The following is a 245,726-nucleotide window of genomic DNA, read 5'->3' as shown; positions in this document are numbered from 1 at the left end:
TTATCATTATCATTATTATTATTACTACCACCACTACATTGGGACAGCAGAAGTGAAAATAATTATATATGGACTTCTCCCTAAACTCATCAGAATATCTTACTTGTAGGAAAAACACTGAGGAGTGTTGTGGCACCTTAAGATTAGCTGCTGCTGAGGGCAGCAATCCGACCTCTTGGATGGATGGCCCACCAAAAAAGAGAAAAGAATGCATGAAAAACGGAGAGTAAAATACATGCATATCTAATCCATCCAGGTATCTATATATCTACAGTGGTACTTCGGGTTACAGGTTACAGACTCCGCTAACCCAGAAATATTACCTCAGGTTAAGAACTTTGCTTCAGGATGAGAACAGAAATCGTGCTCTAGCGGCGCAGCGGCAGTGGGAAGCCCCATTAGCTAAAGTGGTGCTTCAGGTTAAGAACAGTTTCAGGTTAAGAACAGACCTCCAGAAAGAATTAAGTACTTAACCTGAGGTACCACTGTATATCTATATTGATATCTATGACTGCCCTTTTAAAAACCATATTGAAGGTAAAAAGTAATAAGAGAATAATAAGAAAATGTGGTAATAATTAAACTTAGATATCACAGTTTCCTTTATGTGTATTTATAGTTTTACTAATAAACCAATAAACTATAGGAACCAATCAGATTCTCTCTCTGTGTGTGTAAATAAAGTGTATGGTTTGTGTTGCCCCCGAATTTTATATTCCAGTGGTACATAAAAAGGCTCCAGATTCAGGTAGGTAGCCGTCTTGGTCTGACACAGTCGAAATATATATAAAATAAATAAAATGTCCAGTAGCACCTTAGAGACCAACTAAGTCCGGAAGTAACCTGTTTCAGTACTTCCAGGTTTGGGGTGGTGTGCAACCTGAAATCGCGCAACCCGAAGCATCTGTAACCTGAGGTGTGACTGTATTTACCCAGAAGTACCTTTTAATCAGACACGGGTGGCGCTGTGGGTTAAACCACTGAGCCTAGGACTTGCCGATCAGAAGGTCGGCGGTTCGAATCCCCGCAATGGGGCGAGCTCCCGTTGCTCGGTCCCTGCTCCTGCCAACCTAGCAGGTCGAAAGTACGTCAAAGTGCAAGCAGATAAATAGGTACCTCTCCAGTGGGAAGGTAAATGGCGTTTCCGTGCACTGCTCTGGTTCACCAGAAGCGGCTTAGTCCTGCTGGCCACATGACCCAGAAGCTGTACGCCGGCTCCTTCGTCCAGTAAAGCGAGATGAGCGCCGCAACCCCAGAGTCAGCCACGACTGGACCTAATGGTCAGGGGTCCCTTTACCTTACTGATAAAAACAGAAAAATGTGTTTTTAAAAATGAACATTAAATTGTATTTGATGAAACAAATTTTACTGTTTCAGATTCATTTTTTAAAATTGTCCTTGTTGCCTTTTAGATTTTAATCATTAGAGTGATGGTCATTATCATCCTATCAAGTTCTGTGTTTGGTCCCTGTGGTATAGTTCTTTTAAATGGAAATACAGATGGTTTTGAAATGTGCTGGCACAATTTAAGCTAAATCAGATATGGAAAACCCAGGGTGAAAATGAAAATATTTTCCACAACTTTAATTACTGATGAAGGCTTACCCTTCCAAGGCTGCAGAAATTATTTACTACAATTTAGGAGAAAGGTAGCGTGGGTGAGAATGTATTTGATGTTACTGAACTAAACAGAGGACGAGGGTTCTGCATTTCTTATCACTAAGTTCAATCAGCCAAAAACAATAAATAAGGTGTATTTATTTTTGCATCTACTGAACATATCCATTAAAGTAGATTTATCTGCACCATTTGCCTTAAATTGCAGTCATGCCCTACTTCGTTGCAATTGTGTATATTTTGTGGAATTATGTTATATTTTGTTTGGGGTGGCATTTTAATAGGAATTATGAGGGGGGGGGTGTGTGTGTGCGCGCGCACACACACACACACACACACACACACGTGTTTTAGACAGCCACTTCAGCTCCATCATGTTTCCATCAATTTTCAGCAATTTCTGGACTTTTACGGGATGATGGGGAAAATATTCATATTGCCTGAATGTTAATGAAAGAAACAAATATCTGAGAAGGCAAATTTACTCTAAACAACCCATTATTATATTTTACTCCATGAGCAAAATACCTTTATGGAAAAGTAAAAAATACCGAAATAAAGAATACTACACATTAAGGTTCTTTTAGTTTCAGCCAAGAACTTGGAAATACTCCATACAATTCTTTACTTCTGCTTTGAACAGCAGATTCTCTCTGTGCCATATTACAAACTGATCTTCTATACCCCAGAATTTCAAAAGAGGTTTGTGGGGTGTACATGGGATGGGACGGTCATCAGAGAGAAATGCCAACACTTCACTGTGTGCGTAAAAATAGCCCTGCGGTTCTTTGGTTCCAAGTCAGTGATGCCTCCAGAAGTATAACTGGATCCAAAGGGACTAACTCTGTAAAAGGTGGTCATTTTGTAGATATGTATTCAGCATGTCTCTATTTTTTTGCCAGTATAATAAGCACTGTTTGCTTTTTCAGTAGAAAAATGTTATTATTTCAGATTGTTATAAGTTTGGGAGGAGGGAACCCCTGCTAAACCCAAGTAATTAATGAATATCAGAATCTAGCTTATATTTGGAGCACTGAATGGAAGATTCCAGGCCAGGTGAAGCTTCCTTTCCAAGCCAGGGCCTCACCGAGGCAATAACATGACAAAAGGGGTTGACGGCAACACTGTGAGGAATGCTTGGGCCTGGGCACACAAGTGTTGCCAAGGTGATGGGGGGCAGGCTGTGCCCCCAGGAAAATGTGCCTCTAAATAGCTAGACTTGGGATAGCAGATGGGTGGGGCGGAGTTGCCTGGAGCAGGGGGTTGCTGCAAACAAGAAAGGAGAACCCAGGTCAGACCCATCTGGGAGGCTGGCTGGGAGGAGAGGTGGCTTGGACCCCAGGGCTGCCCTGCTGTGGGGAACAAGCCCCTCTTGAGATGACCAGGCCATAAGACCAGGACTCCCTCCATGCAGACTGAAGGTGTAAATAGGTGAATATATCATATTTCTCAAGTCTACTACAACGCTCTCCACCGAGTCTTGATTCTCACAGGAACACAGAGCTGGGTGAGCCCCTGGAACCTCCTGGAGTCTTGCCACAGCTTATCGGAGATTGGGGGCAGCATGCAACTTTTGTAACAACACAATACGGCATATGCACCCCACTTCTCTCCCCCCCCCCGCCAATTGTATCCTGCCACAGACGTGGAAATTAAGGGTCTCTAAAGGGTTGCCACCTCCTAGGCCAATGGTTTCCAACCAGCGTGCTGTGGCCCCCTGGGGTGCCTTGAAGGATGGCCAGGGGTGTCATGGGCAGCACTGGCTTCTGTCCCTCTTTCCCTCCTTCCCTCCCTCCTCTGATCCCCTCTCACGTCTCTTGCCTCCCCAAGGCTTGCACAGCTGTTTGCTGCAGCAGCCCTGGCTATAAGTGCTGCGGGCGAATGGTGCCTCTGGGAAGCACCTGTCTTTGGGGTGGGGCAGCAGCTGCCCAGAGGACTCCCAGGGAGAGAGGAGAGGAGGCGAGGGAACCCTCCACAAGGGAGGTGAGAGGCTGCCAGCTCTGCAGGCAAGGGGTGACATACCTGGGCTCCTGAACCCCACAGGGGAGCCACAGAAAGAATGGAGTTGGTCAAGGGAGCCCCTGACTCAAAAAGGTTGAAAACCCAGGCCCTTTGGGGGGCCCAATATTTTTGGAGAGGGGGCTGCCCTCCAGTGCTCAAATAGGGTGGAAGAGGCCAAGCCTGGAGCCGAGCTCAGTGCAGCTTCAGTGGTCAGCTTCTCCTCCTCCTCCTCCTCCTGCTGACTGGATTGCCCAAGCCACTCTGGGCGCTTCCAACAAAATATAAAGACACAATGAGACATCACCCACGAGCAGCTTCCCTGTGCAGAGTTGCGTGGGATTCTTGAGCTGCAAACCCTCCAAATGCCCCAATTTTCCAGGGACATCCCTGATTTAGAGAAGCCACCCCGGTTTCTGATTTGATCCTGGAATGTCCCACTTTTCCTTAGATGCCCCTATTTCCATTGGAGAAATGTTGGAAAAGATGGCGTTATCCAGCCCTCTTGCCATCTGAAGCCAATCCTGTATAGGGAAGGTTTTTTTTATTGTTTATTGTTTTATATGTTTTTTATACATGTTGGAAGCTGCCCAGAGTGGCTGGGGAACCCTGAAGATGTCTGGGGTATAAATAGAAAAATGATCATTATGGAATGCGATGTCCCTATTTCTGCTGGATAAATTTTGGAGGGAATGTAGCTGTGATCCCTGCATTGCTGGGGGTTGGACTAGATGACCATTGGGATCCCTTCCAACTCTACAATTCTGTGATTCCCATTTTGACCGCAGTTCTCATCTGCCACACTTTCACCTTTCAGGTTGGGCTGATAGGTCAGCAGAGGTGCTGCCCCCTTTCAGGGTGGTGAAAAGAGGCCGTTGACGCAGGGCTGGGCCAGTGGGAAGGACGGCACTCCCTGTCTCCAGTCCCTCTCCCACTCTGGAACTTTGCGTCTCCTTGGCGGGGGGGGGGGGGGTCATGCTTTACAGTCTGAGAACTGCTGCGTACAATTGTTGGCTTATGCTGCTGCTCCCTTGTGGAATGAGTTCTAAAATCCACCCACCAGTGGATTTGCAGAGGACACAGGTATTCTATGTACACAATGCAGAAATGAAAGTTTTATGAAGCCATTTGGGTAGCTGGTTCAGCATAACTGAAACATTCAAAAGCAACTAAGTTTATGTCATGTGCTGCCAGAAAGTAAGAATCTTCTAGAAAAGTAATTGCGCTTTCGCTGAAAATGCTGATTAAGGGAAAAACTCGTTTTTCTCCTCTTTTTTAATGCACACATTATCAAGGTTAATTGTATCTACTATATATTTTGGAAGTTGTTTATCCCTTTGTCTTTTTTATGCATTAGGGTACATCTTAAGGTATTGTCACCAAATTTTGCATGCTGGTTCCCAAGATTAAGAAGCCAGATGTTTTATCTATGTTTGGATACAATTGGACGCTCTTTTTGAATAATAGAATTGCAGAGTTGGAAAGGACTTTACAAAACTGCACTGCCCCCCCCCTTCTTAGCATTCCCTAGCAAAAATGTCGCCTTTCTTCTAGCCTTAAATAATAGCTTTTCTCCTGTGCTTGTTTTACTATTATTATTATTATCATTATTGATTAAATTTGTATACAGCCCTTTACCCACGGGTCTCAGGGTGGTTCAAGGGATATAATCACAATATAAAAACACATAATACATAATCAAAATAGAAACGAAAACAACACAGTAGTGCCCTCCCATCTCATTTTAAATGGGCAATGGGTGTCAATCAGTCAAATGCCTGGTTAAAGAGGAGCACTTTTGCCCGGTGCCTGAAGGCATTCCACAGATGGGGAGCCACTGCAGAAAAGGCCCTGTTCTCATTTGGCCACCCTCCCGACCTCTGGAGGGGGAGGCACATGAAGAAGGAACTCAGTTGGTGATCTCAGGGTCCAGGTAGGTTTATAGAAGAAGATGCTGTGGATACTAAGACCCAGAATGGGTTTCTCAAAAACCATCTTATTAGAAAGATGGCCACCTGTCATGGATGCTTCCTGCACTGCGGGGGTTAGACTAGATAACCCTTGGAGTCCCTTCCAAATCTATGATTCCATGATTCCCCTTAACTCCTGTTTGATTCCAAGTGCCAAAACAATTCAGGAACTTTGAAGTATGCAACTCCTGCCTTGGTTGATAAATTTTGATAAAATTTCACAGCTGGGGTTCTCCCAAGGACACCTACACTCTGATTTATGCAATTCAGTGAGCCAGCCGCAAACACAGATTCTCCAGCCACCACTGCAGAGAGTGAGTTTGGGAAGATTTGAAGCACCGGAGGCAGTGACCTTGTTATCAATGCTTCCATCTGCCTGTGCCACCAGACAGCTCTGAAACTTTTTGCCAGGCCCAGCCAACACTTACACACATACTTTAATTCCATCACATTACTCATTGTCAAAGCAGATTGCCACTTATCACTGTCATTTTCCTGACATCTTGCCAAAGTCAAAATGTTTTTAACATAGTTATTCAAGCCAGTCTCTGCATTGTCAGAGTCAATAACTGTAGAGCATTTTTCTGCATGGTTTGAACAGGTTGGCTGCACAAACCTGGGAGATCGCTAAGTTTGCCCATGCATAATGCATGCGTGAAATCTGTGCACAATACACATCTGCCTTCTGTCTTGGTGTACAGGTGCCAAAGGTAACACCAAAGTAATTTTTCTGCCATTCACTCAGGTATATGTCACTGGGGCTATTGCTCTGCATGACATACAGAGAAATGGACAAAAGTATATTCCAACGAAAAGGGGAAAAGTTTGCCTTTCACATTAAGTTCAGACTAGGGAAGAGGCAGTCAAAATGACCCCTTATTTGTCCATCGTAATGTATTTGACAAATAATAATATTTCAATCGTAATGTATTTGACAAATAATAATATTTTAAATTACCGTAGCCTGCTCTACTTGGGGCTGCCCTTGAAAAGTGCTCAGAAACTTCAACTGGCTCACAGAGCAGCAATCCCATTGCTGACTCCCGAGAGGGAGCAGGCGACTCCCTTGCCAGGACAACTTGGGAGGGGCCTTTCTCGTGACCCCACCACCCTCCCAGGCACGCTGGGGGGGGCATGTGGGAGAGGGCCTTCTTGGTGGTGGCTGCTCCCAGGCAATTTTGGAACTGCTTCCCAAGAGAAGCGAGATGGGCTCCCCCTTTGTTTCCCTTCTGTTTATAACGGGGAACTGACTGCTTTAAATGAGAGGGCTGGTGCTGTATATACACACATATACACACATATATACATATATATAGTTTTAATTCTTTCAATGTTTAATTGTTTTTAATGCTCCCCCCCCCATGTTTTTATCCCTCTTGAGTCCCTATTAGGGGGAAAGGTGGGGAATGACTGAATGAATGATGTGCAGTGAGCTCACAACTTACACACATTTAGTTTGTGTGCATTCAGCTTTACATGCATGGCAAAAAAATGTAAAATTAAATTTATATTAAATTAAAAGGGCTCTGGTTTCCAGGAAAAATGACTTTGGCAATCCCACCCATTAAACCTGATGTGTTTCCACTATATGTGAATCTGGCTTTGTATGTGATCTCTGGAACGTAACTCCTGCCTAAGTTGTGGGCTTCCTCAGTCCTAAAGTGAAGCTCCTGTTGGTCTCATGCCATCTTTCTTCATAGACACACACAAAAGATCCCTTCCTCCTTTGTTCTGAAGATCAACCCACTTCCACATTAGCCCAGGTAATGATGAACGATGAACTTGCAAGCAGTGCTTTTTTCCTAAAAAATAATAATATTTTGGGGTACTCTCATTTTTGTACTCATATTGAAGTACTGCCCCTCAATGAGGCCAAACTTAGATTCACAAAATGTTTAGGGGTATGCGTACCCCTGCATTCCCCCCCCCCCCCGAAAAAAGCACTGGGTGCAAGCTACTACATCACGGCTGGGGTTAAATTCAGGCATGAAATGATTGGTCATTTCCAAAAGATCAAAAACCAGTTTTATTCTCTGTTTCATGCTTTGCCATCTCCATGTTTGCAACAGGTTTTTTTTGGGGGGGGGGTGTTAAAAGTCCCCCAAGGGTGCCATATGTGTTATTTTACTGTATAACCCCAAAACTTGTTTATTCATAAATCCTACTGTCAGGGCCGCCTCAGGTCCCAGCTCACAAGAGACCAACGCCAAGTCCAGTTTATATACAAAGACGTTTATTGAAGTGTATTGTACGCTCCACAGGCGAGGCGCGCAGCCCCACGTCTGTTACGCTTAGACCGCTGAAGTCCCCTTTGAGTCAGTCCCGCCTCTGCACCACTTTAAGAGGCTTGTGCTGCTCCACCTCTTCCTTTCTTTCCTTTTCCGCAGGGTCTTCCTGCCCCCTGGGGTTTCGCCCCTCCTGGATTCCCCTGACGCGGAATCCCCAGACAGCTCTTCCCCCCTCCTGCGTGCTTTGGGACCTGGCTCCTCCCCCGGGCTCCCTGTTCTTCCACGCGCCTCCACATTTGAACTTGGCGCGCGTTCGCAGCCTCTAACCTTCCTCTTGACAGTTACACTACTCCCTGCACTACTCCCCTCCCCTTCCAGGAGGATGTCTTGCTCCGATCTCCCCTCCCTCTCTGCTTTCGGACCTGCTTCTCCTGTCACTCTGGAATCTCCACCCCCTTCACTGCGCTCTGGCGGAGAAGCCGGTCCCGACTCCCAGCTCCCACTCTGGGTTCCCCCGCTGGTCCCCTGCTCCTGACGAGTCCCCCCTGTGACTCCCCTTGGCCTGGGAATCCTCCGATTCACTTGAAAGACTCATGGAATCCCTCAAGTCATTGTCATCCTCTTCCTCGCTGCCCTGGGATTCTTCCCCCTCGCTCTCCGTCTCCTCCCTCACCTGTGCCTCTGTCCCTGAACCCCTGACACCTATGAACTTCATTGGAAGTCAGGCTGCAACCCTACACTCACTTCCAAAGGAGCAGACTACAATGAATTAATTCATCTCAAAATCTCTCTTAGCATTTTGGAACAGTTCTAAGCCACCCTCCATGACTGAGCAGAGGAGTCCACCCCTTTGGGGATTTCTAGCTTGCTGGACTCAATGCCCTCTTGGACACACACCATTCCCAGTAGCTCCTGCCCTGTCCTTCCTATCGGGTTTGAGATTGCTGCTGGGCCTGACCACCCCCACCAAAGCGAGGGGCCCTCCTGTCGAAGGGGGAAACGGTTACAAAATTAGATCTAGAACCAACTTGAATGTAGATTTTCATTGGTGAGCAAAGCCATGGGCCAGTGTATCAGGGTCCCCTGCCATTTTATTTCATCAGCTATGAGCCTATGTATAATAGCAACCATTAATTTAAGAACTCCCAGCCAAACCCCATCAGAATATTGAAAGCAAGAATGAAGAGAGAAATGCAATCTTGCAGCATCAGTTTTAATGCAGTCTGGTGTGTTGCCATACACTTTAGCAATACACAATATCATGCACAATAGCAGAATTAACATCTATTTTAAAATATATTAACCGATAAGGAAGTACATATATATAATCTCTTGTACACAAATATTATTCTTGTACAAAATGAGTGAACACTGCAATATCAAATCATTTTTCCTCATCCTACTGTACCTTTGAGGTTTGATTTTCTGCTTAAGTGCATTTATGATATTACAAAATAACAGCTAACAATAAATAATTTCAGCAGCTTTGTGAGGTTTTGCTGAAAAGACACATTGGATCCTGGCTCAGTAAATCTATGAATGAGTGATTATAGGTGGGGAAATAGTGCCAGGCACGTCCAGACACACACATTTTACAAGCAGTGGATAAGACAATATGAGCACAACAGGGCAGCACTTCAGCTATCCACTAAACGAGATTGAATGCAAGAAGCCTTTGCCATATTATATCACTATTGATCGGCTTGTCTCCTTTTCCCCCTGACAGGACTTACTGTTACAGGTTTCCCCCTGCTCAGCTAGGCAGCTGCTGAATTTCTGCCTGTCAATGCAGCTATAAAACCTCAGGAGACCTGTCAGCAAAAAGAAATAAATAAAATAGCATTTTCTTAAATGGTGGGAACCAGCGGCAACAATTTCACAACAGAGTTCACTATATCATCAGAGCAGAGAGTTTCAGGTACCCAGAGCACACAGAAAACTTCAGAAACTTCACATTGCCTTGGCATAAAGCATAATCTACAGCTAATACTGTAAATCAATTATTTCCTTAATTTAGAACTAGAAAGGGAATTCAATGAGTTTCTGAATTCTTTCAGATACTGTATCAATTGCGGTTAAAGAAAATGCTCAATGTGTTTTATTGTTAAAACTCTGTTGGTATGTCAGTGGGGCAAAGAAGATGAGAAAGGACCTCAGAGAGATGAAACAGTTTATTCTTTTGTCCGATAAATGTTCACAGGCAATTAATATTATCAGCCATGATAGATGGTGAAATCTGGAATGCCACAATAGCTCTAGGTTATTAAAGATCCATTTGTTGTACAAGTACTATTCTTTTACAATCTGGAGTATACAAATGTCTTTGGTAATGAAAATGTTCTCCCTTGAAATGCCTTTTTATTCATTTATTATGTTTCTAGCCCAGCTTCCCATCAAGGAGACATGCTCAGTTCTCTCTCTCAGTTCTTCTCACTGAGAAATAGCGACTGGCCTTTGGGCACCTGGGGTGGTTCATGGCCAAATGGGGTTTGGGAGATGAGCTTCCCTGCCCTCGTCCAACAGCCACACCTCAATGCCACTATATTGGTTATGGTGACTTCTTAACACCAGTACAGAAATGATAGTGGCGATGTAGCCAGACTTTGTGTCCATGTGTTAATGTTTCCGCTGTAAGACAGGGAGGTGAGGCACTATACAGATTTTAAAATGTAGCAAACCAAAATACCAATATTTAACAACTTGTATTTACCTAGAGATGGGAATTAGAACGCAACAAAATGTTTGTTGTCTTTGCCTGAGATGCACTGCAGGCTTCCTGAATCTTCAGAGGGGATTCTGGGATGTGCTGTCAATCAAGCTCAGCTGGAAGAGCATGAGACTCTTAATCTCAAGGCTGTGGGTTCAAGCCCCACATGGGCAAAAATATTGCTGCATTTCGTGGGGCTGGACTAGAGGACCCCCTTGCTCCTGTCCAACTCTACAACTCTACAATTCTGTGAATCACTCAATCAACCATTTTGTTTGTATGCTGACTTTCCACAGTTCAAGCCATGCTCAAGGCAGCTTACAACATAAAAAAACAACAGAACTACACACAGAACAAAAGTAGTCGTAAACAATAAATGAATCATCAAAACTGAACAATTTCCACATAAATCATAAGATCCAAAATAAAGATCCAAAAATCAAATCAAAGCTCAACAACAGCAACGCCCCCCAACCAACCAACCCTCCCCCTGCCCCTCTCCCACGCAAGCAAGGTATCAAAGGCACAGGCGTACTAGTTTCTAATTATTAGAGTTTTGATGCATCTAGTGATAAAAACTTAAAAGCAAACTAACCATAATTGTGTGTATTGCTTAGCTTAACTAGGGCCCACTTCTCAATGACATGGTAAACTTGTTTCTGGGTTGTATAACTTCCAACTCTAGACAAAGTCTCACATGACTGAAAACTAATTATTTGCACATAGAAAATCAGATGCCAAAAGAACGGTTCTAAACTATTCGTATGCTCGCCATGGGTGTGTGTACAGTTTTCTGTGTGGAAATAGCTTTTTGTATGACAGACTATTCAAAACAAGTTAGCCCCACGTGCAATTCAGAGAAATACAGTCACAAACCAAGCTTGCCGGTTATTCAGAGTTAAGCACTGAAGAACTTGAGGTGGCCACTGGCAACTCCCCATGTACGCAGCGGTTGCATTCTGAGGCACCATGTGCATCAGTGGGACACACGCAAGGCTGCCCCGCTCCACCCCCGCCCTGTCCCTGTCCTGTGGTGCCGATAACAATGCATGTGCCAGCAGTCGTGTGCATGCCAATTGCGCACAAATGGAGAGTTGCCTGTACCTACCCAGATACTGAATTGTGAATCAATACACACAAGCACATTTGAGAATTACAGCAGCAATCCAGATCAATATTTCAATGAAAGCTACGCAGAAATAAACTTGCTTCACTGTAATGCAATTAGAATCAGGGTGTTAGATATATCTGTGTTATTAATACTTTCTTAATTCAGATTTTGTACGTGTAATCAGCAGCTTGTCCAATACTAGCAAAACTACCATAATAGCAAATACATTTTTCGACATGATTCCAAAGGACGTGTTTATCCAATAAATGTTCCTGCGATAACTACCTGTTAATTTGCACCAGGTTTTACATAATCAAAGAGTTCCTTTCACAAAACCAAGGAGGCTGTAGTGACTAGCAAACAAAGAAAAAAGACTAGATATTTCTTTCTTTTGGACCAAGAGACATGGCAAACCTTCTGCTGTAAGCAGCAAGCATGCGCAGTGATGGGTGTGATTCAGGTACATGAGAGGAGCTGGGCAAGGTTGCCTGTCCACTGAAACAAGGATTGCTCCTTCAGGGTAGCAACCTTGAAACAACCTAGGAAACTATGCAGGAATTCTCAACTCTGAAAATATCAAAAATAAAGTGAGTGATTCAATAGTTTGAAAAAGGGGGAAATTAAATGAGCTTCACAAACCCCAAAAAAGTTTTCCATATATTTTTCGCTCTATAAGATGCACCAGACCACAAGACGCACCTAGTTTTTGGAGGAGGAAAACAAGAAAAAAAAAATTCTGAATCTCAGAAGCCAGAACAGCAAGAGGGATCGCTGTGCAGTGAAAGCAGTAATCCCTCTTGCTGTTCTGGCTTCTGTGCAGCCTGCATTCGCTCCATAAGACGCACACACATTTCCCCTTACTATTTAGGAGGGGGAAAGTGAGTCTTATAGAGCAAAAAATACGGTATTTTTTATTTTCAATCTGAACAGTATCAGCTATGATAGCATTTCTATTCTTTACTACCTCCTCTCATACCCTTCACAAAATGATTGCTTATGAGTTTTTTTTTTAAAAAAAACCTAAGATTTTAATCTTGTCTGCTTTTCCTGTGTACTGATTCCACCTGCCACAAGCTAAGAGGGTGGCTTAGAAGTGTGGGGCCCACACACTTTTAGACAAATGCATAGAGGGAAGGTTTGTGAGAAATTATTATTAGCCACGATTCCTAAATGGAACTGCCATGTACAGAACCAGTATATCCGTCTGCATTCCAGACATTGGCAACAAACCACAGGAGGCGGCTGTCAGTGTTGTGCTTGAGGGGCCTCACAGGCATCTGGTTGGGGCTCTTGGGTACAGAATGCTGGGCCATAAGGAACTTGGACTGATCCAGCAAAGCAGTGCTTAGTGTTTTTATCTACATACTTCCTGGATTTGGGTTATAGCAGCACAGTCTGATTATGGTAGTTTTGCATGTATCAGTCATGCCAGAAGCAAAATAATTCATCGCTACAGTTTGTCCTTCCTAATTCCTTAAATCTTCAAGTGAATTTTAGCCATTAATCTTGCTGCTTCTGTGCTTTTAGAAGTTCCCCTGCCAACTTCGTAATGTGCTTCCAGGCAAACTGAACATGGGCAGACTCCACGGTGCGGGCACAAACTGCAAAACGCAGCACAAATTTCCCTCTCAGGTTACAGGGAACAAGATGAATCTTCCTGGAAGCGTTTATGTTTTTAAGTAGTGCTTCATTCAGTTCATTAGTACCCTAGAATAAAGATAAAACAAGCAAGAGTGGTCATTAACATCACACAGGTCATTCTGGTAGCTCTGCCAGGACCATCTTAGGTGGGCAACCTTCAGCCTGCAGATACATGACTCAATCTGGAGTAAGCCACACCCACATTTATTTATTTTTAGCAACATTTATATACCGCTTATGCAGACAAAAGTCCCTAAGCATTTACAAAAGGCAACCTAAAATATTCATTAAAAGTACAAAATAAAAACACACATTAAAAACAAGTTTACCTATATAATCAGCAATTTAAAAACATTTATACTTACTAAAATCCCATGTTAAAACTGCATGCTAAAATTACATTCCAGGGTAGGCTTAATGTTCATTCTGCTTTTCACAGCCGAGTGACCCAATTTGAAGGTCCTAAACTTAATTACAGATCAGACCTCTTCATCAGATAATGCAGTTTCCAGATTTTGCAATGCAGTTTTAGTGCACAAAATGTATACAAAAAACACATGTTTTATGGTTGAAATGCATTGAAAATATGTGTCTGGGGGGCGGGGGGGGAGGAGGAAGGCATACAAAAATGTGTCTTACAGTAGTGTCATCACCAGAAAGTAGTGCTGGGAGATTTTGGCTTTTGAAATTTGAGGCCTCTAAAGCGCAACAAATAATATAAGAGCTGAAAATTACTGCAAGTTTACCTTTAGTCGGAAGCAGACCAGTCCCAAAATGACATCAGCACAGATCTCAAATCGATCATCCTGCAACACCAAGTCCTTAAATTCATGTGCCAGCTTAACATGCTAAAATGATAATGAAAAGTTATAAAACAAAATCCATCAAAAGAAGCAGAAGCAGAAGAACCGAAAAACTGACATTCTTTCTGGGAGATAACCAGCTTCATATAACCAATATGCTTAAGTCTCATGAATGCATGAAGGTGATTGAGTGGGTGGTTGCTGAACAACTCCCGGCATGCCTGGAGGATGCGGACCATTTGGATCCCTTCTAATCAGGATTCAGGCCTCATCATGGGACTGAAACTGCCTTGGTCGCACTGGTTGATGATCTCCGGCGGGCTAGGGACAAAGGTGAGAGCTGTTTCCTAGTTCTGCTGGATCTCTCAGTGGCCTCTGATACCATCGGCCATGACCGTCTGGACTGTCTAGAGGAGCTGGGGGCACTGTTATACAGTGGTTCTGCTTCTCCCTTCTGGGTCGTGTCCAGAAAGTGGTGTTGGGGGATGAGTGTTCAGACCCCTAGGCTCTCACTTGTGGGGTGCCTCAGGGTTCTGTCCTCTCCCCCATGCTTTTAAACATCTGCATGAAGCCACAGGGAGAGATCATCGAGGGGGGGGGTGTTCATCAGTATGCGGATGATACCCAGCTCTACCTCTCTTTTAAATCACAACCAGTGAAGGCAGTGACGGTCCTGTGTGAGTGTCTGGAGGCGGTTGGGCAGCAAACAGAATCCTGACAAGACAGAAGGGTCTCCCTCCTCTATGACATCACCCCTTAACCTCCTGTTCTCCAGGCTAAACATGCCCAGCTCCCAGGCTAAACTCCAGGCTAAACATGCCCAGCTTTGGAGCTAAACTAAGTTTTACTGCCTATGCAACTTTTTCTGAATGCTGTGTGGAAAAGTACATGAACATGACCTTCGAAGAGTTTGTAAGTAAACCACTTTTAACTTACCAAATGTGTATACTTTTTCTATGTTAGGTGAAGAAGGAAACTTTGGAACAAACTTAGGAAAACATATTTTAAAAGTCCAAGATCCTATACTTCAGTTTTACTTTGCTGCATATTTTGTGATTTTAAATCTGCTGGAGTTCTCTCACTTGCCCCAAACTTGGATTTTAGCATCCAGGAATTCTCCTTTTTTGCCTATGTGTTTCCTTGCCACCAACTTTTTCTAGCTATCTAATCCTATCCCCACCCTCCAGTAAGGCTTTCGGATTATTTTCTTGAATGTTGCTGAGGGCTGCCAAAAAATGCCTCTTGGGCTGAATGTGGGCCATGGGCTGCTAGACACATTTTTAGAAGAATCACATCTGCAGAAGTCTTTGCGCAGACTCTGTCACACATGAATTCGTCCTTGGAAGCAGTAGCTACAATGTCAGGATACGGAAACAGCATCTCACTTTTCACAGGAAGATTTCAGTGGAATCTGTTGAGGACTGAATATCAGCACAGAATATGGAAATGTCTACAAGATACAAAACTAATTTGTATCTCTCTCTCTCTCTCTCTCTCTCTCTCTCTCTCTCTCTCTCTCTCTGTGTGTGTGTGTGTGTGTGTACAGTGCTTTTTTTCTAAAAAAAAGTTTAGGGGTACTCTCATTTTGACTCAAGAAAATCACCATTTTATAGTTCAAATCAGGGGAAATAAATACAGTAAATGGACAAAAGTACAAAGATTCACAAAATGTTTAGGGGTATGCACATCCCTGTGTCCCCCCATAAGCAAAGCACTGTGTGTGTGTGTGTGTGTGTGTGTGTGGAATATATTCTGTACCATGTGGTTATTAGTATGTTCCTGCATTGCAGGGGTTGGACTAGATGACCCTCAGAGTGCCTTTCAAACTCTACAATTCTCTGATTCTATGTTGTTTAGCAGGTTCATGTGTTGAAGGTCAGTTCTCACTCAGTGTGGCAACCTTTTCACTATATTTAATTTGTTCCAGAAAGCTAGAACTGATACACTAATTTGGAGCACTGTATCAATTTGGGGGGGGGGGGGGATTCCAAATTGCTCCTCAAAACCTCAAATGGCCTCTGCATAGCTTTTATGTTATTAAACTACAAAGGAGAAACTAGATTAAAATGTGGGACTTTTCTTGCATTAGAGCAGCTGTTCTACAGAAAAATAATAGTTCGCTGAAGTTTTAAATTGTAAATCTATTATGACAGAATTAATCTATATAACAAGTAGTACTTAATAAAACCACTGGGAGGCGCCAAGAGCTTTGGCTCTTACAATGCTGAAGTGCTTTCTCTGCAGCTGCAACAAGATACTTTACAGCCCAGACCTGTGTAGATTTACTCAGAAGCCAGTCCTGTTTTCTTCAGCAGCATCAATAATTTCTAAGCCTATGAACACAGATCTAAGTATTGCCACTTACAAATTAAATATCAAAACTGCCAAAAAGTTTGCTGTGTGTGAGCCATTCAGAATCGTTCCTGGTTTTTTTGTTTTTATTTTAATAGGAATTTTGTGGACCTGCTCCATGCCTGCAGGTCCCTTACATCAGGCCTAGAAGAGCAGGGCCCAGACCCCAAAAACTGGGTCTGCAGAGGAGGCAGTGCAAGAAGCGGAGACCGCCTCGGCCATAAGACTGTAGCTGGAAGAGACTGAGACAGCAGCAAGGACTGATCTCCATCTCAGCTGCAAGTCTTGCGGCTCCTGCTCCCTCTCCTGTGAGTGGGGGGCCCTGGCAGACTGTAGTTTTTAATTGTTTTAACTGCTGTAATTGTTTTTAACTTGAGTGTTTTAAATTCAGGGTGGGTGTTGTTTAGTCTGAAGAATGTGCATTGGGGGCAATTGCAGTAGTTCAGGGCAGGGGGAGATGGGGGGCAGGCCAGGTAAGGGGCACAAGCAGTTGGTGACTGTGCTGTTTGTCAGCCCCTGCTCCAGCCTGGGGAATTGTGGTTGTTCTAGCAGCCAGCCCTCAGGACTGCAGCTACTGTTGTTGAATGCCCAGTTGGCTTGGAGTAAGACCTCTCTCATCCCTGACATCACTGAGACCTGGTGGGTGAACAGAGTGGGGTAGGTCTCACCCAGCTGTACCCACCTGGGTACTCAGGGCAGCATCAGGGCAGACTTGAGGGTCGGGGAGGTGGAATTGTTGTGGTCTATAGAGATTCTCTCTCTCCCTCCCTCCCTCTCCAGTCTCTCTGTCCAGTTGGGGGTGGAATCTATGTGTTCCTGGTATTGGGCAATCAGGATGGCCAAGGGATTCTACTGCTCCCTCGCTGCCCAGCAGTCTCCCTGCCTGAGGTGACAGAGCTGGTCTCGGAGGTGGTGTTTGGACTCCCAGACTGTTGGTTCTGGGGGATTTCAACAGGATGAAGAGGAACCATTAGTGAGCACTCTTTGGGTTCTCTCAAAACAAAACAAAACAAAAAAATCCTTCCAGTAGCACCTTAAAGACCAACTAAGTTAGTTCTTGGTATGAGCTTTCGTGTGCATGCACACTTCTTCAGATACACTGAAACAGAAGTTGCCAGATCCTTCTATATAGTGAGAAGATGGGGAGGGGTATTACTCAGAAGGGTGGTGGGAATGGGTGATTGGCAGATAGCTGTGATGAGCCTGTTGACGACTCTTAACGACTGCAATAGGTCTTACAGGAAAAAGCAAGGGGTGAGAAGGTGAAAAATGGCTTTGTCATGTATAATGAGATAAGAATCCAATGTCTTTGTTCAGACCAGGTCTCTCCATGGTTTTAAGTTTGGTAATAAGTTGCAGTTCAGCAGCTTCTCAGTCAACCAGCTACAAATCCTCAGTCAACCAGGTTCTCTCAGTCAACCAGCTACAAATCCACCTCACAGTTATCTCACCTAGTCCATATTGTGCCAGTTTTTCCGGAAGAAGATCATGGGGGACTTTGTCAAAAGCCTTACGGAAATCAAGATACATTACATCTACAACATCCCCCTGATCCACCAAGCTTGTACATCTATCAAAAAAGGAGAAATGAGATTCGAAAAAAGCCTGTGTTCATCTGTAAAGCTCCCTCTCATCTTTTCTTGCTTTTTGAGTATTCAGTGGTAAAATAAAATGCATTCACCTTGCGGATATACTCTTGTAGTCCTTTCACTCCATACATCCGAAACACAAACCACATCTTCAAGGAACGGAACCGACGGCCTAAGGGGATCTGCCAGTGCTGGAGGAGAGATCAAATAAGATTATTTTTGATACAGAACAGAATCTGCACCAGAAGAAACTGCCCACACCTTACAGATTTCATAGCAGAATGCTCCAGAAGCCAAATATGGTGGCCGATCCCAGAGTTCTTAAGGATCAGCACACAGATAGGTGGATAATGAACACCGCTTTTCTCTCCTGAAGCATTCCAACACGAGTGAGAAATGAAAATATTGTGATGAAATAATGTTCTGTACTTACCCTATAATCTGTAATAAGTCCTGTATGTTGGTGGGGAGAAAAACATATAATGTAATATTATATAAACACACATTCACAACTACAATGTCATATTATGATACCGTGGGAAGTCGAATCCTTGAAACCTCTCAGCAGAGAGTGGTTGTGGCGTCCAACTTCTGTAACAATATAAATATATTGCAGGGCACCCGTTCCTCCCCTCCATGAACCTAGAATTCAGGGGGGGGGGGTTGGAACTGCCAGGCCACCAGCCACCCATGGGGCCTCCCCACCTGCCTTTCTCCTCCCAATGCTGCAATTAGGCTTTTTGAAAATGTCCCTTTCCCACGCTGGATGTGATGTAAAGAGAACCATTGTGGGAGGGGGGTCACAGCTGTGATCCCCTACTGAAAATGCCCCCAGCTCTGTGGTTAAGCTTGGGGGGGGGAGAAACCCCTACTTGGCTCCTTAAGGCAGGGGGGAAACCAACTTTATTTCACCCGGGTCAAAGGCCCAATTTGGCACAAGCATTTGCACACACACACACACACACACACACACACACACACACAAAAACACAGGCAATGACACCCCCTCTGGAGGCTTCACCCGGGGCAAAAAAATACTGGCTAGCCCACCCCCCCCCAAAAAAAAAAAATAGCTATGACTTTGCATTAGGAGGTTTTCTCCGATCTAAGTGTGGGATGAGGCATGTTGGGGGAAGGACACTTACAGCTGAGGTTAAGCCTTCCCTTTCCAGCTCTCACCCCCCCTACCAAAAAACACCCCCACCCCCTACTGCCTTTAGGCTTCAAAAAACACAAACCGCTTATTGGCTCAAAGATGATCTTTAAAGCCTAATAGCAGCAAGGGAGGGGCGAGGGACTCAAGGCGGTTTACAGATAAAAATAAGAACAGCTAAAAACAAAGGGAATAAATAACCATTAAAAACATTTAGACATCGATAGAAGGAAAACTGTGTGTGTATATGGTATACGGGATTGGATTGATAGATATTTCATCTCAATGAACCAGAACTCCAGATAAGCAGCAGGAAAAAACATGTTTTTCTATCTCACTGGTGATGTCAATTTAATGGATGCAGGGCTTGAGCACACGTCTGAAGCAACTGGGGATGGATAACTAATTCCATGTTGCCATAACAGGCCATGTGCCTAATGAGCTACTAGCAACCTCTCAGAAACAAGCGTAGTGCCACCAGCTATTAGCCCTTGTCACCATGATTATAAGCCTCACTCGCACAGCTCTATGCAGCCCAGATGAGCGCAATTAAGGCTGCACATGGGGCATTTATCATACAGCACAAAGGCGAATCCCTCCCTCGCTGCCACCCGACTGCCATCCTTTGGCTGCCAGGAAGTCAAAAACAATCCCTGATTCGAGAATGCAAATTGACACAAAATTACAGCATCAGACAAAATATGGATTTTCCCCTCCAGTACAGAGTTGCTTGGCAATTATGGAAGTACACCGTACAAGCAGACAGACAAAAAAGCAACAACAAATCCAGCCCACTTTGGTTTACCTTCTGGGGCAATGGCTTTCATTATGTCAACTTTGCCAGCTGTAGCCCTCCAACTGCACCTAGAATTCGATTAGGCTCCTGTTGCCGCTTCAAAGAAGCTTTCCTGGTTTTGTGTTACTTTCCCAGCAAAGAGTACTTTCAAAAGAAGCTGTTATGGAAGAGGCAAGGATCAACTGATTGATAACCCTTTCCCTAGGGAAATGGCAGGGTCTATTCCAGGAGCTCAGGGTTTGTTCCAAAAACATAAAACATCGCCCATAAACTACGAACCCCCAAATTTGGGATCCCCCCCAAGCCAGTGCCAAACGGTTGCAGTTGGATCCCAAATTTGGGTGATTTGTAGTTAAATATGAACCCTGTGTTTGATGTATCGTTTGCTCAGTTTGTGGGGTGCTGCAAAATGCTGCAAAAAACTACAAAACTTTGGCACAGGTTTGGAGATAATCCCAAATTTGGGGGTTCGTAATTAATTTTCCTATAAAACATCTTTACCGCATGGCTACTGGTCCATCTGGCTCCATGGTGTATTTTTATAGCAGCAGTAAGTGCTCAGGGCACTTTCTGTAAACCAAGATGGTGCTTGCTTTAAGGAACATGCAGTCTAAATTTAGGCAAAAAGGGGGAGCAAGAGAGGAAGTGAGAGAGAAAGGCCTGCAAAAGAAGTGGGAGCAACTGCAAGTGCAAAGGCTTCATTTCAGCGGAAGAGGAGAACTAAGAGGCTAGTCAAATGTCTCTGTCAGGACTGAAGAATATCTGTTTCAAGCTGAAGTTGAATATGGTGCAAAGAAAATGAATAAACTCTAAATGGCAGGTACTAAAAAGCATTAAGCACAATTCTGAAAATTTTACATGAAAGAAGGGAAAGGCAAGACATTTTATAAAAATAGATTGACATGAGGTGGACTTTGAGGTGGGGAAGAAATTTGATTATTTTTGCATGTGAAGCTCAATTTATCAAATCTGCACATTCCAAAGCAATGTAAGAACCAAAACAGAGCCATCCTTCAAAATTCACACTTATCCAATTTTTTCACTGCAGTTCTCTATCCAAAGAGTCTTTTTTAAAAATGCAGGTTAGAATAAAATGTGCCTAAAAAGGAATGTAATAGTGAAAAGAGTAGGCAAAAAAATGCCAAAGTTGGGAGAAATTGCTTGCAAAAATGTATACCTTCATTAATAAACACATTTTTGTATGCAGTTTTAAGAGAAATTCACACAAAAACACTAAAGGCTTGGTTTCCAGACACTTGACCATCTTGGTCGCCCTCCTTTGCACACTCTCAGCGGCGTAGCGTGGGTTGTCAGCACGTAATTTGCGCCCCCTAACCCGTGGATTTGCGCCCCCTAACCTGTGGATTTGCGCCCCCTAACCCATGGATTTGCCCTAACCCCAGATGTTGCGCCCGGTGCGGCCGGCCCCCCCTGCACCCCCCACGCTACGCCACTGCACACTCTTCCAGCTTGTCAATATCCTTCTTAAATACAATAAATGTTGTAAGCTTCAGAATCATATCCAGCAATGAGACGGCCAGTCCTTCCTCTCACTCCAGAAAGCCTACAGCTGTTCTGTGTCATCCACACTTAAAGGGTCCACCAAAAACCCCAAAGTGAGTTGAATCCAGCTCTTAGATTAAAATAATGTAAATGACACACCTTATTATGATTATTGCCAAGCACTGGACAGAAAAAGGCAAATATACTTTAGATTAGCCTTCGGCAGTGAAGCAGAAGGGAGAGTATCCGTTATCATATGGGGGAAGCTAAGCAGCCGTGCCTTGAGGCTGTGTTCTGGTGCTGTGCTTTTTAACATTTTCATTAAGACCTGTTAAGAGGAAATTAACCATCAAATTGCAAGTGATTTTGTTATTCAAGACAACTAATAGCTGGTTCTCTGAGAGCCTGCGCAATAAATGCCCTGCTGCACAGATAACAATCAATGAAATGGCTGGTCAGCATATCAAGTGAGCTCAACCTGGAACAGACTGGTTTCCATTCTGCCTACTTAGTTTTTACTGGAACCCCCAAACCCCCATAGTCCTCTGAACCCGATTCAAATTTACAAGGTGGAGACTTGAAATCCCAGAACTAATCTATACTAGGATCCCAAATTTTCATTCCCACCTAAGAACATCAGAAGACCCTTTGAGAGCCCAGCGTTCATGTCAGCTGCGTCTACAGCAATCCTTTTCTTTGGAGTTGTCATCTTTTGTCCGCTCAGTTTTTATGAAGCACCCAGTTGATGTCACTTTCCTCTTCTTACATTCCAGAGGGGTTTGCACTATCCTCCTGTGTTTTTCATGCCTAATCTAAAGCAAATCCTGTGTATGGTCAGGAGAACACGAGTGAAACTCTGAAAGGCTTCTGTGTCCTGAATTTAGCACTTCTTGTTTCATTGCTTCTTGATCAGTTTGATCAGAAGATTAGTAACCAATGGCCTATTAATTACCCTTCAAGTAGCCATTTTTAATTCCCCCAGTGTTAGCTTCTGTTCCCAAAGGGGGAGGATTAATTCCCAGTTTCCTTTCATTATTGCCATTATTATTACTCCATTTGTTTCATAGTAAAATGGGACTACTTCACAACTAAAAAATTGAAAGAAATTACCAGTGGGAAGCATCTGTGTTCCTTTGGAGAATTGAGACATGGCGGAGACTGTCTTAGCTTTAAGAAATATGGTTTATTCACCTATTTACACCTTCAGTCTGCATGAAGGGAGTCCAGACCTTACGGCATGGTCATTTCAAGAGGGGCTTGTCCCCACAGCAGCACAACCCTGGAGTCCAAGGCATTTCTCCCAGTCATCTCTGCAGCCAGCCTGCCCAAGGTGGATCTAAGGCTGGATCTACACTGATCTGTAAAAACGCTATTAAAGGCTATTTTTTTAAAAAAAATTATATAGCTCTCAATGCAATTTCCCATTGCCAATGGGTTGCTGCTCTACAGCAGTGTTTCCCAACCTTTTTTGGGCAAAGGCACACTTGTTTCATGAAAAAAATCTCGAGGCACACCACCATTACAGCCCCGTGACGTCAGCGCGCAGCGTCACGCCGGGAGGGACGCACGAAAGTGTAAGATTCAATTTTTTCCCCTCCCCCTTCCCTTCCTTCTGTGCCAACCGCCAAAAAGCCAAGAATCGCGGGACCGCCGGCGGAGGGGGGGAGGGCGAGCGGAGGCAGCGGCGAGCCCCGTTCCTCCCCATCCGCCCCATTCCGTGCAAGGAGCGCGAACAGGTGTGAGAAGGGGGTCAAACCTGCGGGTCGGCGCCGGGGAACCTCCAAGCTTTGGGGGTGGGGGGGAGGAGGCAGCAAAGCGAGGCAGGAAGGAGAGCGCGGCTTGGCGAAGTACTCGGCGGTGAAGGCCAGCAGGTCCGGCGGCCGGTGCCGCAGCACCTCCACCGTGTAGCCCTGCAGCAGCTCAGTCAGACCCGGCGGGATCTCGATGCTCATCTTGTAGCCGAGGCGCGCGGGAGACTCAACGGACGGGCCCGGGAGAGAGAGAGAGAGAGACACGACGGAGAGAGAGTGGGAGTCCCTGCTCGCCGTCGCCACCGCTACAACTACTGTGGCGGTTGGTCGTGGTCGCCGCCGCCGCCGCCGCCCACCTCTATCTATCTCTCCCCCTCAGCTTTCTACGCGGGCCTCGAGCCGGAGGTGGGGGGTGGCCGCCGCCGCTTTCTCCGCCTCCACGTCCTGCCTCCTCCTCCTCGAGCCCTCCGTCAGCCCTGAGGGAACCGCCGCGCTCGCGCCGCCGCTCTCTGACACGCGAGAAAGAGAAAGGAACGGAGCGGCGGGGTAGTCGGGGGAAGGAGGGGCCGGAATGGAAGCGCGAGGCGAGCTGCGCATGCCCAGCAGGAAGCGGCGGAGAGCGCCACAGAGAGAGAGAGAGAAGCAAGGGAGGGCGGGGAGTGGGCGGGAACACGCTTCATGCGTCACAATAACGGACAAGAGGCGCTCGAGGGATAGATTAGGACCTAATTTGACTTTTACAAAAAAAAATAAAATCTTTCGAATTTTCCCCACGGCACACCAGGCAACATCTCGCGGCACACTAGTGTGCCGTGGAACAGTGGTTGGGAAACACTGCTCTACAGCACCCTCTGGAATTACATTTTTATAATGCATTTTTAATGTTATAACCAACCAGTGTAGATTCACACTGGTCTTCTTTCCTTCCTCCTTCTTCTTCCCAGCAACCCTTGCTCAAGACTCTCCGTTTCCTGTTATCTCAAACACACACACACACACACACACACACACACACACACACACACACCATCACCTTGGCAACATCTGTCTCCCCAGGCCAAAGGATTCTTCTCAGATGGTCTGTCAACATCTTTTGTCATGTTAATAGATTTGCTCTTTGCTAGGCCAGCCAGGCTGGTTTGCATAAGCCAGCCCAGGGATTCCTTATCTGACACAGTTCTGCAGCTTGTACTTTCATCCATATTGCGTGGCGAGTTCCCGCCCCCCACCAGGGTAAATAAAGACACGAGACACCATAGTTTAAGGTTAAATGGGTGAATTAGGCCACAACTTTATTGAATTCAGGAATGAGAGGCATTGGCTTAGGCATTGGTCCTATCGACTATCCGGCTCCAGCCCATTCGCTGGAGACACGGGGAAGGGTTAACACTATATCGGGGGAGTCTCCTGCTGAGGCACGTCAACTAGGAGCTCCCCCGGGTCACCGCTCGGGGGCGTGCCTTTGGCCCACACCTCCATAGGCTTCGGACAGGGCCACGCCCCCCAGAGTCCTTTAACGGACCACCCTTCGCTCACTGGGGGGAGGTGATGGCGTTCCTCCCCCCCCACATCCTCTTAACCCCTTCTTACCAATGCCTACCACCAATGCCGAAGAGTTGAGACGAGTTGCTACGAGGTAGGTGAAAACCAAATGGCTGTAAATTGCCAATTGGGAAAAATTCCTACCATGCCCCTTGCAGCGATAGACCGAAGTCCATAGCAAAGTCAGAGCCTACCTAAAGCCTACCTAAAGGGAGGGAGGGTGGGAAAACGTGGGGGCTAGCCGGTGAAAAGAGGGCGAGCCCCCTCTGCATCGGCCCTAAATAGGGCAGACGCGGCCGGGATTCCCCACGTGGGGGTGGGCATGAAGCCCGCAACCCCACCTCCTGGGCAGGCCGGAAGTGGCTTTCCAAGTAACCAAAATCCTACCATTTATTAATTTATAAGGTTTAGGAAGGGTTCCCCCAAATCTATAACAATATTAAGTGTTTGACTGGAATCCTCATTTTAATCCTGCTTCCAGCTGAGTTCAGAAAAGCCACACTTTAGCAGCACTAAAGGGTTCTAGGATGAAAGGAGCCTGAATCTAGCATTTCTTGCAAGAATCCCAGCCACAGGCAAACAGTAGCTGCTCCACTAGTGTCTCAGGGTCTACCTTCTGCCCATCCCTGAGCTGAAATCCTTCATGAAAGACGTTGGAGACATCACTGCTGGCTCATTCTAGCCATCACTGAAATGGACTGAACCTGTTGTGAAGGCAATAGACTTGTTCATGGTAGAGAAAATGCTACAGAAAGAGAATGAGGCCTACTGTAAACAGTTAAGGACATTAGCAGGATTATTGTAATAACCTGCAGTTTCATAAGAGTATATATTTAAAGTAGATAAATAAAAGAATAAGTTAAGTTAGAATATGCAGGAAATGTAAAAAATAAATTTAAGGAACCGCAGAAAGAGGAGGAAGGAAGTCGAGTTTTGAACTATATGAAATGTATATAAATGAAAATCATAAATCATAAATAAAACAAACATAAAATATGAGGCCTACTGTTCCTCATTGCTATCCTGGCAATTGTTCCTCACCTAGCAACAGGAGCGGCATGCGCAGTACCTGAACATATCAGGGTTCACCCCAACAAGATTTCCCCCCTACTTTCTGTTGTGCAATCACTCACCACCTGGGCAGGGGGAGGGTGGTTCCAGGCTTCATTCTCTCAACAACAGGCAATCAAACCTGACCGGAACAATGAGCAATTGGGCAATTGAGCTGCCTGGCTGCTCAAGAGAGTCCTACAGTTTGCAACAAAACATATCCCCCTGTAATGGACTCTCGGAATCAAAATATCCATCGCTTCACTTCTCCCTTAACATACCCTATCCACCCTTTTATGCACCGCAAACATCTTCTGCATTCTTTCAAAAGTGGCAGTGGTCATTTTAATCCTCATTATTGACTGAACACAAAATCAGAGAGTTGTTCCCCTCCCTTTGTCCATTTCTTTGGACACTTGTAAAATCAGGCAATTTTCTGAACTCATGTAAACTTGATTTACATAGTTGGCTAACACATGTTTTGAAGAAAAAATGGGAAACTCTTACCATTTTGAAATACTGTGCTGAAAGTATCTAAACTGAAACAAACTTTGACAGCCAAAAACTATTTTCAAGTTAGGGAAAAGATAAAACACTTTACCTGATTCTTGATGGGCATGCTTCAGATAAACAGGATCTATTTTAAAGGCACAGGTTAAATCTGTTCTCTTCTTCACCCTGAAAAAATATTGACTTTGGATTATTTGCCATTGCATTACCAGCTACTTCTGTCATGAGTCAAATATATAAAAGCTTTGATTGCAGATTAAAATTTGACCGCTCATTAATTTATGTGAAATGGAAGGGCCCAATTCATACGCAAGTCATGCAGACACCAGCTGCTTTGTTCTTGTGTCGGATTTGATTAACGTAGAATTTAACCTAATGAAACATCATTTTTTCAAATACTTTGTATCTGCAACTAGCATATATACTTTTCCTAGATTTCCTTTCAAATTCATTTCAAGTGTAATAAACCTTGGTAGCACGATGCCCCACAATCACAATTCCAAGCAACCCTAAACAAACTCCAGTCCTAGAATTATTTGAGAGGAAGATGTGTTTAGAATGTGTTTTAAAGGAGTAGTGCATTCACAGCCCTGGTCCACACATCACATTACATTGTGATGTTAATCAGGAGTAAGAAATGGGATCTGGCTGAACCTCTTAGCTTAGTTACTTTGATTATCTGCAGAATAATCCTTGAGCCAAAGGTTTGTTCATTAAATAATGGTTTAACATTACATGCAAACTCTTCATTTTTGCACTTCATACTTACCACATGGTAGAACAGTCAAAATTTACTAAGAGCCATTTGTGTGGGTTGAAGTTAAATGAATCTGCAAACTGAAAGGATTAAAAAAAACCATCAGGAAAATGATTACAACCACCAGGTCAATATTTCTAACTTGACAGCCTTGACAGATTTTCCAGTGTGCCTGTGAGGAGCTTTCATCAGTTATTGGAATATTTAGAGAATTCTGGTGAAATTCAACAGTAGCATTCACAGACGGGGATTTTGAAGAACAACTCCCTTATTAAGAGGTTTTGGTTGATGGGTTGGTGAAGTCCTCTTCATATTCTGAAGGTTTTATTTATGATTCTATTCATCAATTTCAAAGTACAATACAATCACTTCTCATGTGCATTTAACTTGTGGAATTTCAACCTTGCACAATATACTTCATATGTATTAAAGTGGAGATCTAGGGGAGAAGCTTAAGAAATTAGGAATTCACTCTGCACTTCTGGATTTGGGAACAACCATGGAGAAAAATGGTTGAAATTGCACAAGTTGAAAGTTTTCCCAGTGCAGAGAGAGATTTTAAGCTCTCCACGCAGTGCACAGGCTCTAGGATGCTCTCACAAGATCTCTCAGGGGCGTCCGAGTTCGCATGAGATCTCGTGATCACCCCCCAAGCTTCCAGAGCCAGCATGTTATGCAGACTTTGCCTGATAAGAAAAACAGAGAGCTTAAAAGTCCTTCCTGTGCCAAGAAAAGCCAGGCAAAAAGAGCTTTTCAGGTCTCTGCCTTGCTTGGGGGACAAGGCCTGCTCAGCATGCAGGCTCCAGGGCTGAGTTTACATGTTTTCATGTTATCCCACACTTCAATGCATTCTGTAGCGCCATGCACCAGATTAGGCTGAATCCTGAACCAAATCAGGCCAATCTGTGGGGATCCGGGGTTTGCCTGACTTAGGTGGAGACAATCCTGGATCACCTCAGGTTGGGTCACGGCACCCAGAATGATCTGGGGCTGTCAGGGGCCAGGTGGCAAGGGGAGGCAGGCCCTGGGCAGGAAGGAAGGAAGCTTGTGCTGGAAGCAAAAGAAGCAGCACTTTCCAAGATGAAATCCTCCACTCGCCCCACCTCTTCCTCTCCCTTCCCACTTTTGTCACCCTCCTGATCTCAAGTCCCCTAACAACACTGCTGCAATTGGGCCAGAAGAAAAGGGTGCTCCGCTGTGCCCCTGCCACCATCACCTGCATCCCTGCCACCCACTCCAGCCTCTGGCTGCCAGCCGCAGGGTCCCTCCTGCCTTAGTGAGCCACCAGGACCAACAGAGTTGCAGCTCTCTCTTCCCCCGCTCAAGGATTTTCACACGTAGCAAAGGAAGCTGAAAGAAACTATCCATTCTGCAAAGTTAACAAATAATAATGTAGGTTGATTTTGTGGTTTCTGAATGTATATGAAGAAAAAAATGGTACAGTGCTTTGCAACACCAGGATATCTCTGTTTTAGCCAATTGCAACCCAGTGGCATCAGTGTCTCCATTTGCATACAGGCCTTTTGTGAAGCAGTATTGTGAGGTGGGGGGGGGAGGCCATACGGCTAGAGGGAGGGCATCTATTTAGACTTGTTGAATGGTTGCCACACTGACGCTTGAAACACCATGGAAGTGATGATTCATTTCCTTCAGGAGCCAGTGAAACCTGCACAGGAAATTACAGCAAGCTTTGCTGATAAAAACGAGAAAGGAGGGTGCTTTATTGGCTAGGGCTTTTTTGCTTCTTTTCATTTATTAGCTCGTACACATTGGCATTATTTAGGTACATTCAGCAAACAGTAATATTTTTTCCCCTTTAATGTCAAGGAAGACCGGGAGTTTATCTGGCAGTCTGGAAAGAGACTCAGGAAATTGCATTGCCCTTATCTAAGGATGCACATGAAAAGCAGCCCAGCATTACTGAAAAAATGAAAAGTCACCTATCATTTATACAGTACGTGAAACAGAATGCCCTTTGGTGATTCTGCACATACTATTCAGTTTCCCCATTCTGCATTTGGAATGTATTCTCCTGTGGTTTTCAAAACAGATGCAGATGAGGAAAGTGGTCACTAAATGATCATGTTGTTTCAGATAATTGCTTGAAAATATTTCTATAGCTACTCAAGATGGAAAGGCAACCTTCCCCATCTCCCTTCTCCAAGCAGAGGGAGGTTCAGAGGAGAGAGTCCAGCAAGAGGCCAGGGAAAATCTTCCTTTGCTTTTCTGCCAGTCTCTTTATTTGCAACAATTACAGTGGGAGCTAAGAAGCGGCAGGCGGTGATAGCAAAAAGGCAGAATAAGTGTCAGCAACTGAGTTCAACAGGCTCAGAGCTGACAAAGGCGGGTTCTTCTACCCAAACCAGTAATCCAGCTGCTGTCTCAAATCAATCAATGTCTGAATGGCTCTTCCTTTACTTCTCGCCCCTCCTCTCATTTTGTCCTCCCCCCGCCATCTGTCAAAATGTAGTTTGCAAGCTCTTTGGCTCCCTTGCAGGTGCCATGTGTAGCCTAACAGCAATAGGGACTGCACACACCCTCTGCAAATTGTACTTCTAGGAGATATTCCAGATCCCCTATGGAACTGACCAGGACCACATCTAAAGGAGCCTTTGGAAATTTTAATTTGTTTCTTCCAACTTTAAGAAGAGCATCAGCTACAGCTGAGACGTTGTTGGACTTGGAGTGAATGTTTGCCCCCCCCCCTTCCCTGTTCACCCTCCAAGGTTACCAGGTGTTAACACAACGATATGATGTTTGAATAGGGTGTAGATACACAAAATCCAATATGCTTGGACCTCAAATAAAAAAGCTGATCTACAAGTTTTATCTGGAAGACTGATTGCATAATTCAGGTATGTGTACTCTGGACTTTAACAATATGCTCATAAAGGGAAAGGGAAAGGACCCCCAAGGTACTGGCAGAACAGGTTCACCAGGGCAGGAAGGTGTGATCTTAACTGCCCGCCATACATAGAGGCTGGGAGGCAGAATGCCAGGGTATTTTTAGCTGCATAAGGAAGAGAAACATATGGAAGCAAAACCTTGCCAAGCCACCCATTCTTCCACCGCATCAGACATGTGCATGATGATAAAAGTTGTAAAATCAGGTTATTAGCAGCTAAAGATTCTGCCTGGATTTCATTTTGAGTTTTCATTACTCTTGCTTACCTCCACTCCATTGAGAAGGTGGCGGAATTCAGGGCAGATGAATGAGCTCCCAGCATAGGCTGCATCAACATGCATCCAAATATTCTCCTCATTACCTAGAAGGTGGGGAATTGTATGAACAATTTTTAATAACCCACCTAACTGAACAATCAGTAATGAGGGTAGGGCTGGGTTGCAGGATTCTAAATGTCATTTTTAAAAAAGTATTTCTGCATAATGCAGCTAATCTAAAATGCTGCAATGTTCTAAAGGAGACATGCTAATTCTAGAGGGTGATCAAAATGGTTAGGATGTGCAGCAACAAGGCAGCAGTGAGCACAGAGTCATCTTGCGACAAAAGCTTATGCCACCCAAGATTCATGGACTAATTTTTAAGGTGCCACAAAATTCTAATCTTTTTCTGCAACAGAATATCCATATTAAAAAGTCGGGGGAGGGACCAGTCTTGTTATAAAATAAATATTTTTCCTGTGTTTTTCCAAGTTTGTTTTTAGTCTGCAAGTGGCTTTGAAGGCCTTATGTGGAAATGTGGCCTACAAGCAGAGCTACCCTAACACTTTACACATTTTCAGAGTAGATATGTGATCCTGTGACAGGATGGGAGAAGACACAGACTTCAGATTCTTACTTTATTGATTTATGTTAAAGTTACAGAATCCCAAAGTGGAGGAATACTGTTGGGATAGGGCAGTCTTGCTGATGCTTGCTTCTTCTTCTTTCTTTTTTTAAAAAAAGTTTTATGAATGGTAAATTTTGGAGATATTTATGCCTTTAAAGCATAAATATATTTTAAGAACCCTAATTAAGACACAGAAGAGCTCAGACATGATGCTCCCCACGACTTTACATATCCAAGGCAACAGCCAGTGGCTGCTTCTTCATTGGTGCGCAACTCTCTTCTAGATGACAATAAATGGGCTGCCACAGAATCGTAGAGCTGGAAGGGACTATGTGGATAGGTCATATTTTTCCAGACACAATATATATTGCATATCCAGGGCTGAGAAAATGTAAGTCTCCTTGCAACAGGGAGTACAAGACTGAGGAAAATGTTTAAACTGTTCACTGTACATGGGCAGTGATGGAGCAGAGGGGAAACTATGGAAAGGTTGTGTGAATCTGAACTTCCGATATGGTTTATCTCTGCAGATCATGGCAGGAGTATAGGACTGACATAACTACAGGCACCATGCATGCAGGGCCAGGGGGCCCAGGCACCCACAAATGTTCAATGAAGGGGCAGGGGGCCCCCAAAAATTCTACGCGGTGACACGAACACACGGCAGGGCGTGCCAACACCACTCACACCCACTGCAGTGACAGCAGCATGGCCTGGGACCCCTCTGTCATGGGGGCGAGGCAGCGCACCGGGACATAACTAATATGGCATGAGACTCTCCATGATGAAACTTTGGTGACTCTGGAACTTCCAGGGCCCTAAAAGGCACTCAGGCATATCCTGAATTCACACACGCCTGACCTAAGGATTAACACCTGCAAATTTAGTTATCAAATACAGGATACTCAACTCCTCAAAGGTGATTTGAAGGCAGATAGCAGACAAAGATGGCCAGATTCAAATAATGGCTCACTGTCACAAGTCCTTCACTCTTTATTAAGCAAACTGGATGGCCAGTTTTAACATTTTCTCACTATTTTATTCTGGAAGGAATTATGGAAATTGTAGAAATCACACAGTTCACAGTCCCCTCCCCACTGGCATGCCTTGGCAAAAATGTATTTAAAAACCTTTAGATTCAAAGGCTAGTGAGCTCTCCTGGTTCCAACATGACAGAACTGACCCAGCACCGGCCAGGACTTGGCACACATCTGTTTAGCTTTAAGGACAGGTATACTTTGTAATAAAGTTATATACTTTATAAGGGATGCGGGTGGCGCTGTGGGTTAAACCACAGAGCCTAGGGCTTGCCGATCAGAAGGTTGGTGGTTCGAATCCCCGCAACGGGGTGATATCCCGTTGCTCGGTCCCTGCTTCTGCCAACCTAGCAGTTTGAAAGCACGTCAAAGTGCAAGTAGATAAATAGGTACCGCTCCGGCAGGAAGGTAAACGGCATTTCCGTGTGCTGCTCTGGTTCGCCAGAAGCGGCTTAGTCATGCTGGCCACATGACCCGGAAGCTGTACGCCGGCTCCCCCAGCCAATAAAGCGAGATGAGCACCGCAACCCCAGAGTTGGTCAGGGGTCCCTTTACCTTTATACTTTGTTTCCCCACCCCTTTCCACTTCTAGTGGGGGTTTATGGCAAAATTGTCATGCCCATGTTTCTGCAGGCATTTTGGAACAGTTAGGGGATCTTTTACTCTTTAATCAAGGTGTGTATGTATTGTCACTCTTATCTCACAGAATAAACCAAGCTTTTTTAGTCCTTTGTGGGAGAGCTTCTCATGGGCATAAGATTAAGGGTTAACATGCATCCATAGCAAGGACAAGTCATAACTGCAGCAAAAGATCCTAAACCTCTCATGAACATACATGAGTGTTGGCTGTACACCTGTGAATCCAGGTACATACTTGCAATAGAACAGGAAGGAGCTAACTCAGGGACGTTTTTCAGAGAAGAGGCAGGTCTCCAGGGTAATGGTCTCACTCTGCTCCCAGATGGAACAGGTTTGACAACATACTAAATTCAAACAAACCCTGTTTGTTTGTTTGTTTGTTTAGTTAAACAATATGAGCACATCTCACTGAAAGTACTGTATTTAATGATGTGACAAGTGAAATTTATTGGAATTTAAATGGTAGCTCATTTATAGCAAGATTTTTCCAACTCTGAGACAAAATAAATAATTGTCGACTTACAAATAGGACCCAGTTCTGTCAGTTTGTCAAAGGAGCAGCATGTTGTGGTTCCAAGCGTTGCACAAAACTACGGGACCAAAAACAAAAAGCAACAACAACAATAACAAAATAAATCTAACTGAAGGAGAAAATCAGCCATCAGCAAACCAAAACCAAAACTTCCAGCATTCTTTGGGAAGGTACAAGATTAGCTACATAGAACTAATACAAACTAATTTCATGCAGCATTTCCCAATACAAAATCTGAGGACCTTGCGTGCGCATGCGTGTGTGCACGCGCATTTGTGCATGTTTGGGAGTAGTGGTGGTATTTTCAGCTAAAACAAGTCCAGACTGGCTCCACATTAAGTATAATTTCAGCTAATATGGGTCCAGTTTTGTGAAATTCAAAAGAACTATTGGAACATGTACCATGACCCAGATCTCTGAAGCTCTGCCCCTTTCCCCAGGTCAAAAAAGCTTTGCTTTGGACCTCTTAAGAAAGCTGAGATGGGATCTGGGATCTGGAAGGATCTGGATGGGATCTGGAGGTTCCACTCCTTCCAGGCTCTCCGCCAGAACCCAATCCAGGCAGGTGCTTCCATGTCCCTCCCCCTCTTCCCAGGTTGTGGAGATCTGCTGGACATTTCTGCTCCCCCTGGTCTTCCTTGTCGGATGAAAGCATCCAAAACGCTAAGTGAAAGGTGAATGCTCACAAGGGCCATAGCATTCCCAGATATAACTCTGTGACATCATTCGCCTTCTGCCAGAGGTCGTGATGTCATTTGGGGCAGTTTTGGCAGCTGTGAACTATCTCAGCTGTTAGAACACCTGAGCAGCAGGTCTGCCTCTGTCTGCCTCAGAGTTCGTCCACCTGTAACAGTTTTTGTCTTAGATACAAATCTACGTAAGATGTATCATTAACATAAGAAACACCTCCCTGCTTTGTATATTTGATCCACCAAACCCTTTCATTTGTTCACTTCCTACAAAAATTACACAAGACACTGTCTTTTAAAGTTTAAATAGTGATGTTTCAGTGACGTGTTTATGATGTTTCTGGGTCACTTCTGGGTTTGGTACAATGTGCGTCTATATGGTCACGCACAGACTGAATGCGCATGAACGGGGGCTGCCTGTGCGTAACCATATATACGCACATTGTACCAAACCCAGAAGTGACCCAGAAACATCATAAACATGTCACTGAAACATCACTATTTAAACTTTAAAAGACAGTGTCTTGTGTAATTTTTGTAGGAAGTGAACAAACAAAAGGGTTAAACAACCCAGACTCTTCCTTCCGCATAGCTCGCTAAATGGGAAGGAGAATCTAACTCCCACATTCCTCTGAGGAGGCTCCCACCTGGGGCCAGGCTGGAACCTGACATTCAGTGAACTATTTTTATTGCTTTTGTTGCTGCTCCTTGCTTTGGCAAACTCTCTTTTCCTGCCCAACTGCACTCTCCGCTCAGACAGGTTTTGTATAATGCGACAACGAATTTACTGGCTAGAGATGACAAAGGGGCAAAAGATTTGGCTCAGCAGTGATTCTATCGTGTCTCTTCAGTGGTGCTGCTCCAGTCATGGGACCCCTCCTCAGAGAGGCTTGCCTAGAATCTACGTTGTGGTCTTTCCATGCCAGATAAAGACTTTTCCATTTCCCCAGGCTTTTCAATCTCTTGGTTTTTATGAATTTTAAGTGACTCATAGACCCTTTGGATGGCTCTGAAGTTCAGATCTTTCTTTATGGTGTCAGCTTTTTGAAATGGTGGCTATCTTCTACTGCTGGTTTTATGCTCCCTTAGATTTTAAGGGTTTATGGTTTTATTTTTGCATAAAACTGAAAGCTGCCCAGAGAACCTTAGTTATTGGACAACGTAAATACCAGGGCTGTGTACAGACCACTGGTTCTGCCCTGTGGCTCCGATCCAGGTTGGGGGCAAGCAGGCCAACCCACCCTGGAACCAGGGACCACCCACCCCAGATCCAGTCCCAAATTAATTCAGGGAGTTGGGTTAATATTTAATTATATATTTTTAAAAGGCCAAGAGGAGGGCAGAGGAAGGAGAAGTTGCATTTTCTTCTCCCTCCCGCAAAGAGGGTGCATTATGTGGGGTGCTGCTTTGCAAGTGGTTTTCCTGTAGGGAAAGATTCTGGTTAGTGAGGAGAGAGCTTAACCATTCTATCAAATTAAACATTCAACGTTCAATTGTTTTTCATGACTGTTTTTCATGTGTTTTAGTGGTTCTTTATTTTTATCTGTAAGCTGCCTTGAGTGTCTGTCAGGGGAAAAGGTCGGCTATAAACACGCCAACAACAACAACAATAACCATGAATCGAAGTTTGGGGAGCACTCAGAGCCAAATCCTGGCTTAGTTCATGGGCACAAAAAGGGCCAGGGAGCAGCAACATGGCTGTGACTCTCCAGGAGTCCACACTCCTGGTAGGCAGACCAGAGACTGATTTCAGTGGAAACAGCTAAATCCAAATTAAAGCTACAGCATCTTGATGTCAATGATCTCTTACTGCTAAATGCAGTAATGCACAAGCCTCAAGAAGGAGCTCAGGCTTTAGGACTTATCACAAGAGATGAAGCTCAGCTATATTTCATTCTCCTGGTTGCCTTTCCTGTGACCTTGTGTGTGTGAGAGACCTTGAAGCTCCTTTTATCCACAGCCGAAAGCGAAAAACATCTGTTGTCCTGGGAGGGGGGAGGGGCTTTTGATGCAGCGTCTGTAGCAGCCAATGACTCTAACCCAATTTGTAACCCGTATTACAACATTGTAATCACATCAGGAGCAGGGACAGCAGGTTGCCTCTTGCAGATACAACTGGCAACTTAGAGGGGGCCCTGAGCTTGCTTTTCTTCAAATGGCAGCTGCTGTTCTCCTTCTGGGTGCTGTTAAAGACCCAGAGAAGCAGGCCAGATCCAAGGTTGGCAACCCCAGTTGTCTACTTATTCATTGGGCATTACAGCCATTAACAAACACTGAGCTATCAGCACTTACAAAGAATGGAATGAGGCCAGCAGCTTTATCTTGGTCTACGGCTTTCCTTAGGGCTGACCCACGTACAGCGAACGCCTCGTCTGTGGGGAGCTGCTTGGTTTTAACTCCAGCGATCAAGCCATCCTTTTCAACCGATGAATGAGCCTGCAATGAAATGGGAGAAAATGTGTCTTAAAAACATATTTGCATACGAAGCTTAGTTTATTGAATTTACTTATTACTTCACACAAGTGTTTGTTCTTACTGTATTGTTAAAAAAATTAATTAATTTAAAAAGGGAAGAGGCATCACAGACAAAACATGTTAAAGTTTAAACTTGTAGAAGACAACACCTCTTTTAAAAAGAAGACAGGCAAATAAATTCGAGTCTCAGCCTCCCATTTGCAGCATGTTAGTCATGTTTGCAACTTCGATAGGTCTACTCTGAGTAAAATACAACCCCAAAATACTGGCCAAGCCACCTGGTATAGGCTAGTAACCACTAGCTGGAGATGCTCGGAGGAGGCGGCCTAAAAGGGGCAAGAGGATCTGCCTCAGATGGAGCAAAAAGGTGACAAGTGAGAAACTGGAGTACAGACACACATGCCCTTCCTCCAAATATTGTTAAGGATGCAACCATATTCAGAGAGAAAGAAAGCAATCCCGTTTATCATAATCCTGAATTCTCCTAAACCATCTACCTTTGTTAAACCTGATATTAATCCTTAGCTTGGATTTTCTGCCTCTCCTTTCGGATTACTGAGTCACCCAGTTATGAACTTAATGCAGAAGGAGCTGTGAGCTCAGCAACAGGCTGCCTTAAAAGGTCAGAAACATCTTAAGGCAAATCCTTGTGCAGACAAAATAAAAATCCCCTGACCTTCAGCAGGCAAGTCGGACTGTCATCCCTTATTGAGGATCAGGCATTTACAACCCAAAGTTTGGGGGGGGGGGCAGGTGCACTTGATTTCAAGCTGCGTGGCTGGGGCTGCCCAGGAGGAATTCAAAGAACAGGAGAAAAGCTTCATTGCATACATAGCGGTCCTGTTTCTGTGACCTTAAACCTTATATCCCCCCTTCATCAGCTTCTTTTTCTACAAGAAAAGAGTAGGTAATTTCACACGCTTGTTTAAAAGTATGTTTGTGCAAGGAGCCACTTCAAAAGCCAGTCTGCGGATGAAAATTGGTTGTAGCCAATTAAGTCCCACTCAGAGTAGACCCACTGAGCCATGTTCATTCATTTCAATAGGTCTATCAGAGTAGGACTAGTTTTCATACCATTCATTATGTCACAACCCAACTCTTTTGGACCAGTGGACATACTCTGAATGTTGAAGAGTCAAAAAATGGCTGCCACTGGGGCATGGAATAACTCAGTGTGACTACCATGCGAGAGGCATGACATGAAACAAAATTAGCACAGTCATGGTGAAGCTTTTCCCATAATTTTATTTCCATCCTTGAAAAGACTTAACCTGTGGAATTTCTGCCTATCATAGAGCTGTTAAAGGCACAAGAACCCTGTATTCAGGAGCCTGTATCCCCCAATGCCAGTTCTAAACCAAAGCCTAGGTTGGCATCTTGTTCTCATTTACCTGGGGGTAAGACCCCTTTAAAACAGAGAGAGCAAATTACGAATAGAGGTGCATACTTGACTATACAGTGAATTGTTCACAGGTGTATGGTCTCCAGCTCCTGTACAGGTGGAAGCATATCTAAGCCTCTTCACAGGTTTTCACATTTGCCTTTTGTGTGGAGCGGGGATTCTATATGCAGAAAACAACTTCAAAGGACTACCTGGTCTCAGATGACCCACCATAGGAAAGGCCCATTCTGGTTGCCAGGGGCAGGGAAGGAAGGGGAAACTATGGCGATTCCAAGGACTTATGGAAAATAAGACAGAAGCAGGAAAACCCCTTGAGGGAGAAACAACAGCTCTTTAGGACTCCAGTGATCCCCATTGCCAGGTGTCCGAAGAACTCACTTATACAGCTCTGACTTCACACATCAGCGAAAACACAGGCCGGTGGGAGCAGCCATCACAGAAATCGTACCTACGGGACCGCCTCTCCTGGTATGTCCCACAGATGAACTTACGGTCTTCAAACAAAAACATCTTGGAGGTCCCAGGCCACAGAGAGGTTAGGCTGGCCTCAACCAGAGCCAGGGCTTTCTCTGCCGCGGCTCCAATCTGGTGGAACGCTCTGCCACAAGAGACTAGGGCCCTGTGGGACTTGACATCTTTCCGCAGGGCCTGCAAGACAGAGCTGTTCCACCAGGCCTTTGGTCAGGACGCAGCCTGACTCCCTCCCTTGGCAATCTTCACAGAACTCAAGCCCAATGGTTGCCATCAATTTGATTTGAATTAATTTTATAATGAAAAGATTTTAGAATGTTGTATTATTTTATTGTTGTTAGCCGCCCTGAGCCCCGCTTCGGCTGGGGAGGGCAGGATATAAATGAATTATTATTATTATTATTATTATTATTATTATTATTATTATTATTATTATTATTAAAAGGGTGCCTGTACTTTTTGCTTCATAACTTTATTTTTAGCAGGTACAAAACTGTATCTATATCTGTATATCTATGTCTATATGAAAGCTCAGGGTCGAGGGCTGCTGCCCGTGGATGCCACTGAAGGTTTTTGCAGGCACTGTGGCAGCTGCAGGTGCTGGGCTGGCGATTCCTGCTCCAGAGTGTCTCAATACTCACTTGGTCCGAGGTATAAGCCACCAGCCGGCCAATGACGTCTCCCTGAGTCAGCGTTCCGTTTTCTGATTGCGCCCGCTGGATCGCTTTGGTTCTAGCTGCAAGCAGTGCAACCAAGGTCGCTTCGCTGGCCGTGCCCTGCAGGGAAGGAGAGAGAGGCTCAGTTGGGCAGGACAAGCCAATGGAAAGTGAGTCAGGACAGTGGCAGAAGAGAACATGTTGAAGATTTAGGGTGCTGCAAGCCAGGGGAAAGGAAGCACAGCTGGAAGCACCTCCTTAAACAGGCATTTCTTGTGGAAAGCAATTTAGAAACAGAAGAAGCTTTCTTCTATGAGGCCAGAGCACAGGTCCAACCTGGCTCAGTACTGGCTCAGTCGGTCTACACTGCCTGGCAGCAATGGCTCTCCGGGATCTCAGGCAGGGAGTCTCTCCAAGGCCTCCTTGGGGATGCCATCGTAGATGGAACCTGGGGCCTTCCGCTTGTGCCTTTCTGACACAAAGACCTACGTTCTTTTTCCACCATGGATTCTGCTAACCCTTGTGGTCTAGCAGCATTAAGAATAGCCTTGCACACCACCCCCAGTCTCTGCTGAATGGCAGCAAGATTCCAGGAGGCTCCAGGCGCTCCCCCCCAGGGTTGTGTTTCTGTGGGGAAATCAGAGTCTGCTGTGTCTTAGAAATATGGCTTATTCACACTTTTAAACCTGAATTTACGGAGAGAGAGTTCACAGCATGTATGTCCCAAGAGGGACTTGTCCTTCCCAGCAGCCCAGTCGCCTGATCCAGGCAGCCAGCATGACTGCTGCCCGCATGAGGTGGTGCCCACTTCCTGCTCCTTCTCCCCCACATCCCTTTCTCCCCAAACCTCTGCTGGAAAAGGACACCCTCTTTTCCTGGGGTGACATCATGCTCCCTCTACACCTGGCAGAGCCTGGGGAAGTTAGGAGTGTTATTCCCAGCCCTTGCTAAATTCAGGAGCCTACTCTAACTCTGACCATCCACTGAATGTAGAAATTATGGGGAGTCTGTCCCCACTCAAATTCACAACATTAGGAATTCCTTCTCTCTGCTGCAGACGTCTGGTTTGCGGACTGGTGCTCTGGTTTAGAGGGAAAGCACCCTCAGCCAGTTCCAGGAGGAGAAGGCCAGCAGGCATAGAGACAAGGAAGACTTTAAATGTAGTTAAAGTTAAGCATTTTTGAACACTATTGATTTCAGAGGCCATTAAGCACTTGCTTATATCCCTCCCATTGAAATCAGTGGGTCCTAGCTGTGTAATTATGGCTGGATCAGGCCTCTATAAAATGTCAGAGTGGGGAAACTGAGGCGCCCCCATTGAATGCGCTGCTGGGAAAGATGGTTTTTATGACACACATACTAAGTAAGCTGGCTATTATACTTTTTACTTCACAGCAAGCAAACAAAGGTTACCATGGTGAGCAACCTCAAGAGGCGACAGAAGCATTGGTGAGTCAAACAGAGCCCCAAGCGGAAATTTCCTTTCGTCTTTGGATTTTTCAAGTGTCACCTTTGAGGCAGCAGGATAATTTCATATTGATTTGGTCCTTTAAGGGTAATTAAGCACCCATTTCCACAGGCCAATATTGCAATATTCATTTGATTGGCAGTCTAATATAAAGCCCATCTCCGCCATGTTCTTTCTTGTTTTTATCATTATTGATACAAGAATGAGGCAAGAAGACCAACACTACAAATTGCTTCATCTCCACCAGCAGCACAGACACCACCCACTCTCAGTGCCCCCAAATTATAGTCCATCAAGAATTGTCAGCTTAAAAGGGCAGCATTTCCCATTGGCAAATAGACATAATTGCTCATTGATCCTCAGCACAAAACTGGGGCTATGGTGGGGTGAAGTAAAACAACATTTGCACCCTACATGTAAAAGCAATTCATCCTGACATTAGGCTTCAGGAGCTAGCAAGTGTTCAAGCAGTTATTCCAGATTTAATACTGTGGGATCGGGGGCAAGGTCTGTGCTGGTCTGTACAGTTCTAGAATTCCAACTAGCCATTAAAAAGGGCAAAGTTACTACAACCAGTGCTATTTTTCTAAAAAAGGAGGTGCCAGAACTCACCGCAAACACCTCCCTTGTTCTATTATAATGCCAACCACATTGAGTTTCGGCAGAAGAAAAGCCCTGATTACAACTGTTCATCCAAATAGCCAGAGTAGCATCTAAAACATTTTAACAATTTGCTCAGCTAAAAGAGGGATAAGTTCTTCTACAACAGGTTGCTCCTCCCCTGAAGGAACAGGTGCATAGCTTGAGGATAACTCTGGTGCCATCGCAGGTGGCTTCAGGAACTAGGAGTGGTGATGCTCAGCTTCAGCAGGTGCACCATCTAGTGCCCCACCTGAGGAGAGAGAGCTTGGCTGCAATCATCCACATTCTGGTAACTTCCTATTGTATTGTTGGTGTTCTTTTACATGGGGCTATCCTTGAAAAACCCCTTCATGGATCGCTGCCTTGCCGTGGCGAAGGGGCTTGAATAACTCAGAGAAGCTATGAGCTATGCCGTGCAGGGCCACCCAAGATGGACAGGTCATAGTGGAGAGTTTTGACCAAATGTGATCCACCTGGAGCAGGAACCGGCAAGCTACTCCAGTATCCCTGCCAAATGGACAAAGACAACAGGCACATAAAAGTGAGTTTGAACAAAATGTGGGAGGCAGTGGAAGACGGGAGTGCCTGGCGTGCTCTGGTCCAGGGGGTCACGAAGAGTCGGACATGACTAAACGACTAAACAACAACAACAAATTCCTTGAAACCAGTTTGGAAGCTGACTCTGGTACCAAATGTGGCAACCAGGGTACTAGTAGGGTGCCTCAGCATAACATCAATCTTGAACAATCTCCTGTCTTCTGGGCTCATTTTAAAGTCTTGACTCCTTTGCAACAACCATCCCTCTGAGGTACGTTTCACTCACAACACTGTTGTTGTTTCATTGTCATTGAAAACACACCTTTTTGCCTAGGATTTTGGAGAGGAAGGTTTATGAACTTTATAAATTTGTGTCGAATTGGTTTAATTGTGTGTGTTTTAATTTTGTTTGTTTTAGGTGTGTGCCACTCCACTAGGGACCTTCAGGTAAAAGGCAGGTTACATATACAAATCCATATTTCCATAGAACATTGTCCCAACTAGGTTTTCACAGGGGTAACCAGGAGTTTCAGGGATGGTTCACACAGGCATAGTGTCTTCATTCCTCAGATATCAGATGATGACTTGAAAGCTTGATGGCATGTCTTCTGCACCTTTGTGGGGAACCATTATGCCCATATAATATTTTTTTAAAAAACCATATTGTTTTCAATCCAGTTTGAACAGAACATACACCATGCAGAAACTAAGACCACACACTTCCAGCTTACCTGGATTACGCCACCCCCCTCTCCATCCTTCTCGGCCAGAAATGATGGTGGCAAATTGATCATCTTCCCTAGCCAATCCAGCATGACTGTCTCCAGCTCTGTGCAAGCTGGGCTTGATGCCTAAAATAGAAAGATGTGGTAAAAAGAAACTACAGGAGTGTGGTAGCTTCTCCTCAATATTTATACAAAGAGTTATAATACAGGAAACCCACAAATATAGCATCCCTGATAGTTGGCCACACAATCTCTGCTTTAAAAGTCTCTCACAAAGAGAAATCCAGCACCTTCCAAGGCAGTCTGTTCCACTGTCAAACAGCTCATGCCCTATCTTCTGGTGCAACAGAAAATGAATCTGCTCCATCATCTATATGACAGTCCTTTAAATGTTTGACGATGGCTATTATATCACTTCTTAACCATATTTTCTCCAGGCTAAACTACTTCAATCTTAATCTGCGTGTTTTAAAATATTTATAGATCTCTATATTAAAACAGAAACAAAAACCTGAAGTGGTTCACAACAATAAAACACAAAACCCTTGGGTCTCCAGGCCATGGGTGCGGGAGGCATTGGTAGTGGGTGATAATTAGGAACACAAATAATTGGGTGTGTGGTTGGCATATGGACCGCAGGGTGAATTGCCTGCCTGGTGCAAAGGTTGCGCATGTCGCCTGTCCCCTAGGAAGCCCAGCAGAGAGGGGTGGAACACACTTACCCATGTAAACCCAATACACCCTATGCCCCCAGAGAGCATGTCAGCCAGAAGAGCTGGGAAGGAGTTGGCCGTTGGGTAGTAGGCAAAGAAGTAGGGGCTGTGCCAGTGCGTCACCTGCCGGAAAGACCAGAAGCAGGCACACATCAGGGAAAGAAGCTGGAGCGAAGAATTGTTTTATTTATTAGATTTCTGCGCCACCCTTCATCCAAGGATCACGGGTGCTTTACAGTTTAAAAACAAATAACAACAAACAGAACAATACCCCCTGCAAAACACTTGATTGTTTAATCAGCCAATAGCCTGGAAGAAGGAGGACAACAGATGAAGATTACGGAGCCTGGGTTGGTTCAAATCTAAATCTATCTTATATTGCCTATAAATTGACTACTCACTATTGAGTTTATATGGACTATCATAGCTCTGTGAGGATTAAACTACAGTTCCCATGATCCTTTGGGGGAAGTCATGTGCTACAAATGTATGCTGTGGTAAAGGTAAAGGGACCCCTGGCCGTTAAGTCCAGTTGCGGACGACTCTGGGGTTGCGGCGCTCATCTCCAAAAATCCCTCCCCCCAGGTGCTGCAAATACATCCTTTCTTTATCTCAGTTTGAAACCAGAAATGCAAAACAAACCCTACAAATTGCTATATGAAGCGCATTTGGTGCTTCTGGGGAGAAGATCTTCAGTCTGATATTTGAATGAAAAGGGCAGTTATTACAAAGAAATCCAGGAAATGTCAAGGGCTTGAGAAATGGAGCTGCTGACCACAGACTCCTATGAGGCAGACTGATGCTTTGGATGAGGCAGCAGAAGCTGTTTATCTTGATCAGCCTGTGCAATAATACTTAAGTCAGTGACACATTCTGAAGAGATTAATCAAATGTGACCCTCCTTCAGGCTATTTGCAGGATGAAGCAAAAGAGAACAGTCTGCAAAGAGGCGGATTATGGAGAAAGTCAAAGGGACAATCACTTTCACACTCATTGGCTCTGACACCAGCTCAGCATAGATGGCATTTTCTATATTGCAGTTGGGGGAGAGAGGCTGGGTTTGTGCCCGCTGATCCTCCCGTTCCTTAATTTACCTGCTTTCCATTCACTGAAGATCATATCTAGTAGTGGATGATTTATGGATTTCCCAGGGCACTCTGACATGACTTGCAGTCTCTACGCTGCCTTTTTCTGGTACTGGATCACAAAATTGGAGTATGACAGATTTCATGTGCTGAGGCGCTTTCTACAGATGTGGAAGAGCCATTCTCATATGGACAAGTCACTAATGATCAAAATTATTGCCTCAAGAACTTTGTTACAGCTATTTATAAATTAATTCATATTGGACTTGTCCACATTTGAACATTATTTGTTAATCCACTTTCCCCCCCTTCAAATTAGACTGAAGTAGTCCACACTTACATGTATTTGATGTTTTTTGCCGTTGTTGCATGTGAATGGGTTAATTTATTTTTCCCAACATTCCCCCCTTCTCCTGAATTTTATTACGAAGATGGCCATGTAGCCATTTTCTTAATTTGTCAACAAAACTGGATGTAAGAGGACACCTGTTTGGAGGCCCACATTTCCCGCATTGGTAGCACCATAGTGACCTAGAGATTAGTTGCATTGGATAAAGTCCCGCTGCACAGAATAAAAACATTCTGGATCTTCAAAGCCTTTGGAAACCTTTATATTGTGATTTGTATTCTGCCATGTCTAGGTTCCAGACATTTTTATACCACAGATATATTTGCAGACTCTGCAAAGTCTTCCATTTTTCTGCTGTGGATAATCTTAGCCATATTACCACTTTTTATTGCAATCTTTGAGTAGGGCTATCCCACATACAGTATATTGAATTTGTAAATAAGGAACTACTTGGGTCTTTCACATTTGTACCAGCAGATACAAATATTGTACAGGTTCCCTTTTCTGTTTGTCCTCGTCTTCTGATTTCATACTCTCCAACATTTCTCGGATGACAATAGGGATGTCCTATTCTAATAATAATAATAATAATAATAATAATAATACACCCGCCCATCTGACTGGATTGCCCCAGCCACTCTGGGCGGCTTCCAACATGTATAAAAACATAACAAAACATTAAACATGAAAAAACTTCCCTATAGAGGGCCGTCTTCAGTTGTCTTCTAAAGGTTGTACAGTTACTTATCTCCTTGGCTTGGAGTTCGCATATTTCCAAACCCTCCAACTTTTCTCCTATGAAAGTAGGGACTTCCTAATGAAAAGCGGGACATTCTGGGATCAAATCAGAAACCGGGATGGCTTCTGTAAATCTGGGACTGTTCCTGGAAAATAGGGACACTTGAAGAGTCTGTGATTTGTTGATACCATTATGCTGATTGAGGACCAACAGGTCATGTGCATGGATAGCGATGCACACACCTTGGGCGTTCCCTTGTTTTTAAATTCCCAGCCCAGGAAGTGTGCAAAAGCACAGAGTCAGGCAATTGTAAATACTCAGCACTCTATTTGCCTGTGTAGTTTTCTGGTTTGGGACATAACTGAGGGAACTACACACATACATATACATATACATATACAGCTACAGTTGTCCATTCAGGATCATGCCAGATATAGTCATAAGCATAGCTGGAAAGGAAGTTAAAGCATTGGGGAAGTAGTGAATTTGGAAAGGGAAGTAACAGAGAGTGACAACTGATCCACCCACCCAAAACCACCACAGCTAATTGTCTGAGGCTCCAGGTGGAGTGGTTCGTGGCCTGATTTCTCCCAATTTAACAGATTATCCCTGTGTTGGGAAAACTCAAATTTACAGCAGGAAAGCATCGGGACTGCTGTTGTCTGAGGCTGACGACACATGTACTACACAAATTAAAGGAGAATGCAAACAGCTGTAAACACGCAGTAAACCTCCCATGTAGACAAGCCCATTCTTTAAAGCTCATCTGCAGTTTGATCTTACCCCAGGCATAATGATCTTTTCAACATCTTTAAGGATATCTTCAAATCTCTCAGGTTCTTCAGGAGCAGAATCTGGGATGTGAGGCCTCAGGTACCCGGGCTCCACATCAGGATAGACCCGTCTTTTCTCTATTGTCTCCAGGTAATCTGCAATATAGTCCACCATTTCTTTTCCTCTTTTTCGGAACTCTGTGGCATCCATGTCAAGAATTCAGACTCTAAAAGAAACAATTTGGCATTTTAAAAAATTGCACGCATAAGTGAAGTCAGATGCATACAAAAATCAGGTTGTCAACTACTGTACTGAAAAATACAACAACAAAAATGATCCCAGGGCAGAGCCTGGAGCAAAAGGAATGGAGTCAGAAATGTGAAAGCTTTTAGGGAAATTTCCAAAGGAAAAACCGGGGCGAAGGGTTGAATTAAAAAAATATTCAGTGCAATATAGTCTCATTCCAAACAACAAGTTGTATACTTTTTAAAGTAATGGGGTCACCCCCCCAATAGTATTGCAGTCAATCATACTGCTGCAATAGTTCTTGATCAAGATTCTAGTGCTCATGCATTCATTCACTCAGAAGTAAATCCTGCCCTGTTCCAGTTTTACTGCACAAAGTTACATGCAATCCCCCCCCCCCCGAATACTCCGAAACGGAATCCTAGAGACAGCTACCTCCTTCACTCAGTTCTGGGGCTTTAAAGAAATGGGTTGCTTGCTATATCTAGATGATACACAGGAAGATAGCTTAATTACAAATGTGGGTAATTTATGTAGAAATAATCCTCAATTTACTATTATTTTATTTGTTATCCATTATTGTATAATAGTGACCCATTATTATATAATAGGTAAAGGTAAGGGGACCCCTGACCATTAGGTCCAGTCGCAGATGACTCTGGGGTTGGGTCACGTGGCCAGCGTCACAAGCTGCATCTGGCGAGCCAGCGCAGCACACGGAATGCCGTTTACCTTCCCGCTGGTAAGCGGTCCCTATTTATCTACTTGCACCCAGGGGTGCTTTCGAACTGCTAGGTTGGCAGGCGCTGGGACTGAACGACAGGAGCGCACCCCGCCGCGGGGATTCGAACCACCGACCATGCGATCAGCAAGTCCTAGGCGCTGAGGTTTTACACACAGCGCCACCTGCGTCCCTTATTATATTATCGCTATCCACTATTATCCATTTGTTAAATCAGATATCTCTTTTAGATTGTAAGTGGTCACACACACACACACACACACACACACACACAAAAACACACATTTTATTTATTTATTTAATAAAAATTATATAATGTTTGATTGGAAAAAACACACAACTCAAGGCAGTTTACAAAAAGAATTAAACAATAAAAGTATTGGCAAAAAGAATTTAAAAATAACCATTTAAAATATTTAAAAAAATTAAAATCAGCAATAAACTAAAAGCAACGTGAAACAGAAATCAGTCTTCTACCTATCTGGGTAGGTTTGTCTAAACAATAATGTTTTTAGCTGGCACCATAATATCAAACGGCATGGAGTTCCAAAACATAGGTGCTGCAACACTTAAAAGTGGCTGGGGAAACCCAGCCAGATGGGCGGGGTATAAATAATAAATTATTATTATTATTATTATAAAAGTTGATTTCTTGCCCACGTAGAGGGTAAAGCCCTTTGGGCTTTTATGAATTAGTGGTATATAAACAAATGAACTAAACTTTGGGGCATCTGTTGGACTTAAACACCTATGCTCAATCAGCCTGTCTAGGTGTGTAAATAAAGCTTGTATCACAAAATACCAATAAGTCTTCAGTGACCTCCTTTCAAAGGAACTGGGCTACACATAACAACATGATGTGGAAGAAGGGGCCTTTGGCCTGAGACATAAGAAGTCTAAGTGAAACCATCAATTGGGTCAACTATCCCATCTCTGGGGCCAGCTAGAAATGTATTAAAATGCTAGAAGTGTACAAGGTACTGAATAGTCATTTCAGTCTCATCCTTTAGAAAGTTAAGAACAAGACTAACTAGCCAAGTATTCAATGCAATTCAAGATTGCATTGAATGTATATATGAAAGTTAAAAATCATCTTGAAAACAACATGGCTAACACAAATTACACTGAAAGGTCTAATGGGGGAAAAACATATCTACTTTTGCTTTAGATGTGTTTAACCATTTACAAAGAGAGAAACTGAAATGGAGTAAATATCTTCATTTAGAGTATCGAAATGGTGAAATGTGACTGGAAACCCGATTAACATTAATACGAAAGAAAACTTACAAATGATAGCTCCATTGGTACTTGATTCTCCTAAAAAAAAAAAGCATGCCTATTTTTCTGCAGCATGATAATTCTTGGTGATCTCATCTACTGTCTGGACATCTCATGTACTTTTATTGACATTCTTTAGAAGCAAATTTTGGAAATATTGAAAGATAAGGCAGGTGCTCCTGAAATATAGTGTTACTGGAATATTTAGCAGATTCTATGGCATGTGAAAATCCTGCATTAGTAGTTTGCTTACTGACAACTGCAAAAATATGAGTTGCTTTTTACTGGAAATAACTGAGACATAATCACATTTAAACAAATGGTAAAAAAACCCAGTCTGGGCTGTAACTGACTGAGCTACTGTAACAGAAGAGAGCCAAAGAACAGACACATTGGGACAGATTTGCTGGGGAATTAATTTCATTTACTATGCACCGAAAGAGTAAATTTCAAGATCAAATACAACTTTATGCATTATTTTCCCCTTTGAAATCAATAACTATACTACATAATTATCTTGTTTGTTTTTAATGATATAATACAATTTAACAAAATCATTTAAAATAACTGGCGGGTTTATGCCCCACATTAATACTAACAAAAATACTATTAAAGGTTGCTGAAACTCCCCCCCCATAATTTTTATTAATTTTTTCCAAATATCTTAAACACAATACAGCTTAACAATACTATTCTCCTTAAAATCTATATCTTATCTGAATTAACTTCCCTCCACCCCTCTTCTGGCTTATAGACATTTATAGACTGTATATATAGTAAACCCGCTTAAGTAAGTTTGCTGAAACTTTGTATTTGTCATTTTCATTTAAATAAGGATGGGTTCTGCTTCAGTTCCTATAGAACGGATCCTTTAAGATCTGTTGCTTATTTCTAAGAATTAAGTGCCTGTTTTAGCCACTTCATTGACTGTCAATGCAGCTAACAAGTACCGTATATTTGCTTTAATACAGAGACTGAGTTACATGAACAGTATTTATATTTTGATCCCAAAATATTATGCTGAACGCACGTGTTTGCAATAGCAGCTTCATGTAATGCACATAGGATCAGCACCTTTCAAGTCTATTTTGTCATATTATGCAACCTCAAAGAGACATGCGCATGCCATGACAATTTTGACATGTTAATAAAAAATATTAATTGATATGTGTATCTGCCCACACATGCATGTGCCATTTACTCTCTCTGCTGACTATTTCAGTAAAGTCCTGGGATAGTGTACAGTTAAATGGTGCATTAAGGTGCCATTTCTATACTATTTAAGCTTAGAAAGTTAGGACTTTTACTTACTGTTGGTGAGATTTTGTCCTCTCTCTCTCTCTCTCTCTCTCTCTCTCGCCCGTCTGCTTTCTTTGTGACAGTTATAAAGACCAGAGGATGCAGTTGCTAGTTTATATCTACAGTATCCACTTTCCATGAGCCAATCAGAAGATAGTGCTTTGCATTTTAACATTCTGCATGTCACACACCCCTCCCTCTCTGCATCCATTCATTCACAAACGCTACTTTAAATATCTTTCGAACACACTGCTAAATGCAGTACAGTATTCACCCTAAATATATCAAGAAGATTTCATTACTATTGAAGCCACTACAGCAATTTTTATTTACACATCCGTGCCACAATTACTGAAGTAAACATTTGGCACTGACAGAGTTTTGTTACAGTATGTCTAGAATATGCCTCTCTGAGCTTTGTTGGGTACACATCAGTGAAAGGCCAACCTGTGTGCACAGGATTAATGCATGCAGTGAGCTTTAGGAGAGCTGCTTTTAATACATGTGTGTGGAAGAACTGAAAGCAACCAGCCAACAAATGTCATACAACTCGAAAAAGCATTGTTGAAATACATTGTGGACGTGTTTTCTCTATTATTTATAGGGTTACAAATTTCAGTTAACTTGCTTTATCACTGGCACAGAGGAGGGGATAGGCTTGGCTGGATTATGCCTGAAATAATCACTTCAAGGTTTACTTAAGGGTGCTTATCAAGTACTTTGACCTGCAAGATAGCTAGTGCTGTGAAAATTGTCAGGTGGAGATTAAGAAAACTATGGAGAGGCAGCATGGTGTAGTGGACAGAGTGATGGGCTGCCAGGATTCTTGGATGTGCAGACATGTGCATAAATTGTATGGTGTGTATGTGCTAGCAGATCTTGCAGCTTGGGTGAATTAGATTAGAATAATCACTTACAATTTCTGAAGTCTCTGGAGTTCAAAGGCTTTATTCATGCAGGAACTATTTACAGGATGAGTGGAGATGTGTGAGAGAAAATAGCAGATATCTTGTCTCAAAAAGTTGGGAGAGAGCAATAAAATGGACCAGCTTTTAAGGGTGTAGTTGATTTTGACAGAGAGCTGCAATCAACATCCTTCTTAAATTGTGGTGCCCAGAAGTAGACGCAAGACTCCATGTGTGGTCTGACCAAGGCAGAATAGAGTACAGTGGTGCCCCGCAAGATGAATGCCTCGCAAGACAGAAAACCCGCTAGACGAAAGGGTTTTCTGTTTTGGAGGCGCTTCGCAAAACGAATTTCCCTATGGGGTTGCTTCGCAAGACGAAAAAATCTTGCGAGTCCCCGCGGGGTTTTTTTGCTCCCCCCCTTTTCCTAAGACGCTAAGCCGCTTATCAGCTGTTCCGCTGATAAGCCGCTTAACAGCTGATCGCGAAAAGCCGCTAGACCGCTGTAGCGCTAATCCGCTAAGCTGTCAATGGGCTTGCTTCGCAAGACGAAAAAACCGCTAGACGAAGAGAATCACGGAACGAATTCTTTTTGTCTTGCGAGGCACTACTGTACAGTGGTACCTCAGGTTACATACGCTTCAGGTTACATACACTTCAGGTTACAGACTCCGCTAACCCAGAAATAGTACCTCGGGTTAAGAACTTTGCTTCAGGATGAGAATACAAATTCTACAGCGGCGGTGCGGCGGCAGCGGGAGGCCCCATTAGCTAAAGTAGTGCTTCAGGTTAAGAACAGTTTCAGGTTAAGAACGGACCTCCGGAACGAATTATGTACTTAACCCGAGGTACCACTGTACTACTGTTATTTCCCTTGACCTGAACACTATATTTCTGTTGATGCAGCCTAGAATAGCATTTTTAAAATAAAAAAAGATTTGCTGCTACATCACACTGTGGACGCATGTTCAGCTTGTGGTCTACTAATACCCCTAGATCCATTTCACATAGACTACTGGCAAGCCAGGTGTCTCCCATATTATATTTGTGCAGCTGGTTCTTCCTGCCTAAGTGTAGAACCTGACATTTGGCCCTACTGAAATTCAATCTATTAAGGTCATCTTGAATCACAAGTCTGTCTCCTGCGGCATCAGCTACCCCTCCCAGTTTGGTGTCATATGCAAATTTGATAAGCACCCCTTCAATTCCTTCATCCAAGTTGTTTATAAAGACATTGACCAACAATGACCATTAGTTGAGCACTCTTTGGGTTCAGTCAGTCAATTAGCTGCAAATCCACATAACAGTTACCTCACCCAGCCCACATTTTACCAGCTTCTCTGCAAGAATATCATGGGAAACGCTTTCAAAAGCCTTACTGAAATCAAGATACACAATGTCCACAGCATTCCCCTGATCCACCAAGCTTGTAACTATATATATCTATATCTATATATCTATCTATGCTGGGTCTTAGTAGTCAGCCTCCTTTTCTAAGTGTTCAAAGACCAACTGTTTAATTATCTGTTTGAGGACCTTTCCTGGTATCAACATCAAGATGACCAGTCAGTAGTTTTCCCCCTTTTCTTTTTGGGGGGTCTGAGGGGGTCTCATTTACCCATGGTCAACCCTCCAAGGGCTGCTTGTTGAAATGCAACAGTGAGCATGGCCTCTCTTTTTTAAAGGATAAATGTGGAGTCTTAGAGGACCACAGAAAAACATTTTGGCATCACAGCGTTGTAGCAGGGACCTATAGGAACAGTTAGCTTTAAAAAATTACATTTTAATTTTTAAAACTAAATAAAACTTGGAAATTTGGGGGGGGGGGGAGGGGCTCAAACTGCAGGCTACAGTGACACCCATAATTATAAAACATTAAAAAATATTGTCAGCTCTAGGCTTTTAGCTGTGATATTTTGTTTAGTGTTCTATGTTTTTTGGAATGCCAAGTGAGTCTATGAAGTATTTTACAGAACAATATAATTTAAAAGCATTATATGTTTTGACAAGACTATAAAGGTTGCTGCTTAGATTATGTAATTTATATTGTGCTATGGTTTGGTCTAAACCACTGAGCCTAGGGCTTGCTGATCGGAAGGTCGGCGGTTCGAATCCCTGCAACGGGGTGAGCTCCCGTTGCTCGGTCCCTGCTCCTGCCAACCTAGCAGTTCGAAAGCACGTCAAAGTGCAAGTAGATCAATAGGTATCGCTCCAGCATGAAGGTAAACGGCATTTACGTGCGCTGCTCTGGTTTGCCAGAAGCGGCTTAGTCATGCTGGCCACATCAGCCGGAAAAACTGTCTGCGGACAAATGTTGGCTCCCTTGGCCTATAGAGCGAGATAAGCGCTGCAACCCCAGAGTCATCCATGACTGGACCTAACAGTCAGGGGTACCTTTACCCTTTACTTTATGCTTTGGTATAAATGTATATGTATTCTAATGATTTTGTAGGTATCTCAGTTCAGTCATTTACTGTTTCTCTCAAGCTCCTATCTGGCAATGGAAGCATAAGTTCGGGGCATCATTTTGGATGCCATCTTAAACTGTGGGCTTCCAGTTCCATAATCAGTTTGTGAGTGGTGATGTTCAGATTAATCATTGTTAACTTAGTCTGGATAAGTGGCTTTCCCTTATTAATTGTTCTTTTTTTTCTGTGATGAAAATGTGTGAGCGTGCACACACACACACACACACACACACACACTATTTTAATTTGGAATTGGTGACAGAATTACATTTACTTTCAACAAAGTCATCCCTCTTTTGATGTGATCCCAGTTGATCTAATTTTAGATTACCTGTTAAGTGAGAAAACAAAAGAGGAAATTGGGTCCCCTGAGCCAAGCTCATGTATGTATAATAAAGGCAGAAATCCTTTTTCATGTGGTAAAAAGACCAAAAAGAAAATTCAGATTTAACGTACTCAACAGTTGCAAAGATCAAAGGATCATAGACTTTTAAGAGTGAATAAACTACAAATAAATCTGAAAGTGTAATGTGGCATTAAAAGGAATAGCAAAACCTCTATGCCAGGACATAGGCACAGGGAAGCATTTGACATGGTCGCTACTTGCCATGGATCTTGCCTTTTCTCTTTCTTTTAAGGCAGACTGAGCACAGCTCTTAATATTGTGCTGCCTCTGGGCAGGTGGCCTTCAGGCTGCAGATAGTGCAGAGTCCCGCAAAGGGAGGCGCTTGAGGCAGGGGGCACTTTCCTTCCCCACTAACCAAGACCTGGATAGAATGAAGCTAGAAATGTGTAAGCCCCATTCATTCATTCATTCGTTTTACTGCCCTTCTTCCTAAGACCACAGGATGGTTTAGAGTATAAAAACATAAAATAACAATAACATTAAAAAACACAATGAAACAGTAACTCCGATTCAGTGATTCCGACTGGGGGATTCAGAGTGGGAGGCTCTGGTGTGTGTATAAAATAGCAGTGCAATTAAGGTGAATGCGCAGGGAAGTGTATTAGAAGAACTGAAGTAAATGTTAGGAAGGAATGAGCTTAGAACGTGGGCGAATGGATGAGTGGTGAATGAAGGAGAACTTGAAAGGGGGTCTGAATGTTGGGGGTGAGACACATGAGACTGGAGTCGGGGGGATAGATGGTGGTGGACGTGATTTGGCAGAGCCCATGATTTTGTACAGGATCACTATTATAGTAGCCGTTTTTGTGTATCCGATAAAGTAACAAATAAGTTAAAGAAAAGCTGAAACGACACACACAAAACCCTTGCTTATTATTTCTGTTTGCTAAATTAATTGTATTATACTGCATGCCTCATATTTGGTTATGCTGGGGTGGGATATCCAGATAAATGTTATCTGTGGCGGCGGAAGGAATACAGATATTGACATGCCTGTCCAAAACCTAGCTCAGAGCTGTACAAGTTGCTCAGAGTGGGAAGGTGGGGCAGGGGAGAGCCAGAGGACCTCAGGGGGGCAGGGGGGGGGGATGCTGGCACAACAGGCACCAACTCAGTTCAGATCATTTTGGGCCTGATCTAACCCAATTCAGACCTGGAATCAAAAACAAAATTCAGAAAACCAAATCTTTAGTTCTCCCACTGATTTGCCTCCCCAGAAGTGAGACAAGTTCACCCTATTTATTTTTTTAAAAAATGTGGTACTGTAGTTATATTTTCCCCTTCATGAATCACTGCCTTGCCATGGTGAAGGGGCTTGAATAACTCAGAGAAGCTATGAGCTCTGCCGTGCAGGGCCACCCAAGACACGGCTAAATGACTAAACAACAAAGTTATATTTTGAAACACAGAGCAGACAGGTAGCCACTTAAGATTCAGGCAAAAAACACATCGGGGGAAAACAGGATTATAAAAGGAATCTTGGCAAGTAAAAATCATGCTGAAAATCCCAGCTGAGTACATGTAATTTCCAACAAGCATGTTAAGGGAAACATTGCTAAATTATTAAATGTTTTTTGTTTAGTTTTTTTACCTTAGCTGTTAGAATTGAAGAATGGATAGTAGATGGATACCAACATTAAATATACATTTCCTAGAGGAATGAAAGAATACTGAAACCATACTGGATCATGCCTGGAGAAGAGACGCCAGTGCAGAATAGGAAGGAAGCAAAAACAGATCAAGAATGAAGCGTACAACAGAGCAGAAACTGAATTTTGGAAGAAACATTTCAAATAACAGCCAGAGAGAGAGAAAATATCCCAGATGTGTGATGTACTTTCAAGAGCTGTGCACCAATTCTGGACACATCCCAGATCCTGCATCACAAGAACATAATGTCCCATCTGGTCCAGCATCCTGGTCTCCCAACCAGGTACCTGGTGAACCTGGGGAGCAGAACATGAGCACAAGAACAACTCTCCACCTCTCAAGATTTCCAGGGAATGGTCTTCATTGCCGCCTCCAACTGCAGAGGCAGAGAGTAGTCATTCGGGCTAGTAGCCATCCATAGGCCTCTCCTGAATTTGCCTAATCCTCTTTTGAGGCCATCCAAGTTGGTGGTCATCACTGCAAGCTCCACTTTTTGACTGTTTGCATGAAGAAGCAATTTCTTTTGTCTGCCCTAAATCCTAAATTGAGCTGGTTTTGATGAGAACCAATAAACTGAGTCTGAATCCTGGCAAGATGGAGGCACTTTGGGTGAGTGGTTCCTGTGTCTGAGATATTGGCCAGTTGCCTGCCCTAGATGGAGGTTGCACTCTCCCTGAAGGAGCTTCTGAGATCCAACTTTCTCGCTTGATGTCCAAGAAGCCTCGGCAGCTAGGAGTGCCTTTTATCAGCTTTGGCTGGTACGACAGCAACACCCATTCCTAGACCAGGATAATTTGATCACAGTAATCCAGTCACTGGTTACTTCAAGACTTGAATACACTCTGTGTGGCGATTCCCTTGCACTTGGTAGCATAACAGCAACACACTGCAGCGTAACAGCTGAGAGGAGCATATTACACCATTGTTCAGAGATCTGCAATGACTGCAACTGGTTACCGAGCCAATTTCAAGGTGTTGCTATTACTATATAAAGCTCTTCAAAACTTTGGACCAGTCTAACTGAAGGGTCACCTTATCCCTAAATGTCCCCATCTCTGCTGCTCCGCTGCACAGCACACACCGGCTCCCTGGAGGCAGGCAGGCTCAGAACAGGCAGGTCAGCGGCCCTGAGTGATTTCCAGGGTGAGTCTCTCTCTCTCTGTGTCCTCTTGCGCATCCTCCTTTTTAAAGAGGGGTGTCCTCACTCTACACGATTTCACTTGCACATGCAGGGTAACCCCCATGAATGTGGGGGGAAGCCTGTGGAAGGATGCTCAAGAGTGACATGAGTCAACTTATAGGCCATATGCACAATGCTCACTTGCCCTGCATTGCTCAGCCTCTAATAAATGGAGCCCATATCTGAATTCTATAGCATTATGGAAGAGCAGCTTCGTTAGCATATTAAAAGTTTGGGCCTCTAGGACTATATATGGCAGATTTGCCAAAGTTTCCTTTAATGACAGGCAGTGTCCTTGCAACCACTAAAGAGCTTGTAACAGTCCAGTTTTTATCAAGGGGTCAGAGAACACAAAATTTATATAAGGCAATTTCCTAGTTGATCCTTAAGAGACAGTTCTAAATAACTTTCTTGAGAGGTCTAATAAATCTATTGCTCAACAGGTAACAACATATCTGAATGTTCTAGTATCTTTCAGACCTCCTGGCTTGCTGCCTGTAATCATCAATAATTGGTGGCTGTGATGTGTACTTTACTATAATCATTCAGCCATTAAATAAACATTTTATTGATTGAACCAGTTGGTTGATAAAGAAAGGTAAATGTAGCAGACATTGTAATGCCACCAAGCTTAGATGTTAACTACCACCAAGACTGATAGAAATGGCATGTGTCTTTTGAGCTATGGTTTAATTTAAAGATTATTTGGCCAACAGAAATCTGTATGTTTGTTGCACGAGAATATGCCAATATGCTTCTTCCTGCAACCTCACTTACTTACAAGCCGACTTGTGTGATTTTGTGATAGCTTGGGCTATAAGAAATGCCAGGCCTTTGTTTCCTTTTTCCCATTCTCTGGGTGAATAAAGCGGGCCATCTTTATTTATAACACTGCCATGTCTGCTTCTGTGTGTTATCATACCCCTGCACAGACAGAGGAACTCAAAGAAATTTACTGTAAACTTACAAGAGGTAGAGACAGTTGTTATTAATCAAAGAACATGTGATTTATTCTTGAAACAATTTTTTAAAAAGCAGGTACCATTTCATTAATTTGACTACCAAATGTAAGGTAGACAAAAGGTAAAGGACCTCTGGATGGTTAAGTCCAGTCAAAGGCGACTATGGGGTGCGGCACTCATCTCGCTTTCAGGCCAAGGGAGACAGCGTTTGTCCGCAGACAGCTCTCCGGGTCATGTGCCCAGCCAGTGGTGGAGCTTCATGCTCCGGCACCGGGGGCGGAGAGCAGGTGGGGGTAGGGCTGGCGCACGCCCCAGAGGCAGGGCGCCGCCCAAAGGGACAGGGCATGCATCCTGGGGGCAGGGCGCACCACCTGCAGGGGCGGGGCATCCAGCGCAGGCGGGGGGACAGCCGCGATGGAACCCCACTGGGATCGCGCTGCCGGGGGTGGGGCGCTCCTCCTGTCCCCCTCTTCCTCCGCCAGTGTGGCCAGCATGACTAAGCCGCTTTTGGTGCAATGGGACACCGTGATGGAAGCCAGAGCGCACGGAAATGCCGTTTACCTTCCTGCCACAGCAGTACCTATTTATCTACTTGCACTGGTGTGCTTTTGAACTGCTAGGTGGGCAGGAGCTGGGACAGAGCAATGGGAGCTCACCCTGTCACGGGGATTCAAACCGCCAACCTTCCAATCAGCAAGCCCAAGAGGCTTGGTGGTTTAGACCACAGTGCCACCCGCTCCCCAAAACCAATGTGATGCATATGAATATATTATCCTTTAGAACTTGTGCATGAATATTACACAAGCTTTCAATGAAAATCCCATATGTTTGTAACAGCAAGGCACCAAAATGGCAAGAATGTGTATTAAGTTATTTTTCAGCCCACCTTTCTTTCAAGGAGTGCTGTGCAGCATACATGGTTATTTAAAACGCAAGCTTAAAATGCACCATCATGCTGTGTCTTTATCAGAATACTACAAAAATCAATGCATACCAAAAGGCTCCCACTTTATTCTTAGACTCAGAGAAGTTTAAACAGAAATCAGTAGGCATTATAAATAAATGCTCCAGCGATTTAATGCTCTTAGTTATAGACAAGGCCACCCAAGAGAAACGGAGATTGGAACGAGATAGCAAATTGGAGAAGAGTTTAAAGGGAGAGGTGGACGATAGTGTTTGGCAAAATAATATCACAGACATTGAGGAAATTTCAAGATAAGGTCAGGGCTTATAAAGCCAGGAAGTTCAGCCATGATAACTCGGAGTCCAATGTATACGCGTGATGCAGTCAAGGCATTCAGATTAAGAAAAAGTGTCATGGAGGGATGATAGCCCGGGTCTATCCAATATTGCACTGGGACATTCAGTGTACGTTATACATTTGTTATATACAGTGGTGCCCCGCAAGACGAATGCCTCGCAAGACGAAAAAGCCGCTAGACGAAAGGGTTTTCCGTTTCGGAGGCACTTCGCAAGACGAATTTCCCTATGGGCTTGCTTCGCAAGACGAAAACGTCTTGCGAGTCTCTCCATTCCCCCCCGCTTCCCCCCCCTTTTTCAAAGCCGCTAAGCCACTAATAGCCTTTTAGCAGCTTAGCCGCTAATCCTTTAATAGCCGCTAAGCTGCTAAATCGCTAATAGCGCTAATCCTCTTAGCCGCTAATGGGGTTGCTTCGCAAGACGAAAAAACCGCTAGACAAAGAGAATCGCGGAACGGATTCTTTTCGTCTTGCGAGGCACCACTGTACAGAGTTGTGTTTGACAAGAAAGCAGGCAGGCAAACAGGATTGATCACAAATATATGGATCATTTAAATCAGTACAGTGGTGCCTCGCAAGACGAAAGGAATCCGTTCCGCGATTCTCTTCGTATAGCGGTTTTTTCGTCTTGCGAAGCAACCCCATTAGCGGCTAAGAGGATTAGCGCTATTAGTGATTTAGCGGCTATAAAAGGATTAGCGGCTAAGCTGCTAAAAGGCTATTAGTGGCTTAGCGGCTTTGAAAAAGGGGGGGGGGGAAGCAGGGGGGAAATGGCGAGACTCGCAAGACGTTTTCATCTTGCGAAGCAAGCTCATAGGGAAATTCGTCTTGCAAAGCACCTCCGAAACGGAAAACCCTTTCGTCTAGCGGGTTTTCCGTCTTGCGAGGCATTCGTCTTGCGGGGCACCACTGTATAGTGTTTTCCAAAGATTTGATTTTAAAAAGGCAAACATGTTCAAGAAAGCAGCATTTATTAAACATGCTCTGATCATGCAAAACAGTAGCCTTGAAAACATGGTATCAAACTAGTTGATTACAACGGTGCAGAGTTTACACTTTTCAAAAGCCTGGTACAAAGGTTAAGATTCCCACTCCTGTAACACATTCGTTTTTACTTACTTTTTCCTTTCAACTTTCAGGTGTTTTCAATAAAGTACAAATAGCACCAAGCAGAGTCCTGGAGTCACAAACAAGCCGATTCAAGAAAATAAGATTTTCAGGGGGCAGTAAGACCAAGCTGTTTTACTCTTATCAGTCTCATTCACAAGGAAGCACACCAATCATTAACCACATGCAGAAACTCCTCCCCCCCACGCACATTCTCCCATTCCTTCAAATCATTTGATCTGCCCTGCCTACAAGAAACTTGGTTTATAGATGCAAATGATATTCAACTGCAAGGTTTTAAAATAGTGGTTCTTCCAGCTTTTAAACACGTGTACAAATGGGTATGGTAGGGAAGGTCAGGCCTCCCACCTTTCTAGGGATAAGCAAATAGACATAAAAGATAGCAGGCACCTAACAGATAATGAATAAATTCAGACAGTATTAGCAAATATTCCTAATACTACTCCAGTTAGCTGCTTAAATGTCTACATGTCTCCTAAATCTGCAAACCACCATGCTAAGCAGGTCTGGTGTGATTTTGAATTAGCGTTACAATATAGAACATTGAGGAACTATTTCCAAGGCAGACGTACTGCTGTGGGGGCATTTTAATACCCAAATTGATGAAAATAACATGGAGATGAGTAAAATTGGGTTTTTTAAATCCCCCCTCACTTCACTATCTTAATCTTTCCTTTTTTTTAAAAGAGAAATAGCTCTTTGTGAAGAAAACACCTTTGACCCCGGGTGCAGGACACACGTTGCTTTATCAAGTGTGCTCCTTTTTAAAAAATGCTGAACATCTTGGCCTAAGAGTAGACCGAGGTCTTCAACAGCCGAGCACCAGCACATGAAGTGAGGGCAGATGGGGCTGGGCATTTGGAAAAGAGGGGCAGGCAGCTCAACTACTCCTCTACCCTCCCCCTCTGCGTTTCCTCTACAAGCCGCTTCACCCAACTGGAAGGTCCAAGGCAGCCTAAGGAGTCCATAAAGACCAAAAGGCGGAGGGAGAGAATGCAGAGGTCAATGGGCACATTCGGAGGCTTATACACCCTCCCCCCTCCCCCCCCCCATGTCATGGGGAACCCCCTGGTGTCTCCAAAATGTGCAAATCCAAGTGAAAAAGAGCTGAAGAATTCCAGAACTGATCCTGAGGTAAGTAAAAACAAGGCAACAAGGCCATTTTGCGGGGAGCCTGTTTTTAAAAAACAGGAATCCCACCTGAGACGCAGCTCATTTCTTCTCCTCCTCTGTCCCAAATTGCATTTACCCCTCCCTGCACCCCCCAAAACTAAACTTTTGTTTTTGCCTGTCCTGTACATTGCTGTATTTGTCCCAGAGTTGGGAACAAGATACCTAGGGAGTCCCATATGCTTTTGTCTTGTTTTCCTGCCGCTACCACTAGTTTTGGTCTTGGACCCGGGAGGGGTGCCCCTCCTCTGAGCATCCTTTCCCACGCGGCCCCAAAGCCAACTGTAACAAACGAGTTTGCCCAAGCGCCGCCCAGGAGTCCAGGGTTCCGACTGGCCTGCTGGAGGCCGGGTGGATGTTGGCAGCAGCCAAGGGGATGTGCCCATTGAGGAGGGGCAGCCTGTTCTGGAGGTGGTGGGTTTGGGGGGCCGGTTGTGGAGATCTTCTTGTGCCTTCGGTTTCTGCTTGATCTCCTCCACCACATCAGGGAAGGATTCACGGGAGACTTTGCCTTTGATGTTCTGCAACGCAAGCTGCCTTTTGTGAACTCTGACATTTCTATACTGCCCAGAGTGGGACTTTTTTCAACCATAAAACTAAGAAGGCCTGTTAAGATGCTTGAGACTGACCACGCTGGGTCCCTCGTCTCCGGGTGGAAGTCGGTGATTTAAAGACATATCCTTGTATTGCATTTAAATCTTCCGTTCGGTGTTATCATATAAATACTAGGAGGTTTGAAATTCTCTGGGGAAGATTCATTTCCTGTGATGATTAATTTCCTGTGATAATAGTCACCTTCACACTGTTTGCCCCGCGCTCCTGGCTGCATACTGTAAGGTCGCAAATATAAGCTGCACTTTAACTTTTCACAGTTGGAATTTGGGGGAAAGTGAGGCTTATATTCAGGCCAATATGATATATAAAGCACTGGGTCTTTTTTTAATGCGCAGGTAGTCCTGTTTGAGCCTCTGGGTGGCTGTTGTGGGTGCTCGCTTATTACTATTTCTGCCCATCTCTCCCTGCGCATCCTTGGGGAGGACAAAGGGACAAGGAGGTGAGCCAGCGCCCGAGTCGACCCCTCAGCCTGGGCAACTCGCTGGGGGGGGGGGGGTCCCTCAGGCAATCTTCCTGCCGCCCCCACCGCTGCTGCCCAGCCCTCCTAAGATAGTTATTTTAGATTAGGATAATACTAATGTCTCTGTTAGATCTTTGCAGGATAGATTCATCAACAAAAATGGGCACTTTCTTTTATTTGCTGGTATTTATTCAATGCAAAAACTGATCAGGGAAAAAAGATATTGGGGTCATGGCTCTGTGAAAATGTTTACCCACTGTACAACTACTGCAAAAGAGGAAAAAATCATGTTGGGAATTGTTCGGCATAAAAAAAAAAAACTGTCCCATACATATTTTATGGTGCAACTACATAATAATAAACAAATTATTATTATTATTATTATTATTATTATTATTATTATTATTATTATTATTATTATATCTATGCCCCACCTTTCACCCTGACAGGACAAATGAGATATACAGTTCTAGTGACTGCACCTCAAAAAGAAGATTGCTCAGAAAGGGGCAACCAAAACAAACAAGGGAGTGGGGCAACTCCCCTATGAAGCATAGAGTTGGAAAGGGCCTGAGGATCTAGTCCAGGGGTAGGCAACCTAAGGCCCGTGGGCGGGATTCGGCCCAATCACCTTCTCAATCGGATGGTCCGGGAATCAGCGTGTTTTTACATGAGTAGAATGAGTCCTTTTATTTAAAATGCATCTCTGGGTTATTTGTGGGGCATAGGAATTCGTTCTTTCTTTTCCAAAATATAGTCCGGCCAAGCACATGCTCTGAGGGACAGTGGACCGGCCCCCTGCTGAAAAAGTTTGCTGACCCCTGATCGAGTCCAACCCCTTCCAATGCAGGAATATGCAGTTGTCCAATACAATGGTACCTCAGGATGCAAACAGGATCCATTCCGGAGCCCCATTTGCATCCTGAAGCGAACGCAACCTGCGTCTGCGCATTATGTCATTTTGGTCATCTGCGCATGCATGAGCGGTGAAACCCAAAAGCGCTCAACCTGAAGCAACTTCAACCCGAGGTATGACTGTACAGGGATTGAACCTGCAACTTTGGCATTCTCAGCCCCAGGCTCTAACCGACTGAGCTATCCAGGCTGATTAAGAAATGTTATATCTTAGGGCAGGGGTCAGCAACCCGCGGCTCCAGAGCCGCATGTGGCTCTTTTACACCTTTGCCGCGGCTCCGGGGCGGATACTAGCGAGGGGAGGAGGCGCATTGTGCACCCCGACACTCCCCACTGTGGCAGGCGCTGTACTGGCTGTCACGTCGCATGGGGGCGGTGCGTGCGTTAGTCACGCATCGTCCCGACGTCACCTTCCCGCCCGCCCACTACATTGTAAGTGGCATGTACGCTGGTCACTGCATTGAAAGGGGGCATGTACGCTGGTCACTGTTTTGAAGGGGAGTGAAGAACACACACACACACAAAAGGTAACTTGTTAATTTAACTGTTATTTCTATGAGGAGGAGTAATTCTGAGGGGTCAAACAAAGAAATAATAATAAAAAGTGACAAAAAAGTTATTTTTATAATGACGAGTTTTGCGGCTCCCAGTTTTTTCCCCCTTCGGAAATGGGTCCAAGTGGCTCTTTTTGTCTTAAAGGTTGCAGACCCCTGTCTTAGGGGGAAAGGGAGCTCCACCTGTTTTTTGCTTCTGGGGTATTTTTCTTTTTCCTGAGTTTACACACCTTTTTTGCATTATTATTATTAGTTTTTGTTTTTCTGGAGCCACAGGTTATGATTTCACTTGTTTTTCACATTTATTTTTATTTTTACTTTTCCTGAGCCACATGCTTTTTGCATTCTTGGAATTTTTATTTTTCTTCATCCATGGGTCATGATTTCACATTATCATCACATTTAATTTGGTTTGCTTGCTTGTTTCTCTTGACACATGCATCATGTTTTCACTTGTTTTCCACATTTTAATTTTAATTTTTCCTGACACGTGTTCAGGCAAAACTGAAGATGCCTCTGCCCCGCCCTGCTCTCCCTCCTTCGCTGCCAGGTAAAAGGCTGGTGAGGATTTGGTTGCAGGCCCACACAGCAGTGCCCTGGCTCCCAGCTGCCCGAATCCTTCCACCCTGAGGCCACCGCCCTGAGTGATGGCCACCAGTTTGGACAGCTTCAACAAGTTACTAGACAAATCCATGGAGGACGAGGCTATCCATGGCGAGTCAGGATGACCGTATGTTGCCACCAGGATCAGAGGCAGATGGCTCCGAATGCCCATGGTTAGTGAGTAGGAGCGGGAGAGTGCTAGTGCTTGAGCTAGAATGCTGGACTTGGTGGGTCTGCGATTCAACCCAGCAGCCTCTTCTTTTCACTGACTCTGTTGTACCGCTTTCAGCACTGTCTCAGAAAGCAATTCCTTGTCTGACACCTCATAACTATTGGTAAGTATGGGAGCTCCCTCTGCTGAGCAAATGAAGGCAGAACAGGACAGCAACAGGAGAAGACGCCTCTGCCCTGTTAGGTGGTCTGCTCTTGATGGGGTTACCCTCCCTCTGAAGGAGCAGCCATGTCTCTTGGGGGTCCTCCTGGATCCTTTGCTGTCTCTTGAGCACGGGTAGAAAACCTGTGGCCCAATCGCCTTCTCAATCCAGCCGGCGGACGGTCCGGGAATCAGCGTGTTTTTACATGAATAGAACGTGTGCTTTTATTTAAAATGCATCTCTGGATTATTTGTGGGGCATAGGAATTCATTCTTCTTTTTTCAAGTCCCACAAGTCTGAGGGACAGTGGACCAGCCCACGGCTGAAAAAGGTTGCTGACCCCTGCTCTTGAGGCTCAGGTGGCCTCAGTGGCCCAGAGTGCCTTCCATCAGCTTTGGCCCAGCTACGCCCCTATCTGGACAGGGACAGCCTAACTACTGTTCTCTATGTTCTGGTAACCTAAAGGTTAGATTACTGAAATGTGTTATAAGTAGGGCTGCCTCTGAAGATGGTTCGGAAAGTTCAGTTAGTGCAGAATTCAGCAGCCAGGTTGCTCACCAGAGCAAGACGGTTTGAGCATATTACACCAATTCTGGTCCAACTGCACTGGCTACCAATTAGTTTCCGGGCCCAATTCAAAGTGCTGGTTTTGACCTATAAAGCCTTAAATGGCTCAGGACCGCAATACCTCAAGGACCATCTCTCTCCATAGAAACCAACCCAGGCTCTTGCAACCATCATCTGAGGCCCTTCTTCATGTGCCTCCTCCATGAAAGGTCCGAAGGGTGGCCAAACTAGAACTGGTCTTTTCTGCAGTGACTCCCTGTCTGTTGAATGCTCTCCCCAGGGAGGTCCGGCTGGCACCTTCATTGTACACCTTTTGTACACGTTCCTTTTTAACCAGGCCTTTGGATGATTGACATCGGATGCCCTTTTAAAATACGTCGTAGAAGTGGGGGTTGTGTTTTTATTTTGATTACGTATTTTGTGTTTCTTACATTGTGATTTTATGTTGTGAACATATTGAGATCTACAGGTATAGGGTGATATACAAATTTAATAAATCATCATCATCTTGAGCTGCTGTTTCAGCACTTCTCCTGTGATATGTATCTTGGGCAGGGCTGGGCGATAGATCAATATATTGCCCCAAACAGGTTTGAAGTCCATAGGGGGAAGTGGGGCAGATTGATACAGAAAAAATCAACCTCATATTTTATGTAACAAAAATGAGGCAAATAATAATTTTTTTGGCTTGATGCATGGCATAACTAATCAATATTATAACAGCAATCCAAAGAACCATTAAAGTTAGAAGATAATGAGAATATAATGACTTCAGGAAAAAAAAGGGGGTTTTGTATCATTCTGCCCCACCTACGGGGCACTTTGATACATCGGATGGGGTACTTTGATGCAAAGCGTAAATTGTACAATTTTTATTGTGAGAGATCATAATCAGCCTTACAATTTGTTACTTAAAATCTAAATTACGTATCAAAACTAACAGTGTTTCACACATATCATAGATTTTATGGCAGGTTTTCTTAAGAAAACATCAAAACATATTAATCTTTCCTCAAACACCTATCCATTTTTGAAAAAACTTTGAAAAAACTTAAAAAGTATAAGAACTCACATTAGGTAGTCAAAAAATAGTAATTTAAACAAAATGCTTATAAAAAATAAGATAATTAGTTAATGTTTAGCTTCTATTGCACATTATATCCACTTAAGTCAATAGAAAAAGTATAAAGAGATGATGTCTGAGATGTGCCTTTTGGGAAATTTGGTTTTGGCAACGGCAAAACAACATCCTTGAAATCAACGCTTGCGTTATCTTCTACAGTGGGGAAGACAAACATACAAGATCCTGGTTTTTTCCTGAGATGTGACACTTGATAATCTGTCATATTATATTTAGAAATGACTTTGGCCACGTAGTAAACAACATTTCTTTTCTTTTCAAATTTAATGAGTTTAGAGATTTTATTTCCTGCACAAAAGCCTCCAGATCTGCAATTAAGCCACTCTGGGGGCACTCTTGTGCCTACAAGTTTCATCTGCTTCTGCCAAAATGGAGGAAAAATGTGGAGGGGGGAGCTGTCACTGTTTCTAGCTCATGAATTTCAAGCACAGAGTTTTGCGGTATGCACAACATCTCAAGCAAAGCAAGCAGAACTACTCAGAAACAGTCTGGAGTTTTAAGAACAACACAGAAACAGATACAAAGCAGATTTTTGGACCTGTCCCCCCCCCCCCCACTATATAGCACAATGAGTGAAGGGATTGGAAGTGGGAAGAATAGAGGTACCCTTTGTCTTCCCCTGTCCTTACCCCAGCTGCCCCTGGCCTAGATAGGATTCCGGTTGCAGGCTCACTGAAATCCTGAACATCACCATTACCGTAGATTCTGGCGTATTAGGCGACTGGGCGTATTAGACCCCCCAAATTGGCAGCTGCAATTTGGGGGTTTGTCTTATCAGCCCAGTCGCCTAATACGCTGGGCAGCTCCGTGCCCGGGAGAAAGCCACCCAGCGCGGAGTGGAGCCCGCCACCTGCTGCTGCTGCTTCGGAGCTGCCGCATTAGCAGTACTTGTGAAATGGGGATATACTGTATCATTTTGTTGCAGGTTCCAGTTGTTGCTTTTAATTGCTCAGTTTTGTCGTTTTTCTGCCTTTGTTAGCTGTCCTTCTGGACCAAAAGTATGGGGTACGAATTCTAAAAATATTAAATAATAATACATACATGCAGGAGATCATGCCATTATATCCACACAATAATCTTGAAAGCCACGCCCAACATTACCCACTGCCTCTCTGGTATGGATTGTTGAGTATTAGTGTCTTGTTGGCAGACAATCCTGCTTGTGTCCTGCAGCCCACCATCACCAGAACAGGAGCTGCATTGGTGCAATAAAACTGTGTTTGTTAGTTATTTAGTCATGATAATTAAGGGGTGTACACTTCTGCACCCTTCTCAGTCAAATAGTGATTTAGTAGTAGTTGAGGAAGCTGGATGCGATGGGCCTTTGGTCTGATCCAGAAAGACTCTTCTTATGCTATTGAGGAATATCCTTACCTGTATAGTTTATTCTATGAGCGGCAGTGGACAGCCAGTATGGTCTTCTAGAGATGCTGCTGCTGCTGCTGCTGCTGCTGTTGTTATTTCTTTATACCCCTAACAGGACTCAAGGCAGCTTGCAGATAAAAACATAGGGGGGAGGAATCATTAAAAAATAATTAAATATTAATAGAAATAAAACTACATACTACTAATTAACTAATTATACTGCCCTATGCCCATAGGTCTCAGGGTGGTTCACAACACAAAGTTACACCACAAAATAATAAAAATAATTACAACAATGAAAAATACTAATGTATACAAACTAATAAAAAATACACTCCCCAGCCAAAGCCCCCAGCCCACCAATACAAATTCCAAAATCCAAATTATCATACAGTCGTACTCTGGAAGTCAAATGAAATCCGTTCCAGAAATCCGTTCAACTTCTGAAAACGTTCAGAAACCAAAGTGCGGCTTCTCCTGCAGCCAATCGGAAGCTGCAGAAGCCGTGCTGGACAGTCGGCTTCCAAAAATCTTTTGAAAACTGGAACACTCGCTTCCGGGTTTCGATTGTTCAGGAGCCGATTTGCTCAGGAGCCAAGACGTTTGGGATCCAAGGTATGACTGTATAGCAAATACCAAAATCCAAATTAATATTTAACATTTAAAAACAATTTAAATGCACCCAAATAAAACAATGCCCAAACAAGTTAACACACACACTCCCAGTTTAAACAATCTGTTTAAACAATACAAATAGTTGCCATGAAACAGCATGGCAACAGCCCTTTCATTAAAAGCAGTCAGTTCCTAAAAGCCTGATGGAAGGTGGTCTTCCGCTGCTGACATATAGAGACAGGGTTGACTTTGTGCATTTGTTGTTGTTGTTTAGTCGTTTAGTCGTGTCCGACTCTTCGTGACCCCATGGACCAGAGCACGCCAGGCACCTCTGTCCTCCACTACTTCCCGCAGTTTGGTCAAACTCATGCTGGGAGCTTCGAGAACACTGTCCAACCATCTCGTCCTCCGTCGTCCCCTTCTCCTTGTGCCCTCCATTTTCCCCAGCATCAGTGTCTTCTCCAGGGAGTCTTCTCTTCTCATGAGGTGGCCAAAGTACTGGAGCCTCAGCTTCACGATCTGTCCTTCCAGTGAGCACTCAGGGCTGATTTCCTTCAGAATGGATGCGTTTGATCTTCTTGCAGTCCATGGGACTCTCAAGAGTCTCCTCCAGCACCATAATTCAAAAGCATCAATTCTTCGGCGATCAGCCTTCTTTACGGTCCAGCTCTCACTTCCATACATCACTACTGGGAAAACCATGGCTTTAACTATACAGACCTTTGTTGACAAGCTGACGTCTCTACTTCTCAAGATGCTGTCTAGGCCTGTCATTGCCCTTCTCCCAAGAAGCAGGCGTCTTTTAATTTCGTGGCTGCTGTCACCATCTGCAGTGATCATGGAGCCCAAGAAAGTAAAATCTCTCACTGCCTCCATTTCTTCCCCTTCTATTTGCCAGGAAGTGATGGGACCAGTGGCCATGATCTTCGTTTTTTTGATGTTGAGCTTCAGACCATATTTTGCGCTCTCCTCTTTCACCCTCATTAAAAGGTTCTTTAATTCCTCCTCACTTTCTGCCATCAAGGTTGTGTCATCTGCATATCTGAGGTTGTTGATATTTCTTCCGGCAATCTTAATTCCAGCTTGGGATTCATCCAGCCCAGCCTTTCGCATGATGTATTCTGCATATAAATTAAATAAGCAGGGAGACAAAATACAGCCTTGTCGTACTCCTTTCCCAATTTTGAACCAACCAGTTGTTCCATATCCAGTTCTAACTGTAGCTTCTTGTCCCACATAGAGATTTCTCAGGAGACAGATGAGGTGATCAGGCACTCCCATTTCTTTAAGAACTTGCCATAGTTTGCTGTGGTCGACACAGTCAAAGGCTTTTGCATAGTCAATGAAGCAGAAGTAGATGTCTTTCTGGAACTCTCTAGCTTTCTCCATAATCCAGCACATGTTTGCAATTTGGTCTCTGGTTCCTCTGCCTCTTCTAAATCCAGCTTGCACTTCTGGGAGTTCTCGATCCACATACTGCTTGAGCCTTCCTTGTAGAATTTTAAGCATAACCTTGCTAGCGTGTGAAATGAGTGCAATTGTGCGGTAGTTGGAGCATTCTTTGGCACTGCCCTTCTTTGGGACTGGGATGTAGACTGATCTTCTCCAATCTTCTGGCCATTGCTGAGTTTTCCAAATTTGCTGGCATATTGAGTGTAGCACCTTAACATCATCATCTTTTAAAATTTTAAATAGTTCAGCTGGAATACCATCACTTCCACTGGCCTTGTTATTTGCAGTGCTTTCTAAGGCCCATTTGACTTCACTCTTCAGGATGTCTGGCTCAAGGTCAGCAACCACACTACCTGGGGTGTACGAGACATCCATATCTTTCTGGTATAATTCCTCTGTGTATTCTTGCCACCTCTTCTTGATGTCTTCTGCTTCTGTTAGGTTCTTACCACTTTTGTCCTTTATTATGGTAATCTTTGTACGAAATGTTCCTTTCATATCTCCAATTTTCTTGAACAGATCTCTGGTTCTTCCCATTCTGTTGTTTTCCTCTATTTGTTTGCATTGCTCGTTTAAGAAGGCCTTCTTGTCTCTCCTTGCTATTCTTTGGAAATCTGCATTCAATTTCCTGTATCTTTCACTATCTCCCTCGCATTTTGCTTGCCTTCTCTCCTCCGCTATTTGTAAGGCCTCGTTGGACAGCCACTTTGCTTTCTTGCATTTCCTTTTCATTGGGATGGTTTTCATTGCTGCCTCCTGTACAATGTTACGAGCCTCCATCCATAGTTCTTCAGGCACTCTGTCCACCAAATCTAAATCCTTAAACCTGTTCCTCACTTCCACTGTGTATTCATAAGGGATTTGACTTAGATTGTATCTTACCGGCCCAGTGGTTTTTCCTACTTTCTTCAGTTTAAGCTTGAATTTTGCTATAAGAAGCTGATGATCTGAGCCACAGTCAGCTCCAGGTCTTGTTTTTGCTGACTGTATAGAGCTTCTCCATCTTTGGCTGCAGAGAATATAATCAATCTGATTTCGATGCTGCCCATCTGGTGATGTCCATGTGTAGAGTCGTCTCTTGTGTTGTTGGAAAAGCGTGTTTGTGATGACCAGCTTGTTCTCTTGACAGAACTCTATTAGCCTTTGCCCTGCTTCGTTTTGATCTCCAAGGCCAAACTTGCCAGTTGTTCCTTTTATCTCTTGATTCCCTACTTTAGCATTCCAGTCCCCTATAATGAGAATAACGTCCTTCTTTCGTGTCACTTCTATAAGGTCTTGTAAGTCTTCATCGAATTGGTCAATTTCAGTTTCTTCAGCACCAGTAGTTGGTGCATAAACTTGGATTACTGTGATGTTAAAAGGTCTGCCTTGGATTCGTATCGAGATCATTCTATCATTTTTGAGATTGCATCCCAGTACAGCTTTCGCCACTCTTTTGTTGACTATGAGGGCCACTCCATTTCTTTTACGGGTTTCTTGCCCACAGTAGTAGATGTGATGGTCATCCGAACTGAATTTGCCCATTCCCGTCCATTTTAGTTCACTGATGCCCAGGATGTCAATATTTATTCTCGCCATCTCATTTTTGACCACCTCCAACTTACCCAGGTTCATGGTTCTTACATTCCAGGTTCCTATGCAATATTTTTCTTTACAGCATTGGACTTTCCTTTCGCTTCCAGGCATATCCGCAACTGAGCGTCCTTTCGGCTTTGGCCCAGCCGCTTCATCAGCTCTGGATCTACTTGTACTTGCCCTCCGCTCTTCCCCAGTAGCATGTTGGACGCCTTCCGACCTGAGGGGCTCATCTTCCAGCGTCATAACTTTTATATGCCTGTTGTCTTTGTCCATGGAGTTTTCTTGGCAAGGATACTGGAGTGGCTTGCCGGTTCCTCCTCCAGGTGGATCGTGTTTGGTTGAAACTCTCCACTATGACCTGTTCATCTTGTGTGCCCTGCTCGGCATAGTTCATAGCTTCTCTGAGTTCTTCAAGCCCCTTCGCCACGTCAAGGCAGTGATCCATGAAGGGGACTTTGTGCATTATTTATGGCATTTATAGCCTCCCTTTCTTCCGTCATGGAGCTCAAGGCAGTTGCCTCTAACTAGACTGTAGTCTCTCGGCTTTGGATTCCTGCTCCATGTTCTCTGGCCAGTTTCAAGGCAAAGCGGGTGGGAGCTCCTCTCGGGACCACCTGGGCATGGTCCTGGCAAGCCTTGGTTTGTCTTTCTGTCATGTGCAAACCAAACCATTGTGTGAATGGTGGGATTAGCAGTCATGTGGTTTATAAAAGAATAATACAGTGGTACCTCGGGTTACGAACAGTTCTGCTTACGAACGCTTTGGGTCACAAACTCCACAAAGTAGGTGTCCCGGGTTGCGAACTTTGCCCCGGGATACGAAAGCAATCCACTTCCAGGGCCATGGGAGGCCTATGTAGAGAATGTGTGCCTCGGGTTAAGAATGGACTTCCGGAGGGGACCACTAGGGGCGCATCAGAAGATGGCTGACAATAACATCTCTCCGACCCACACGAGGTAAATTGGAGGCTGTGATAGCCTCCCTACCCCCCCCCCCAGGACTGTGGTGGGGGACTGCCCTTGCCTGCTGTGCCCTATACCACCCCCTAGAGTCTGGCAAGACTGGCCCGTACGGGCAGGGGTACCTTTACCTTTACCTTTATTGGGAAGTTCTGTCGGAGGACTTAAGTCTGAGAGGAGAAATAGAGCTGTTTTTATATTGTGGGTGAAACTCCTCAGTGGGACTTAAGAACGACAGTTCTGTAATTAATGATGGAAAGAGCGCTGTTATCTATGAAGGCGATGATATATGGAAACCATCTCAATTTGAGGACTGGAAGAATGGAAAAATTCACACAGGATTATTATTGGTGTTTATCGGCTTAAGGAGAGTATCAGAAGAGATCATAAAGAAAAAAAGAGAAAATATATGAACAAGATGTGATGTGGAAACAGCAAGATAAGTCTGGATAGAATTATGAACTTTATTCAGACTGATTTGGACATTAATGCAGTAGCAAGAAGATGATCAGAATCCCCCTTCGGATCTTGAAAAATGGGTCCCCCCAACAAAATTTAAAATTCGGCTTTGTAATTCGGAATTTATGTGATGTGATTTGATTTGATTTGATTTGATTTGATTGGCCGGTTAATAAAAATTATTTAAAAAAAAAAAGAAAAAAAAAGAATGGACTTCCGGAACGAATTGATTGATCAGCTGGAAAGGGGAAAGAGGGTGGTCCCCGGGCGTGCCTGGCCTTAAATAGGATAGGCCACGCCTCCCCAGTCTGCCAATTGGCGGGCAGGGTCGAAGGCACACCCGGGGATTCCCTAGTTCTTGCAGGGGCAAAAGGCCAGCCCCCGCATGTGTGGGAGGGGGGGTAGCCCGCAACCCCCTCTCCTCCCGAGCTCGGAAATGGCTTTCCGGAACGAATTAAGTTCATAACCCGAGGTACCACTGTAATGGGCGGTTGGTGGGGTTGGTCACTGTCCTCGGGACTGCAGCGAGCTGGAGCAAAGATTTAATCTTTCTCTAGCCATTATAGTGGTGGTGACCCTCCCACATGCAGTGCTATTAGCAATGGGAAGAAAGCAAACTATCCCGCCCCCCCAATGATAATTGCTATGTGGGGTATTCATTTTCATTGATATATTGACTGGGGAGGGGAAGATTGAACCTCACCCCAATGCTTGGTATTTAATTTTTTTTTTTAAATCCATAGCATGATTGCTAATCATAACATTAGCATCCTATGTAGGAAATTCTATTTCTTATTTATTGCACTGGGACTTGCTCAGTGTTAAATATTTCTACCCACAATATTTCCCCCCCCCTAAACAATACAAGGCCATGTGCTGCCACTAGGAGGCAGTAAGTGACCAGTGTGAGTGGCACAACATAAAGCAAACCAGAACAGTTTCAGAAAACCAGAAAACAGAGAAGCAGAAACCACCCAGAACATTCATTAAAATAAATAAAAGACAGTTTTTAATCTAAGGGCTAAATTGGGCCATCACTCCACAGAAAATTTAGCTGACCAAAGGCAGGTGGCCCCACGCATGGAGGAAGAAAACCTTTTTTAATATTCACTTTATATTGTAAACAAAATAATCATCATGGTTAGGGGAAACAGCTTCTAAGAAGCTTCAGTAAAATAGGATAGGAGCATCTTGATATTGTTGTAGAGAATATCAATTACTGGAAAAGAAAAGAAAAAAACCTGGTTGTGTGTTTTGGGAAAGGGAGGTTAACAAAGCAGTCAGGATTCTCACCTCCTGCCTCACTGTCTAGCGTGTAGCGTAAGCTGCCTGCGGAGTCAGTGGCGTAGCGTGGGCTGTCAGCACCCGGGGCAAGGCAAGTAATTTGCACCCCCTAACCCGTGGATTTGCGCCCCCTAACCCTAACCCCCAGATGTTGCGCCCGGTGCGGCTGGCCCCCCCTACACCCCCACGCTACGCCACTGTGCGGAGTCGTCTTCAAACAGTAAATAACCGTCTCTCCCCCCTCCCAGCCTTGCAGTGTAGGAAGAAAAGAGTGAGGGGAGGGACTCCTCGGCCTGAGCCAAGAGGCAGCCTCACACCCTCCTCCCTCCTCCTAAGCTTTGTTTCTGGGCAAGGAGGAGGAGGCAGGGGATGCTTCCAGTTCCTCTCACTTGCTGCTGCCTAGAGAGGAATCTCATACTGGCACATCGACTCCCCTGCCACCGCTGCCAGGCTGTATTGGGGACCATCCTGGCAACGGCCACCTCCCCAAGAAAGTAGTAAGTTATGACTTCCGTGCCCAAATGTGCTTATATACCTGAAAGGAGTCAAGGCAAAGCAATCACAGATTCTCATCAGCGGAATGAATCTGAGCCTACAAAAGAAATTCCAATTTTCCTGTGCCAATCCTTGCTTAAACTGATAGTGCCAGATCAGTTTCCATCACGTAATGATTTATCCTCCAGTTTTTGCCTTGATAGAAGAAGAAAAAGCTATTCATTAGTGCATCTATTGTTTAGCTTAAATTGTTAGGAGAGTCAGATTCCAAAATCTATAGATGCTGCCTGGCTCTATGGTGGTGTAGTGGTTAAGAGCGGTAGTCTCGTAATCTGGTGAACCGGGTTTGCGTCTCCGCTCCTCCACATGCAGCTGCTGGGTGACCTTGGGCCAGTCATACTTCTTTGAAGTCTCTCAGCCCCACTCACCTCACAGAGTGTTTGTTGTGGGGGAGGAAGGGAAAGGAGAATGTTAGCCGCTTTGAGACTCCTTCGGGTAGTGATAAAGCAGGATATCAAATCCAAACTCCTCCTCTTCTTCTTCTTCTTCTATATGAGGAGGTTGCATAAAGAGGTGTCCCTGGGTTCCATACCTGCAGGTCTTTCTGATTATGCAGCACTGTGAAATGGCATATTAAGAAGTTCTTGAATTTGCCAGGAGAGGACCAGTATCTTATTTTATTTCCAAAAACCTAAAAAGCAGGCCAATTTGCTTTTTTTTAAAAAAATCATATTTATTGAAATTTCCAAAATACAAAAAGGAAAAATAAAACAAAAATAAAATACATTTGAAACCTTACTTTCATTACCCACTTTCTAGGACTCCCCCATCCCCCTCCCTTCCGTATTCCCCTTTCATAACGTTGGTTCTACAAGCTCTCACAGCCAATTTAAAACTTAATTTATTTAACCCCATATTCAAATTTAAATTATACAATCATCATCATTACCTTAAAAAATAAAAATAAAAATCAAAGATTCTCTCCCCAAGGTCCACCCCAGTTTCCTTCCACGAATTCCCCTTTTTTTTTTTTAATAAAGACGCCCCAACAAAGTATAAAAAGCTATATAAAGATATAAAAGATAAAAGGTATATAAAAGAAAAAATTCAAAAAATAGTTACACAGCCTTTGGATTCTAAATCTCCCCCCCCCTTCCCCGGTTTGAATTCCCCATGTCCATCAGTCTGTCTGTTGTCTGCCTGGAAATCTTAGATCCATAATCAGATTTTTCCCCAGTTCCACCTTGCCAGTTTTTTTTAAAGTTATTTTTATGGTGTTTAACTTCAAACATCCAATCCAAAAACGGCCCCGAAGGGCCTTTAGCTTCCTTGGTCTTTAAGGCTCCCCCCATTGTTCTTTCCATGTTGTAGTCAAGTTTCTTGTCCTGTTCCGCTGCTAAAACGTTCTAATTCGAAAATTTGGTACCTCTACAGGGGTTGTTGTTATTCAGGAACAAAAACTTGCGTCCAGTCCCTTCCTTTCTTCAATAGAAAATTCTATTGTCTCCTTTAATGTAAACACCCCTGTAGACAAAATACTGTTTCAGTTTTGCAGCTTTCCCAGGAGATAGCAAGTCCTGTACAATTCCAAGAGTATTTTTCCACTTACGACCGTTCTTGTAATGTCCCGAAACCCCTCTAGGGGGATTATAGTAACTTTGTTTCCTCTGATCCAAAAGTCCGATTGTTGTTCTATATTTTCAACATTTTGTATCCAAATCGTAACAAATTGTAGCAAAATTAACTAGCAAAGTCCTCATAGCAGAGTCCTCTTTAAATTTTCCGACTTTGACAGCTACTTTGGCAGCTGTCAAAGTCTCCGTCTCTTTTCACCAGGCTCTCTCACAAGTCGCCCCGGTTCCCAGGGGGGGGGGTTACGTTTTCCTTCTCATTCTACTCTTCTCCTCCAGCACAGTTCTTGTAATTTCCCATCATGGAATTCTTAATTTTTGTCAGAAATACGCTTCTCTCTAGACCTTGATTACCCAGTCCTTGTTTTAAAATGCTTACAGTAGGGAGGGGGACTGACTTCCTTTTTGGATCCCCCCCGCTCGTGCCAAATCCGAATTACTTTATTTTCTCCTTTTAAACCCGGTTTCCGGATTACTCACGGGTTGTTGTTAAAAGTCCGAATTTTCAATGGAAGAAGTCAGCGCTCTCCGCCGGATGGCATGCGGCTTTGCTCGGCAGGGAAAGCAGAGGACTCACAGCACCACGCCACTCCCCGGCACCCGATCCGTAGCCTTTAAAAAGGCTCCTTCACGAGTCGGGAGGGCGCTAACGGTGCCAGCCGAGTCACCCATGTCCACGGTCTCCGTGCCCGTGGTTTTTAAGGGTCCCCGCGTCGCCGGCGCGGTAGGACCCAGCCCCTGCCGAGCAGACTCCCTCCGGAGCTCGGAGGGAGTCCGCCATTCGGCGATGGCGCCAACCCGGAAGTCCAGCAGGCCAATTTGCTTTTGCTTACCACATCTCCTTAGGGCAGGGCTCAAAACCAACACACACACGAGCCCTGGGCATGCCTAAACCTCAGTTTCAAATCCAAGTTAATAGCAAATCTTGGAAAACCAAGATCCAGGGCTCATCTCCACTTCTGCTTGCCCTTCTGCTTTCCCCCAGGGAAACCTCTTTATCGCAAATGTCTGTCGGTTTTATAAAATTGATGTTAGCTCCAATTCACCAGTAAAGAGTGAGTTTCCCAAGAGGTGGCAGGGCAAACGCTTAACTGCTCAGACCTGTCCCTAGAAAGCACGCAACAAGTAGAAAACCTCTTGGCCCCCTGCTTTCAAGGCACAGAAGAAGTGAAGTGTGGGTGAGCTCAAAGTTCAAGTGTTTTTTGCACTCTTCCCAATTCACCATTTTAAAAGTAGGCATATGTGTTGTAAGTTCTTGAAAAAACAAAAACAAAATTGACTTCTGCTATGTGTTTCCCCAGTGTGATGCTGTGATGCCAAAATGTTTCTTTTTGGTAGCCCCTATAGAGGCAACTAAATATATACAATTGGCAGGCTTGGCCACTTCCGCTTTTACACTTTGGTCATACCCACTGTGACACGCAGGTTTCAGAAGATTTCCCATAGGTCAATGCAGCCCTCAGCCCGAGTCAAAAGGGATTAGGTGTGCCATGTGTGGACTAGCTTTTGGCCTACTCACAGTTCAGGTCATAAATGCACTGTGTGCTTATACTATCTGGCTACTGCAGTGCACTCTGAATGAAAGCAGAGCATTGTAGGGAGGATATCTTAACGATGTTCTGTGATAACACTCCAGTTGTGTTTGCCCTGCGGAGTTTAAAGACCCCTGCAAAACAAAACCCCCAAATCACCACCACCAGTGATTGCATTGGGCAAAGTGCATAGCAGGGGCTGCATTGGGGCAGAGACCCTCTCTCGACACTGGCTGGTACACTGGGGGGTGGGGGGAGAGCAGCGGCAAAGCTGGGGTTGTGTAGGTCTACCAGTGGGAGTATCACATTGGTTGCCAGTGTCAAGAGGGTGCCTCCATAACCCCCCACCCCATGGTCTGCACATTGGTACACATTGCACATGGTACACATTGTGTGTTTCAGATTGTTTTATTGCCAACCACACCACATTCTTTTTTAAAAAGCGGTTCCCCTTCTCCTTGGAGCATTTTGTGTCAGAGCAACCCAGGAGACTCCATATCCCTGCCCCTAAGTAGAGGGACTTTGGGGGTCTGACCTGGATCCTAGTGTGGAGGGTAGGTGGGCTTCCAATTTGATTCAGGCCCTCCAGCAATTTGCATAGGGTGAAAAAGCCATTTTCATAAATATGTCTTTAAATGTCACCTTTTGGATTTGATTATGCTGTTGTTAGATACCAAAACATGTTTCATGTTCTTAACTATATTTATAGTTTGATGTTCTCCCATCTTATTTCTCGCATTATCTTTGACAACAGCTGTCCTGGATCTCTGCTGACATGATATAATGAGATATTTTAAACCTCACAAGATTCATTACTGCTCTCTTATTCTAGTGAAATATCAAAGGAATTGAAGCTTTGACATTTGCTTCCATCTGATATGTGGCATCAACTAGACAAGTCACCTTTAATGCAATCTACAAGATTACTCATTTGGCTTTTGTTGCAAATGATAAGTTTTTGAAAAATTCCTATGACTAACACATTATGTGCACTTTCAAGGTCCATTGAGGAGGCTTAGCATCCACAGCTTTAACAAAGAATTTAAGGAGCCTCTTTTAGAAGTTTAGAAATAGTTTATAGCTCATTCAGCCTAGTCTTCAAGGCACCCAATGAGCAGCAATTCTGGCGGATGTTGTTTGAAAACTGAAGCAATGTATTTTGAAGGGAAACTTATCAGATTAGACTTGCTTCCCACCTGTTGCATTCCTTTCTCTGGAAGATTTAAGAAAGACATTTAAGGGATTTAAGAAGAAGGAACTTGGTTAAGATAGATTTGGTAATACTGCTTGCTAACGTGACAAAATGAACATATAATAGAAATATCCTTGGAGCATCAAAGTGGAAAATTCAAACCTGACCTGAACTCAAGTGTCTTGATGGATTGCAGAAACGTGTTGCTTAGGAAATGCTGGTGTAGATTTAACTTCAGACAGTTCATTGTTTAAGAGTAACTTCAAGAGAAAAGAAAGGGATATTTCTGAACTTCAAACAGGTTAAGATTATAATCAGGGAAGAGACATGAAAATGAAGCAAATATTGATCTTAGGTTAATTCAGAACCTGAAACCTGAAGTTGTCCCCACCAGCTGTCTAGCGACAACATTTTGCACCAGCTGGAGCTTCCAGACTAAGCCCAAACGTAGCCCCACATAGAGCACATTATGATATTCAGGTGCCTGACTACTGTGGCCAGACTACCCCCATAGCTGGCCTACCAGCTGTGGCTAGTAAGAGGTCTCCTGGTCACGGAGGCTGCCTCCAGCAACAAAGATGGACCCGGAAGCAACTATGAGCCTATTCTTTCAGAAGGGACTGCAACCCCATCCAAAATATGCAACTGACCAATCTTCCAGAAGCTGTGAGGTTGAAATCCCTGACATGAAAAGAAATCACTATGAGATTGTTCTTTAGTTTTCAGTTCTTTTATTGCAAGCATGAATACAGGAACAGGTAAACAGTTCAGCCACAAAAAGCCTCCCTCAAGGCATGGTTCACTAACATATGCCATAACGCGCTGCTTCTGTTCCAGGCTGCTGATCAGTTGGTCCCATGCTGGTGTAAGTTACCTGGCTCTGCAGCCGAATCCCCCCAAGATGTCTCCCTTCTCCCAACATTCTGGGATTCATTAACAGCACTCAAAATTACAAAAACACACATTAGGGCCTGATCATGCATGCAAAACAACAGATCAGTCCCAATATACTTATTGCAAACTCCTTGAGCATCAGGACATTTTAAAAAAAGGAAACAGCAATATTCCACTGTATAAGTATAAACTCTCTGTTAACCAGGGGAAATAGCAAGAAATATATGAAAATGAGCCTCCAAAAACAAAAAATATATATTTGGCTGGCACATTTAACTTTGTTGGTCACATGTAGCTGGGAGGACAATTTCTCTTAACATAAAATTTAAAACAGAAACCTAATGCCAGAATAAGAAGTTTAAAACTTACATGGAGCATATCCTGATGCTGATTTAGAACTTTGCACAAGGTTTACAAAGGCAGTGTCTGTTCATTTCATGAGATCCCATGCTAGACCATACAGGGAAAATTACAGTCCTTTGGCTCCCAGTGAAAATTGGAAAATCCCTTTTACATTGTTTCTCTTGTTGCAACTTTTTAAACAATTCAAGAAGGTGCACCCCAATTAAGCAAATTCATTAGGGTCTGCCAGTAAAATACTGGGAATATTTTATTTACATAAAAAACACCCCACACCACCACCTCAAAAACCCCTACCCTGGAATAATAGATTGATCTCATTGCCTGGGATAAGCAGTTATGAAAAAGCCCTTCTTAGTTGAATGAGCATCTTATGACTCATGGCTCATGCAAGTATGGATCAGGGTTCAATTATCTATCATGGGCATAGGATACTGTGATTTACAGAAGAGTGCACCCATTGCCTTGGGACTACTGCAAGTAGCTCTGAATAGTGGTAAGAATATTGGCAAACACCAGACGATAGAAAATCTGACTATGATATAATATGCTTCCTGTGGGAGGGGAAAGAAGCAAAGGGAGGTGGATTGTGCTGTGATTCCCATCCCAGAAAACTTTGGATGTGCCTGAAACTCTCCAAGATATCACAGATAAACAAGCTAACACAAGTCAGATTGTGGGAAGGGAAAATAAACAGGACTTAACAGGAAAATACTGTCCACAATATTTCTAGACTCCCACAATGAAACAAGTGGAAATGCAATTCTTTAAAAAGAAACTGAACATGGATTTCCAAGTCCTGAGCGTACTTCCAAACAGGCTACATTCAGCCCTGATAAAACTGAACTTGGGCTGCTATAGAGGCCTCAGGGAGTGCAAATTTGCAATAGCTTCCACCAGAGCTGCTAACTGCAGTCCATTCCATATGGGCAAGTCTCGCCTGGCTCATCGGCACGACTCTTTTGCCAGCCCCAAAGCAAGTTCTCCTTGGTGATTCTCAAAGAACGAGCTTTGTGACTTGTGATGTATGCAATCAGTCAGTGAGTGAGGCATCTGATATGACATTTGATCAATGGGAGCCTCTGCCAGTAACTCAAAACACTCTCGACTGCATGCAGAATTAAGCCTGCTTGGGTGATAAGGAGTTTCTAGTCTCTAAAAGACTGGAAAAGAAAATTTCCCAGTCACTTGTTCAACTCTTTCAGAGCATGTGTAAAAAGATGCGTAATGATAATGTTTTATCAAAACTTCCGTTCTGCAATTTCAGACAGAAAAGTGATTATATACAAGGAGCACAGTGCTTTGGCGGAAAGTCAAATATTTAGCATCTATCAGAAAGGCTGTCACTATTGTAATGTTCATTCAGTCTTGGTATTTGTCTGCCAGGCAAATGTGGCTGTTATCCACTAGGCATGCTCCTTTCCCCCTGGGTCATTCCAGATCAAGGGAGCCAACATTTTTACCTCATGTCATTCAATTTTCTGCATAATTTGTACACTTCTTGAATGATCAAAACTAAGTTTAAATCTGAAATTTTAGCTTTTTATCTCATCCTGTTTGTGATTTATGAGGGTTTGAAATTTCAAAAATTGACCATTTTGAACTACACAAAAACCTTAAAAGCTCAGACCAGCATTGAGATGCGTCAAAACTAAAGACACCAATCTCTTCAGAACCTCATGGGCTTTAGTATGATATATCACAAGATGGACTTACTTTAAAATTTAAATTTAAGTTACAAAATTTTAAAAAGTGATTAAAAATTAGTATGATTAACCATTTTTAAAAAGATTGCTTTCATTATTTTATATTTCTAAGATCTACCTGCAAAACTTCAACTTGGGATCTCAACAGGATCATATTGGAAAAAATGCTTTGTACATACATGTCTGCCTCATTGGGTTCTATATGGGATAAATGGGTCTTCATGCGGTAAAATATAACAGAAGAAACAAGACTTCAAACTATAACATCAGTTACTTCAGGCATTTCTTTAGAAAGTTATGCAATTAAAAGGTATCTGAAATGCTAGTCAGGCTTTTCTTTTGAAAATGTGTTCCAAAGCAGAGTGATAGAATTACTGCTTTGAAAGAATTATTGTTAGTACTTCATTTCATGAACATTAAAACAAAATTCATATAAAACAAAATTATGTCCCAATAAGGTAGACATGTATGTACAAAATATTTTTTCCAGTGTGATCCCATTGAGGTCCCAATATGAAATTTCACAGGTAGATCTTAGAAATATTAAATAATCAATACAATCTTTTTGAATTTCTTAAATCATATTAATTTTTAATCACTTTTTAAAATTTAAAATTTTGTAATTTAAATTTTAAAGCAAGTCCATCTTGTGACATATTATATTAAAGCCCGTGAGGTTCTAAAGAGATTGGTGTTTTTAGTTTTGACGTATCTCAATGCTGGTCTGAGCTTTTAAGGTTTTTGTGTAGGCCAAAAAGGTCAATTTTTTGAAATTTCAAACCCTCATAACTCACAAATGGGATGAGATAAAAAAAGCTTTAAAAAAATTGATTTAAACTTATTTTTGATCATTCAACAAGCGTACAAATTATTAAGAAAATTGGATGACATGAGGGGGGGAAGTTGGATCACTTGATATGGAATGACTCCCCCTCTCTAGTGTGTGCTTTGTGTCGGAGGAGTAATGCCTATTTAACAGAGTTCAGACATACAGCAGTTTAATATAGTAAGTGGCAACACCTATTTAATGCAGTTCAGGCATACAGGAGTTTAGGAGACGCTTTACATTATTGGTGCCTATTTTGAAATTTATTCAGGTACCATAAATCACAGAAGCCCTCCCAACACTTATGCCATTTTCTTTTTATCACAAGTTCTTCATCAGTAGATTTTCAAAAGATATTCAGTTTTCATTCCTTACCCTAGTGTGAAAGACCTGAACCTGTTCTACTTATCGGCTATCACCAAGGTTTGGGTAACCCGGTGCTTGTTGGACTACCAGAATAATTGTTGATGTTAAGAGAACCAAGAAAAAGTGTTATATCTGTAACAGAAAAACAGAGTTACCAGAACATATAAAGCAAAAATTTCTCTAACTGATGACTAACGGTAGTTTCAGAATTGAACTACACTTTTAGGCACTGCTTAAAATTGGGAAGACAAAGTTTTCTAAGAAACTTGACCTTTAATATTGTATGATCTTTAAGGCCTTAATATTCACCAGCACTTACATACATACATGCTTAACTTATATGCATGTAAGAATTTCAAATGTGGTTTTCCATGGTATGTCATGTAATTTCAGAGGAAAGCCTTTCCTTGCCCTCTGCTGTACATTGTAAAGGCCTTTGGCTATGCACAATAAATTGATCGAAGTTGAAATTTGCATGCAGAAGTTTGCAGATTAGCATTTCACTTAAAAATCTAATTTTCGATTTTATTTGGTATGATAACATGGGGATCAATGGAAGCAAACTGGAGTAACTGAAAATTGTATTATTTTAATATAAAATTGAATTAACAAGGTTTTTATTTCCTGAAAGTGTAGGTGGGTTTGTGCATTTCCTCCTTGTGTGATATTGAAGTTTGGAATTTTAAAAAAGCAGCTTTTATTTTTCTGTGGAGACTAACAGTCCTAGGGTAAGATGGAATCACAACTCCTCCCCACCCTTCCCCTGCCACCATGTAGAAGTATTATATAACAAACATCCATTATTTGTTTAAAAAACAAAACAAATGAACAACAGCAGACTGCTGCAATTTTCAGGTCTACAAAATGACCTTTTGTATACGCTATCAAAATATTCTGCATAATATTTATCCCTGTGCAGTTATTAACATATATACAGAATATTGTTTCTTAATAGAAAGCAATATACATATAGGAGAAATCTAGGAGAAAAAGAACACTCTGTGTGTGTGTGTGTGTGTGTGTGTGTGTGTGTGTGTGTGTGTGTATTCCTCAGTGTTCCTCTTCATTCCAGATTTACCAAAAATTCGCCTCAACTCAATTTTGTAGTTTTTAAAAATCCTAACATTCAGCAGAAATAAAAGACAGACAGATCATAGACTGGGATCTGAAGAGATGCTTAGGTTCTGGTCCCAATCCATTTGAGTTCCCTCTTACAAACCGCTCTTGAAACTACTCGCTGTTTGCCATGCGGAAGAGAGAGGGGCTGCTGTCTGAGGTAAAAGACTGAATTCTAAACCCCTTTTCCACGGGGTATAGAACCACTAGTTTCATGGTTCTTTGGATCCTCGCCAGAGTAACAAATATACAAAAAAGGCCTTGAATTAACTCTTTTAGCCAACTGATTAATCCAGGATTGTAATATATCATATTGTAATGATGCATTATGTTGCGCACGCACGCACACACACAAGCAAAGGAATGTAAACAGACAGAAGGCACGAAAAGGCCCCAATCCATTCTCTGAATGAGACAGAAGTGAGAAGTTTCATAATTCTGTCATCAGCAGTCTTTTCATCAACTTTTCTCGCTCAAGTTCCCGCCTTAGAGTCTCAGCACTGTGGAATTAATGAACACACAAAGCAGTTATGGGCAGAAGATGCTGCAGATTTCTGTTAAAATAATTAACATTCCAGTAACACCAACCATAGAGAAAGGTTGCTTTTTGATCAAGTAAAACATCCTGAAAATATTCCACTGCGTAAGAAGAAATGTGACTCACATTGTGAGTTTAGTAACAAATACTCACCCAATCAAATCTCTTCCAGCTGCTTCTTTCCCCTGAGGGCGCTAATGATCTACTGAGCTAGAGTAAGCCTAGAGCATAAACTAATAGGGTTGTATTCAGTGGGAACTTTGTGCATAGGTCTCCAAGCGCTGCTTACCCCCATTTTGGATGGGTGACAACTGCAGCTTCTTGCAGTCCTACACTATCCCTGGGCTGCCAGATCATGCAGGGCCAGATGTTAATCCCCCCCCCAGCTGGCTGCATTGCGTTATGGGATTGCCTGTCAAATCTCTTGGTTCAAATGACCCCTAGTAGGCAGAGCATCACTGGTGGGCCATGAGTCAGACGCTCCCACTTGGCTCCCTCAGTGACAATAAAAGCCGATCACGTCAGTGACCCTCAGCATGGTCAGCAGAAGAGCCCCCACCCCCCACCCACCCCCCGGTTAGGCTACAGTGCTTTTGTTTAACCATCTTTTCCTTTCTAGGTCAATGTCAATTGTATTAAGTCTAACCATATTTATTTTACAGGTAGGTTCTAACAATGTCTTTCTTTCTTGTACTGCCTGACCTTGCTATGGTTACCAATGGTTGCCATATTTGGAGCTGAGAAGCAATTTGCCTGCAAACAGATGGACTCCGTTTGCAGGTTTTGCCTTCCCCACAGCAAAATGTCACATAGCAAAATGGGTGAACTGGTGCATCACCCTGAGTGGAACCTGCAACATACTTGGGGTACCCCATTAAAGGGGTCTTGGTGGAAATCTCTGTCCAGTAGCCAAGTGTGGGGCAGACAGGTCATAGAGCTTCCAGCAGCAGCCTGAGTGCTGCAAGCCTTTCCAATAATATACAGATTGATCTGGTTTCTGATCAATAGTATGCCCCACTTCCTTATGACTGTGCCTGTAGTGTGAAGGAAATCTATATGCAGAGGGACTTTCTAGTTCGCTTTATGGCCTATTAGACTCTTGGAATTTAATTTTTGCTAGAGTTTGCATGTAGAAGTGTTGGTATGAACAGAGGAGAGCAAGAAGAGAGAGGCAGAGATGTGTTATCTTTGAAGAGGAAATGGCAGTGGAGAAACCTATGAAACAGAGGTAAAAACAAGCTAAGCTGGGTCAGAGAAGCAAAGAAACAGGAAAGGGTTGAAGGACTCAACAAGGAAACAAGGTGGGTATGACAATAGGAGGGAATTGAGAAAGAGCGGTCCAGAAAAGGACTAGCTAGCCAGTCCTTCCTCCGAGGTAGAAAGCAGACAAAGGCTTCTGGGGTCAATTACCTCACGGGCGGAACAAAGAATAGGAATACAGTGGTACCTCGGGTTAAGTACTTAATTCGTTCCAGAGGTCCGTACTTAACCTGAAACTGTTCTTAAGCTGAAGCACCACTTTAGCTAATGGGGCTCCCGCTGCTGCCGGAGCATGATTTCTGCTCTCATCCTGAAGCAAAGTTCTTAACCTGAAGCACTATTTCTGGGTTAGCAGAGTCTGTAACCTGAAGCGTATGTAACCCGAGGTACCACTGTACATAGAAAGTGCAACAAAGGGTTTTCTATGATGAGATGCAGCCACTTAGGAAAGTGATGCTAAGATGGGGAATTAGCAGGGGCTCCTTGGGCACAGACTGGCACGCCCATCTCTTTCAGTCCTGGAAAGCATCAGCTGCTGAGGAAGAGAAATCTGGATCAGGAACGGCTTGACCATTCGCTACCACACCATTTTCTCTTCTCTGCAGCTGCTGTTTGGCCTTCCACAGAAATGTTTGTGTACCGTTATGAACACACAACTTTTCCTTAACAAGGCAAATAGTAGCTGTTGGGTTGGCAGCAACTTTCATTAGAAAAATTGGGTGGGAGTGAAAGGTTAAGCTACCCTCCCTGTTTGCCATAGGCCCAATCTAGAACAGTCCTTCTGCAGTTGCAATGCACCCATTCGTTCTATCATCTTTTAAACATGAGACCATTTTTGGAGGCCAGTGTGCAGGCAAGTGTGAAAGGCTCACCACTAGCTATCCCTGGAGAAACCTTGGGGCTCTGAGGACCCCGAGACTCGCAATGAGGCAAGTCTCATAGCTATCTATTCACTTGGGGTTCTGGCTCCCCCCCCCCCCATATAACCCCTGACAATCTACCTCTGCAATAGGGCCACCTTTGGCAGGAAAAGAACAAGATTCCTCCCCCCTGATGTTCATGATACTTCACAAATAATATAAGGCTACTTCTAGAAAATGACACAGAAGAAGGGATGACATCACAGCAGAGGTAAGCAAGGAAAAATATCTAGCTTGTGCACTTCCAAGTACTTGGCATAAGTTACCATACACTGTGGAGATAAAAGTAAATGAGGTGGCAAGAATTCTGGAAGGCAGTTCCATGGATAAGAGGCAGCAGGTGAGAAAAGGTGTAGTTTAAGGGGGAGAGAGACCTTCAGTGCCTCAGGTGATGGGAATTGGGCAAGCAAACATCACAGGGAGGGATTATATCTGGACAGAAGAGATGGGGCATTTTAAAAGCTAGAATGAGAAATATGAGCAGGAGGGCATTGAGACAGATAAGAAATCCATATAAGGATTTAAGGAGGGTTAGAGGAGAAACAAGAAAGGTGTGGCACTAAATTGCATCTAGAGCTGAGTGGACCAAGGTGAGAAGATGGAAGAAAAGAGAGGCAAAGATTTCAATAGTTTGAGAGTCGTTTAGAATGCAAATCAAAGAGGCTTCACCAAGACGGAGAAGAAGGGCTGTACTTTTGTGTAATGTTGTAAAGGTATAAGTTAATATGGGAAAGTGTGGCAGTTGTGGGGGGCATTTTGAAGGGTTACTGCTACAGTAAACACTGATTAATACCCATTTGTATGGAAGAAATCAAGATTTTCATTGACATGGAAACACTGCCCTGATTTAACATCTTCACACCATCCCTTATCAGGTTTCTCAGCCGACAGGTTGTCATAGCAACTTAAATATAATTAAGCATGAATATTCTGAAGAAGAGACAATGGCTGATGAGGGCTTGTGCATGTGGGAAGCCCAGGCAGAACAGCAGCGCCTTCCCTCTTCCTTCCCTGCCCCCAGGCTCTTGCTCTGCTTCCTCGACCCACATCTGAAAACAGGCCCCATGAGACACGCTTATTGACTGGTGAAAGACTTCAGAAAGTAAGCCACATAATACTTCCGTGGAAGGTTGAACAGTACCTGTCTGCCAGAGAAATTGGTTTGTGAGATGAATAGATGGTCTGCACCGTTGGCGTCGGAAAGGTTCCCACCAGAGACTTTGTCACAGATCTTGGGGCAACTGGTGATAACATCTTTGGAGATGACTGTACTACACAGCATTGTAGCTTGTTGTCTATGAATTCTGCCTACAAAGGAGCATAAAAGAAAAAAATAGGTTTGCTATATCTTTCCCTGTTCCCATTTCATCCACACATTCGATATCAGCAATGGTCTTTTAAAAAAAGGGCGCAGCTAGATGTCAAAAGGCCATTGAGCCAAAAAGCTATGATCATAATGATTGTGATGAAGAGGACCATCCATATTTTTAGGCAAAGGTTCCTCAGCATAGTGCACTTGTTGAGGATAAAATTCAACTTCATTAGTTTTTACAAACCTTTACAGAGTTCTAAGTATAAAGTCTCTCCTAAATTCTGTAATAAATTCTGACACTTTTAACTGACAATTTTGTCAGGCTTAAAACTGATTTCCCCAAACCACCTGCTACAATGAACCCTAGGAGAAAGATGCTATGGGTGGTAGTCAACTACCCTGTTTTACTCAGAGTAGACCCATTGAAATGATTGACATGAGCAAGAGAGGCCCATTGATTTCAATAGAACTACTCTGAGTGAAACATAGTTGAATACCACACCCTATATCAACATGTAGAATTTGAAATTTTAGACTAGTGATAAACAGTTTCATTTATGGTACGACATTGGGAATGTATGGGGACAGCATTGGGGGGCCTGGGACTCAGGGTCTGCGTGGCTGGGCATCTGCTGAGGGTCCATACTCCAGCAGGGGCTGACTGACCAGGCTTGCTTGCTCTCCTGGCCATTGCAAGCTGCTTGTTCATCTGCCTCTCAAGTTTGGCCCAGACAACAGTGGTCTGGAAAAAGAGCAGAAGTTGCTGCTGCTGCTACTTCCTTGCTCACTGTTACTCTGCCTGGCAATGGAGCAAACAGCAATGAGGAAGAGGAGCAGCAGCAACAACTGGTGTCAATGGCAGTGAAGAGGGAGACTTGCCGAGAGAGAAGGGCCCTTGGCAGGTGCCTGACCCAAAGGCCTTCTAAAAGCTGGATCCAGCAATGGTGCCAGCACCTTGGGGGGAGGGGGAGGGTGTTCAAATGGGTGATGGGGAGGCGTTCTTGCAGATGGCACACCCAGGGGACAGCAGCTGAGCTGCAAGCCCAATGGCAGCTTTCCAGAGCCTTGACGTGCTCAAGGAGCTTCTGCTGTTTTATCTGAACAAGGCCAAGATATTCGCTCTGCTCTTCACACCTTATTCCAAAGTATATCAAATGCTGAAGTTGGCCATTGTCAAAGGAGAGGGAAATCTGAAATTGTGGGGCACATGCACAAACACATATATACATGCATGGCCAAGCAACCCTTTTGCTCCCAAGGGCACATTGGGTGGTGGGGACTCAGCACTCATAGATGTAGGCAGTACAGACATATAAAAGCACACACCTGCTCACCCTCGCAGACACACACACACAGAGAGAGAGAGAGAAACAAGGGCAGGTGTGCAATGGGCAGGGATATTTTGTGCCTTCCCTGACGACTGGTGCTGGGAAGAGTTGAGGAGTGTGCTGATCCTACCAGCAATCCCATCGCGTATCTCCCCCTACTCCTCAGCTGATTGGTGCTAGCAACTGCACTTCTCTCAGCCTGTTTGGTGGGCTGAGGAGAGCATGGTTGCAATGAGAAGGAAGACACAAGGAGAGAGTCATTCCCATGTAACTTCCTAACCATGTAAATCACGTTCCCACAGTCAGCCCTGTAGGGTTCAGCTGCCTTGCTGTAATGAGAAGCGAGAAACTGGTGGTGTAGTTCTGGATACTTACTGATCTGACAGTGATTACAATAAATGTGCAGTAATTGCAATTTATGAATGTTTCAGAAAAGCCAGCAACCAGTAACTGTTAAAAAAAAACCCCATCCCAGATTGTTTTGGTTTTTGTAGTGATCATCTGTGCAAACCCACATATGTGTGCTGTGCAAGGAAGATTGTTTGCGGATTTCTAGAGCTAGGTTAGCATTTTGACTGGAAACCCAACTCCATGCATATGCTCAAGGGGGGGGGGGCATGGTTCCTGTCTTCCTGCTCAGTTCCTAACAGACTGTAGCCCTGGCTATATATGCAAACACAGAGCAAGAGCAGGACAACAACGCCACCTGCAGCAGGAAAGGAGGGCTTCCAACCGGATGATCAATACTTACAACAAGCCCACCCAGTCTTCAGCTGGCTGCAGAGTTCCCAGTCAGGCTCTCCTTATGATGTCTGTTGTACAGCAGCAGGTGCAGTTTGGGGGGAACAGCCTCCTGGGCCAAACTGGGACGTATGCCAAGTCTAATTTGGCCCATTGGCCAGAAGCTCTCCATCCCTGGGCTTGAAGTTCTAGCCATGGAGTCTGAATTTATTTATTTATTTATTACACAGAGTCACAGTCTAAGTATGGAATGTAGGAGGGTAGCAGACTGTCAAAGCAGTCTTTACAAAGTGCCATGAAGGCTGCTCCTGGGACTGCCAGGGTGCAGAAATAGACAATGTTTGATTCAACACTTCTGAAAACATAAGATTTGCTGCCTTTATCTGTCCCCACCCTTAGGGGAAACACACAGGTTCCTTGGTAGGTGGAAAACAGATGCAAAGAGGAACTGTGCAGTTTTTATATTAATAAAGCTGGGCATTAATTTTAGGTGATGTATTGGATTAAAAAAGGTCAGTGGAAGCCAAATTGGAAGCCAAACCAGATCGCTTTGCTTAGTGGCTGAAGGAAATGCTCCCTTGGATAATCAAGTTCCATCATAAGATAGAACAAGATACTCTTTGCCCATTTGGGGATCCTGCTGTTGAACAACTAAACTCAGTATCCAAGTCGCACCAAAAAACAAAGCTATACCTCTTACATCATCATATAAAGAGACTCAGCAGAGGAATATGTAAGTACCATGTTACAGACTGTAAAACAACTACATGGTATTGTGGAAGAAATCAAGGGCTAACACACAGTAGCATTAATATGCTATGTCTCTGACACATTACTCTCACATCACTGCTTACCAGTGTGCTCCCACTACTAGTTTCTGAAGCTGCATTCACACCATGTTAGCCACAGTCCATAACGATCCTGTCGTTTCATGACAAATACTGCTGTGTGGTGCATCCCCCCACCCCATCAGCCACAGTTCAAGTAGAAAACTCAAACCACATCCCTTTCATATTTAAGAATGGTGTGATCATTTGAGACAGCCATCATGCATGTGCAGATTGGTGTGCACACACAGATGACAGCTTTGTGAATGGAAATTCAAGGTGGGCTGTTGCAGAGGCCCCCATGACCCTCTACAACACTCCGGAAATGTGTCTGGAAATGCGGCAGGGAAAAACTATTTTGCTGTGTTTTAAGCTCCTAATGTGAACATGCCCTCTGTGCCCTATAGTGTTCTCATTATCATCCTTGAGGCCAGAGCTGATCTAGGCAGATTAAGAGATAAAGCAGGAGGAGAAAGCAGGGTGTGTGTTTTTGCCGCCAGAAAGCAGAGACACCTGAAAAAGAACTATTTAATTTGGAAAACTGAGCAGCAGAAACATCTAAATAGACAAAGAAGAAGTCAAGGTTGTAACAGATGGGTCCCCATGTGAAGTATACTATAGGATGGGGGGGGCGCATCTACAAGCTGCATAACATAACAAGCAGCCAGGTATTGACTTCAGCACAAAGGACAAGATTCTTCTAGCAGATGGAAAATCCTAATCACAGAGATTATGTTGCAACACACCATCAAAGTGGACAGATCAGATTTTCATGAAATATGTCTTCTTTGTCCCAGGCTAAGAGGGAAACCCTTGTTAGCACCCTTGAGGGAAATGCCTTGTCAGCAACTGTCTCATAGTGTACTCGCTCCCATATAACTGGACTCAAAAGGTGTGTGTTACTTGTTGGATCAGTGCCTTAGCTTGCTTAGCCAGGCTGTTGAGACTCTTGATCCTTTTTGCCTATGTACCATCATGGGTGCAGCCAGGATTTATTTTTTGGGGGGAGGCATTATCCTGGGGGGCAGAACTGAGTTATCTGGTCAGTTAGTTAAGATGGGGGGACAACTGCCCCCCTGGCTACCATACTGATTTCAGCATTAAGTATTTTGGCAGGAGCTATACTCTGAGTTCTTCACGCTCCAGTGAGAGTCAGGACAGCTACCACCAATCTTTCAGTATAATTCCTTAAAAAAATGCCCTCCCTAGTTAGGTGCTTTTGCCTCCATCATTATTAATTTTCAGGATGAACTTGTAAACAGCCTTGGCAGCTGAAGAAAAAGTGACTGAGATGCAGTGGAAAAAGTGATATAGAGAATAATCCATGTGAAATTGCAACGGTCAGTAATTAAAGATAAAAAGGTAAACTGGCTATGTGGGTACTGATTGGGCTGGAGTTGTCTCCAATAGTCCACCACCCTAGAAGCAAGGGGGAAAGACCTAATAAACGCCTGCCTAGTTTGAGCTCTGAGAATGCAGCCACTGTGGGGGTGCAGGAACCACCTTGAGCATAGCTGAGCATGGCTTGGGCTTCCCACCGAAGTGTTAGCCTAGCTCTATGAAGTTCTGGTGACATAATATGCAGGCACAGAGATAATATGTGAAACTGCTCAGAGGCCATGAAGAAGAACGAGAGGAAGAGCTGTTTCTCTCTTTATAAACCCAGTTCTTAAAGGAATATAAGACGAACGTAGAAGAAAAAACTCATGCTGACTTTTTAAAATTTGCTCTTTAAGAACAACAATGTTATAAAAGAAAAAGAAAAAACCACAAGAGCTTTTTTTATAAGCCAAAAATGAGACACTTTAAATAAAGAAGCATTGAAAGGATATATACACATATTGGCAACCAAATGTGACTAAGCATGAGAGCAAAACATTCACACTGAGAAGCTGAATTGCAGGATCTGTCCATCCTTTAAGTGCAGTTATTTCCAGCAGGGGTTATAAAGTGCTGGTGAGCATAGAACAATTTGGGTGTTAAGAAAACTGAAAGAGAAAGTCCCCAGTACTGGACTTCATGTATAATATATTATCAGATATGTATACATACCATCATACATAATGGTATCTGTTTGCCATTCAAAGTTGCTTAAAATAAAGCTGGGTTGAAATAGAAGGTACAAAATCCCAACCTTCACCTGTCTGCAGTGATTTTTCACACCCCTTTGAAAAAGCAGGTGGAACTGTTTGTGAAAGGAGGGGTGTCAAGGGAAGAGGCAGCAGCAGCCCCCCCCCCCCCCGACAAGACAATACAGCTGACATCCAGCCAGGCCTAATTGAGTGGTTGGGGCCAAATGTAGATCACGTGCCCATTGATATGTGCATCCAAATCATATTCATTCATTTGATTTGATTTTTATAATTTCTGTCCTGCCACATGAAACATAATTAAAAACAGCACTATTACAGAAAAAGGAACCAAGATAAAACACAGAGCAGTAATATGATCCAGGTTTAAGCTTTGCTTGAAAATACAACAATGAGAAGCCTTGTGTGATTTAAATGGTCTTTCTCTAGTGCCCGAAAGACACCAGGAAGGCATTTCAAAACTGAGAAGCCACAACTGAAAAAGCCCTTTCACGTGTTCACAACCATCTGATGTCTAGACTGAAGTCTAGAAGTGTGTGTGTGTGTGTGGGTGTGGGTGTGAAATGAAGCTCAGAAAGGCCTGGGAAACAAGGTTTTTAGCCAGTGGGCTTATGTGGGAGGTGTCAGTTCTTAAGGCAGTCTGGTTCCAAGCTGTTTAACGCATCTGAGGGTGCATCTCACTGAAAGTAACGCAGTGCAGATGAGTCCCATACTCAGATCCAAATACAAATGCCGTTTTGTGCTGCATTACATTCAGTGGAATATGCATCCTTATCCATATTGTGCCCCAACTAGTCATGCAAAGCTGCATGAGGTTTGAGCTAGATAATTGTGAAAGTCTTGCTAGGGGGGACAAAACCACCCCGTCACGGCATCGGCCCAGATGTTTCAGCATAGTACTGCCATAAACTAAAGAAAAGACCATGGCCACGTGCAGTTATTAGAAATGGCTAAAGTTGTGGAGATGTTGCCCCTTACACTGGATAAGATGGGATTGCACCTCTATGCTCCAGATATCAAGTGTGTATCTGTATCTTTCTTCATGGCTGCAGACTGTGGAAGGAGCAGGAAGGTTCTCTGGCAACCACGGCCATAGTCATGTTAATGTTAAATGCAGTTTTTCAGTTGCATTTTCTACTTACAGAAAACTGTGGTAGTGTTGGAAAAGGATCGAAAAAGGGTTTGGATGTAGCAGCAGGGAATGCCTTTATCTTTAAGGAAGATAAAGAGAAAGATGTTACTTTCAGAACACACAAAGAAAAAAAATGAAGCGAAGCACTGCAAGCTCCAGCATTATGTCCGACATACCAGAATGGTTTATAACAGCACACAAATTAACTCTCACACCCTGACACACATGCAAAAGCTAAGGGTGGGGATTCAGAGGTTCACAGAAAGAGAAGGTGGGCTGCTTTTATTCATGCAACCTGTTTGAGAATCACTCCTGAAGTACACATTATATAGGCCACAATTGTAAACAGTTTTGATCTGCTCAAGAATAATAACAACGTTTTAACATACCAGGAAGGTCTGCAAATCCTGTCATGCTACAAACCTGTTTTCACTTATTTTAGTTAGGAAAAAAAGAGTGCAGAAGGCATGTTCTCATAATGCTAGAACTCCTGGCTGAATGAAGCTGAATGTTGGGAGGTTCGGGGTGGATAAAAGAAAAGCACTTATTCACACAGCACAGAGTTAAACTATGGAACTCGCTTCCACAACAGGCAGGGACAACCACCAACCTAGATGGCTTTAAAAATGGATTAGATAAACTCATGGAGAAGGAGAGGGCTCTCGATGGCTCCCAGCCACAGGGGCCGGACTCTGCCTCTGAATCCCAGCTGCTAGAAACCACAGTAGGAGACAGTTGCTCTTGTGCTCGTGTTCTGCTTGCAGGTTTCCCACAGCTTCTGGTTGGTCATTGTGAGAACAGGATGCAGGACTAGGTGGGCCAGTAGCCAGGCCCTGCAGGTCCTCTTCTTCTATTCTTATGAGTCAGACCTGGAATGGTCCCTTCTCATAAGAGGAAAAGTGAGGGAAAGACTTACAAATGCACATACCTAGCATTTACCATTGTGGTGTTACAAATACATTCCCTTTCAGTGTTTTGTACTGTAACAAATGACTTCAACCTCAGCCAAACTATAAGATTTATATATCAAAGCTCCTTGACCAGAACATGCAGGATTGAGTCTAAGAGCCATAAATCCAGAAAAAGAATGCAGTTGGCAGATTTATATATGAACTCCACCCTCAGCTGAAAATACAGGTTAACACACGAAAAAGTGACTCAACACTTTGCTTCAAAGATGGAGAACCTGAGCCCTCCAGATAGCATTGGACTCCAACTCCCATCAACCCCAGTAGCCATGGCCAGTGGTCAGGGAAGAGGAGAATTCTATTCGATCAAAATTTGGAGGGACACAGGTTTGCCTGGCAATTTTGTTTGCCATGAGAACACTGTTGCTATCCCAGTGTTTCCTCAAGTATATAATCTCTGTGCAAGTGCTTAAACAACCCTGATTGGAATGAGGTTCCTAGGTGTATACACACAGAGACTTTATCAACATAAATGGTTATTCAGGCTTTGCATGTTTGCTGTAGGAAACAAGTGTGTCCCTGCCCACAGCAAACATAAAGATCTTGTGAAAGCATTTATTTTTTTACACTAGGTTAAGTGCTGTGAGAGGCCCTTCTTAATATTACCTTCAGCCTAACTTCAACTCAATGCCAACACTTCTTTGGGCACACAGAGATGCCCAGATGCCCCTACCTTGGTGCAGATCACCTATTGGGATTAAGAAGGATATTAAATAGGGGCGGGCATCAACCATTTCAATGCTTCAGGGGGGAAAGCAAGATTCAGCTCAAAGCACTTTGGAGGTTGTTCGATTCAGCTCATGTGGAAACAAACCTTTGTTTCTTCCCCATTAACTATTATGGAAAAATAAAAAATGACTTATTGCCAGAACTGGATCAGATTTGCAAGCATATTAGTGCCTCCTGAGTGGATATCTGCCAAATTACAAATAGGTCCATGGGTGTGTGTGTTTTTTGCAGTGGGCACTTTTATATTTATAACTTGAAAGGAACTGTCCTATAACTTTTAATTGTTTAGCAAAATTGCATAGAATTTGCAGGTATCTGCCAAATGTCAAATGAACAGCAGTACTGTTTTCTCGGTAAGGGCAGCCTTTCTGTTTCAAAGTGGTTTCAAAGGGATTCACTTAATCCTTAGTCCTAGAAAGTTAATGGCAAGATTTGAATTAGGAACTCATTGGTTCATAGCTTTGGGGGGGGGGATTCTCTCTCTGCCACTTTTTGATCTTTACACAACCTTTTTAATTGCATCCCATGTGAGTTAGCAGTAGTCGGAATCTCATGGAACACAAGCTCTCTGACACTTTCACTGCTTTAGTAACGTGGTCTTTGAAGAAATAAACATACTAAGTAGAAAGTGAATTCAATGAGTTCCTAATTCAAATCTTGCCATTAACTTGATTTTTGAATCTGCAGATAATCCAGACATTTTCTTTGTCGTTCTTTTGAAAGGACAATTTAATTGCAATACATGCAATACCTTGCTTCTATTGTAATCACCATCTTTTAAACTGATTTATGAGTGGAGGCATACTGAGGGAGCAGACACTGGGAAGTGAGCACACACTCTGAACAAAAAGGGAAAAACAAGCACCCAATGAACCATCCCTCCAACAGTCTCTTTACCAGCACTACCCCACAAGAGGTAACCCCACCTGAGATGACACTCTTGCATTCCTCCAACCTTTCCCCACAGTGCCCGTATTTTCAGATCAGGTGAAATATTATTCAGATCAGAGTGAGCTAACCTCCCATATGCTTGCTTCATCCAATCTGTTCCTTCTCCTCTAAGGATTCACCCTCCCCTGCGGAGATGGACATCAGATGCACCAGGCGAAGGGAAGCAGCTGAGCCATTAATTCATGCAGAGACCACTCACCTTGATCAAGGGAACCACTGATGCAGACATGACATCAGTGATGGAAAGCAGGGGAACTGTACTGCAATTATTTTTAACAGATCACATAGCCCAAGACACAGCAATAAATAGCAAAACCCAGCTGTACACATATATAGTCATCCCTCACAGCTGAAATTTCTATGAAGTCAGATGATTGAAGCTTAAATTGCTGGTTTTTGACTGACTTTAGAATAAGGATTGTGGAGGAGCAAGAATAACTTTAAAAAACAAGGTGTCCCATTTAAGGTCTTGTGGGGGAAGTGGCTAAGATTGCATTTATTAATGTGTCAGTTGGCAACTTGAGGTTGTTAGCACTCTGAACAAAGCTTTGGGAAGCATTTCAGTATCCACAGCCTGTTGCAAGTGACACCCAGGTTTCCTGAAAGATCGTAATCTCCCTTCATGAATCTTTCTAGGTGCCAAGATCTTCAGGTGAGAACCTTATCTTGGTCCCATCAGCATCAGAGGCAGTGTTAATGGTGACACAGAGAGAGCCTTTTCTGGAGCTGCTCCCAGATTGTGGAATTGCCTCCCAAGAGAGGTTATACTGGCTTTCTTAGGACTTTCCTATTCAGAAAGGCCTTTGAAAATCCACTGGGCTCCCATCACAGCAATTGCTGTTTTAATGCTGCTTCTAATGTGTTCTCTTATATTTTGACCTGTTGCTATTATAACTGTGTTTTTAAAACATTGTAAGCTGCCTTGAGTCCCAACTTTGGAGAAAGGTGGGATATAAGTACATTTAATTAATTAGTTACTGTAGCTTTTGTGATTTCTCACTGTTCAGGGAAATGGGGAACATGTGCAACAATATGTATAACCCATTCTCAGGCTTTAATAGACTTATTGTTTCTGTTTTTTGTCTTGATGAAAATTATGTTTTATGTTTATGATTTTTGTCCTGCAAAACGGTAACAGTGAGAAAACAGGCTGCATATACTGGATGCCCAGCCGTTGTTTCTCCACCACAGGAGGAGCAAAAGGGCACTTTGGCCTCTTATTCAAAACATCTGCCTCCTAGAAAACTTTACTAGGAGTCAGAAATTCAGCAGCATTTCTCCTGCCTTTTTTATCAATAAGAAATTAACTTCCACTAATATTTTTCATTGTCGGATGACTCAGTAATGCAGCAGCTGTGGTGCTGGTGCAAGGAGTCATTTCAGAGTCTAGGCAACAGGTTTGTTGTTGTTTAGTCGTTTAGTCGTGTCCGACTCTTCGTGACCCCCTGGACCAGAGCACGCCAGGCACTCCTGTCTTCCACTGCCTCCCGCAGTTTAGTCAAACTCAAGGCAACAGGCTAGCATCACCCAACTACCATATTTTGTCTGAGAAATGCACATGCTGGAAAGAAAAGCTATCATCATTTAGTGGACTGCTAAGTACAATTATAACTACCGTAATTACAATCTGGAAATGAGAAATCATGGTTACCAGGGTGAGAAAAGAAGATTGCATCTATACTGTATATAAACAGAGCTGGATATTAGGTATGTACACAAATGTGGATGCATATTTAAAAGCACATTGGACTCCATATCCCATTTAGAGCAATACAGTGCAGACAGACTGTATCTTCTCTTGGATGTATACAGTGGTACCTTGTTCTATGAACTTAATCCGTTCCTGAAGTCCGTTCTTAAACCAAATCCATTCTTAAACCAAGTTGCGCCTTCTCTAATGAGGCCTCCTGCCGCCGGTGCCCTTCCACCCTTCGGCTTCCATTCATAGACCAAGGTAAAGTTCACAAACCAGAACACTACTTCCAGTTTTGTGGAGTTCATAAACCGAATAGTTCGTAAACAGGGCTGTCTCTAAACCGAGGTGCCACTGTAGTCAGCGTTGCATAGAATCTGTATTATCTTTATATCCATGGCTTCCAACCCAACTAGTAATATGTTTCCATAACCTTGTTTACACAAGGAGTTCCTTAGCTGGATAACAACAATTATCTTTAATTTTTGCAATGTCAGTGAATGCAAATTAGCATTGATTCATTTTGCGAGACTTACCATCATTTCCCAAATAAAATGCAGTTTTTCATTCTTCCATATTATACTTTTCACCACATCATACTGGTTTATCAAGAGAATGGAACGTGCTGTTCTCTGAAGGAAGTATGACTGCATACTTTCGATAGGAACATTATCTCCTCCTATTTTCACACATGGGGGGAGCGGACACACACTTACATTTCTAGGGACAAAGCCACAATAAATGTTCATGGCAATCATTATATAAGTTAGTGTGCTGTTTGTAGCCAGGGATTTGTGCGTTTCCCGATTCTTAAGGAGCTGAGGGGGTTTGCCATGTAATATGCGATGCCATATGCAATGGCACAGATATCCATCAGGTATAGAGCAACAAGCAGCTTTTATAAACTAGAAACCAGAGCTCTAAATCTACAATGGGGGGAAATCCACATTCTGAGACATTGATGTGCATTGATTGTTTTGCTATTAGCCATATAGAATCTAATTAAGAAGCTGCAATTTTAAAGGATGCTTCATCGGTGAGAGGCACTCCACAGAAACTCCATAGAAAAGATGAAGAAATCTGCTGTGACACAAATGAAGCGAGTGAGAATGAGCCTCTATGTTCCAATAATTTTGCTCCCTCCAGTATGGTCCTTTATGATACAGTGGAAGCTTTTATTGAAAAGGGCTGGTAAGGTCAAATTGCCTATTATGCATGGGTGATAGAATTAGTGTCTGCAGAAAGAGATGGAGAAACAAAGGAATGCATTAGACAAACTGTTTGCAAGGTCAAGAAAGCATTCCGTCCATATAATTATACAGTGATGGACCAATACGATGATGCTGCAGTCAGCAGATGTCACTGAAGGGTTGCTTGCTTGCTTTTTTCTAATGAATTTTATGGGAAGTGAGGAACTTCAGAGTGGTTGATCTCCTTCCTTACCTTTAATTCCACAGATCATATGGCAGAAAAATGTTTGTTGCCAAGTACACTCTCAACAGGGAGCTGTAATCAATCATTGCTGAGTGTACCTGTGTGATGGACTTGTTTCAAAACGTGTTTCCCTCAGGAGCCAGCTATATGTTATGCACCACTGGGCACAGAAAAGCTTCCTTTTGATTTTGACTTTTTTAAAAGGAAAAGCAGCTTCAGAGGGATCAGTTTAGCACATGGGTAGGCAAACTAAGGCCCGGGGGCCAGATCCGGCCCAATCGTCTTCTCAATCCGGCCCATGGACGGTCCGGGAATCAGAGTATTTTTACATGAGTAGTATGTGTGCTTTTATTTAAAATGCATCTCTGGGTTATTTGTGGGACATAGGAATTCATTCATTCCCCCCCCCCAAAAAAAATATATATATAGTCCAGCTCCCCACAAGGTCTGAGGGACAGTGGACCGGCCCCCTGCTGAAAAAGTTTGCTGACCCCTGGTTTAGCATGAAGAAATGGTGAGATAGCAATTGGCCCTTTCTGCATCCAAGTGTTTCTGTTCCCCAAACTGTATCCTCAAGCTTTTCTAGGAAAAGCTATGGTAACGGGGATTTAACTTGTACATTTTGTACATGCATACAGGCTGTCCCAGGTTCCTTTGGGAGGAAGGGTACACTATAAATTGATGAATGAAGTGGATTGAATGTAAAATACCCTTTATTAAACAGCCTTGGCCCAGTATACCTGAAGGAGCGTCTTCACTCCCATCACCCAGCCCAGACCCTGAGGTCTTCCTCTGAGGGTCTTCTGCTAGTTCCCTCACTGTGAGAAGTCAAGTTACAGGGAACCAGGCAGAGGGCCTTCTTGGCAGTGTCACCTCCCTGTGGAACACCCTTGCATCAGATGTCAAGGAGATGAAGAATTACGCAACTTTTAGAAGACACCTGAAGGCAGCCCTGTATTGGGAGGTTTTTAATGCTTGATGTTTTTATTATGTTTTTAGATATGCTGTAAGCCACCCAGAGTGGCTGGGAAAACCAAGCCAGGCAGGTGGGGTATAAATAATAAAATATATTATTATTAATATTATTATTATTATTAGGCTGAAAACCTTCTCCACGTATAGAAGGACTGCTTCTGAGCAAAAGAGCACTGTATGATAAAATGGACAAACTCTGACTTCCATTTCTGTTCTGCACCAGGAATGGACGACTCCCTCAACATTGCAGGGAAACACAGACGGAGATTAAGAGAAAGATGGGAGTAAAAGTATCATTTGGTATTTGAATAATTGTATTAATTGGTTATGAATTGGTATTGTTACAATTGGGCTATTATTGGATTAATGTTGGGAAACTAATAAAAATGTATTTGGCTCTAAAAAAAAAAAAAGAACCGACTCTAAAGTTGGAGTTAGATTTGTCCTAGTTCTTCTGTAAGAGTCTGTAAAATTAGCATGAATGCAATTTGTACGATGCAATTGCATTTTGAAGTCTGGGGCTTTGAAAAGGCAGGGCTTGCAGTTCAGCTGTGGCACTGGGGTTATTTGCCCTCCCTTGCTTGCATCACTGAGGTATTTTGTATTTTTATATATATACTATATAATCAAGACAGACAAAGGGAGATAATGATTATTTATTTTTAAACCAACTGTTTTTAAAGCTGTTGTGGAGAAAATGTGTGTGTTTGTGTGTGGGGTGAAACTTAAGTGGATTTACTTTTTGGAGTACAGGACACCTCCCTGAACTCAGAAGCATTAAACAATCACCACCCAGTGGCAAGTGTCCCCTTTTGGGACAAGGTGCTTGAAAGGCATGCTTGGAAAATACTAGTTCTCTGGATCCATTTTAGTATGGCTTCAGGCCTGGTTAGGGCGTGAAAACTGTCTTGGTTGACCTGGGTGGTGACATTTGTTGGGAGAGACGAGGGAGGAACTGAACCCCTGCTCATTCTTCTTGACTGCTTGGTGGTTTTCAGTACTGTTAACCAATGTAGATGTCAGGAGCAACTCAGAGAGGTGGGGATTAGGGGCACTGTACTTCAGTAGTTCTCATAATTCCAGTTCCATTTCCAAGAAAGTAGTATTGGTGGGCCACTGAACAGCATTCTGTCTTGTCCTCTATGCTCTTTAACATCTATCTGAAACTGCTATGAGTTGTCATCAGGAGATTTGGAACAAGGTGCCACCAATATATGAATGCAATTCAGCTCTCTCTCTCTCTCTCTCTCTCTCTCTCTCTCTCTCTCTCTCTCTCTTCCATCAGAATCAGGTGAAAGGTTCAGGTACTAGAATGCTTGGAGATGGTGATGGGCTGGCTGGATGTGCAGCAATAAAGTGAAAATGAAACTTGGAAAGAGCATTACGTGTTCTTGTTCTCAAGTGTGGGAGCTATACAGTGGTGCCTCGCAAGACGAAATTAATGCGTTCTGCGAGTTTTGTCGTCTTGCGATTTTTTTCGTCTTGCGAAGCACGGCGTTGGGAAAGTTTTGGAAAAGCTTCAAAAATCACCAAAGTCTTTAAAAACCTCAAAAAAGGCTACCACACCACGTTCTATGAGTTGCTCCTCGAAGTCAAGTCGCAACTGTATTAACGGTTTTAAGAAAAGGGAAACAAACTTGCAAGACGTTTCCGTCTTGCGAAGCAAGCCCATAGGGAAAATCGTCTTGCGAAGCAGCTCAAAAAACCAAAAACCCTTTCGTCTTGCAAGTTTTTTGTCTTGCGAGGCATTCGTCTTGCGAGGGACCACTGTACCAGGTTCACCAGCTAGGACCCTTCTCCGAAATGAATTGGCCACTGTAAGCCATCCTGCAGTCACCTCCAGATCGGTCTGTTGCAATGCACTCTACATGGGACTGCCCTTGAAGGCAATTAATAAATTTCAAATGATCCGAAAGGCAGCAGCCAGATTACTGGCTGGGATTCCATTTAGAACTCGCATCATACTTATTTTAAAACAGCTGCACCAGCTGCCAATTCCTTCCTTCCTTCCTTCCTTCCTTCCTTCCTTCCTTCCTTCCTTCCTTCCTTCCTTCCTTCTAGCATTGGTGGTCTGTTTCATGGAGCAGCATGGGATGCATGGTTACTCCTCTCACAACACCAGCATCGTTTCCCAGCACCCAGGTAGCCAAGGAGGCTCCTCCTGCTTTGGGCCCTACAGTCTGGTCTGCACACAATGGGGAAATTAAGAGAAAATTAACCCAAGTTAGCGAGTGTTGGGCCCCTTAGGCTTAAACTCAAGCACACTTACAGCTGGATAACCTTGGTTCTTGTGAAATTAGGTATATACTGCCTGTGATTTATATTACAAACCTCTTGATTGTAGAGAGAAATTAAAACAAAATGGCAGTTATCTGGTGAACAATAAGAGAGGGTGGTGGTTAAAGTGGAGTTTTAATCATCAGGGCTCTCCCTGCCCCGCACACCAACTCCTCCAAGCGCCTATGCATGCTGCCTCCTCTTATCCCAATTTCCATCCTCCACAGCCTTGCAAATGCCATGCCATATCCCCTTTTCTGTCCATTTGTCTGCATTGCTTTGCTTGCATCCTTAGTGTAAGCGTGGATGGTACAAACTATGGGCGGGGGGAAGGGTCAGTCAAATGTTGAGTGGAATGTACACGGCTCCTTTTATTATTTGCTCACAAAGTCAAAGTCACTGACTCTCAAAAATGAAACTTTTGGAACAAGGAACAAGGAACACCGGTCCATGAAATTAATAGGCATTCCAAAAGAGCTGCTTGCAAATACAGACATACCAGAATTGCGTAGTGCAATGCACAGCCTGATGGTATCCCACAGAGGAAATGATTCTAAGTTTAAAAAAAAAGCAGACATTAACAAGGTGGCAATTACTACTTGGTCTGGTTGTGAACATGGAGATGGAGGCTGCAAAGATGAAGACATGGTCAAAAGTTTTAGTTTATGGCATTTGTTTTATGAACACTCACTCTTGGCAACATTCTTAATAGCCCAAGATTCTGTCACAGGCCTAAAATAAGACAATATATATGTGTACGAATTAAATGTGCGACTCCTTCTTACTTGAAAAATAAATCAAAAAGCAATTGCCTTCAGGGTGTGCGTGTGTGTGACCAAAATCATGAATGCTGTTCACAAAATTATTTTTCCCTGTGGAGTGGTTTCAGGGAAAGCCCCTCCCCCGCCCCAGAAGCTATTTTCTCCAGGAGAGAATCTGCCATTGGTGACGCGACCGCTGGCGCAAAAGCAAGTCCAAGCTTTAAAATTCAGAACAACCATAGTGTCCTGTTACAAAAAAAACAAGAAGTGAATGCATACAAAAATCATATCAGATCACTAGAACGATACAATTTCCTCCTGGTTTGACAGTATACAAGCATTTGTCGGCAGTTTCTCAAGCTGGTTTCAAATAAATAGATCAGGAATCTCTACAGGTTTAGTCTAATTCATGAAAGCCAGAATCACAACAGAACTAAAATAATAGTATTGTGTTCTGAAGCATTGTAGCTTTTTCCCGTGCAGATTTAAGAAATTCTCTGAGACATAACTTCCAGGGTTGCAAAATGAAATCATTTACCATCGGCGTGGCTTCCGTGAAATCCATGAGCAGATCTCCAGGTGCCAGGGCAAAGGGACCTCCAGTGTCTGCAGGGCTCTGAAGCACAGTAAAAATTCAGGAAGTGTTAATGGAGCTGAATTGTAAACAAAAATAATTTCATTTGAGAAGATGAACTGCAGGAAATCTAAATTCTGTATTCACTAGCAGTGTCAGAACCACAACAATAACTGTAAGAGAGGCAGTGCATTTTTCAACTCTTCTTTGGCCTCCCAATTCAGGCGCAAAATAGAGCCTAGCTCAGCCACCACAGTCCTCCTTATGCCTGACCCATGCAGTACAATGGGGCTGTGGGGTCTTGTGTTAATCCCATCCAAAGATTTCAGTGCTCCTCCAGCTCTTGCATGTGTTGTGGAATAACCTCTTTTTTAAATACTGTTTTAAAATATTTATTTTCATGGTACAGAAGATAAATTTCGAGAAAACAGTTGTTACAACAGTAAACAACAAATTACTTGTCCTGATGAAATTACAGACTTCTGTCAGGCCATGTGTTAAAGTTTCATTTGATTACTCTAAGAGATCATGCCACATTTTCCCATGAGTGCTGGGTGGATTCCTGCCACTGCCTGAAGAATTTATGTATTCAATAAACATTTGCCATAAAAGAGGAATATGGATTGTGTTTGCCCTTTGCTGCTCTCACCTGGCATGTTAGTTTCTCAGCCAGTGCTATTGACTGTACTCTTGTTAGACCAACACCGGGGTTTCCAACATCTGGCTGTCTCCATATGGGCAGCTGACAATAGAAAGGCTAAGAGGTCATCTTTGGAATAATCAGGAGCAGGCAGGATCCTGAGCCCAAGCAGTGCTAGCGCAGGGGACACTTCCGTGGTTTTCTTGTATATTCAGCTTATTTCTTTGAAGGGTTTGATGATGTCTCACCACCACCACATATGGAAATATGTACCCTTGACTATGCATCCCCTCCAACAATTGGAATTGACTTCCTTACACATTCGGGACAGTCTCACCGGCGTATAATGCTACCTATGCAGAAGTTTTAATGAAGCTTCCCTTATTTTTGCAGAAACTATTTGCACATCTAGGTCCATTTCCCATGGCATTTTTGTGAACAATATTGCCATATTCTATCCCAAGTTTCTGAGTACTTCCACTTCATCCATCAGTCCCTCCCTGTCAGTGAGGACCAGGTCCAAGATAGATGATCCCCTTGTTGCTGCTTCCACCTTCTGGAAAAATGACATTGTTAGCGAGGCAAAGGGGAAATTATCAGACGTTGCAGAGCTTCAGTTGCAACAGATATCGGGGAAATTGAAGTCTCTCATGACTGCTATGGATCTCCTTTTTGAATGTTTGGTAATCTGCTTTAGGAAGGCATCATCCAAGTCGTCAGTCTATAGCAGACCCCCACAGTAAGGTCACTCTTGTTTCTCTCTCCTACAATTTTTACCTATATTTTCTCAATCTGCTTTCCATGTTCCAGGTCAAGGATTTCTTCACAAGTGTACACATCCTTTACATGTAATGCTACCCCCCTCTTCCTGTTTGGCCTATTCCTTTTGAACAGATTATACCCCTCCCTCAATCCCTACATTTTAGTCATGGGTTCCATCCCACCAAGGTTCACTAATGCCTATCAGGTCATATTTGCCACCCTGAATTAAAAGCTCCAATTCATCTTGCTTGTTTCCCATACGCTATGCATTTGTGTAGAGACAACTAAAACCATGAGTTGTTCCCTCCAGCTGCTTCCTTCTTGTAGTTTCTATACTTTAGTAGGTTTCTGGAGCACCACCTCAGTTTTTTGTGCATCAATGAAGCTATTATCCCCATTACCAGGTATTTGTCTTTTGTCTGTAATGTTGTTTCTCTCCCTCTCAAAATCTAGTTTAAAGCTCTCCTGATCAGGCTTGTGAGACTCTTAGCTAGTCAAGTTGAACATGAGACAGAAAGTTGAACTTGCAGGGACTCCTTGGCATTTCAGGCTTGGATTAGCAGAGGGGAGATTTTCAGTAACAGCAAGGAATGTGAACCAAATATGCTTATCGAAGACAACCATGAATTTATGAGTTGCACCCTTACCTGCTGCTGAGCCCACATTTTAACCCACCCTTCCAGTTATCTGTATGTACCTTTGCACATGATGAAAAATGTCCCTCCGAGTTTGTTCTCTGTGACACAGGAGATGCTGAGGAGTGTGATGGCGATGCCCCAACCGCTGCTGCAAGCGCTGGAGGAAGGTCATCTTCATCACTGGGTTGTTAAAAGTACAAGAAACTTTGCTCACTACAATATTTTTAAGTACTCATTTTCATGGGGAGGATAACCTAGAAAACATTTTCAAAAGGTCTACCACTTGTTTCTGCTCCCCTCTTCAGTTCTGCTATATTTTCATTTGTGTTTTTCTGAAAAGTGTGTCACATACACACACACTAGTTGCTGGTACAGGAATCTCCTAATGCACATACAGAGTTGTACATATAGGGAGGATGGATGCTGAGGGGGCTCCGACCAGGGCAGAACGAAGGCATCGTGACACCCAGGGCGGGGCGTTGCTACGTAGGGCGCATGTGTGGTGTTGCTACATACGATACATGCACCGTACATAGCGATGCCGCACATGCACTGTACATAGCAGTTTGCCAGTGGCCATATGGACAGGGCCGGGATCTTATGCTGCAGCCGCGAACAGAGGGTCCTCTACATGTGGCTGTAGCAGTGACAGAGGGATCCCACCACCGTCCATATGGCGCTCAAGCTGCACCGGCGGCAAACCACTATGTACAGCGCATGTGCAGCGTCATTACGTACAGCGCACGCGTGCGACACTGCACATGCGCTGTACATACTGGTTTGCTGCCAGCGCTGGGATCCTCTGCTTGCGGCTGCAACTGCGGACAGAGGATCCTCCACATGCGGCTGCAGCGGCGCGATGGCTGCTCGTGCCGCGGCAGTGGGGTGAGCCTGTTAGGATTCTTGCTCCGTGTTTGCAGTCATGGGATTGTTGTCTATCACATGGCGGTGTATGTTTTCATTCCACAGTGTAGGAAATGACGGAGACAGGATGTTTTGTACTACTGTGTTCCGGAATATAGGACTATTGTCCTTTGTTCTTTCTCTCTTTGCTGTTTGATGAGAAAGAGGAAGGAGCTAAGGCAGGATGCTCCGAGTGTATGATATGTAAATAACTGTAGATTAGCCAAAATGCTGTGTTACTGAGTTTTGTTATGCAAACTGTGAATACTCTGTGGATCCCTAAGTGTGCTGATGCTTCTTGGTATCAGTTGCTGTGATGTTTGGGCTGAAGAGAGCTTTTGAAGGAGGGAGAGAACATGCCAGTCAGGCATATGTCTCTGCCAGAGTCCTACACAAGAGTAGGACAATCCTAACAGAGCCCCTGCAGGATGCCTTCTTGTCACCCCCCCCCCAAAAAAAAACATGGCACCCGGGGTGGACCACCCTGCCCGCCACCCACCCCGTTGCAATGCCCCTGGCTCCGACTGCTGCATTAGAAAACATCTAAGCGTTTTGTTCAAGAGATTATATCAAATGACAATATAAAACAGCAATGCTTCCATATTGGTTGGAATTTTTTTTGGTATTTAAAGCTCCACTTACCATTAACATATCTGTAGGTTACCGTATGTATTTATGGGTGACAAAAATTGAGGTGCTTCCTTTCTGATTCTCACCAAATGCATTAATTATACAGCTATAAAATCACTTCAAATGGTTTGGGGAAACCCTTCTCACTCCACCCTTCCTTGCCAAGATAAGTCTCCCATCAACCCCCAATCCCCCCCCCCTTTCACACACACACCTTGAATACGTGAATCTTGCCACATACAAAGCCACTCCTAGCTGTGTCTGAGGAGTCTCAGCCTCCAATAAAAACCAGGTTTCAGGGGCACCAAGAGCAGCTCCTGGCTGCCTTCCTTACTCCTCCTCAGAGCACACAATAACCCATGACAACACCCTCTTTCCTAGGGCATTATAAAACAAAAAGACTATTTTCTGTGTTAATTAGATGCTATATTAATGCAAATGGGCAGGTTTTAGTTCCTTGACCTTGTTAATCTTTATTTTGCACCAAGGCTGCTGACATTCTTTTAAACTTTCCCCTTCATACGCAGCAGGAATAATTTGGCTTTATCCCCACTCTTGCTAGGTGAATTTGTTTCCTTGTACTCATTTGTATGGAAGTGGAATTTTCTCATGCGGCTTGCCAATTGAGTAAATATTCTCAGTCACTTGAAAATAACAACTGCAGGCTAGAGAAGAAATTTAGTTTCACACATTCTGGCTGCAAGCTGGAGCACCAGACATTTGCCCAATTAGCTTCCTTTAAAAGAGGGTCACCTGCATTTTAACTATTTAAAGGCCTTTTTTAAAAAAATGAGGGCATGGTCACTGTTTCTTGTATAGAAAACTCTTGTCATGTTCAATAGTTGTGAATGAAGCTTCAAAAACGGGCATGTTAACACTTAGATCTGCATTCTGCCACTTGTATCAGTCTAATTTCAACTTATATTGCAATATGTTCCTTTTCATACTCATTAGAGAAATGTGACTATAACAAATGGCTAGTGAAAATAGTTGTGATGAGCGCAAGCAAAGTGAATGGCAATTCCAGAATCGTTTTCATCGCAGTTTAAAACAAAGCCAACCATAGGAGCCAACTCCTGGGGGTCTTCATCTCCCAATAAAACATTTGAGGGGGGGGCTGGGGCCCCAAATTTGATGGGCATTGCCATTCAAATGGAGTTCATGCACTGTGTCATGCGATTGATTATGTGGGGTGGGGCTCACCTGCCTCCCCCCCACCAATATTTTATTCAAGCTGGCACCCCTGAAGCCATCATCAGTCTGGAGACTAGTTGCACAGTTTTCTGGATTCTTAATCATATATTGAGGCAAACAATATTACTTCCTTCCATTTTTCATTTTGTAATTTTTTTAGCAACAAACCATAATAGAATTTCAATGCATTACAAACATTCAAATGCTCCATGTCAAGCCTTAATCCCAAATAAAACAGTACATACGGAAGTGTGTGTAAGTGGAGACAGAACTTTAAACCAATAAGCACATTGTGTCAATATAACTAGCTTGTGTTATCGTTACATTCAAGCAACAGCAGAAGAAAAATCTGTTGATGTACCACAAATATACCCTTAACTAAAACAAAAAATGTTGAATGTGTTTCTGTTGCTACTACAATGAATTGTGTTGTTCTAAATGCAATGCATGTACTCTTGGCATGCAATAAATACTCTAATTTTTAGAGATAAGTCAAAATTTCTCAGAAGACCTATTTTTTGAGATGTTTCTTTTCCTCCCTCCTCCCCCTTACTAAAAAGCCAATAAACATCTCCAGATATTCTCCCCCATTCTCCCTCGATGCCCCGCGATGCCCTGGCATAACACTAGTAGGCTGGAGCTACATTGATCTTATAAACGTTATTAAACATAACGTTCTATAACACTCAATGGCAGTTTCCCTTTGCTGCTCTGCAGTCCCTCTCAGTGGCGTAGCGTGGGTTGTCAGCACCCGGGACAAGGCAAGTAATTTGTGCCCCCTAACCCGTGGATTTGCGCCCCCTAACCCTAACCCCCAGATGTTGCGCCCGGTGCGGCCGGCCCCCCCTGCACCCCCCACGCTACGCCACTGGTCCCTCTGGTGTCACATTTTAATAACACATTTTAAGTTATAAACTTAGATCTGATCTAGGTCTGAGGTATTATGCAAAATGGAGGCCAGGTTGCCCAGCCAACAAAATAGACAGTTACACCAAAAAATAAAAATAAAATGAAATAGCCTTGGGGTGGGAGGCGGATGAAGCTGTACCCTGGTTGCTGCTTGATGCCAGATTCTAGTTCAACCCCCTGCAATGTTTTGAGGACTGTGAGTTTGGCAAGAGCCAGGACATGGTGAGGGCAGAAGTAGCGGGGGCTGGGGGGGCCTGGCTCTTGCCAAACTCAGTAGGAGCTGGAGCACTTCCTCAAAGCATTGCCGCCCGGCTTCTTCATCTGTGGAAAACAGGTTAGTTATGCCACCTGCCGGGACACCTCCTTTTGGTTGGGTGGGCAGGGTGCCACCTTTTGCACTTCCACTGACCGAGGCAGGAGCTTCACCCCATCACAGGTGAGCTGGCTCTGTTTCTGAGGGAAAGGCCTGATGGGGGTGGGGTATAACCTGTTGGACTCAGGGTGGATGGATGGGGAGAAGGATGGTGGAGGTGGGGAGGCATGTCTCTGTGAAAGGAGAGAGAAAGAGAAAGAGGAGTGGCAGAGAGATGAGGGACTTTCCATGGGTCAACCGTTCTCACTGCAACACCATCATTGTGTGTGTGATCAATATTGTGTGATCTCCGTAATCAGGACCAGCAGGACATTGCTGACTTCGCAGGCCAAGCCTGAAGTTGTCTGGGGGGTGGGGGAAGCAGCACTGACGAGACTCTAAATTTTGTATTATGCCACATCCCAAGCTGCCATTTTGTGACTGGCACCCACAGCATTCAAAATGTGCCTACTGAACCGAAAGGTTGGCAACTCCTGAAATGGACCCATAGGGGAAACACGTCTGAAACAGTGTACAGCAGCCATAACTGGAATTATACTCACAAGCTGTACTGCCTCATCAGTTTCCTCACCCGTGGTGCTTTAACTTCCTGCTTCTCAGGTACACTGCTTGTCTGTGTTGTCTCTGGCCGTAAAGGGGCTAGATTTCTAAATGAAGAAGAAGAAATAAATTTTAAAAAAGACAAAGTTAGGACTTCTGGGAGAAGATATCATTTGTTCGATATCTTAGGTAGGTAGATACTTAGTAGATACTTAGTAGATAGGTAGATACATATCTCAAGTGTTTGTTTGTTTGTTTGTTTGTTTGTCTGTGTGTGTGTGTGTGTGCGTGCGTGCATACACATCCACACCCTACTATGATTTTATTTAATTGTATGAATTGTTTTCATGAATTTGTTGTTGTTTGCTTTATATGCTGTTGTGTTTGCTGTTATAGATTGCAATGTTTGCTGTTTTTTAATGCTATTGTGAATATTGTGAGCTGGTTTGAGCTCAACATTTGTTGCTGGAAAAATGGAATACAAATACAGTCATACTTCGGGATAAATACGCTTTCAGGTTGCGCTCCGCGGTGACCCGGAGGTAACGGAGCACGTTACTTCCGGGTTTTGCCACTCGCGCATGCGCAGACAGTCAAAATGATGTCACATGCATGCACGGAAGCGATGAAACGTGACCTGTGCACGCGCAGATGCGCTGTCGTGTTTTGCGTTCCGTTCGGGATGTGAACGGAGCTCCAGAATGGATCTCGTTTGCATCCCGAGGTACCACTGTATTAAATCAACTCAAATCAGCTACCAAAGATCATCTCTTTTTCTTTCTACACTCCACAGATCCCCCTCTCTCTTCCCAAGAGCAGCTTTTTCTCCTCCATCCTAGACCACAGTTGCTCTTCTACCTCTCTTTCTGCCCAAGCGCCTTCCAAAAGCCCACAGTTTGGGAAGCTAATCTCTCACTCCCGAAACTCAAAGACAAACCCATGCAGACAGGCAGGTCCATGGAGCAGCTGGAGAAGCACCCCCCTGCTTCTCTCTTCCACACCCCCCATATTCAAGGAAACTCCAGGGATTCCCATCACTACCACTTCCACTAGGCAGACCTATGGTCAGAGGAAAGCCATCTCCACCACGTCTCCTCCCTGTATAAAATACTACATCTGGGCACTGAGCTGCTTGCCTCTGCTCCTGCCGCCTCCATCATGCGGAGGGGCAGATACTGGCTTTGCTGCTGCTTCTCTGCCCCACCCAATGCTGTAAACATATTAGTTAATATCCTAGAAGCCATTTCCTGGGAAATCAGCCTGGACCAAAGGAATTTAAATTACAAGAGAGGAGATTTCAACTCAACATGTAGAAGAAATTCCTGATCATGTGAGCAACTAGAGGACCTTTGAGGTGCCTTCTAACCCCAGTTTTTATGTAGTTTTAGTAACCAGTTATCATACCATTTCAAGTTTTTTAAAAAATAAAGAAGTCATCCAGCTATTTAGTTTCACGTTGAGTATTACTCCTAGGGTTGCCACCTGTTCTGGATTATACAGGATTGTCCCGTATTTCAATGTAAAATGCTACGTCCTGTATTTCATGTCTTCTCTCTCTCTCTCTCTCTCCCAAGTTAGGAATCCTCTCCAAATACATGTGTTTGAAAGGGTGTGTGAAAGGTCAGGTATTTAAGCTCTGGGTAGCCAAGCAAAGTCAGATTTGGAAATTCATGTGTGTGTTGTGTATGACAAATTCTAGAGGGGCCGTCCTGTTAGGCTGCAATAGATTGTAATGGATTGCTATGAAGTCACTTCAGCACCAAATGAAAATAAGCCCCCACCCCCACCCCCACTGCCATGCCCTGTCCTGTATTTTGCCAGAACAAATGTGGCAGCCCTACCCCTCCCCCCCCCAAAGGAACACACAAACTAAGATACAGAGTTATGGAGACATGTTATGGAGAAAAGCAAAATACAGATAAACATAACAGAGAAGTCTAGTTTAATCTTGCTATGGTCCAATATATATTCCAAGCTAAATATGTCAGAAGTGCACCTTCTTCTAAATTCATTAAATTGTGAGTTGTTTTTCGAAGCTTCTGCAACAGAAATTTCTATTCTGCATGTGACCTACCTACTCTAATTACACATTAAATACACTAATTTCGTCAAGTTGCATTTTCTTCTAAATGTAACAACAGCGGTAGAATATATTTAGATCATAGTTCCGTTTATATTTCACAGATCATTACAAATGTGTAAGATTCTGCACTGCTAATGAATTTCAAAAGCTGGTCCCAGCATTTGGGGGAACTTTCCAGTGCTGTCTGACAGGGACAGCACATTCAAACAAGTTCATTTAAAGAGAACTCTGAGCATTCTCTGCATCAGATGTTCAACACACTGGGGTACCTGAACAGGAATAATCATTATATTGTTGGGAGTAAATCAGCAGCACTTGCTGTATCTTGTGGGGGGAGAGGTAATAGACAGAAAGGCAACCTATTCCTCCTCTACTGATTTCTTCTTCAGTGACTACTTGTTGATATGTAGATTAGTTTTTCTCATGGAAAATGCTAATGAAGCAGCACAAGCAAGACTTTATTTATTTATTTATTTGTTTGTTTGTTTGTTTGTTTGTTTATTTAATCGATCGATCGATCAATTGATTGATTGATATACCATCCTTCATAATATGATCTTAGGGCAGTTCACAGACTAATAAGTAGTAGTAGTTTGGGGAAATGGCCTCATGAGCCAGTTTAGACCCCTTAGTGGACCAAGAATGGCCTTGTCCAGGGTTTCCCTACCTCTGGGTTAAAAAAAATTTAATGAATAATGATAGCTACCATCAGTGGATAAAAGCTGACTATGCTGAGCCAACAGTTTGTTTTAAAAAGAATATTGCGAGCACATGTTTAAACATTTGGCATTCCAAACAGCCCAGACGGCTTTCGTGTGTGTTCCATGAAAGTAGTGGCTCAACAAATGTACCACATGACAAGTGATATTAAAAACAATGACAGTCAGGAAAATCAAAATAGGCTGATCAGAAATGCGAGGCAGCAAATGTTTCCTTTCTTCAACTTCACAGGTTTTGGAGCACATTTCAATCCACACATACACACACTGGCAGAGGAGTTTGTTGCACTCATCTGATATGGCAAGGCTCCAGTAGGCATTGGCCAATTATCATGATTTAAGTATTTGTTCCATTTGAATTTCTCATTCTCCCAGGAGCCAAAAGAGTGGCATTGTAATTTTATGAATTCTCATATATATTTATTCCACCCTTTCTCCAAGGGTTTTTGGGCAATATATGTGGTTCTTCTTTTTATTCTCTGTGGTAGATTACCGGTATGTTGGCAGGGAGTGACTGACCCAAGATAATCCAGAAAGCTTTCTGGCAGAGGAGAGATCTGAATCCAGATCTCTCCCACCTCAATCGTCACAATAACCCTGCAAAATAAATTAGTCTGAGAGAGATTACGTCAGTAACTTAACAAAATTAACAAAGGCTACTCAACAACTATTCAAAGGCTATTTTGCAACTCAGTGTGGATTTTAACCTGTCGATATCCAAACCAAACATTCTACTAGCCAGTGTACCACATAATAAATGCCTCAAGAATAACGTTGGCTGGTTGTATTGTTATGAATTTGTGGGTGACAGATCCTCCCTTAACTTCCTGGGTCTAGGGTGTGTTGGAGTTTAATCAATGCTTGGAGTATTAAAATAGGCTGCCAGAGGCTGAATTTAGCAGTGTCAATTTACAGGCCAAGCCAGTTTTTCTGTGTTCAGGAAATCACCTGGGAGAAAAGCCATCATCATGGAGAACAAAAGGAAGGTAATGAGTGATTAACAAAGCAGATAGCAGAGAGGTGTGAGCCCCTCCTTCAGAGAGGTAGCTAGCAGAGAAAAGGGGTCTCTCTGTTAAAGGCAAGGGGCTGCTCAGAGGGCGGAGGGTAAGGGCTGATTTCTGATGCATCCAAGACTGTGGCCATGGGAGAAGCACTGCTAGAAGCCCCTCCATCACAGCCTCAGGTTATAGATGTATGTGTAAATAAACCATGTATCACAAAGGCAGTCTCCACTGTGCCTTACAAGCCCTGGAATCTCTTACCACTTAGAGATTGGGGAGGCATGGAAAAGTATATTACACTCTTCCCCCCCAAATGGTCCCACATGTATCTCAAATGGGGAGGAGGAAACTGGCAGTGGAAGTGCAGCCCTTAGAAGGACCCTCTTTGAACATTGTACTCTAAGAATTATTATGTTGGAAATGGCCCCAACTATCACAAAAAAAGCAACCATTTTCTCATTCCAGCATCAATCTGTTCTCTTTATGGCATCTAGTCTGTGCCAGATTCTAGCTCTGCCAGATTCTTGTTTTGCCAGAGCTTAATTTACAAGACTCAAATCTGTCTGGAAATCCTATTTCTCCATTTCTACTTCATCAGTCCAATATGAAATAGGGTGAAGTACAATGAAGATGGGGCAGTTTCTCCACATAAAGCCATTCTCTCCCCACCCTTCAACATAAATAGGAAGCATTCCAACTGTTACGGAAAATCTGGGTGCGTATTTGCCCTGCCACCCAGCTCGTCGGACAGAGTCCGCGGGTCCTTGCGGAGAAAAGGGAGCTCAGCCGGACACAGGAGCAAAATACGAAGATCCAAGTTTATTGCGCAACAGGTTCAAAACGAGATTGAACCCCGAGAATGGGGCGACATAAACTTTTAAAAGTTCCCTCCAAGTCCCAGAATACAGTGCACGAAAACGTCATGAATACATTATGGGAAGGTTGGGTTTCACGGGTTACATCATGAATATATTTCACACGTCATGAATATATTAAGGAAAGGTGGGGTTACATTAATTAACATTTGAGATAAGGGAGGGGGAATATGTAGAGCGAGAGATATACATAGGTAAACATTTATTGAGTACCGGTGGTGGCAAGACAATGGGCCAGAGATATGCATCGTCTGCCACCTAATATTGCCCGGAGGAAGGGTTAGGCGAAACGATCCGACAGGATTAAGAAGTTCCTGTGTACGTGTCCTGTCGCTTCGGGGATTATGGAGGTCGGGGTGACATCATGGAGTCCAGAGGGAGCTGAGTTGAATGACACCAAGAGCTAAGAAATCGGAGTTATGGTCGATTTTATATCAATTTCCAAAGGTTTTCTATGTTTTCCGACCCATCCCGTATTGGGGATCAAGAGCGGAAACAGAATGGACACATTGTAGCAAGAATGGATACATTGTAACAAGATTTTGACAGTTTTACGAGGTCTCTGGTTTCGGATCCATTGTTCTCACAGTGGGGGGCCGTCAGCAGCTTGTCAGGGGTGAAATGAGGCGTGCAGTAGCTCCCTGAGCTAGCTTCTGCAGGGCGAATGCATGGCTGTGATTGGCTAAAGCGCAGCTCAGTATAGTGAATGGGGATACATTATGATGTGGTCTACTCACGTAAGAAATAGAGCGAGAGGAAGGCATAAGAAAGACGGGGCTTATTTCGCCCGTATAGAAATAGGAAAGAGAGCCTTTTATTAACAAGGCAGGGGTATAGTGTGGTGCTTGTGCAACGGTGTGGGGGCTGAGGGTTCTAGGCAGAGTTGGGCACTATCGAGGTCATCGCCTCGGGCCTCTTCAGAAAGCGATGGAGGGGAAGGTGGGTGCCCCCCCCCTTCCTCCTTCCGTATCACAACTAATGCATTAATTGACAGCTTCAGTTTCTGAAGCAGCTGTTTTTGATTAGGCACTGAAAACATTCCAGTTCTATTGTAACTAATTATAAAATAGTAATAAACTAATTCCATAAAAGAAGTGACAGTGACCTGAGGACACAAATTTAGATAAATTTGGTTTGGACCACTGATTCTTCCAAGCTAGACCTCTCTGCCCCGGACAGTTAATTAGGGATAGGGGACACACACACACACACACACACACACACACACACACACACATGAATTAGATTATATTTACAGGGAGGAGATACCAACCACTAACATTGGATAGCCTTGAAAACTGGCATGCAGACTGAAGGTGTAAATAGGTGAATAAACCATATTTCTTAAAGCCAGACAATCTCTGCTGCGTCTTCTATTCTCCAAAGGGACGCAGACCCCATGGGCTCTTGCCACCACTTGGCAGAGAGAGGGGCAGGCATCTGACTTTTGTAACAATATTCAAGGTTTACATATTGGACCCTAACAAGAAAGATTTCCACCATTTATTTATTTATTTTTTCAAACTGTAGTCCTAAATAATAGGAATACCCCCCCTTCTCTCTCTGTGTTAGAAAACCTGGGGATGATGGGAAATTAGTTTGCATACCCCCTAGAGTGGAAGATTCCTGCCCTTGGTGAAGAACTTGCTTTTGGGGGGAGAGGGAGCATCTAAAAACTATCAACTAGATTTGTATCCTTGACAAGCATGTACTGCATGCTTTGATGATTCCAATAACTTTCATTCATAATCTGAACCCTGCAAATAAGAATCCACAGACCTGACATTAGGGTCCTGCAGGCTGGAAGCATTAGGAGGATTTGTCAAAGAAGTTTCTTCTTTTCCAACCTGTTGAAAGAATAACTCTACTTTAGTACAGTGTGCAGTAATTTAGTACAGTACATAGATTCAGTATACAAATACAAATACATTTAGCAGTGAGTGCTTACTTTTGAATCAAGGCTAAAACTGTAAAGGTCTTCTCCTGTACATTCCATTGAGAATATTTTGTAAATGAATCACCAGAAATCACAATTGTGTTGTGTAACAAGAACTGGGGGCTTTAGAAAATTGTAGGCATATAAATACTTCAAGCAACAATAACTGAGAAGTAGTGATGGCATTAATATTTACCAAAACTATAGCACATCAGAAATACCGCACAATGTTATTTTATTTCCAGATAAAATTAGACTCATTTTTGTTCACATTATTCTTTAGGCAGCTATTCTAGGCCAATCTACAAAACAATAAACTTTTACTCCAACTCTCACACCCAGCTCGTTATACAAATGTAGTGCTCTATGGGAGCCTATGAGGAGCACACAGCCATTGCTGATAATAATAATAATAATAATAATAATAATAATAATAATAATAATAATAATAAATTTTATTTATATCCCGCCCTCCCCAGCCGAAGCCGGGCTCAGGGCGGCTAACAACAATCAAATAATCAAACAATCAAATAATCCAAAATTCTAAAAACATTTCATTATAAAAATTAATTAAAATCAAATTAATGGCAACCGTTAAGCAAAATTCTGTGCAGGTTGCCAGAGGGAGTCAAGCTGCACCCTGACCAAAGGCCTGGTGGAACAACTCTGTCTTGCAGGCCCTGCGGAAAGATGTCAGGTCCCGCAGGGCCCTAGTCAGAGACAGAGCATTCCACCAGATTGGAGCCACAGCCGAGAAAGCCCTGGCTCTAGTTGAGGCCAGCCTAACCTCTCTGTGGCCTGGGACCTTCAGGATGTTTTTATTTGCAGACCGTAGGTTCCTCTGTGGGACATACCAGGAGAGGCGGTCCCGTAGGTACGAGGGTTCTAGGCCGTATAGGGCTTTAAAGGTTAAAACCAGCACCTTAAACCTGATCCTGTACTCCACCGGGAGCCAGTGCAGCTGGTATAGTACCGGATGAATGTGGTCTCGCAGCGAAGACCCCGTAAGGAGTCTCGCTGCGGCATTCTGCAACCGCTGGAGTTTCTGGGTCAGTCTCAAGGGCAGCCCCACGTAGAGCGAGTTACAATAATCCAGTCTGTAGGTGACCGTCGCATGGGTCACAGTGGCTAGGTCAGGGCGAGAGAGATAAGGGGCCAACTGCTTAGCTTGGCGGAGATGAAAAAATGCCGCCTTTGTTATAGCTGTAATCTGCGCCTCCATAGAGAGGGAGGTATCGAAGATTACACCCAAACTCTTAACGGACGGTGCTGGCACTAATTGCGCCCCCGCAAGAGATGGGAGTTGCCCCCTCGATCCCATATCGTCCCGCCCCAGCCAGAGGACCTCTGTCTTCGAAGGATTTAAATTCAACCGGCTCCCACGTAACCATCCAGCCACAGCTTCCAAATATCTGGTCAGTGTATCTGGGGCCGAGTCAGGATGGCCATCCATCAACAGATAGAGTTGGGTGTCATCAGCATACTGATGGCAACCCAGCCCAAAACTCCGGACCAGCTGGGTGAGGGGGTGCACAAAGATGTTAAAAAGCATCGGGGAGAGTATCGCCAGCACCATCACTCACATGCCTCCAACTCCCCACAAATCTTCCATGACTGCTTTGCTTTGCAGCCCTCAGCTGGAACAAGACCTCATACCAACACAATACAGTGGTACCTTGGTTCTCAAATGCCTTGGTACTCAAACAACTTGGAGCCCAAATGCTGCAAAACCAGAATTAAATGTTCTGATCTGTGAACATTTTCAGAAGCCAAACATGCTCTATTTTGAGTGTTAACGCTTCCAATTTGAGTGCCACACTTCCGTTTTGAGTGTTAGGCTGAGGTCTGTCTATTTTTGCTATTTATTTTGCATTTTTGTTTTTGTGGCTTTTTTGTTTGGTTTTGTGACTGTGTGGAACCAAGTGTGGAACCAGCTACTGATTGATTGATTGATTGATTGATTGACTGCAGTACATTGTTTATTGCTTTCATTTTATGGATCAATGGTCTCGTTAGATAGTAAAATTCATGTTGAATTGCTGTTTTAGGGGTTATTTTTAAAAGTCTGGAATGGATTAAACCATTCTGCATTACTTTCTATGGGAAAGCGCGCCTTGGTTTTGGAATGCTTTGGTTTTGGAACTGACTTCCATAATGTTTGAGAACCAAGGTAACACTGTATATAGGCTATGATGAAAGGAAGTTATGGGTGCTGGATCTTCCCTTTTAATGATGCTCACCAAACATACTCAGTCCATTTCAGGTTTCTTATGTTAGTAGGAATTAACCTTTCCCCATTTAGACCAACTGAATTAAATCCTAGTCTTACAAACAATGAGGTTTTTCAGGGTAACAGTGACAGTGTTCGGTGTTGCAGATTTCATAATAATGTCTTTCAAGTTAATTTGGGGGGGGAATGTGATTGCTGAGGAGTTTAATTTATTTCTCATCTGACTAATAGCAAAGTTTTGATGGTAGCACTGAATCAGTGGCGCATGTCCTCCTGGCATGCACTCTTTACAAAGACCTGAGGAACGAAATTATCACATACACCCCTTTTATTGTCCATTCCAGGTCACCCAACCACTGCCACAGTGTCTTTTCTCCTGGGAGATCAAAGAGGAGCAGATGACTGCAAAGGTTGCAAGGTTTCTAGCTGGGACAATCAGAATAAGGTCCACTATTTGATTGCTGATTCAGGACCCTCAACTGTGTTTTATATAATCGACTTTTTATTTTGTTCTGTGTATATTGCAATGTTCTTTTGTTGCTATGGCTGTTGGCTGACGCAAATAAAGTTTCATTCATTCATTCATTCATTCATTCATTCATTCATTCATTCTGAGCAATGCAAAGCACTGTGTGCAACAACACAGCGCCAACGGTGGAAGGGCACAGCACAACTTAACCAGAGAGTTGCTGCTCTTCCTCTTTTGCTCCTAATTCATTCAGTTGTTTGTGCAATGTGCACAACTTAAAGCAGTGAAACCACCACACATAATCTCTTCCTACACTCATATAGCATGTGCATGGTTATTACAGACCTACACTCCATGGCTGCAGCCATACTGAATCCAGATCTGGAATGCGGATTCTCTGAACCAGGATCCTTGAGGTGGGATGCCGGAAGCAAACATGCCACAGCAAAACTCCGGCTCATGCAAGATCCATGGCATTCCATCCACCTCTATTTGCAGCGGGAGTTTTGCATTACATTTGAACACAGATATAATAAACTAGGGTCAAACAATGATTTCGTAGAAAAACCCCAATCATGCAAATTCATTACAAAACTTTCAGACAGTTGCTGCTGTGCCTGTTTTAAATATTAATCTTTAGCAAGTGCTCTGCCTCCCTCCTCGCTTATCATGTAATAAGCAGATCCATCACAAATGATGGCAGCCATAGATGTGCATTCATTTCATCTTGACCACTACGTTTTGGGGAGGAAACACATCTGCATTCAAGGAGTCTACTGCATTAATTTTGTTTGCCGAGAATACAGCCTGTATAGAGGGTGACTTTGGGCAGGAGAAGCCTATAAATATGCACATAAATACATACATGGAGATTCTGTTTATTCATTCATTTATTTTGGACCGCAGCTATTCAGAAGATCAAACTAGGGTCCTTTGCTGCTATCCTTAGAAATGCTTTCAAATATAAATAACACAGGACTGTCACCTGGGGGGGGGGGAACATTCTCATGAAAACTCATGAAGCAATTTGTATTTGTTTGTTTGTTTGTTTGTTTGTTTGTTTGTTTGGCTGTGGTACTTTAGAGAAGCCAGCTGACTTTTCTTCTGTTGACCCTAGAAGCTCCTCACTAACCTTGGTGGAGAGAGAGTCAATTCTGTAAGAAGAAATACTGACTTCCCATCTAGAAGATCATTCTCCATCTAAAGTGCTCATATCCTTCTCTGTTCTGAGAGGGAAAATCCTGTAGTGGTTTGGAGTTACTCGTGCGTAAGCCGACCCCGTTTGGGTGCTTGGTTGCCTGGTTAAACCCTTCGGACTGCACAGCCCATCTCCGCTTGACTGCCTCAGTCACTGGCAGAATCTGTGGGCGTTTCTTAAACCTCTGCCAGCATAAAAGCTGTTTGACACCTAATCATCTCCGCCTCTCATTGCGCGGGAGTCTCCTGCGCAGGGTGGGCGTGGGTGCCTGGGCTCTCTTCACTGACTTCCAGGGAAGAATCCCGGAGCCCTTCCACCTCCTCTTCCCCTTGCTCTCCTGGACTCTTGGTGTCACGCGTTTTCCTTCCCCTTCCACCAAGCTGAGTCTCCCCCTTGTGCTAGGACCTTCACCTGCAGAATCTGAGACCCTCTCCTTCTCCCGTGTCTCTGATGTCAGTTCCCTGACATCTCCCCACAATTATGGAGGAGAGAACTGACACTGTTCACCTCTAATAAGGTTCAAGGAAACCCTTTATGTTCTCAATTTGTATTTTTAGGTTGTTCATCATCCTCATCATCCAACACTGTAGGAATACCGTATTTTTCTCTCTATTACACGCAGATTTTTTCTCCTAAAAAGGAAGGGGAAATGTCTGTGCGTGTTATGGAGCGAATGTGGGGGGGGGGGTCCCTGGAGCCGATTAGGGGAGCGCAGGAACAAAAATCAGCAAAAATCAAAGCGCGTTGTGTCGGAGAAGGGAAACCTGAAAAGAGGAAGTGGTTGCTTTCCTGCATTCTGCCTCAGGGTCTTACTGCCCACCCTCCTCTGTTTCGTTGCTGTGTTTGCTCAAACGGAACAAAGAGCAGGCAAATCCCCTCCCCTGCAGGCAAGCAGAGGGGAAAGCAGAGGTCTTTCCTTCTAATTCCTCTCCGTGCTCCTCGCAGGCAGCCAGAAAACATGCAGGAGGAGAGAGAAAGCTAGCTTCGGTTTGTGGAAACTTTTGCCTTTTTTTCCTACCTCCCGTTAAATCCCTCTCCTGCTTTCTTAGCCAGCTGCTTCTCTGCACACCGCTCTCTTGTCCCTTCTGTGTTTTTCCTTCACTCCCCACTTAAAATGTAGTTACAAAGCATGGATCCACATGGATCCTCAGGATCTTTGCATTGGGCCACCCCAAATTCACCATCAGATCACATAGCAGCCTGCCCCCCAAAAATCACACACCCACTGTTGCCTGGGGCTGCAATGGTGCAAAAACGTGGTTAAAAAGCATGGATCCACATGGATCCTCAGGATCTTTGCATTGGGCCACCCCAAATTCACCATCAGATCACATAGCAGCCTGCCCCCCAAAAATCACACACCCACTGTTGCCTGGGGCTGCAATGGTGCAAAAATGTGGTTAAAAAGCATGGATCCACATGGATCCTCAGGATCTTTGCATTGGGCCACCCCAAATTCACCATCAGATCACATAGCAGCCTGCCCCCCAAAAATCACACACCCACTGTTGCCTGGGGCTGCAATGGTGCAAAAATGTGGTTAAAAAGCATGGATCCACATGGATCCTCAGGATCTTTGCATTGGGCCACCCCAAATTCACCATCAGATCACATAGCAGCCTGCCCCCCAAAAATCACACACCCACTGTTGCCTGGGGCTGCAATGGTGCAAAAATGTGGTTAAAAAGCATGGATCCACATGGATCCTCAGGATCTTTGCATTGAGCTAGCCCAAATTCACCATCAGATCACATGTCTGTGGCCACAGCATGAAGCACAAAAATGATACATCCACTGTTTCATTCAGAATTTTTTTCCTTGTTTTCCTCCTCTAAAAACGATGTGCGTGTTATGGTCAGGTGCGTGTTATAGAGCGAAAAATACGGTACTCTAGAGATCTGAATAATGCCTATCTGACAGTGTTTATGCTACACAACTCAGTAGCCTCACTCCTTGACCTGGACCCCCTGGAATTTTAGGGCTGGAAAACAAGGAGGAATGTGTTGCCTTGTTCCTTCACCCCTGAGTGTTTGGTGCTGTGTCCCCAATTCCCTGAATCCTTTCATCAGGCTGAGGAACTCTGGGCAAAGGGATGAGTCGGAAGCAATTGCCAGTCTAGAACATAGTGCTCATTTGTATATGCTGCTGAATGCCTGCTCTGTGAAGACACATCCCACTCTGACAGGACCAGTTTCTGAAAAAGAGGGGGAACAGAAATAGCTCTTCCCAGTGCTCCCCCCCCCAAAAAAAAATTGTTTTGGGATACTCTCATTTTGACTCAAGGAAATCACCATTTTATAGTTCAAATCGGGGAAAATAAATACAGTAAATGGCCAAAAGTACAAAGATTCACAAAATGTTTAGGGGTATGTGTACCCCTGCGTCTCTCCAGGAAAAAAAGCACTGGCTCTTCCTCTAGGCCTTTTCTCAAGAAGACAAACTTCCCTATAATGTAGAAGCAGCAAGCTTTTCAGCTGGGAGATTGAGATCATAGAATCATAGAATCATAGAGTTGGAAGAGACCACAAGGGCCATCGAGTCCAACCCCCTGCCAAGCAGGAAACACCATCAGAGCACTCCTGACATATGGCTGTCAAGCCTCTGCTTAAAGACCTCCAAAGAAGGAGACTCCACCACACTCCTTGGCAGCAAATTCCACTGTCGAACAGCTCTTACTGTCAGGAAGTTCTTCCTAATGTTGAGGTGGAATCTTCTTTCTTGTAGTTTGGATCCATTGCTCCGTGTCCGCTTCTCTGGAGCAGCAGAAAACAACTTTTCTCCCTCCTCTATGTGACATCCTTTTATATATTTGAACATGGCTATCATATCACCCCTTAACCTCCTCTTCTCCAGGCTAAACATGCCCAGCTCCCTTAGCCGTTCCTCATAAGGCATCGTTTCCAGGCCTTTGACCATTTTGGTTGCCCTCCTCTGGACACGTTCCAGTTTGTCAGTGTCCTTCTTGAACTGTGGTGCCCAGAACTGGACACAGTACTCCAGGTGAGGTCTGACCAGAGCAGAATACAGTGGCACTATTACTTCCCTTGATCTAGATGCTATACTCCTATTGATGCAGCCCAGAATTGCATTGGCTTTTTTAGCTGCTGCGTCACACTGTTGGCTCATGTCAAGTTTGTGGTCAACCAAGACTCCTAGATCCTTTTCACATGTACTGCTGGGACTATTGAGGCCTTTCAAGATCTGGGACTATTGAGGCCTTTCAAGACAAGCATAGGCAACACTGTGCCTGAGGAAAGTCAATAGAGACCATATCTTGGAGACCATATTTTTCCTTCTTCACTGAACACCATCAACCTCCAACTGATCTCAAGCTGTGCACTGAGCTGCAAAAGCTGCCCCCATTCATAGCTTGCAACCCCCCCCCCAATTCAGTTAAAGGGCCTGGGTTGAGAGAGAAGCAAAATAAACTTCTACCTTGCAGAAAAGAGTAGCCCCTCAGAATATGTAAATGGACTTTCCCTGATCTAAGCTCTCTTGGTATTTCGGATAAATCTATCTTTGCCCCATAGGCGTCAGCTGTATTATAATTGGATTGGTTTTAATCCTATATTTTGCCAAAGTGATTTATCTTTCATCTGAAATCTGTGCCAAGGTGAAAGAGGGAGAATGGAATAAATCACAGAACAAATCTTTGAAGGCACATGTATTCTTTTCCTTGCTATTAAAGAAAAACAATGTAAACGTTGCTATTATTAGGCAACTGCAGTCATGAAAATTGCATCATCCCAAATTATTTGTAACTATGGTAGACTAAGTCCTTAGGCACAGTTGACTATTTCTAACACTTTGCTTCTTTTTGGTCTCGGCATCTGTGTCTGTGCAGGAATTGTTTGTGCCAGAAATTCAGGCATTGGGGACCAAGGTAAGAAAATAAATCCAGACACTAAATGAATTCAGAAAGTATAGGCTAACCACATGGGCTGAAAATGCCTCCAAAGAAACAACTTTACTTTACAGTAAAAGAACCCCAAACACAAAGTAAAAGGCAGCTTTTTCAGCCCACCTCCACCAGTGCTGGAGTGGGTAGGGTTGGAAATGCTGGTTTTGTGTATGCACACCCACCCACACCCACCCACACCCCTTTGCACATGTGTGTGTGAGAGAGAAGGTATGCATGAGTGCTTGCCTACATGTAAACGTTTGCACATGCAGTGAGTGTGCATGCTGTGTGTGTGTGTGTGTGTGTGTGTGTGCTGAATGTGCAGTGAATGTGTGTGTGTATGGCCTGTATGTGTAGTGCATGAGCATGGATACACATGTGCATAAGCCATAAGAGAACATTTAAAGGTGAGGCAGACGTGGCATACCCACCTGAGGACCCACACGAAAAGCCGCTTCCACCTGAGCCTTCAGGATGTTGCATTTAAAGTGGTCAGGTACTGCGGAAGGTGACACGGGAGGAGGATGAAGGCTCTTCTCTGAAGTTTTGCTATCTTCACCCTGTCATCAACACAAGAGGACGCACAGCTGAGCAGGAAACATACTGATCTGAGAGAGATGTCTCTTCACTCTACAACCTCTGTTATGTGAAATAAACAGTGCTGTCCTGAACAAATTAGGAGGATACAGGCGACTCTCAACTTATGTAGGGTTTACATTCTAGGGATAGCATGTGAAACCAAAATCGTGTATAGTCAAATCACCTTGGGTTCAATGGTGGGTGGGATTGCCAAAGACTTTTTTCTCAGATGCCTGCCCCCCACTTTTTAAATTGCGAACTGTGTAAAGCTGAATGCGCACAAGTTCAATGCACGTCAGTTGTGAGTTACCTGTGTAGATTTATTAATAACTTCTTTATTAAAAAACCAGTGATCTACTAAAGATGGTATCAGTTGAATAAATGAAACAAATGCTGAAACTGTTTTTTGTTTAGAAAAAGTTTAAGTTTATGGTGGGCATGGGGAGGAAGGAGAGAAGTGTGTTTATTCTAGTGATAACAGAAAGGGGGCGACACAGCGGAGGTAACTGGCCAGGCCAGTTAAGGGGAAGAGGATTGAGACTCTCAAGGTGCCCTCCTGCTTCCAGCTCCCTCCATTCCCCACAGTAACCGGAGAAGTTCTGCCAGGTTGCCCTCAGGTCATGTGGTGAACCAGGGCTGTTGCTAAATACCAAGTCTGCCTGTAATAAAACTGCAATTATCCATGATTTCATCTTGCAAGAGGAAGCCAACCTGGATTGCATCACTGAGATTGAATCAATTCCAGATGTTTCCAAATCAGATCTCAGGTCAGCACCAGCGCAGGACATAGTGGGATTCTGTCTTCCTTACCCAACCACCCATCAAATCACCACCTGGATCCCAATATTTCTACATAGTTTATGGCTCTTGTGGATTACTGTGACATGTTCTACATGGGGCTGCCTTTGAAAATTGCTCAGAAAGTTCAGCTGCCCCAAAGAGCTGCAGCCAGATTCTTGACTGGGGCTGGTTATAGGGAGCAGACAACTCCCTTGCTACAACTCCACTGGCTACTGGTCTGTTTCTGGGCACGATCCAAAGTACTGGCTACGACCTATAAAGCCCTACACAGCTTAGTTCCTGCCATCCTCCCAGGCAACCTTGAAACTCCCTCCCTAGAGAAGCTAGACTGGCCCCCTCCTTGTTGTCCATCTGCTAGCAGGTGAAAATCTTCTTCCAACAAGCTTTTGGGTGCATTCAATGCGGGGGAATATTAATTTTTTAATGATTTCTTTTATATGTTTTAGCTGTTCTCATTTTATCTGTAAGCCGCCTTGAGTCCCTGTCAGGGAAAAAGCGAGGTATAAATATATAATGATGGTGGTAATAATAACCTCCCTTTCTGAGCTGACAGAGGTGGTTGAGCCCCATCCCTGCAGGTGATTAGCAATGGAGTATATTAGCATACTTGCTATTACACTTCTCAGTGTGTGCACTGGAGGATGCTGTGCAGAGAGAAATTACACTGGATGCTTAAAAACTGAGCACATACCCTAGTTTCTAATGTTATATGGTTTTGCTAGGTCCACCATCTACTATGTAAGGTATGTCATAATATTTAGTCAGTGGAGAAAATGTCAAGAGGAAGGCCTATCCTTTTAATCAGTCAATTTTTCCATTATCCTGCTCTTGCAAGCAAATTTTCTATCAGACATATTGATCTGCAAGCAGGATACTACTGCCCGCTAAAATGTCTTTAGAAACTTAATCTGCTGACTTGGGTGAAGCTGAACAGCCGCCACAATCTGTACAATGTTGTAGCCTTAGTGTCCATATGAAAACCAATCTTTGGCTGAAGAAGGAAAGACCTGGTGAACAACACAGTTTTTTAGTGATAGATACAGCTTTACATGGGTATGATGTTAGGCTACAATCCAGTACTCCTTTACCTGGGAGTAAACCCATTGAATTCAATGGATTTAATTTCCTAATAGATGCATATAGGATTGCATTATCAATCAGCTAATAACATGCCTTTTTTCAGTGTTGTGAACTGATAACTTTAAAAATGGCTTGTTAATATGAATGTTCTGGTCAAAGTGTACAGATGCAGGCAAAGAACTAGTTTATTCATCATGTACTTTGTCTGACTCTCAACTATGTGAACTGCCTCTACTAATATATTTTGTCTGAGTTGGCATTGGGCAATATGAAAGTTATAGCTATGATAATTAATCTGTGATGGCTCATGTTGTCACTTGCCCCAGAACTTAATTATGTGCACCTTTACCTCAAGGAAACATTTATCACAGAGGAGGAGCTGTTCCTAATCTGAAGATGACTGAAAACTTGTTTATTTTTATAGCACCATCACATAGCATGGAAATGTACAGTAATGTAAGCAAAAAGAAAGAAAAGAAAATGAAGCTAGATTTCCCCCCAGTAATTTACCATCTACATTTTGTAAGGGAAAGGGAAACCACGGTAGAGAGAGGAGGCAGCAAGAGTACCTGACAGCACACAGGGAAGGCAAGGGTAAAAAGAGAGATTTGAAGAATATTTCAGTTAGTCCTGAGGGTCAATGCTGCATCCAGCCTTCAGAGATATTACCTTCAAATATCATAAAACATCCCACAGCAGCTCCATGTTCAATTAGGGATAAACTAATTTGTTGTTGTTTAGTCGTGTCCGACTCTTCATGACCCCATGGACCAGAGCACGCCAGGCACTTCTGTCTTCATAAACTAATTTATGTAACCTCAAAATACTGAAGTAATGTGGGGGGAACAAATGTCCTGGACTCTTGCTTACAGGGACTCATCCAGGAATAAATATAATATTGCATTCACCACCTACAATGTGAATTCCCCAAACCACAGAAAATATTTCACTCTGCTGTACTACTTAGCAACATACATTGTTGCTGTATCTTCTTTTTTCGATAATCTGACAAGTATGAGTTTTTCCAGAGTGGCATGATAATTTTTCTGAGTCAGGTACGATTATGTCCCGACTCCTCAAAGATGAATCTGATGACTCCTCTTCTTGGAGATGGTTCTGTCCCTGCTCTTTGGACTCTGTGGCAGTCCCCACCCCATCCCTAACCATTGGCCAGGCTGGCTGGGGCTGATGGGAGTTGGAATCTAACAACATAGTGGGGCACATGTTCCTCTCTGTTGCTCAACACAGATTTTCTCCTCAACTGCTCTTTCTAACTATGACTGCACCAATACTCCACTCTGCCTCAGCCCTTGCTTTTGGACCATCTAACTGTCCCTATTCCAATGCTCTACCTACCCTCACAGTCCTTTCCTTAAGATAGAATAGCTGGCTCTTCCTTCCTGAATTTTGTCACATTGGTGCTCCTTCCCCCAAAAGGGATCCAAAAGCAATAAGGCCATCACAGCACCGTGTCAAACATGGCACTGTCACCAGATATCAATAGATGAAATCATGTGAGTCAACACCGCCAACCAAATATCGCTTCATGAAGGATGATATCACTGAAGGCAGATGAGGGCAATTTGAATAAATAAGTGATAATTTTCACAAGAGGTGTTGAGAAATGCTGAAGGGGCAATGACTCCTTTTGGCACAGCCAAAACGTTCAAAGCAAGCCACGGGCTGTTTTGTCTAGCTTATTCGCATTCTATGTCCCATCAAAGGCTTTGGTCCATGTTTTTCATGGTGAAGGGAGATGCCCTTTGCTGTAGACTCATAGCATTGCTTCAGATTAGTCATGCTTCTACGGCAGGCATAGGCAAACTCCAGCCCTCCAGATGTTTGGGACTACAATTCCCATCATCCTTGACCACTGGTCCTGTTAGCTAGGGATGATGGGAATTGTAGTTCCAAACATCTGGAGGGCTGGAGTCTGCCTATGCCTGTTCGAAGGCTATGAACTCAGTTTATATGGTTCTGACTAAGTCACCTCTGCACACCTTATCTCTCCTGATCATTAATGAAAACTATTTGATAGAGAAGAACCATCAGAATAATATTACTGTGTGTGTTTTTATTTTGGTTTATCTCATCTTGAAATCTAATTTATTATTATTAATGCAAAATAACCATGAGGTCAATGATTTGGATCCCAGTCATTATTCAGCAGTAGAGTTGCTATAGCACCCTGAAAACAGGCCTCCGCCACCTCTGTGCGTGCAGAGTTGCGTTTTGTCACCTTTATAAAGAGCCACAGGGTAGCAGATCTATTCTCCAAGAGAAATTTGCGTCCAGGAGGCTTGGGCACAGTCCTCACCCAGCATTTGCCACCTGAAGCAGCCAGTCACTCCTCCCTTTCTGTCTAATAGCAGGGCTGGCACTGGATAGTTCAGTTGGTAGAACAGGGGACTCTTAATCTCAGGCTTGTGGGTTTGAGCCTCATGCTGGGCAAAAGATTCCTGCATGGCAAAGGGTTGGGCTAGATGACCCTGGTGGTCCCTTCCAACTCTACTGTTCTATGATTCTATGAAATATATCTGTTTTAGATTGAGTCAAAGTCCCCCTTGTCCTATTTTAAAGCCCCAAACAGCAAGAGTTCTGGATACATTCTAGAATGCCCAGTGCATTTTTCCTAAAAAAATGTTTAGGGGTCCTCTCATTTCCCTACTCATATTGAAATACTGCCCCTCAATGAGGCCAAACTCAGACTCACAAAATGTTTAGGGGTATGTGTATGTACCCCTGCGCCCCCCAGAAAAAGCACCGAGAATGCCTAGTGGAATTTGTTGTTGTTTAGTCGTTTAGTCGTGTCCGACTCTTCGTGACCCCATGGACCAGAGCACGCCAGGCACCTCTGTCCTCCACTACCTCCCGCAGTTTGGTCAACCTCATGCTGGTAACCTCGAAAACACTATCCAACCATCTCGTCCTCTGTCGCCCCCTTCTCCTTGTGCCCTCCATCTTTCCCAGCATCAGTGTCTTCTCCAGGGAGTCTTCTCTTCTCATGAGGTGGCCAAAGTACTGGAGCCTCAGCTTCACGATCTGTCCTTCCAGTGAGCACTCAGGTCTGATTTCCTTAAGAATGGATGCATTTGATCTTCTTGCCGTCCATGGGACTCTCAAGAGTCTTCTCCAGCACCATAATTCAAAAGCATCAATTCTTCGGCGATCAGCCTTCTTTATGGTCCAGCTCTCACTTCCATACATCACTACTGGGAAGACCATGGCTTTAACTATACGGACCTTTGTTGGCAAGGTGACATCTCTACTTCTCAAGATGCTGTCTAGGCCTGTCATTGCCCTTCTCCCAAGAAGCAGGCGTCTTTTAATTTCGTGGCTGCTGTCACCATCTGCAGTGATCATGGAGCCCAAGAAAGTAAAATCTCTCACTGCCTCCATTTCTTCCCCTTCTATTTGCCAGGAGGTGATGGGACCAGTGGCCATGATCTTCGTTTTTTTGATATTGAGCTTCAGACCATATTTTGCGCTCTCCTCTTTCACCCTCATTAAAAGGTTCTTTAATTCCTCCTCACTTTCTGCCATCAAGGTTGTGTCATCTGCATATCTGAGGTTGTTGATATTTCTTCCGGTAATCTTAATTCCAGCTTGGGATTCATCCAGCCCAGCCTTTCGCATGATGTATTCTGCATATAAATTAAATAAGCAGGGAGACAAAATACAGCCTTGTCGTACTCCTTTCCCAATTTTGAACCAATCAGTTGTTCCATATCCAGTTCTAACTGTAGCTTCTTGTCCCACATAGAGATTTCTCAGGAGACAGATGAGGTGATCAGGCACTCCCATTTCTTTAAGAACTTGCCATAGTTTGCTGTGGTCGACACAGTCAAAGGCTTTTGCATAGTCAATGAAGCAGAAGTAGATGTCTTTCTGGAACTCTCTAGCTTTCTCCATAATCCAGCGCATGTTTGCAATTTGGTCTCTGGTTCCTCTGCCTCTTCTAAATCCAGCTTGCACTTCTGGGAGTTCTCGATCCACATACTGCTTGAGCCTTCCTTGTAGAATTTTAAGCATAACCTTGCTAGCGTGTGAAATGAGTGCAATTGTGCGGTAGTTGGAGCATTCTTTGGCACTGCCCTTCTTTGGGATTGGGATGTAGACTGATCTTCTCCAATCTTCTGGCCACTGCTGAGTTTTCCAAATTTGCTGGCATATTGAGTGTAGCACCTTAACAGCATCATCTTTTAAAATTTTAAATAGTTCAGCTGGAATACCATCACTTCCACTGGCCTTGTTATTTGCAGTGCTTTCTAAGGCCCATTTGACTTCACTTTCCAGGATGTCTGGCTCAAGGTCAGCAACCACACTACCTGGGGTGTACGAGGCATCCATTTCTTTCTGGTATAGTTCCTCTGTGTATTCTTGCCACCTCTTCTTGATGTCTTCTGCTTCTGTTAGGTCCTTTCCACTTTTGTCTTTTATTATGGTAATCTTTGTACGAAATGTTCCTTTCATATCTCCAATTTTCTTGAACAGATCTCTGGTTCTTCCCATTCTGTTGTTTTCCTCTATTTGTTTGCATTGCTCGTTTAAGAAGGCCTTCTTGTCTCTCCTTGCTGTTCTTTGGAAATCTGCATTCAATTTCCTGTATCTTTCACTATCTCCCTCGCATTTTGCTTGCCTTCTCTCCTCTGCTATTTGTAAGGCCTCGTTGGACAGCCACTTTGCTTTCTTGCATTTCCTTTTCATTGGGATGGTTTTCGTTGCTGCCTCCTGTACAATGTTACGAGCCTCCATCCATAGTTCTTCAGGCACTCTGTCCACCAAATCTAAATCCTTAAACCTGTTCGTCACTTCCACTGTGTATTCATAAGGGATTTGACTTAGATTGTATCTTACCGGCCCAGTGGTTTTTCCTACTTTCTTCAGTTTAAGCTTGAATTTTGCTATAAGAAGCTGATGATCTGAGCCACAGTCAGCTCCAGGTCTTGTTTTTGCTGACTGTATAGAGCTTCTCCATCTTTGGCTGCAGAGAATATAATCAATCTGATTTCGATGCTGCCCATCTGGTGATGTCCATGTGTAGAGTCGTCTCTTGTGTTGTTGGAAAAGCGTGTTTGTGATGACCAGCTTGTTCTCTTGACAGAACTCTATTAGCCTTTGCCCTGCTTCGTTTTGATCTCCAAGGCCAAACTTGCCAGTTGTTCCTTTTATCTCTTGATTCCCTACTTTAGCATTCCAGTCCCCTATAATGAGAAGAACATCCTTCTTTGGTGTCACTTCTATAAGGTGTTGTAAGTCTTCATAGAATTGGTCAATTTCAGTTTCTTCAGCACCAGTAGTTGGGGCATAAACTTGGATTACTGTGATGTTAAAAGGTCTGCCTTGGATTCGTATCGAGATCATTCTATCATTTTTGAGATTGCATCCCAGTACAGCTTTCGCCACTCTTTTGTTGACTATGAGGGCCACTCCATTTCTTTTACGGGTTTCTTGCCCACAGTAGTAGATGTGATGGTCATCCGAACTGAATTCGCCCATTCCCGTCCATTTTAGTTCACTGATGCCCAGGATGTCAATATTTATTCTTGCCATCTCATTTTTGACCACCTCCAACTTACCCAGGTTCATGGTTCTTACATTCCAGGTTCCTATGCAATATTTTTCTTTACAGCATTGGACTTTCCTTTCGCTTCCAGGCATATCCGCAACTGAGCGTCCTTTCGGCTTTGGCCCAGCCACTTCATCAGCTCTGGATCTACTTGTACTTGCCCTCCGCTCTTCCCCAGTAGCATGTTGGACGCCTTCCGACCTGAGGGGCTCATCTTCCAGCGTCATAACTTTTATATGCCTGTTGTCTTTGTCCATGGAGTTTTCTTGGCAAGGATACTGGAGTGGCTTGCCGGTTCCTCCTCCAGGTGGATCACGTTTGGTCAAAACTCTCCACTATGACCTGTTCGTCTTGTGTGCCCTGCTCGGCATAGTTCATAGCTTCTCTGAGTTTCTTCAAGCCCCTTCGCCACGGCAAGGCAGTGATCCATGAAGGGGCTAGTGGAATTAGCCTTCCCCAATACAACATTCTCCCATGTGGTCTCCACCAGTTTCAGATCTTGCAGAAAGGCTTTTAGAAAAGGACCAACACTAAGAAAATTAAGCCTTTGGTGGTAGTACGTGTACCATATGAATTCTTCTCTGTGGATGTTTGGGAACCTCTTAGGATAGGAAAGTGGCATGTCATCTTAAAAATAAAGACATAAACTAAGTCATTGTGGTTAAGAGCAGTTCAGCAACATCCTTGCAATTGGATGCTGTTAGAGCCAGAACGGGGAAATGCAGGAATGATTAAATGGGGACTGGAGCCTGGACTATGTAGTACCAAGTCCCACTGGAAGAGGGCTTTCTACACCTCTACTCAGATTGCCACCAGTAATATTCATACCTGAAGATAGAGGGGATGAAGAACTAAGGGAAAAGATACTCGTAATCCTGTTTGGGATATTTCTCTTCACCTTGGAGATTAAATATTATCTCTGTGGTGTCAAGAAGAGTGACAGGCTTCTTTAATATCACTTGTGGTGCTTCATTTTCTCAGAGGCTGTCAACCCCCCCCCCCCATGTGAACTGCAGCCCAAGGGAGATAGTGGCATTTAATCAAGAGCCTTATGATGGCTGTGCTTGGCAGAGAGTTCTTCTGAATATTTCTTCATTCCCACAAGATGAGACCAGCTGTAGCGAGGAGAAATAACAAATAACTTGTGCAGGACTGCTAGACAGGGTGTGTGTGTGTGTGTGTGTGTGTGTGTGTGTGTGTGTGGAACCTGCTATAGAAGCCAGCATTGTACTTTATTCTTAAAACATGCATTTAAGTCTATAAGCATATCATCTCATTTCAGGGGGATAGGTTTAAGACTCCAAACAAGGGAGCTTCTATTTGATTTGAATTGAATTATAGAATAAAAAATGGTTTTAAAAGAGCAATTCTTAAAATTGGAAAATGATTAATTATGTGAAATACAAAACAAATATTAACTTCAGTTCCAGAGTGTGGAGGATTACAAATCAGGGGTGAATTGGGGTGCCAGACCTTGAAGAGCAAAAAAGAGGACAGCCCAAGCCAGGGAAAGAGGCACACGGGCATACAGGCTGCTGCCCCTGCGCCCACATGCCTCTTTCCTTGGCTCGGGCTGGCAGTGGCCATGGCATGCAGAGCAGCCCCAACCCAAACCGCCTGAGCCTGAGCCTGAGCTGCCTGTGCCCGAGCCATAAATAAATTAATAAAAATTTAAAACCCCAAAACATGGGCATTTCCTTTAAGATGTAAAAAAAAACCCTGGGTGGACATGTTGGCCCCCCAAAAGAGGACATGTCCAGGATTTCCCAGATGTATGGCAACCCTAGCTCTGAAGCATTGCAACCGAGGGAGTAGAGGGCTTCTAAGGAGTTTTTTCCTTACTGGGAAGCATTTCTGTAAGTTTCCCAAGCTCTCCATAAACAGGAAATGCCACACAGAGACTTAGGGACAGACAGAGGAGCAGGGAAGCTAACTGTGTGCCTGACTGACAGCTCCAGCTGCCAATTGGGGAGTGAGGGCTCTCCTTTTACACCTCTATGGTGCCTTCGGTGCCCTCCCAGGGCTGGCTGCACTTCTCCTAACAGATTCCCACTAGGGCCCATCTAGCTAATCTATACAGATACGAAATGCCTATCACATTCTTCCAAACATGGAGACCCCACAACAGCTTCCCAAGAGACTTCACCCCTCTTCAACTGTGTTTGTGATAATACTGGGTGTTGCCTCTTATATGCATATAATAACAGCCAATTCCAATTATTATCTCTCTTTGTCACAAGCAGCACTATTTTTCTATAAAAAGAGGTGCCGGAGTTGACCACAAACATCTCCCTTGCTCTCTTTGAATGGCAATGGCACCCCCTGAGAGGGGCCAGAGCTGAGCTCTGGCTGAAAAAGAGTCCTGGTCACAAGAGAGATGGGCAGGCTCAGATTGCAATGGGTTCCCATTGAATTCCATAGGATAAAGCAAATGCCTTGAAATCTGGAATGCATCTGAGATTAAGCAAATCTGCTAGGGACCAGGGCTGTCTTCACACCATACATTTACTGTAAAATACATTTAACACACAGAGAGAGACCCAAGAAGAACTGTAGTTTGTTTGTTTTTCAATGATGCAACCAATAAAGCATAAAATCAAAACAAAATGAACTTAGACTACGGATTGTAAATAAGATGAATTGAATATTAAGTTTCTTAAGGGTGCTGGAAATTGTAGCTCCGAGAGGAGTAAACAATTCCCAGGCTTCTTTGCGGAATACAATGTGTTCTAAATGTATGGCGCATATGCAGCTTACGTTCACTGGGGGGGGAGGGGCTAGATTCCTATTTGGATATTATTGAATAAACCTTTTTGCTTCCTCCCACATAAATTAATGGCTGCAATTTCTTCCCTGGGGTGGGGAATATAGTGCTAAACTTGGGAGTGACATTTCAGTGAGGGATAAAGGTGCCCAGGGTTCTATGCAGTGCGCACATGCGCACAAGGAAGCTTCACAGATCCACCCCCTGGTCTCTACCTCTAGTCCATCCTTTGACACCCTGTGCATTCAAATCGCTGTCATTTTGCTAAGCAAAGAGTTCCCAGGCATATCTTCCTGAAATGTACCTTGTTCGTGCTGATGTGCAGAGCTGACCAAGGCCCTACTACTTTCGCAGTCTCCACCTCCATCTTCTTTAAACGGGGAGAAGCATCCTCGTAATGCCGGGATACTCCTGGATGTCCAAAATGAGGAAAGAAAACAGCCTGAAAGCAAAGTACAAAAATCCTGCAAGGAAAACCACTATACAGATTTCCATGTGTCCTTTTGGTAGATGGTTTCTAAAGTTCAGCTCTTGTTCCCTTTCAGAGCTGCATCTGTTGCCAAGCTAGCCAGGGGCGTTATTGCTGTTCCTGGGACTGGGGAATATAACCAGAGGATTCATCTCCTGGTCCTGGGGTCTGTGGCAGTCCGTGGTACTAGGACCCAGACAATGGTACTGTATCTAGGATCGCCCTCTTTCTGGGCAAATCTACATTACAGAGTTGAATAAGTTGTACTGTTTCATTCTTAAAGCACAGTGGGCTAGTTCAGGTGTTTTGTACTAAACCATCCCCGCCCTGCCTAGCACCACTTTGGAGCAATGGGCAAAACAGAAAGGCCCCTCCGCAACAGGCTCACTTCCTGGGGTTCTGCTACTGCAGAGGTTTCCAGAAAGATCCCATGGAACTTGCGCAAGATCTCACCACTGCTACCACACAAACCCAGCAACAGGGATGGGTGGGACACACCACCCCATGGGATTCTGCCACCCAAGGCAGTTGCTTAACTCTGCCTCACGGCAGGCTGCCCTTAAAGTAAGCCTCTTGCGAGATATGACGCAATCCAAGGCTAGGCAACCTAAGGCCTGTGGGCCGGATGCACCCCAATCACCTTCTCAATCCGGCCTGCAGATGGTCCGGGAATCAGCATGTTTTTACATGAGTAGAATGTGTGCTTTTATTTAAAATGCATCTCTGGGTTATTTGTGGGGCATAGGAATTTGTTCATTCCTCCCCCCCCCCCAAAAAAAAGTTCGGTCCCCCACATGATCTAAGGGACGGTGGACTGGCCCACGGCTGAAAAAGTTTGCCAACCCCTGACGTAATCCCTATAAACAGCACCATGGAAGTTTCAGTTTGTCCCCCATTCCCCCCTCCCCCCTGTAGTTAATTTGACACCCAGGTCCATTGCTGGAGTAGAGTAGCCAACGAGTGCTTCCTCCCTGAAACACTTTTGTGCAGTCACATTGAAATTGCAACCATTCCAACTTCTTTAATTTTTAGAAAACTTGTATTAACACACAATTTAATTTACAATAGATGAAAAATAAAATGCAGAGAACTCATGAACCCTACGAAAACTCTATCCATATAGTAAATCCTTTAAAGCAGCTAAATAAGCATCTAAGCATACAAAGAACGACTTCAATATCCATATGAAAACATTGCACTTTAAATTTTGCCTTCAAGGATTTAACTGCAATTCAATAATAGACTGAAAATGAAGAAAACAAAAACAAACCCATTCCCCCCCCCCCACCCTCATGGTTTACTCCAATTTTTCAAGTTTTTGTGGAATATCCAGTTTTTCCTTATTTCTAGATTAAAAAAAATTTGAATAAGCATACTGTAGGCTAAAAGCAACATGCCTATCCAATATAAAAAAAAATCCTTCCAGTAGCACCTTAGAGACCAACTAAGTTGGTTATTGGTATAAGCTTTCAAAAGTTCATACCAATAACCAACTTAGTTGGTCTCTAAGGTGCTACTGGAAGGAATTTTTTTATTTTGTTTCAACTACGGCAGACCAACACAGCTACCTACCTGCCTATCCAATGTATTTTGAAAATGACAATGTCCATTAAGAATATATTAAACTGGGGAGGTATTCAGAAAGAGATTGGAAGTAAAGTGCAAATAAAAGGGCAAGTATCACAATGCCTTTAATCTATGTTGAGGTTGCACAAGAACGTCTGAAGAGCCAATCTAGTCCAGTCCTCTGTCCTCACGATTTGTGAGCAGAACCCCAAACATTTGGAACTCTGTGTACAGTTCCAGTCTGTATTGTTACAAAGAATGAGGTACTGGCCTGGGCTATTATGACAGGCTAATGTGATGGGTACTAATGTTTTTCCAACAGAACACTGTAAAGCCAGGATCTTGAGCCAGTAAATATGAATCGAGCTCTTGAACCTCCCATTAGCCCACTCCTTTGACTGATTCAGTCAATCAAATCAATCTGGAGTGACAGTTCCCACATTTCAAAAACCTATTTCCAGATCCATTAAGAAGAAAACGTGCACTGAAATTTCTGAGGGGTACCAATGAGTCATTTACGAGTGTTACTTGACTCTGGAGAAGCTTTTATACACTTCTTCATGGGGGATGGGGCCAGTGGCGTAGCGTGGGGGGTGCAGGGGGGCGCAACATCTGGGGGGTCGCGCTCGCAACATCTGGGGGGTCGCGCTCGCACTCGCAGCTCTCTGCCCGAGTGCTAAAATCCATGGGTTAGGGGGCGCAAATTACTTGCCTTGCCCCAGATGCTGAGAACCCACGCTACGCCACTGGATGGGGCTACACACTAACAGAAGCAGCCAGATTTTACTGCAACCCACATTTTCATAAGCTCTACCTTCTTTATGGGCAAGGCCCTGTGTAAAGCTTCAGTGAAATCCAAACTAGTTAATGTATAGCTTCCCTCACAGATGTATTTCCAGTGCAGACAAATTTGCTATATAAAAATATACAAAATGGTATTAGCAGTCTGAGTAGAACAAAATGATCTTCTTACGATGTCTCTGACCAAAGGTACAAGCCCCAGCAGCTTTTGGTGCTTATGGTCCCTTCCTGCTTGTCTCACTGCAATCTCAGGTTAGACAGTTCAGCCTTCCATTGCCTCCCCTCATAATGCCGAGACGGAGTTAGTTGAACAGACTTACTGTTTGGGCTTTGCCTGCCAGCCACGCTGTCCTTGTTGTCGGGAGGAGCAAGTGCCCCGTAGTTGGAGTGGTGGTGGTGGTGGAGGAGGTGGTGGTGGTGGTGGGCTCTTCCAGGCAATTTTGTAGTCGGTGGTGCTCCACCATTTTCCTCGATATTAAATGGGTGAAGCTCTGCGCTGTTCAAAGCATAGCTGTGAAGCACAAGTGTGGGTCCGATGAGAGAATTAAAAAGGGATAACTATATTTGAGATGAAAAAAAACAGCCTGCATATGTACTGCATTCATATCCTGCACTTTCTCTGAGTTCACTTTGTCCAGAACAGCACACTGAGCGCTTAAATTAGTGACCCCTGAAATGTGGCATCACATCCCCAAATGGATGTATATAGACCTCTATAATAATAATAAAAAAACACCCTGGGAGATGTGCGCCTTACTGGCTCTAAATTTCACTTACTGTACTTCCAGACATGTCCAGTAGGTAGATCACGATCTACCGGTAGATCACTGGACATCTGTGGTAGATCACTGGCTCCCCCCAAGGAAGCTCAACAACTTTGGCCCCCCTAAAAAAGCTAAACATCTTTGCCCTGCAGCCCCCCAAACAGGGCTTTCCTCCTCCCAAAAAAGCTCAACAACTTTTACCTGAACCCCTGAAAAGGGGGTAGATCACTGCCAATTTTTAACTCTGTGAGTAGATTGCAGTCTCTTGGGAGCTGGCCTCCCTAGTAGCTTCAAGCCTCGTCCTTAAAGAGATGATGGACATTTGTGTAGTCTGCACCCCTTCAGAGCACAAATGGTGGTCCAATGACTTAATGTGCCTCCATGCAAAAAATAAAACAAATCCCTGCAAGCTAGTATTCTCAGAAGAGGGGTTCTAGCCTGGTGATTTTCTACGTGTGGGAATCTCAGTAGATTGCAGTTGTTTGTTCTGGTGAACCCCCAGTGCAAGATTTTGGATTCATGTGTTTATTTGATATTAGTCCTCTTGAGTACATATCTTTAGTTACTGTGGGCTGATTACTCCCCTAACATTTTATATTAAACTGTGTGAGACCCACTTAGGTTTTAAGCTGTTCCCAACCCAGAACTCAAAACAAACCACCATAAAATAGGAAGGAGCAGTCAGTGGGGTACCGGGGTAGCCAGCACCTAGGCAAGGAAAGCATGGTGCCCTCTAAGCACTGCCACTGATGCCAGATGGAGCTGCTGAGCAGCAGTGAGACATATGTGCACACCACCTCAGCTGGAGCACCTCCACCACTGCAAGTCTCACCACCCGCCTGCCTCTCCTGCCAGCTGGGGATGCTGTGCAGCCAAGGGATGCCAGGGCCTGTCCTCTCCCAACTACTGCTCAGTGTGCCACTCCGGTGAGGCAGGCGGGCTGGGTATGGAGTACCTCCGGTCAGGGCAGCAGCTGCAGAGGAGGACCCCTAAAAATTTTGTGCTCAGGGCAATTGGCCCAGGAACCCACCCCCCATGCTACACCTCTGAGCAGAGTACATATTTATTTAAGCTCATTTCAGTCTGATTTCAGACCTAGCTTTGCCTTAAAGGTAAAGGACCCCTGACAGTTAAGTCCAATCATGAACGACTCTGGGGTTGGGGCGCTCATCTCGCTTTACTGGCCAAGGAAGCTGACGTTTGTCCAGTTTTTCTGGTTCACGTGTCCAGCATGACTAAGCCACTTCTGGCGAAACCTGAGCAGTGCACAGAAACACCATTTACCTTCCCGCTGCAGTGGTACCTATTTATCTACTTGTACTTTGACGTGCTTTCGAACTGCTAGGTTGGCAGGAGCAGGGACCGAGCAACGGGAGCTCACCCCGTCGCGGGGATTCGAACCACCAACCTTCTGATCGGCAAGCCCAAGAGGCTCAGTGGTTTAGACCAGTGTCACCCACGTCACTTGCCTTAGTTGTGGGCAATGACTTTGTTCAGGAGAGAGCAAGGGAGGGATGTACATCATCCTGAATATTACTCTGGCATCTGATACCAGCAACCACTGTACCCTTCTGAACTGCCTTGTGGGAGACATTATATCAACAGTAGTCACTCTTTTCAGGTAGGTGCCAGTTCTTTCCCCTGGGATGCTGCAAGCTTCCCATTCTGTCTCCCATGTCTTTTGACGTGAAGCCCAAGAGTAGAGATGAGCTTTTTGTAAGGTGTTTTCCTGAGCAAATAGATGATTTTTTTCACCCCCACCACGAGAAAAAGGAGGCCACTCTCCCCAAATGTCCCAGAAATATCTGCGACTTTGTGGGGGTTGCAAAATGGGAGCCATACAATTGCTGTTCTTCTTTCTTGTAGAGACAGGGAAATTTTAAGGGGAGGAGGGGAAGCAGCTGTGCTGCTGTGCCACTAATGGTGAATCCCACCAAGGAAAAGCTGCTGGAGAATCTCTCTTCCCGCTGAAGAAATTAACTGAAATCATCCTCTGAATGGAGGGGCAATTTGTGCACTGCTCTTCTTTTTTTTTAATGAGCAGTATTGCCAATTTGTAGATACACACTTGTTTCTCTCCCCTTTCCCGCATTCCACTTGTAACCAGAGAAATAACTCCAACAGTTCTTTGTTTTCGTTTCTCTCTTCACGCCCATGGCTAAGGGCCACACGACATAGACATATCCCTTTGTCTTCTCCCTTTCTTCATTCACAAAATAATGGACCAACCAGCAGCCATTAATTCTGACAGCTACCTAGTTCCTCACCCAATCAGAGGCACCATAGTAGAAAGGTTATGAAACAGCGCCCCCTAACAAGGACTATGCAGGTACTGCAGCTATCCAGGCAAGCTCAGCTGAGATTTGCAGAGGAACCTTGCCGAGCGCCAGGGAAAGCGCAGACTATTCTGTATCCAATTTGAGTTTGAGTCTCTTTTTAGTAGGAATCTTTAGAAATTCATATAAAACCCCTCCTGTGGTGGATTTTCATATTCCAACGTTGTTTTACTAAGGGGAAAGATGGCTATCAGAGGAGGGGCTGAAGATGAGGCCTAGGTCGGCCATAATCCCTGAAGTGTGTGGTCACCTGCTCAACAACCACACTGCATAGGCGAGAAGTCTCAGCATCCTGTCTCCGGAGTGCCAGACTCAAAACCATTCAGAAAACAATGTCCACTCAGCCTCAGTGTATTGGAGTACTGGTCGAGACAAAGGGGGTTATTTGACTCGACACGGGGAGTAGGAGATCCTGAATATTTTCCTTTGTCTTAACAAGTACCGTGGTACCTTGGGTTACAAATGCTTTGGGTTACAAACTCCACTAACCCAGAAGTAGTACCTCGAGTTGAGAACTTTTCCCCAGTGTGAGAATGGAAATTGCGTGGCAGCAGCACACTGGCAGCGGGAGGCCCCATTAGCGAAAGTGCGCCTCAGGTTAAGAATAGTATCGTGTTAAGAACGGACCACCAGAACGAATCAAGTTCGTAACCCAAGGTATCACTGTAACAGGAATGTTGAGTATTTCTGGTTGACATGGCATCAGTTTTCAGCCTGGATGCCACTCCTATTTTATGACATGCTTATGACATATATATAACTTTTCTAACAAGTTGTTATGGGTAATCTAGGGAAACTTTTAAAAAAGAGGAGCACCCATTGTTTGGGGCTTGTCTCTGCTTCTTCCATGTTGAAGTTTGAAGTCTTGTTGCAACAATAAAGATCAGGCCTCCTGGCCATTGTTTTGCTTCTATTTCTTGACCATCCAACCTGAGCTGCAGAACTCACTGCTGCACACTAAGGAGATGGAGGCTCTAATAAGATGTCTGAATAATGACTTGGGAGGATATTAAAACAGCTGTTTTTAATTATGTCATTTATTTAAATTTCTGTTCAACCTTTTAAAAACTAATATTCAAGGTAAAAAGGTTATTATTCCATTCAGCCACTAAGGAAAAAAGAGGATGTGAGAACTTTTGAGTGCTATTTAGCAGTTTGAGTGTTCTGCTTAAAACTTGCAGATGAACAGCAAATGTGGGTTGGTAAACCTTTTATGTTGTTCCAGACTTTCTATAACCATTTTTCGTTGCTCATTTCAATAAGCTCTGCATAAAGGTTTTTCTCCAGATTCTCAAAGTAGGTAGCTAACTTTTACTATTAAATGTTCAATTGTGTATTGAATACGGAATATATTCTATCTATGGTTGAGTAGGTTTTCACTGTGCCATAAGTTCCAAGGAGACGTCTTGGAGGGGCTGTTTGGATCAGGGTGGAGGTTTGGGGCTCAAAGAGCTAGAGGCCAACAATCCCAGGGGTTGGGAGACTGATTTCATCCAGACCCCACTAGCTAGACATTCTATGGGGGAGATGTTGCGGTGGGAGAACCAAATCCCAAAGAAGGACTCACGGGGCTCACATCTAGCCAGCCCAAACCAGCTTCCTCGGAACTGGCTTCTGCACTGCTGGAGGAGCCACTCCCTTCCATTCCTACTGGCCAGCCTTGCCTTCAGGGAGCCACCAGGTGCCAAGCCTGACGCCAAGCCAGAGCTGTCTCCTCCTGTCACAGCGAGATGCCAGCGCTGCTGTGAACACAAGGCTCAGGTCCAGCCCACCAGAAGGTGTTCCCCCGTCCAAAGATATGCCCAGCCCTGTCCTTAACAGCAGGGATCCTAGGTGTGCCAACCATTGAAGGAATATCTTAGCCTGCTGCTTTAACCTCTTGCCTTGCTTATGTACCATACTGATTTGAGTGTTCAAGTTTTTGGCAGGAACTGTAATCTGAATATGAGTTCTTCATCCAACAGAGGGCAAGACAGTTTGGATAGAATTGGGTGCCGTTTTGAATCAAGATGGTGAACTGAACCTTTCAAAACTGCATTGATTTTTGGTTTCTTAGAATCTTGAGCGGTTCCAGGTACAAGGCTGCTAGTAAATTATGTAAGGAAGGTTTATACAATATAATAATTTTATAGATGAAGTCTATTACATTTACAGAGTCTGCTCCATTACTATTTGTAAATTTCTTCATAAATGGTCCTCAGCTTTTGCGTTCTTTTCTGTGGTAACTAAAATGATAACACATTATGATTGAAATGGTCATTAGGTATAATAGATATCCAGTTGAAAACTTTGATCTCTTACACAAGGAAGTGTGATAGCAGTGAATAAATCAGTATTAGAAAGCATGGAAGATTGAAAGAACAATTGCAGTACATGCATTACTTTTGCAAATGGCGCAATTCATGGTTTGAAAAACAAAGTCTGAAAAGAAATAGCTGAAAAACAATAGCTAAAAATCATTTCAGTCCCTCTACTCAGGCATTTTTTAATCAACTACCTTAAACACAAACAGGATCTACCAAGTTATGGGAACAAAATTAAAGTGCAGTCCATCCAATGTGCATCTTTGCCACATTCATCTGCAAACTGATAAAGAAATTCTAACACAATGTTACCTATTCTTTGCTGCCATGCAAGGCTACGCATCCTCAGTCTTTATATGAAGGCATGAAAACCTCAAATGTATGTTGTGATAGAGATGTATAGTATTGGCTCGTTTCACGCCTGTTATGAAACCCAAATATTCTGAATTCATGATGCTTTGCTGCCCTTTCAATACTACGCCTCCAAATGAGGTTGTGCAGAATGGCAGCTTCTTGTACTATCCCTGCACAGTACGTGCTTTCAAGACATCCATTCTTCACAGGAGCAACCACACAGGTTGACTCCACTCCCTTCGAAGGGAAACGGGGGCTTTACAAGGAGATGCCAGACACTTAACTGTGATACATCTCAGGTATTATACATGCAAAATCAATTTGTGCTGGAAGCTGTGTTTCTGGCATTGTGTGCCCTTAAGAATCTTAAAATTTTAACATGAACAAGGTGCGAGATGAAGCATTACACACCTGATCTGCCATGTTGGCCATGGAGCAAGAGGGAAAATGATTCCATGTGTTTTCTCCCCAGTACAATCAAGTTTCTAGTTCCCTCTGTGCCCGCCCAGCCTTAGCAATAAAAAAACCACTCTGTAAAAGGACGGCTAGTGTCGAGTTACAGCTCAGCAATCATTTTCCCACAGGCTAGCATCCTGCAGGGGGAAAGACAACCCCAGTTCCATGGACGGAGTATAAAAAATAAAATTATTATTCTTGTTATTATGTGGCTTGGATTGTTGGCAGGAACTGTGTTGGGAGGCTCTCTCCCTCTCCATGGGGCTCTGGACTCTCTGCAATGCAAAGCAGGCACGTCTGCTAAAGAAGCGAGGCAGGGGCTCAATAGGGACCCACTGAAGGGGAAAGAAGCACACATAAATCTGAATAATTTAAAAAGCTCTTGTCTACTATAGCTTCAAGAAGGTCTTATAAAACATGATTCCTATCAGGTGGTGTGGGGGGGGGGGAGAGAGAATCTACCAGGTGGCAAAAGAGTTGCAGAGCCAGGGCTGGTTCTTCTCACGGAGGTAGAAACAAGGCGCCTTGATGGCAGTACCTCTTGGACGTGGGATTAAATACTCCTTTGTACATTGAAAACGGGAAAACCAGGCTGGGCTGAAAGCCCTTCCCCTGGGATGCACGTGTAGGAGTTTTCCTCAGCTTGTACAAAGCCCTCTGACTGCAGTCTAATGTGGTAAAGCTCAGATACTGTTCACAATCTGAGAGCTAGACCAGAGTTCTAGCCCAGGAGAACCAAGCTCGGCTCTACTCCTCCCTTAGGCTGCCCTAACCCCACTCTGGCGGAATGACAGCAGGCATGGCCTTTGCTTCCAACACTGGATTGCGGGAAATGCACACTTCCCTGAGTGAAGCCTTTTGCATGCCATTTTCACAAAGACAGTTCCTAGGCAATCATTGAAAAATCATAAACTGGACACTCCCAATCGTGTGTGTTTTCTTTAGAAGACTGGACCTGTGTTTCCTGTTTGCTGAATATATCTTCCATCCTATTTCCAAGCCACTTTGTGTGCATATAGCAACCATAAGAACAATAACCCTGTTTTTTCTAAAAACTAAAATGTATAACAAATGCACTGTGGATGTATGCAGTCTTCCTAGTCTGAAGACTAAAAACATGTCCAGAATATAAAAAATGCAAAGACAACAGAAAATATTCATATTTATTTTTTTGTACTCAGCACATACAAAGATCAAAACAAATGTAATAGCATTTGTAAACATACTTTAAATTAAAAAAATTAAACTATCATGTATTTGCTCTGAAGGAGAAGTAGACTTACCCTCATTTATAAAGTTAGATTCTGTAAAATCATATGAACAACACTAGCACTTTAAAATATCCCCCAAATAGCAAGATATTCCTTATTTCAATCAATTTCAAAAGATCACAGCTTGAAGGCCAAATCAACACGTGAACCAAAGCTGGCACTGTTATCTCCATATTCAAGAAAACCAAAACTATCACAAGTTTAGCCTGTCTTGTTTAAGGAACCTGAGTGTGTAGATAAAGAATGTATATCCAACTGTAGAAGTTGTTTATCCATATCTCATGTCAAAATACATAGGTCTAAACTATCTTTTAGAACCAAAATCTTGGGATGCCTTCAGACAGCTAATGTCCTTGCATGATGAGCTCAGGATTGGGTCTAAGGTGCTCATATAAACCCTCTCTCTGCTCCTCACACAACCCAATGCAAAAATTAATGACTACAGACGGGAACTGTGGCTGGAATGGAATGTGGGAGCCAGGGATTCCTGAACACGTCGGCCAAACAAATTTGGGACAGAGAAGAAGTAGCACCAGAAGCATCACAAGGCTAAAGTGGTTTTTCTTTCATCTAAAAACACAAGTCTACTGAAAGACAGCACCACCAGTTATTAAGGCACCATCTTAACACCCGTTCATTACTTTATAAGCTGATCAATAAAATCCAAAGAGTCAGATGTGCTATATAAATATATATATATATATATATATATATATATATATATATATATAAACTCTAGTGATTTTTGTATAATTGTTAACATGGTGCAAAAACCTATTTGTTTCAGGGATAAACAGAATTTTTAAAAGCATTTCATTATTAGTCATCTGGATCCCTTTATCACTGGCCATTAAGTCATATTTAATAACTACAATTATATTGACTCCTGATTTCAGTATAACTCAAAAGAAAAAAAGCGAAAGACTATCATTGCTGGATTTTATTCATAAATGAAACCACAGAACAGCTGCAACTGTGTGTAAATGAAACAAAACAAAAATTAAAAGGCTACAGTAGTCAAAAAATAACAACAGTTTTATAAACTACCTGCAACATTCCAGAATTTTGGGCATATTTCTTAGCTTTTTCCAAAGTAATGGAACTACAGCCTGCAAGTCTTTGTCTACTACACCTTCTGTTCTATGGATTATGACACAATTTTAAAAACTTATTTGGAATGCAATGAGTATGTGAGATGATGCATGAAGCGGTGAGAGATGGTTCTTTCTCAAAGGGTTGTCATGAGCTTATCCTGATACAACAGGCTCTGGATCCCAACTAAGTTCTTCTGGTTCTGGTCCTGAATATACCACAAATTGCTGTCCTCGCCATTTGGGGATTGTTTCCAACAGAGCCTGTCATCCTGATAGGGTGGCCTGAAGCATGTGCAGAGTGGCGGTGAATGAGAAGCAAAAAGGAAAAACACAGTTATGAATGGCAAAATAAATGAGCTGATCACATACATGGAAAATGAGACAACAGTGGGGCACTATATGGATGGAAAATATTAGCAGGGGGGAAACCTAAGTGGGGAATGAAGAACTGAAACCACAGATGGAGTAGAATCCTCTGGAAAGTTCACTAGGTCCCACTTCAACGAATGGGAGAAACGCATTGTCCATCTGTGCAATGCAGGCTGTGCAGAACTTTCCCCCCAGAGGATTATGTGTCGTGCTTTCCCCGACATGTGCATGCATGGAATTGCATACACAGACACTTGCAAAGTGGCACACGAGTGTTTATTCTGCCTCAAGTAGACCACTTAGAAGCTGTTCACCAGGTTTATCTCAGAGACGTGCTCCATGAAGAAAAATGATGAAACAGCCCTAAGGAATTTTCAACACTTGAGAGCTGCACATTAATGTAAAAACGGGTTAGTTGTACACTGAAAATGTACTGAAATCATGTGCACTGCTCTATGTGGGCATTATGGGTAATGTGGAAATGCTTTTCGTTTTTATTACTTAATTCTATAAAAACATTAAGACATAAAAAAAAACACCCCACATTGAGACAAAACACTAAAACATACAAAATATAATTCACTACACAATACATTTCTACCAACACTTTTAGACTGGTAAAAGTTGAGAAGAATAGAGAAAAACAGAGGGCAGGGCAGCACCCCCCTTTTTTTCCAGGGTTCATTTTTTATGAAACTTCCATTGTTTCCATTTCATACACCAGCTCCCCCCCATTTCAGGTACTTTCCGCCAATGTGCCTCCTTTTTTGCCTCCACTGATGTTGGAGGTCTGATGGTGCTAAGACAAGGGGGGGGGGGCTCCCAAACTCAGACCTGCCTCCCTATTCTGTGACCTCTCCCCCCCCCCCCCGAGAGAATGATCCAAAACATCCAACGGCCTGCGGGGTACCTCCCAGAAACAGGAGAAATCTGCAGCCAAAATCTGTATACATGTCATACCCATTTCATTTACACCAAGTTCATTTTGTATTTTTTGATGAACTTTAAAAGGCTGTAAGCGTAGTCAGTTACTCCAAGGCAGAAAATGTAGCTCTCTCAAATTGACCCATTTAAAGAAAAAAAACCAGTACTAGAATTTTTTTTTAAAAAAACTGTCTTCCATAATTTATTTATATGTAACACTGGTTCTTGTTTGTCCAGCCAATGGTAGTTTCAATGATATTCAATAAGACTAAGGAAGTTTCAGGCTCTCATTTTAATTGAAAAAAAATCTCATTAACCATCTTCTGAATTATTTGTGCCATCATTTCCCTTCTCTGATCCTAACTAGATGATAGATTGTCCATGCTGTTTAATTTTATAGTTTTCTCTATCAATAACTGTCCCAGAAAATCAGGATTCTTTTTTTAATAAAAATGTCCCATTCTTTGATGGGCATAAAAATCTTTACTAGATCCAGCTTCAACTTTTATTTGTTTTTTTTTTTAAAAAAAACTTGTTTGTTTTTAAAATGATTATATGATTTTGACAGCAACTTTCTCTCTGCAATGTTGCTTCTCAAATTCTGATTTCTCACAAGCCATATTGCATTTTTTAAAATTTCTGGTTCTTCAAAGAGAGAGTTGATTCTGCTTTGAGGCCTGCCTTTCCCATTAATGCAGAGCTGGGGGGGGGGCTATTTCAGCCGGGGGGCAAAATTCCCTTCTGAGGGTCAAGGGTCAGTGTTGGGTGGGGCCAGAGAAGCAACAGTAAGCTGGTTACTGCACATACACTCACACAGCAATCATTCCTCCAGTCAGGTAAACAAGGCATTGGCAGTGCTCAAGGATACTTTCCAGTGAGGCAAAAATGCTTGCAGTGTGAAGCCTCACCTGTTCCCCTGGGCCTGAGCAGCAACCCACCCCACCCCCCGGCATTAATGCCCCCATGCTATGCCCTCATGTTATGCACTTCTCCACTCTTGGCATCCAATAAGAAGAGTGATGAGAGGGTTGTGCACCATCCCCATATCACAGATTTCAGATTTCATAAAGTCCACCGATTTCTCTTTTTTTATTTTAGCTATCTGTAATTCTACAGGCTTGGGTAACCCCAAATATAGAGCCAAGTTTTGTTTCTGTGTTGCCGTCTCCAAAATCACAGGTGCCTCTGTGAAAAATTCCTTCACATCCCCTCTTTCTCAAATAGCATTTCTTCGCCAGCATTCATACTATATATATTATCTCTGCAATCCTTACCTTTAAGACAGGCTAGAATTATTGAGGTGCTGGTACTGCAGATGATGGGTGAAAATGAGAACAGTGGTTTGCCTATTCTCATACAGTGAGATCATAGATGAGCTGAGGATTTCCTGCCACTGTGCTCACCATATGCTTAGCCCCCAGGTGACACCAGATTAGGAGCAACGTGTTGTACACACAAACACACACACACACACGGTCCTGTTTCCCAACTAGTGAGATCACCCCCCCCCCCCAGACTGAATAACTTTTACAACATCTGCACAGAGCAATCACTTACCTTAGATTTACAGGAGGATGTGGGTGCCAGTGTGATTGGCCAGGGTGCATATTTGGGTGATACGGAGGCTGAAAATAAAATATGAACCTAGGTTATTGAAGAATTTGTAATCTCACTTACATAGGTTAAAAATTCCACAGCAGCCTTGAAGGAAGGAAGGAAGGAAGGAAGGAAGGAAGGAAGGAAGGAAGGAAGGAAGGAACTGAAACTGCATACACACTGGCAGAGAACTTTATAGTTGCCTATAAGGCAAATATTGATTCCAATTCTGAGGAAAAACACATTCAAAAGTTTACTTTGACTTTTGAGGTTCCTCTTCACATGTAGCCTTTGCAACTTCAGAAGCGACCCAGGTGTGCCCTTGACTAGGAGTAAGTGGGGAGTCCTGAGATCTGAGAATGAACTGTATCACTTCAGACTCTGGGTGATCATGTTTTGAATGCAAAATAAATAAATAAAAGGCTTCCCTACAACTGGATATAGTAGTAGGGGAATTAGGCAAGAATATTTCTTTCTTCTGTGCTAGTTTTATATTTGCAGTGGTGGCCAGGCATTTTTAACAAAGTGATTCCCTCTCCTGTAATCTGAAATAGTACAGGCATTCCACCTCCTCAGAGTTCCCTTATGCTGTATGTATCAATCCAGTCTGAAATAAACCTAATTCTTTGCTGAAAGTGACACCACTCTTATACCACACATTCCTGGGTCTAGAAGCATACTTCTGAATTGTTGCAATACTCTAAATGAGACACTGATACTACTTTTGTGGCTAGAGAACTGGTCGGCCATCTATCTCACTAGGCTGCTGTGACCATTTGTCACTTCTCTTTTTTCTGAGTACTTGGGTTTATGTACATCTGTTATGTATCGCCACTGCGTCCAAAATGGAACCACACAACTGGTAGACTGACAGCATCCTCCAAGAGATTTTGATTTGTTTAAGCGTTTTCACACATTTCATAGGTGAAATCTTACAATCTCAGTTACTCATTGCTCTCTAATAAGGGTATGTGTACAATGCATAGATTTGAAACATAAATTTACTCTTAATCAAACTTTCTAATTTTCTTTCTTACAGAAATCCCCTTGAATGCCAGCTTTCAGATACGGCTTCACTTTTAGCCAACATACTTCACAAACATACAAACATATGAAAGGCACATGACATTAGCACACAAAAAATATTCACAATCACAAATGGTAAAGCAAGCAAGCAAGTCACTTTGATCATGACACTGTTGGTGCTATAACTAAGGTAACAGAAAAATAAGAATTCAGTATTCCTCTTACCTGATAGTTATGGACTTCTTGGTTATTTTTAGTGCTAAAACAAAAACGATATTATTATTTTTTGCATAGTTCTCATAAAGTGTAACACAGAAGCTTATCTTATTAATGAACAAGGCAAGCTAACGCAAGGGGGGGAAATGCCTTTAAGATCTTAGCAAGTAGGTTTGAATTATGTTTTAAGTAGTGTAGCTATTAGAATGGCAGCTCAAGAGACTGCAACTTGTGGAGGTGCTTTTGCAAAACATTGCCTGCATCTCCCCTCTTCAACCCCTCTCACGCAGCTGACCGACAGGATGATGTGCTCCATTCTCCTTCCAACAGCATATTGCCATCTGTGCCTCAACCTCGTGAAGTGAAACTTCTGGGGCAGATGGAACATCTGCAAACATTCCAAGTTTGCCTCAGCCAGTGGCTATGGAAGACTAATTTATTAGATTTATACCCCTCCAAGGATCCAAAGACAGTTTACAGCATAAACAATTCCCAACTGAATTCAGTTGCAATGGTTCAAATCAGTTTTGAATGTTGGGGAGGGAGGATTCAAACACTGGAGAAGCACCCGATCCTGCCGCCTGCTTCTGAACCACAAATTAAGTGCTCAGGAACATCATGCCTATATTCTGAGTTAAGAGTTGAGGAGTGTCACTGCTTGTAAAATGTTTTCTGTCCCTATTCTGATCCCTTAATGGGACACATTAGGAGTTCCTGCACTAGGAGGTTTCCAGTACCTTTATCTAGGGGCGGCTTGGATAGCAGATGCCAAACCAAATAATTAATGTGAAAGATGGATCACACTTACCAAATCTGGGGTGCTTTGTGAGTGTTGCTTGCTAAGAGAGGGCACAGAAAAGCAAGGGTAAACATCACTACTTTTGAAAAAAACCAACCCTCTGTTTTTTATTCAGGATAGCATTCCAGCATTACATAAGGGGCAGCAAGTGACAGAAGGGGGAATAAGTAGGTCTGTCTGCCCTAAGTTTTCATGTACAGCCCCCATGGTCTCCTCTCCATCCAACTCCTACTCATGAAAACAGGGTGGAGATGAATGAGGCACCTACAACTGAACTCTCCTCTCTGTGCTTCCCAACCTAGGCACATAAAGGAAATTAAATGTACAGCCCACTTCTGTGGGTGAAAAGGAGATTCTGTGACTGAAGATTGTGCCAAAAAGCTAATGCAGCTATGCTTAGGGTCCACCTTCAAAAGACGTTGATGGTGTCCAGATGTTACGTTATGCCATAGGTTAGCGCGACAAGAAAAAGCTGCAGAGAGCCTCTGACTTGTATTCACTCGTATCCTCTGGTGAGACCACAAGAAGTTCAGAAGCTTCCACTTCCAACTTAGATTAATCACAACTTGTTGTGTCACTCAATCCAGACACAGCATGAATCTTAACTATGGTTCGTTTGAAACAAACTTCAAACCAGGGGTTATGAAGTTGACTTGTTTAAACAAGCCATAGCTAACATTACCCACAATTTAGGGTTCCAGTGTCATACTGAACTGTAGTTAATGGAAATTAGAACTGAAATCATCTGAGCTCTCGCAGGTGTGCGAGAAGAGGGGAGGAGAACAAGGCTTGCTGTGCCTTGCTCTCATCATGCTAAACTATGGTCTGTCTCATGAGTGCTGCTTCTTCATAACTGTAGGCATTGTCGACTTCTTTAAGGCATCTGTTGTATTTGATGAACAACGTACAGAGAAGTACCTTGCCTGAACTTGGGGCTTTTCAAGTGCTTCTGAGAATCAATAAACCAGAAAAATAATGAGTGCGGGAAAGGAAACTGACAGAAACAAAACAAAATGAACAAAATATAATTGGGAGGGGAGATTTAAGAACAAACTAGCAAACAGGAGCACTACAAAGTGGAAGGGGAACTTTGTTTTAGGACATCCCCTTGCATTTCTTCATGGTGTAATGAAACAAAGCCATTATGGTATGTGAGATGCAATGGAGAAAATAAGCTCTAATTTTAGTTAAGCAATTTGCTTAATGAATATGGCATGCAAGTTCGCTGCAAATTCTAACCTTTGAAAGTTGAATGCCTTCGGGATGGGTATCGCTTGCTGGGCCTCCTTTCAAAGGTACTGGCTCTGCGTAGTCTGGATCCACGTGTTGCCTGGTATTCTGTTCGACCGCTTAAAAAAATAAGAAGTAACGAAGACTTACAGTGCATTTCTATATAATCTACTTGGAAGCAAGTCCCAGCAAGTTCAACAGGTAAGAGGGCATAAGTTTTCAGCCTTAGTTTACTTCCCTAACAGCTCCCATCCTCAAAACACAAAACCTACACAGTCATATAAATGCTGTATGCCAAACCAAGACTTTAGCCTAGTACAGCTGTATTTTACATTTATTTGTGGCTTCATAAATCATCTCTTTCCCCAAGAAAATTAAAGACAACAAGGGCACTTCATAGCAATCAATACAGCTACAAGTATGGCTATCACTCAGTTTCAGAAATCTTAAGTGGATAAATCATTGGAGTCTCAACTGACCAATTAATTCTGCATAAGCCTGCATATCATACTGTGAGTGACACCTGTCAAGGATACAGGTGCTGCTACACTAAAGGAACAACACCTCACAAATGCAGAATGGACATCATGTGTCACTTGTAAAAGTACAAGTTCCACAGATAAAATGATTTGAATGGGCTCATGTAGGGAAAGGCAGCCTTAAGAAAACTCGACCCAAAACTGGACAGAACAATAGCAATAGCATGAACTTGGCCCAGTAACAAATTAGCACCCAGTGAGTATAGGTGTATACATTGGGGGGGGGGGGGTTGCCTGTCCTGCAACTCTAAATTACCAGATTACAAAAACCTCAGCCTCAAAAGAGTCCTCAGAATATGAGCAAAGAGCTGCCTTGCAAAGCAGAAGTGAAGCCAAGACCTCCAGGACTTCCGGAGGGTTTCCCTACTCATGCTCACCCTCTCCAATTGCTAGAAGGAACCAGACACCATTCCTACTTATCCAAGCCTGCCAATGTGTCTGGCAGGAGAGAGACTCCTATTAAAACAAGCAGAAGAAGAAGAAGAAGAAGAAGAAGAAGAAGAAGAAGAAGAAGAAGAAGAAGAAGAAGAAGAAGAAGAAGAAGAGTTTGGATTTGATATCCCGCCTTTCACTCCCTTTAAGGAGTCTCAAAGCGGCCAACATTCTCCTTTCCCTTCCTCCCCCACAACAAACACTCTGTGAGGTGAGTGGGGCTGAGAGACTTCAGAGAAGTGTGACTGGCCCAAGGTCACCCAGCAGCTGCAGGTGGAGGAGCGGAGACGCGGACCCGGTTCCCCAGATTACAAGACTACCGCTCTTAACCACTACACCACACTGGCTCTCAAACAAACAAACAAGCCAAATTTTTGTGACTCAGCAGCTTCTGTGGCCTTATTTGCAAGGGTGAATATGCAAGTAGGTACCTGAATCGAAAGCGGGATCCCAGCCTGATAAAATCTGACCGGCTAGATTTACTGTTTGCAGGTGTGCGCAACCGAAAGAAGGCATGATGCTCCACTGCACATTTCCAGAGATGCTTGCAGGTTTTAGCATTGTCTAATCTGAAAACAAATGTGTGCTCTTGCTCTCTACCCTGAAAGACAAAAAACGGAAGCCTTGTAAGTTTTCATGCAACCAATGTCACAGAAAGAGAGCTTGACCTGTCAATGTGCTGAATATCTCAGGGTCAACTGCTGAACTCCTGGGACTCTGGATATTGCGAGGTTGGGTTCATTACCTGATCATCATCTTCGACCACCAGAAGGGTCAGCTTGCTCTTTTTGAAGTCCATTTTTGTGATTTTAGGCCTGATCACATAGAAGACAGATAATGTAAACAGTTAATTCTCAAGAGAAACAAAACATTATGTAACATATTTATATATAAATGCTGTTTTATTGCTAATCTGAAGAGCCGGGGGAGGGGTGTCAATCTCTCCGTTTTTTTAGTGGGTGGGGAGAGATTAGTATTGAATAACAGTAAGTAGGAATTACTCACCAAAAAAACAAACCTATTTTGTTTGCCCCTTCAAAGATCAAGATCCCTGTTGGTGTCAGCCCAAGAGCATAGTCACAACCATCCCTTCCCTACAAGCAAACAAATGATGTTATTTCAAACACAAAAAATCACCTGCCAGACGTACATTCAGAAAGTGAAACAGGTGAGGGAAGTTGCTTTTAAGCACAATGTCTTAGAGCCACACGGTGAACCTCGTTCCCAGACCCTGCATAAAGAAATTGCAGGGAGAAGCTCTTACCTTCACTACATGCATATCCACCCCGTACATCTCTAGCCATTTGGCTTTGTTCAAGTAGCACATTTCTGCCTGTGCAGGGCTCTTTCCCCTAGGAAAAGGAAAGGGAGAAAAACAGTTCTTAATCGGAAGCATTGCTTCTTTCCTTCCACCAAGCCGTAGGGATTCAGTTTTGGGTTTATTCACACTTCCTCTGCTTTCCTTTGGGAGAAACTGCTCTTTAGCCCTCGGTCAGAGCAAATGGCAATTCTAGTATTTTTCCAGATTGACATTTGCTCTGATTTAGAGCTAAAGAGCAGGTTTTCCCTGGGAAAGGAGAGGAGCAAGGGGGGAAAGTGTGGGTCAAGCAGACCTATGCTTTCTAGGCATGGGACAAGCGGCGGTGTGGACAAGCCCTTTGCATGTCTTACTACAGAGACCAGAAGCTGTTTATCTAGTGGGATGGAGCTGTAGCAATGCCTTCCCATTTGCTGGGTGGGAGGTGGACGAAGCGGTGGGGAGATGAGTGTGGGAACACTAGCACCAAATTGGCTTTGCCAGTGTGCCCGCACCACACTGACCTCCCCACCACCTTGCCCCTCTCCCTCCGGGCAGGGATGGCCCATCCCGTTTCACCACCTGAGGCAAAATGGGACGGTGCCATCTTCACCACCGCCCCTCCGCCACAGCCTCGCTTATTGGGACAGCTGAAGCCGCTGGCGTGATCTTGCTGGAAGCAGAAACTGTAGCCGCTTCTCGTTTCTCCAGTGATAGTGGTGGGCAACCACACCCCGACACAGAAGCAGTGGCGGCAGTGGTGAGATCTAGCTAGAATTCTGTAAGATCTCCCCCCTGCTGCTGCTTCTCCTCTCTTCTCCAGCAGCAGCAGGGGCAGGCAGGTGCCCTTAGGGGATTCCTCAGTCTGCCTCGCGGGCAAGCCACCCCTCTCCTGGTAAGCAGCAGCAGTGCTGCTGCTAGGAGGCCAGAGTTGTGGCTCAGCACACACTGGGTGAGCCAGTTCTGACGGAGAGCTCAATTCACTTCTTTGCTGGTCTCTCTCTTTCTCTCTCTCTCATCACATGCTAAATTGCAGATAAAATCAGGTATCTTCCCACCATACCTGAATTCTTTCCACTTCTGAAAGATTTCAAATTCCATTGCTTCAGTTTGATTAGGAGTAAATAGGAATTCTGAAACAAGTTCTGGAGTGTGTTCAGGGAGCTCACATTCGCCAAGCTCAGCTGTCAAAAGTTGGAAATTCCAAATAAGATATCACATCGAAGTAGATTATAAACACTACTATCTTTTCCAAGCTAAGATGTTATTAGAAAACACCTTCTCCGTTTAAGTTTTCCAGCTTAAACAAATTCAGAGCAAGAGAGCAATAAGCAACAGAGAAAGTTAGCATATAGATATTCTGGTCTGTGGGAAAAGGTATTACTCAGATTTGTAACACAAATTCATTGGGTACTCCTGGATTTATTATGAGTATTAAGAGCATATATAAAATAAATAATTTCACTTGAAAAAAGCCTTTAGATTAAGCGGAACAACCTCTTGCCCTAAGGAAGAACATCCCTCAAACGCTGAGGGAGGGAGCAGGTTTGCTCTCAGTCCCCACGCTCTCTGCTGCTCCTGTCCAGGAGCCAGGTCACACCAGCTGAGCATTCAACCTTGCACACACGAGTTGATTTGGATCCCACCCCCTTGTACGAAAGAGCTGTGTACCAAATGCACAGGTGCCAAGGGGCGTCCCTGCTGGGTGCTGCGCTGGGCGTGTCTGGGTGGCCGACTTTACACATTTTTTTGAATGCACGGATCTCTTTTCAAGAGGCGGGGAGAGAATATAAGAGAGCAACTATGTGAAGAACATCACATTTTTCTCTTATTTGAAAGATCTCTAGAACAACTGCATTTTATGAACAGATCATTTCTTAATTTCCTTGGTAGCAATATTCATTCTTTATCCCAAGAGTTATTGGCATTGTACAGTGAGGGGGGAAAGTATTTGATTCTTGCTATAAATTTGCCCTCTGACGAAGAAATGACTAGTCCATCACTCTCTGACTTTTGTCTTCTGGGTTTCTGGGGGTTTTCCTGTTGTTATTCTGCCTCTCAGAGCTACAATACACCTCATTAAAATTATGAACTGGTCATTTCTTCATCAGAGGGCAAATGGGCAAATTTAGCAGGGGATCAAATACTTTCCCCCCTCACTGCATATATATTTTTTCTCCTCTCTTGTTTCCACTAAGCCAATTCAGATTTTTTCAAATGAACAAATTTAAGTATTACAACCAAGCCATTTACTATTTCTGTGAAAGCATTATTTCACAGAAACATGGTTAGCGATTTGGGACAGGAACTGAAGCCTAACATACATACATGAGTTTTAGCTGTCAGTCCCCTGTCAGCAATTAACGTGTAACTATGGGAGAGTTTTCACAGGCTGCAGAAGAGCTTCCATCAGACTTTCTGACAGGCAAAGGCTACTGGGAAAGAGAAAGACTGCCTTCTCTTGGAAGACAAGTACTACGGAGCCTATTACTTCCCCCCCTTAAAGTTCAGTTCAAGTAAAGTTCAAACAGGCAGTATGTAGGTCTACTCTGTCTGCAGCAGTTCCAGGCACCACCATAGCTCTGACACATGGCCTTTGGCGGCCATATGTGAATGAGCAGCCAACACTGGGACATACCTTGGAGACACAAAGCAGCGAGTTCTACAGCTGTTTCATAAGGGCATTTCAATCTGCAAAAAAAGATACAAATATTTCAGTAAACAACAATAATCCCTCACAAAGAAGCCCCCCCTCCATCAATTGAACATTATTATTTATTAATTAAAATATTTCATATTATTTCTCTTAAATGACATTCAAGGTGGCCAACTGCAAACAACTGGATACACAATCCAATTACAGTAGTTACAAGTGAAACCATTTTTTAAAACCTTTTATGAATTCTCCTGCAATGTTAAAACGCCATATCCATGAACTCCATATCCATGGAGTATGGAAATGCTTAAATGAATAATTTTTGGCTGGCCTTGGCTGTGGCTGCCAGAGCATGCAACACCCCCATCCCTTCCACTACCTTGTGAGGAGCTAACTCTATGCTTGGGTATTACCACTTTGTGCACACAGAAAACTAGTATTCAAGGGGGAAAGTTTTTGGCCTTGCCGTCTCCATAAGCTAATTTTCTATGTGCAGGAAACTGCTCTGTGTAGAGAATCATTTGGCCATATGAGCTCCCACTGACAGGATGAAGGGGTACAACTCAGAGACGGCTTTACCACCCTTGTAGAACCAAGCTTGGTTAAACAGCCGGTACCAGCCTTGCCATTTTCCCATTCTGCACTTGCCAGATCAGAAGTGAGGGTGACTTGCCAAGCCCACTTAACGGTCCCTGATTCATGTTTCCCTTCTATGGAAACAGAGCAAACTCCTACTACACCAGTTATTCAGACCTCCCCTGCCCCCACACCAAATAATTACATGCATAACAGTGTAACCACTGCCAAGCCTAATCTTAGCATGTAAGAGCTTCTCATGCCCTTTCAAAACGAAAGGTGAAATACTTACTATTAGCTGCAAATATAACATGTTACTTTGTTTATTTCCATGAGGAAGAAGGAAGTCGCTCAAAGGATTATACACACTCCATGTAACAACTAACCAATCAAAAAGGGTCCCTTTCAAAAGCTCGTGACGAAAGATAAACTTTCCCGCAAGGACTCTACAGAGAAAGGCTCTCTGCTGTTGACCAAGGCTGCAATCCTTAGCACCTAGGGCTCATCCACGCTTTCTAGTCACAGGTCCAAGCTTTCCACTGGCAAAACTGCATTTTGCCACTAAAACGGCAGAAAACCCAATTGCCATTTGCTCCAATTAAGTGGTAAAACGTGGGTTTTCCTGGGGAAAGCACTGGGACAAGAAAACCACCAAAACCCCTTGGACACAGACCTGGAAAGCCTGGCCCTGTGCCTAGAAACGTGGAGCAACGGAAAGTCTGAATGAGCTCTTACAAGGGAGAAAGGTGCATTGCAATCCTAAACATACTTACCTAGGAGTAATTCCTACTGAATTCAGCAGGACTTGCTTCTGAATAGCCTTGCTTAGGATTGCATGCAGGGCAGAATGGGAATAAATACACTCAGGATTGCTCTGCAAAACTCTCCACTTTTATCAGATACAGGTGGAAACCAGTTAAACTTCCACTGGCTTTATTTAAAGGTATCACTTCCGTTTCAAAAATACATTTTGGAGCAGAGACTTGCAGTAAAGGCTCCATTTGGGGTGACATCTGCTATTCATGTTGACTGTAACACAGAGAGGCAAAGTTTCACTTGCACTATACAACTGCTTTCTCCTCCCTTGAACTGGTCTGTCAACTCAGATCTTCATCTGAGGCTCATGCCAAGCTGCTACCTCCTTCAAACAGTTGGCAGGGGCAGGGCTTCCAGAAAGCGTACCTTTCCTCTGGCAATGTCAAGGTTCAGGGAATCTTGTCCCTTCCCCGGTGGCAGCCAAAAAGCAGATAAACACGAAGAGTCCTTACCACGTGATTTATTCCGTATTCACACACAGAGAGAAAGGAACGTAATCCTTATTCTATAATGGTGTTGCTCCGAGTAAAGCCCAACCCCCTCCGTTTCTCTTATCCTATGTCATTCCTGTGCTGGCTAAGCTGAGCTTTCTGCCCTTGAGCTTTCTGTTCTCCTACCCTCAATGCACGCCTGGTCCTGGGAGAGGAGGGCTCAGGAATGCTCTCCAAAGACACGGAGTTGGTCAGCTGCCTCTGCCCCAGTGTTTCTTCTTTCTGTTGTTCCTCTCCCAGTATTTCCTAGCTTTCCCCCTCTGCAGTCTCTGAACTATGTCCTCCTGCAAACCACAGTTCTAAATCTATACTGTCCTCCTGTTCTCGAGAGGGTTCAGGAGGAGGGGGGTGGCCCCCCTGAGTCCAGCCCCTGACAGGCAATAGCCCTTCCCCAAGCAAACCAACAGCACCTTTTAGATGCCAGAATAATTTGGTCCTGTTTGCTTAAGCATGTAATAGCAATTAATATTTACTGGCCATGACTGTTCTTTCTCTGCATTTCTTTTTTTGTATTTTGTTATGGTTTTCAAATTTATCTTAGTTATTGTTTGCATTTTTATATTAACTGTGTTTGTAAGCCTGGCCTGAGGGCTTTTTTAATGGAAAGAGGGAAGTAAAAACATATTTCTATTATTATTAGATAGCCTTCATGATACAGTCTTTGCTGTTGAAATAAAGCTCTCTCATCCAAGCATCCTTCCAGGCCCAGACAGAAACACAGACTCTGACCAAGAGGCTGATCCAGAAAGCCACGGTGGCCCTGGGGTGGACAAGCCATGTTCTGGTGGAAGCGCATAGTGGAAACAGCACCCGGAAGAAAGAAGATGAAACTCAGCAAAGAGGACAGGCTGAGTTTCCCTTGTAGAAGATGAAGCACTAGTGTTACATCTGCTCAACAACCAAAGCTAATTCCCCCCCCCCCCCTCCACTCTTATTTCAAAGCTATTTTTGTCTTTGTATCAGAAAGGCACCCAGCCAATTTGGCTGCCAATAAATATTGCTGCAGACATTTCTGAGATCATGGTCTTTCCAACGAGAGGCTCTTGTCTAGGTTTGTTCATTGCCATACTTTTAAATGTTGTGAGAATCCGATGCCCTTTCAAAATGTGTTTTTTGGGGGTGGAGTTATTGGGTTGTTGTTTTCATTTTGATTGTGTATTTTGTGGTTTTATATTTTGATTTTATTCTGTGAACCGCCCTGAGACCTCCAGGTATAGGGCAGTATATAAATTTAATTAATAATAATAACAATAACAAGCCCCAATATAACGGTAAAAAAGATAAAGGACCCTTGGACGGTTAAGTCCAGTCAAAAGTGACTATGGGCTTGCGGCTCTCATCTCGCTTTCAGGCCGAGGGAGCCGGCATTTGTCCACAGACAGCTTTCCAGATCATGTGGCCAGCAGGACTAAACTGCTTCTGTTGCAATGGGGCACCATGACGGAAACCAGATCACGCAGAAATGTCGTTTACCTTCCCGCCGCAGCGGTTCCTATTTATCTACTTGCGCCAGCGTGCTTTTGAACTACTAGGTTGGCAGGAGCTGGGACAGAGCAACGGGAGCTCACCCCGTCGTGCGGATTCGAACTGCCAACCTTCCAATCGGCAACCCCAAGAGGCTCAGTGGTTTAGACCACAGCACCACCTGCTCCCCAATATGCAGAGCAGTGATGTGCAAACCTTCCTTTCATCTTAGCTCAGATTAGTGTCATCTGAGTGTGGGAAGGTACTTAACATAGACACATACAGACACACCAGAAGAGGAAGATGGAACACTTTTGTCTTCCGTTCCCATCACTCCAGGTCATTGGCCATGTTGGTTGAGAATGACAGAGTCCAACAGCAGGTTTCTCACTCTTGTCAAGTGACTCGAAGTGTTTTTGCCTAGGTGGGCTAACTCAGGGCTCCCAGATGTTGCTGGACTCAGACAGCCCGTCTGCATGGACGTCAGGGGTGATGGGCATTGGAGTGTAGCAACATCTGGAGGAACAAAGATTAGCCACCCTTATTTTATTACTTAATAAAATGTTATGTCAGCTGATGACAGTGCTTTGAGTGATTAAGAATTTGAGTTCCCTCTTATTAGGTTTAAGCTTTCAATTGATACACTTTACTTTGAGCATCTCCTCAAAAAAAAAACAAAAAAAACAAAAACAGGACTCAGGTTCAAGAAATATGAAATATGAAAAGAAAAATAGGAACGTACTTTCCCGAAAGAACATCTTGCCGCAGCTGTAATACAAACAGGTACCTAGCAAATACACAAGAAAAAGAAAAAAGATCAATCATGTTTCCCAAGAGTTCCCCACCCTGTGAAACAATAAAACCCTTTTGGATCACAACTTTTTAAAAATGTCCTAGCAACAGTTCTCATACCCACACCAAAAGCACTTCAAATAAAACCAAATGTATTATTTCAGAGTAGTGTCTGAACTGCCTGCATTCCATGACTTCTGGAAGATTTGTATGTTCCATACAAGAACCAGAACCAGAACTTATTCCACTCATGGATGTTTCTTACTGACCTTGTTAGGTATGAATTAGTTATATAAACTTTTAGGCCAAAAGAAAGCACCCCTTTCCTATTACTCCAGTAGATGTTGAGGAGATTCAGCAGCCTCCAGTATCCCCAAAGCTGTGAAGTCCAGCTATGGAACCCCAGTTCACCATAATAGCACACAATTTATTTTATCGTTTGACTAGTGAAATGCCAGCCACTGTGACAGGTTATCTGCATGCAGAGAAAGTGACTCTGTACTGTATTTCAAGGGCCCAGGCTTTACCCCCACCTTTCAGGTGTGTCCCAGATAGCTGTCCATTTACTTTACTCCACAGAATTCAACAGCAGTCATTGGTGACAGAGCCCACTCTTATTGGCAAAGCTCAAGGATGGAGTACCTGTGGCTGTTAAGATATCATGGGTCTCCAACTCCCACCAGTCCCAGCCAGCATCGTCAATGGTTAAGGATGGTAGAAGTTGGAGTCTAACAACATCTGGAGGTTCCTCACCTCTCACTCCTCTGCTTTTTTTGGTCGTGCTACAGTGTGACAGAACATTAGGAACTTGCATATACCTAAAGCTAAATGTTCATCAAATTTGACAAGTTTAGGAACATAGCATTGCAGCTCTTTCCTCATTCCCACTCTGCCCTACTCATCCAACAATGAAGTTACTGGCTTGGTCAAAGGAAGAGTAAGGAAAGGCCTGCTATGCCAAATCTGGCCCTCCCATCCCTTCCAGAAACCGAACATAGCCAGGCTCTGAGGAAGAAGCAAGAAATATTTACCCACCCTCCTGAAAAAGAAGGTACATATCAGGTGAAGGTGGAGAAAGATGAGGTTCTGTCCACCCACCTGCTGCATTGCCTGCTCACTTGCTGGGTCTCTGGGCGAGTGAATAGGGAGAGTTGGGTTTCTGTTCGGGCCACTTAGACTCTAGCTAGCTAGGCCTCAGAGAAGAATGAACAACCAAGCCATGCCAGCTGCTGCTACCCTTTCACAGGAGATGAGCCAGGGGCTTCACATTCCAGGTGAATCAAGAGGACAACTCTCAAACCCTGACAGCTTTTGCAGGAGTAGGGGATGCTGGGTAAGGCAAGAGGTATCCAAGTTTCCTTATAAGGAACCAGAACCTAGGAGACATCTCAGTGTACGATAATGGAACTAGTGAGGAAAAAGTCAAGGCACAAGGAAACTAGGTAGGGAGAATGCTACTGTATCACCTTTTCCAACATGACCTGACCTGAAAATGCCACTCCTAGATGCTTCTCTCATGGTTTGGACTCCAGACCAGGGTGGGGTGGATTACCTGTCTTTGGAGAAGACAGACAGAAAACCCATCAGTCAGGTTATTTTTCTCTCTCGGGCAGATGAGAGCGAGTGTGTGATATGTACTAAAGCACCATCTGTTTCAAGAGGGAAACAAGACCCTTCCTATCTGACAAGTGTGATCCTTGCTCCCTGTCATGAGGCAACAGCACCATCCCATCCAAACCAACCTCTGGCAAAATTAAGCCTCCAGTTTTTGAATTACAGAATGTAGGAAGGACAAGACATCATCTTACATGTGTTTTCCAGAGACTATGTAGGAAAGAATAAGTCAAAATCTTATAAGAAACTGGATACCAGCTGCTTTGTAAGACTCTCTTGATACAGACAGTGACCCAGCATCCTTTAGCCATGTGAAAGATAAGGAGATCTGAGAGCTGCCCTCCTTAGCTGTTGGCAGTGGCTAGTTATTCCCAGTGTCTACGTTTAATGAACATGGAGTCTAGTGTCACAGATAAACCAGGGAGAAAGAAGGTACTAGAATGAAGCTTAACCACAGTTAAGACCAAATCAGTCCTTGATATTCTGAAGATACAGTCACTTAAGCACAGAATTTTTTAACCGTTGCTAAATTCTGTCAATTTTCTGTGAACATGGTCCCTACAGACACCAAACTCAATAAGAAAGCAAAAGATCCCGTACTTGGTGGCAGCCCGCTTAACACACATTTAGGCAAAAGATGCACATAATGCTATTAAAAAGAACATTGTTAATAACAGGGTGGATTTGATTTAAATCAAATTGATTTAAATCACAATTTAAATAATGATTTAAATCACTAGTCAGTAAGACTTTATTTAAATCAATTCCCCCCCCCCCCAGAAAGATTCATTCTTGCTGGTATAATCTTAATATTTACAATCAGATGAAGGTTTCATTTTTGGAATAATAAATTTTCTAAGTAGTTTTTGCAGTTATATCAAAAATTACTGATTTGGTTATACTATTAGATATACATAATTATGAAATTATTGTGAGGTTTCGTAAGTTAACTGTTTATATTTGGACAACTTTTCTCCTGCACTTTATTGGAAGGAGAAAAAAATAATCATTTCCTTAATAACTATTTAAACAATTTATTTAACTAAAGCAATAATATTACAGCATATATATCCATGTTTTTTAACTGATGTGGTGAGAGACTTTATTGTTTGGACAATGTCAGGCGAGTCCTGGGAAGAAGGGCCTGGAAGCAGTGAACTCTTCTTAGTTGACCTGCAAGCACTTCAAGGACTCACAGATCCCAATTATTATTTCCACCCCTTTGGATTTGCTTCTGCATTCAGGTGCCTATTCTGTACAGTTAGATGTGAGTGCAGTGGGTTTGGGAAGAGGCTGCCAGCCCTGAAGAGCCTTCAGCACTTGCCTCAAGTCTGAGGTGCACAGATATGCAACTGACTTGCACAATTATTACACAAAGATCCCAAGACTTGTGGAATATTCTGCTCACAAGCTTGCACTTTCATTTTCACTGCTTCACACTTAGCTACTTGGGCAGATCAATTCCACTCCAAACAATCTATTCACTGAACCTCTTAGCCTTTCAGAGGCAAGGGCTTGGTTCTGTGTATATAAATTTGCAAAGGAACAAGGGGATTAAGGTTTTCTCCTCAACTCTGTATGTTTATTTTATAACATTTTTCCTGTGAAGAAAAGGCATGTTATCTTTGCAGACACAAACTCACACTTTTGAGAGCTGCAAAAACAAGCATCTGTGATAATATCTTCTTGTTAGAAAAACTGCCCCAAATAATCTTACAGAAGCCTCTGGAAGAGCATGACATTGTGAATGGATTAATGGAATTCATTTACCAAAAAAGCATTTTATTTTTAAAAACCCGATTTAAATTTTTAAAAATCATTTTTTAATCTTTTTTTTAAAAAACAACAACAAACCATTAATTTTTATCCACCCTGGTTAATAAACCAAGCCCAAATTTACCCTCAACTCTACCCTCCTTTCCAGATGTTTGGGTTGCAACTCAAAATCACGTCCTACCTTGTGAATTCCTCATGGAGGTTGTTTGGCTCCGATGAATAGTATTTGATTCGAAAGTGCAACGTATATGGTGGCCCAACTAGATGAAGAAAGGTTTTTAAATGTTAAAAGCCAGAAGCCGTGTAGTAACTCATACAATACTTCTATTACAACGAAGGAAGGTATTTTGTGAAAGTGCTGAAGCCTTTGGCATGAGCAGGGCTGATGTCACAAAGGCCGAGCAGTGATGCTGTCATAGACAGACTAGGCAGGAGAGGGGAGTCCAGTCAGCACTGCTGAAGGAGAAGAGCAGAGAAACAGGAGAGCTGAACTAGATGTAATGGTGGCAGCTGTGTTTGTTTCATCACAGATTTGCTGGGGGAGCCAAAAATCTGCCTTAGTAGCGTTGGGAAGCAGCCCCTCTGATTCAGATCCACTCTGCCATTCCATTCACTAGTCATCCCAATCGGATCCATTAAATCTGAAGCTCCCTCTCTCCCTTCCTTGACTATAAATTGAAAAATTGCCTTTTCAAACGGAGTCCAAATTTAGTCCAAATTTCAGGCCGATCCATTCAGTGGGGGTTTCTGCAGGAAACCTTTTATTTTAAAAAGTGGATTAAAATTGGAGGTATGATGAAATTTCAGACAGCAGTACAGCACTTCTGCAAAAGTCTGTACAGGAAGTAAGTTGGGTTGCTACTATTACATCTTGTTTTATCTTGAGAAAAGGATAGGTGGAGTGGAGGAGGCGACAGCTCGAAGCAGAAAGGCCGAGGGGTGCTTAAGGAAAGGGCAACACTGAAGGCAGAATGGGCAGAGATAGCAGGAAACGAACAATGGCGGAGAGACTGGGCCATGGGTGTAAGAGCTAAAGGAGAAGAAATATAGATCATGAACATCACTGGTTGAAATATGCTTCAACTGGGAGACTTAGGCAGGTACTCTATCATAAATGCTTTTACGGAAAATTTATGTGTGGTAATGTGCTCTAAAAAGCAGTGTAATTTTTTTATTTAAGGGGCTCATCTAAGTGCATTGCATATAAATTACTCTTCCGGTGTATATTCACTCCACATCCACATTCAACTAACTATCAACAGAGCACAGAAACACAGGAAATATCAAATACTCAGTAAATACAGAGTAAGAAGAGTAGAGGTGGACTAAAGGATGACTGCACTTCACTACAGAACTACCAGCCAATTGCTAGTCCAGGGATTAGCTTGATTCAACCAGGCACTTCTTATGATTTAAATTGAGAGTGCACTCTCAGGATCTAAGTGCTCAGATCAGCGAAGCCAATCAGAAGTTTGCATTCTTGCTTATCAGAAAGCAGTCTGAAAGCCCTTATCAAACTTAATTAAGAGCTCCTGGTGGACGGTGATCAAGTTCATACCTGCTTAGTTTCATCAGCTCTGCATTGTGGTCCCAGATGGGGAACTACCAAACAGCATATAATTTATCTTATCAAGAGAAAACTACTGAAAGAGGCAGTATCAGGAGGGGGGAAAGTGCTTAGGGATCTCACACAAACACCTTTCAACCAGTGAGCAACATGGCAAATAGTGGGCAACGTGAATCTGTAATTTGAAAAATATGAAATATTTAGCAATGACTCAAGATTTAGGTTCGCCATACTTACTTTTGATTTGCTTCTTAATGGGTTTTGAATGGTCTAGCCAGTGCTAGGAAAAGAAAATTGTTGTTTTTTTTTAAAAAGGAAGGACTCTGCTCGTTTTTAATAGTTCAGAAAGAAACATACAAAGAAGACCATGTTCAATAAGCATTTGCACCATTTCCATGTGCTGCTTCCACACCAAGCATTTGTGTGGAATAACTGCACTTTTTAAATGTGGCATGTACAATACCATCCTTCATATCCCCTGGATTTCTGACTTTTTACACCACAGAAAAATCTAATGTTTTTTGAAAGTCCAGAAAAACAGCACCATCTCCACAGTCCTTAGCAGAGCTTGTCTGTTTTTCTTGAGAGATGTGACTTTGGCTTGAGTAATGTCTGGAGCTGAACCTTATATGCCACAACTGTTAAGAGATGGAGGAGGCTCAATTTCCTCTTTTAAAAAGAAAAATAACCTTACGACACATGTGGATATGATAAGTGAGAGGTACTGAACTGCTTGGGTGGGGAAAGGATTTACAGGTTTCTCAGTACAACTACTGATCACCCCCACGTCCCACTCTAAACAAGGGTGGGGAAGCCTATGGCCCTCTCCATGCTGTTGGACTGGAACTTCCACAAACCCTGGCCATTGGCTACCTTGGCTGGGACTTATGTGAGCTGCAGCCCAGCTATACTCTTGGGGGCCACAGACTCCCCATCCCAGCTTAGAGCTGGAAGTGGGGGTGTTCAGAAGTTGTATTGAGAAACACGTAAAGCCTTCCACTCAAAAACAGGAGAACTGAAAGGGAAATCTACCTTGGAAAAACTTCAAAAATAGGGAGACCTTTCAGTGTTTGCATACTTGGCTGCAGTCCAGAGCTGCTATGGGCCAAGCAGAGTGAGGTTGCCTGATGGATAAAAGCTCCATCCACATTAGAGAGGAAGAGCCCAAATGTTTTTGGTTGGTTTTGTGTGTTTTTTAATCCCCATTCTCATTGTGCAATGAGCTCCTCTTCAAATCTTAACAGATAATCTCACCAAAAAAGGGAAAATAAATATAAATACTGTAAACAAACAAAAAAAATGAAATATAGGTGTGTTTGCATTTATTTATTTTAAAAACTGAACACACAGAACACAGCACTAAAATAGCATGACAACAGGGAAACAATGAATTGAAGCAGCCACTTCAAATGTGTGGGGGGACGGGACGCAATGCCCACTTTTAACACATACGGCTCCTTTAGAGGTGGAGGCGCTTTACAAGATCTCCTTTAAGATGACGCATACAATTCACCCAGGGGCCAAGGAGCACAACTATTTGCTGTTATTCATCCAAAGAACACTGTCACTTCAGTTACCAAAAAATAAGCCATGGATAATTCAGGCAACATCTGGCTTTAGCAAATCTCTATTGTGTCATCTCTGCCAGATGATACAAATTGAATCCCAAGTGTTTTGGTCTCTTCCTCTGTAGAGTTGAAGCCTGGTAATTAAAAATGTTATTGCATCTCAAGTAAATGACTTCTCTATTCAGAAAGAAGCTAGTATGGTATTTTGGAAGTGACAGTTTCAGATATTCTCAGATTACCCTCTAAGCACCAATTCTTCTAAACTGCCAGGACAATTTCCATTTGATACCAAGGGCAATTCAGTCTGCTAAAGAAACAGAGCTATTCTGTACTCAAAGCTAGTTTGTATGTGGGTGCAATTTCTCAGCCTTGAAGCCACAAAGACCCCAAAAGAGACAGGCCAGGGAAGCTTTAGGTCTGCCAAAGCCATTACACTGCAAGAAGGATTTCAGTTCACCCCTCCTATTTTGCCACGCCTTTCCTTGACACAAAAGTTGTTCAACGTGCAGGACGTTTATGACACAAACAAGTGTTCCAAGTGTTCCTACTCGGAAATGGTTCTGTGATGAAGAGAGCTGTACTTGGTTTACCTACTGAAGATGTAGATTTGCCCCAAGTCACATATGACTTCCTGGCAGACTTTGAAAGTGACAGATTCAAGCAGATTTTGAAATGCCTCCGGTTGTGAGTGAAAAACCATCCCACATAACATAGCTCAGATTAGCCCTCAACCTCATTTCTATACCTTTTCCTTTGTAACATGTCTACCAAAAATCTCAGATGAAAGGGGAGAACACATTGGTGGAAAGATCCCTGGAAACCACCACACCAAACCAATCCCCCTGCAGTTAATAAGAAGGCTTCTTTGCAGGGAGCAAAAAGGGAGAAAGAGAGTGAGCCTCGGAGCACAGATCAGTCTGGCATATCTGCAGGAAAACATGCAAGCTCTGCTCAGGGGTAAGGAGGCGCTAGCGGTATTCATCCCTTCCCCCACTAGGTGGAGGGTCCTGGAGAGCAAATCTGCAATGACACACTTTCTTTCTCCTTTGAATCCCTGCTCTTGCGCTTCATTCTTGTACTACTTATTTGGCTTCTTACATCTCACTGGAGGCAATATGCAAAACACAGCCAATAAATAATACATTTCTATAGCATCCCACACCCTCTCTCAGTAGAATGCAGGATGTAAAAATGCTTCTCATACCTCTAAATGCAAGATGTATCTTACATAGCTGTCAACTTACAGATTTGAAAATAAGGGACCAGCAGCCTTGAAAATAAGGGACCAGCAGCCAAAATAAGGGACCTGCAGCCTCACCTGTTCCAGGCACTCCAGTCTTCCTGTCCTCCTGCAGTCTGGTCAAACTCATGCTGGTAGCTTCGAGAACACCGTCCAACCAACTTTGTAACCAGAGGTTCAACTGAATAGAATCTGAATCACATGCACCACAAGGCCTATGCAGCCTCAACTTAAGATGGCTGGCTCCCCGGCCTGGCTTTGCACTGCAAAGTTTGCAGCAGCACGTGCAACAAAATGGCGTCCAGCATTCAAAAAACCTCTCAGCTTGCATTAACTAGCCACACACAAGGCATGCAAGCTCCACCCCCCAGTCGTTCTTAGACTTCCTATTGGGTGAGCAACACAGCCATGCAACACAGTTGGAGCCTCCCTCCTCCCTGGCCGGCAGGGAGGGAGGGAGAGGAGCTGCTTCCTTTGAAATTTAAGGGACATCATTTAAGGGACATTTAAGGGACATCCATCAATAAGGGGCAGCAGCAGGACATGGCGCTGGAATAAGGGACTGTCCCTTCAAATAAGGGACACTTGACAGCTATGGTATCTTATTGGCATAAGAGCCAGACCCAAGGACACACTAGCTTCCACAGAGCAATTCTGAAACTTGTGCCAGTTTTCTGACCTAGTCGAGAAACAATGGTCCACCTGGCACACAACATTATATAAACAAGGTCTTCCTTATAAAAGCTTTTAGTATATGCTTCTAGACACCATCATTACCATAAAATAAAGCTCATTTACATACCAAAATCTGGGATGTATCCATGAACTGAAGGCCAAAGTAATCCGTTTCCACAAGATCCAAATGGTACACAATCTGGTCAAATAAATCCTGCCCTTTTGCGTGTTTCTACAAGAAAGGATTACATAAAAAGGAGGAAATATAGTTACATGCATGTTTCATACAAACAATATTTATTTACTGACATCTGACAACTTCAACACAATATTGCGCTTTCAGCTAACAGAAAGGTAGTAAAGAAAAAGTACAACAGCATAACAAACTCAAGCTAATACAGAAAATTAAAGCAACTGGAGCAGCAACTGCCTGTTCAAATAGACAGTAAAAGCAAACTGCTCTGAGCTAAAGATGCTTACAGTAGCAGTTCTTAAATGCCAGGGGGGCGGGGGGGGGGGGCTTTGCCTAAATGGAGGCAACAAGGTCTGGACTTCCTTGAAGTAGGTATTCCAAAGGCAAGGAGCCACCAAAGGAAAAGGCATACTCTCTGGTCGCTCCTCACTATATTTCAGAAGGCAAGGGCACCCTGCAAAAAGTGCCAGGCGATACTTTCAGGAAGTGGACAGATCAAAAGAAGGCAGCCCAAGAAATATTTGGGTCCTAAGCCATGAACGTTAAGACCAACACAGGCAAAGTAAGATTTCTTTGTCCAGTCCCTGTTTGTGACCTAGCCTGAGTGTTCTGGACTAACTGCAATTTCTGGACTCTCTTCAAAGGCAGCCCCACATAAAGTGCATTGCAGTAATCCAGTCTCAAGGTTACTGGCCCTCCTGATAGGGGTGGAAAATCACAGGAAAATGGTGCCTCCAGTCCCCAGCCCAAGAACTTATCCTGAAGCATACCAGGTATGAAAGCTACTGAGGGATCCAGTATAATCAACAATCTGTCTTCCTCCTGGTATAGATGATCCACCAGAGCAATTGAAATGGTTTCAATACACATCTCCATCACAAGTTAAGGCTCTGCCACTTACTTGAATGAAACCACTTTCCGGTCTGTCCCTGAACCATGTTTTTTAAACATTCAAAATAAATGTTACAGTGCATTAGATCCTCTTACTTAATTGGGATTTCTCCCCAGAAAGCAGTTAGTGAACAGGTCAAAACTCTCACGGGTCTTTTGCTGCATTACCTGCCACCTGCAAACCCCTGCAAAGGCTTTCATGCTTCACTTACTGGTGTGAAAAATATCCAAGTCTTCTCCAGGAAGGGATGTTAGAAAACCAGCATATCAAGAGAATGTTTTGTTGACATGTGGTTTCCTGAATCGAGGGATTTAAATTTTATTTATTTTAAATATGAAGTAATATTCAAACACGTGAGCCCTCTGTGTTCTAAAGCAGTACAGTCCACATAAAGATTCTCTCTCTCTCTCTCTCTCTCTCTCTCTCACACACACACACACACACACACTCATACAAAAGCCATGGCATCTGAACAGGGTGGCACAAATGGCAATTATGAAAAAGAATACAAAGCACACATTTTTAAGGTTAACAAAAGGACCAATTAAGTCAGCTAAAACACCATGTTTCAAGCTAGTACCTATAAACAGGTCAGCTATCAAAGAACACCAAGTTCAAAGAAAAAAATATTCACCAGCACATTCCCAGGAACAAAGGGAAAGGTTGTCAATTTTCAATAAAATTCTAAAAATATATAATTAGTAAAAGGTAAAGGGACCCCTGACCATTAGGTCCAGTTGTGGCCGACTCTGGGGTTGCGGCGCTCATCTCGCTTTACTTACAGCTTCCGGGTCATGTGGCCAGCAGGACTAAGCCGCTTCTGGCGATCCAGAGCAGTGCACGGAAACACCGTTTACCTTCCTGCCAGAGCGGTACCTATTTATCTACCGTATTTTTCGCTCTATAGGACGCACCCAACCATAGGGCACAGAGTGGAATGGCAGAGTGGATCTGAATCAGAGGGGCTGCTTCCCAACGCTACTAAGGTAGATTTTTGGCTCCCCCAGCAAATCTGTGATGAAACAAACACAGCTGCCACCATTACATCTGGTTCACCTCTCTGACTCCTGTTTCTCTGTCCATGGCCACCTCTGCTCTTCTCCTTCAGCAGTGCTGCCTGGACTCCCCTCTCCTGCCTAGTCTGTCTGTGACAGCATCACTGCTCGGCCTTTGTGACATCAGCCCTGCTCACGCCAAAGGCTTCAGCACTTTCACAAAATACCTTCCTTCGTTGTAATAGAAGTATTGTATGAGTTACTGCACAGCTTCTGGCTTTTAACATTTAAAAACCTTTCTTCATCTAGTTGGGCCACCATATACGTTGCACTTTCGAATCAAATACTATTCATCGGAGCCAAACAACCTCCATGAGGAATTCACAAGGTAGGACGTGATTTTGAGTTGCAACCCAAACACCTGGAAAGGACGGTAGAGTTGAAGATAAATTGAAGATAAATTTGGGGTTGGTTTATTAACCAGGGTGGATAAAAATTAATGATAGGACCCTCATACATACAGGACCGCCTCTCCTGGTATGCCCCACGGAGGACCTTAAGGTCCATAAATAGCAACACTTTGGAGGTCCCAGGTCACAAGGTGGTTAGATTGGTCTCAACCAGGGCCAGGGCTTTTTCGGCCATGGCCCCGACTTGATGGAACGCTCTGTCCCAAGAGACTAGGGCCCTGCGGGACTTGACATCTTTCCGCAAGGCCTGAAAGATGGAGCTGTTCTGCCTGGCCCTTATATTTCCTGCCCCTTATGGTTAATTTATGGGCTACTATTAAAATGAGGCTGCATTTCAAATTGTATTTTAACCTGTATTTTAATAAACTGTTTTGTTTGTTTGTTTGTTTGTTTGTTTGTTTTCCCCCATTATGTTTTATTGTAATGTAGCACCCTGCTTGTGGTTAACGCTTAGCTGGAATGAAATATTCAACGCAGCAATAGAGAAATTAAAATAATAATTTATTTGTCAGACAAATAAATGAGAGGCACAGTGGTATATGGTTACCAAGCTCTGGCCTGGCCTCCTGCCATTCTGGCCAGCACTTATATTCCCTTAATCCAGCCCCCTTTGCTCCTCCTTGGCTGCATCTGTCCAATCAGCCTGGTTGGATTTCCTATTGGCTGCCTGCTATAACCAATCCTAAAAGATACACCCACATCCTCCTGTCCTTATATGGAGCACAAAGAGCTATATATTGTTACATCTATAAATGACAAATAAGTAGTAATATATCTTACATGTGTCTCAACAAGGAATATTAATTACCAGCTCACCTCTTGCCCTATTGCCCTATTGCCTTCTAAAACAAATGGTTAATCTTAAATTTTTATCTTAAACATATGTCAAGGATCTTGAGTTTCACATCAACATTGAAAGATCTCCTTCATTTTGAAGGTTTCTAAACAAATGTCTGACAACCATATATCAGGAGCGCCCAGATGGCGTCTTCCTGTCTGGCAGGGGGGGGCTACGCTGGTGACTGACTTAATTTCAGGATAAATACAACTCTTACAACTATATGAAATAAGAATCTAGCATTTCTTAAATCCTTTGCATAATTACATTTAAGCCAATATATTTAAGCTAATATATTTCATACATTATCATAGGTAACCTTTTAAAAGAATAAAGCTTCTCAAAATAGAAAGGAAGGAACTCAGTAAAAAATAGCTTTTAAAAGAAACCTCTTCAGTTCACCCCCCCTTTTCACCCTCCTTTCCAGCCTCAAAATAAAATAGGAAGAAGCTTCTTCTTCCCCAGCCAAGCCAGTTGCCTTTCCCAACATTTATTGCTCTTTTTAACTCTCTCTGTTTAAGAAAGAAACTGCCTTTAAAAAAGACTTCCCAGAAATGCTCTTTTTCTGCCAGCTAGATGCTTCTCCATTGCTCTTGGCCTTAGAAAATACAGCTCAAGGTTTAAGAGAGGCCCATAGTATCATTTTACTCATTCCTAATTATGTTTATCTCTGCTTTTTTTTTTTATCTTCTGTAACATGTAGGTCAATGTCCTGCTCTCAGTCTGTAATTCCAGCTTTTACGACTTTGAAAGTTATTTTCCTGCTATAAATCAAGGGGGCCCCTTGTCTTAGGAGAATGGCTAAGGTTTTCTCTAAGCAGCTGGTCTCCTGCCTGGCATGAAACATTTGTGAATTCAAGCCCTTTTTAGACTTTATGAACCTGATCAAGATATAAGCCAATATAAGTCTTGATTAAATGCAGTCTATATTCAGATGCCACATTCCCCCCTTTCAAGCTCAAGGACCTTCATACCAAGTGTCCTTGATAGCTTGACCTTCATCATATTCCTGAGGTAAAGCTCTGTATAGGGCCATGATATGAGGTAGAGTTTCATTTGAAACCATCTTGCTAATTGTACTTCTAAAACATGAAATGATACATGGCATCATACATAAAACCATTACCACTACTGTCAAGAAAAACAAGCAAGACAATAGTATCCCTTTGAGTCCTGTGACATTAGGTAACCAATTGGTGAGCCATCCCATATCCCATCCTTCCCATGTTTGTACTGGGACATGTGCTATATTCTCCATCTTTGTAGCCAACACACGGATTGCCTCACCATTATCAGAAATGTTAAAGCAACAGGCATTCCCTGTCAAGTTCAAGACTCCACATAGGCCTCCCTGCCTGGCAAGTACATAATCCATTCCCATTTTCAGCTGCAAAATGGCGGCTCTACTTTCATCCAACTGTTGTGCAATAAGTCTCAAACTCTGGGCTGTTGCATTGGTTACAAGTTCCACTACTGCTTGCAATCGAATTATTCTGTTTAGATTATAAATAGGATCCCGTGCCCCTTGTATGAGCTCACCAGGATTCCAGGAGGCAGGATCATAATAAGCTATAATGCGCTCTGGTGGCCAATCATCAGTACCGCTCCAACTTTGGGTACTTCCTCCTGCTATACGAGAAATATCAGCATTCCTTCGTGTTCGCTTGGCCGAACTAGTGGGCATAATCCACATTGGTGGTAATACCCATCCCAGGAAACAAGTCCCACTCCATTTGGAAGGGAGTTTCTTGTATGCCCATTCTCCACATATCCACCACAACCATCGGGTCTGAGGTTTTTGGTACGTGAAGTACAGAAGGCGAAATATCAAAAGAGGTAGAGAGTTCACAGTGCAGTATGTTAGATTGCCTTTTTCTGTTACAGTTATGTTCCATACCACTTTCCATGCATGAATAAAAGGAGGTGCACAGGGCAAGGTATTCCGAGTTCGATAGGTAGTACCGTGTGCCCAGGTATGACTATTCTTAAAATAATCCCAAGTATAGTGACAATGAGAAGAGCCTATCATGGTAGAATCAGCTGCATCTGATGATTTATGTACACAGAATTCCCCTTGTACAGGTATAACTCGTAATGGTTTAGTTGAGTTCCATCCGGGGAAATTCTGTATTTCTGTTTGGTGTGGCATTTCGCTTACCATACCAATGGCATCTAATGGTATCGGTAATAAGGGCATACCTCCCTCTGAATCATCTGGCCCAAGAGAGCAAACAAGGCAATTGGTCCTATTTGCAACATTGGCTACCATTTCAGCTAAACCTACCCACATATTGTGGTCATGGCTGAATCCATATTTAGCAAATTTGGTCAGATTCAAGGACCCTTCCCCTTCCCAAGGGATCAGGATTAATAATAAAATCATGTTGATGTCTAGCATATGCATTCCTTCCACAAAAGATTACCTTATTGTGATAGCATAAAACTATTAGTCCCAATATAATTCCCCCAGTGACAGAAATGGGGAACCACCAAGACCAAAACATATATCCCAAGGATCCCCAGTGAGTAATATCTCTGATAATTGTTCCACAAGGGGGCAGTCAATCAATTGTATAAGAGAATCTTCCCGTTCACAGTCGCTGGTTCAGATGCTCCTCAAGCTTCAGGCGTGCGCAGGTCAGCCAGCTTCCAGGTTGTGGCTGCAGCAGGCCGGTCGTCTAATGTTGCCCGTGACCTAGCCCGTTCCCGGTAGGGCTAGATACAGGGGTTTTTGGAGAGAGTCAGTTTTAAAGGATTAGAGGGGTCACCTTTGCACGTCCAACTGCCTTCGGACTTCTTCAAACGAGAGTGATGAATCCAGGGGGTCACCTCAGCTACCTTCACCGCTGTTGGAGTAGAGAGCAAGACGGTGTAAGGTCCACGCCACTTAGGTGCGAGTGGATCACGTTTCCACTCTTTCACCCATACGCTATCGCCAGCCTGGAACTGATGAATCGGCTCGGCAATGCTGCACGGCGTGCGCTCGAGGACCCACCTGTTAAGAGAAACAAAAACACGGGAGAGAGATTGCACTTGTCCCTGTGTCACATGGTCTCCTATTTGTTTAAGGTCAGCTGGAATATCCTGAACAAAGGAGGGCGGTCTCCCATACAGGAGCTCAAAAGGTGACAACTTAAGTCTTTTTGTGGGTGCACACCGAACACGAAACAGTGTTATGGGTAACACATCTACCCATCCCAATCCCGTTTCCTGGGTTAATTTTGCCAATTGGGTTTTCAGAGTCCGATTCATTCTTTCAGTTTTCCCTGAACTCTGAGGCCTATATGCTGCATGCAGTCTCCATTTCACTTGTAGGACTCGACATACTTCTTGTACTACTTGATCAATGAACGCTGGCCCATTATCACTTCCAATGCATCTAGGTAATCCAAACCTCGGGATCAATTCAGTGAGGAGTCTCTTAGTTACCTCTCGTGCCTTTTCAGTTCGGGTGGGAAAGGCTTCAACCCATCCGGTAAGAGTGTCTACAAACACAAGGAGATACTTGAATCCCTTAGAAGGGACCAGCTCTGTGAAGTCCACAATTAGACTTTCCATGGGGACATATCCCACATGTTGGATTCCAGGAGGTTGTACCGGTCCCTGCCTGGGATTGTTTTTAGCACAAAGAACACATTTCTGTGAAATGCAAGTTGCTAATTGTGATAGGTTAATAATATACAACTTCCGACTGAGACTCTCTCTGGTTGCAGTACCGCCAAGGTGAGTAGATTCATGATAATTTCTTACAATTGTGCCTGCTAGATGATGAGGTACATAAATCCTATTGTCCGGCAGGATCATCCAACCGTCCTTCACAACTGCTCCTTCCTGTTCAGCCCACTTCCTCTCTTCTGGGGTATAGTGAGGTTTAACTTCTTCTGGAACTACCTCTGGTATGAGGGCTGCTATAAATCCTCCCACAGGCTTTTGGGCTGCCTCTCGGGCTGCTTTGTCAGCAGCATGATTTCCTCTGGTTATTGGATCCCTTCCTCGTCCATGACCTTTGCAATGCATTACAGCAATCTGTTCTGGAGCCCATACTGCTTCTAACAGGATTTCTACTTCAGGTCCATATTTCAAGGCCTTCCCGTGGGCTCCTATTAGACCTCTTTCTTTCCATAGAGCTCCATGTGCATGCAGGGTTAAGAAGGCATATTTAGAATCAGTATAGATGTTTGCCTTACATCCGGCTGCCAATTGCAGAGCTCTAGTTAAACCTATAAGTTCAGCTTTTTGTGCTGAGGTGCCGGCAGGCAAAGCTTCAGCTTCCACAACTTCCTCATTGGTGACCACAGCATATCCTGCTCGTCTGGCACCTTCATGCAGGTAACTGCTACCATCAGTATAATATACAACATCTGGATTTTTCAATGGTTCATCTTTCAGATCGGGTCTACTGGAATAAACTTCATCCATTACTTGGAGACAATCATGTGATTCCTCATCATCTACCTCTGGTAGGGGCAGCAAAGTCGCTGGATTGAGCATATTCACTACTCGTAGATGAATCCTGGGATTTTCACACAATAGGCCTTGGTATCTAGCCATCCTTGGGTTCGTTAGCCAATAACTACCCTTATATTCCATGAGTGTCAGAACAGCATGAGGTACATTCACATACATCGTCTGGCCGAAGGTAAATTTATCAGCTTCTTTGACAAGGCTTGCAGTGGCCGCTACTGCCCTTAGGCATGGAGGCCACCCTTTTGCTACTGAGTCCAATTGTTTTGACAAATAAGCTACTGGACGGTTCCAACTTCCTAATCTCTGGGTCAGGACTGCCGCTGCAATCCCATTCTGTTCATGTACATACAGCTGAAAGGGTTTTTCCGAATTAGGCAGTCCAAGGGCTGGGGCCTCCATAAGTCGTTGTTTGATAACTAAAAAGGCTTGTTGCTGCTCAGGTCCCCATACGAATGGGTCCTTCTCTGCACCTCGAGTGCTTTCATGTAAGGGCTTGGCCAGACTGCTGAAATCAGGTATCCATAGTCTACAAAACCCTGCTGTTCCCAGGAATCCTCTAAGTTGTTTCCTTGTGGTAGGTTCCTTGATAAGGCAAATAGCTTCTTTCCTCTCTGGTCTCAATGCTCGTTGTTGGTGTGAGATATCAAAGCCCAAATATTTGACCTTTTCTAAACATAACTGTGCCTTTTTCTGGGAAACTCGGTAGCCAGCTTGCCAGAGCAAGTGGAGCAGTTCCTCTGTCCCTTCTTTACAGGTATCAAAATCCTTTGCTGCTAGTATAAGGTCATCTACATATTGCAGAACCACCTTTTCTCCAGGTATTGAGGGGTAACTTGTTAGATCCTTCGCCAAGGCAGTGCCAAATAAAGTTGGGGAATTTTTGAATCCCTGGGGCAATCTTGTCCAGGTTAGCTGGCCTTTTGTTCCTGTCAAAGGGTCTTCCCACTGGAAGGCAAATATAGGTTGGCTCTGTGGTGCCAGCCGGCAACAGAAGAATGCATCTTTCAAGTCCAATACAGTAAAAAATGTTGCTTCTGGTGGGATCAAACTCAGCAGGGTATATGGGTTTGGTACATTTGGGTGCAAGGTCTCGATAGCCTGGTTTACGAGCCTCAAGTCCTGCACTGGCCTGTATTCATCTGTCCCAGGTTTCCGAACAGGCAAAAGGGGTGTGTTCCATTCTGATTGGCAGGGCTTAAGCAGACCATATTTTAATAGGCGGTCCAAATGTTTCTGGATGCCCTCTGCTGCTCGCCGGGGTAAAGGATATTGCTTTACAGATACAGGGGTAGCCATAGGTTTTAAGGTTACTACAATTGGAGCTATATTCTTGGCCATTCCTGGTGGGCTATTTTCGGCCCATACTCCTGGTGGCACCTGTAGGGTTCGGAGGAGCTTGTTTAATTCTGTATCCAATGTGGGTTGGACTTGCAAGGCTGACATTAGGCGCCATGATTGTTCCTTAGGTACTGAGAGGGTAATTATTCCTGCTGCCTTTGATGGCAGTTTCATTTCTGGACCTCGAGGAGTGAAGGTGATTTGGGCCTGCAGTTTGGACAGCATATCTCTACCTAAGAGAGGTATTGGACACTCAGGTATATACAAAAACTGATGGGTTAAACGATGTCCCCCAATCTGGCATTCCAAAGGTTGGAGGAAAGACCTCTTAGCTGACTGACCAGTGGCACTTTTAATGACTACACTTTTGGATGCCTTTTTCTGCAATAGTTCTGGGAGTACTGAGTATTCAGCCCCAGTATCAATCATAAAGTCTATTAAATGGCTCCCTAATTGAATCGTGACCGTGGGCTCCTGGAAGCCTAACTTTATGGAGTCCGGTCGTTCCTAGTCTTGGGTAAAATCCTCCTCTGCCAGTCCAATGAAATTGTCTCTACTCTGTCCTTGTCCAGGTCTCTGATATCTTCCATTTCGGATCATTCCCCGTCCCCGTCCCTGGTTTCTTGGGCCGGAGCCTGGGCCTGGGCCTGGGCCTGGGCGTACTTCTTCCAACCTCAGGGGTTCAGGACACTCCCGCTTCCAATGACCCTCCTTCTTGCAATTCGCACATTGATTCCTTCCCAGTGGTGGATTCCTTCCCCGCCCTCTTCCTCCATTTAAGGGGCGGTAGTCTTGCTTCACTGCTGTGGCTAGCATTACCATCTTTTCCTTCTGCCACTTCTTCTTCTCTTGCTTCTCAGCCTCATCCCTATTCCGATAAACTCGGCGTGCAATGGCCATAATTTGGCTCATCAGCATCCCTTCCCATCCTTCTGATTTCTGAATTTTCTTACGAATGTCAGAAGCGCACTGGGCCACAAATGTAGCAGTAATCATTCTACTGTTTTCAGGGGCTTCAGGGTCAAAAGGAGTCCATATACGATAGGCTTCCTGCAGCCTCTCTAAAAAGTCTCCCGGACTCTCATTTGGTTTCTGTTCTACTTCTGAGACTTTAGACATATTAGTGGGCTTCTGGCATGCCCTGCGGATACCTTGCACAAGCGTCTGGCGGTAAGTGGTAAGTCTGGCCAGATGAATTGCATTGTTTGGATCCCAATTAGGATCTTCCAAGGGAAAGTTATCTTGGAGATGACGGTCAATATTAAAAATATTTCCCACTCTGGCCTGCTCACGCAAATATATCTGTGCCTTTTCAATTATGTCTCTTCTTTCCTCAGTGGTGAACAGAGTATTCAGAAGCTGGCGACAATCTGTCCAAGTAGGACTATGAGTATTTATTATTGAAGTCACCAAGTCCATCATAGCCTGAGGTTTTTCTGCAAAAGATGGGGTGTGTGTTTTCCAATTCATCAGATCCGTAGTTGTGAATGGAATGTACTGAAGGGTCGAAGTTCGAGGTGGCCTTGGTCCGGGTTGCCCGTTAACCAGCACAGGCTCCTCAAGTGCATCAAATACTCTTCTGAGAGGGGCTACTACGTGATCTTTCTCTTCGCTTTGCTCTAGGGGCCTCAAATCATAGGGGATGGTATTTGTCCCAAGGCGTTCTTTTAGCAGCTTAATACGCCTGGCTGTATTGCTTGCTGACCGATTAAGGTCTCCCTGTAACTTCTGTAATAATTCTCTAGGACTTGGATGTACAGGGGTTTGGGGTAGGCAATCAGTTGTTCCACTAAAAGAGACTGTAGATGGAGTTCTACTGGGACTCACAGATGGAATAACCACTTCTGCTTGGGCTTCATTATAGGACTCCAATGCCTCCTGAAGATATTTATCATAATCTATCAAGGAGTCAAGTTCTGTGTCTCTACCCCCATTATTCGTTCCACTTTCTTGCCTTGGGGTTACAACTGGTGGAGGGTTTGGATTATGCTCCCTTCGATGTGGAGCATAGGGTGGAGGTGGAAGCACCTCTTCCTCTGGTCCCTCAAAAATGGGTTTGAGTTTATTTGGCAAGATTCCTTTCCTAGCTTCGGCTTTTACAGCCAATAATTTGCATCGTTGGACTTTGCATTCCCTTATCCATGGAGGATTTTTATTTAATGTGCTCAGCCAGGAATCTATATATGAAAATTGTTCTGGGCACCCTCCAGTTTCTTTGGTGATGTTAGACCAAAGTTTGCTTACTAAATTTATATCAAAAGTTCCCTGAGATGGCCATCCAGTATTTTGTTTTGGCCATTCTAGTTCACATAACGTTCTCAAGCGCTCTGGCGTCATTTTGACTCCATATGCCCCTGAGAAGGCTTTCTTAAAATTATTTAACATACATTCAAGAGGTGTATTTCCCCCCTTTGAACCCCCAACTCCCATTGTATGGCCCTGTGAAGTATCCACTCAGTCACTCACACACACGCTTCGTGGGTTTCCTTGCCCAGATGGAGTCGCCTCACTGGGAACCGAAGTACTACCCACTCCACACTCAGGTCAGCTACAGATTGCTCTGTACTTTCTCACACATACAATGCGCAAGATACTTCACCACACTCTACCTCCCAATCTTCCCTTTTCCCCCACCAGACCACCATCTGATATACCCAACCACCTAGCGTACTCAGTTCCCACTTACTGAGACGCAGAAGTTTGATCAAGACTTCTCTTCCTCCCAATTAATTGGAGGGCCAAAAATCCCTTTGTGCACTTACCCCTTGGTTGGTTCCGTTTCCCCCCGGTCCGTCGCCGCCAGTGAGCAGGGTATCAGACAGACGAGACTGCTGCGTTCCCCTGGAAAAAATTTTTCCATGCGCGCTGGGTAGGCAGTTTAGAGATCCTCTCTCTTGTACCCTGCTCAGTAGAGCGAAGGGGCTGCGTTCCAGCAGACCACTTATCCGAGTCACAGGAGCACCATAAAATGTAGCACCCTGCTTGTGGTTAACGCTTAGCTGGAATGAAATATTCAACGCAGCAATAGAGAAATTAAAATAATAATTTATTTGTCAGACAAATAAATGAGAGGCACAGTGGTATATGGTTACCAAGCTCTGGCCTGGCCTCCTGCCATTCTGGCCAGCACTTATATTCCCTTAATCCAGCCCCCTTTGCTCCTCCTTGGCTGCATCTGTCCAATCAGCCTGGTTGGATTTCCTATTGGCTGCCTGCTATAACCAATCCTAAAAGATACACCCACATCCTCCTGTCCTTATATGGAGCACAAAGAGCTATATATTGTTACATCTATAAATGACAAATAAGTAGTAATATATCTTACATGTGTCTCAACAAGGAATATTAATTACCAGCTCACCTCTTGCCCTATTGCCCTATTGCCTTCTAAAACAAATGGTTAATCTTAAATTTTTATCTTAAACATATGTCAAGGATCTTGAGTTTCACATCAACATTGAAAGATCTCCTTCATTTTGAAGGTTTCTAAACAAATGTCTGACAACCATATATCAGGAGCGCCCAGATGGCGTCTTCCTGTCTGGCAGGGGGGGGCTACGCTGGTGACTGACTTAATTTCAGGATAAATACAACTCTTACAACTATATGAAATAAGAATCTAGCATTTCTTAAATCCTTTGCATAATTACATTTAAGCCAATATATTTAAGCTAATATATTTCATACATTATCATAGGTAACCTTTTAAAAGAATAAAGCTTCTCAAAATAGAAAGGAAGGAACTCAGTAAAAAATAGCTTTTAAAAGAAACCTCTTCAGTTCACCCCCCCTTTTCACCCTCCTTTCCAGCCTCAAAATAAAATAGGAAGAAGCTTCTTCTTCCCCAGCCAAGCCAGTTGCCTTTCCCAACATTTATTGCTCTTTTTAACTCTCTCTGTTTAAGAAAGAAACTGCCTTTAAAAAAGACTTCCCAGAAATGCTCTTTTTCTGCCAGCTAGATGCTTCTCCATTGCTCTTGGCCTTAGAAAATACAGCTCAAGGTTTAAGAGAGGCCCATAGTATCATTTTACTCATTCCTAATTATGTTTATCTCTGCTTTTTTTTTTTATCTTCTGTAACATGTAGGTCAATGTCCTGCTCTCAGTCTGTAATTCCAGCTTTTACGACTTTGAAAGTTATTTTCCTGCTATAAATCAAGGGGGCCCCTTGTCTTAGGAGAATGGCCAAGGTTTTCTCTAAGCAGCTGGTCTCCTGCCTGGCATGAAACATTTGTGAATTCAAGCCCTTTTTAGACTTTATGAACCTGATCAAGATATAAGCCAATATAAGTCTTGATTAAATGCAGTCTATATTCAGATGCCACAGTAATTTTATTGGTGTTAGCCCCCCTGAGGAGGGCGGGGTATAAATAAAAATGTATATTATTATTATTATTATTATTATTATTATTATTATAATTATTATTATTATCCATGCCGGGCAGCCTTCTCCCGGCCCAGCGTATTAGGCAACTGGGCCTATGAGACGAAACCCCAAATTGCAGCTGCCAATTTGGGGGGGTCGTCTAATACGCCAGAATCTACAGTAAGTTACATTATAGTCCAAAGGCTATTCATCAGGAAATAAGGATTTGTTTTTAATTATGTAGCATGAGGTTTAATATGCAGTGGTTTTTTTCTTAAATTAATTCTATTAATCCATTCACAATGTCATGCTCTTCCAGAGGTTTCCATAAGATTACGGTATTTTGGGCAGTTTTTTTAATGAGAAGATATTATCACAATGCTTTTTTTTTTTTTTTTTTTTTTGCAGTTCTCAAAAGTGTGAATTTGTGTCTGCAGAGATAACATGCCTTTTCTTCACAGGAAAAATGTTATAAAATAAACATACAGAGTTGAGGAGAAAACCTTAATCCCCTTGTTCCTTTGCAAATTTATATACACAGAACCAAGCCCTTGCCTCTGAAAGGCTAAGAGGTTCAGTGAATAGATTGTTTGGAGTGGAATTGATCTGCCCAAGTAGCTAAGTGTGAAGCAGTGAAAATGAAAGTGCAAGCTTGTGAGCAGAATATTCCACAAGTCTTGGGATCTTTGTGTAATAATTGTGCAAGTCAGTTGCATATCTGTGCACCTCAGACTTGAGGCAAGTGCTGAAGGCTCTTCAGGGCTGGCAGCCTCTTCCCAGTCCCACTGGGTTCCAACAACTGCACTCACACCCAACTGTACAGAATAGGCACCTGAATGCAGAAGCAAATCCAAAGGGTTTGTGGTGGTAGAAATAGGAATGGGGATCTGTAAGTCCTTGAAGTGCTTGCAGGTCAACTAAGAAGAGTTCACTGGTTCCAGGCCCTTCTTCCCAGGGCTCACCTGACATTCTCCAAACAATAAAGTCTCTACTCCAAACAATAAAGTCTCTTCAGTCCTGCGGCAGGAATCCCTGTCATTCTCGGCTCCAGTCCTTGGTTCCCCTTTTCCAGATTTCCACCAGCTTGTTTCTCCTCGGCCTCCTCTTTCTGCAAGCCTCTTTCAACCTAGGTCTACCAACTTTATCTTTCCTCCACCACCCCTACTAAAAGTACATCATAAAAGTTGTCCAAATATAAACAGTTAACTTATGAAACCTCACAATAATTTCATAATTATTTGTCTATGCATTTCTTTTTTTTCTCCCCCCCCCCAAATATTTATTGAATTCTATAACAATTAATGATACCAATCTCATTCATCATGTTATTTACAATTATTCTCCCTCCCCTCCTCTGGACTACCCTCAACCCCCCCCCCCCCCCCGCTGAGTTATTTAGTTTTATTTATTGTATCCTGGTTTTCCTACACAAAAATAAAATCCCTTATCATTTCTGTAAAATATCTGTTACTCAAATGAAGTTGTGAAAGTTTATTCAAATCCTGCCAGTGAATCTACTCCATTCTGTTGTTTCTGCAAATAAACTGTAAATGGTTCCCAGACTCTTGAAGTCCTTTTTGTCCTCTTGTAGTTTGTCTGTTAGCTTAGCCAATTCTGCATAGTTCATCAGCTTTTCTTGCCGTTGTTCCTTTGATGGTATTTCTTCCGTCTTCCAATACTGTGCAATCAAGATTCTTGCTGCTGTTGTAGCATACATAAATAATGTCCATTTTTCTTTTGATAGCTCTCGATTTGAGATACCTAACAAAAAGGCTTCAGGGTGTTTGACAAAATTCATTTTAAACGTTTTTTTCCAAATTCATTGTATATCATTTCCCAATATTTTAATCTATTTGCATAATAATAATAATAATAATAATAATAATAATAATAATAATTTATTATTTATACCCCGCCCATCTGACTGAGTTTCCCCAGCCACTCTGGGCGGCATTCCCACCACATATGATAAAGTGTTCCTTCCTTTTCCTTACATCTGCAACATCTGTTATTTTCTTTCCTAAACATTTCACTGGTGTGATATACCATCTATACACCATTTTCATGTAATTCTCTCTTAATAGTATGCAATCTGTGAATTTTATATCAACTTTCCATAATTTTCCCCAACTTTCAAATTGGATGTTGTGTCCCACATCCTGACCCCATTTAATCATAACTGATTTTACCTCTTCATCTTTGGTTTCACACTCTAATAAAATACTATATGCTTTTTTTTAACAATTTAACATTCTCTTCCACTATTTCTTTTTGAAATCTGGAGATTGTATAACTAAACCCCTTTTTATTGTCTTCCTTAAAAAATTTCATTTAATTGCCTATGGTGTAACCAACTTTGTAGATACTTTCAGCTAATCATACTCTTTTAGTTTGAGTTTTCCTTCTTCTTCTGTTAACAACTCTCTATATGTCAACCAGCTTACTTTTTTGGTCGACTTAAGTGAAAATGCGTCAGTGGGTGACAGCCACCATGATGTTTTCCGCTCTAACAGATCTTTTTATTTTCCCCACACTCTTATTAATGACTTTCTTATTATATGGTTTGAAAAGCCTTTATGTATTTTCCCTTTCCCATACCATAAATATGAGTATCTAAACTACTCTAGAGTTTATCTAGTATCTAAAGTTATTATTTAAAAAATGAAATGAGTCTTTTTGTAAAAAAAATAAAATGATTAAAATCAAGTCTTACTGACTAGTTATTTAAATCAAATCCACCCTGTTTGCACCGGCAGGGTAATTCTTCCAACATTTGCAAATCGAAGCACTGGCATAGCCCCACCCACCTGTGCCTGGGGGGCCGAAGGTGCACTTGCATGTGCTGTGCCATGGGGTAGAGGTGGGCAGGGCGTGCCACCTGAGTGAATGGGAAGTGAGAATGCCCCTTGTCTGGTCCTCTCGCCATTGGGCTAGGCAGGGCTGCCCAAGATCAGTCTGAGGTCTAGTTTCGGACCAGGCGGTTTGCTCTGGGGAGCCGGGTTGGGGGGTGGCTGTGCACAGAGGGCGCCTGGAGGGGCCGCATGAAGTTTTCCCAAAAACAACATGATCAGGAAGGTTCTCTGAAGCTTTACTTTTCCATGGGAAATTGTTCGTTGAATGTGTTTGTCTAGTAAGAGTGAGGAAGAGTGAGTGACCTGCAGACTGAATCCCTGAGGGCACCTGTCTCCTGGGCTCTGCCTGCCTGCTCTCCCCTCTTTTCCAGAGGTTCTTACCCAGTTCCTTCTCGGGGCTCTTTGTGGGAAGAAGGCAGGAGGACTGGTGAAGCACCCCCTGCTTGTGCCATGGAGGCAGGGGGTCCCAGGTGGGCAAGGGACACCCGGCAGGGATGCAGCTGGTGTGTGCCAGCCCGCAGAGCACCCCAGCTGCGCTTCACGGCAGCACTGGGCCTGCTGGAGGGCGCCCGGGAGGGATGCAGCCGTTTGGGCACCCTGCAGCCCCAGTGCTGTCCTGGGTGCCCCGCCTCCCCACCCTCCCTTCCTATGCTACTAAATCGAAGAAAAAATAAAATTACCACCACCACATGAAATAAAACCAGAGATAGAAGGATCATGAATTCATATCTTTGCTGCTTGCTGCCTTTTGATTTATTTATTTTACTTAAAAGGGGTGTATGGGGTGGGGGGAAGGGTAGTACCGATGGTGGGGGACATTTTGTGCTCTTTCTGGAGTAGTCTGTCCACCTTTGGGCTCTACTCTGCACTCAGTTCTCACCTGTGGTTCCTAGAAGCTGTCAGCATATGACAGCGGCCACATCACAGGAAACGACTTTGACTTGCCGGCTGACCAGGTGAGGGTAGCTGATGGGTCTCAAACCCTCCCCTGCATGCAGAGACAGGCTCGGTGGATTGAGTAGTAGTACCTTACAATCCCACCAACCTAAGGAGGAAGTAGACCTCAGCTAGTTGGACTGGAGTTGAAAAACCAGCGGTGGACCACCTTCAAAGAATTATCCCTAATGTTAGCAGACACAGACCTAAAGAGATGAGTAGATCAGATCTTAAGCCATTGAGAATCTTTCAGTTCACCCACAGAGTCCTTCTTCCACACTGATTTCCAAGTAGCAAGTGGTCAGGAGTGGGGAATGTATCACATTGCAGTGGGTTGGAATAGATGACCCTTTTGGTCTCTTTCCAATTCTCTGATTCAAAGTTAATCCTATATATGAACATATACATAAACAGAGGGGCATGAAAATTCATATTTTCAAATACCTACCCCCCCCCAAAAAAAACAATGTCAGTTGCTTCATTTAGAGTTATGAAATATTTTTCGATTTGCATGTTTAATGAGTAACCACAACCTGGACTAGAGAACCCTGTTGAGCCTGTTATTCCACATAAAGCACAGATGACTGTAATGAATTTGCAATTTTAAAAGTGTAAGATTACTGCCTGATAAAGTTCAGAGTATGACTCACACTGTTGACTGACTTGGAGGGCAAAAGGCACGTTTTCCAACATTATGTTGAAAAACTTGGTTTTACAAAGCCTTGAGAAATTACAGTTACAGAACTTGAACACCAGTAAAGGTAAAGGTACCCCTGCCCATACGGGCCAGTCTTGACAGACTCTAGGGTTGTGCGCCCATCTCACTTAAGAGGCCGGGGGCCAGCGCTGTCCGGAGACACTTCCGGGTCATGTGGCCAGCGTGACGAAGCTGCATCTGGCGAGCCAGCGCAGCACACGGAAACACCGTTTACCTTCCCGCCAGTAAGCGGTCCCTATTTATCTACTTGCACCCGGGGGTGCTTTCGAACTGCTAGGTTGGCAGGCACTGGGACCGAGCAATGGGAGCGCACCCCGCCGCGGGGATTCGAACCGCCGACCTTTCGATCGGCAAGCCCTAGGCTTGAACACCAGTAGCTTTGTGCATCTAACTCGTAACTAAGTTATGTAAGAGAATGATTTTCTTAGATGAGTAATAAATTCTGAAGTATCTAAAAATCAGCTGGAGAGGAACGCATGCTTCTAGATTTCCCCTAAAACTAAGTGCATGATGGTGGGGAGAAAATATACCCCTTGTACTTCTTGTAATTATGCAAGAATTTTGTGGCTGCTGAGCAGTGCCCTCGGGGCCCTTCTCATTACTTACATGGTATTTGCTAATTTCTGTGGCATGCACAGATTTTCTCAAGTTTAATTAAAGTGTGCAGAGTAACGTGAACATATAATTCCAGATGTGGCTTCCAAGGACAACACATCCTACTGAACAAAATGCAATTCGGCATACTCAAAATACGTTGAAGTATATACTCAAAATGAAAATACGTGGATACTTTTAATTCCACAGGAGCATGAACACATAACTTCAGTTTTCAGCATGGTGTTTCAACACCCCAAACCAAGAAGGTTTGTAATGAATATTCCACGCTTGTTACTGTTAACTAGGTACTTCTTGTTGTACAAGTTATAACTGGTACCAGGCTGCTTTTTTTCTAGGACGCTGAACTCTGTAGAGCTTGTGTTTCCTGTAAACAAGAGGAGTGAATCTCAATACCGGAGCCAGGCTGCCTTGCACTCAGGGACTCCGCTCTCCCTCTGTTCAGCCGTGCAACCAGATCCAGCCACTTTACACGTTCTGAAAGGTGATATAATTGTTGCATTTAGGATTGGTTTACAGGACTTACATTGGGCCTTTTCTGTCCATTTACTAACTAACTTTTGGCCGCCTGCATTGCATTGGCAGCAGTCATAGGAAGGAAACTTTTATTGGTAATTGGGGGGGGCATTTTCTGGGGGTCAGTCTATTCTCTTCACAGCATTCTGTTGGCTGAAAGTTAATTTTAGAGCTGGGAGCAGTGGCAAAAGAAAGGAGGGCACAAGAGAAGGGTAAACTAGACACAGAGGGCTGCATAAAGGACAGTGTTACAGTGGGTTTTATACGTGAACTCAATCAGAGCCGCAGCTGGGGGGGGGGGCAGCCAGGATTTCTGTCCGGGGTGAAGCTCCCTGGATCCCAGCCTCCCTGCATGTCTGTGCTTCAAATGGAGAGAAATATGAAAAAGTGAACAGCAGCCACAAGCTCTTACTGCCCCCTTTCCCCATGAAGCTGAAGGTGCCTTATTTACAATGTGATGCAGGGAGAGGGAGAGCTGGAAAATCTGGAGAGGCTCTCTGCAGTGAAGCGGAAGACAGGCTCCCCTGTGAGAAAGAAATTCTGGAGGGGCGGGGAGCGGAGGAAGAGAATCCGTTGTAGAGTTGGAAGGGACCTCGCATCCTAGCCCCCAGAAAGATCCTTTCTCCTTTTGCTTTTCCCTCTCCTTCATGTCTCCGAGATCCATTAAAAGTGATGAAGAGGTCAGATCTCCTCACCTGGTCCTCTTTTTTGCAACATGATTAAACAATTTAAATGGCAAGTTCACAAAGATAAGCACTTTGGAGTCTGGCTTGCTTCTGTGTGTTCTCTCTCTCTCTCTCCCACCCACCCTGGGGAGGGTCTCTTGGGGTTCTGCTCTGGGTCAGCCCCTCCCTTCAGGGTGTGATCCATTAAGAGGGACCAACTGCCACCTTGTTTCTTGCCTCAAAACTTGCCACATGTTGTTGTATTTGTTACAGTTTTCTTTATTATTAAAGCTCAGTTTACATTTACATGAGCTTCTTATTTTTCTCAAAGAAAAAGAAACTGCTGAGGAAAGGCGTAGGATGTCCTAAACTGCGTGAGGGAGGAGAGATTTCCCCAGTTTGCCAGGAGGATGGATTTTGTTAATCTTCTTCCTGCCTCCGCAACAGTTTTATACTGCAATCCTAAGCACTTTTACTCAGGAGTGAGTCCCACTGAGTTCAATAGGACTTACTCTCTGGTATGTACCTGATACTTCCGCTTCATTGACTACACAAAAGCCTTTGACTGTGTCGACCACAGCAAACTATGGCAAGTTCTTAAAGAAATGGGAGTGCCTGATCACCTCCTGAGAAATCTCTATGTGGGACAAGAAGCTACAGTTAGAACTGGATATGGAACAACTGATTGGTTCAAAATTGGGAAAGGAGTACGACAAGGCTGTATATTGTCTCCCTGCTTATTTAACTTATATGCAGAATTCATCATGTGAAAGGCTGGACTGGATGAATCCCAAACCAGAATTAAGATTGCCGGAAGAAATATCAACAACCTCAGATATGCAGATGACACACCTTGATGGCAGAAAGTGAGGAGGAATTAAAGAACCTTTTAATGAGGGTGAAAGAGGAGAGCGCAAAATATGGTCTGAAGCTCAACATCAAAAAAACGAAGATCATGGCCACTGGTCCCATCACCTCCTGGCAAATAGAAGGGGAAGAAATGGAGGTAGTGAGAGATTTTACTTTCTTGGGCTCCATGATCACTGCAGATGGTGACAGCAGCCACGAAATTAAAAGATGCCTGCTTCTTGGGAGAAAAGCAATGACAAACCTAGACAGCATCTTAAAAAGCAGAGACATCACCTTACCGACAAAGGTCCGTATAGTTAAAGCTATGGTTTTCCCAGTAGTGATTTACGGAAGTGAGAGCTGGACCATAAAGAAGGCTGATCGCTGAAGAATTGATGCTTTTGAATTCTGGTGCTGGAGGAGACTCTTGAGAGTCCCATGAACTGCAAGAAGATCAAATGCATCCATTCTGAAGGAAATCAGCCCTGAGTGCTCACTGGAAGGACAGATTGTGAAGCTGAGGCTCCAAGACTTTGGCCACCTCATGAGAAGAGAAGACTCCCTGGAAAAGACCCTGATGCTGGGGAAAATGGAGGGCACAAGGAGAAGGGGACGACAGAGGACGAGATGGTTGCACAGTGTTCTCGAAGCTACAAACATGAATCTGACCAAACTGCGGGAGGCGGTGGAAGACAGGAGTGCCTGGCGTGCTCTGGTCCATGGGGTCACGAAGAGTCGGACACGACTAAACAACAACAACAACATGTACCTGATCAAACATGTACCTGATCATTCTCACAGTTTTTATTATTATTATATTTATGTTTGTGCTGAGGAGAGCCCAGGAACATGCCTTCATCATATACAACTCCCACCCCCAAGATGTAAATGTTATATGCAAAGAAAGAATAGCATTTCACTTCAGAACAGATAATTCAACAGTCAGTCTGTGAGTATTTAGAAAAGGATGCTGTGATCACTAAGACCCAGCATGGGGTTCTAAAAAATAAGTAATGGCAGGAATATAATTTCTTTTTTTGATGGAATTACAAACTTGGTGGATCAGGGGAATGCTGTGGACATAGTGTATCTTGATTTCAGCAAGGCTTTTGACAAAGTCCCCCATGATATTCTTGCGAGGAAGCTGGTAAAATGTGGGTTGAATGAGGCAACAGGTGGATTTGTAGCAGGTTTTCAATTTCATTGTTCTGCATGGGACAATGACAATAAAGATATCGTATATCGTTGACTGGAAAAAAGTGACCAGTGGGCTGCCTCAGGGCACTGTCCTGGGCCTGTTGTTGTTCAACGTCTTTATAAATGACTTGGATGAAGAAATTGAGGGGATGCTCATCCAATTTGCAGGTGACACCAAACTGGGAGGGGGAGCTAATACCGCAGACAGAATCAGAATTCAAAATGACCTTAACAGATTGGAGAACTGGGCGCAAGCTAACAAAATGAATTTCAATAGGGACAAATGCCAGGTTCTGCACTTAGGCAAGAAGAACCAGGTGCACAAATATAGGATGGGAAACACCTGGCTTACTAGCAGTACATCTGGGGGTCTTGGTGGACCAGACGCTTAACATGAAAGTGTCCTTCCACCCAAGAAGGGGAACTTTCAGCCTCAACGCAATCTTTATTATTATGGACTTGAGAAGGTGGGTGATGAATTGGCAACTTATCACTGGCACTGGGGTGCTTCAGAAAATGCCTTCATTAGAGGGTGTAAAGATATCAGAACTATTCACATGTGGTGGGAATGTTATAAACCGCAGGCATTCTGGAAGACTGTTGTTAGTGACATAAGCTTGATTACAAACAACATTACTTACACCCCAACCTTGGTTCTGCTAACAGTTTTTAAGGTGATAGTGTTAATTTGACATACAAAGCACTAATCACCTTCCTTTACATAGCCACTAGAATACTACATAGCTCAGAATAGGAAGTCCCCAGGGAGAGTCAGCTGCCGCCTTCATTATCCACCTTTAGGAGCCAGGCAAAAACATTCCTCTTTAACTAGGCCTTTGGCTGATTAACATCCTATACTCTTTCAAATGTGTTAGTGGGAGCGGGGTGGGGTGAGGGGGTTATAGGTTTGTTTTGTACTTGTTTTTATTATGCATTTTGTGTTACTATCTTGTATTTTTATGCTGTGATCTGCTCCAAGATCTACGAATGAAGAGTGGTATACAGATTTAATAATCATTATTATTATCATCGTGGGATGCGGGTGGCACTGTGGTGTAAACCGCTGAGCCTTGGGCTTGCCGAACAGAAGGTCAGCATTTCGAATCCCTGCCACGGGGTGAGCTCCCGTTTCTCGGTCCCTGCTCCTGCCAACCTAGCAGTTCGAAAGCACGTCAAAGCGCAAGTAGATAAATAGGTACCGCTCTGGCGGGAAGGTAAATGGTGTTTCTGGGCGCTGCTCTGGTTTCACCAGAAGCTGGTTAGTCATGCTGGCCACATGACCCAGAAAAACTGTCTGCGGAGTGGACAAACGTCGGCTCCCTTGGCCAGTAAAGCGAGATGAGCACCATAACCCCAGAGTCGTTCGCGACTGGACTTAACTGTCAGGGGTCCTTTACCTTTAATTATTATCATCACAGTGGAAAAAGAAAGTAGGGATACTGGCACTTTCAAAAAATTAACTAAGGACATCAAGGCATTAGCTGGAAAAGGAGAAGAGGATAACTTTATAGCGGCATTCTTTTATTACACACACAACTGACTATCACTCAGAATGAGGTCCACCAGACTCACATCTGACACTTTGGAACAATGTTTTCCCATAAGGAACCTGTATTTGGAGGGTGGGGTGTGTGAAGTGGGTAATGTTGGTTGGGAGGATTGTTATTACATGTTATTTTGAAAAATCAGTAAAATATATTAAGCACACACACACCCCTCAACATTCTACATATCTGGGTAGGCAACTCTAATCAAAAATGCTTTTAGCTTGATGTCAATAGACACACAAAATACACATGTAGACAGTGTGTGTGTGTGTGTGTGTGTGTGTGTGTGTGTGTGTGTGTGTAAGAGAAAGAGAACATCCAAACACAAACCTGAGTTTGAAAGCTCCTGTTCAAAGTTTGGCAGGCAAAACTGACGGACTGAGAGCATCCCAAATATTTACCTTGGCTTGATAATCTGATAATGTTAATATTTTTTACTTGAACTTTGTTATTTTATTGCATGTGCAACTGTACTCATCCTTGGTGCCTATTTTACTTTGTTTTTATATTTTGATTTTCATCTGTTACAATTGTTCTCTCTGTTTTATATAACATTATAAAATGAAAATTTAAAAAGAAATATTACCAAGAAAATGCCTTCCTCCTTGTATCTCTCCAGGTTAATTCAGAGAGTTGAATTACTCCTTAATTTCTCACACTCTGCAATTTTGTTCAGTTCTCCAATATTTATGTCTCCATACCAAGCAACTGCTTCTCAGACAGAGCCTGATGCTGATACTTTGCCTTTGGTTTCCCCACACTGCGCATGGGAGTCAACAGAACAGCTTAACACCCTCCAATTCTATGATTCGGCCCATGGTGTGCTATGCTATGATAACACCATGGTTGCAGGTTCATTCCCTATGAGGGACAGGTGAATATTCCTGCACTGCAGGGGGTTGAACTAGATGATCCTCAGGGTCCCTTCCAACTCTATGATCCCATGATCTCTGGGGACTTGGTGTCAACTTAAAATAGAATGTGGATTGCAAGTAGCCTCATTTGGAGACTTTGTATGGTGGTTTCCTTATTCAACATCCAAATATCAGCCAAATGCAGTTGGACATAAATCATGAGCAGGGGGTTCTTTACACCTGCATCCAAATTCAGGGAAGCCTCTTCTCTGTGAACAAGCTCTCGCATCGCTGGGATAAAATTTAAATGACCCAATCACAGAGGGCGATTGTGTGGATCACATGCACCAAGTCTGTCTCCTGCCAGATGCATTGATTCCATGTGAAAGACCCACATGTCTGCCCCAACTCCACTTCAGGAACCCCTCATGGAAAAGTCTCTACGGGGTCTGGGGAATATTGACGTACGTCAAAATATCAATATGAGTTTCTAGTACACTAGAATTTGTTGTATTTTTAAAACACTAGATGCATTATATTTCTGAAAAATACATTATCTGTGAGACCTGCAGAATGTGCTCAACAGCTGGTTGTTATGCACCTTAACATATACATAATACATGTGCAGGCATGCACATGTATGCTAAAGTCTTCTGAATAACATAAAAGTTACATTTAGGGGCAAATCAGCATGTTCTGGTGACTCTGTCAGCCAATTAGTACATGCTATTAGGAAATGTGCATGCTTGGAATAAGAAATTGTAGCGTATATCAACAGTTTAAGTTTGCTTTCTGGTAATTTACTTTATTAAAGCCAATCAACTCTGCTACACAAACTTGTCGCAGCAACAACAACAGAATTGACAAAAGTTAAAAATAGGTCTCAGGAAGGATGGATAAATGGATTCTGAATGGACAGCGAATACCTGCAGTATTTACCATCTGTTTCCTAGGCCAACGTGGAAGAGGACTGATGCCTGAGAATGAGGTACAAGGGACAGCTGCTTCACACAGCATGCAATGTCATGTGTGCTTTGCCCCCGCATGTCTACATAGCAAGGAGCCACAGCTCATCCCAGGCCCCTGTTCATTGCACCTGTAAGGCGCACATAGCAAAACATGTTTGTTGCAAACTGCCTTTGGAGACAATAGTAAAAACACTACCAGTATAAATTATAGCATCATGGTACACTGTAATCAGAACTTAAGAGTCCCTTAGCTGGGTCCGAAACAAAGTCTATTTTGTCCAGGATTCTGTGTCTAACACTGGCCCCTAGAAGATCACGAGCAGGGCATTGTTCTGGCTCCCACTTGAAGACACTCTTGGCTCCCTTTTCGCCAAATGCAAGGGCTAAACGAAGATCAGGTTACAAGGCGTGCAAGTCAGCAGTTATATCAGTCCTAATATTCATGGCTAGGCCATTGTCCCAACGCTTCACATGCCCCTGCAGCTCCCCTTCTGAAGAGCCCACTGGGGCAAGCAAACAGGCTTCCCGGAGAGTAGGCTGGATCGGCTTGTGCTGGCACAGCTAGCACCACATCCTTGGATATGGAGACAGAGTCTCACAGCTAATTCGCTGTCTGTTCCGGCCTCAGATGCCAATCCGGAGGCAATGGGAAACAGGGCTGAAGTCAAACCAGGGGGCTCCTCCTCAGCTCTTGGGATGTCCAATTGTACTGGGGATGAGACCTCCATTTGACAACCAACCTGGTCCCTCCCCAGTGTCAAGGTCAGCACCTCCCAAGCCAATGGGCCCCTTCCCAGGATCCAATTCCACAGTCCTGTCCTGTTCCTTCTCCTCTTCTGACCAGCTCTGCCAAGAAGTCTCCATGTGGCTCATGCACACCATGTGCTTCTCTACTGAGTCACAGCCCCAATGTACGCTGCAGTAACAGCAAGCCCTGCACTCCACCCATGACTAGGGCTGGATGGTATCTGGCTTTCAACATCACAATGTAACACCAGCTAAACATTGCAGTATACCGATATATCACGATGTCTGAAGTAAGGATGGAGCTGCCTCCCCACTGGACCCGCCTCCTCCGTTGCAACACGCTTATGTGGTCAGGCAGGGCCAGCTCTGGGAGGTATCGGGCTTGGCTCTCTCTGCCCCTTGGCCCTCCATGGCAGTGCCGACGCTTCTTCCCTCATCCCCGCTCTCCGGAGCCTGCCGTGACCCAAACTCTTCACGTGTGGCTGAAGAGAGACAGTGGTCAGTATTGACCTAGCATATACCATCCACTGCCTTGACAGTCCAAGCTGTAAGGTGAAGTTCATGACCGAAAAGCTGTTTCTCAGAGGGTTGCCTCACCATGAGTGCTGTATCCCAGAGCATGCTGCCGCTGGGCCAATGTGCTCCCTTGAGCCCCAAAGAAAGAGACACGGTCACTGGGGAAATGGTGAGGTTCGTTCAGTGGTGGAGCTCTGCCCAGCATTGGTAGAGAGCGAGGGCAAACCCTGTGTCCAGGTTCTGTGGTTCATGGTTGTGCTCGCAGCCTCTGACATTTGAGGAACCAAGCGACAGAAGGAGGGTAGTGCTGGAAAACGGCAGCATGACACAGGTTGGGGTGGGACTGCCGACTTCCTGTTTTACCGCGGATCAAAGCGGGTGCGCACCTGAGCTACTCGGAGATGGAGCAGTCACTGAAGGGGGTCTTTTGGGGGCTACGCAAGGGCTATGCAAGCCCGGGAAAGCTCAAGAGGGGATCTTGAGCCTCGAGAAGCAACGGTGGCATCAGAAAAAGAAATCTCCTATCCCCTTTCGTATTTTACTATGAAAGGGTGGGGGTTCCTTAGACGCAAAAGAACCACCACTTCCCCCCAGTGAAAAGCCTCAGACCCGGAGTGATCTCAACAGCAGTGAAATTTCCTCAGGGAGGCTTGGCTGGTGCCTTCACTACATATCTTTAGGTGCTGGGCTAAAACTTTAACTATATGTGGCCTTTTGAAAGGGGACAGAATGTTTTTAATGTATTTCCCCCCCCCCCTCTTTATTTTAATGTATCTATGTGAAGGAATCCATCTGTCTGGTTGGTTGTAAGTCACTCTAGGTTACCCTTGGCAAAATAAAATGACTAACAAATTTAAATAATAATATTAATAATAATAATCTGGCCAATGGATGATATGGAAACTAGAAATGACATCTGAAGGCAGCCCTGTTTAGGGAAGCTTTTAATGTTTGATGCATTACTGTATTTTAATATTGTGTTGGAAGCCGCCCAGAGTGGCTGGGGAAGCCCAGCCAGATGGGCGGGGTATAAATAATAAATTATTGTTATTATTATTATTATTATTATTATTATTATTATTATTATTATTATTTAAAAAGACTCACCATAAATGTCAATGGTCTCAACTCACCAGTGAAACAATGAAGAGTCAAGCTACTGCTCAAATGGGGAAAACCTAAAATAATATGCCTACAGGAAACGCACTGTAAGAAGCAAATGGATAGAATGCATTGTCTCAAAGGCTTTGATGTCCAAATCTCATCTCCTGGCACATCAAAAGCAAGAGGGGTAGCGGTGCTGATTTCCAACAGTCTGATTTTTACCCTCAAGGGAACTTTGACAGACAAGAGAGGCCACTATGTCCAAGGCCCAAGGAAAGGCATCACACCAACTATAGCCTCACTTTGCTCTCCAAACAAAGGACAGTTACAATTTCTCCGACTCACTCTGCAAGAACTATCTGGATTCCAGGAAGGGGAATTAAATCTTGTATGAGATCCCCAACTGGACAGAACCAAAACAAACAAGATGAACTTTAACAGGGAGAAATGTAAAGTATTGCACTTGGGCAAAAAAAATGAGAGGCACAAATACAAAATGGGGGACACCTGGCTTGAGAGCAGTACATGTGAAAAGGATCTAGGAGTCTTGGTTGACCACAAACTTGACATGAGCCAACAGTGTGACGCGGCAGCTAAAAAAGCCAAAGCAATTCTGGGCTGCATCAATAGGAGTATAGCATCTAGATCAAGGGAAGTAATAGTGCCACTGTATTCTGCTCTGGTCAGACCTCACCTGGAGTACTGTGTCCAGTTCTGGGCACCACAGTTCAAGAAGGACACTGACAAACTGGAACGTGTCCAGAGGAGGGCAACCAAAATGGTCAAAGGCCTGGAAACGATGCCTTATGACAGGGGTCTGCAACCCGCGGCTCCGGAGCCGCATGTGGCTCTTTTACACCTTTTCCGCGGCTCCGGGGCAGATACTAGCGAGGGGAGGAGGTGCATTGTGCGCCCCGACACTCCCCACTGTGGCGGGCACTGTACTGGCTGTGACGTCGCATGGGGGCGGTGCGTGCATTAGTCACGCACCGTCCCGACGTCACCTTCCCGCCCGCTGTCAGATCGCAGCTCCGGAGATATATTTGTTTTAAATGTCGCAATGGTTTTGCGGCTCCCAGTTTTTTCCCCCTTTGGAAACAGGTCCAAGTGGCTCTTTTTGTCTTAAAGATTGCAGACCCCTGCCTTATGAGGAACGGCTAAGGGAGCTGGGCATGTTTAGCCTGGAGAAGAGGTGGTTAAGGGGTGATATGATAGCCATGTTCAAATATATAAAAGGATGTCATATAGAGGAGGGAGAAAGGTTGTTTTCTGCTGCTCCAGAGAAGCAGACACGGAGCAATGGATCCAAACTACAAGAAAGAAGATTCCACCTAAACATTAGGAAGAACTTCCTGACAGTAAGAGCTGTTCGACAGTGGAATTTGCTGCCAAGGAGTGTGGTGGAGTCTCCTTCTTTGGAGGTCTTTAAGCAGAGGTTTGACAACCATGTATCAGGAGTGCTCTGATGGTGTTTCCTGCTTGGCAGGGGGTTGGACTCGATGGCCCTTGTGGTCTATTCCAACTCTATGATTCTATGATTCTATGAACCGGTCCCACTGTAACCAAGTCACGTAAAACACCCTCAGCATTGGAAACCATACTTCGCGAACACAACCTGACTTTTCATTTTTTCAAGTTGTTACTCATCATACTCCTATCTCAATTTTGTCATGATTTCAACATCAAACTTTAAAAGAACTGTTGAATCAAAGATTGGTTGTCGCACTGTTTCCGACCACGCTCCAGTGGGGGCCACCTTACGTCTCCAAGAAAAACCCACGTCATCATCTTGCTGGAGATTTCCTGCAATTCTCCTACCGAATCAGCTGGCAGCAGACCACCTCTTTTCAGAAATAAATAACTACTTGGATATTAACACCACAGAGAGAATGCCTCTTGCAACAGTCTGGGAAGCTCTGAAGGCATCATCAGGGGACCTGCATTAGTGAAGTGACAGCAATCAAAAGAAAGGCTGCCAAAGAATCAGATCACCTCCTACTGGAAATAAGGCAGCTTGAACTAAAGCACATAAGAGGTGGCAGGAAGAAGACTTTAAGGACCTTGAATGCTAGGAGAGCAGAAGTCACAGCCTTGGAAACATAAAAAATCTCTACAAATTTGCTTTTCCTCAACCAAAAATATTATGAACATGGTGACAAGAAGTCTAAGATGCTTGCTAACCATATTCAGAAAAGAATGAACATTAAGAGAGTAAACCAGCTAAGGGATAAGGCAGGTACCCTTAAATATGATGATAACAGTAAGTATATTATGTTTAGAGATTTTTATGCCTCCCTATATGCTGATCCTACAAGGGACGCAGGTGGCGCTGTGGGTTAAAGCCTCAGCACCTAGGACTTGCTGATCAAAAGGTCGGCAGTTCGAATCCCTGCGGCGGGGTGCGCTCCTGTCGTTCGGTCCCAGCGCCTGCCAACCTAGCAGTTCGAAAGCACCCCCGGGTGCAAGTAGATAAATAGGGACCGCTTACTAGCGGGAAGGTAAACGGCATTTCCGTATGCGGCTCTGGCTCGCCAGAGCAGCGATGTCACGCTGGCCACGTGACCCGGAAGTGTCTGCGGACAGCACCGGCTCCCGGCCTATAGAGTGAGATGAGCGCACAACCCTAGAGTCTGGCAAGACTGGCCCGTCCGGGCAGGGGTACCTTTACCTTTATATGCTGATCCTATCACCTCCTTTCCCAACAGTTACAGAATACAGTGGTACCTTGATTCTCAAACTTAATCCGTTCCAGAAGTCCATTCCAAAACCAAAGCATTCTAAAACCAAGGCGTGCTTTCCCCTAGAAAGTAATGCAAAATGGATTAATCCGTTCCAGACTTTTAAAAACACCCCCTAAAACAGCAATTTAACATGAATTTTGCTATCTAACGAGACCATTGATCCATAAAATGAAAGCAATAAACAATGTACTGCAGTCAAACAATCAATCAGTAACTGAACTGGGTTCCACACAGTCACAAAAACAAAACAAAAAAGCCACAAAAAGAAAAACGCAAAACAAATAGCAAAAACAGGGACCTCAGCATAACACTCAAAACAGAAGTGTGGCACTCAAATCGGAAACGTAACACTCAAAACGGATCACTCAAATTCGGCTTCCAAAAAAAGGTTCGCAAACCGGAACACTTCCAGGTTTGCAGTGTTTGGGTTCCAAGTTGTTTCAGTACAAAGCCATTTGAGAACCAAGGTACCACTGTATTTGGAAAGAATTGCATTACTTAAACTAAATGACACCCACGGGGACTATTTAAACCAGCCTATAGATGAGGTAGCCGCAGTAATCAAAAAAACTGAAGGGGTATAAAGTTAAGACAGTTACACTGCAAACTTCTATAAGTGATTCAGTGAGATTCTGATCCCAAGATTAATCTCTCTGTTTAATGATATTCTTTCAGGTGGTCAAGTACCAACCTCCTGGAAACACTCTAAAATAATAGTTATATAGGGTTGCCATATTGGCAACGTTTTGGGGCTTTTATTTATTATTATTATTATTTTTTGCCAAAGTTGTTGAGCTTTTTCTTCCCTGGACGTTTCAGCATTTTCCACCCAGATGCTGCTTCCAAGGGCCAAATCCTGGCTATGTCCAGGAAATTCAGGACCTATGCCAGCCCTAGATTATACCTAAGCCAGGGAAAAATCAAGATGCTAAAATCTTTACTGCAAGCCTCAACACGTTTATTTCTTCATAGATCACGCTGGGTCCATACCCCAGAGACAGATCTGTGACCCAATTCTCCGTCTACGAAATGTTATCCATCCAAGCAAAAGCAAAAATTTACCACTAGCAGTCATATCAAGAGATGCATATAAATCCTTTGATTGAGTCAACTGGCAGTTCCTAGAAGGGTTGTTGCCAAAAATGAATATGGGGCTATATTTTATGAATTCTGTCATGAGACTATACAAAAACTCATATGCTCAGGTTAGGGTAACTATACCAGGACTTCTCCGCTGTCCGGGGCGATTTAAAAGCCCCTGGGAAGGCAGGCAGGGGGGACAAAGACTTTTGCCCCCCGCCAGCCTTCAGAAGAGGTCCAGGACCTCTTCTGAAGGCGGGCGGGGGGCGAAAGTCTTTGCTCCCCCCCGCCTGCCTTCAAAAGCCTTCCGGGACAGCGGAGAAACGCGCTGCGTTTCTCCGCTCTCCCGGGAAGGCAGGCAGGGGGGAACAAAGACTTTTGCCCCCCGCCGGCCTTCAGAAGGTGTTCCCGCCCCGCCGCCCGGCTTCGGAGGAGCCTTCCGAAGCCGGGCGGCGGCGGGAGGTGTTCCTGCCCCGCCGCCCGGCTTCGGAGCATCCTTCCAAAGCCGGGCGGCGGGAGGAGGTGTTCCTGCCCCGCCGCCCGGCTTCGGAGGAGCCTTCCGAAGCCGGGCGGCGGCGGGAGGTGTTCCTGCCCCGCCGCCCGGCTTCGGAGCATCCTTCCGAAGCTGGGCGGCGGGAGGAGGTGTTCCTGCCCCGCCGCCCGGCTTCGGAGGAGGTCCGAGGACAGTGGGGAAGACGCGCTGCGCTTCCCCGCTGTCCCGGAGATTTCCCTATGGGCTTTCGTCTTGCGAAGGAAGCCCATAGGAAAATTCGTTTTGCGAAGCGCCTCCAAAACGGAAAACCCTTTCGTCTAGCGGGTTTTCCGTCTTGCGAGGCGTTCGTCTTGCGGGGCACCACTGTATTCCAAAGATGACCTCTTAGCCTTTCTAATGACTGTTGCCCATATGGAGACAGCCAGATGTTGGAAAACCGGTGTTGGTCTAACAAGAGTACAGTCAATAGCACTGGCCGAGAAACTAACATGCCAGGTGAGAGCAGCAAAGGGCAAACACAATCCATATTCCTCTTTTATGGCAAATGTTTATTGAATACATAAATTCTTCAGGCATTGGCAGGAATCCACCCAGCACTCATGGGAAAATGTGGCATGATCTCTTAGAGTAATCAAATGAAACTTTAACACATGGCCTGATAAAAGTCTGTAATTTCATCAGGACAAGTAATTTGTTGTTTACTGTTGTAACAACTGTTTTCTCAAAATTTATCTTCTGTACCATGAAAATAAATACAAACTGTATTTTTAGCAGCAGCAGCAGCAATAGTCTCCCACTGAGGAGAGCAGGGATCCGCACATGCAGTCCTCTCCATCACCTGGAGTCTTCCCACTGCAGAGTTTCGCTCTACTTACTTGTCCCAAAGTTTTGTTAGTTTATAATACAGAAAGGCTACAAGAGTTCAGGTGATTAGAACAGGCCCATGCATTGGGGTGGGGGCTATAACCTGCCATTTATGCCGGATTGACTCTCTTTTACAAAAATAGGCACAGCAGTACAAAGAATTTAGTGAATTGCCTCTTTTGTACGCAACTGTCATCAGCTGCATTTCCAACATCAACGTAATCCTTTCATGTGTTAATGCTTAACATTCCATCTGGTTAAAACCAAATATCACTAAGGTAATATCAGTTTAGCCCAGTCTTTGACTACTGTTTTTGTGCCAAGATTACATGGTTTAACCTCTCAGCCAGCAGGCCCCAAATTGAACACTTTGTTCACATGGTTATAAAGGAACCCTGGGTATTATTATGCAATTTCTTAACACTTGCTAAACCTTTTTCTTGTAGCAGCAATGAAAAGCAAATATTGTGTGCGACAACGAAGTAGGTTTTGAAGGAAATGAGCTTATTAAAAATACACCTTGCCTTAAATTCACGTAGTCATTCTGACATGGAGAAATGCTGATATGAACAGACTTTAGTACTGTAAAGAAATAAAGAGGTTGTGCAATTGCTAATCTAGCTTGCAACAGCCCAAACATGCTAAAATGAAGCCGGCTGGGCCACAAGCTGGATGCATAGCTAAGCAACCATGTCATCTATTCACCGCACGCCAAACTGCACTGTGGGGGCTCACCAAACAGCTTGGAACCCGAGAAGGAATCACAAGCAATTTGGGGAGACAGGCTCTGCATCCAACTGGGCGGCTGTGTGCTGCTTCTGGCATCCATGAGCCGGGCTCAGGTCAAGAACTGAATCGGATCTAAGGGCCAGCTAGGAATGCAGCAGAAATATTCTGATGCAGAGCACCTCTGGCTTCTTTGGGGAGATGTTCCGTGTCTTCTGAAGCCAAACTGTCAGCCCACAGAGGCAGGTTGCTGAAGCCAAAACAAGAGTTTGCCTCTTCCTAAAATAAGTTTTGATGTGTTTGTTACATGGATTTCTGGGAATGATGTTGCTAATGCAGGGATTCAATTATTTGGGCTGCAAGCAGCAACTCAAAGCAAGGAGTCTCCGGCACTGACAGTGGAAGCCTGGAAGCGACATCACTCATCTTCAAGGCTGCCCAAGAGCCATCCTGCCAGGTGTGGGCAGGGCTCCTTCTGTCACAACCGCCTTATCAAAGAAGTCAGGAAGTTGAACTAATTACATTAAGAGATATAAAAATGATGAACGGCAGAGTTTTAGCTATCTTCAAAATAAGAGCTTACTAAAGCAAGTGCTGTGTGGAAGTATCAGAATTTACTTCTTGAGCTAAATGCTTTCACAAAAACATTTACAGCTTTCATATCACTGCATGTTAGCCTGGAAGCAGGAGAACAAATCCCACATATAAATCTGCCACCTGAAGTGATCTCCACCACACGTTCCCAACTGTCAAGCTGTTATTAGCCAACGGCATATATCCTGTTCTTCCAACTCCCGAACCTGTTTCTCTTACCCATCCTTGCACGGGAACATTTTGTTCCTCCACTGAAACTGGCTTATACATCAATGCAAACAAAGATGTGATAAATTCATCAGAATCCACAAACCAACTGTGTGAGCTCCCAAAAATGCAAAATGGCAGATTTCACAGCAAGCAAGCAGGTATCTCACACTGCTTTCAGTCAAATCACTGAATTGTCTTGTCCCAGCTTGGAAAACTCACATTGGACTAATCTGGAATACCTTCGATTACATGTGTGGAGAAGATTGCAAAGAAGTAGAAAAGAAAAGAAAAGAAAAGAAAAAGGCGATTCTAATTCCAAATAAACTTTTGGTTGGTTTTGTTCTCAACCAAAGGGTGTATATATCCTTACAACATACCAACATGCCCCCCCACACCCCAAATGATGCAGACTCTGGTTCCACTTGCTTCCAGTCCAGATAATGGCTTTTATATCCCCTATATATGAGTCAACGGCCCTGACAAAACACCTCAATCCTGTTGTACTCCTATTTTTTGTTGAAATGCCTGAACTCTCTGATCAGTTCTGAGTATTTTCCCCAGTAACTCCCTTTATTTGCTTCTGGGAAGTACCGGACACTTGTTACGACTCAAACTTGTGCATTTTTACTCAGCAGTTCCACTCTGTTCAGTGGACTTGTTTTCAAATCAGGCTGTGATCCTATACTTCATGGGTGGCTAACGTTTTATCGTCCTCCGAGGGCTGCAGTCACCCTTATTAGGTGCTGCATGCCAGTAGTGGCTGTGGGCGAAAGTGGCTGTGACCACCTCACACTCTCTCATGCACACGCACACAGCCCCCTCTCCTCAGCCAACCTCTGCAGATCAGAGCAGGGGCGCATTGTCCCATCTCCACTCTTCAAATGATCCAAGTGAGGGGTGAGGAAGGGGCGATTGGCATCCCAATCAGGGCACTGAGCTTTATCGCCCCAGGGCTGCGGTGTGTGAACTTTATTTTTGTTTCTGCCACTGCCACCAAAATTGGGGTGGGAGTGTCTTGGAAGGCCAGAAAAAAATGCTGGTATGTGTGGATCAGGACCCCAAACTGGAGGCTCGCCACTCCTGCTATGCCTACCTAAATGGGCAAGATCACTTACTTGAAATCTTAGTATCACTGCAGGTATAGATGCCTTGTCGCTAAGCAGACTGTAATTCTACTGTATAAATAGGAATACGGACAAGGTTTTGAATCATAAGAAAAAGAACACTTAAAAAAAGGATAGGTGACATGTCCCTCACAAACAAATGCAGCATTTTTAAACGATGCCAAAATCAAAATGAGGAATTTGGAAGGTATGCGGTAATCTTCAGGCTGTTGTTCTAGTTATTTTTTTAAGAGAAACCCTTTTAATATTTGCTTCAAGGCAGATGTATCTTGTTACAACAACTTAAAGGTCTTGGATGCAGAGTCTCATCTCACAACCAGATGGTCCTTCTCTGATCACTGAAGATTAGAAGATTTAGGAGAGAAGTAAGTATGTCACCCTTTATACAACTAATTCAGAAAAAGAATTTGTCTGAAAATAACTTCAGAAAGCATTTTTAAGTCAAAATAAATCTTCCTAATCTTTATGAGAGAAATCAAGACAGCCTGTACAGACTCAGACATAGGAGATAAGGATTCAAATTAAGTTCAGGCATCAACTCCAGCAAATCATTGTATTACAGCCGCCGTTTCTTATCATTAAAACTATGCTGCCATTTAAAAAGTTTGCAAGGACCAGTAAGGAAAAGGCACTGTACAATCTGGACAGCAACTTCTGGACAGGGTGAACTATAAATTGAAACGTATTCCAAAAATTATATTTACAAATGCACATATTCAGAAGGAATGACATTGGAGCAACAACAACCACCTAAAGCAAGTTCTTTGGCCCTCAAGCAGAATGCAGAGTTGAAGGTCTAGATTCCAGTTCTAAGAGTGCCCAAAGAACATGCAGTTAAATGCACCAGAAAGAAAAAGTCAGTCCTGACGTATATATATATTGGCTTCCTTATTTTCCCCCCTGAAGATCTCTGAATGCCTAAACGATGGTGAAGAATTGGCCACAAACCATGTTTTGACCTTCCTAGTCATGACTTGTAGTGTTATGTCGTGACCTTAGAAGCCATGATTGAACCCGGGTGGATAAAAATCAATTATTTTTATTTATATATATATATATATATATATATATATATATATATATATATAATTAATTTAAATCAGATTTTTTTAAAAATAAAATGCTTTTGGAGGAAAAATCTTTCTAAAGATCGTTTTCCATTTCAGTTACATTATAGTCCGAAGGCTATTCATCAGGAAATAAGGATTTGTTTTTAATTATGAAGCATGAGGCTTTATATGCAATGTTTAGATTTTTTGGTAAACGAATTCCATTAATCAATTCACAATGTCATGCTCTTCCAGAGGTTTCTGTAAGATTATTTGGGGCAGTTTTTCTAATGAGAAGATATTATCACAGATGCTTGTTTTTGCAGTTCTCAAACGTGTGAATTGGTGTCTGCAGAGATAACATGCCTTTTCTTCACAGGAAAAATGTTATAAAACATACAGTGGTTTTTTGTGGGGGGGGGGGGTTGGTAGGGAAAATACTCATGTACTTACAAACCCCCACAAAATTCATTGCTGTTAAATATTTTGGTTACATTCAAAGCTACTATCTCCACTTCACTGCTCAACATACAAATCAGTGTTATACTAACTTCTGACAGCAAAATGCAGAGTATAGAATGAAAGAATCTTTATTTATCTTGGCACAAACACAGAACATAAGCGCAAGGACTGGATAAACAGATAGCCAAGGTTATGTATATGCCACAAGTCATTTTTCAAGTGACATAATGGTGAAGAAACCCAATTAATTATTTGGGGGGGGCAGTGTATTTCATTATTTTATTTTAATTATTTCTATGTGAATTTATATCTATGGCTGGAGGCAGAAATGCTTCTCAGTCCCAGTTTCTGGAAAGTGCAGGAGAGCAGAGCATTCTTGCACTTGGGTTTTGCGCACTGGCTTCCAACAGGCTGGCTAGTGTTATGGCAAGATGCTCGACTAGATGGGTTACCGGCCTGATCCTTATGCTCTTATGTGATTTTAAGTTGTCATAAGCTGCCTTGAGTGATGCACAGCCACTAAAAGGGTATGACAGAAATGTATATATAAATAAGTAAAAAACAAACACACACTGCATATAACTGGAGGAGTTGGAGAAAGCTGTTAACAGTATTTGTAATCTGCAGCTCAGAGCCCAGTGGCCACACACCCTTTCTTGTTGCAATGCCTCAAAATTAGGCAAAAAACGTATCACAGATACCACCAGCAGCATCACCTATGTGGTAACTGCTTGCCTCCCAAACACCATCAATTGTGCCAGCCGGGGTAACTTTTCACTCATGGCAAACTCAGGGATCAAAAACATCGCAATAAGCAGAGTGGGCCACAAATAATTTGCTCAAGTTCACAGGGCTAAAAAGTAGAAACTTTATACAGTGGTACCTCGGGTTAAGAACTTAATTCGTTCCAGAGGTCCGTTCTTAACCTGAAACTGTTCTTAACCTGAAGTACCACTTTAGCTAATGGGGCCTCCTGCTGCTGCTGAGCCTCTGGAGCACAATTTCTGTTTTCATCCTGAAGCAAAGTTCTTATCCCGAGGTAATATTTCTGGGTTAGCGGAGTCTGTAACCTGAAGCGTATGTAACCTGAGGTACCACTGTATAGCCTGCCACAAAAATACAACGATGTGGAATGATGCTACAACTGGCCAGGGCAATATATTTCCCAGAACCAGTATGGGGGGAGACTGCGATGGCAGCTTCACTCAGCGGTATATCTCTGGTGAAACCATCCCTGCTTGAGTCCCTCTGTCTCCAGCGCCCAGCGCACTGAAGGACAAACAAACTAGCCAGGAGCTGGAGGCAGAGGGACTCAAGCAGGGACGGTTTCACCAGGGGTATATCACACTCTACCCTGGCTGTGTCAGGATGCTGTCAGCGGCTCCCGGCTGGTTGCCCAGGAAAGTAGAAAGACAAGGCAAAGTTTCTTACAGTTCATTTTTATTTCAATCTTTACAGAGAGGCTATAGAACCCAGCCTCTTGGATAGTGGCGTTGTCCCGAATGAATCTCCACCCCCATCTCTCCCACTTCCTCATTCGTCATTCTCATAATCTCCTCTACAGATGCTGCCCTGTCTTTGAGCTCTTTGCTCTCCTACTTTTAAGGCTCACCGGGTTCTGGGAGATGGAGGGTCTGGAATGCTTTCTAGAGACAACATGTCAGCCAGATGCTGCTCCGACTCTGCCTGCTCCTCCTCTCCCATTACAGTGGTACCTTGGTCCTCGAACAGCTTAGTCGTCAAACAACTTGGAACCCAAACGCCGCAAACCCGGAGGTAAGTGTTCCAGTTGCAAACTTTGCAGGCGGTTGTAACTTCCAGGGCAAGGGTAAAACAGCCCCACTCCCCCACCCTGCTCACGCCGCCTGAGAATTCAAAGCTTCCCCTCGTCACCCTTTCGGGCGCCCTCTGCCCTGCTTGCCGCGTCCTGTCAGGGCAAGGGAAGGATGCCTGGCGGTGCTTTGTCCCAGGCCAGCACCAGTGCTGAGTGTAATCTAAACTGTCTTCCTCTTCCTCCTCCTGAGGAGGCAGTCTCCAACATTCCTCCTCTGCCCAGTTCCTGACAGGCAGAGGGAGAAACAAGCAGTTTTTCAGAGTCCCTGACCCTCCACCAGCTCACACAAGCCAGCAGCTTCATTAAACTAGTCCCCCTTCCCAGCTGAGAGAGCCCCAAACCCGCTCCTGCTTGCACATGAGTAGGAGTGGGATTGCAGCCTTGCTTGGAACCCACCCTCTTGGTGGAAGGCAGCCAGGTGGTCTAGCGCTCACTAGCAGCCTCCAGAAGCCCCTCTCCACAAGGCGCCTTCGCCCAGGAGGGTGGGCTGCGTCTTTCCTCCTGGGGTGAATGAACTCCCCTCCCCAGGAAAGAGGCAGCACACCCACACAGGCGAAGGCTATGGCAGTCAAATGCACAGAGCCTGTCAGGCTCTGTGTGCTTGGAAACTGCCGCCTGGCCCATCATCGGGGAGTGGGAGGCGAGTGGACAAGATGGCTCGGCCACCCCCCACATCAGCGAACGCGGAGGGAGTCTGGCCAAGGAGCCCCAAGGTCCTGGCTGCTCAAGCGCAAGCAGCAGGGAAATCAGGGCTTGCTCCATTGGGGACAGGAGCTCTCCCACCCCTAGTGGAGCCTGGCCAAAGAGCCCTGAGTCTCCTTCTGGTCATGCACAAGCCCTAAGGCAGTGGAGTCCAAGGGGCACCTCTGAGGGCATGCACCCCTCTCACTAGATCCTGCTGGAACCCAGAAGGGATGGCTGGTTCCCCCGAGAAAGCCTTCTCCAACCCCCGATTGTTCCTACTGTTGGACAACAGAAGCTCCTCAAGAGTCTTGGCAGCACTGACAGAGAGAACATTAATTTGGTAGAAGCTGGAGGTCCCTCGAAAAGATGGGAAAGAAGCATAACAATGACCTACGTCTTAAGTGGTAGAGTGACTGTTCTATTCTTTCTAAGAAAACAATGATATGCCACGGGTTAGTAACTACATCATCTGCAAGGGATTACTAGTCTATTGATTCAAAATATTATTTCATCAGTGCACAGGGCTGGAGAACGTCATCCTCTAACCTTGGGCAAGGTTCCATACAGAAAGGAGTTGAAGTCAAAGTATAGTTTCCGTATTACATTCCAAAACATACACAGTAAAAGCCTTCAGTGTGAATATACAATTATTTAGATCACCTTGTTGCATGAGTCATGTACAGCAAAGCCATTAAAAATAAGATATACACTGTCAAAATCTTGCCAAAAAAACAGTAAACTGAGTCCGTATGCTACATGAAAATACACCATCAAAATATTAGGTAACAATTAAAGCTAAGCCAAATGATGGCTTAGTCAATGCAAATGAATGGGTTCCCAGAGAGGAAATTTCCTCCTCTCTGGCTCTCTTGCTACAGCACTGCACTGAACTCAGCTTAATGTATCATCTGAGCCCAGCCTTGTGGTGTGCTGTCCCCCAAACAAACCACAGGACAAACCTTGGTGACACCTTGTGGTTTGTCTGGAAGAAAGCTAAACCATGAGGCTGAGCTTAGACGATATGCTAAGCCAAACTGTGGCCCCGCACTGCAGCAGCAGGACCAGGAAGGAGCAAAGAGCCCACAGCCTTCCTTCTGGTAGCCTACAGCATATATGCTCATTGTGGAGTGACTTAACATTACATGAATTCCAGTAAGAAACAGAAAAAGGAAAAAATGTTAACTTTCCCCTTGGAAGTTGTTCATTTATATGTTGCTTTCTTACCTGCCTGGATCTGATAGCATTAAAACTGACCAGTTAAAAAAACAAACAAACATATGGCTCAAATGCCAACTCCACTATAACAAGCATTATCCCTTAAGAATATTGATCAGAGAATGAAATACCTTGTTTTTTACTTTATTTTATACCACGTGGCTTTGTTACAAATAACAAACTTTGTCTGATTCTCACCCAAGGATTTGGGAACTACAGATATTGTACAGATATTAATAATTATATGAAAGCAAAATAGTTAACAGCGGTCATTGGTAACAAGGCAACACTGCGAATTGACCCAAAACATCCTGGCACTGGTTGGCTAATCAACACATGCAATAAAAATCTGTAATCTCATTTCAAACCAGAGGAGGAAACACTGAATTTCACCCTGGACTCTCTCTAGGCAGCTCCTGTTGCGCTGCCTTCTTGTTAAAGGTTGCACAGAGAAGTGTCCTTATAAGGCCGCCATACACCCCCTCTTAGGGACGCGGGTGGCGCTGTGGGTAAAAGCCTCAGCGCCTAGGGCTTGCCGATCAAAAGGTTGGCGGTTCGAATCCCCGCGGCGGGGTGCACTCCCGTTGTTCGGTCCCAGCGCCTGCCAACCTAGCAGTTCGAAAGCACTCCCAGGTGCAAGTAGATAAATAGGGACCGCTTACTAGCGGGAAGGTAAACGGCGTTTCCACGTGACCCGGAAGTGTCTCCGGACAGCGCTAGCCCCCGGCCTCTTGAGTGAGATGGGTGCACAACCCTAGAGTCTGTCAAGACTGGCCCGTACGGGCAGGGGTACCTTTACCTTTACCTACACCCCCTCTTAAAAGGGAAGGGAGTCCAGCATCAGAATTTTGTTTCTTGCCACAACTATAAGCTTAAGATACAAAGTTAGTAAGGGAGAGACATTTTGGCACCTGAGGCAAGCCACAAAATGGCACCAACACCCACCAGGGAAGAAGCGGGGAATGGAGATCTACATCGGGAACAAGGCAGGAATGAAACCAACCTAACCTGATGGTTGAAATGGGGATCAAAGGCTGTCGGGCGGAAGGAAGGATCCGCTCCGCATCATGCTGGGGGGGGGGTGCAGAGCCCAGCAGAGCCCAGAGAGCAGCCCGGCCCGCCACTTGCTTCCTGGGGGTGGGAGGAGACCAGCAGCACCTCCTATTCACCCAGAACAGAAGCAGCATTGGCAGGGCTGTGGAGGCCCCTTCCTCCGAGGAGTGTGCCCCAGGCCCCTGCTTTTCTCATGGCAGTGGCAGCAGCAACAGCCAAGGCATTCCTTGGAAGCTGGATCTGCTGCTCCTGTGGATCCTGCCACCCGAGGCAGTTTCTTCAGGCAGGCCCTGAGGTTAGTCAGCCAACAATGTTCCTGCAAGTAACAGAACACTTTTGGGGGAGCAACACCCCTTTTTCTTCACTCCGACTGCCAAAGCAAGCAACCATCCCAATGCAGTTGGCGCCTCAGTGAAAACACTCAGCCAAAGTCAGCTAATTAGAATCATAGAATCATAGAGTTGGAAGAGACCACAAGGGCCATCGAGTCCAACCCCCTGCCAAGCAGGAAACATAATTATGAGATATTAAATGAAAACAGGTACTGACCAAATATATAAAAACTAAGAAAGTTGTCCATAGGAAAATACCATGATCCATAGTTGGACAAACTATGTATTAGAATCAACCAAAGTAATTGCAAAATAGTTAGCAAGCTTTGAGGTCCCAAACTGTGTTTCAGTGGCAGGGCACTTACATCCCATGCTTGTATTCAGTAAACTGCATTATATATTTAGCAAATTCTAAAGGACTCACTTCACACACAAAAAATTAGGGCAGCAAAAAACTAGGAAGCACCTGTCACCAAATTTAAAAGGTACAAAGTAAGATCCTGCTTACAAAGCACCTCCTAAGGATTTTAACATACTCAGCAGAAGCCTTTTAGGATGAAAACAGAGGAAGGAACAAGTATGGCAAAAATAAGGGTAAACGTTTGTTGACAAGATCCTGAAAATTCAGCCAAATTTGCCAACTTTCACACACCTCAAATAGCCCTCTTACAAAGGCCACCTGCCAACACCCTGAGGGAGAGAAAATGAAAGTAACTTGCTTTCTATTTGCACACCTAAGTCCTGGAAGCTGAAGGGCAACTTCCTGAATCATGCAAACATTCCACACACTGCAAATAGCAACAAAAACCATGACAGATGAGCAAGTTTCTGCAGCCGGACAGTGCCTCCTGAGTTTCGCTGACTCCCGGAAAGCTGTTTTGCCTCATTTTAGCATATCTTTTTTTTAACTTTAAGAGGAAGCAATTGCAACGTTTATTCATATCTGAAATGCAAAAGGTTCACTGAACTCTGAGGGCAAAGTTCATGGTTTGTAAACATGTTACAGAAAATACTTCCAACATGTTGAACGCACTTATACATATGTAGCACTGGAAATTGTACTGAATGGATTTTTAAAGAACTAAAGCTGCAAACTAACTAATTTGGTTAGGAGGCAAAATTTTAATTAGTAGGGCTGCAGTAAAATGCATTTTTTATTTTTGAAGCTCCTTTGGTGCTGATGCTACTGTAATAGGGATTTAAAAAGGAAGCATTCTACATCATTTATTGCAAATGGTGAGATTTAACATTACGGTTAGCTTTGCACTTCCTCCAAAATCTAAGAAGCAGGTCTGTACAGTAGTGAGGTATGAATATGCATATGTAAATTTAAACAAACTAATTGATTAAATGGTAAAATGACCAACCTAAATGTCTTTAACTGATGGTACAGCCTTGATTTTAACTCCTTGAAAATGTTGATTCAAGGTTCCGACATGAACAGTGTTTCATTATGATGTCATCTTCCCATTACAACATAAAACTATCCAGAGTCTAGTGAAATGCCATTATGATTTAAAAAAGCAGTCGTTCTCTGAAATGCACTTTGCTGTTCTGAGACGAGAGAAGCAGTATCATGAAATCTGAACAATAAAAGGGTCCTTTACTTATTTAAACCTGACAGTGCACTCTAGAAGGTCCATGAAGCTTAGTCTAATGCTAACCTAATGTTGCAATTTGCAGGCTATTGGTATGCTTAAAAGCAGGCAGGCAGTGTCAGGACTGCAGCCAAAGAGCAACAGAATTTAAATTAAATTCTCTGGTGCTATAAGGAGTAGGGCAAATGAGTTTAAAATAAACTACTACCCTGGACTGAAAAGTTCATCATCTACATGAAACAGTGGTTCCGCTCCTTCCTCCTGGGCCGTGTCCAGAAAGTGGGGGGGGGGATGAGTGTTCATACCCCTGGGCTCTCACTTGTGGGGTGCCTCAGGGTCCCGTCCTCTCCCCCATGCTTTTTAACATCTATATGAAGCAGCCGGGAGAGATCATCGGGGGTTTAGGCTGGGTGTTCATCAGTACGCAGATGATACCCAGCTCTACCTCTCTTTTAAATCACAACCAGTGAAGGTAGTGAATGTCCTGTGTGAATGTCTGGAGGCAGTTGGAGGATGGATGGCGGCTAACAGGTTGAGGCTGAATCCTGACAAGACAGAAGTACTGTTTTTGGGGGACAGGAGGCGGGCAGGTGTGGAGGACTCCCTGGTCCTGAATGGGGTAACTGTGCCCCTGAAGGACCAAGTGCACAGCCTGGGAGTCATTTTGGACTCACAGCTGTCCATGGAGGCACAGGTCAAATCTGTGTCCAGGGCAGCTGTTTACCAGCTCCATCTGCTACTCAGGCTGAGACTCTACCTGTCCACGGACTGTCTCGCCAGAGTGGTGCATGCTCTGGTTATCTCCCGCTTGGCTTACTGTAATGCACTCTACGTGGGGCTACCTTTGAAGGTGACCCGGAAACCACAACCAATCCAGAATGCAGCAGCTAGACTGGTGACTGGGAGCAGCCACCAGGACCTTATAATACCAGTCCTAAAGGATCTTCACTGGCTCCCAGTACATTTCTGAGCACAATTCAATGTGTTGGTACTGACCTTTAAAGCCCTCAATGGCCTTGGCCCAGTATATACCCCCATCGCTCAGCCCAGACACTGAGGTCCAGCTCTGAGGTTCTTCTGGCGGTTCCCTCACTGGGAGAAGTGAAGTTACAGGGAACCAAGCAGAGGGCCTTCTCGGCAGTGGCACCCTTCTTTGCAATGCCCTCCCATCAGATGTCGAGGAATAAAGAACTACACAACTTTTAGAAGACATTTGAAGGCAGCCCTGTATCGGGAAGTTATTAATGTGCAACGTTTTACTATGTTTTTATATGCACTGCAAGCCACCCATAGTGTTGGGGAAACCCAGCCAGATAGGCAGGGTGACAACAACAGCAACAGCAGCAGCAGCAGCAGCAACAACAACAACAACAACACAAAGTACAGATTTGGGGGGGGGGGGAGAGACTTCTATCTGAGAGCCTGAAGAGGAATTCAGTCAGAGTTTACATCGCTCGGCAAGATGGACAAACAGTCTGATCTAGTAAAGGCAGTTTCCCAGGCCTGAAAGGAGAAAGGCATCTTCACCAAAGCAGCAAATGGATCCAGTGGGTTACTAGCCTTAATGGAGAACCACTTTGCTCACTTCATGCAATCCAAACATCATAGGAATAAGCATATTTTCTAAGTAACATATTTGCCTAATTGACCGCAACTGTGAAAAATGGCGAAGCGTTATTTTTTGTAGATTTGGTGGATAACGTTGTTTGAGGAGGGGGAAGCCCCAGCCTTATTTTTAAAATTAGCTTTAGGGTGGATTAGCACAGCTTGTGACCTACATGTCAAATGCAGCCCTCAAGACCCGCACTGTGGCCTGCCAGGAGCTGCTCCCGCCAGGCCTTTCAAACTATTCAGTTCCAGCTCAGTAATGAGGGTGAAAGGCAACACACACACATTCAAAACTTTCCCTTTGGCAGCTCAGGTACTCAAGGAGATGAAGCATTTAATTCTACTGTCAGGCACAATCCAATTTTGTTCATGCGAGAGTTTCCACTAGACCAAATTGATTTGGTATACTCAAAAGTTTGATAAGGGACACAGAGCTCTACAGAAAAGAAGTATTATGTGGTAATGGGCATTTCAGAGCCACTGAAAGAAAAGCTTGCTACCCTCAACACTATCGCTGCTCCAATAAAGAGTATCCTGAGAACCTGGTTCAAATTTCACCTCGTCTTTGAACTCACTAAGTAACTTGAAGCAAACCCTCTTCGAAGCCCTCAATCCACACATAACCCTGAAATCAGTGTTAGAAACTCAGATATAGAAGCTAGGTGCCAAGTGGCTCCTTAAACCAGGGTTACAGTCGCCAAAACAGAATGCCTAGTTGCCATTTTGGGGCCAGATGGCTCAAAAGTCATATTTTTCAATACGACTTTTTGGTGCTGTGATTCCTTCTGATTGTGCAGATAAAATATCACAGCAGAATTCTACAGGATGTGTTGCTAGTGTTTGAAAATAGTCACGATCCAAGAATCCCCAGGCAGGCACCTCCAGATGGCGGAGACCTTAGGTGCCATCCTAGTGCCCAGGCATCTTCACTCAGTCACAAGGGCCAAGAGTCAGGTGAAAAAATGCACCTAGCAAATTTCAAATCCTAATTCTTACCTAATGAGGTGGAAGCTGGTTCCTTGGGACAACCAGGGCTCACCTTACCAAGTGAAATGCCCAGATATTTTTTTTAAGTCCTCAAATCTCAAAGCCACACTCTTTCCTGTCCCACACCTCGTTCCACAATTGATTTCAAGGTAGAGTGTGCCCTGGGTACTTTTCTGTCAATCTCCCATTCTGTGGCTAACGAGCTCTCTGCACCACTCAGTTAATCTCAGTCCAAAACTATTCCCAGATCAGGGGGTCATGATCTGCCCATCTGTCTCTAAGCACCAAACCCAATTTTTATCTTACCAGAAGTACTAGCTATTTGTCCTGGATGTGTAATTTCCCCTCCTCACTGTTGTCACTATTTCAATGCAGATAATGCATCTAACAAGAACTAGTCTACTTTTTGGGTAGACCCACGAGCTGTTCTGAGCATGCTCAGAGCTGTTTCTACATCTGCAAACAGCTCAAACTGCTAAGTATAAAATGCCAATGTTCAAATGTCCACTGTTTCTTTGCAGGACAGGGAGAGTACCAAAAGAGGTGGAAAAGAAGACAACTTTTCTCCCAGCAGAGATGCAATTCTGGCAGCAGGGATGCTTTGTGTGCACCTCAGACTTGAGGCAAGTGCTGAAGGCTCTTCAGGGCTGGCAGCCTCTTCCCAATCCCACTGGGTCCCAACAACTGCACTCACACCCAACTGTACAGAACAGGCACCTGAATGCAGAAGCAAATCCAAAGGGGTGGAAATAATAACTGGGATCTGGAAGTCCTTGAAGTGCTTGCAGGTCAACTAATAGGAGTCCACTGCTTCCAGGCCCTTCTTCCCAGGGTTCGCCTGACATTGTCCAAACAATAAAGTCTCTACCGGGAACTTCAGTCCTGCAGCAGGAATTCCTGAAGTTCTCGGCTCCAGTCCTTGGTTCCCCTTTCCCAGCTTTCCACCAGCCTGTTTCTCCTCGGCCTGCTCTTTCTGCAAGCCTCTTCCAGACTAGGTCTACCAACTTTATCTTTCCTCCCCGCTCTCCCCTCTAGAAAAAGAAAGGCCAGCCTCTCCAAAGCCAGGGCTGCTGGGAAATAGAGCCCCTATAAACAGTTAACTTATTAAACCTCACAATAATTTCATACTTATCTGTCTATGTATTTCTAATAGTATAACCAAATCAGTAATTTTTGATATACAGTAACTGTAAAAAATACTCTGAAAATTTGTTGTTCCAAAAAATGAAACCTTCATCTGGTTGTAAATATTAAGATTATACCAGAAAGAATGAGTCTTTCTGTAAAACAAATATGATTTAAATCAAGTCTTACTGACTAGCGATTTAAACTGTGATTTAAATTGTGATTTAAATCGATTTGATTTAAATAAAATCCACCCTGGTGCTATTTGTAAAACAGCAATGCTTAAGTGTCCACTTAAGTATCTATGCAAGAGAGAAAGATAGGGAGAAAACCAAAAGTTGGCCACCACCCCACCATGACCTCTCAGTAGACCCACCAGGTTCCAGAGGACACTGACTGACCACTTCTTATAGAGTTAGTGCAAGGATTACAGGATGGTGTACTGAAGTTCTAGGCATTATTACCATGTTTTCCAGGACCAGTCTAGAATGGAGAAGCAGTATGAAGATGAGAGCCAACATTTTCATTAATGAGCTACACTCAACTGCCAGTGATGAGCCATTCCTAACACTTGTTTAAAATGAAATTATTTCAGACTTACACTAATTGTTCTAAAAAAAGAAAGAAGACATTGTCAGATGGGTTTTAAAAAGAATTAAAGACAAACTCATGGAAAAGGAGTGTATCAATAACTATTAACTATGACACCTAAATGAAATCTCTGTATTTGGAGGCAGTACACCTCTGAATAGTGCAAGCTCAGGGCTGGACACAATTATGAGTTAGAATCATAGAATTGTATCGTTGGAAGGGACCCCAAGGATCATCTAGTCCAATCCTCTGCAATGCAGGAATCTCAACTAAAGCACCCACAACAGGTGACCATCCAGCCTCTGCTTACAAACCTCCAGTGAAGAAAAGTCCACAACCTCAAGGGAGACTGTTCCACTGTCTAACTGCTCTTTCAGTAGCAAAATAGCAAGATGGTGTTTGGATGTATTTCAAAAATCATACTATATAATTAATTCATTAGCAGAAATGTGGGTTTTAAGAATATGTGGACATATCTATATAAAGAAATCATAACAATGAAGCAGAGAAGCGAGCTTGTGTAGTGTCAGTCTATATGACTTTTTAAAAATAGGATTTCTTTGTGGTTAGCTGCTCTTCATCAAAAGACTCACATGAAGCTCCTCAAATGCTGTGAGGATGCAGTGCATTGGGGACGACATCCGAGGCGCAGCCGCCATTGACCCACCTTTATTCTGCCCCTCAAAGATTCCTGGTTCCTGCAAGGCTGGGGGTTGGACCCCTCCCAACTATACAATTCTGAATCCTGCCTTTATCGTCGGTTGCCTTCTCACACCTTCACTTCCTTACTTACTTTCTGCTGCATTCAGCTTTAGTCCAGTGCAGTGGCTACATTAGATTTTTTTTGCGCTGGAGGGGGGGAGGAATCCCTTCACAGAATTAACAGGCAGACACCAAAAACTCCTCCCTCCTCCCGCTTCTGCTGTGTTAGTTGCTAGGTATGAACATTTCTCTTGAGCTGAAGGTGGGAAGTGTTGTCATGACTGCTGATGTCACAAAGGCTTCCCTCCTGAAACTAAGGGAAACAATTGTGGGTTTGGGAGTAAGATGATTCAACAAGTTCCCTGAATATTTTTTCAGACTTGGAGTGCAATACTCATCGGAGTTTGCGGGTCTCTCTCATAGCTAGAGGAAGGGGCAGATTTGCAATTTTAATTTGAGAGATAGAGAGCGGCAAGCTTTTAGCTGGCCCAGACACTGAGGCAGAGAGAAGGGTTGTGTTCCAAGTGCTCCTCTCACTTCTCACTACTCTCTAAAACAGTTCATAGTGAATCACATGGGATCAGGTCAACGGGAACTAATGGCTACATTTACACCCTCCTCGCCATAGGCAATCGCTCCACAGCAACAGATGAACGGACATTCGTGTCAGAATCTGTGTCGTTCGGCGTGGAAGACCCTGAGGAGTTCTAGCTTCAAGAGGCTAGAGAGTGCATCACGCCATTTAGAAAGAAGAGAGAGCCCTTTTGAGAAAGTGCACTGTAAAGACTTAAAAGCAGAGGAAGAGAGCATGAAAGCATTAGGAGATCAAGACTTGAAAAGCCTGATGAGGAAACTGCCTTTACATTAAAAGGCAAGCACAATTTCTAGTAGCCTTTTGAGGTTATGCACTTCAGAGAAGAGGGAAATAATAGGGGGTTTTATTTTTTAAAAATAGCTGCACAGTAAAATGAAATGCAAGAAAGTGGGCAAAAATAAAATCAATGGATATTTTGAGCAATCCATCTAAAAACAAAGGCCTGAAGCCAAGGATGCCTGCTTATTTCAAAGATCAGTCAATGAACTTCAACCTCGCCAACCTCTGAAGTTCCTGGTTCATGTGCAATGGTTCTGGCTGTCCTTTCTCGCTCTCTCTGGCCTTCCCCTCATGCCCTTAAACTCAATTCTTCCAGAACCCAGGGCCCTCGTCTCTCATGTCTCTTGGACAGCCAGGGAACCCCTGCACCCCCCCCCCCTTTCCCTAAGGTCCATCCATGGCAGGGAAAGGGGCCTTTTGTCTGCCCCCCCCCCTTTCTTGCATTGGCTCTAGAGTGGATTACGCCTGCCAAACTGCAGACAAATAGGTCTGGGTGGGGCTGCAGCAGAAGTAAGTGGGATTAACTTTCCTCCATGATTTGGAGTGGGGGCATGGACTTGTCACTTACTCTTTCTTACTCAAAAACAATAAAGAGGCAGCTGAGGGGAGTGTTTTCTTGCCTGCACATTTAAAAAAAACACTTTGTGGCATCCCACTGGCTTTCCTTCCTGGCACTTGATTGTGTCCTCCAACAGGTCTCACTGGCCTTACAGCATTACATGCTTGTGATGTTGCCTGGAGTTCTGAAGAGTTCTGAGTTTTGTGTTGGTTAAAAAGAGCAACAATGAAATAGAGCTTTGAACTTTTTTTTTTTTTTTAAAAAAGGTATTCAGCACTGTCCTTTAACTAAAAATAAAAATCTAGAGTGCTCTGCAGACAACATTTTGGAAAGGCTCAGTTCTTACAATGTCCGTTGAAGTAGAGAAACACAGTGATATGTATGATTTGATCCCAGGATGACCCTATTTTCATCGGAGAAATGTTGGAAAGTATGGAGTTATCTCCGAGCTAAGGAGATAAGCTGCCCAAAGTGGATAGGGGTTTGGGGAAGCCCACCTAACAATGTTTAGAAAAAATAAGGATAAGATAAGAATTTGTTTGTATTGTTTGTTTTTTCTGCTTGTGTTGTTTAGTTGTGTTATAAACTGAGTAAAAAAAAATGGGGGGGGGGACAAAGTGGATAGGGGAAATTATTATTATGGAATAGGACGTCCCTACTTTCATCAGAGAAACGATGGAGGGTGTGTAACCATACATCTGTTTTGCATTCCCTCTAGTAAACTATTTCTGGGCCTCTGCCCCATAATCATTCCTTTGGGACCATTTGCCCTGCTTTAGAAGAACATATTGCCTCCTGAGTATCAGAACTAATCATGGCAGACCTAGTTAAAATAACCAGCCTAGGAATCTAAGCACAAATACTCTGATCAGAGCAGAAATACTATATGCAGCAGAACTAGCATCGTATGTGCTTTCAAGGTACTGATATTTAACACAGAAGTCTCACAATTTCTGGATATACAGACACACCAGAAATCATATGAGAGATCTTTGTGTTAAAATCTCCATACAACAGGTCACCTGCTTGTTCTGATACACAAATAAGTGACCTGCTGTGTGGAGATTAAACACACAGATCTCTCACATGATTTCTGGAGTGCATTTTCATGCAAGACTAATACCTATTACACTGGTAATCTGGTGCATTTGAGCACGGTCCAAACCACCTTAAACACACACAGATATATTTACTCCAAGGTCATTATTAGTAAAATACACAATCGGACTCTACACAAATTCATATGGAATTCTGATGATTTGGGGGTTTAAAAGAAGTTTCACCTTGCTTACATTCCATATTGTTTTAAAATCATATCTGATTTGCATTTCATTTTTACTGAGAGCAAACAGGAGCTTATCCGGCCAATTTCTGTGGATGAATTCCATACTTTCAAAGCTACAGTTGCTCATCTTTCTTTAAAAACAATATCCAACACTTTAGAAATTCAACACACTGTAAAGGCAATTTCACAAGGAACCCAAGAAGCATAAACACAGGGAGTGCAGGAAGCAGAAGCAACAATTTTGGACGTGGGGAGGGGAGGGGGCTTGTCTGACCCCCACCTGACACTCATCCCCAAGAAGGATGCTTTCTATAGGGAGGGCAGTGTGGTGCCTTGAAGCGAATCCAAGTAATGCAGCTGCAGACAGTTAAGAACTGGACCCTGGCCTGGAAAGGGCAATCCTCTGCTTAGAGGCAGCCCAATCACAGGTGGCGTAAGCAGGGACAGGCAGAACTGGTCTTGTGAAAACTCAAAAGGCTCTTGATCCAAGGGTCAGAAAACTCTCTTCCCTGGGGACAGGGGAGGAGCCAAGGGAGGACGGGGGGGGGGGGCAGCTTCCCCCCATTAAATCAATAAAAATACTGAACTGAGGTTCTGCCCCCTCCCCCCCCCATATAAAGTCTGGCTATGCCCCTGCCAGGGGAAGAGGCTCAGGGCCACAACTTGTAGCAGAATTTCACCAGTGCCAGGAATTCATTAGTGCCAAGTGGGCAACGAAATGCGCCTGTCAAGTCCAAGATGAAAAAGAAAGAAGGCCGGTCTCTCGGGTCCCACCTGCCTCAGGCAAGGCAAGGCAAAAACAAGCAGGCACCAGCTCCCATGGGCGCAGACAAGGAGGGGCAGGCCGTTTGTTTGGGGGGGGGGGAGAACCTCAGTTTGCTATGTATTTTTGTTTTTAATTGATTGGGGGGCAGCTACCCCCCCCCGCCTCCCTTCGCCACGCCCAAGGCAGCGCCACAGGTTTGTTTCCCCCCCTCGCCAGCTACAGGTGGCTCTGCTCCCCTCCTGGGGGGGAGGAGGAAGTTTGCAAAATGCAGCTGCGGGCGGCTGTTCACACGAGTGGACACGGGGCGAGCCGTCGGCTAAGGGGCCTGGAAACGGGGGGGGTGGGTGGGCTGGGCAACTGGAAACACGCCGCGTGGTGGGAGCAACAGGGATCGAGACGCCTCCGGGGAGTCGGAGGGCGAGGGGCGGAGCCGCCGGTCCCCGGCGCGCCCCCCTCGTGTTTGCAAGGAGGAGGAGGAGGCCGCGGGCAGCCAGCGACGCGCGCCCGGGACCAAGGCGCTCGGCAAGCGAAGGCTTTTCCGGCGCGCAAATTGTACGGAGAGGCGCCAGCCGCACGTCTGAATGCATACACGGGGGTACAAAAAAGCAAAGGAAGGCGACCGGTGCCATGTTTTAAAGACACTGCAATTTCACGTGGCGGAAGGAAAGCAAGCCTGGGGAGGGATCGTGACACGGGGGGGGGGGGGTGGCTGGATCCCCCGAGGTCCCGCAGCCCCAGCCCGCCTTCCCTCGCCCCACTCACCGGGAGCTCCACGCTGACCTCGGTGCCGTCGAGCAGCTGCACCCGGCACTGCAGCGCCGCCCGGCCGCCCGTCGCGGCCGCCTGGATGTGCGGAGGCGCCGGGGCTCCGGGCGCGGCCAGCGGGGCTCCGGCCGAGGCCGCCCGGGGCGCCCCGTCGCGCTCGTCTCCTTCGCCGGCCGCTCGCCCGTAGCGCTGCATCGACCGCCGGCCGAAGGTCCTGCGCAGGAACCGCAGCATGGCGCGCCTTCGCTCCGGGGGACGCGAGCGGCACTCCGGCTCCGAGCGGCCCCGCGCCGGCGCTCCTGCGCGGACGGAGCTCCGCCAGCCGCCCGCCGGGGAGCCAGGCAGGCAGGCAGGCAGCGGTGGGCTCGCCGCCGCCGCTGGGCGGGGTCCCCGTCTGCCGCCGCCTCCCTCCCTGCCGCAGACGGCGGCGGCGGCTGCACAAAGGCGGCGGCGGCGGGCGGCGGAGACCTGTGGCGGCGCCGCCGTCGCTCTAGCTCGGCCAAGGGGGCCGCGTCCCTGGCCCCAAGGCGCCCCCTCTGCGCCGCCTCCGGGGCCGCCTCGCGGAAAGGGCGCCTGCGGCTCTACCTGCGCCCGGCTGGCCACCTGCTCCACCTGGCCTTACCTGGGCGGAGGAAGAGGGGTCGGCACAGCGGCCGAGATGCCTCGCTCCTCCCCGGAAAGCCGGCCAGGCCCTTCGGCGAGCCGTGGGGCGCCCTCTCTGGCCCGCGCCGAGGCAGGCGAACGGCGGAGAGCGCGTCTCTTGCTCCCAAGAAGCCTGCGGACCTTGGACACTTACTTCCGAGTAAGTTCTGGGCAAGGCCAAGCCGACAGGAAGGGCCTGGCAAGGCACGCTTGGATCTCGGCCTGAGCAACTGTTAGGATGGGAATGGTTGGTTGGTTTTCCAGGTGTGCTCTTGTTTTCTTAGTCACAGGATTGCAGAGGTGGGGAGGGGCCCCCAAGGGTCATCCAGTCCAGCCCCTGCCATGCAGAAATCTCAACTATTGAGGAGAGCCCACAACTTCCCAAAGAAGCCCCTGTCACTGTTGAACATCATTGTATTTTGTGCTTTTATTTCGTAGGAACCGCCGCCATTCCATCCATGTGGAGATTCCTGCATTGCAGAGGGTTGGACTAGATGACCCTCGGGGTCCCTTCCAACTCTACCATTCTAGGATTACTATGACAAGAGCCCTGCTGGATCAAGCCAACTAGCAGTCTGTTCTCCCAGGAGTCAACCAGATGTCAATGGGAAGCACATGGGCAGATCCTGAGCCCCCGGCAGCCCCCCCCCCCCGAGCTTAGGGTGAGGCCAGTGGAAGGGAGTGCAAAATGAGGGTTTCTGTAAAGCACAGAACACACTGAGGCTGCACCCTTAATTGTTTCATTTTCATTTCATTTTTAATTTGCATACCGCCTTTTCTATCTTGCTATTTACAAGGCAGTTTACAAGCTGAAGAAACAACAATATACAGCAAAGGTCACACATCTTATAATGATCCAATAAAAATGTCAAGATAAATATATGACTTAAAATAAACAACAGTATCAAATAAAGTAATATTTAATAACCCATTAGAGTATAATCGTATACAAGAAAATAGTGTCAACCTATCAGCAAATTCACTCTCAACAATTGCAGTAACCGTTACTTAAATTATAAAATAAAGCAACAGCAAAATACATAAAATACCACAATACATAAAGGTAAAGGTAAAGGTACCCCTGCCCGTACGGGCCAGTCTTGACAGACTCTAGGGTTGTGCGCCCATCTCACTCAATACATAAAAAGCCATAAAGTAATGATACTGTTGTTCATTAATGGTGCCCTTTCTTTAGGTGTTGGCGTCCTAGAGCAGAGCCAAACCCAGATGGAGGACCTTCTTGCAGGACCAGGCATGCTGAGGTGCATGTGTGAACAAAGAAGATTTGCCCTGCCCTGGAAAGAAAACAGTAAATGGCTCAAGTGTTGAGCTCTTCAGCACAGAAGGCATCCATCTTAACACAGTGTCTTCTATGGTCTGTCATGGATCAAAGGAGCAAAGCACAACACAGATAAGGGCCCGTTGTCTCACTTTCCTGTCTCTGTCAGTGAGCACTGCAAGTTGCCAAGCCCTGCCCAGGGCTGTGTGTAGGAGCAAGTAGGAGTCCAAGTGAGTAACACAAGCCGCAAGGAGCAGTTTAACTCAGACTCCAGCCATGTCCATGAATTGCAGCCCTTCCAGAGAAATGAAAGGTTGCCATCACGCCAATGGAGAAAAGTCAAGTTCTGCACTGTTATGATGAGAGCAGACCTTGCTCTCTGCCCTGGCTGGCCTGGCAGTGAGAAGGCACCTTTACACATCCACCTCTATATGTTCCCATCACCCACCGGAGATCCTTGCAATGTCTTCCCTCCACATACAACCTGCCTTTCAGGATGGTGTGCATTTTGCAACTCTGAAAAAAACTGAACGTACGAACTAAGTACAGAAAGTGTTAAAGGGTTGTGCAATTCATAGGGAAGGGGGAGGCTGGTACATCAACAACTGGCAGAATAGTTCTGTAAAAAACAAAACAAAAACCTGATCCTCAAAAGGTTCTCATTGGGAAGAATATACAGTGGTACCTCGGGTTACAGACGCTTCAGGTTACAGATGCTTCAGGTTACAGACTCTGCTAACCCAGAAATAGTACCTCGGGTTAAGAACTTTGCTTCAGGATGAGAACAGAAATCGCGCAACGGCAGTGGGAGGCCCCATTAGCTAAAGTGGTACCTCAGGTTAAGAACAGTTTCAGGTTAAGAACGGACCTCCAGAACGAATTAAGTTCATAACCCGAGGTACCACTGTACCTGGAAAGGCAGCCTAGATATATTTTAAATAAAGAAATTATTACAGCCCTTCTGTGTGCTTTGCCTCTCTTCCCTTGCAACAACCAGGCTGGGAATATATGATTTTGCAATAGCTGCAGACTCCTTTTGGCCTTCTGGAAGCCTAACAAGCACACCCTACCTCAGTATTTAAACAAAACAAAACATTAAAAGAACGCTGGAAAAGAGAAGAAAGAGAAATTAATTGGGAAATGCAACATTGTTCAAAATTAGGGCAAGAAAGGAAAATTACCAGATTAGAACAAGGCTGCAATGCCTGTTGGAAGAATTGGGTTAGGTCAAGGTATACAAGAGGAGATTTTGTGAAGTCAGTTTGCTAAAAATTCACCCTACTAGAGGGAGTCTACTGACCTCTCAAATAATTTGCAATACCAAATTACACCTCTATATCTAAATGAGTTATTTTCTTTAAAAGGTATTCCAAGATGCTCTTCAGCCTATTCCTACGGAAATATATTTGGCTAAATTCTGTGAGATTATCACCCAGTAAGTACCGTATTTTTCTGTGTATAAGACTAAGTTTTCCCCCTAAAAAGTAATGTCAAAAATTAGGGAGCATCTCTCCCCATTTTCTTAAATCGGAGTCCTCCCAAATAGGGAGCATCTTACAGACAGAAAAATACGTTACATATTGGACTTAATAGGAGCTTGATAATATTTATACTCTGTTCTCCTTTAAAAATACAGAGTTTCCCTTTCAGTGCCAGCTATAGTTTTGAATAAGCAAGCAGTCTTACACGTTTACCCTCCCAACCAGAGCTGAAATAGATCTAGAGCAGGCAAGGCCAACCTTTTTGGACCAGTAGGACCATTTCAATTTTTGAGGAAGTATTGTGGGTGCCAGTCAGAGTGTAGCATAACACAAAATTAGCCTGGAAACGAGGAGACTGAGAGGAGATAGGAGAGCCATCTTCAAATATCTCAAGGGCTCACATGGAAGAGGGAGCAAGTTTGTTCTCTCCTGCTCCAGAGCGTAGAACTCAAACCAAGTTACAAAAAAGAAAATTCTGACTAAACATCAGGAAGAACTTCTGACAGTCGAGCGGGCTCCCTCAGAAGGTGAAGGGTTATCCTTTATAGGAGGTTTTTAAGCTGAGGTTGGATGGACACCTGTAATGATGCTTGAGTTGAGATTCCGGCACTGCAGGGGGTTGGACTAGATGATCCTCAGGGGCCCTTCCAAATCTACAATTCTAGGATTCTATCATTCACTCTGCTCTTCTGTGATGCAAGTTCTATGAAGCAAGATGTAATCTGCCTTTCTTCCAACCAGAAGTAAATAGCGTTCTAATATAAATCTAACCACATTCGTTCAAAAATACGAAACTAAACTTTTGCTCTCAGTGAGCAATTAAAAAAAAGTGGTTGTCCTTTTTACAAGGGGAGAGGCATTAACGTAGACTGCATGGCAGCATTCCAGATTCATTAATTATACTGTGCCTGCCACCATGTACCTCTCTTCTCTTTCATTTCAAATGGATGTGCCCAGAGGCAGAATTGTACTTCTGTGTGCTGTTAACTGTCTGCTGTGATCTGACCTTAAAGTTAGTTGTGCCACTCACTTGTGGGAGGCAGTGTCCCTTTTACCTGCTCAACGATGGTGAAAAATGCAGTTAGCATATTTTTGCATTGAGCTGACTTGCAGAGCTACGGGAACATACCTTAAATCAAGATACCCTACGGTTTGCTCATTCTCCAGGTAAGCAGTTTAACATTCATGCCAGTCAATGAAGCACGGCTGGCTTGTGTAAGACTACTTACTGAATGTCATTTACTGGTGTCTGCCCAAATTCAACTTGACCCAAAAATGATACCTGTTGCCAAGATGGGACTTAGTAAAGTCTATACACAACCCCACTTGCCTCCTTGCTGAACCTTTGTCCACAAATGAAGATTTTGGGAGAATTTCTGCAATCTTCATGGCATTCCCATGAAAACCAAAAAACTTTTGGGTGGAAAAAATACCTGCTTATTTAACAGGCGAGTGAGTGACCTTCCCATTTCCTTCTATTTTTATTAACATTAAACAGAGCCAAGCCACTCTCCTCAGCAGCTGGCCACTAGTCAGTTTAAAAATCTATTTGAAAACAGCACTGGGAATATTGCTACAGGATTGCATTGTATAGGGAGTTTACCTTCATTCTCAAGAGGTTTTCGAACTGAATAGCAGCCATCTGCTGCGTGCAGCAGCTTGCCTTTAACATATTTGGGCAAAGTCTACCCAGTCACCTCACCAAATGCTACTCATCCTACCAACTTGAACTTTCTACCCTCACCCTACCTGAACATCTACTGGCCAGACTCATCTTTAGATGAGTTTTTGCTCTTCATATGATCTGACTGAATACTGAAAAATTCAACTGGGACAAACATTTGGATGAGCCCTAAGCTAAATAGGGCGGTGTTCCACAAAGTCCTGTGGTGAATAAACTCTTAAATTCATTAGTTTCAAAGTTATGTCCATTAACTTTAAAGGGTCTATTCTGAGTAGGACTGACATTGACTACCACCCCTAATCTTGGCTAAATCTTGTCCCCTATAGTCTCTGACTAATTAAGGAGGCTGCCTCAAAGGTAAATGGGCTGGGATCCCTCTGGCCCACTTGTAATTTGAGCCCAGCAGATCACTAATGTGTCCTGTGAAATAGTAGTAGAATAGTAGAATTCTAGAGACTGAAGGGATCACGAGGGACCCCTCATCCAACTCCCTGCAGGACTTTGCCCAAAGTGGGGCTTGAACCCCTGGCGCTGAGATTAAAAGGCTCGTGCTCTACCAGCTGAGCTATCAGAAGTGTATAGTTTGGAGATTTTCCCTATTCCACTTCTTTTGGACAAGAGGTTGCCTTGACTTGGGGAAAGACTGCCCTCCTTTTATGCAAGAACAATTTGTCCAGAGAATGGTGTGAAGTCACGACACTTTTATTATGAAATTAGACATATTTGGCCATCTAAGATGTCTGGATGAGAGATTGCCTCAGCACAATATGTAACTGGGCCAGTCCTGTTCTGACTAAAATCAGGAAGACCTTTCAACAGTGGAACGGATTCCCTAAGAAGATGGTGGGCTCTTTTCCTCAGAGGTTTTTTTTTAAGCAGAGTGTGGACTGCCATCTGTCAGGGATGCTTCAGTTGAGATTGCTGCACTGCAGAGGGTTGGACTAGATGACCCTCAGGGTCGATTCCAAGTTCATGATTCTATTCTATAACTAGCCAGAGTGAGGCAAGCAGGCAGTGGCAGCAGCCCTGAGCCTACTAGCCATTTCCCTTTGTGGGCACTTCAAGGCCTGCCCTCCACCCCCTCCCTTAAACTAGCTCACTGCACTCAGGTGGGGTGGAGGACGCTGTCCCACGGCCAAGCCTTCTGCATGTGGGATGGAATGGGTTGTCTTCACCTTAGGCAGCACAATGTCCTGAACCAGTCCTGATATGGAAGGAAAGCTGTCTCCCTAGCTGGTTTGGGGGTCACCCCTGGTTCTGGTGTGGGTCAAGTGAATGCACCCTCGCCTTCCTTGTTCTCTTAGATTCAGGTGGAAGAGCTAGGGCAGCTCAGAAGGGCCCTCACGCAAACACCTGGCTGGAAGGCTTAAAGCCTGCCACTGCCACATGGGAGATGGATTGAAGAAAAGGAAATACGAATTGGCTCCACCCTGTAGCCTGACTAATCACGGCTAGGAGTCAGGTGGAGCCATAGGTCTTTAAAAAGTGTAGGGGGTGTCAGAACTGCGCTCCGACTGAAAAAAAGCACCGCCATGAAGTGACCTGGCCACCTGAACCTCAGGGCCAGATGTATGCTGGATTTCGCACCCCCATGTGAGAGACATGACATCACAACAGGATTTCCTTTGTTACCCACATACCTTTACTCAGACAACTCTTGACAAGGGCACTTAACTGCATGATGATATCACCTCAGTTGAAACCGTGTGTTTTTAAATACTGGAATGCAACTGTACCTGAAAAACCAACTGAAGAGATTGCCACCCCAAGTTTCACCATTGCAAAGGTGAAACATGCCCCCAGTGCTGTATTGCTCCATTGAGTTTTGTGTCAGCCGAGGAACAAGAAGTGGCTCTTTGTGCTGCCTGCACACAGACAGGTCCCTCTTCTGGCAAGCTGTCATCCTCATGGCAAGAAACAGGCACTTGGATCAGAACTCCTGGTGCTTCACACTGGGCGTTCAGAGAAGATGCTTGATGCCACATGTATTCAGTGATGCTACACAATGTTGTATCTACAAACATTTCACAATATTATGCAATAACTTCCACAATACTGTGCTATGTTGCTAAATACCAAATGTGTCAGTGAATCAGTGTGAAGAAAGAAAAACACTTTCCATATGTTTCTTCTTTTTGCCTAAATTTATTCTTTTAAACTAGACTTGAAGGTGAAGCGTGTCACAACATTAACAAACAAATTGTAATCATTTTAGTTGTTATAATACAGGGTGAATCTTTTAACATGTGTACTCTATATCCACAGGGCCTCTTTCAAAGGACTCACCCTGTATTTATAGAATATGAGCCTTCATTTTTATTTATTTTTTAAAAAGTCTCCTATCCAATTTGTCAGGGACTCTGGGGTGTAAATGAGGAACTAACTCACTTCTTGCGCTTGGGACCCAGTGGTTCTTGCTTCTATATGCTTAGCGAAGAGCTGCCATATTGGTCCTTGCAAGAACCTGCATGAATGTGTGCAGGACTGTTCACCTAGAAAGATTGCTGCAATGGCACAGAGTATGGGGGGGGGGGGTGGATGCCAACTGTTTACCCAGAAATGTTTACTGATGTCAAGGCTGAAGAGAAGCTTTAAAAAAACAAACATGGCAGAGCTTCCCAACAACCACAGACCAATGACATCCAAAATATCATGAATTACACAAAAAAGGAAAATCAAGTACTAGGAAAACTAGAAGAGACCCTCATAGGGGGTGGGGGAGAAAGGAACCAAGGGTCCAAATGATAGCAATCAGTCCAATGGAGAAAGGTGACAACCAGCCAATTCAGGAATCAGAAGAGCAGGAGTGGTTTTTTAATTAAGTGCTTGTTTGCACATATAGATGAAAAAATGTTGCATGTTTCCTTTTCATAGTCTCAGTTACAAGAATAGCCACCACACTATCTTAGAGCCCTCTTCAAACACAGAATGGAATAGGAATATGTAACACCACCCCCTGAAATTGACAGGAAGTATAAATGACAAAGGGGACACGGGTGGCACTGTGGGTAAAAGCCTCAGCGCCTAGGGCTTGCCAATCGAAAGGTCGGCGGTTCGAATCCCCGCGACAGGGTGCGCCTCCCACACAGTCCTAGCAATCAAGACTTTAATTCATTTGGAAGAGAACCATTGTTTTTTATATGCAAACCGCATTTAACAGATAACAGTTATAAGAACCACTAATTTATGTTTTCTAAAACTCAACTGAAGAAAGGAGAGAATCATAAAATTTATTGGAAAACAGCAGGCCAGTAATTTAAGAATAATCATAAATGACTGTAAAACCAAGACAGGACAATGTTCCAGTACAGAACATCCTTATTCTTTCACAGTTGGTGGTCATTTAACTAAGTTGATGCAATTTTACAGTTCTTTATGGCAATTTAGTTTATTAGCAGGGGCTAACAACATGCTCTCTGGAGACCTTTGAAAAAATTTCAGTTAATTATAGTAAGACTTCTGTGAAGCCTTGTCTACGATATCCTTCAAGGGGGGCTGAAGGGGGCAGGCTGTTCTGGGGACAGTTTAGGATTCTAACCAAGAGGGTCACAGACTGAGCAAACGCCATGCGGACCGAAGCTCCTGGATTCACTTCCCAATAACTCAGGCCAAAAAGATTCTTAAGTAGCTTCTCATCGCCTGAGACTTTGGGGTGCTGCTGTCATTCAAAATAGACACTCGTAGGATAGTTGTTTAGTCGTTTAGTCGTGTCCGACTCTTTGTGACCCCCTGGACCAGAGCACGCCAGGCACTCCTGTCTTCCACTGCCTCCCACAGTTTGGTCAAACTCATATTAGTAGCTTCAAGAACACTATCCAACCATCTCGTCCTCTGCCGTCCCCTTCTCCATGTGCCCTCAATCTTTCTCAACATCAGGGTCTTTTCCAGGGAGTCTTCTCTTCTCATGAGGTGGCCAAAGTTTTGGAGCCTCAGCTTCACGATCTGTCCTTCCAGTGGGCACTCATGGCTGATTTCCTTAAGAATGGAGAGGTTTGATCTTCTTGCAGTCCATGGGACTCTCAAGAGTCTCCTCCAGCACCATAATTCAAAAGCATCCATTCTTCGGCGATCAGCCTTCTTTATGGTCCAGCTCTCACTTCCGTACATCACTACTGGGAAAACCAGAGCTTTAACTATACGGACCTTTGTTGGCAAGGTGATGCTAGTGGGATAGACGCCCTTTAAAAAGCAGCTTCACGTTATTGTGGGTCTGGCTGGCTTGATCACTGAGAATGAGTGGTAGGGGGAAATAATGTTAAAGTATCTTAATGCCTGAACGATTCCCCCCCCAGGATGACTATGTGCCAGGATCTCTGCAAAAGAAAGTATGGAATGAGTCCACAGAGGACAGTGAAGAGGTGCAGACAACACTGTCAACACTTCCATCAAAGCAGCTTCCATCTCCCATGGAAACAGGCCGAGAAATATCTTGTGTGCTTCTCAAAACACAAATACTCAGCGTGTGGTTTCATCCGGAATATCTCATTGCAATCATAGCTGATCATATAGTCTTCTATAGCACAATGAAGAGGAAGCCGGCACAATAATTATTCTTGATTCCACTGTGCCAGAAAAATTATTCTTTATGATAGTTGGACCTATGTTTGCCTGACACTGATGTCCTCTTGTTGTTGGCGCATTTCTGTTTTCAAAAACGTATAGAGACGCCAGACCTATTTAACCTCTTTAACATTTCATGTGCACAAAGTTACAGCACTGGCTCCCCTATTACAAGAGGCATTCCTTTCCACATGGAGAAGGAAGACATATTATGCTAAGTTGTGGTTTATAATGCATAATTTCATTAACCAGAGTTAATTTTTATGGTCCAAACCTGGTCCTGCAGCTTACCTATACAGTTAAAGAATGCAGATTAACCAAGGTTTGTAGTTGGTTTATAAATCTTGGTTAATGCTAACTATGACTTAGCATTATGGGTAAATGCAAATTTCCTCTTTAACTATGGTTAAAGAACCAGAGCCATCAAAAAGCCTCAGAGCCGTGAGTATGTAACAATTGAAATATGAGGCCACATTCTAGGCTCAACAGGTAAAAAGTAAAGGTACAGGACCCCTGGATGTCAATGGTGACTGTGGGGTTGTGGCGCTCATCTTACTTCAGGCCGAGGGAGCTGTATTTGTCCACAGACAGCTTTCTGGGTCATGTGGCCAGCATGACTAAACCGCTTCTGGTGCAACAGAAACCAGAGCACATGGAAACGCTGTTTACATTCCTGCCAAAGCAGTACCTATTTATCTACTTGCACTGGTGTGCTTTTAACTGATAGATTCAGCAACCCTCTCTGGTGCCTGTTACTCTGCCTGCCAACAATTGATCTCTCCACCTGTTTTATTGCCCCATACATCATCCATTTTGGGACGCGGGTGGCACTGTGGGTAAAACCTCAGCACCTAGGACTTGCCGATCGCATGGTTGGCGGTTCGAATCCCCGCGGCGGGGTGCGCTCCCGTTGCTCGGTCCCAGCGCCTGCCAACCTAGCAGTTTGAAAGCACCCCCGGGTGCAAGTAGATAAATAGGGACCGCTTACTAGCGGGAAGGTAGACGGCATTTCCGTGTGCAGCTCTGGCTCGCCAGAGTAGCTTCGTCACGCTGGCCACGTGACCCGGAAGTGTCTGCGGACAGCACTTGCTCCCGGCCTCTTGAGTGAGATGGGTGCACAACCCTAGAGTCTGTCAAGACTGGCCCGTACGGGCAGGGGTACCTTTACCTTTACATCATCCATTCGAAGCATTTTCTACATTTGCCTCATTGTCACAGAAAGGCAAATTTAAAGAGAGCCACAGTAGCCTGCTCTTAGCTACTAATCATGAAATAATGTTTATTGCACAGTTGAAGCACAAGATTTCAAGGAGTTTTGGTGGTTATACAACCTAGCAAAATACATGCTGAAGCAGAAAGATGGTTCAAGAGCAGGACTTTTTTCCAGCTGGTGCTCATTGTCACCGAGTTCCAGCCCCTCTTTGTTGTGTTCCAGCAGTTCTGTAGTGCTGTCCCCTTGCATGGCGCTTGGGGCTGCATGGCAGAGGTGGCAGGTGGCATGGTGCTTGAGGCTGTGCTGCAGAGGCGCTGTCTGGCTCAACAACTTTGGGTGGGTGCTCCCCTAAAAAAGGTCAGCAAGTTCCGGAACTTTTTCTTTTTTTCATTTTTCATTTTCCAAATATAAAACAGAAAAAGAAAAAAGAAAAGAAAGAATAACATCAACAATAGCACCAATAATACATATTCATAATTGGACATAGAAAAAAGAAAAAAGCAATAAATTGAAAAAGGAAAAGGAAAAGTTGACTTCCCCCCAGTCCCTTCCCTGGTTCCATTGTTTATCATCATACTTCATGTCCATTTTAATTTAAAAAATCATTAAAATTACTTATTGTCCATTCATATTTCCTTACAAATATTTCTAGAATCCTGCTAATGTATTAACCTGTGTACATTGCTTCTGTATATATGCAATAAAGTCCTTGCAGTCTTCTTTAAACTCGTCGTCTCTTCTTCTTAGTTTCAATGTCAATTTTGCCATTTTAGCATATTACATTAATTTAACTTGCCAATCTTCTTTGGGACACCTTCTTCTTTCCACTGCTGTACTAGAAGTATTCATGCAGCTGTAGTTGTATACTTAAATCAGTCTTTTTGTGGTCCTGGTATGTCCACTCCTGTTATACCTGATAGAAAAGCTTCTGGTTTCTTAACAAAAGTTATTTTAAACATCATCTTCATTTCATTATAAATCATTTCCTAATATTTCTTAACAATTTTGCAATCCCACCACATATGGAAAAATGTCCCTTCTGCTAATTTACATTTCCAACACTTACTTTCTTTATTTTTGTACATTTTTGCTAATTTTACTGGAGTTAGATACCATCTATACATCATTTTCATAGTTTTCTTTAATCGCCACACTTGCAGTAAATTTTATCTCAGTCCTCCATAGTTTTTCCCAATCCTCCATCTTGTGCCCATGTAATCATAACTGATTTAACCTCTTCATCTTTCATTTCCGATTCTAGCAACAGATTATACATTTTTAATAATAGTTTCCTATCATTTTCTATTATTTCTCTCTGAAATGTTGAGAACCTGAACCTCTTTGTCTAGCCCTGCCCAAGAGTCTTGGTTTTCTCTGGCTGGTGAGAATGACTGCGTCCCCTTAACTGGAGGAAAATAGGGGGAAGGGGAAGAAATCAGGATTACTGTGAGAGTTGTCCACCCCACATGTCAGTCCAACCACCCAATAGCAAATGGGCAACTGAGGCCACTGAATGCCATGGGAGTTATACAGACTTGCAAAGGGTAAGCAGATTTCCCACCCAGGGTGAGTTGTGGTAAGTCATGCTAATAAAAGTTAGAAGCGAGTTCCTGGGTGATAAAGTTTTGCTATGCATTATTTTTGTCCAAACCTTGCAACATGTCTTTTCTCCCCAGGATAAAAGCAGCTCCAACTAGTGTAAGTCAAGTAGATCAACATAGCCTGTTTCCTGTCTAGCAGACAAGATGGAAGTGGGCCTGTTCATTCATCTCCTATTTGTTTTCTATGAAGAGTGAATCAATAAGCTATCAGCGAACAGAATTGCATGCCAACATCCATGTAGTTTCCCCCTATATCTAAGCTGTAAAAGTGACATGCTATTAACACTCCTCAAGTTCTTTCCAAGAAAACCTGATTCTTTCCACCCTTTCATTACATCCTGGGCTGCCAAGGGGGGGGGGGTGGAATATTGTATGTGGATTGAGCTCTCAGTTACACGCTCAAAAGAAGGAGAATTCTTTAACCCACACTTACTGTATAGTAAAATTTGCAGAAAGTAACTCACAGAATGTAAGTACAGTGTTTCCAAGGAATGGAAAAGGAGACAGAAGCTGGAAAGAAAGTGGAGAGAAGGATTCCTGTCTCCTGGCATCCAAACAATCTGCTGATCAATCACAGCTTTGGCTTCACTCACTGTCTAAAAATGCTGAAATTTGGGAGCAGCTAGGATAACTATCTCACAGAAATCATTCAGAAAGTTAAGGTTTACCTGTAACTTTCACTTTGTCACTTTATTTATAGGACACCAACTTGCTTTTATTTTTTTAAACGAAAGCTCAAAGTCTTCCCTCATGCCTTCCTCACGAAAGGACGTCAGCATCCCTCATACTATAGGGTTTCCATAGGTCTAGTTTTTCCTGGATACATTGTCTTTTTGGTAAAGTGTGTGTCCAGGCAGATTTTTTAAATTTGCCAAAATGTCCACTTTTTTTGTTTGGTACCCTAGCTCCCACCTAAGGTATGCCTCTATTGGGCGCACCTCCTGTCATTCAACAGCACCGCAGCACTCATTGGGTTGAGATGCTCCCTTACCTACCTACGTCCTGCCCTCTGCCGCCATTGGATCTGGTGTCTCCTGCCTGCCAACTTGATTCACTTTGGGACCCTCTTTTCTCCCTTATCCTCTCTCAAATGCACCCCCTAAGATACCTCTCTGCTAATGTCTATCTATTGAGTCTCTGCATTTATTGAGTCTCTCCTCTTTTCTCTCTCTCCTGCATCTTTCTAGCAGATGTTTCTCCTTGTGTGTGTTTGTGTGTCTGGCCTTTTGTTTCAGTGCTTTCGGGCACATGCCTTTCCAAACTGTGGTGGGCTGATTTATATTGGGTAGCTAGCAAAATACATTGTGGCTCAGCGTAGTTTTATTCTCTACAGTAATTTGAGTACCCATATTTTGGCACATCTTTGTATGCCCAAATGATGTAGTTATGCAATCATAGACTCTGAAGTCAGTGGCCTTTTAGGATGGCAATGTGTATTACTTGAAAGTGTGGTGAGCAGGCCTGCTGCATCTTCTGCTGATTGTTGACCAGGACTTCTGCCCCAACGTCCTACCCTAAGGGCATCATGGTGGATGCCTGTTTTTTTCTTTTCTTTTGTGTGCTTGCTGGTTTTAATTTGATAAAAATATGCCTTTGAAGAAGAAGAAGAAGAAGAAGAGTTTGGATTTGATATCCCGCCTTTCACTCCCTTTAAGGAGTCTCAAAGCGGCTAACATTCTCCTTTCCCTTCCTCCCCCACAACAAACACTCTGTGAGGTGAGTGGGGCTGAGAGACTTCAAGGAAGTGTGACTGGCCCAAGGTCACCCAGCAGCTGCAAGTGGAGGAGCGGAGACGCGAACCCGGTTCCCCAGATTAGCAGACTACCGCTCTTAACCACTACACCAGTGTTTCCCAACCTTGGGCCTCCAGCTGTTTTTGGACTACAACTCCCATCATCCCTAGCTAGCAAGACCAGTGGTCAGGGATGATGGGAATTGTAGTTCAAAAACAGCTGGAGGCCCAAGGTTGGGAAACACTGCACTACACCACACTGGCTCTCTTTGCTTTTGTGCATCTTAATGTAGTTTTGTGGTTTGGTAGTTCTACATTTGTCCATGAAGATTTCTTGGCAGGGATACTGGAGTAGCTTGCCGGTTCCTCCTCCAGGTGGATCACGTTTGGTCAAAACTCTCCACTATGACCTGTCCATCTTGGGTGGCCCTGCCCGGCATAGCTCATAGCTTCTTTGAGTTATTCAAGCCCCTTCGCCACAGCAAGGCAGTATAAAAGTTATGACGCTGGAAGATGAGCCCCTTAAGTCAGAAGGCGTCCAACATGCTACTGAGGAAGAGCGGAGGACAAGTACAAGTAGATCCAGAGCTGATGAAGCGGCTGGGCCAAAGCCGAAAGGATGCTCAGTTGCAGATATGCCTGGAAGCGAAAGGAAAGTCCAATGCTGTAAAGAAAAATATTGCATAGGAACCTGGAATGTAAGAACCATGAACCTTGGTTGGCTGGATGTGGTCAATAGAAGACAGGAGTGCCTGGCATGCTCTGGTCCATGGGGTCATGAAGAGTCGGACACAACTAAACAATTAAACAACAACAAGTTCTACATTCATGCAAATATATCTCAAGATTCGAGTTGCATAAAGCAGCAGCCTCTTGACATCCAAAACTGCTTGAGGTCCATATGTGGCAAGCTGCTTGAGTGTGGCCACTGGGATTGGACATCATGGCACAGCAGACTGTTTTCTTTGGAAGCTTGTGCTGTGGTAGAATCATTTGCATTGCTTGGCCACACAAAACAGCCTCAGCATGATTTTGATTTCTGTTGCCCACCACATTGCAGCTTATTTGTTTGAATGAGGCTTACAAACTACTCTTATCGTTGTCTTCCTGGTAGCATATGCAATCTTGATTTGCCGCTGGCTAAGTATATTTGACACCTCTCCTTTTTTTGCATTAAAAAGCCTGGTTAGGACTGATGCCTTGTTCAAAGGTAATAGTGATTTTAAAAGCCACAGGCTATGTATTCACTATACCTTACAAGCACATTCTTTCGCTCAGAGAATTCTGGACATTGTAGTTTATGCCTCTCAGCAGTGCAATTCCCAACATTCCTTAACAAACTACCGTGCCCAGAATTATTTGAAAGTATGAATGTGCTTTGAATGTCCTTTAAAGGTGTACATGGGCACAGTGTATGCAGTTCAGGAATGAGTAGTTGGTGGCCTTCCAGATATCAGCAAGACCAAGAGTCAGGAATGGTGGTAGTTGTTGTTCAACAACATCAGGAGAGTCACAGGTTCCATATTCCTAGTGAAGACTCACCTTCACCCCTTTTCTAGAGAAGTATGAAAGTAAATGGATACTTCGTTCCCATCTATTTTGAACACAGCACATGGGAGCTAACTGAGAAATCCAAGCTTCCAACCTGCCATATGAGAGGTGGTTTGAGTGGGGCATTGCCCTTCTGGCTTCTGCCAGTGAGGGGGGGAAACTCTACCGCTGGCAGGAAAGCCAAAGGGCTAGCAGGCAGAACCAGTGGAATCTCTGCCTGCGGAAACCCTCGAAACAGGTGAGGGCAACTGACTGAGTCTCTTTGCTCCACCAGCCTCAAAGGCATTCCTGCCGTGACCATGAGGTATTCATTTACATTTGTACCAATACAGGAGTTTCGTTGTCAGGATGCTGCTGATTGCCCAGGAAATTATAAAAACAAGGCAAAGTTTCTTACAGTGCTTTTTTATTTCAATCTTTACAGAGAGAGGCTATAGAACCCAGCCTCTTGGATAATGGCATTGTCCCGAGTGAATCTCCACCCCCTTCTCTCCCACTTCCTCATTCGTCACCATCATCCTCTCCTCTACGGGTGCCGCTAAGTGCTCTCTGTCTTTGAGCTCTTTGCTCTCCAACTTTTAAGGCTCGCCCGGTTCTGGGAGATGGAGGGTCTGGAATGCTTTCTAGTGACAACGCGTCAGCCAGTTGCTGCTCCGGCTCATGGCTTCCCACAAACCGCTGTTGTAAATCTATACTGTCTTCCTCTTCCTCCTTCCTGGAAGGGTCAGGATGGGGAGGCGGTCTCCACCACTCCTACTCCTCTGCCCAGCCCCTGATATTCATATAGCCTACCAATGTATTGAAATACATGTTCTATTTTTTTGTAATTAGAGCACATTTACTTTTACAATTAGTTACTTATTCGATTAAAGCCAATTCAATTGTTTGTATTATTATTATTATTATTTTGTTGAAAGTTACTAACACTGCTAGTAGCAATATATCACAGCTCCTGTAGCCTACATATAGTATTTAGAATGAGAGTCGTCATAGTGATCTGTAGTTAGAAGTAGAAGTCAGCAAATGTGTCCGCTTTTTTGCTCTTCAGAATATAGCAGCCCTGCCATACTACCTCTTGGCAGCCCCACTTCCAATTCTTTCCTTTGAAGCTGGCTCAGCTGCTGTCATGATGATGCCAGGTGATTGACAGGTGAGGCACACCATCTGCCTAACCTGTCATACTGACTCACAAGGTGTGGGGAAGTTCAGGATCTGTCCCATCAGCAAGATCCTGTTCCCCACCCCTAGAATAGCCTTTGCCTAAAGGTAAAGGGACCCCTGACCATTAGGTCCAGTCGTGGACGACTCTGGGGTTGCGGTGCTCATCTCGCTTTATTGGCCAAGGGAGCCGGCGTACAGCTTCCGGGTCATGTGGCCAGCATGACTAAGCCGCTTCTGGCGAACCAGAGCAGCGTACGGAAATGCCGTTTACCTTCCCACCAGAGCGGTACCTATTTATCTACTTGCACTTTGACGTGCTTTCGAACTGCTAGGTTGGCAGGAGCAGGGACTGAGCAACGGGAGCTCACCCCGTCGCGGGGATTCGAACCGCCAACCTTCTGATCGGCAAGCCCTAGGCTCTGTGGTTTAGACCACAGTGCCACCCACGTCCCTAGCCTTTGCCTAGAAGAAGCTTATTGGTATGAGAAATGGCCTGACCAATGAATCAGGCACAGCATAAACCAATGCTTTGGAGCCCTCATGACACACAGATTTGCAATTAGTATTTAAAAAATCAACTTACGTAGTCCTTCCTGAAGGTGTGTTTACATAATATGGCAAACAATGCATCTCCCAAGGAGTTGGTCATTGCTTACTTGTTATGCAAACACCACATCAATAAGGGCTACATTGGGATGCATTCGGGTAAAGAATGAGCCAACTGGCCTGAAAATGAACCAAGAAGTGTCCTCCACTATCTAAACTCCCTGAGCGGAAAGTTTGAAGTTTGATGGGTCTGTTTGAGGAGGCTCAAACAACCTGATCAACCCCTTCCTGCGCCCTCCTCTCAAGCCCTTCTTCCCCGCCCCTGGTGCAAAGACTTGCCTTGGGGTCCAGTGACGGGTGAGAGCACCAGTAGTGTGGCTGCTCCTTGGATGGAAGAGGCACATCCAGCCGTCCTTCACACTTAGCCTGAAATGAGAAGGAGACACCTCTAGCATCTCAACACTCCCCTCGTTCTTGGTCTCTGGTACTTCCTTCCAGGGACAGGCCTTGCAGTGCAGCCCTCATGACACTTGCAAGAGATTACCGCCCCCCATCCCCAGTAGCACAGCTTCTGTTTTCACTTTTGAAAGCAGCATCAGGGGAGGCATCAGCACTGGGGAAGAGAAGGACCGTCTATATGTATATACATCTTTGTCTTCCAGCTGAGAGAGATGCCTCAGAGCTTAGGAAGAAAAACCAGAAGGCTTCCATCACTGCCCTGTGGCATCTGTTGCTGGAGGTGATGGATTCATTTTATTTATTCTATTTTATGCCTGCCGGCTGCACTGGCTCCCAGTCCATTTATAGGCCCTATTTCAAATGCTAAAAGACCACCTACCTGAAAGGCCACTGTCAGGGCTGCCTCAGGTCCCAGCTCACAAGAGACCAACGCCAAGTCCAGTTTATATACAAATATGTTTATTGAAGTTCATTGTACGCTCCACAGCCGAGGCGCGCAGCCCCACGTCTGTTACGCTTAGACCGCTGAAGTCCCCTCTGAGTCAGTCCCTCCTCTGCACCAGTTTAAGAGAGCTGTGCTGCTCCACCTCTTCCTTTCCTTCCTTTTCCGCAGGGTCTTCCTGCCCCCTGGGGTTTCGCCCCTCCTGGATTCCCCTGACGCGGAATCCCCAGACAGCTCTTCCCCCCTCCTGCGTGCTTTGGGACCTGGCTCCTCCTCCGGGCTCCCTGTTCTTCCGCGCGCCTCCACATTTGAACTTGGCGCGCGTTCGCAACCGCTAACCTTCCTCTTGACAGTTACACTACTCCCTGCACTACTCCCCTCCCCTTCCGGGAGGATGTCTTGTTCCGATCTCCCCTCCCTCTCTGCTTTCGGACCTGCTTCTCCTGTCACTCTGGAATCTCCACCCCCTTCACTGCGCTCTGGCGGAGAAGCCGGTCCCGACTCCCAGCTCCCACTTTGGGTTCCCCCGCTGGTCCCCTGCTCCTGACGAGTCCCCCCTGTGACTCCCCTTGGCCTGGAAGCATCTTCTGGGAATCCTCCGATTCACTTGAAAGACTCACGGAATCCCTCAAGTCATCGTCATCCTCTTCCTCGCTGCCCTGGGATTCTTCCCCCTCGCTCTCTGTCTCCTCCCTCACCTGTGCCTCTGTCCCTGAACCCCTGACAGCCACCTTCTCCCATGGACCCACCAGAACATGAAGTTCTTTTCTGAAAGTGCTGCTCCAAGTGGGGCAACCACACAAGTCGTTGCTTCTGCTGGCAGTGGCACCCTGGCTGTGGGGCAGCCTTTCCAGGAAGTAGGGCCTGGAAGCATCTCTGGGAAGGTTTTTGATGTCAAGTGAAAAGCTTTCTGTTCACCTAGACATTTTAAAGAACTTGTGCAGCTTGGGCATCTCCATTTTTACTTTTGGGGTTGAGAACGGTTTGGTTTTATTGTAATACTTGTGCTATATATGCTTTCTATGGGGCTTTTTGTACTTGGAGTGTTTTTATATGTACTTATTTTAAGCTGCCCAAGAGACTTTCTGTCATCAGCCAGTGTACAAATGTCATAAATAAATAAAATAACCAAGATGGCCCAACACCCGATATATTTGCAGTAAAGCCGTTAAAATGGGATTTCAGTGGATAGGCAGCAAAGCCTGACAGATTTGCGCCACTCATATCACATATGACACCCCTGCAGCTATATTGGAACACACCATTCTTTGTATCATTGCAGCTATGCACATCTATGGGACTGAGTGCTAATCTGATACACTGCATTTTAAAGCATAATGCAGTTCATCAACCAGGCTTACTGAACATCTGCTGTGGAGCTGGGAATATATACTGAAAATTCATTTCTTGCAAGGCAGTAGAGTTAGAGCATCATCCATATTTAGGTTTCAGTCATTAGCCTAAGCACCAGCAAGCTGTGTGGTGTCTTGCTAGGCATGTAAGAAATAGTTCAAACAGAACACAGAAATGTTCTCTTAAAATCCAAAGACAGGACACAACCCTGCCAAGGTTTGTGACGCACTTCTATATTCGGTGGATGTCAGTGGGAGGCATTTAACCACATGTTTACAGTCCCCGTTTAAGTCAGTGTCCTGGTTCACATGTCACACTTAGGGCCATAGATCATAAAACAGAACTGTAGAGTTGGAAGGGACACCAAGGCTCATTTAGTCCAACCCCTGTGTGGGAATGATCGCTGGGTTGTGGAGCACACTCCCGCCCAGGGGCAGCCTTAGCTGTCTGCACACATGACCTTGGGGTGCGGAGCACACTCCCTCTCACAGATAAAGCCACAGCTGTCTGAACATCTTGCCCTCTGTTTAACCTCTAGCGGTCTTAGTAGTCTGCCATGCTCTGTCTGTGACCTTTGTCTCCTTCGTCATACATTGTGCAAGGGGAAAATGACGCAGTGGAAACAGGTGCCAAAATAACTTTGTACCACCCCACGATCTCGGGACTGGAAGATGTGTAAAGATCACAGCCCAAAATGTATCTGCCTGGGTTTTTATATTGTGGCAATAAAAGGAGCCTCTACAGAGCTAGCTGGCAGCTTGCTTGTGCCCAGCTCACCCACATTACCAACTCCTGCCTCATGTCCTTCACTTCATCTCTGCAATGCAGGAATCTCAGCTAAGCATCTATGAAAGATGGCCACCCAACCCAGGATGGAGAGCCCACAACCTCCTGAAGGAGACAGTTGAACAGCTCTTACTGTCAGAAAGTTATTCTTGATGTTTAGTCTGAATCTCCTTTCTTGTAACTTGAAACCATGGGTTTGAGTCCTACCCTCCAGAGCAGGAGAAAACAAGCTTGCTCCATCTTCCATGTGGCAGCCGTTCAGATATTTGAAGATGGCTCTCATATCTCCTCTCATTCTTTTCTTTTCCAAACTAAGCATGCCCAGTCTTTCAACCGTCCTTCATAAGGCTTGGTTTCCAGACCCTTATGATCTTCTTGATTGCCCTCTTCTGTACACATTCCAGCTTGTCAACATCTTTCTTAAATTGTGGTGCCCAGAATTGGGCACAGTATTCCAGGTGTGGTCTGACCAAGGCAGAATAGAGTCATACTATTACTTCCTTTGTTCAAGGTACTATACTTCTGTTGATGCAGGCTCATGTTACGCTAGTAATCTACTAAGACCTTCAGATCCTTTCCACTTAACTACAGTTTAAAGGTGAATGTGTAGCATGCTTCTTGGCTGCTTCACTGCTCCTGCTTGTGCTGCTGAGAGCGAAACCATTGTTTAGCTTAGCATCACATCCAATCTCAGGCTCTCTCCAAAACCACGAGTGCGAACTTGAATAAAATATGGGGGGGGGGGGCAGGTAAGCCCTGCCCCACATAATCAAGAGACACAGCACATGCACCATTTGAATGGCAATGCCCATCAACTTTGTGGGGGCCCAGCCCCCTCAAATATTTTATTGCGGGGGCTGAAGGAACCTTGGCCCCCAGGAGTTGGTACCTATGCCCCAGCACCATGACGGGACCTGTTCATATAGGGAGAGGGTGGCTCTTATTCCCCAAACATACCATGAGCTGTAACCAAAGTATGTTCTTGTGGTTTGTTTGGGAGAAACAAACCCTGAGTCCAGGTTCAGACACAGCAGTGAGCCAAACCATGGCTTGGCACCAGCAAGAGTAGAAGAGGAATGAAGCAGTCATGAGTTTCGCCCTGTGCGCCAGCGCGCTGCATGTAATCCTTTAAACCTTAACTATGGTTTAAAGCAATATGCAGGCACAGCCAGTAAGGTTTAAAACTCCTTACTTCTAGTTGTCCATACTAAATCGTAGAGTACAAATAAATGCTAACCTGTGCAGTTTTATAGAAATGTCAACCACAGAGTTATGCCTTTCACAGTTTACTCACTCTTTTCAAGAGTAATTAGAATAGCACTGAACTCAAAGAATAGT

The 245,726-nt window shown here is 44.0% G+C and overlaps 3 protein-coding genes and 3 long non-coding RNA genes across 10 annotated transcripts; 3 read left to right on the top strand and 3 right to left on the bottom strand.

Annotated features, from left to right (window-relative positions):
• Positions 1-9,012: 9,012 nt before the first annotated feature.
• On the bottom strand, positions 9,013-59,465 carry DDC (dopa decarboxylase). Of its 2 annotated transcripts, none has more exons than XM_028703359.2 (14): positions 59,316-59,465; positions 45,811-46,027; positions 42,864-42,977; positions 42,148-42,267; positions 38,755-38,889; positions 36,058-36,201; positions 33,068-33,134; positions 30,250-30,344; positions 27,091-27,158; positions 26,413-26,489; positions 18,450-18,469; positions 18,109-18,207; positions 14,019-14,120; positions 9,013-13,338 (listed from the first exon to the last, which is right to left on the bottom strand). In XM_028703359.2, the coding sequence occupies exons 2-14, from the start codon at positions 46,009-46,011 to the stop codon at positions 13,132-13,134; spliced, it is 1,449 nt and encodes a 482-aa protein (XP_028559192.2). In that variant the 5' UTR covers positions 46,012-46,027; positions 59,316-59,465; the 3' UTR covers positions 9,013-13,131. The 2 variants fall into 2 exon arrangements, with proteins under 2 accessions (XP_028559192.2, XP_028559193.2); XM_028703360.2 differs by lacking the exon at positions 59,316-59,465 and adding an exon at positions 49,379-49,459.
• Positions 17,286-18,116, top strand: LOC144325176 (uncharacterized). The gene is made up of 2 exons (XR_013390507.1): positions 17,286-17,415; positions 17,833-18,116. It is a non-coding gene; the product is annotated as an uncharacterized LOC144325176 (long non-coding RNA).
• A 1,129-nt stretch (positions 59,466-60,594) lies between the features above and the next one.
• On the bottom strand, positions 60,595-61,507 carry LOC114581989 (ubiquitin-conjugating enzyme E2 J2). Its single transcript, XM_077918323.1, is given in 5 exon segments — positions 60,595-60,846; positions 60,849-60,919; positions 60,922-61,038; positions 61,041-61,434; positions 61,436-61,507. Coding segments are annotated over 5 exon segments (906 nt in total).
• A 22,198-nt stretch (positions 61,508-83,705) lies between these two features.
• Positions 83,706-224,264, bottom strand: EPB41L4B (erythrocyte membrane protein band 4.1 like 4B). 4 transcript variants are annotated; one of them, XM_077917668.1, is made up of 24 exons: positions 223,896-224,263; positions 171,063-171,167; positions 167,690-167,732; positions 166,067-166,145; positions 162,446-162,490; positions 158,339-158,391; positions 156,764-156,884; positions 155,668-155,755; positions 155,409-155,497; positions 155,149-155,218; positions 154,835-155,004; positions 153,442-153,551; positions 152,212-152,242; positions 151,413-151,446; positions 150,123-150,190; positions 139,015-139,205; positions 136,163-136,269; positions 125,497-125,625; positions 117,111-117,178; positions 110,656-110,760; positions 106,164-106,284; positions 104,029-104,106; positions 87,414-87,580; positions 83,811-84,054 (listed from the first exon to the last, which is right to left on the bottom strand). In XM_077917668.1, exons 1-24 carry the CDS (start codon positions 224,130-224,132, stop codon positions 83,985-83,987), a joined length of 2,379 nt encoding a protein of 792 aa, XP_077773794.1. In that variant the 5' UTR covers positions 224,133-224,263; the 3' UTR covers positions 83,811-83,984. The 4 variants fall into 4 exon arrangements, with proteins under 4 accessions (XP_077773796.1, XP_077773795.1, XP_077773794.1 ...); XM_077917670.1 differs by lacking the exons at positions 171,063-171,167; positions 223,896-224,263 and adding an exon at positions 163,982-164,051 and having other exon boundaries at positions 83,706-84,054; positions 167,690-167,730; XM_077917669.1 differs by lacking the exon at positions 162,446-162,490 and having other exon boundaries at positions 83,709-84,054; positions 223,896-224,264.
• LOC144325175 (uncharacterized) lies at positions 202,548-203,260 on the top strand. The gene is made up of 2 exons (XR_013390504.1): positions 202,548-202,800; positions 203,041-203,260. It is a non-coding gene; the product is annotated as an uncharacterized LOC144325175 (long non-coding RNA).
• A 112-nt stretch (positions 224,265-224,376) lies between the features above and the next one.
• On the top strand, positions 224,377-226,777 carry LOC114581987 (uncharacterized). The gene is made up of 2 exons (XR_013390505.1): positions 224,377-224,700; positions 225,736-226,777. It is a non-coding gene; the product is annotated as an uncharacterized LOC114581987 (long non-coding RNA).
• The last annotated feature ends 18,949 nt before the right edge of the window (positions 226,778-245,726 follow it).

The sequence above is a fragment of the Podarcis muralis genome, chromosome 13 (genome assembly GCF_964188315.1).
Source record: "Podarcis muralis chromosome 13, rPodMur119.hap1.1, whole genome shotgun sequence".
NCBI lineage: Eukaryota > Metazoa > Chordata > Lepidosauria > Squamata > Lacertidae > Podarcis > Podarcis muralis.
Note: the sequence above shows the minus strand (reverse complement) of the source record. Positions and strands in the feature narration are given on the sequence as shown.

Bases quoted from the DNA above. Each gene is read 5' to 3' on its own strand.
- DDC (XM_028703359.2), bottom strand. From the start codon at position 46,011: ATGGATGCCACAGAGTTCCGAAAAAGAGGAAAAGAAATGGTGGACTAT. The intron at 42,268-42,863 runs GTAAGTGTGTTC...TTTCTATTTTAG, and splicing joins GGTGTATTGGGTTTACATGG to GCATCAAGCCCAGCTTGCAC. The intron at 33,135-36,057 runs GTAAGTGCTGAT...TTGGTCCCGTAG, and splicing joins CTGGCCTCATTCCATTCTTT to TTTTGTGCAACGCTTGGAAC.
- EPB41L4B (XM_077917668.1), bottom strand. From the start codon at position 224,132: ATGCTGCGGTTCCTGCGCAGGACCTTCGGCCGGCGGTCGATGCAGCGC. The intron at 162,491-166,066 runs GTAGGACGTGAT...TGTATTTGCTAG, and splicing joins CTCCATGAGGAATTCACAAG to GTACCTGTTTGTATTACAGC. The intron at 117,179-125,496 runs GTGGGTATGCCA...TTCTTTCAACAG, and splicing joins CTTTTCGTGTGGGTCCTCAG to GTTGGAAAAGAAGAAACTTC.